General features: G+C 40.0%; 7 protein-coding genes and 2 long non-coding RNA genes across 14 annotated transcripts in view; 2 read left to right on the forward strand and 7 right to left on the reverse strand.

Moving 5' to 3' along the window:
- Positions 1 to 6,227, reverse strand: part of lrp2b (low density lipoprotein receptor-related protein 2b) — a 49,059-nt gene extending 42,832 nt beyond the window's left edge. The window contains exons 1-10 of the mRNA XM_031315081.2: positions 6,111 to 6,227; positions 5,120 to 5,230; positions 4,564 to 4,686; positions 4,105 to 4,221; positions 3,884 to 3,994; positions 2,222 to 2,338; positions 1,592 to 1,708; positions 1,197 to 1,340; positions 609 to 725; positions 13 to 141 (exon numbers count right to left, since the gene is read on the reverse strand). Coding sequence (XP_031170941.1) covers positions 13 to 141; positions 609 to 725; positions 1,197 to 1,340; positions 1,592 to 1,708; positions 2,222 to 2,338; positions 3,884 to 3,994; positions 4,105 to 4,221; positions 4,564 to 4,686; positions 5,120 to 5,230; positions 6,111 to 6,177 — 1,153 coding nt within the window. The 5' untranslated portion in view covers positions 6,178 to 6,227. The remainder of the gene's footprint in view (positions 1 to 12; positions 142 to 608; positions 726 to 1,196; positions 1,341 to 1,591; positions 1,709 to 2,221; positions 2,339 to 3,883; positions 3,995 to 4,104; positions 4,222 to 4,563; positions 4,687 to 5,119; positions 5,231 to 6,110) is intronic.
- A 2,117-nt stretch (positions 6,228 to 8,344) lies between these two features.
- Positions 8,345 to 14,875, reverse strand: muc13b (mucin 13b, cell surface associated). Its single transcript, XM_031314820.1, has 11 exons — positions 14,377 to 14,875; positions 14,139 to 14,261; positions 13,402 to 13,511; positions 12,950 to 13,008; positions 12,653 to 12,810; positions 11,568 to 11,702; positions 11,421 to 11,466; positions 11,167 to 11,204; positions 9,879 to 9,966; positions 9,306 to 9,567; positions 8,345 to 9,065 (listed from the first exon to the last, which is right to left on the reverse strand). Exons 1-11 carry the CDS (start codon positions 14,873 to 14,875, stop codon positions 8,910 to 8,912), a joined length of 1,674 nt encoding a protein of 557 aa, XP_031170680.1. The 3' UTR covers positions 8,345 to 8,909.
- Positions 14,876 to 29,737: 14,862 nt separating this feature from the next.
- Positions 29,738 to 42,461, reverse strand: LOC116061003. Its single transcript, XM_035997854.1, has 18 exons — positions 42,433 to 42,461; positions 40,952 to 41,020; positions 39,363 to 39,563; positions 39,237 to 39,281; positions 38,649 to 39,191; positions 37,480 to 38,480; positions 37,350 to 37,412; positions 37,200 to 37,223; positions 36,947 to 37,069; positions 36,051 to 36,160; positions 33,731 to 33,789; positions 33,428 to 33,591; positions 32,224 to 32,352; positions 32,078 to 32,123; positions 31,826 to 31,863; positions 30,680 to 30,767; positions 30,216 to 30,456; positions 29,738 to 30,009 (listed from the first exon to the last, which is right to left on the reverse strand). Exons 1-18 carry the CDS (start codon positions 42,459 to 42,461, stop codon positions 29,830 to 29,832), a joined length of 3,153 nt encoding a protein of 1,050 aa, XP_035853747.1. The 3' UTR covers positions 29,738 to 29,829.
- Positions 42,462 to 50,075: 7,614 nt separating this feature from the next.
- On the reverse strand, positions 50,076 to 57,316 carry znf281b (zinc finger protein 281b). 2 transcript variants are annotated; one of them, XM_031315013.2, is made up of 7 exons: positions 57,177 to 57,316; positions 54,635 to 55,162; positions 54,296 to 54,409; positions 53,998 to 54,121; positions 52,944 to 53,027; positions 52,686 to 52,804; positions 50,076 to 52,329 (listed from the first exon to the last, which is right to left on the reverse strand). In XM_031315013.2, the coding sequence occupies exons 2-7, from the start codon at positions 55,088 to 55,090 to the stop codon at positions 50,707 to 50,709; spliced, it is 2,520 nt and encodes an 839-aa protein (XP_031170873.1). In that variant the 5' UTR covers positions 55,091 to 55,162; positions 57,177 to 57,316; the 3' UTR covers positions 50,076 to 50,706. The 2 variants fall into 2 exon arrangements, with proteins under 2 accessions (XP_031170873.1, XP_031170872.1); XM_031315012.2 differs by having other exon boundaries at positions 52,944 to 53,036.
- Positions 57,317 to 60,813: 3,497 nt separating this feature from the next.
- LOC116061108 (G protein-activated inward rectifier potassium channel 1-like) lies at positions 60,814 to 71,113 on the forward strand. The gene is made up of 3 exons (XM_031315014.2): positions 60,814 to 61,978; positions 69,450 to 69,666; positions 70,031 to 71,113. Exons 1-3 carry the CDS (start codon positions 61,310 to 61,312, stop codon positions 70,702 to 70,704), a joined length of 1,560 nt encoding a protein of 519 aa, XP_031170874.1. The 5' UTR covers positions 60,814 to 61,309; the 3' UTR covers positions 70,705 to 71,113.
- LOC116061109 lies at positions 67,431 to 113,837 on the reverse strand. Its single transcript, XR_004107652.2, has 4 exons — positions 113,685 to 113,837; positions 111,590 to 111,689; positions 87,111 to 87,258; positions 67,431 to 68,029 (listed from the first exon to the last, which is right to left on the reverse strand). It is a non-coding gene; the product is annotated as an uncharacterized LOC116061109 (long non-coding RNA).
- Positions 113,838 to 123,642: 9,805 nt separating this feature from the next.
- On the reverse strand, positions 123,643 to 175,470 carry svild (supervillin d). Of its 3 annotated transcripts, XM_031315002.2 has the most exons (30): positions 175,242 to 175,452; positions 175,069 to 175,149; positions 160,667 to 161,203; positions 154,812 to 154,846; positions 152,028 to 152,083; positions 149,090 to 149,187; positions 147,604 to 147,706; positions 144,715 to 145,256; positions 144,220 to 144,352; positions 137,908 to 138,055; positions 135,802 to 135,885; positions 135,479 to 135,565; positions 134,873 to 135,056; positions 134,552 to 134,724; positions 132,882 to 133,043; positions 132,260 to 132,396; positions 131,988 to 132,135; positions 131,579 to 131,724; positions 131,141 to 131,316; positions 129,941 to 130,076; positions 128,886 to 129,186; positions 128,457 to 128,611; positions 128,210 to 128,312; positions 127,844 to 128,051; positions 127,603 to 127,736; positions 127,305 to 127,460; positions 126,415 to 126,558; positions 126,114 to 126,226; positions 125,393 to 125,548; positions 123,643 to 124,985 (listed from the first exon to the last, which is right to left on the reverse strand). In XM_031315002.2, the coding sequence occupies exons 3-30, from the start codon at positions 161,053 to 161,055 to the stop codon at positions 124,899 to 124,901; spliced, it is 4,494 nt and encodes a 1,497-aa protein (XP_031170862.1). In that variant the 5' UTR covers positions 161,056 to 161,203; positions 175,069 to 175,149; positions 175,242 to 175,452; the 3' UTR covers positions 123,643 to 124,898. The 3 variants fall into 3 exon arrangements, with proteins under 3 accessions (XP_031170862.1, XP_031170863.1, XP_031170864.1); XM_031315003.2 differs by lacking the exon at positions 175,069 to 175,149 and having other exon boundaries at positions 175,242 to 175,470; XM_031315004.2 differs by having other exon boundaries at positions 125,393 to 125,542; positions 175,069 to 175,452.
- Positions 175,471 to 178,383: 2,913 nt separating this feature from the next.
- LOC116061538 (glycylpeptide N-tetradecanoyltransferase 2-like) lies at positions 178,384 to 185,124 on the reverse strand. Of its 2 annotated transcripts, XM_031315799.2 has the most exons (12): positions 185,055 to 185,124; positions 184,837 to 184,939; positions 184,437 to 184,581; positions 182,111 to 182,229; positions 181,859 to 181,950; positions 181,166 to 181,282; positions 180,864 to 181,034; positions 180,206 to 180,314; positions 179,628 to 179,798; positions 179,331 to 179,498; positions 178,973 to 179,110; positions 178,384 to 178,441 (listed from the first exon to the last, which is right to left on the reverse strand). In XM_031315799.2, the coding sequence occupies exons 1-12, from the start codon at positions 185,072 to 185,074 to the stop codon at positions 178,418 to 178,420; spliced, it is 1,377 nt and encodes a 458-aa protein (XP_031171659.1). In that variant the 5' UTR covers positions 185,075 to 185,124; the 3' UTR covers positions 178,384 to 178,417. The 2 variants fall into 2 exon arrangements, with proteins under 2 accessions (XP_031171659.1, XP_035853693.1); XM_035997800.1 differs by lacking the exon at positions 185,055 to 185,124 and having other exon boundaries at positions 184,823 to 184,939.
- Positions 185,125 to 210,398: 25,274 nt separating this feature from the next.
- LOC116061408 overlaps positions 210,399 to 288,358 on the forward strand; it is a 111,073-nt gene continuing 33,113 nt past the window's right edge. For both annotated transcript variants that reach the window (XR_004896393.1, XR_004107718.2), the window contains exon 1: positions 210,399 to 210,875. This is a non-coding gene — a long non-coding RNA (uncharacterized LOC116061408). The remainder of the gene's footprint in view (positions 210,876 to 288,358) is intronic.

Consider the following 288,358-nt stretch of genomic DNA (forward strand, 5'->3'; position numbering starts at 1 on the left):
GACTTTCTGTACCTGACACATTGGCTTTGCAGACATGACCCTGCTCCAAGAAGTATCCATCAGCACAGCTACAGTGGTGTGTCCCAGGACGATCTTCACACAGCTGGTCACATATCCCCCAGATTTGACAATCATTATAGTCTGGGCAATAAAACAAAAAGCCATTTGTTATGTATTAGGCATTAGGATGATGGTCTATAAAAGTAATTGCAACCAGAGACCCATGAAATGAATCCAGTAATTATAGCTCTTCAAGGCTGACTCACATTAAAAGCCAACATAAAATGACTGAGACTATTTAACCAAAAGCTCTGTGCTCCCTTCATTAAAACAAAGTAACATTTAACACTAAAATAACACCACATTACAAAATAAGGTATCATGCAATGTATTTATGTTACCATGGAAGTAATAATCCACAGATCTTGCAACAATGTTAGGAGATCTCAGAAATTATCCACTTCAAATTCAACTCCATCAATTACCTCATTCTTACTAAATGCTGTTTTGTTGAATAGTACCGCTTCCTCCTGTTGCTTAACTACAGTACACATTTAAAGAATACAGATTTTGTTTTCACAAAAACAAACATGGTACATGTCACTCACCTACACAGGAACGACTGTCATTGGCTACAGTGAAACCATCAGGGCAGTAGCACGCACCTCCCTGAGGAGACGGGTGGCAATGGAACTCGCAACTCAAGGCAGAGCACTGCTCCAGGCCTGTAAGTAAAAGTCATATAAATCATCATGGACAAATCTTTATTTGGGATTATCATGTGCACAGCTTTGTCTGCCAGGGCATCATTATCAGTATTGTGACCAGCATTATAGCCATCATCAACATGAGTACGGAGGCCATTAGTGTTCGCCCTAGGAAAATTACCTGATAAAAGTTCATCTTAAACCAGGTGTGTGTGAAGGCAGTGATATAGAAGGTGAAAGTATCATATCGCAGTCTCAACAACTGACTTCTGCGAAACATTAATGATGAGTACAATACACTTTAATGTCTAAAACCCTTACACCTAAATGTACAGCCCTATGAAAATGCTGCAAATCTGGGATGTTCTACATTATGTCCTAGAGGTCTCTCATTTAGGAAACAGTAATTCTGTGTTTTTTGCTTTATTAAGACAGATATAATAGGCATACATGGCAGAATTCTACATGTAAAACATCTGTGTGACTTACTGCAGGTTTTCTGTGCTGTGGAGTTGGTCTCGTCTGTTCCTCCAGGACAGTCAGTTTTGCCGTCACATACTTTGCCCACTGGTATACATACTGACGAGCCTGGGCATCCCCACTCACCAGGGTAACAGTCTCTAGAGTTACTATCTAAAAAACACAGAAACACATGCTATTCTTTAAGTTGTGCAAAAAGCAGTTTTCTATTTTGGTTATCTGTCAGAATTAGTTTAGACTACCCTTTACGTCTTCTGCTACCATTTTTTCAAAATGGGTTATTCCATCACTGCAGTCATTTGTTTCTCATTTTGAATGAAACTCCTCAGCTATACCAAGATAACTTAGTCTTGTGCAATATTGAATATACAGTTTAAACTATTAATAAGAACAAGTTATCTCACCACATCCTTTCTCATCACTGTAGTCCCCACAGTCATTGAAATGGTCACACACCCAGCGTTGAGGAATGCAACGGCCACTGGAACATGTGAACTCACCGCCACTACAGCTCTGGTACGCTTAAGAATAAATAGATAGGACTCACATTTATCATCTCAATTATGGCCATTAAAAGAAAAAACTCTTCTTAACAATAAATACAATATTAGATAAGCCTTTTTTGGAGCGTAACATTTGTCATTGCAAAATTTCCAACAGCTGAAAGGTATGAAATGCTTTGTGGATTCTTGCCTTGCCTAACATTTGAAAATTATATATTTGCAAATCTGTTCAGAATAATGAACAGTTTGTCTTCTAAACAGACATAACTGTAAATTTTAAAATGCTGTATGCCATAGGAGCTTGCATCAAACTACTGAGCAACCTGAACATGAGAAACCACTGTATTTTGGTTTTGTGGGATTGCATTTACGGTTGAAGAACAGATTGGTCTTTTAACAACATACAACTTATCTACTGTCCAATTTATTTCAGATGAAAATGAGATACTGAAATGACATAAAACAGCATCATGGTCAATAGAGTTGCACTTCAGTTAAAACCAAACCCTGTCGAGTCACTTTCATCCTTACCACAGTCTTGCTCATCACTGTTGTCCCCACAGTCGTTCCAGTGGTCACACACAAAGGAATGAGGGATACAGTAGCCATTTGCACACTGATACTGGTGGATGGGACAGTGCTGTGACGCTGAAAATAAAACACAGCGATTGAATTTAGAAGTGCTAAAAAACGGAGGCACGTACACTTGAAGTCAAACAACCTCTGACTAAACTATGGGCAACATAAACTGAAGCGACAGCTAAATACGTTTCAATTTTAGGGTCACCAAATCCACGAGGAAGCAAAAATTGAAAAAGAACCAAAAGGTAACATTACAAAGGTTGAGCTTTAACGTAACGTTAAACTAACTAACTTTATAACATACATTTAACTTACGCTACTGTCAAAGATAAATAGACGCCAAAGTTTGTTAAAAGAAATATATTAAGATTATTGACAACACTTACGGCTGTTTTAAAGACATTTCCAGATTCCTTGACCACACTTCTATCCAGCTGGAATGAAAAATATTTACTCTGCTTCTCAATATTATCTAAATTATCTAAAGCTAATCTCTATCTATGGCAACTTGAACTAATGTTATGTTAGTTGCCATAGATAGAGATTTAGCTAAAAGAAACGAAGATGGCGACCGGAAATGTACGACAAATATGAACGTCTTGTTAGTAGTAGGCTAGCTACTGATTGGCAGAGTGCATGGCCATCTAGTTCTTCAAATGAAGGAACATCGAGATATATAAATAAAGAAATGTAATTTTTGCAAAGATGAACCAGAATCTTTAACGCAATTGTTTTACCATAGTAGCCTACACATTCAATTTCATTATTGTGTAAAACTAATCCTAATACCAAAATTGAGTGTAAAAATATAATTTTATATTTTGAACATGAGCAATATAATATTAAATGAATTCATCATCATTAAATGTTACTTACATAAATGCAAAATAACAAAAGTTACCCCCAATTTCACCGCTTTCTTTTAGTGAATTCAAAGAATATAGACTCTGAAACGTACACTAAAAAAGTAACAAAACTGTTGAACTGTATGGTGATTTATATGTAAGAATAATGTATGTTGTTTCCTGATTATAGGTTTTTTTATTAACACTATTTTTATGTATTTATTTATTATTTATTTATTTTAAGTAATATACTTGTTTCTTTGGATCGTTATATTGAGTGTGTGTCTGAGATGTTGTAGCCTATATGTTCAATAAAAAATATGAATGTCTTGTGATAGAAACTATTATGAAAATTAAGATGAACATAATAATACACCTTTTCATTTTTAACATAATGTTGTCTACTATGAGCAAGTCACTACCAACAATCAATCTGTGCTTGGCTGTGATCCAAATATATAAGACCAACTTAACTCTATTAATACCCATATGTCCCATTATTCACATTGTTGTTATTTTACAGCACAACATTTTTTTCATCTCAGTAAACATTTACATCACAACATCACTGCTCTAATCCTACCATATTATCTGAAGCAACTATTTTGCACAGAAAACCTTTTCTTTATTTAGCATAATGATTCCCAGCTTACATTTGTTTTTAGTGTTACAGAACAGAACATATATATATATATATTAAGTATCTGCAAAACCATCGCCATCAACATCAAGACATCTGGGTTTGCTGTGAGTCTCATTTACTCACTGCAGTTGAATTCATCAGAGCCATCTCTGCAGTTCTGCAGCCCATTGCAGTACTGAGAGTTGTTGTAACAGGCCCCATTAGCACATGTCTTCTCAGTGCAATCTGGATAGTCTGCAAAAAAAACAAAACACAAACTTCATATCTTACACTATACATCAGTATTGTGAATTTTGGACTGACTTCAAAGTACAGTGTCCTAAGTTCAGATGTAAAAGTCTTACTGCAGTTGTTCTCATCAGAGTTGTCCACGCAGTCCTTTACATGGTCACATCTGTATTTGCCAGGGATACACTGGCCCTCCTGGCAGGTGAACTGGTCTGGGCTGCAGGTCCGTCCACCTGAACCAAGAGCATGTGACTGGGTTTAGTCTTAAAATGCTATGCTGCAGACTTGTAGTTTGGAATGTGAAATGACAACATGCTTAAGCGTGAAGTTTATTAACATGTATTACAAGTTTAATTCTCACTCCATGCATTTCACTATTGAAAGGCTTCAGTTTTATAGTGACTTGATGTGGCCACCTAGTGGTTGTACTCTTCATTATTGCACATGAGCATGCAGATTTTTGCAGTATAATATAAAACTTTACATGCTCTACTTTCATTCCATTTTCATGACTTTTTTGTTGTTGTCAATCTCTCATTGTAAACAACACCACATAAACAATAAACACTGCGTACCACAGGTTCTTTGTTCATCTGAGCCATCGATGCAATCCTCCTCTCCATCGCAGACAAATCCCAAAGAGATGCATTCACCGCTTGTCACACATTTAAATTGCTGCGAGGTGCATGATGGAGGTGCTGCCACAAAGAACAAAACATTTGAAGAGTTTACACATAAATAATTGTGCTGTGTTTGGGTATGGTTTTATGTTTCTGTACAAATCCTTTCTTTGTTGCTTTTTTCCTGCCAAAAACTTCCCCAGTTAACAGACATTGTTGTCATCAAGGACATAACTTTGGGTTCAACATTGGCGGTGGTTGAGATCTCCATTTTTGAGCGAAATTTAAATTTTGAACATATCAAACACTTCATTTCCTGCATTCTTTTGAATTTTCCTGGAACATTTTTTTACATTTTCTGCATCAAGTTATGGTGCATATGTCTTTATTTATGTAAAGGAAATTATAATAGGTATTTTTGGGGGAGGTTGCACTGGACAGTTTTGATTATTGGGGGGTTGTAACCCCCCCCATCCCCCCTGTAAATTACGCCTATGGTTGTCATACTCACGACAGTTCAGCTCATCAGAGTCATCTGCACAGTCTTTCGTCCCATCACACCTCCAAGCTATGTTGATGCATTGTCCACTAGTGCACTGAAACTCCCCACTGCCACAACTTCCTGCAAAAACACCCACAGAGACAGAAGGATGGGATTAAAACGTCTGTCATCATCTTTTTAAGGTAATGATGTAGGTTCGACCTGCATGGTTTTAGTTACAGAGTACACTTACACATTTCATATGTTTAAAATACAATGTTAGATTTCCCAGGCAGGCGATGTACATGTTGCTTAAATGAAAAAAATGCTTTTTACAATTTCCTTGACAAATGAGTTACCATGTTTATGACAGCTGAAGTCACACTAAGTGTGCAACATTTGAACCTGAAAACATGTGATTCTGTAATTAAAGGGAAGTTAATTCTTCACCATGAATAAACAGTGCATCTTATGACCTTGGCAGCCTATCATTTCAAATAGATAATTGATGTCTGAATCAGCACAGAGACATGTAATGTGTATCACTTGTGTATTCAGAACTTTTCAGTATTTTGTAAAATATAATTTTGAATGAGGCACAACCCGGCAAAAAGTTCAAACCTTGCATAGGCATGAATTTAATTTAGTTGTATATACTTTGGAGGAAAACCTTTACTTTAAAAAAATATATTTTCACAATATTTTAACATCACATGTAAGGGCAAAGATTTGTTGTGTTAATGAATTAAAACAGCTAAAATTGTCGTGAATTTTATTCATATAATACTTTCTTGGGGTGTCAAACTACTCTAAACATTTTTGTGCAGTTTAAAAACTACAGTAATTGTGAAACATGAAATCCCATAAAACTCAATATTTTGGTCAAAATAACACTGATGATGCAAACATCCAAAAATCCCACTCCTGACCATTAGCAAGTATGTTTATTCTTCTCTCATTACTAAGATTTAACATATTTGTGACTAGGAACATATTGTTGTGAAATCAAGAAGATACATACCTTGAGAAATTTGAATTCCTTTGGACAACAGTAGAAGAAACAGAAGATGAAGACCTTTAAGGACCATAATTTAATTTTGGTGTTAGTTTGACAAAGTATGTACACTCATGCTACATCTGACTGTGTTATGAGCCTGGCGAAGATACAGTCTTTGGGACTGAGATGTTTGACCCAGTACAACCAGCAGACCAACAACGTGATATGGAGTAATACAGCTTTTTATGGCTCGCTTCTTTACATAAACTTCATCTAAGATTAACTTTTACCTGTTGGTATGTTGTCCACATCAGCAAGAAAAAGTAACTACTCACTTTTTTTTTTTTTGGTAGCAGGAAGTTAACACTGTCTGTGGCAAAAACCAGAGTTAATACAGTCTATATAGTTCCTGAAAATAGCGATGATCAAGAGAATTTTTTACCAGCCTTTTTTTATTAGTTCTTTACATCCTATAAAGAACCTTTAAAAACATAATTCAAATCTGAATGTTTTTTGTAAGAGTGGTGTACACAAAGGTAGTGTATAATGTGGTAAAAATATGGTATATGATGAGTGTATATGACAGCTGTTTAATTAATTGCAAGCAAATACAATATTTTTGCAATAAACATGATTGATATACCTTTGTAATTGCATACAGGAAAGGTGTTGGTGTACAATAGAAGTTCTTTAGTAATGTGTTGTAGGTACTTTCTATATAAATGTGACATTTGTTTTGCACAACCACAGGGGTATGTCATGGTCTATGCATTCCACCCTGATTGAGAAGAACAAAAAAGATTATTACTAAATGAACTTTATGGCAATTAATTGACTGAGACATTAGCTACAGCCATCAAACAAACTAAATATTGACAGCTCCTATATGGCTTTTTATTGCATTTTTCAATATGTGACCTTGCCACAGTATATCTGCTTAATTGGTTTACACCACACATGAATATTGCTTTGAGACAAAAAAAAGTGGTGAATATCTACTAGTGGCAAATGCTGTTTTGTCACATTTATCCTCCTCAGTAGAGAAAAAACTGTAATCAAGCTACAGCTAAATCATATTTGGCCCATGGTGTTCTGGCAAAGGGTATATCAGCAATTCAACTAATCAGATGTAATCTTCCCACAACACAAATGATCTGTTCCTTACAAACACGTGTTCCCAGCCACTCAAGCTTTAAACCATGTGTTTTTTCTAGCTGATACACCTGCTGTGCAGTCAGTGTTTCACTGTTCTTGCATGTTTCAGAGAAATAATGTTTGTACAATGCTTTGAAAACTGACACATACTCTGAATTTGCTTTTACGTGAACACATCTATGGTGATATAGAATGATGTATTTGAGAGGAGGAACCCACAAGCTTTACTCTCCAAAGCACAATAGTAAACTTTAAGGACAATCTTGTGATTTTAAAAAACAACACAATTTTGTAAATGTAAATATATTTCGACTATTACTTTAAAGGGACACGCTGAATGTCTATTTCTTTAAAGCATTTACTTCTTTGGGACCAAATTCGAAGGGAAGCTATGGCCGGGTTGGATCAGCGTTAGAGCAGGCGCACATGTACTGAGAGGTTTATGCCTCGACGCAGAGGTCCAGGGTTCAAATCAGACCTGTGATGATTTCCTGCATGTCTTCCCCCTTTCTCTCCCCTTTCTCACCTAGCTGTCCTGTCAAAAAGGCGGAAAAGCCCCAAAAAGAATATTTAAAAAAGAAAATGGGAAGCTGACCTGCAGAATTAACAACGGTCAAGTTTAGGCACCTGAATCACAGAACACACAGAACTTAAAGTATACTGTTTGTATGTTGACCCTGTCTTCACAGCGCACTCCAGTGGCAGAATGAAAGACAGCAGTGCACACTGCAACCACCTCTATAAATGGCATTCAAGGTGACAGGTATTTGACTTGACAATAGTAGTTTAATAATAATAATAACAACAACAATAACAATAACAATAATAATAATAATAATAATAATAATAAGATGATGCTTAATAATAGAGATGAACATGATAAGTAATGGAAAGTCTTTATTTATTATTAAAACAGTTTTTTAAATATATTGACATAGTTAAAATGAATTAAATATAAAGATGTAATTTGAGCGACAAAGACAAAATAATAAAATAAGATACGTGGTAAAATATTTCTAAATATTGTAATATTATTTTATTCATTTTGAATAACAGCTTGATTATTAATCAGACAAGAAAGTGACTCTCAGTTGAACAAAATAAAACATCAAACAATTTTAATTTAGTAAACATTTTACACAAATAATAACCTGAATTATATAGAGGGACCTAACATGCCGTGATTTGGAGGAGTAAGTCATTCAATTCTATTTGATAAAAAAGAACTTCATCTCATTCACAAAAACTGAGTGAAACAAAAAATGATCAAGAGAAGTTGTAAATTCATAGACGAGTGAGATATTATGTGGGCAATGATATCGAACAGCTCCCCATTTCTGGGTGTCAATGTCAGTAAACAATTAGACATTCTTAAGAGAGTAATATTCTAATTAATTAACAATAATAATATTAAGAACCTTTTGTAAAGACCTACAGTGCAGATCATATCCCAAACATGAATGAAGGAAAGACAGGAATGATTTATGAAAGCTTATAATGGATCAGCATAGAGTTCACACTACTGCATAAGACCTATGTAACTGTTGTGCTTCTATTCCCACAACTCTCAGCATGATGGTGTTTTAATGGTGTACAGTTATTTGGGGAGGGGGAAGAGTTTTTGATCTAGGTAAATGTCACTGCAGGGTGAACCTTTGTTCATCCTCATTAATTCAACCTTCTTCCATCATCGTGCGTGTAGTAAGGGTTGCTGTGGCCTTGGTTCTGAGCATATGGGTTGAACTCAGGTCGATTCTGGGCATAGGGGTTGGTCTGGGGGCGAACCTGAGCATACTGATTGTCATCATGGTCGTCGTAGTAACGCTACAATGAAAAGAGAATTTCTTCATGAGAGAATTGCAAAACCAGCCATGTATATCCCAGATGTTAACTTCTCTTACTCTGCTGAATATTTTCTACTAACATTCTACTTTGGCTCTTTCTGTTCCATGAACTAAAACCCTTTTAGGAAATCGTTTTTACATTGTATACTTCTTTAATTAACCCTTACTACTCTCCGATGTTGCTCCTCTTTGTACATCAAACACACAGACGTATACTCACAGAGTTTCTCCCCTCAGGGATCATGTTTTGCCGGCTGGTGTTCGGAGTCATCTCCAGGTTGGTCCTGCTGTCCCAGCTGTTGGTGGTTGTGGCCCGTGGGATCTTGGGCACCCCAGCATTGGCAAAGGATGACAGGCCGTTGGCTTGCCTGTTAACAGAGGTCGCCCGGCTGTTGGCTAAGCTGCTGTTAACCAGTGGTTTATTGGCAGGAGGGTGGCTGATGTCTGCATTTTTGTTCATCTTGGAGCTTTTCTTTGAGGATCTAACAAAATAAAACAAAATAACAAATTACTCTCTACTGTTACTGAATCTTTATTTCTGCGTTAAAGTCATCATTACATTTGTGAATTGATTTTTCTATGACTCAAATTAATTCCCAAATATATTTGTTTCTAAAGTAATGGCACGTTAAAAACACCAGGCTACCTTGACACAATAAAAAAGGTTCATAATTAATCTGATGGGTTACATAAAGGTTAATGTGTAGCGTAAGTGAGAGATAAACATGGCAAAGACATGGCAAAGGCAGTAATGAATGACTAGAAGTAGTGAGTGAATAGATGAGAAACTCACTTGCGTGCCACTACAGGCAGAAGAATGAGTGTGATGAGCAGCAGTCCCCCGAGCACAGAGCCGACGATTACCAGCACCAGCTTCCATGCTAACAAAACACAATGAAAAGGACATCAATAACAAGGCTACGCTATTGAAATTACTTTAATAACAACGTTCCTATGAAACGAAAATCTGCCAAGTGTTTCACAATACAGGCAACGCAAAGGCATAGCAATAAAGAACACATCAAAGTCTGTTTACAGTTCTCATGAGAAAGGTATAAAGTAATTTATGGCTCCAGAGGGAGCTGCGCATAATCTGATAAATGACCTGCAATTTAATCGCCATTTCAAAATATGCTCAAAACATACAGTTAATAAACATACAGAATAAATATACACATACACGGGTGGACACCATGTAGTACAATGTATATATATATATATTTTTTTTTTTTCTTTTTTTTTTTAATATATATATTCTTTTTTTCTTATGTCTATTGTGTTGAAATGTTTCAGCAGGATTATATTTCCCCCAGAACAGATATTTCTTTCTTTCCAGGAGTTGCATATGAACATGATTTTGGGGAAGTACTTTTACTGCAATGCATACAGGGCAATTAGGACAGCACTCCCATTAACATTTTTTATTGCCACATATTTCTCAAAGATATAGCTACACAGGTTGGGTTAACTACAGGTACCCACAACCAGTACATTATATACATCCCATCAGAGGGAGCCACAACCTACACAGACACAATAAGATACCAAAGTCAGAACAACAAGAAAAATATGAGAAGAAAAAGAAGACGAAAAAAATGAAATGAATAAGCATAAATGAAATTAAAAAAGAAAACCTTTTAAAATGAAAAAAACAAAACATGAAGTGACAAATTCATAAGAAACAGGCAAATGAAATCCCCTCATTCATACTATTAAGAATGAGGGTGTTAAGAAAGTGTATCCAATATGCCTCCCTTTGAAGACGATACTGTCCCCATTTCCACCTCTGTGGCATCTTTACTGCCTCAATGTCCATGTAGTGTAGTTCACTCAAGCTGTGGTTCTGACTAATTAAAGTGCTTGGCGACCCATGATTTATCATTGTTTATTATTTTCTTTTATTTTCTCATGGATTTCTTGCTGTTCTGACTTTAGTATCTTACTGTCAGGATAGGTTGTGGCTCCCTCTGATGGGATGCATTTGATGTATCACTAATTATCAAATAGGGATTTCTCATGTTTATTGTTTAAAAGGATTGTCTGTTTTTGCCTTTACTGTCAAACACAGCTTTTATACTCACATTCATTGCAGTTAAAACCAGAATAACCAAATGGACAACTGAAAGACAAGAAGAATGGTTCATTTTATAATTTCATATGATTTCATTTATACCCAAGCTCTCTACAGACACAGGTCATATTGACAGTGGCTCTATGATTTATATCTATGATACTATGGTTTACATTAAATGTTGTTGAAATATAATAAGGTATATAATTGGATAGAAAAAAAAAGGTTACACTCTGGATAATACTTTGACATTTAAACACTCACTTGACACATTTTTTGGAACCCTCAGCTTTTTGACCACTGGGACAAGCTGTAAAAGTAGAAAAAGTTGAGGGAGTTTAGATAAAAAAAAAAGCTTATTATGTAAAGCACACACACTTTATCTCTCTTGCACTCAATAAAGGCCCTTACCAATGCATATTTTGGTAGTGTAGTCCGTCTTAATGTAATTGTCCCAACAGGTGCAGGTAAACGATCCATCTGCATATTTACAAGTTGTACTGCTCTCATCACAGGGCTTCTTATCACACAGGTCTCTCTCTTTAAATGAAGGAAACACAATAAGATAAGAGTCAGTACACCAAATTCAAATAAATACAGTGGTACAAAATAAAAATAAAAACTAGATATGAACAATAGTCTGAAATGTTCAGTATTCTGGTAGCAGTTGAGAAATATCATTATTAGTAGGACATTATTACTCATTGGCTGAATGATACTCTGTACACTGTACAAAGATCACTATATGTGCTATGACAGAGGGCCTAGAAATACACTTGTAATCAGATTCATCACTGATAACGATAGATAGATGTGTGAAAAACAGTGCTGGATGGTTGAAAAACAACCTGAGCCTTGACACACGCTGCTACACTAACATTTAATATCTGAAATGCTCCAATGCCTCTACAAGCATGCTATTAAATTCCTTTTGAGACACTCGGAAGAACAATGTACAGTACATGTCTCTTCAGGCATTAAGAGAAAAACAAAACAGATACAGGCTTAAAATTACAGAAGAATAGAAGATAAAATAAAAACACTAAACCTCACTATGTTACAGTACTAGTATCTAACAGAATCACATAACTTTTTGATGCCAACACTATTTTCATGTATTATAATACACTTTATTTTTTAATCACAGCAAGTGAAATTATCACTTGGCCAAAACCCAAAGTGAGTGTAGTGTCTTAAAAAAAAAATCACAGCAATAGACAGTTCTGCATTTCACAGCCCTAACAGTGACATCCATGAACAAAAACCTTTAGCAGGACAAAATAAAACCAAACCATTTTTTTTTTATTTACAACTAATTCTTCTATATTTGAATGAATAATTCATGAATTTGTTATAATAATATAGCATACAGCATTTCGAAACAAAACTCTTCAATTAAGTTCACCTGAAATCAAACGTCTTGTTTGAATATTATTCTCACCATCAAACTGGATAAAGAAGTGACATTTACACTTAATAGATAGACTTACCATCAAAGATTGCACCTTTCAGAACACCGTCTCCACTGCTGGCTTTTTTCATCTTCTCTGTAACTTCTGCTGTTGTGATTTCAGCCTGTTCTGTGAAGATGATCTCTACATCTGCTCTGACTACAGTCTCCGACCTTGACCAAACTTTACTGGCTTTATTGGGCCTATATACACAAAAATCACACTTAATGATGATTATATTCTGCAATTATTAAGTGCAATATGCTGTAAGTGGACTGTAGGAAGTGTGATTCTAAATTGATAGACAGTCAGATGGTAAACACCATTGTGACTCTGACTTACCTGAGTGCCAACACTGTAGATCCAGAGTAACCCACCAAGCCTTTGAAAACATCAAACAGCTGTGTTTTGAAGAAGAAAAAACATGTTGTTTAGGGCATCAGCTGACAGCCACTTTAGATAAGTTTCACTCCTGGGATTGATAGATATTATGTAACAACAAAGTACATTCATTACCACATGCATGAACTTCAATACCTGAGTGTAGCACTGGTGAGTTAAGTGAACTATCACTGGCATTAAGTCTTTGCTGTTGCATCAGCTATAATGCAATGGCCACAGTTAGTTAGCTGTGATCTACAGGAAAATTAAATGTGTGCAAATCATGGATAAATATGTGTCACTCCTTGCAAAGTAGATGAGGCATATTTAAACAACACAAGGGGTGTGCTTCACCTGAAATGTATTCCAAAAAAGTAAAATTTAAAAAAAAAAGGAGAGGAGTTTTTGCTTACCGCTTCAGTAATTTCTTTTGAGGCAGATTGAAATTCTGGTGATGTATTGTCAGACACTGTTTCATTGTATATTAATCCAGGCAGGGTTAGTTGTCCAGGGAAAACTTTGGCTAAAATAGGAAAATATCATCTTAGGAAAGTTGTATACACTCCTGTTATAACCAATTATTTAAAATAATAGTTTAACTATGTGGGAAATATGCTTTTTCACTTTCTTGCCGAGTTAGATGAGAAGATAAACCCACTCTCGTGTCTGTCCAATAAATAAAGGCGGTTAGCTTAGCATTGAGACTTAAGACAAGTCTAGCATGAAATTGTTTCTGCTTGCCTAGCAACCTCAAAGTAAAGACAAGACAGCTTAAATTGTTTTCTTAAACAATAGAAGTATAACTGGTCTTCGAAAGGTGCTAATCATTTTGACCAACCTGATATTCTTTTAGTATGTTATATAGTTTGTTTGTGTATGTGATAGATGTATAATGTACAAAAAACACATTTCACTCCAAATGAAGCTTTCTCTCCCATATACAGCACTTTTTCTGCATGTAAACATATATAATAGACCCCAAGAGTACAAATATGATGCAAGGAGTATAATAGGGGCTTACAGTAACACTTCTCAACAAGGTCCTCCTACATCCTCCAGGTACAGTCCTAGACTTTTGTATTATAATTCATTAAGTCACTTTCTCATGGAGTAACAACCTCATAGTGGTGGTATGCAAACAAATACTTACCACTCTCACATCTTCTGCTGTCATAATTGTAGTTCTCACCAGCCAAGCACAAGCATGCAAAGCTTTGATTGAAACGAGGCACACAGGTGCTCCCATCGCCACATGGGTTTCCATCACAAGGGTCTTTAAAGGCAAAGGAATAAATAACATGCACACAAAAATATAAGGGTTCACAGTATATAAAACAATGACATCTTGGAAACAGAGTAAATTACTTTTTGGACACAGGTGAAATTACCTGGAAGCTTTGTTGTTGCAAGAGCTGGTGTTGTTGTTGTAGTAGGTGTTGGTGTTGTGGATGGACCATCCGGATCTGCTGTTGTTGTTAAAGTAGCTGTAGTTGTACCAGCCGGATCTGCTGTTGTTGTTAAAGTAGCTGTAGTTTTAGCAGCCGGATCTGCTGTTGTTGTTATAGGAGCTGTAGTTTTAGCAGCCGGATCTGCTGTTGTTGTTATAGGAGCTGTAGTTTTAGCAGCCGGATCTGCTGTTGTTGTTATAGGAGCTGTAGTTTTAGCAGCCGGATCTGCTGTTGTTGTTATAGGAGCTGTAGTTTTAGCAGCCGGATCTGCTGTTGTTGTTATAGGAGCTGTAGTTTTAGCAGCCGGATCTGCTGTTGTTGTTATAGGAGCTGTAGTTTTAGCAGCCGGATCTGCTGTTGTTATAGGAGCTGTAGTTTTAGCAGCCGGATCTGCTGTTGTTGTTATAGGAGCTACAGTCAGAGATGGGCAAAAATACATCAAAGTATTTTGTTACAAATTACAAATACTTGCTCATCAAATGTGTAAAAATAAAATCCAAAATACTGGTATGAGAAAAATGTATTTAATTAAAATAAAAGCAATTTGAAAAAAAACTAAAATACATTATATACATACGGGTATTATCACATTTTAGGCATTTAGTAGCCTTAATATGGGTCTGACCTTAACCCCCCTATAATGAAAAGATGAGTCCTGCTAATTACCCACATATACAGTAGATTTGAAGTAGCCAATCAGGATATCTTGGAGTTAGGAGGCTGCGAATTTCGGGGGTATATGCTGGGCGGTTTCTGTCAGTCAAAACAACTATTGACTGACTGAGTGAACAGCCAATTGAAATGCAACTGGGGAAACTGAACAGTTAGACTACACAGCAATGCACTAGTTATCTTAGATGACAATAAGGCATTTAGTAGATGCCATTTTAAGAGTGATAAATATACTTTAAGTACATTTCTAAGATTGTAAGAGTATAATACAGTACAAAATAGTAAGAGGAAGAAAAGCACTCCCTCCCTTCCCCTTCTCCCCCTGAAACCAAGCAGCAACTTCCATCCCTGAAAAATTAAGACAATGTGGAAGTGCCTTAAATATGAATTGTATCATTTCCAGCAGGGGGGACTCCACTGGCTCTAAAAAGAAGTCTGATTACATAGGAATCTATTAGAAAATGACCCTACTTCTCACTTGATTTATTACCCCATATAATACAGCATGATGTTTTAATGATGATTATGATACCAATTATTAAAAAAAAAAGGTAAATGTCCCCATTTAACTGCCTGCAAAACTTCGCTGGACGACTCATGACTCTGTAGCATTAAGCTTGAAACCATGGACGACACTGGCTTATATCCATTATCCTCCCCAGCTCCACCCTCTACTCTAAATATGGTCACTTCTTTCTATTCCAAATACTACAACAACCTAAAAACAAAAAAGTGTTTTTCTTTTGTGTACCCCCTAACACTTCAGTCCAGGGGAACTGAAATGAAATAAGCCTATGGTAGTTCCCAATGAGATGGGACATGACATGTTATTCACTTGCATTTAGCCAAAGACCGTGATTAGGCTAATTGTTGTACAGTTTTTTTCTGGGGATAAAAATTATTTGAGAATAAAATTATATATTAAATAATGTATTTTAAGTATTTCGAATACACAAATAAAAGCCCCTTAAAGGGGCTATACTCGATATTAAAAAAATGAAGTGGTCTGAGATTGCTTCCACATTGCTCTTACAGACCACTCCCAATTCGTAAAATACAGACGCTTTCACTGTCACAGCCCTGTGCGTATGATACAGACGCACAAGGCACTCACATTAACTAACATGGACGCATGGCATAACCAGCAAAACAAAGAACAGAGAAGCTCATGTTAAAACACACAGAGGGAGTGTAACTTCATTCTCTGCTCAGGACGCCATTACTCCACTATATCTTTACATAGAAATATTTTTTTGCTGCTATATTAATGTGCTGGACATTAAGTACAGCCTATTTAAGTATTTTGTACAAATTACATCCTATTTTTTTTTGTCCAGCAAAAGACAACTTACAAAATACTCAAAAGTGAATAAATACATATTTTTAAAACATTTAATTGAAATACGGCCCATCTCTGGCTACAGTTGTGAAAGTCGGACCTGTTGCTGAGACTGTACAACAGATTATTTTTATTTTTTTATTTTATTGGTTTATTTGATAGGGACCATGCATATTTATGAACATTGTTTTATAAAAACACCATGTAAATATGCCAGAATTAGTTAGAGTAACTACTTTCCATCTGCAGTTCCTAGGCAGGTAACATAAGACTAACAGAGACAACCAGCAGTCATACAGCGCTCATTCACTATACATTAAAAAGGTACACATAACAGTGACATTGACAAAACAAACAAGCAAAACAAAACAAAAATACATGATGCATGATACATGGCAAAGACGTTATTCATCCACCTCTATACTGCATTCAATTTACCAGTGAAAGTGTATGGGATTAAAAAAAAAAAGAAAAATGTGTGACTGTTAAAAGTGAGTGCATCTCTGGTTTTCTAGAAGCCACTGTTTTAAATCAGTTTTAAAAGTGTTGAATGTAGGACACTCTCTTATTGGGAGGGGCAAGCTATTCCAGAGTTTACCTCCTATTATTGACAATACGTTTTGTCCAAAAGTGGTGCGTCTAAATGGTATCACACAGTCCCCTTTTGCAGAGGCACGTGTACTTCCTCCGCTTTCAAGTCTTCGAATGAAGCCATGCAGCGGAGGGGGGGGCAAGATTATGTAACACTTTATATATCAAACATGCATACCTGAAATATTTAAAATTTTCAAAACTTAAAAATGTATGTCTCTCTAAAATATCACAATGGTGAAATGACAATGCCTTTTCATCAAAAGTTTTTATGGCTTTCTTAAATAGAGATTCAATGCTTTTAAGAGTAGTTATGCTAGTTAGTGACCAGTTTGTAAAACAATACTCGATATGTGAAAGAATCATAGTATATAAAAACAACTTGGCAGCTTTGTTGTCAAGAAATGGCCCAACTTGTTTAAAATTCCGCAAATTAAATTTAACTTTATTTGCCACCTTTTTCACATGACTTTTGAACGTTAGGGTGGAGTCATACATGACTCCTAGATACTTGAATTCATTAACAATATCAAGCTCCTGTCCTCTAAGGAACACATTAGAATGTGAGACCTTGGGGCGGCCTCTAGCTCACCCAGTAAGACCTGCGGCCCTTTGCTGCGTGTCATCCCCTATCTCTCTCTCCCCCTTTCATGTCTATCCACTGTCACTATAATAAAGGGAAAAGCCCCCAAAAAATAATCTTTAAAAAAAAAAAGAATGTGACACCTTCATGTTTTGCAGTACAATGTAGCAGTTAGTAAATAATAACCTGCTGATTGCCAAAGTGTTCACTTACAACTAACTTTAAAATGGCTAACAAATTTGACGACAAAGAAAATCCATCCATCCATCCATCTTCTTCCGCTTATTCGGTAACGGGTCGCGGGGGTAGCAGCTCCAGCAGGGGACCCCAAACTTCCCTTTCCTGAGCCACATTAACCAGCTCCGACTGGGGGATCCCGAGGCGTTCCCAGGCCAGGTTGGAGATATAATCCCTCCACCTAGTCCTGGGTCTTCCCCGAGGCCTCCTCCCAGCTGGACGTGCCTGGAGAACCTCCCTAGGGAGGCGCCCAGGGGGCATCCTTACCAGATGCCCGAACCACCTCAACTGGCTCCTTTCGACGCGAAGGAGCAGCGGCTCTACTCCGAGCTCCTCACGGATGACTGAGCTTCTCACCCTATCTCTAAGGGAGACGCCAGCCACCCTCCTGAGGAAACCCATTTCGGCCGCTTGTACCCTGGATCTCGTTCTTTCGGTCATGACCCAGCCTTCATGACCATAGGTGAGGGTAGGAACGAAAACTGACCGGTAGATTGAGAGCTTTGCCTTCTGGCTCAGCTCTCTTTTCGTCACAACGGTGCGATAAATTGAGTGTAATACCGCACCCGCTGCGCCGATTCTCCGACCAATCTCCTGCTCCATTGTTCCCTCACTCGCGAACAAGACTCCAAGGTACTTGAACTCCTTCACTTGGGGTAAAGACTCATTCCCTACCTGGAGAAGGCACTCCATCGGTTTCCTGCTGAGAACCATGGCCTCAGATTTAGAGGTGCTGATCCTCATCCCAGCCGCTTCACACTCGGCTGCGAACCGATCCAGTGAGTGCTGAAGGTCACAGGCCGACGATGCCATCAGGACCACATCATCTGCAAAAAGCAGCGATGAGATCCCCAGCTCACCAAACTGCAACCCCTCTCCACCCCGACTACGCCTCGATATCCTGTCCATAAATACTACAAACAGGATTGGTGACAAAGCGCAGCCCTGGCGGAGGCCAACTCTCACCTGAAACGAGTCCGACTTACTGCCGAGAACCCGGACACAGCTCTCGCTTTGGTCGTATAGAGATTGGATGGCCCTGAGAAGGGACCCCCTCACCCCATACTCCCGCAGCACCTCCCACAGTGTCTCCCGGGGGACCCGGTCATACGCCTTCTCCAGATCCACAAAGCACATGTAGACCGGTTGGGCATACTCCCAGGCTCCCTCCAGGATCCTTGCGAGAGTAAAGATCTGGTCCGTTGTTCCACGACCAGGACGGAATCCGCATTGTTCCTCTTCAACCTGAGGTTCGACTATCGACCGAACCCTCCTTTCCAGCACCTTGGAGTAGACTTTACCGGGGAGGCTGAGAAGTGTGATACCCCTGTAATTGGCACACACCCTCTGGTCCCCCTTTTTGAAAAGGGGAACCACCACCCCGGTCTGCCACTCCTTAGGCACCGTCCCCGACTTCCACGCAATGTTGAAGAGGCGTGTCAACCAAGACAACCCCTCCACACCCAGAGCTTTAAGCATTTCTGGACGGATCTCATCAATCCCTGGGGCTTTGCCACTGTGGAGTTGTTTAACTATCTCAGCAACTTCCACCAGGGAAATTGACGACAATCCCCCATCATCCTCCAGCTCTGCCTCTACCATAGAGGGCGTATTAGTCGGATTTAGGAGTTCCTCAAAGTGCTCCTTCCACCGCCCTATTACCTCCTCAGTTGAGGTCAGCAGCGTCCCATCCTTACTGTACACAGCTTGGATGGTTCCCCGCTTCCCCCTCCTGAGGTGGCGAACGGTTTTCCAGAAGCACCTTGGTGCCGACCGAAAGTCCTTCTCCATGTCTTCTCCGAACTTCTCCCACACCCGCTGCTTTGCCTCTTTCACGGCAGAGGCTGCAGCCCTTCGGGCCCTTCGGTACCTTGCAACTGCCTCCGGAGTCCCCTGGGATAACATATCCCAGAAAGACTCCTTCTTCAGTCGGACGGCTTCCCTGACCACCGGTGTCCACCACGGTGTTCGTGGGTTGCCGCCCCTTGAGGCACCTAAGACCCTAAGACCACAGCTCCCCGCCGCAGCTTCAGCAATGGAAACTTTGAACATTGTCCACTCGGGTTCAATGCCCCCAGCCTCCACAGGGATGCACGAAAAGCTCCGCCGGAGCTGTGAGTTGAAAGTCTGTCGGACAGGGGCCTCCTCCAGACGTTCCCAGTTCACCCGCACTACCCGTTTGGGTTTACCAGGTCTGTCCAGAGTCTTCCCCCACCCTCTGACCCAACTCACCACCAGATGGTGATCAGTTGACAGCTCTGCCCCTCTCTTCACCCGAGTGTCCCGGACAAAGAAAATCAACACTACCAAAACAATCAGGTTTCCCCAGTACAGCTTTATGACCCAGCCCCATGAATATATGGGTTTATAGGCAGTGAAGATAAAAAAGGATTAAAGTTCCCATGGCATGAAAATGTCACTTTATGAGTTTTTTTTTAACATTAATATGAGTTCCCCCAGCCTGCCTGTGGTGCCCAGTGGTGCCTATGTGTCCCCCAGTGGCTAGAAATGGTGATAGATGTAAACCAAGCCCTGGGTATCCTGCTCTGCCTTTGAGAAAATGAAAGTTCAGATGGGCCGATCTGGAATCTCCTCCTTATGACATCATAAGGAGTAAGGTTACCTCCCCTTTCTCTGCTTTGCCCGCCCAAAGAATTTGGCCCGCCCATGAGAAAGAGAGAGACATCATGGCTTGAAAACAAGCGAAGCATGGCAGTTGGTCAAGGCCACACCCCCACCCTCCACCTTGCCCCCCCCCCCCCCTCCCCCTCTCCTCCTCAATAGCATTTAAAGCTACAGACACAGAAATGGCACATCCTAAGGAAAGCTCATTGTGGGACTGGCTTTAGTGGCTGTAATTCTGCACCAAGGCTGAATTTCGGGAAAGAGACTTCAGATACAGTATTAGGGGACCACTAAGGCCTATATAAAAGCATCCAAAAAGCAGCATGTCATAGGACCTTTAAAAATAGCAAGGAGCGATATACAGCTTAAAGGGTAGATGGTTAACTAGGCGTGGCCCTGCCATATATTACATAAATATCTTAAGAAAAAGTCCAACTGTTGTAATCATTGGATTATTAGGTTTGTGGCATCACTATCCAATGTTGGATACATTGAAGTTAAGACATGAAATAACTATAATTGACATATTGTTCTGCTTTTGGTCTAAAAACAATATCCAATGACACATTTGCACTGTGGAATAATTTGGAATTTAGAAGAAAGGAAGGCTCTCAGATAAGAAAGTCCCAGTTCAGTGACTAATTTAGAAGCAGTTTATTAGAGTGTGCCAAAAAGACTCTAATTCTAAATCACATCCAAATTAAGGATACAGGATTTTGAGCAGTATGTCACATTTGTAATGAGGTTGTGAGGAAATTAATGAAAAATATCAAACAAAGACATAAATTGAAGTACAATCCACATTGTTACATGCCTGTATGCAAAGAGGATACAAAACAAGGGCCAACGAAGGTCTTTTACACTAATTAGGTCCATTCATATAAAAATAACAGGTCCAACGTCTGCAAAATAAAGCTTACTCAAAGCTTATTTAAGCTTCACACATGTAAAGCATTAACCAGACTGGAGGGTCTAAGGGGAACAAAGAGACTTCCTTGATTGGAATAGACTTCCAACAGAAGGTAAAGTAACAACAGGGTCATAAGGTAAATTCAGATTGTCTGCATCAACACAGTAGTTAAATATTTGCATTTGATTGTGTGTGTGTGTGTGTGTGTGCGTGTGTGCGCCAAACCAATCCGGTAAAAATGGCCAAGCTTGAAGCAATTGTACAAATTGTGCCTTCATTATAAATGTTGATTTCTGATAGCTAGAGATTAAATTTGAAAACAACAGGCTGTTGAGAGAATAGGTACAGCCTACATCGTCACTTTAATTTTTCATCACTGGATCTAGATTCATGTAGTCATGCAATGCCATAAATCTTCTTTATATATATTGCTATCTGATAAAAGGCCATTTAAACAAATGCTGTGTTTCTCTGCTTTGGGTAGCGACTTATGTAAACCTAAAATTCAGTTACCTTTCAAGACATAATCTATATAATTGGAATGAAAGACAATTATAAAGTTTACCTGATGTCCACATTTTCAACTTATCAGAGACTAACGACAAAGATTTATAAAATGTTTAGGATTTAAAGTTCATGTAAAAAATCAGGCGACTTACCAAGACAGGCCACAATTAGCCAAAGGACCGAGAGGATTTTGAATTTTTGAGCCATTGGAAAATAACTTGCTGTCAAATCTTCACCACAAGAGAGAAAGCCTGAGCGGGCTATGAGTGGAAGAGGCTTTAGTGCTCAGGTGTCCTCCACAGGCAGTTTTACTGTAATCATTAGCCACTCCCCCGAAGACAGCACTGTGTGCTAAAGTACATTTCCCGAACAGAAAAGAAGACTTGGTGTGCCCACTTTCCATGTCTACCAAGCCATTTATCTGTTTATCAATCTTTCATAACATATATGTGTATCTGCCCGTTTGTGTCCAGAAAGTGTGTCAGATCTAAGAGCTATACAAAGGCTTGTCCAGGCTAAGACAGGAGTGACTATAGCCATCAAAAACACAACCTCAGACAAATTTGATCCAGAGAAAATCTAAAGAATAGAACAACTGGCCATGCTGTTTGTTTGACATAGGATCTTAATGAGTGTAGTGTAGTATCTCAGCAACCACTTACTGAATTATCAGAAACCCTCTTAAAATTTCACTAAAAAATATGCTTTGTTATCCTCCTCATTGCATCGTCATTACTCCCATTAAACCCAACAAAGTACCCAGATGTTTTATAGGCCAACTTGAGAGTCAAACCTGAGATGGTTCATTGGCTGGGCAGCCACTCAAGGGACATTTTTGAATTGATGCTACATTAAATAATCAGATCAATAATGTTACCCTGAATGTAGCAGTTAAAATGTATTAAAGGTAATGGTAGACTAACTGTGAAACAATTAACTAAAGCAGAGGTCAGGTCATATTCCTCCAACATCACCAAAACTCAAAGCTTCCCATATGGTACAACAGATAATATGAAGCAATCAAAAACCTGCAATTGAAATATAATTAGTTCATCAGTTGTTTACCACACAGATTAATAGATACAGTACTTTTCTATTATTTTTCTTTAATTGTATTTTGCTAATTAGTTTATAGATGCCAACAAAATGTCTGTCTTACAATTCTACACATCTTTTATCTTCTGCTTTTAGGACAGGTCATATGTTTGACACAGTTAATATTAATAATGTAATTAATGTTGTCATGACTCACAGTCGGTCTAAAACCACAACTGAGGAGAAATGCAAAAAGGAAGCAGTGGCCTTTACCAGTAAGGAGTCAGTGATAAGAGAAAATGAATAGGTAACTCATGTTCTGCATTTGTGTGCCTGGATCAACCCACATCAAGAGCAAATGTCAACTCATCTAAAGCTGACACAGACTTGGAATCATACCAGTTTTTTTTAAATAAGGAAGGAATAAGGAAGATTTAAAGCATAGAATAGTTTACTGACAGAGGTTATCATCATTGTGCAATATCAAACACATTACACTGGCACCAAGTGATGTCACGTACATGTTTCCTGTCTGAACTTATCTCCATAGATGAAAACATGTCAAACAGAATTGGAGTATTTTTACGACATAAACGGAAAACAAAATTTTACCTCAGTTTATTGACAAACAATATATGTTTACTTGCTTCAGTATTCATGCAGCACTGTTGGTCAGTTCATTAAAATGTTCAGCTTCTTTCTAGGGTAGTATTTTGTACATCTCAGCCTCAGACTTTATAAGTTACTTACAACATGTAAGTGATGAACAGGAGGGAGAAAGATAACATTTCTTGCCAGTCATTTTATGAATTTATGGCAGTTCCACCAGTCATCATTCAACCCAGAGACTTTAACAAACATGAGTTCTTCAAAGGACTAATTGAAACATAACAGTGTCCATACTACACCACGTAAGAAACTGCATCCATGAAGCCAATAACTAACAAAAGTCTAAAAATATCACTTCAGAAAGTAATTAAACCCATTTAGAACTGTCTTATCGGAAACTATGTGGCCAATAAAACGGGGTGTGACGAAGGATTATGTGACCTTTGATTTAAAGACGTCATAAAATGTGAGATAATACGATCTTGTTGGTAAACAGCTAAAAAGGTTGACAAGACCTCATCATGAAAGTTGGAACATTTGGAAAATCAAAATGTGTTTTAAACGTCACCTCAAGAATGTTAACCTGAAGTAGTTTTAAATTATTTGAAAGTTCAAAAAGAGCTATCATCCTATCACCACCCATAAAATTATATGATCTCAAAGTTGACTTTGATCCCAGTCGCATATCTGAATTAACACATGACGAAAGTCTTGCACAACGTCAGCGTCATCATGCGCGTCATCAGTGGAAAAATGTCTGGTGTCAAAAACAGGTATGTTTTCAACCCGGTTTCCAGGCGTTGCGGTCAAAACAACAAATGTGCTATAATACATTTGAAAACATACCTGATTCAGTAATTTTTCCGCTAATGCACATGATGAAATGTGAAATGTGTTTAAACACATTTGTTTAGACAATTTAGGGCTTCCACATTAAATGCAAAATAACAATACTACTAATAATATTAATATCTTTTTTTATGATTAACTATTTTAAAAAACAAACAAAATATAAGACATACAACTCACAACATGAACACAACACCACCCACCCAAGAAAAGATGACATAGTAACCACAACATTCCAGACCATTCAACAAAATTGTAACAAAATAGACAATAAACCAAATAAACATAAATGAGAACACCATAAGCCCATCACACATCTCTCTCCAGCACAAAGTTTCTGAGGAGCCCTCCAGAAAGTTCAGACATTTTCCCCTTTTTCTAGTATATACATCCAATCTGGCTAACCGTTTATACATTTTTTCAAACGCCGCCACCATCTCACAGGCACACTCATTGGTTTTTAAACAAATTTCTTCAAAACACTGGATTGGAACCTGCTATCATTTCCAATGATAGTCCTTACTTTTCACCCAACAATCAACATAATAAATGGTATCCAATATTATGTTAAGACCACATTTTTTTCATAAATCCCACTGCTTTGCTGAACAAAAAGGATTTCACTATTCATTTTTTCCTCACAATCCTTTAACAAGTGTTAATTTCTCCATAAGTGAATTTTATTATCACATTTTTTACATGATGTTCACCATAACAATTTATTTCAGAGCAGGTAAATTCTATATTCCTGCAAATGAAGACATCTAGTATAATTCTCCAGCTACATTTTTCACCTGGAGGTTTTATGAACATGTTGCCGTGAGTCAATAGAGGTGCGACCACAGAGCAATAACTGCCTCTGGGTCCTCTTGCTAACTGTAAGTCCAAAGTGACTTACAGTTGTGGCCATCCTAAACCCCACCCAACCTGCTGTTCCTGGCAATGACGATGTGATTTGAGTTGAACATGATGTTCTTGAGGGTGAGGGAGGGAGATTGATACCAGCTTATCAAATAAATGTAGTAGAGTAAAAAGTACATTTGCCTCTGAAATGTAGTGGAGTAGAAATATTAAGTAGCAGAAATGGAAATACTCAAGTAAAGTATAAGTACCTCAAAATTGTACTAATGTACAGTACTTATGTACATGTACTTAGTTACATTTGACCACTGATTAAGGATCTTTTTCCCCACTTCAATGTTTACTGGAAAAAGATTATCTGTTATCGGTTCCAGTCTGGGACCCATTTTGTTCTCTATTTTTATGTCCGCCAAAGAGGTTATGTTTTTTGACTCGGTTTGTCTGTCTGTGTGTCAACAGGATTTTCATGAAACCATGAAAAGGATGAAGCATGAGCCAAGGAAAAACTCATTACATTTTGTAACAGATCCAAATCACTGGGTGCACACACAAATTGTTTCTCACTTTCATAATTAACATTGCAAAATAGGGCACAGGGGACTGCATTGGGATCCCGCCAGACAACAAAAATTCCACGAGAGCAGGCAGTTTTAACAGAGAGTGTTATGAAATTTTGCTGTTGGCAAGAGCCATGGATGTTGTCAGTGAGCAGATGGTTAAAAAAATAAACTGTGGGTCCCGGGATTTAGAAGATTAAAGCAGGCCATGAACTCCTCACTGGCTGTACAGTCCCACTTTAAGATAGCTAGTTTTAAGGGGATATAGCTCGGTGCCCTTCTTGTTATAAATGATTTGGGTAAGGACATTCAAGTTAAAATACACCTCTATGCTGATGATACTGTCATTTATATGCATGCTCCCTCCATAATACAGGCGGTGGAGGAGATTCAGACTGCCTTTAACTGCATTTGTATATTTTTATTTTATGCATTTATACATTTAAGGGAATCATACAGAATGTTGTGATGGAGGCATGTAGTGGTTTTTCTTGAGAGGCTACTGTGTTAAATAGCTGTTCTTCTGTTTTATTGTGAATTTTGTCATGTTGTACATGTTGTATTTTAATATGTTGTGATTTTGTACTGCTGCTACATTGGCAAGGTATCTCTTTTAAAAGAGATTTCTGATCTCAATGGGACTTCCAAAAAAAGGCAACTAGTATATGGTTAAGCTTAGGGGAAGATTGTGGTTATAAACTACGGTTAAGGAACGGTCAAGGTCAGGAAACTATAACACTTGGTTACGTTTAGGGATAGATCATGGTTGAGGCTGTTTATCTAACTTATCTGAATAGTGATTTGTTTGAGCTGAGCACTGGATTCACTTGTTATTTATACTGAGACAAATAGAGTAAGTAAAGAGAGAGCACAGTTTGCTACTGAAAAGTGTATTCAAAAAATAAAAAAGGGTTGAAGCTGCTGATCTATATTTTATACAAAAGACAAAGAGGCAATGGCCCTGAACAGTGCAACACTATGGCATCTCTTCAGTATCTAGAAAACAGGTTTTTCACAGCCATCTTTTTTTTTCTTTTTTTTTTTTTTTTTTTTTACTACACAACATTCATTTAACACCTAGTTGTTAGTAAGTAGATTCTGATTTAAGGTACAAAACATAATTATAACCCAACAGTATATAATTATTATAGTATTATTGTCATTGCACAGTAAAGTACAGACAATGAAAATGCAGTTTAGCATTTAACCAAAAGTACAAAAAGCAGTAAAAGTGCAAGGTAATAAACAGTAATATATACCGTACAATAAATACAGAATGTAGAATAAACAATAAAGAGTAGATGAATATGCTATATGTACAGTATGAACAGTGTGAGAGGAATACGCAAAAGTAAGCAGGCAAAATATACAGAAAGGTACAAAGCTTCCTCACTACCTGTACTTTCACCTTTGATACTCAAGTACACATTGCGGCTCATACTTCTGTATTTTTATTGAAGTAAAATTTTGAGTGCAGAACTTGAAGTGTTTTTAAATTGTGGTATTGCTACTTTTACTTAATCTGTATACACATGCTGTTGGGTGACTTGTCCTTCAAGACAGGGTCGTGTAACGTTAAAACAACAGCAGCCCTCACCGGCAGGTTTGTTTACACTTCCGTTGGCGAGTTTACCAATGTTCTCTTGGAAAACAACAGAAAAGACACAACAAGAATAAATTAAACACATCACTTGAAAACAAAAAACCTCTTCTGCTGCACTTGTGTGTTTTGAACACGTCTTTAACACTGTGAAACGGTCGCAGTTTGGTTAGGTTTAGGCACAAAAACTACTTACCGGTAGTTAAGTTTAGAGAAAGATTGTGGGTTCAGTTAAAAGCATGTATTGGTTAAAATCATAGACAAAAAAAAAAAAAAAGATGGACGACTCCACTTCCTCCCACTGTACAAATGTGAAGCCAAAATATCTTGGATACGGGCCCCGCCATCTTGTAATACTGGAGCTAGAGTCTTTTGTTTGATCTGGTTAAAGTTTAATGCACTTTTGAGTGTTACATTCTCATTGGAAAGGCCTGAATCTCACCTTTCTTCATATGTAAGATGTCAGAATGTAGAAAGGATATGACACAACCAAAAAGATATGATGCACAAGGCAACCATATGGTGAAGTGTCAGTACTAGCGTTACAGGAAAATCAAAAACACATATTAACTAGAAGGACATTCTCCGCCAAGGCACGCCCTATCTCACAATGTTAATGCAGTGTATATTTTCCCAGTCAGGGAACTAATTTTTCCGATTATTCTGACACCACATGAATGCAGCACAAATGCCCTATCCCACAATGTTAACGAAAGTGAAAAAATAATTTCAGTGTACACCCTGTGATTAGGATCCACTCCAAAATTAAATGGGTTCTTCCTCTGCCCATGCTACACCCTTCCAGTCTAAGTTTCACGAAAATAAAACCAGTAGTTTTTCTATAATCCTGCTGACAGACTAACTAACAAACCAACAAACAAACAAATGGTCAAACTGAAGCGGAAATATAAAACCCAATACTCTTAAAATATAAATATAATATATAACAATCTCAGTTTGATTATGATATTCATGAATGTTTAATGTTCCTCAAATTTAAAACCAGTTTCAAGTTATTTATTGTCATGTGCACAACAATTACAGGAAGTTGTTGACAATGTAAATCTTGGATCTAGGGCTCTCTCCTAAAACAAGTAAATAAAAATCTAAGACATGATAGTACAGTTAAATTATAGGGCTAAAATGTAAACATGAATAATACATGAATGAACTGAATGTTATTTGAATGTAAGCAGGTATGTAGTAAACATATATGCATACAAGAAGAAATAAATATATCTATAGGGAGGTGTTAACAGTTTGTATAAACAGTAAGTAAGTGTATAAGGTAACAGAGGTGACAGAGCTTTCACCATTGCAGCCCCCTTCCTCTGGAACTCCCTACCCATACACATCCGAGACTGTACTGACCTGGACACATTCAAAACACTAATCAAAACACACCTCTTTAGATTAGCTTTCCACATACAATAGTCTTACATTTCTCACCTGATTACTGGTTTTATTGTTTTAAATTGCTTTTAATATGCTTGTTTTATGTGTTGGTTTTATTGCTTTTCTGTTTTTAATGTGCTATGTGTGCTGGTTTTACTGTAAAGTGTCTTTGAGTACCATGAAAAGCGCTATAAAAATAAAATGTATTATTATTATTATTATTATTATTATTATTATTATTATTATTATTATTATTAAAGTGACAGTAACAGTGTAATGAAAAAGTGATGAGTTCAAATGTATGTTTCCTTTCGTTGGACCAACAATTTGTGGACTCTAAAAACATGTTTTTTCTCTTATTTTGGTAAGAGTGCTCTCTGCCTCTCACAAAATGTTCTCTTGCTAAGGAGGAGACCAAAAATAAGAAAACATGGGTGAAAAAATGAGAAAATGTGTTCTTATATCGCTTCCTGCATGAGAACCATTATCTGGGCAATGATATCGGACAGCTCCTCATTTCTGGGTTTCAATGCCATTAAACAGTTGGATATTCTTAAGTGAGTAATATTTTAATTTATTAACAATAGGAATACTGAGAACCCTTTAAAAAGATCTACAGACAGTGCATCTCATATCCCAAACTTTCACAAAGATAAATAAAGTAAAGACAGGAATGATTTATGAAAGCTTATAATGGGTCAGCATAGTGTTCACACTACTGCACAAGACCTATTACATTACATGTCATTTAACTGACACTTTTATCCAAAGCAACTTACAATTACTAAATATGTCAGAGGTTGCACGCTTCTGGAGCAACTAGGGGTTATTTGTCTTGCTCAGGGACACATTGGGTGATGTATTGCAGTGGGAATTGAACCGAGATCTCCCACACCAAATGCATGCGTCATATCCACCACCAACCGATGCAACTGTTTTGCTTCTGTTTATACAACTCTTAACATAATGGTGTACAGTTATTTGGGAGGGAAATGTCACTGCCAGATGAACCTTTGTGCATCGTCATTGATTCAACCTTCTTCCATCGTCGTGCATGTAGTTAGGGTTGCTGTGGCCTTGGTTCTGAGCATATGGGTTGATCTGAGGTCGATTCTGGGCATAGGGGCGAGTCTGAGCATAGAAGCTGCTCTGGGGTTGAGTCTGAGCATATGGGTTCATGTCATCATGGTCGTCGTGGAAACGCTACAATGAAAAGAGAATTTCTTCATGAGAGAATTAGGAAACCAAGCTTACGCCAAATTTTCACTTCTCTTACTCTGCTGAATATTTTCTACTAACATTCCACTTTCTTTCTGTTCCATGTAAAACCCTTTTTACATTTTATACTTCTTTAATTTGCCCTTACTACTCTCCCTCTTTGTACATCAAACACACAGACGTATACTCACAGAGTTTCTCCACTCAGGGATCATGTTTTGCCGACTGGTGTTCGGAGTCATCTCCAGGTTGGTCCTGCTGTCCCAGCTGTTGGTGGTTGTGGCCCGTGGGATCCTGGGCACCCCAGCATTGGCAAAGGCTGACAGGCCGTTGGCTAAGCTGCTGTTAACCAATGGTTTATTGGCAGGAGGGTGGCTGACGTAAGGCTTCCCAATGTCTGCATTTTTGTTCATAATGGAGCTCTTTGAAAATCTAACAAAATAAAACAAAATTGCACATTACTATCTACTGTTACTGAATCTGAATTTCTATTTTCTACATTTGTACATTTTTCTATGACTCAAATTAATGGCAAAATATGTGTGTGTCTAAAACTAAGGGCAGGCAAGCGTAAGTTAGAGAGAAACATGGCAAAGATATGGCAGAGGCAGTAACGAATGACTAGAAGTGGTGAGTGAATAGATGAGAAACTCACTTGCGTGCCACTACAGGCAGAAGAATGAGTGTGATGAGCAGCAGTCCCCCGAGCACAGAGCCGACGATTACCAGCACCAGCTTCCATGCTAACAAAACACAATGAAATTACTTGAAATTACTTTAATAACAACTTTCCTATGAAACAAAATCTGCAAAGTGTTTCACAATACAAGCAAAGCAAAGTCATAGCAATAAAGAACTCCACTGATTTCACACATCAAAGTCTGTTTGCAGTTCTCATTTGAAAGTCTTTCGTGGCTTCAGAGGGAGCTGGGCAAAATCTAATCAATGGCCTGCAATTTAGTCACCATTTCAAAATATGTAAAAGGCTTACAATACAAATTCCTTGCCCTCTATTAGCATGGGAATCATGTAGCCTATATACAAAATCTACTCAAAACATACATTATATATATATGCATGCACAGGTGGACATCCTCTGCAACACCGGATCGCCTAGTTCAACTTTATCAAATTGGCAACCCCAAATAAAATTGCTTATTTTATTTGCCATGCATTGATATTAATGAAATATCTATTTTCTTATGTCTAATGTGTTGAAATGTTTCAGCAGGATTTTATTTCCCCAGAACATATATTGCACTTATATATGCCAGAAGTTGCATATGAACATGATTTGGGGAAGTCATTTTACTGCAATGGAGAAGATTTGTGTCAATCAATTGTAGGAATGCCAATTTAGATTTTGTTTCCTGACCGATAGGCGGCCCTCGTTAACTGATCATTAAACGTTAACCAACAAGCAGGTAACTGAGTCCCAGTACACCAGTCTGTGAGGTGCGGACAAACTTTTTTGCGTCCGTGGACAGATGTGGACTTGTACCAGTCACGCAGCCACGATTTTGTGTGCATTGTTGTGGACATATGCAAGCCACTTTCCTAGGAGTATAGTTTTTACCTGTTTAACTCATGGTATTAAACTGTAAAAAAAAATCTAGATCAATGGTTAATTTTTAAGATCATAAATCTATTTTTTTATGTGTGTTGTCAACTATGTAGTAGCACTATTATCAAATAGTGATTTCTTATGTTTTTTTTGTTTGTTTTTTTTAAAATATTGTCATTATGCAATTTTGTAGTTGTTGTTTTTGCCTTTGCTGTCAAACACATGCTGTATACTCACATTCTTTGCAGTTAAAACCAGAATAACCAAATGGACAACTGAAAGACAAGAAGAATGGTTCATTTTACAATTTCATATGATTTCATTTATACCCAAGCTCTCTACAGACACAGGTCATATTGACAGTGGCTCTCTGCTTTGCCCTCCTCACTATGATTTACATTAAATGTTGTTGAAATATAATAAAGTATATAATTGGATAGAAACAAATTTTTACATTTTCAGAACATTCTTTTACATTTAAACACTCACTTGACACATTTTTCAGAACCCTCAGCTTTTTGACCGCTGGGACAAGCTGCAAAAGTAATAAAAGTTGAGCAAGTTTAGATAAAAAAAGGTTATTATGTAAAACACACACACACTTTATCTCTCTCACACTCAATAAAGGCCCTTACCAATGCACATTCTGGTAGTGAAGTCCGTCTTAATGTAATTGACCAAACAGGTGCAGGTAGAGGATCCATCTGCCCATTTGCACGTTGTACTGCTCTCATCACAGGGCTTCTTATCACACAGGTTTGTATCTTAAAATGAAGGAAACAAAATAAGATACCAGTACACCAAATTCAAATAAACACAGTGGTACAAAATAAAAAAAGAACTACATGATGTGAACTGTAGTCTGAAATGTTCTATGCTGACAGAAGTTGAGAAATACCCTTATCAGTAAGACATTATTACTTATTGGCTGAATGATACTCACACTGTACAAAGATCACTATATGTGCTATGACAGAGGGCCTAAATATACACCTACACATACATAGGTATATACAGTGCTGCTCATAAGTATTCATACCCATGGTCAAGTTGACTAAAAAGAGGAATAAAAAAATCATCTTTTGGAAATTGATCTTAATACCTTAATTAAAAAAATGAGGAAAAATCCGACCTTTTAAGGACACCAATTTCTTTTGTGAATTAATAATGTATTGTAAATAAATAAATGTTTTTCCTTAAAATAAAGGGGCCATAATTATACATACCCCTATGTTAAATTCCCATAGAGGAAGGCAGATTTTTATTTTTAAAGGCCAGTTATTTCATGGATCCAGGATACTATGCATCCTGATAAAGTTCCCTTGGCCTTTGGAATTAAAATAGCCCCACGTCATCACATACCCTTCACCATACCTAGAGATTGTCATGGTTTTATTTCAGTTAGCCTAATAGCTAACTGAGATAAGATCCATATCAATGCAAATCAAACCAGCTATTAGGCCAACTGAAATAAAACCATGCCAATCTCTAGGTATGGTGAAGGGTATGTGATGATGTGGCGCTATTTTAATTCCAAAGGCTGGGAATTTAACATAGGGGTATGTATAATTATGGCCCCTGTATTTTAAGGAAGAACATTTATTTATTTTCAATACATTATTCATTCACAAAACAAATTGGTGTCCTTAAAAGGTCGGATTTTTCCTCATTTTTTTAATTAAGGTATTAAGATCAATTTCCAAAAGATGATTTTTTTATTCCTTTTTTTAGTCAACTTTAGCATGGGTATGAATACTTATGAGCAGCACTGTACATATATATATATATATATATATATATATATATATATATATATAGACTTACCATATATAGACTTACCATCAAAGACTGCACCTTTCAGAACACCGTCTCCATTGCTGGCTGTTTTCATCTTCTCTGTAACTTCTACTGTTGTGATTTCAGCCTGTTCTGTGAAGATGATCTCTACATCTGCACTGACCCCAGTCTCTGACCTTGACCAAACTTTATTGGCTTTATTGGGCCTATATAGACAAAAATCACACTTAATGATGATTATATTCTGCAATTATTAAGTACAATATGCTGTAAGTGGACTGTAGGAAGTGTGGTTCTAGATTGATAGACAGTCAGATGGTAATCACTATTGTGACTCTGACTTACCGGAGTTTCAACACTGTAGATTCAGAGTAACCCACCGAGTCTTTGAAAACATTCAACAGCTGTGTTATGGAGAAGAAGAAAAAAACATTTTTTTAGGGCATCATCTGATTGGGAATGCACAGACCCTTTAGATCAATTTCAGATATTGTGGTGCAACATACATTACCACACACATCAAGTTTAATACCTGAGTGTAGCACTATGGCGTTATATATGTGCCTCATTCATGAGCAAGTAATTGTATGTTTTGAGCAGAGATAACTATATTTTGCAAATTTTTCGTTTGAGCGGACAAAAACCTATTCCGTGCTCAATAAATGTATTTGCATGTTAGCTATTATCCATATTAACGTGCAATAATAATTACTCTCACGCAGTTTACTCATGTGCCCTCTCAAAAACGCTTTCTCTGCGCACAGGTAGACACTGTTGCACTCCGGTCGTGTCTACCTTGCTCTAAACCTCTGCACTCAGTGCGTGCTCAACTCTGACATACTTGCTCAAATTTTCAAGTGTGCCACAAAACCAACCAATCGGAAAATTAAAGGTCTCTTCCGATTGGCTGTTGGTCTCCAATCAGATCGCAAGTAGCAGGAAACACTAACCTAGGGGGAACAGACTTTTTCAGTTAACACCTGTTGGTCAGCATACTGACTTCAGTGGAGCTGTTTAACTAACGTTACTGGATTGAAACACACTTTGGTCAGTATTTTGTATTATTGACTTATATCACAGAAATGTCTTAATATTTTTCTGTATTATGCCGTTGTTTTGTTTGATTCATATCTCCTTGTGTGACTAACGTTAGTTTGACTCATCCTTCACAAGCAATCTAACGTTAGCACACAGCAGCAGAGCATAACCTATCTTTACTAGAGCTGTAATCGGGCCTTAAAAGTTTGGCCCGACAAGGCCCGAGCCTGACAGAATTCGGCCCAAAACCGACAAGTACATTTTGATTGACCGCTTTTTAAAATCCCAAACCCGTTTACAGCCCAATATTATTCAAATGTGCGCATGCACACAGCTCTTTTGCCTTTTGTCAAGAAGAAGCCATTTATAATTTTTTTACATCATTTATTCATGACTAACGTAGGCTATAGGCCGCTTGGAAGTTGGAACAAAGAAATAAAATAAGTCCTCCAGAGGCGAGCCCGGCCTGAGCTCGTGTAAAATGATAGAAATTAAGACCAAACCCTACCGAACCCGTCGGAAGTGTGGCTTAATGTTTCAACAGTTATCCATTACTTTTAGCTAATCATTTGAACTGTTTAGTCAGTACTTTTAGCTATTTATTTCTACCATTCATTACTTAGCTATATGTTTAAACATCTGTGTTGAGCTGTTTTAGCTGATATATTGTTTTAAATAAATCATAATTTCAATTATTATTTTGATTAGTTAAGCTGCTCCACCATCTTTCCAAGTACCCCCTGGCAACAGCCGATACCCCTGGCTGGGGAATCACTGCAGGTGTTGTGTCAAAGAATGTTCCCCCTAGATTTGTGTTTCCTGCTACTAGCGATCTAATTGGAGACGAATAGCCAATCAGAATTGACCTTTAATTCTCTGATTAGTTGGTTTTGTGGCACACTTGTAATGCTATGAAAAGTTGAGCGCGCACAGAGTGCAGAGGTTGAGAGCGAGGGAGACATGAACGGAGCACGGCAGCGTCTACCTGCGCACAGAGGAAGAGTTTTTGAGAGGGCACGCGTAAACTGCGTGAGAAGGGTTATCATTGTGTATTATAATATGCATATAGCAAACTACATACATGTATTGAGCACAGAATAGGTTTTTGTTTGCTCAAACGAAATAATTTTTTGCGAGTGTTAATTTTTGTTCAAAATATAATGTAATGTGCTTGCAAAATATAGTTCTCTGTGCTCAAAACATACAAATACTTGCTCAGGAATGAGGCACATATATAACGCCATATAGCACAGGTGAGTTAAATGAACTACCACTGTTGTCAGTGAACTCCACAAACAGTTCTTCTTTATGGTATTTTGCATCAAAAATATCAAATTTGTTTAAAGGAAGAAAAAAAAAGATTTATCATTTGTTAATTCCTCCATGATACAGATGGCATTTAGTTTGCTGTTGCATCAGATATACCGCAACAGCCACAGTTAGCTGCTGGTTTGAAGATCTACTGGAAAATTAAATGTGTGAAAATCATGGATAAATATGTGTCACTCCTGCAAAGTAGATGAGGGATATATATAAAAAAGCAATGGGTGTGCATTACCTGAAAGACCTTTATTCCAAAAATGAAAGCAATAAAAGCCACATAAAGAGGAGAGAACCTTTTGCTTACCTCTTTGGTAATTTTTAGCGAGGCAGCTTGAAATTCTGGTGATGTATTGTCAGACATTTTTCCATTGTATGTTAATTCAGGCAGGATTAGCTGTCCAGGGAAAACTTTGGCTAGAAGAGGAAAACATCATTATAGGAAAGTTATACACTCCTGTCATTACCAATTATTTAAAATAATAGTTAAACTATGTGGGAAATATGCTTTTTCACGTTCTTGCCAAGTTAGATGAGAAGATAAACTCACTCTCATATCTGTCCAATAAATTAAAGCCGGTCAGAATAGCATTACGATTTAAGACAGCTAACATAAAACTTCACAAAAAAAAAAAAAAACTTCTCTGCTTGCCTTGCTACCTTAAGGTAAAGACAGGACTGCAGGAAATCACTGTTTCTATAAAAGATATAGTCCTGGAAACCACCAACTAGTTGTTCTAACACTTGTTTTATGGATTTAACAAACAAAATAGAACTTGTTAATTTAGGAGGTGCTGGTAGATGCATTTTGTTTCCTTTGTACAAAGCCAGGCTAGCTGTTTCCCCTTGCTTCCATTTTTTTTGCTAAGCTAACCGTCTCCTCGCTCTAGCTACATATTTACAGATTTATCGACCTTCTTTATCTTAATATTGCCTATAAATGTTGAACTGTAGCTTAAATTATTTCCTGAAACAATTGAAGTATCACTGGTCTTCTAAAGGTGCTAATCATTTTGACCAACAGTTACCAGACTTCAATGAATCTGAGCTAATTACAAATAATCAACTAACGTTACACTTCTCGTTTAACAAGGTCCTCCTACATGCCACAGGTACAGTACTACACTTTTGTATTATAATTCATTAAGTCACTTTCTCATTGAGTAACAATCTCATAGCGGTGGTATGCAAACAAATACTTACCACTCTCACATCTTCTGCTGTCATAATTGTAGTTCTCACCAGCCAAGCACAAGCATGCAAAGCTTTGATTGAAACGAGGCACACAGGTGCTCCCATCGCCACATGGGTTTCCATCACAAGGGTCTTAAAAAGGCACAAAAAAAACACATAAACACAAAAATGTATGCGTTTACAGCATCATGTGAGCATCTAAAACAATGACATATTGGAAACACAGGAAATTACAGTTTTGGACTGTTTTTGGTGGAATTACCTGGAAGCTCTGTGGTTGTAGGAACTGCTGTTGTTGTTGTAGGCTCTACAGTTGTGGAAGTCGGACCTGCTGTTGTTGTTGTAGGTTCTACAGTAGTAGAAGTCGGACCTCCTGTTGTTGTTGTAGGCTCTACAGTTGTGGAAGTCGGACCTGCTGTTGTTGTTGTAGGCTCTACAGTAGTAGAAGTCGGACCTACTGTTGTTGTTGTAGGCTCTACAGTAGTAGAAGTCAGACCTCCTGTTGTTGTTGTAGGCTCTACAGTTGTGGAAGTCGGACCTACTGTTGTTGTTGTAGGCTCTACAGTAGTAGAAGTCGGACCTCCTGTTGTTGTTGTAGGCTCTACAGTTGTGGAAGTCGGACCTGCTGTTGTTGTTGTAGGCTCTACAGTAGTAGAAGTCGGACCTGCTGTTGTTGTTGTAGGCTCTACAGTAGTAGAAGTCGGACCTCCTGTTGTTGTTGTAGGCTCTACAGTTGTGGAAGTCGGACCTGCTGTTGTTGTTGTAGGCTCTACAGTTGTGGAAGTCGGACCTGCTGTTGTTGTTGTAGGCTCTACAGTAGTAGAAGTCGGACCTCCTGTTGTTGTTGTAGGCTCTACAGTAGTAGAAGTCGGACCTGCTGTTGTTGTTGTAGGCTCTACAGTTGTGGAAGTCGGACCTACTGTTGTTGTTGTAGGCTCTACAGTAGTAGAAGTCGGACCTCCTGTTGTTATTGTAGGCTCTACAGTAGTAGAAGTCGGACCTGCTGTTGTTGTTGTAGGCTCTACAGTTGTGGAAGTCGGACCTGCTGTTGTTGTTGTAGGCTCTACAGTAGTAGAAGTCGGACCTCCTGTTGTTGTTGTAGGCTCTACAGTAGTAGAAGTCGGACCTGCTGTTGTTGTTGTAGGCTCTACAGTAGTAGAAGTCGGACCTGCTGTTGTTGTTGTAGGCTCTACAGTAGTAGAAGTCGGACCTGCTGTTGTTGTAGGCTCTACAGTTGTGGAAGTCGGACCTACTGTTGTTGTTGTAGGCTCTACAGTAGTAGAAGTCGGACCTGCTGTTGTTGTTGTAGGCTCTACAGTAGTAGAAGTCGGACCTCCTGTTGTTGTTGTAGGCTCTACAGTTGTGGAAGTCGGACCTACTGTTGTTGTTGTAGGCTCTACAGTAGTAGAAGTCGGACCTCCTGTTGTTGTTGTAGGCTCTACAGTTGTGGAAGTCGGACCTGCTGTTGTTGTTGTAGGCTCTACAGTAGTAGAAGTCGGACCTGCTGTTGTTGTTGTAGGCTCTACAGTAGTAGAAGTCGGACCTCCTGTTGTTGTTGTAGGCTCTACAGTAGTAGAAGTCGGACCTCCTGTTGTTGTTGTAGGCTCTACAGTTGTGGAAGTCGGACCTACTGTTGTTGTTGTAGGCTCTACAATAGTAGAAGTCGGACCTCCTGTTGTTATTGTAGGCTCTACAGTAGTAGAAGTCGGACCTGCTGTTGTTGTTGTAGGCTCTACAGTTGTGGAAGTCGGACCTGCTGTTGTTGTTGTAGGCTCTACAGTAGTAGAAGTCGGACCTCCTGTTGTTGTTGTAGGCTCTACAGTAGTAGAAGTCGGACCTGCTGTTGTTGTTGTAGGCTCCACAGTAGTAGAAGTCGGACCTGCTGTTGTTGTTGTAGGCTCTACAGTAGTAGAAGTCGGACCTCCTGTTGTTGTAGGCTCTACAGTTGTGGAAGTCGGACCTCCTGTTGTTGTTGTAGGCTCTACAGTAGTAGAAGTCGGACCTGCTGTTGTCGTTGTAGGCTCTACAGTAGTAGAAGTCGGACCTGCTGTTGTTGTTGTAGGCTCTACAGTAGTAGAAGTCGGACCTGCTGTTGTTTTTGTAGGCTCTACAGTAGAAGAGGTCGGACCTGCTGTTGTTGTTGTAGGCTCTACAGTTGTAGAAGTCGGACCTGCTGTTGTTGTTGTAGGCTCTACAGTTGTGGAAGTCGGACCTGCTGTTGTTGTAGGCTCTACAGTTGTGGAAGTCGGACCTGCTGTTGTTGTTGTTTTTGTAGGCTCTACAGTAGAAGAGGTCGGACCTGCTGTTGTTGTTGTAGGCTCTACAGTTGTGGAAGTTGGACCTGCTGTTGTTGTTGTAGGCTCTACAGTAGAAGAGGTCAGACCTGCTGTTGTTGTTGTAGGCTCTACAGTAGAAGAGGTCGGACCTGCTGTTGTTGTTGTAGGCTCTACAGTAGTAGAACTCGCACCTGCTGTTGTTGTAGGCTCTACAGTAGTAGAAGTCGGACCTGCTGTTGTTGTTGAAGGCTCTACAGTTGTAGACGTCGGACCTGCTGTTGTTGTTGTAGGCTCTGCAGTTGTTACTGCTGTTGTTGGAGGTTGCATTGTTGAGAATGCACCACCTGAGACTGTTGTGGTTAAACAGCACAAAGTAGCAGTTAATAAATGATAACCTGCCGATTGCCAAAGTGTTAAAATACAGCTAATTTTGAAATGCCAAACAAATTTGAGGACATAGAAAATCAACTCTATCAAAACAATCAATTTAACAGGTTTCCCCAGATTTGACAAGATCATCGATGAGATAGTATGGGTTAAAAGCTATTGATTCATCAGTTAAAAAATATATAAAATATAAAAAAATTTAAATAAAAGAGTGACTGTTTAATTAAAACCTGCTTTATAATAAAGTTGTAGCCTTATCTCTGTCAAATTATTAAAAGCCAATGCCAGTAAGCATATAATGATGAAATTATATGCCGTGATGGAATTATAAACAGCTTTACAATACAGCAGTATGAATTATGGGTTTATAGGCAGTTTGTTTTCTTTACCTGAAGATAAAAAAGACTAGGTCAAAACCTAGTATGTGTCTGGACTGTGTATGGTCTAAATTGTGTGCTCAATTTTGGCCAAATATGTATATTTTTAAAATAATAAATTCAGAACCATTTGAATTTATTTATATTTTACATATAACTAAATGTTATCTAGAGAAGCAACACTACAATTTACAACAGCAAAGTCACAACATAATCTCACTGTAAACAAATCCAAAATGTCAATAAAATAAATAATATTCCTGATTCCTAAAATACTGAGTGAAGTTTAGAAAGAATGAAGAATAGACAGCAGTCATTTATCCTGCCCTCTGTCCTCCTCCCTATGCTGAGGTGATTCACTGCCTGCAGGTACCGCTGGTAGAACAGAGGAAGACCTGGTTTGTCTCAGCAAGCAGCTAAGTTTACAAGAATTTGCCAAATTTTAAGATAATTAGCAAACTAAGCTAAAGCGCTAGACTACATACAGACAGTTTCATTTTTGCTTGTTTGTAACTATAGAGCATAGGATCATAATGTAAGCTTGTCGAGTGGAGTAATAATATCTGGCATAGATTTGGAGTCACTTAGTCACATGACATGAAAGCTATTGAAATAAAATGGTAAATGTACATATAAATATTAATATAAAATAGAGGAATCCAATAAAAATAGTGTATTAATATAATTTGGCATTGGTTTGGAGTCACTGGCTCACATGACAATGAAGCTATTGAAAAATCAATTATTACTGCAAATACTTTATGTTAAAATATTTATGTAAATAAATTAAGTAACGTTACACATTAGCAATCAAAATTATTATTTTCCTGGGGACCACGGCTCTGCTGAGGACGTATTGGGACTGTCAGCGCCTGTTCATTTCATAGAGCAACAGCCAATGAAGAAAGACAAAGACGCACATCATCCCCAAAGATTTAAATACAAGTTCATATAAAAAAAATCAGGCTACTTACCAAGACAGGCCACAACTAGCCAAAGGAGTTTGAATTCTTGAGCCATTGGAAAATATCTTGCTGAGAAAACTTCACCAAAAGAAAGAAAGCCAGCGTGGACGAGGCTTTAAGGCTCAGGTGTCCTCCACTGGTAGTTTTAATCATTAGCCACTCCCCCGAGGGCAGCACTGTGTGCTAAAGTACATTTGACACCCAGAAAAGAAGATTTGGTGTCCCCACTTTCCATGTCTACTAAGCCATTTTACCGTTTATTTATCTTCCATGACATAGATCTGTCGCTGCAGTTTGTCAAAATATAGAGTTGCCACTGTTTAGGTTTAAAGCCACAGTTAAGAAACACAAAAAGGAAGCACTGACTTCTGCCAGTACGGAATCAGTGATAAAAAATAAATGCGTGTTCTGCATTTGTGTGCCTGGATCACATCAAGAGCAAACATTGACTCAAGTTAAGCTGACACAGACTTGGAATTACAGTATATCAGTTTTTTTTTTAAATAAGGAAGAAGCTTTAAAGCATAGGATAGTTTACTGACAGACTATCATCATTGTGCAATATCAAACACATCACACATGCATCAAGTGATGTCATGTACATGTTTCCTGTCTGAACTTATCTCCATAGCTGAAAACATGTCTAACAGAATTGGAGGATTTGTACGACATAAACGAAAAACAAAATTACTAACTCAGTGTAATGACAAACAATGTACTATATTTACTTGCTTTAATATTCATGTCATTCATTTTCAGCTTCTTTCTAGAGTAAATAGCACAATTGTTTTGTATATCTCAGCCTCAGACTTCATAAGTTACTTATAGGGACTGTAATGAACAGGAGGGAGAAAAATGACATTCCTTGCCAGTCAATTTGAGTTGCAATAAGACCTCAACGTGAAAGTTGGAACATTTGAAAAGTCAAAGTGTGTTTTAAACGTCACCTTAAGAATGTAGTCTAAGTCTGAAGTATTTTTTTTTTAATTATTTTAAATTTCAATGAGATCTAAGCTAACACCCCATCAGGACCCATAAAATATTATCTACAAGTTGACTTTGAACCCTGTTGCATATCTGAATTAACACGACTAAAGTCTAGCGTCACTTCAGCATCATCATGGGCGTCAGTGGAAAAATGGCTGAAATTGCCAAAAGATAAAAACAGGTATTAACTAAAGGTGAAGTACAGTAGTTCAAGCATAAGTGTCCATGGGTGTTGGCTAGGCTAATTAAGGTCCAAACAACAACCCTGTAAAGCTTGTAGTATCAAAAAATTGCCAGAATATTTTTTAATTTTTTTTAAATTGAAGTATTTTTTGGACCTTTTCACAAAATTATTATTTTTTTGTTGCATAAATGATACATTTTTGTATCGTTTTTATTACGTCAGGCATTTATGGTAATTAATTGGTCACTTTTCTTTTCTTTTTTTGGAAGCAAAGACATAGATTGCATTAGGAGTCTATTCTATATCATCTTCCACTAACTGCTCCATGTCCATTGAGTTGCCATCCATAATTACTCTAAGGGCATTTTATACTGTAATTGTTTGCTATCTAAAAAAAATTAAGAAGGCCATAAGTCTCTAGTTTGTGGTAGTAAAGTTCCATTTGGTTGTGATTACTCTAGAGGTCACACAAGGTAATTTTATACATGGACGCAATTTTCAGAAAGTGGTCTCAATACAAAAAAATGGCTACTATGGGGACTAATATCATCACACACAGTGGCGGTTTTTGGCACGGGCGACCCGGGCAGCCGCCTGGGGGGCGGCATTTTATCATGAGTCAAGGGGTGGCGCAACGAGCACTTGAAAGAAAAAAAACTCTTCTGCTCCGCGAAGCAGTTTTCTATTATCTATCATTTCACTGTGTGGGGAATTGGCAGATTGGCGCCCACTGCAGCTGCAGGCGCCCTGCTTGCACCCCCTACTTTCACAATGAAATGGACTAGTAACGGGGCGGGGCCCGGCGCGAACAGGAGAACGCAGAAGTACACAGAGACGGCGCAAGACAAGTCTAAACCATAGACTGTATATGGTCTAAACCTTTCTTTTATTACAATGGTCTAAACGCGAAAATCAAACAAAGTTACCAAATAAAAGAAAAAAGCGAAAAGACATGTTGTCGGCAGTAGCAGGACCTTTTTTTCCCACTAACGTTACCGTGGCGCTAGCTTAAAAGAAATATATAAAAATGAATAAAAACGGTCCCGCAAAGTACCTGCAGTAACGTTATCACTTTTCAACACGATTTTACTAAAAATAAACAGTGTTGGGAGTAACGCGTTACAAAAGTAACGCAATTACAGTAATGTATTCCTTTTTGCTGTAACGCAGTAATATAACGCATTACTAATTAAATTTCGGTAATATTATACTCGTTACAATCTCAGTAACGCGAGTTACAACGCATTTTAACGCAACATTTAGTGGTGCATTGGTTTCTTTAAGAATTCACCAACACCGCGACACATTTCTTCACAGGAAAAAAAAAAAAGCCGTATTATTTTCCTGTCGCTGTATTCGATGGTTGAGATGACTGCAGAGACAAATACATTTGCGAGATGGATATTATTTTCAGGAGTAATTACGCTGCGTTGAAGTGAGCTGTCCTGTTTCTGTTCCCGTGGTCAGAGCCAGAACCAGAGACGGTACGGACAGCATGTATGTCCCAACAGGTGACGGTACGTCAGCGGCTGACAGATATAAACATGTCGGGAATTAATGTTGAGGCTTGCTACACGTAAATATCATTGCATTTTTATCAGCCGTGGAGAGTAACTCTGCCTGTAGTGGAATGGCTTCGAATGACGACCAAAAACCCTTGTCTTTTACTGTGACCATTTACTGTTCAATATGTTGCAGTTTTACAAACAAGAAAGTGAACAACTTGAGCGCATAGACTGTATATAAGAAGAGCCTGACGGACATGTTGCATCTCAGTAAGCTAGCAAGAGTAGGCTACACAACAGACAACTTCCGTGTAGCCTACTTCAAAATAAAAGCACTTCCTGTGACGGTTCGCAGTAAAACTAAATTACTGTTAAATAAGGTTGTGTAGGCTACCTTTTCACAAATCAGCTGTAAATCAAGTACTGTAAATAATGTTAATAGTGAGTTTTAATCACACTATAATTGAACATTTCCTTTAGAGTGTTTTAACCTAAACAACATGAATTTCTTATTGAAGTGCTATAAACAAACATTTTACAACAATGCCGTACTTTTAATTGAGTATTTTCATTTTCTCCTACTTGCCTATTAGGCTATACATTTTACTTATCTATTTTGTATAGCTTTAGTTACTTTGCATATTTATATTAATTATACAAAATATGAATAATCTATGATGTATTAAAGTGGATAAAGAGGAGACTTTATTGATCCGGTGGTGAAATTCACAAGCTAGCTGCCAAATCAAACTTCCCCTGTTATTTTGGTGAAAGTAACTCAAAAGTAATGCAAAAGTAGTGTAACGCATTACAATTCAGAGACAGTAATATTGTAATATAACTAATTACTCTCAAATGACAGTAACTAGTAATCTATAATGTATTACATTTTGGAAGTAACTTGCCCAACACTGAAAATAAACTACAAAAAATAAAGTAGTCTAATTATAATTATAAATTGCTTCAATCCAGAAAATATTCATGTTAAAGTATTAGTAATACTATATATGTTATTCTTACCGTAACGTCTTCAAAATTAGCAAAGATTTCCATACAAAACATCTGCAGCTCAGTGAATGCATGGATGTATTATGTAAGAATGCCTGCAGTGCATGGACAGTCCACCAGGGGGCAGATAACATGTATCAGATTCATCAGATTGCATACAACAGGGTATTGGCGTTACAGGGTACACATCTACCTGCACACTGGTTACTTCCTAATTAATATTATGCATATTTCATTTTGTTATATACTATGTATGGTTGTACATTTTCATTCTACACTTGTACATGTTGCCTACATTCTTTTTATTCCTCTAAGTATATATTTTGAGTAGGTGTTCTGGTGTTTTCATCTTTTGTTGTGTTATTTTATTTTATCTTATATTTTAACTTATTTATTATTTCTAGTATATTTCTTGTATTTTCTGTATGTGTGTGAGTGATTATGTGTGTAACTTGCTGCTGTAACACAGTAATTTCCCAGTTTGGGATTAATAAAGTCCATCTATCCATCTATCTAAGTTATTTAGGTTTTTGGTTAAGTTGAATCAGTAGAAATAGGCCTAAAGCTTTCGATTATACTAAGCTGAAAACACACATACTTACACACATATATTTTTAATCTGCATGCCAAACTCTTCCCAATGGTAGTCCTTACTTTTCACCCAACAATCAACATAATAACAATAATGGTATCCAATACTATGTTACTATTTACCATAAATCACATTGCTTTGCTGAACAAAAAATATGTCACTATTCATTTTTTTCTTCACAATCTTTAAGTGTTAAAAGATCATTTCTCAAAAAGTACATTTTTTAACTGGGGTTCTGCTTATTATCACATTATTTTACATGATGTTCACCTCAACAGTTTATTTAAGAGCAGGTAAATTCTTCATTCCTGCAAATGAAGACATCTAGTATAATTCTCCAGCTATATTTTTCACCTGCAGGTTTTATGAACATGTTGCCTTGAGTCAATAGAGGTGCGACCACAGAGCAATAACTGCCTCTGGTCATCTTGCTAACTGTAAGTCCAAAGTCACTTAGAGTTGTGATCATCCCAGTCTGCTGTTCCTGACAATGACGGTTGTGATTTGAGTTAGAACATGATGGTTGAGGATACCAGCTTGGCAAAAAGTGGCAGTGCCATTCATTCCCTGAAGTCAGACCCTCGATTCTGAACTCAAGCTACCGAAAGCAAACAGGGCAGGGGCAGAAGGAAGGGAATATTTCTTCAAACCAATTACACTGCAAAGTCATGGTTCATTTATAAAAAAATGGGTGACACATAAAAGGAAAACCAACATTAAGTGCAGAGGTGGAAGAAGTACTCAGATCTTGTACATAAGTACAAATGAAGCAATACCACAGTGTAGAAATAATCCGAAGTAAACATACAAAAGTATTGGTACCAAAAGTGAAAGTACCCATTATGGTCCATTTTAGATTAATGTATATTATATTGTTGCATTATAATTATGAATGCATTAATGCTCATCAATTTAATGTCAAAGCTGGTAATGGTGGGGCTAACTAATTAATATACTTTATCTGATGGGTGGCTTGTGAATTTCCCCCCAGTGTTCAATAAAGTTTTATCATAATCTATAACATTACATTTAAATGTATTTGTTGATTATTATTATATTGATATGTTTTGTTATTAATATGAACATGTAAAGTAACTTAATTTATCAAATAGATGTGGAGTAAAAACTACAATATCTACCTCTGAAATGTAGTGGAGTAGAAATATAAAGTAGCAGAAAATGGAAATACTAAAGTAAAGTTAGCCTGGCATCGCAAGACTAAATCACAAAGGGTAAAGTAAACTACTTCAAAATTGTACTTAAGTACTTGAGTAAATGTACTTAAGTTACTTTCCACCACTGATTTAAGTGTCTTTCTTTCTTTATAGGCAGAAGATTCTCTCTACTTTCTATAGTATCTGTCCACGGCTGTTTTATTGGGAATTTTGTTTATCATGTTGTACATGTTGTACCGTATTTTAATATGTTGTGAGTACAGCTGCAATCTTGGCCAGGCATCGCATGGAAAATATTTCTGATCTCAGTGGGACTTCCTGGTACTAGTGTATGGTTAAGCTTAGGGGAAGATTGTGGTTATAAACTACGGTTAAGGAATGGTCAAGGTCAGGAAACTATAACACTTGGTTACGTTTAGGGATAGATCATGGTTGAGGCTGTTTCTCTAACTTATCTGAATAGTGATTTGTTTGGGCTGAGCACTGGATTCACTTGTTATTTATACTGAGACAAATAGAGTAAGTAAAGAGAGAGCACAGTTTGCTCCTTCTAATTTAAAGCTACTGAAAAGTGTAATCAAACAGTTAAAAAGGGTTGAAGCTGCTGATCTATTCCATACAAAAGACAAAGAGCCAATTGCCATGGGAACAGTGCAATATGGCATCTCTTCAGTGTCTAGGTCTAGGAAACAGGTTTTTCACAGCCATCAATGTCAACAGTGTGAAAACAAGAGTCTTGTTGACATTACATTTAGCACCTTTTAAGGAGGTCACCTGTAAAACATGCTAAATATTTCAAGCAACTGATATTGTAGAATCAATGTAACTATCAATATTTCATCTTGAGTTTATGTCTGTCAGGAGATCCTGAGTTACTTGGTGGAAAACAGCTCCATCCTCAGGCAGCAGGGCCTCATGTCTAAATGATAGGATGATTCACCATCACATAAAAAACACATTATCCCTTAAAAGATCACAGGAGTCCTTTGATCTTTTAATTAATAATACCAGTTAATAATTAATAATTAGGACAGGACATAATATAAACTGGATTTACTCACAGTAGGAGCAAGGTGCATCCACTGTAAGTCAGTGTTATCCAGTGACTCCTGTGTCTGTTGAAATTCAAACTTCAGCTGCATAAAGAGTATTAAAACCCACTTTACTCCAAAAAGCAGTAAAAGTACAAAGTAATGTACAGAATAAACAGTAATATATAGAATCAAGAATGTACAATAAACAGTAAGGGATAGATATGAATACGCTACAGTACGAACAGTCTTGAGAGGAAGACGTTTAAGCAGGCAAAATACAGTATATATTGCAGATATGACAAAGCTTTCTCACTACCTGTACTTACTTTTGATACTAAAGTACACATTGCTGCTCATACTTATTTGTATTGAAGTGCAGGACATTTATCTTCAAATGAGACACTCTTGAATATGAATTAATATGATACCCAATCCTGGTTAATTAAAATGATATTCAACTATTATTGCCAAACAATGTAGACTATTTTTTTCTGGGTAATATAAGATGATAAGAAACTTGTATTGTCATTTTACTGCTGTGCAAGACAATACAACGAAATTGGGATGGCACATATTCGGATATTAAATACAATATAAAAGAAAGGCCAAATAAGAGACGTTCTTAATATGCAAATAAACAATAGCAGTGGCATAAAAGTGTAGTAGACCTTATATGATTAAGTCAATTTCCAATATACAATACCGGGATTGATATTTTAGTGTTGGAGAATCAGTGCTTTTGAGAGACAAAAATCCCACACTGTGTACTTTTTTGTAACAAAAAGTTTTTATTGGCTTCTCTAATCCGTTCATCATCTCAATAACAGGTACAGCCTGGGAAATCATAACACAAGGGGTCTAGAACAAATAAGACAAAGGAATGCTACAAAACTTGGTATTGAGGTGACAGTCAGAAAAAAAGCCATACAAAAAATGTCTTTATCATGCATACTGGAGAAAAACTCAAAAAAAAATTGAGAACACACATTTTTAGTGTTTTTGTACATTTTTGTAAACAATATCCTTCTAGAGATCATATCAAAACACATTATGGCAAGTAACAAAAATAAGGGATATAACATGAGAAGAATTAATGTTCTATGAGGCATCTAGAATGCAACACTGCTTGGCGTGGATGTTTTTACAGAAAAAAAAAAATACATTTGCATTTTGACGAGTCATTTGCTCTATAATTGTAAACACAGGCAGTGTTAAATGATTATACAATATATCGAAACCTATACTACAAATATTTCCACTACATACATGAAATGCGTGTCCCTGCTTTCTTACGCTTTAGTGATATGAGGTATATTTAGGTCAATCGTATTGTCTTTTTTTTTTTTTTTTTTTTTTTTTTTATCTCCGTCTCTCACCCACTCTTGTTCTCTCCTTTAAAAGCATAGTGTGTGTTTGGAGTGAGGTGGCTGGTCAGTCAGTCTTTGTTCCCTGTGATCTGAGCAGCTTCAAAGTCTCTTGGCTGTGGAGCTCACAGACATAGGAAAAGGAAATTGGGGGGGGGGAGGGCTCACAGGAAATCAACTAAATTAAATATCAACCCTGGCTGCCGGGTTAGAATAGCTTTAGCCACGGAAGACAAAGAAGGCCATTGTTTATTCTTGTGAGTGCAGGGCTGCATTTTTGGGGAGAGGAGGTGATAACGTTTCTGTTTCTTAACTATTATTGAAGCAGTTTCTTACAATTATTACAACAGTGGGGTTCTTAAAAAAAAAAAAAAAAATCATTACACGTAGAGGGATGGGGGGTGGTGGGGGCAGGTCTGGTGATTACTTGCCAAAAATATCAGCTACTAAGTTGTGTTGTGGCTAGTGGAGAATAAATAAAAGGGTTTGGGTATGTATCCAACATACTCATGGGTTCAAAGATATAAGGGTTCCAGCATGTCAGCCTGTCTCTCCAAACACTTAAATACAAAGAGGTACTCTCAGAATATTGTATTACAAAATTATGGCAAATCATTTTTTTACAACATCGCCCAACAAAGAAAAAAAATTCCCCCTCCCGCTTTCTTCTAAAAGCAACAAAATACATTTAGATGCCCATGGTCATGCCTAGTCAACCCCTATCAAACCCCATTAAACACCGCCCGCCCGCCCGCCCGCCCCCCCCCCGTTCCTCCCTCCCTCCCTCCCTCGTTCACAGTTTTCTCCTCTTAAAAATAATATTAATAATCATCGTATCACATATGCAAATTTAATGGTTTGTTGTTGCTTCCAATGATGATTTGTTTAAAAAAGTGCTTGTTTGATTCCATTGACACAAAAAGGAACAGCAAGGAGTGGAGTAGAAAAGTGGTGACTTCAGCAACAGCATGATGAAAAGATCACAAATTCATGTTCACTGCTTTCTGAGACAGCCGAAACAGCAATGGGTTGAATTTTGTCTAAGCTGTCTTTTCTACTGGCCACCGGTGGGCACAACCAGAGGAGTGCACGGTTAGACAGGCTTCATTAACTGACGCATAATGCCGACAGAACAGCCAGTTATGTTCAAACATCCTCTTCACTTCAGAACACGCTGTGTGCTGAACTCCACTACCTCATGTACACGTGGCTCTCAAAAGAAATGTGGATGTCTTCACAATTGACACAACAGTACCATAATCTCAACAACATGCAGTCGAAACCAAACGTGATCATGTATTGTAATTTGTTGTTCTGACGAGTTTATAAAAAAAATAAAAATAAAAAAAAAACACTAACTCAATGCTTTGTACTCTCAAAGTACACCTGTAAAACTGTGCTAATTGCATCTCATTATACAAAGTCTTATTACACAATTTTGCCTATTTTCCTGAGTTAATACGTTTCTTGTAACAGACAATATATACTTTTTTTGCCATTTGAATTCTGGGCCTTTCCCTGCCACAAATGTTATTATTGAAATTATCAACATTATTCATTATTACTTTACAATGGTATGATGATTGGTAAAACACAAGGGTTCAGAAAAAGAAATCAAGCAAGTTCATAGCTACCCTCTAAATATTTTAAATTACATTTAAATCTACGGTACGTTCATATCAAAATCACTACTCTTAAACAAAAATGAAGCGACTAAATACATCATAAAAATGAGAATATTTTTTAAAAATTGCATTTGAGGCCATGAAAGACCCTCCCTGGTCATTTTTGTATTAACATGTAATGGCAGTGTATAAAAAACAAAACTTTGCTACAAGAACAAAATTAGGATGGGTATAGGGACTGTATGGACAGTAACAGAACAGCCCCCTACTGGATTCACCTCGTTTGACCCTTATCTGAAACTTTGGCTTGTCTGGGTTTTTGATCCTGTACTCACTGGCTCACTGACGTCAGCTAACAAACTGGTATACCCTGAGAATTCTGACACTGGAGTCCGTATTCGATGGTCGACCTCTGTCCCAGGATCACTGCCATAGCTCAGAGGGGTCCCCCGCCCTGACTTGAACTGGGAACCAAAGGCCTGGGCGAAGTTCTCGATCTGGTACGTGGTTTCTTTAGGGGGGTTCAGTGGGGACATGTCTGGGTAGCTGGAGCCGTTGGTGGGTGCAGCGCTCCCTCCAGCCTTGGGCTGCTGCCCCTTGGAGCCCTCTGCTGAGAGAGTCAGGTCCTGGGGAGGTAGGTTGAAGGTGCCAGGGGAGTGCTGCTTCTCCAACTGCTCAGTTAGCTCCTGAGATGGAGTCAGCTGCTGGTGGCTAGTAGGTTCCAAGCTGATGTGGTAGCCTGCCTGGGAGGGGGAGCCGACGAGCATGCCATAGTGGGACTTGGAGGAGGATGAGGAGGAGTTTGATGAAGGGGCGACGATGGGCAGTGGGGAGGAGACAGCAGGCGGGTAGCCACAATCCATTGGGGATGTGGTGTACACGTGTTTGTCTGAGAACAAGGGCCCCGTGGGACTGGAGCTGCTGGACAGGAGTGGGAAAGGCCCCGTTGGGCCAAGGCTGGGGAAGGGTCCACTATGGCTGGTGCGCTCAAGGGCCTGCAGGAGGAACTTCGAGTACTCGCTCATCACTGCTGTCTTGTCACCACCGTTGGGAGAGTCATCCTCCAGCTCAGGGGTAACAGGGGCTGCTGGTTGGAGGTCTACGTGGTGTGGGTGGTCGGACAGGTCGAAAGTCACGTCATGGTGGTGCGTCCCCTCTGGCTTATGGCTATAATGGTCTAACAGGCTTTGCAGTACCTCATCTGGAATGCCCGACTTGTCGTGCTTTAGTTCCAAAGGAGAGGAGTCCAGCATGGCCAGCGTGGGTTCAGGCCCCAGGGAGCCCTGGATGACACTATTGCCCTGGGATGCCATGTGCAATGAGCCTGCTCCATAGTCATTGTTAACTGCATGGAGGTAGCGCCGCTTTTTCACAAACTGCATTGCATCATCGTAGTTGCTGCTGGTGGTGGGCCCCTGCTTGTTGCCCCCGGCTCCCTGGAGTAGACCCATGTTATCAAGGTCGGAAACCTCCACATGATCCATGGAGCCAGGCTTGTGGCCCAACCGTTTTTGTCCGTCAGCACTGTCTTCCAGAGAGAGGAGGCCCTTGTCCAGGCCCTTGCGGCCAGCTTTTTTAAAGACCAATTTGGGAGTACGTCCCTGCATGGTGGGGCCAGAGCCCGAGGGGTGCTCCATGCTGAAGTCCTGCAGGCCCAGTTCACGGGCCATCCCCCCAGAGGACGAGGCTGTTGATGCAGAGGAATTCTTCTTCCTCTTGCGCTCACTGCCCTCACCATTTTTGGACTTGGCCCTCTTGCGCCCGGAGGTGGTAGAGTTTCCCTGAGTGAGTGAATAGCTGCCCTGGCCTAGCTCCGCTTCGCTGAGCTCCAGCATGCTTGGGTCCAGGCCCTTCTTTATGGCTTCTCCACAAGTTCGTTTGTGCTTCAGTAACCGGTCTGTTCTTGAGAAAAACTAAAAGTAGAGTATAAGCTTAGTTTCCACTGAATTGACGGAAGCAGTTTTAAAATGCTATATATTATTAATTTCTTAATAACAGAAAATATACTGCAAAGGTACCATTGAATTTCATGAGAAAACATTACATTCCCTGAACTCTTCTGACACTGAATGGCTTTATAAGGGATTGGAGTACAGAAAGACAACATTTTGAATTGCCCACATGCTAATGATAATAATGCATGTTACTCATACACACTATTCAATAAAAGGACAATTCAATAAGTAGCCTATATACAAAGCCAAAATACATCAAATTAAAAGACAAAACAGTGGTAAGCTACTTAGCAAACAGACTAGATATAACCTACTTGCTGGCAGGTATCGCAGCGATATGGCTTCTCGCCACTGTGTGTCCTTTTGTGTCGCTCCATATGGTACTTCTGGATAAAGCGCATGTTACACTGGTCACAGCTAAAAGGCTTCTCTCCTGCAAAAGACATATGACAGTGTTAGGCCTTGTGTCACAATAGCAAGGTTTATATAAACTGATACTGGTGACAAGTGAACGCAGACGCAGTCATTCCAAAACATTTCAGTTCACTCCATATCCACATGCAGCAACTCACCGCTGTGGATCTTCTCGTGCCGCTGGAGGAGATACTTCTGGATGAAACTCATGTTACACTGACTGCACCGGAAAGGCCTCTCACCTGTGCGATCAAGAGTACAACAATCCGCTCACCACATTAATTAATTAACTCTCAGCCTGTCGTATAACTGCGTTAACCATATGGTCACAATGACACATGAACCCGTGTCATTTCATCAAACACCTGGTGCATGAATACAAAATAGGATGTATGAGACTGACATGCTAAACAGTCTCAACACTAACAATAAATATGCTGAAAAAACTGAGTGCATTGCATTGTGTATTTACAGAACACCGTTTCCCATGTCTAAATTATGATATACAAATACTCTAGACTGCAGAGACCATTTGTCAGATACAGTAACACTCGGAAGAACAAGGAAAAATCAAGGCAAATGATTTAAAATAAACCGAGGGCGAAAAAAAGAATTCCCAGCAAAGAGAATGACTAAGACATCCAGAAATACATGAGTAATCATTGAGTCATCCCTGGCTTTAGCGATGTCTGGTTTCAAGTAAGGCCCCAAGCACTCGTGGTGAAGGGCAAATTAGTGAGAGGGGAGGTTAGTGAAGAGTGTAATTTAATGTCTAAGGGGTCCTGAGAGTGCTGTGTTTATTAATGGAAAATTGTGTTTTTTTTTGGGCAATCTAGGTAAGATAACATTATACCAGATTCCATGCAAATTGATCTGGGGATGTATATTATATAATGTATATATACAAATTACAACAGGGATCTTAAGCATACTTTTATTATTATTTGGCAGCTACTTTACAGTCTTGACACAAACTAGACTGCCTTCTGTAGCTGTATCTGTTCTGCTTCTGAACTAACATATCCTGTGTGCATCTTATATCACTTTTTTCAGCATATGAGATCTAATCAGCAATGGTGCATTTAGTGAAATGAGTAGTGGACATAGTTGGTAAACACATTTTAATTTAGACATACTTTAAATGTATACATTCTAGAAAAATACTCAGTCTAGAGAAAAGTAAAGCACTGACAAGCAGCGAATGTCTCTCACCTGTGTGTATGAGCACATGTCTGCGCAAGTGGTAGGAGCTGCGGAAGGCAGCATTACAGTGCTCACAGATATGTGGTTTTGAGTTGGGGGACAAGTATGCGCCATCTGCATCCAACATCATGGCCTAAAAGGAGAGAGTACAAGTAAGATACTGTTGACTTCTACACATCATGTTAGCACAGCACAAACAGATTTAAAGGCTAAATGCCTTTTTTTCATGTGTTGATATGTTTTAGCCAAAGAACACATTTTTCTTCTGGTGTAGTGACAGAGATGAGGAAGTAGATAAGTCATTAACCTTTGCAGCATCGTTGCGTTTTCTTCGTGCTTTGCCTCCCTGCCCATCCCCATTGCTCCTCCGCCCTCTTCTACCTGAGGACTCTTTTGGCTCTTTACCCGGTCTTCCATGCATCTAAAGTCAAACGACAAGGTAAGTTTACCACAGTCTATAAATGGCAAATAGAGGCAGAAATCACTACTGCAAGAGGAAACAAAGGTCTACAAATAAAAGCCTGTCACAATTTGTGCTTAAGCAGTAAGGGGGCAAACTAAGCACAAGAAGGGCAGTCTGGCAAATGAATGTCAAATTCAACTAAATATATTCTAAACAAGATTTAGAACCACAACCCTTTCTCACCGGTTCTCCAAGGGAACGAACGTTGCTGAGGCTGAGGTCATGCAAGAGCATGTTCTGGTGATTTTGGTGGTGGTGGTTGCCGAAAGACATGTCCGGCATGTCATTACCACTCTTCCCCGCGCCCCCTTCAGCACAGTCCACCCCTACTCCTCCACCCCCGCCATAGAGGGGCATACGGTAATCCAGCTCGTTTAGTCGCTCCTGCTTAATGCCCATGCTTTGGAGGAAGCCCCCGGTGTTCACAGCAGTGGCTCCATGGTGTTCCGGGGGCGAGTCACGTTCTTTCTTCAGGATCATCTCGTGAGGAAGCTCGCCCATAACGGACTGGGAGGCCAGCCGTGTAAAGCTGGTGACGGGCGGCAGGTGGCTGAACATAAGCATACCTGGTGCAAAATTGGGATCCATGCCACCGTTGCGCAAAAACTCATTGCCTAATTTGTCTTGGATAATACTCATAGTGGTGGTTTTGCTTTGTGCAGGGAAGAAGGAGGGCAATAAATCTAAAGAGGAATGCAGGAGAAGAATATCCTGAAAGAGAGGGCAGATAAAAAAAAAAAAAGAGTCATGTTAAGTATTGATGATTTTAGACATTAATAAGCATACAATTCAAAGTAACAGTCACATTTTGTTGTAGCCCAAGTCTTTCGTTTAACATTTCAGCTCTAAGTCTTGCCAGTAAAGTAAATTTAGTAACTGCTACATAGCCTTCACAGTGTGTACTGCGTGCACTACAATGTTCTCTGAATTTCCTCTCAGTCGCCCATTCATTACTTAATTGGATTTATTAGGCTTTACCTAAAAAGGAAGCATTGCGTACAGTAACTGGAACCCCTAATAAATATGTTGCAAAAAATACTTTAATTCACACCGAGGAAAAAAACTAATCACAAGAAACCTCTGAATTCAAATAAACACTTCATTTTGGGAAACTTTGTGAAATACAGCAGCGCATATTGACACATTTATCAGTGAAATGAATAAATGAGGTCAGTCATCATGAAAGAAACTAGATTGTATATAACATGTATTCACGAGACTCTAATAGAAGATAAATGAATGGAGTCAATGTGTACCAAGGTATTAGTAAAATACAAAACTGTGGTTAAAAAGGCCCCAAAAGACACACATTTAGGATGAATAATATCAATGATCTATGATGAAGTGACTGCAAAGTAAAAATTGGGAAGCTCTACACTCAATATAATCGTTCAATATAAGAAGGAAAATCAATCCAAAATTGCCTAAATATTCAATCCTCACCCCGTATTGTTCTGCTTGTGGCATTTAGCACCACATGTGTCTTGGACTGTAGCCAAAATCAGATCTGTGCAGTAGGTTGATAGCGTTTATACAGACATCCCTATTGTTTTCGCACTTTGATGCATGCTGGACTACGCCGCTTGCCATCTTTGACTAATAAACCAACATGAATGCAAGAGCTGGGGGCAATGGTTGCAATATTGGCAAATTAATCGGTTCACTACACATGCCTAAAACAAACGATATTTAGCTAGGTCAACTACAGCTAGACATTTCAGTCAAATTGGGCAGTCGAATACTAAGTGTTACGTGTATCGAAACGAGCACAGAAGACTAGAGTGAGAATGTATTGTTTAGTCTAGACCAGTCGACCATTTGGCTACGCGACACGGAATTCAACAGAAAGCGGATGAGCTTTTGTGATGCATAATAGTTAGCCAGCTAGTTAGCATAGCAAGCTAGCCACAATGAGACAATCAACGCACCTTTACGTCCTCAATCAAAACAATAGGCTAAGACGCATTTAAAGCCAATATCCATCATTCAAATAAAGTCACAACAACATTTTAAGTTCTGTGGTCTCAGATAACCCGCACATTTAGTCAATACATGTCTAATCTGATCATTTATGGTCAATGTAACGTTTAGCTAGCAGCCTGTTAACGTTACCTAGTGTTGCTATCAAGCTGGCTAACACTAAACAGGATCCATGATTTGATGCTATTAACGCATATATTGACCATTTAAAATGCAATTATATGAGGGGAAGCATCCTAAAACCAAATGGCACGAATCACTCACAGAAAAAAATAGCAGTGATAAGGAGAAATTAAACAGCAAGTTTGATTTAAAGTCAGGTCAGCGGCATAAATTGCTCATTCTCCAATTCCCAAGCTTTGATGACGCTCGTGAAATCAAATCTGTCTGGCGCTCTATTTATTGTTAGCTAACTTTAGCTGTAATTACAACCGCATAATGCTTACCAGTACATTCGGCTAGCAAAACATTCCTCGGCGACTGCGGTACATGTGGACTTCAGATCCAGTGACCGAGCTAAATAAAACTGCGCTTTAAGGCAGCTGTGTTTATAACAATCAAGCTGCCACGAGCTAGCTAGTTAGCTGCTAGCTGCCCCACTGAAAATCCGCATTACGGCCCATGCAACAGAAACAATGATGCTGGGTCTCAGTACATCTCCCCGAGCCAGACAATTCCGTCGCGTAAATCTCGACAAAGCCAAAGCACTCGCCACAAATTAAAATCTATTTAGCTTCCCACTCACCTACACATGACCGCAGTTGGTTTCAAACGTGCCTATATTCTCTCTGTGTTCGTCGCTTTAAGGTTTTATTGCCAAAACACTGTGCTCCGGCGGTCGCTGCTTTCGTCCATCTTGTCCTGGCGCGGGGAATTATGGGTGTAGCGGACGGGTCGTGAGAGGAGACAGCCGAAGTCTGCTGAGGTTTGAGAGAGACTCAGTGGACAACCTCAGTGGTATCATCAGTAGGCCTATCACAGTATAATACATCCATGTGGACAACACACAAGTAGCTGTGCGCTATAGTAATGTAAACACACTGGATCCATTAGCATGAACAAATACTACTGTAATGTAGAGAGACATGGCGTTGTGCAACTCTTTGTCTTTAACGTTAACGTTACATGTAAATCAGGACACAAGAAACGATTCATTAACATTTCTCCTTAAACAGCATCTCCAACTCCCTCCTCATTTTACAATTTTATATAGATTTTTATAATGCTAAATTGTTATAAACACAGGTATATCATCCCACTTTGAACTGTTTTAATCATTTTAAAGTTAGGTTTATAAAGGCTACAATGTCTTTTAATTGCATACAAGGTCTAGGTTACTTAGCAATATTTATTTATTTTAGCATTTTTTCTGTGTTTATTTATTTAATATAGTTTTGTTTTTCTGGTTTTGTACATTAGAGTTGGTGTTATAGTGTGTTGGAATGTGATTTTGAGTTGTAGGTTGATGGAGTGTCTGATTGGACCCCAGGAAGAATAGCCTCTGTTTTGGTTAACCTAATGGGATCCAAATAAAATAAAATGCAATGTAGCACAAAACAATCACCCTGCCACAAACTGTATATTTTCTTTATAAAATGTTAAGACTATAATACAGGGATTGAGCAAACTGTGGTAATTTGGGCTGTATTGTGTATGTATGATTGCATGATATATTCTAATTTTTGGGGCAACACAGATATGCTCTGCTCAGATCCTATTGAGGCTTGAACAGATGTGATTCACATACACACAACATTATGCACTGATCCAAATTTTCACTCCAGATATCTCAACCCAAGGTATCTGCTGATACATATGACTAATCTGATACCAGTGCTCTCACTCATTAAGATCATTTTTATCAGCTCAGGTCACATGAAGCCAGGAGGAATTTGGAATTAGTGGCCTGTCATGACTGAATGGTAGTTAAAACACTGAATGTATGATGACATGGATGAATAAACTGTATGTAATATGCATCGGTCACATTTAGCAGTTGCCTTAGTAAAGTCAGTATTCATTGCCAATTGGTGTATCAGATCGGTGCATCCCTACACAAAAATACAGCGCTGGATTACCAACTGAGCAAAGCAGACAACAGCCCTGGAGCACAATACCCAACTTTACTGTGAACTGATTTTAGGTAATGTCATTAATTACAAACTTCATCAGGGAATTTACTTCACTGCAGAAATTCTTGATTAAGGTGAGTCCTTCATTATGACCTTATGTTGTGGGCCTACATTGTAAAATGTCAAAATAAAGTGATTTTAAGACCTTCATTATTTTTGTTTATATTGTCTTCACACCTGCACAATTTTTGCTGTCTTACCGTTCTATTCCTTAGATTGAATAGAACATTTTCTGTTGGTGTGTCCTTTCCTCTTAAATGTTGAGGCACTACATTTGTGGCTTGGTAGAACTGGTTATTTTAATTGCTTACATAATAATCCTTGAGAGCTTTCCTTACACCACTGAAGCATTTCCATTTGATATTCAATATCATCAAGTATTATCAAAATTAGGACACTGTTTTTTCTACAGTTCATTTATCATAGTTCACATGTTTTTCTTCCAAGAGTCAAGAGCAAAAACAGTCTAACTGAATACACAAATGTTTTTCATTATCAACTTGAAACTGCTAGTTATCTGATGAATGCCTTACAGTGATGAGTTCATGGCATGTGCTTTGGAGTCCACTGTTCATATGAAAATCACAATTATCAGTACGTCCAAATCTAAAAACTTCGGCCAGTAAAAAAGAGTTTTTCCATTTTGTTAACATGGCCATTTATTTAGTTTACACTCCTAATACTGGACATCTGGCCTGTGATTAAGTCCAACAGGGTGTCTCCCTCTTTCTGTTTTCCATCAGCCTCAATTTCCTGTAAGGAGTGTAAGATGATAAATTGACAATGATGAAGGAACTACAGAGGAAATCAAAATGTTGCAAAATTTTTCCTTTTGGGACCGGTGCCATTACCTGCTTTCACAGAGGTTTGATACAATCTTACTATTGAAAAAAACAAAGAACAGACACAGTATTGATCACATCACTGCCCTCATTTGAAAGGGAGCAGCAATGATTCCATAATTATATTGTGTAATTAGCTTTGACAACATCTAGTCTTATTCATTTGATAATATTTCCACAGGGACTTGGTGTGAAACAAGCTTATACTGTAGGCTAACCTTCCTGAACATGATATAAGATAAGAGATCCTTTGTTGTTCTCTACACAGTGCAGTACAGTAAATAGAGGAACAAAATTGTGTTTCCCTGGTCCCGGTGAAAAAACACAAGAATAAACTGAAATAAACATAAGGTGCAAACAAGATATAAAAACAGGTAGGCTACAGAACAAGACAAAGTACAAACATATAGTTCAATACTGGGATATTTATGTGCAAAATGACATTTCTATTCATCCGCACCTTAATCATCTGTATATCTGTATATACACTTTTTTTTACCTGTCTGTTTAAAATAAGGGTGTTTATAGTGTACATATTACTATTATTATAACTCTTATTCTATTTTTTCTATTTCTTATAATACTTTTTGTATATTTCTCCAATGTCTATTTAATGTGTATTGTCTTATTCTGATGTGTGTGATTTTTTCTTTTGAGCTGCTGTAACAAGGGAATTTCCCCAGTGTGGGATTAATAAAGTCTATCTTATTTTATCTTAATTTATCTGATGTAGTAACGTGCAAGTATTCCAACAACCCCTATAATATAGCCTACCAATGAACATATGTAGTTTGACAGAGACATTTGTTCACCATCTGTCTGACACAGTGACTTCAAATGGAGTATTCTATAGCAGGGATCTTCAACGGTTTTTAAGCCAAGGACCCCTTAACTATATAAGAGATGGAGCAGGGACCCCCTACTACATATAGCTACTGTAGAAAACCAAACTATTCAAATAGCCTAATAATTGTTGCATGATTTTATAAATCATGTTTTAATGTTAAACATACATGTGTCAAAATTAACAAGAATTTGGAGGCCCAAATGCGGTTCATATATCGCCATTTATTACCTCAGGTTTACTTTCATCGCAGTACCACTAGGGGGAACCAAATAGCCGCCAATCACCACAAATGTCAGAATAACCAATTTTATAGTAGGCAACGTTCTCCGCAACAAAGATATAATTCGACTAGGGGAAACACGTTTAAAAGTAATGTAAAATAAAATAAAATGAAAGACTAAAGCGGCCTCATATAAGGATGTGAAAATGTGAAAAAAGTACGATCATTTTAGTGATGATTTCACTCTTACATTGTTTCGCTCGGATGCTTTTACCTTGGGTACAGGCCAAATAAAACAAAACCATTTCCCTCTCTCTCCCCTCACATCAGCCCCCACCCACCGTGAACGAGGAATTTCTCATACGTGCTGCAATTCGTCACCTTTAATTTGCAGTCACTCCTACCAGAACTGTTCCCTCAGGCAGAAGTGCGCACTGTAACCTGCTGTTCATATTCGCAGGTCTATTGAAACAGCATCTCAGTAGACCAAGGACAGAGCCTTTGAATCGAGCTGTTTGAATGCAGCTTTTGTTTTAAATGTAATGTTGAAGGTGTGTTATTCCTTCCAAGGATGAGACCTGAACAAAAAGTTGTCACAAACGTCAGTTGACTCGTTTGCGTAAAGGGCCGAGTCTGAATCATGTATTGCGCAGAATCTCTGATCACTTAGGATTAATTTACAGGACAGAGGCGCATCTCCACCTCACAGGATGCGAGTCGCGCGCTGAATGTTATTGCATGGTTCTGGGCAGGGGGGTTCCAAACTTGCGTAAAGAGCCTGGTTCTGAACAAGTAGGCTATTAGTACTTTTCACAAGTAGGTAGGCTATTTGATACAATGTCAGCCTTACGGCGGAAATTTGGCGAGGACTACCAGGTGGTAAACACCAACCGGGACACGACTTTTTCCGCACCGGCGAAGAGAAAGAGGCAGCGGTTTGTGGAGAAGAACGGTCGCTGCAATGTCCAGCACGGTAACCTTGGCGGAGAGACCAGCCGATACATCTCCGATCTCTTCACCACGCTGGTGGATCTCAAGTGGCGCTGGAACCTTCTCATCTTCATCCTCACTTACACAGTTGCATGGCTGGTCATGGCTTCAATGTGGTGGGTGATCGCCTACATCCGCGGCGACCTGAGCCACGGTGGCCACGACTCGTCCTACACCCCGTGCGTCGCTAACGTGTACAACTTTCCCTCCGCTTTCCTGTTTTTCATCGAGACGGAGGCGACCATCGGCTACGGCTACCGCTACATCACTGAGAAGTGCCCGGAGGGTATCATCCTCTTCCTCTTCCAGTCGCTGATGGGGTCCATCGTTGACGCCTTTCTCATCGGCTGCATGTTCATCAAGATGTCGCAGCCGAAGAAGCGCGCCGAGACGCTGATGTTCAGCCAGGATGCGGTCATTTCGCAGCGAGACGGGAAGTTGTGTCTCATGTTCCGAGTGGGGAACCTGCGGAACAGTCATATGGTGTCAGCGCAGATTAGGTGCAAACTCATTAAGGTAGGTTACAGGTTATAGTCAAGGTGCGCTATAGCCTATATCCAAAATCACTACACAAGTAGGCACACTTTGGCGCAATGAGCATTTGCTTATTGAAAGGCCATTATCAAAGCTGAGACTAATTGAGAGTCACTTAATCTGTTTTTAAATTGCTCATTGTGTTATAAGGGTGCTTTTCAAGTCATGCGTTTTATTTCTATTCATCTCCAGAATTGATTGCATTCCCTGAGGGTCTGCAGAGGCTATGGTTTTAATATGAGGCTCCAAGATGTAATTTAGTGAGTTACCATTTACCCCCTGCAACTACTTCAGTAGAGTCTTCCTAAACACAGCGTGTTTCTGCTGAGTGTGTTGCATGGTACAGTCAGGGTCACAATGGGTTTAGTAAGTTCAGCCTCTGCTTCAAAGTCCACAGATGAGCTGAATGGGCCCCCCGGGGACAGCAGGTGGAAAAGCATGCTTGTTGACTAAAAGATCAATTTGACCAATTCCTCTACTGAGTGGGCCACTGTGTGGTAAATCATTTTCTTGAGGTCAGTATTGCCTAAAGACAAAATGCCACCAATCTGAAGCACTGAGAGTTGACAGTGATATACTGTACCTCTGTATCAAGTGTAAGCTGGTTTCAGAGCTGAAGGAATATGTGAGGATGAAAGCCGCTGAGGCAGCTGCTGGCTATGATAAAAAAGAAGAGGAAAACATTTTGTGTCAACTTCACAACTAAAAGAGGCTGACTCTGCAGTGTCAATCATTGCATTTTCTAAATCAAAATTCTCTGCAAAATCTATGGCCGATAGCTGGACAGCACTATTTTCTGCCATGTCAAAATTCCTGTCCATGCACCACAATTCATCACACATAATTTGACAGTTGTGTGTTTTATGTGCAAGCCCTGTATTTTCTCACTGTAGCAGGAATGTCTTTTCTCCAGTCCAAACATGAGCGGATATCTAAAGGACAGCAGTGCTTTGTTTTGGCAGGGAGAGTTAGTCGTGGGTGGAGTAGCATGATGATCTCAAGTGACAGTTTACTTTCTGAACCTCGAGGGAGTCACCAGAAAGCTCCCAGTATGTTATTAATGTGGTCCTACTTAATGTTTTGTGTTGCGCTCAGATTTGATCCAGGCATATGATATCATTTAAAACAATGTTTTTCTGTTCAGCCATTTTTCATTTGATAACAGTTAAAGTATCCATTAGAGAAATAAAAGTCACTCAGTTTAACACATCAAAAACCATGACTCAATAACTTATTATCTTTAATAATAATACATTTGATTTATATAGCGCTTTACATGGTACTCAAAGACACTTTACAGTAAAACCAACCTAATGTTCCAGCTTTCTCTATAATGAGTTTTATTTAATGTCATTGCCATTGACTCATTATTTAACAGCGTAGAAAGGCAAAGAGAATGCTATATCAACAACCTTACAGAGGCCAATAGTTCCATTCAGAGAGTTTTATATTCTGTAATAGTCGTCTATGACGCTATAATTGGTTCTTTCAAACAGAATGAAAGCAGTTAGATATTCACGCATAGGGCATGCTGTCATGTTTGACTTTGGTCAGAACCATCTGTGTACCAATATTACAGATATGGTGTAGTAGAATGACCTCTCTTATACCACAAGGAGCCCCTACAGATTTATTATTAAAGAAGAATTTTTGGGATAATTTAGTTTATAGTCTTTATCTGATACCTTAAGGCCCAGTAGAAAAGTGGAAAACTTGAATTGTGAGCAGGTCTGATTCACAACATGAAAAGCAAAACAAGCTGCTGCAGTACTGTTGCAGAGTAGATACACCAGTACTTTGGCTACACTGCACCGTACTCAATCTTGCCTTTACCTCTAAGGTTCTTCTTTTAATTTTTTTAGTATTTTTATTTTTAAATAAATGAATCTGTCTGAGCATAATATAGTTACTGCAACAGGGAATTTTTGTTGTTTAAAGTGTTCCTGACCCATCTGTTTCAGATTTTTTAGTTCAACAGACATTGGCTTTCTTTCAAAGATCAGTTGATTATATTTATGTGATGATCCTGGTCTGGGATTACTGCCAGTAAATGATGATCTTTTATTAAATCATCTTTTAAGCCACAGATATTCGTGTGTTGGTGGAAGGTCAGACATCCAGGTCTTTGCTAATGATCTGCTAAAAAGTATCGCTTTCGAGTGCCATCAATCATGACCCGAGGACAAGCGGTAAACAATCAAAACTTTCTGAGCTCACTTTTATACAGTGCCATTTCATGTTTCATGGATTTTCTTGGACAGTGAGACAATATTATAAATATAAAATACCTTATTTTAGGATAAAACCTATATTTTCTTTAGATTCTATATTAAATGTGTTGTTACAGAGTGTGCAGGATACCACTGTGGCATTGCTGCTGAATAGATTCAGTATTTTTATGTCTTTTAAAGTGCATGTTAACTAGGGCTGCCACCTCTTTTCATCTATCTTTGTCATTTTGGTCTTAGTCGACTAAGATTTCTTTAGTTGATGAGTCATTTTTTAGGCTTATTCATGCTTAGTTACTCATTTCCAAGAAACTTATGAGCACATTTCTGGTAAACACAAGATTTAAAGTGGTGCTTTTGCAGGAGTAATTGTGGAGAGTGTCAGTTTTACAGATGGTTCATTAACTACATTTATATTGTGCTTTTCTAGTCTTAATCACCTCTCAAAGAGCACAGCTCTGTCGATTACATCAACTAATCGATTAATCGACAAAATCATATAAGTGTTAGTCAACTAAGAATTTCTTTAGTCGATTACAGCCCTAATGTTAACAGACACAGTGATGTGTTTATGAGCCCCTAAAGCTATGGCATTGGGATGTCAGACTGTACAATGAGGTAGTGTAGAGTAAATTGACTCTACATCACCCCATAGTACTATACCTGCACTGTGGGAACAATGCCAGGGCTTCAGGTAATGCACAGCTCAAGGTCACTGTCAGATGGGTTGTCCACGAAGCTGACTGAAGATATGAGACATGCTGCAGTAAATCCTAATGACAAGCTGTGTAAACACACTGTGACATGGCAACTGCAATCAATTCTCAGGGATAGGCATGAGTTGTAACTTCTTATGGGACCTGGATGAAGTTGGTCACATTCTTGATGAGCACTCATGTTATTTACAATGCAACGTAATTATTATGCAGGAGTGCATCTATAACTTGTTAAGGTTTGTTAAAAAAGCAAACCTGTCAGGGAAATTGTCTAAAATATAGGCTGTGTATGTAATAAGCATATTTTGGTGCAGTATTTGAACTCTTTTCAACTTTATTTTGTACACACTTTTTCACAATGATTCAGGAAACTGTGATATAAGACTATTGTCTTTATATCACCAAGTTTTATAAAATATTTATACACTTCCAGCATCCATATAGGCGGTGCTGCTAGTGGCCTCTGATTGGTGGCTTTTTCCCCAGGCTGTGTTTAAGCAATAGCTCACGACAGGTGATGGTATGTTGTGATTTTATCACAGCTAAGGGCCATTATTCGACCTTACGCAAAGGAACCAATCAGATTGCTTAATTTGAGCTACCCGTTTATATATATATATATATATATATATATATATATGTATATTTGATGCTTGGCTTATTGCCTCCATGAATTTCACTGAGGACCGAAGCATCGTAAAAATAGAGTTGTGAAATTGGAGAGCTGGTCCTTTTTTTTTTTTTTCCAGTTCTTTCTTTTCAGAACTTTCTAGTAATTGATACTTGCTAGGAACTTTTTTTGTAAACAGGCACTTATTGAAAAAAGTAATGTAGATATACCCAGAGTATAATTTCATTAGATACTTCTGACCTAGATAACAAATTGAACTAGAAGGGCACTCAGAGAGCGCAGACCTCTGCCAAGACATGCTCTATTTCACAATGTTAATGCAGTGTGAATTTTCCCAGTGGGGAACTCATTTTTCCAATAATTCGGACACCACATAAATGCAGCACAAATGACTTATCTTGCAATGTTAATGAAAGTGAAAAATATTTTGTGTATCCGCCTCGTGATTTGAATCCTCACCAAAATGTAATGGGTTCTTCCTTGGCCCATGCTACACCCTTCTACCAAGTTTCATGAAAATCCGACCAGTAGTTTTTCTGTAATCCTGCTGACGGACAAACAAACCAATAAACATATAAACCAATAAACATATCCTCCTTGGCGGAGGTAATTATCAGCAGAAACATTATTCCTTGGATAGACTGCATTTCTCTACATCCATAATGCATATCAACTTAAAAAGAGAACTGTCCTTGAATTTCAATTAATATTAATGCAGCTTTCATTAATAAGTCAATAGAATGCAGTGGTGCCCTGACCCCTGAAGCACTGGCAGAATATGATTTTAATGTAAAGAAACATGTTTGCACGTTTGCCAACAGTGAATGGAAGAAACACACTCATCTTAATAGGAAAAAGTGCTCGAAAAAAAAAAAAAAAAGACAGAGCGAGAGAGTGACAGCTGGGTGGTGCTCCTCAATGTCAACAGACGCTTGTCTTAGTAGGTTAGTCCACTCCACAGCAGGAGATAAGTGATAAGGGCTAGTTGTAGCAGAAAGACAGGCAGGCAGACAGACATGTCAGCATGACTCGCCACATCTGCCACTGCCACTCTGAAGGACGAGCAAAAAGAGGAGAAAGAGAGAAGAAGACGCAAAGAGAAAGACAGTTGAATTAGCTTTAATGGTGCTGTCGAGAGATTGGGAATTAGCAGCTCAAATGTGACGTCTGTGGGAGCATTACGTTTGATGTCCAGCTCAAAGGTTCCAGCTGGACACACAATGGATACAAATACACAGTTGCATTAAAGACACACAAGGACAAACATGTACACACATGATTCTTTCTAACTTTCACTGTCACTGTTGGTGTGTCTTTGCATCGCTCGCTCACACGCACGCACGCACGCACGCACGCACGCACGCACACACACAGTCACTGAGAAGGAAGTGAGTCACTAGGGATAGGGCCTGCTTTCATTCAACCTGAAACTCAGGTGGCTCGGTAAATTAAGCACTCCCTCTATAGCAGGTCCTCTTCCAAAGGCCATTAATTTCCCCCTTGTGGCAGTGACTGTTAAGCGGCAGTAAGAGAACACACAAAGCTTTCACCTTGTTTAAAACCATTCAGTCTCAAGCAGGTTTCCATGGCAGATTTTAATTTTGTTGCAAAATCAAGCTATGAACAGTATGTGAAAAATAGCAACTTCACTTTCATGACTAGAATTGGCTTAAATATGACTTCCCAGGAAATTGTTTTCCAATCTCAGTGACTTGTATGAGCGTTGCAGACAAATGGGACACCTGCCTACACTATCTAACTGACAATTTACATTTTTAAATGATTGGGTGAAAGAAAGAAATGAATATATATATATATATATAACACTTGAATTTAAATGTTATTTTAGCCTGGTTTCCATATTTATGTCTAAGAGATGCTGGAGGAGGTTGAGGGCATGAAGCTGGTTAATAACTGCACACAAAGTATAATTATATGGGCTAGCTGTTTCCCATTTCGTCTTTATGCTAAACTAAGCGCCTTCTGGCTGTAGCTTCATTTTCATCCCACAAATATAAGAGTGGTATCAAACGAAGTATATTTCCCAACTTGTCTGTATTGTAAGCGTGCAAAAAAACATGTATTGACATTTACACTGCATCTTTTACACCTTTTACTGTAGGAAATGCCAACATTAAGTTATAATGCCTTGTTAATTACAAGAATATACCCGGTAGACTGGTGGTATGGCTTTTTACAGCTCATCTTACTTTATGTATCTTACCAGGTCCACATTTTTTAACATTGTTCTGTTTTCTAAAACATCGGCCTTTCTTGCTTTCGGAGTTTTTTCTGATTTAATTTCAGTAGACATGGGACATAGGCTCCCTGTCTGCATATTCCAGGAGCGCCGATCACTGATGCAGCATGATGGGTGACACTTTCCCTCACCATGCCAGGGATCTGTGGGCACAGACGTCTTCCTGTGAAATGTCACACCCTTCTGTCCTCAACATCACTGTGAATACAAATGACAGTTTGTCTGCCATCTGTGGGCCAAGTGGCTCCTCACACAAAGGCCCAGGGAGGCTACTCTGCATACAAGTTAACATGAGGCGAAAGGGAGAACTATTTGAATTGAACCATAACAGAATATTACATAGTTTAAGTTATACATTTGCATTTCTATTCACTTATGTTGGTAGTAAAATTAAAAGGGGTTGGACTTTGATTCTCCCTCACTCTGGGTGAAACAAACATTGTTTCCTTTGTAAATCATTCACTCCTGTCGTAACAACTGGAGTAAGAGGCTTGCTATTCATAGGAAAAGAGGGTTTATAAGCTCATAGAGAAGTTTGAGCCTTGTCCCTAATTCCATGTATTAATTTAACAGTTACGTTGATTAAGCTTAGTTTCCCAAGAGCAAGCACTATGTTCTCCATAATCTAATGATACTTGTCTAAGAAGCCAGGCTACCACAGAGTGTTAAAGTACTCTAATGTGCTGGCAATGAGAGAAATAAAGATTAGTGTCTCAAACTATAAATGTAACCAATGTTGTCTGAAAGAGATGTGGGAGACCTCTGTTTTTTTATACCCAGCATGTCTTCCAGTAAGTGCACAGAGAACAACATCAAAGTCTCAGAACACATTTCTAGTGATGTTGACTCTCCTGGGTGTATTGTTCTGCCATCTATCATGCCCAAACAATATGTCAACGTGTTCATTTCTTTGTATTGTTTTATCAAAATGCATCCACGTCTCTGCCAAAAGTGTCACGATTTTTTTGTTGACTCATCCAACTCTCAAGGCAAATAAATACACCGTCATGTCAGAGGTGTGCTTTTAGGTGCTATCATTTTGTAGCAACATCAAAATAAAGTCTGAGGCTCAGGGCAAAAACATGCCTCTCTTTACGGCGGGCCGCACTTTGGACTATGCCGGACTATGACACATATATGATCACTTCTAGTGAGCAGGCTTTGTCCCACCTGCTTTTTTGCTCTAAAATGAACTCCCTCCACACTTTAACTCCCACCTCAACATCCTATTAAATGTGGAACTATGTCTGACCATGGAGAAAAATTGCCTTCTCAAAGCTATTTCATGGGACCCTTAACACAGCTTCAGTTACATTCCCATCGGGGTTACACCTGCAACAAATACATGCACACATACATATACATTTAGAGAGGTGTTTTTTCCAAGTTATACAGTATCTATTTCAGTGCTATAAAGAATGTGGTGTTTAAATTCAACATTAAGAATTTAGTGGTGGTTCAATTTCACAATTAGGTTTTCAGTTGCATATAGGTTTATTATTGTTATTACTTGCTTCCATAACTGTATGCTCTGACCCTGTTGTGGAGGAGAAATATGAAGAATTATCCTCAATAATTAAATGAAAATGTTATATGTCCTGATCATTTATGTTTCCAGTCTCGGCAGACCCCAGAGGGCGAGTTCCTGCCCCTGGATCAGTGTGAGCTGGACGTGGGTTTTGGGACGGGGGCGGACCAGCTCTTCTTGGTGTCGCCTCTAACCATCTGCCACGAGATCAACACCAAGAGCCCGTTCTTTGATCTGTCGCAGCGCTCACTCATGAACGAGCAGTTTGAGATTGTTGTCATCCTAGAGGGCATCGTGGAAACCACTGGTTAGAGCGAATGATCATTTTTGAATATATATATAGATATATATATCTATATATATATAGATATATATATTTTCCTCATAACTTCCTAGCAAGTAGCATTACTCAGTAATATAAAATAAAATATTTAATTTCATGGTCTTTAATTATTCAATAGCACAAGCTCTTCTCCGTCTGTCTTTTTTTCCCTTCATATCTCTGTCTGTCTTTTCCCTAAAGCAATTCTCCACTTTTCATTTCTGTTCCCTGCCTGGCTGTCTGTCCAATTTTAATATCCCACAATTTCCTTCGTAATGTTACAGTGTTGCCTTTTTCTTGTCTGTATTTGAAATATTTCTCTATACTTCTGTCTCTTTCGCCATCGTAGGTATGACATGCCAGGCGAGGACATCTTACACCGAAGATGAAGTGTTGTGGGGCCATCGTTTCCTCCCCGTCATGTCACTGGAGGAGGGCTTCTTCAGAGTCGACTACTCCCAGTTCCACAACACCTTTGAGGTCAATACGCCTCCATACAGCGTCAAAGAGCAGGAAGAGAAGTCCCCATTAAAGTCGCCCAACTCTCTTTCTGTTGCACCCACCCCCTTATCCCCTCAGCTGGGTAACGATGGCCGAGGAGTCCGTAGGGAAAGGATCATGTCAGCTGACTATGCAGACCACGTAGAGGACCAATCCTACAGGTTGCCCAGCAAACTTCAGCGCATGAGCTCCACCAAGGAGGAGCACCTTTGGAGGGGACTGAAGACAGGGCCAGCCTTGCCTGGGGGGAAGGCCTCCAGCACAGGAGACCTTCCGCTTAGTATTCAGAGGCTGAGGTCCAGCTCCATCCCGGTTGTGAGGCAAGGACAGCTGGATGAGCAAGTCCAGCTGCTGTCCCTGGATGGAGAACCTGAGGAGGATGAGCTGGAGAAACACAGACTACCAGCAGCCATAAGCACCATCACTGCTCCAACCCTAACCCCAGTTCAAATCCCCTTGGTAGGGGGTCGGCCAGAGGACAACCTGCCCGCCAAACTGCGCAAAATGAATGCTGACCGCTGACTTCTGCAGACTATACCTAAGTCTTTTTCAAAATAAAACTGAACTTGATGGGCATTGCATATACCGTAAAAAAAGAGACTATTGTGATATAAGTTTTATTTTTTTCTGCAGTTTTTAGCCAGTATTTTACATTTACTGACGGGCTCTCTACTTAGTTGTCCATTGCCACAAATAGAAGGACAACGCCAATAAGCCATCCATCCGCTCGTACTGTGAGTTATTTTTGATAGATCACCATCTGTGCCCCCCACTGACTTCGAACACTTCTGTCCTTTTGCTTTTTTCTTTAAAGTTAGTTACATCAAATACTTTATTATCTCAAACAACTACACTTTCTTTACCTAATCAAGCACCAAAATGTCATAAATAAGCCTGACCTGAATTGATCATTCGCTAAACCCCTCCCCCGAACAGCGATTGTGCAATCATAGCTTAACAACTGTAACTAGGCACAGCAGGTCTGTCAAGTTTTGGATTTCTCCACATACCTCCAGCAGTGTACATGGGGCTTTAGTAAGACTGAAGACTAAAAACCCACTGAAAGCAGCATGAAGCAAAGTTTGCCCCCATTCATTTTCTACGGGGCATGAGTGAATCGACTTGCAAGGTATTGTTGACTTCCTGGCAATTGGGACTGACCTGAGATGTGAAAAAAGGGAAGGGTCGAAAGTTAAACATCATTTAACTGTATCCAACTGAGGGCAAACTTTACTTTGTTCGCTTCTAGGTTGTCTCCTCCGTAAGAGTGATACCTCTGCATTTCCAAAGTTTTGGAGCTTTTAACCTTTCCAAACCAAAAACACAAGAACAAAAGTGTGAGGAATGCATGAAACTGTGAGTTTATATGCTCTAAAGTAAGCTGCAAATGTTATCAGGCGAACAAGCTTACTATCTACAGTACTACAATCGTTACTTCCATGGCCAAGGAGCACTATCAGTAATTTACTACCTACAGTAGTTTGTGGGGTTACATGTCATATTAAAAAAAACACCTTCCACAACTATAGCACATCCACTGTGTAGTATTTCCACACTGTATGGAAGCCGATCCTGGAAGCTATTGGAGTGTAGGCTACAAAAGCAGCTCCGTCCTACTTAGCCGGTGAGGATACTGACCTTTTACATGGACCTATTAGCTTTAGTCTCAGTGTTTTAGCACAATAACATATCATGTTTGTAGCCATCAATGTAAGACCCATTTTACGTCCTTTTAAAAAGAGGCAGCTGGAAATATTTAAAAAAAAAATCAGCCGGAGACAGAGTTTTGAGCCAACTCGTATAACTAACATGAGCTTTATAGCTAGCTAACAAACAGCTCAAGTGGCAACTCCTGGTTCTTAAAAACGAAGACAAAGCGAAAGTGCCACAAACTGCAGTTCCTTGAATGGCCACTTGAGGCTGGCCGCAAAAGGCTGCTTTAAGGCTCTTATACAATAGACGCAGCTCAGCTGGCGATTGCAAATGTGACGTCATGGGATCGCCGTGACTATTTATACCCGCGCTGGTGCCCGCAACACTAGTTGCAGTCTACCCCTAAACAGAGGTGGCGCTAATGAGCAAAGGCTACAGACGTTGCTCTTTCTACGGACTAGAAGAAGAAAAAGATAAACAACGGCAGAACTGGCAGCAGCATTGCCGTTAATGCTTCGATTTGATTCGATGACCTATTTCGTCGGAACAAGCCTTTCATTCGCCATAAAAGAACTCATCTTAACCTAGTAAGTTTACAAGAGAGACTTGCAGTCACTGTGAGAGTCCTGGCACCCGGTTGTCGGCGAACTCGTTCAGGCCTCCTGTTTCCACTTTGTCGCACACCGCTGAAAAAAAAAAAGAGCCGTGCGCGACCTCTGCTCGCGCGCCATAAATCGGGCGCGCCGGCAGGATATTACGTCATTTGACGTCACGATGGCGCGTGCCTTTAGCCTGTGTTTGTATTGAAATAAGAGGCTACTGCGGCCCGCCGTAAGGGAGCAGAGGCTGCACACCAGGCCGCACGGCCGGGATCCGTGGCCGGGCAGCGGTGTTGCTTGCAATGTATCAGACCGGCCCTTGCGGCCTCGAAACACTACCGGCCCACCGGGAAAAGTCCCGACTCTCCCGATTGCCACTCCGCCTCTGGCCGAGACCGATGTCAGGGACTGCCAAGAAGGCGACGGCCAGAGCCACCGGGAGTTTCCCACTTTGAGCTTGATTTTGGCTCTGCAGAAACCTATGGGAAATGTCACAGGAACTATGTCCATATTTTATACAGTCTCTGGTACAGCTGGCAAAATCATTGGTTGCCTGCTAGAAATGAGAAACCTGCTTTTGTCTACCTCTGTGGAATTAAGCACCTATTGTTTCGAATATAACTAAGAATTTAGAGTAGTAACTCTGCCACTGTCATTGAAAACTGCAAATGTGCCGTGCGAGAACGAAAGCTTGACAGGCGTAGCAACAGTAACTACGGCAGACGGGGCTTAGCCAATGGTCAATCAACCTGAAATGGGTAAAATAGATTCACAAAAACATCAGTCAGGTTGAGACACTGTATGTTTTTATCACTTGTACTGAACATTTCTTTATTTGAATGCTCACTTGATTTGTATGTTTACTACTGTACAATTTAAACTATTTTTTACCTGTGTGCAGTGTTTGCATTGGCCTGTTATACGCATGGGTGCAATTTTGGACTCTTTTATCATGAACTGATTTATTAAAATGTAAAAAACAAATATTTGGGAATGCAGGGTTGCTGACATCAGGGGACACGTGTATTATTGCTAATATAAGATACAACTTAATATTGCAACTGCTAAATAATAAATTATTTGAAATGACAAGTGTGTCTGGGAGATAATTATTCTTTTTACATACAGAAATGCTCTCCTTTACTGTTCAGCATTTCAACACCCTGTGGTTTCAGTCTGCAAAATGCACCAGCAGATCATGTGTCACCTGCTGCGATGGTTAAACCAACATTCATCAAATATTAAAACCTTAAATGTGAGTTGTTTCTATTTTGAAGCAAAGTTTAGGAGGGCAAGAGTTCAGAGTAAAGCAAACGCCAGACAAAATCCTATTGCATTTAAACCCTGGCTGGTAGATTAATGTACTCTACTCCTTCCTCTGCTGAAATCAAAGCCCTAAGCCTTACTTGGGCTGCAGCTTCAGCTAATTATTAAAGTTCTGTAGCTGACAGAAGTCATGCCGATTGTGGCTATCAAGATAGAAGTGCCCCAGCGGAGATTGATTTTCCAGACATGACACATCTGAGGATATCCAGAGATAATTAGTCCTGCAAAGAATAGCGTAAAACAAATTTGATTATGTAACTCATTGACAGTGCAAAATGACCTCTGTCCAGCTTAAGATAAAATTAACTCAGATAAATGATGGGGGGGAAGAATAAATCAGACAATTGTTCACACATACATACTGTATAATGATGGATTCAACTGTAAAGGAAAATCTGTTCCTGTGTCAGTAAATTGTGCTTTGGGAAATGGATTAGTCTAATTTTTACCTGAGTTGCACTTCCTTGGTGAAATAAATGTCATTACATATATACAATAGAATAAACATGCTATGTTTGTAAGCCTGGACTAATTTCATGTCTGAATCAGGCCATAATAGCTTAATAACATAGATGAGATCCAACCAAACCAACGAGTTATTAACAATAAGATACATTTTGAGATTTTAGAGTTAAACATTAGTGTCTTTACGTATTTGCTTCTCGAGCACCAAAAGGGAAGTCATATCCCTAAAAACTACATTTGAGCTAACTAAGAACAGAAGGTTGCAATAGAAAGCAGATGACACAGCTCACACAACACTGTGCCACAAACTCATCTGGAAACTTTACATGGACATAAACTAATTATAGATCAGTTTCATAAGCAATGCATATAATCTGAGGCAGTTCAATTACAGTAATACTTCCAGCACTGATGAAAAGTAACTAAGTACATTTTCTCAAGTACTGTACTTAAGTCCAATTTTGAGGTACTTGTACTTTACTTAAGCACTTCCATTTTATGCTACAAATGTTAAGTTTATGAAATATGATGCATTGTTATAGAACTACCCAAATGTAACAATAACACGCATCAATAATAATGGTCCATTAATATTAACACTGACAGCTCTCGTTCTGCTGAAAAATAAGTTTTACTTTTCATTCTTAAAGTACATTTTAAAGATAACATGTCTGTACTTTAGCTGAAGCATATTTCAAATGTAGGACTTTTACTAGTAAAGAAGTATTTTTAGTGTGGTATTGCTACTTTTACTTAAGTGATCTGAATTCCTGCTCCATCACTGATCTCCAAAATGTTAAAAGTAATTATGACATCATTGTCATATTGTCATATATTATTGGATTATTGATAATGATGGATGTACTGTATGAAGTCCATCAGATACAGCAGCATCAAAAAAGTGGTCTGGATATTGGTTATTTTTTCTGCCCTTCAAAGAGACATTCACAATTTTTAACAGTCCAAAACCATTAATTATAAGTGTGATTGTGGTGGTGAGCAGGGGAAAAAGGACCCAAACGCAGAGAGAGAGGCAGGCAGGCAGGCAGGAGATTAATGTAACTCAGGGATTTAATTAAACAAAAAGCGGCAGTACAAAGACTGGAAAACTCACAAGGTAATGCATAAAGTGACGGGCAAAAACACAGGCAGGAACACAAGACACGAGGGAGCAAAACACAGGTCACAGGGAAGGACACAAGACGATCTAACAAGAGACAAAGGGAACACAGAGGCTAAATACATGAGGTGATGAGTAAATCAGGAACAGGTGAGACAACAGGTGAAACACATCAGGGTGGGGCAGGACAATCAACAAAGGAGGGAAAACACAGGAAGTAAACTGGACAAGACAGAAAACAGACTATCAAAATAAGACAGGAAACAGAACATAAACAGAGAAAGTCACAACAGGGAACACAACAAAATATATAAAGACCACAATACACAACACAGGATATATTTACAAGACAGGAACAGAAAACTACAGAATAAACATACCAACACAGGAAACCTACAGAAATCAACAATACAGGCAACAGAAATGACCAAACAGTTAACAGAAATGTCCATAGCCATCACAGTGATCTCTGTTTACAATTGTACTTGCTAGGCTCCTTCATGTTTACAAGAGTTTGAGTCATTGCCAGGTATAGTCTAAAGTTACATTTGTATGCCACCAGATGTGTGTGCAGAGCGTGACTCGGTGGGCTCTGTATGTCTGCATGTTTATCTGTGTGCACAGGGAAACACAGTCAGGCGCTCTCAGAGGGAGCCCAGTGATCACATCACACATCCACATTGACCAGATGCTCATCCATAGTCAATGAGCAAAGAAACTGTCGCTTCTCTAAAGCACAGTGCCATTAGCTTCGTGAGCCAGGGCGATGGTGTGTTTTGAGAGATCATCTTGGATGTGAGGATTCAGTTCTGTTGGATACACCTCTTGACATGGATACAGCCATTTACAGGTAGCGGCAGCTATCAATAAATCTGTATCTATGAGCTCATATCACTTTGAAAGTGTAAAGTGAGTTAACTCTTACTAATTTAAGCAACCGTCAAACTACTGAACAAGCTGGAGTGGGAGTTACCCTGGACACTCTCTCACTGTAAATGCACACCACTTCTTTTGTTCACACATCAGAAAAATTACAAATATCACAGTGTACAATACTTTAAAACAAATCTTTTATGAGAGAATGAGAGAACCGACCAGATTATTTTTTCCTTTTGATCACCATAAAAGATCGAAGCAGGCATAATTTACTTGGTGTGGTGTCAGCTGTGTTGTGCCCACAGGCTCGCTCTGGGCAGCCTAGGTAAATAGTGCTCAGCTCTCCCCTGCAGAATCTCAATTGCTTTTCTTTCTTTATATTCTCTGTGTTTCACCATATATCAGTTCAAGTTCTCTTTATTTCTGTGGTTACCTTTCAGACTGAGGAGTGTAAGAATACAGTAAATTTTGATTAACTTTTACTGCATACACTAAATGCAATCTCACATTGTCAACAGTATTATGACTTAAGTTATTTACAAAATAAAATGTTTTCAAAACAATGTTTGAGATGAACCTGAACAATAAAATAATGTTCTAAAAGAAGGATTAATTCATTTCAGCAGTAGTCTCACTTTATTCTAAATCTAGTTCAGAATCTTACCACTTTTACAATAAGATTAAAGTGGCTTTAATAATTATTTTATATTAACAATGGATCACATGACCGCGTCTAATGTAAAAGGGGTCATAGCAACGAACCCACAGACAATAATCACTTGACTCAGCAGTTAACCTCAGCTCTATGGAGCATTTTAGCATCTTTCAGTTTATTGTTTTGGTTTTCGGGCCAGCGACTTTAATGTTTCGGTTCACTCTCACCGCTTTCATTAGCATCGTTTACAGCCGCAGGCAGCTGTTTTTAGTGACAAATCTCAAAAAACTCACTGTACACAACCTGGTCAGCAACATGGAGAATTTAGCAGCTAAAAGAGCCCGATATTCCTCGGTGGAGTTGGTGGAGACCAAAAACAGAGCTAAAAGAAGAGTAATTATTGGACTGACTTTCAGCAGGTCGCCAGAAATGCGACTCCAAATGAATGCTAATGTTGCTCCGTATCTGCTGGATGTGTAAATAGGGAACTGTTTGCTAACAAGTTTGCCACATCAGCTTTATAAATTGATAATATGTCAGTGTTGTGTTTACACTTTTTTCTGCTGCCCCTATGTGGACAAAAAAATAAGTTAATGCGGGTTTGAATATTCATGACTAAAAAAGTCAAATCATACTTACGGGTATGTTTTATTTACTAAGAGTTTAACACTCAAAAACTTTAACCATTAATGGGCTGTCAAAACAGAAATGAATTATTTGCGTGTATTTATTTCTTCATTTATTTTGTGCTACTAATTGATTTATGAACTAATCATTTCAGCATGAGTCGATTATTAGTCAATCATGGATATTTTAAGAAATGCCTTCTCTGCTAATTATTGTACATTTATTGTTTAACTGTAGAAACGGTACAATGAATCCTATGTCTTAAAAAGGTACTATGCATTCTCTCCCAATCATCTAACCAGCAGGGGAGGGTGTTGTATGCTTATTTCGATGCTTTCCAGGACGACCATGATTGAAATCTGCTCAAGATTCTGCTGTGAGAGCTCAACATGTGCCTGCTTTATTACCAACTCCATTACAGAGTGACAGAATCATATTACATGCCCTGTCTTGGCATCCTAATAGGGTTTTCCCACCAATACATTTTCAAAAACTGCTGAATTACAATCCTACCACTGTGAATAAAAAAACACTCACATTAGCAGATATGCACCTCAAGAGTTGTGGCTGCTGCTTTGAATAAGTGATTGTCTTTATAGGGCTTTTCTTTGCTTTAAATACAAAGAATCCTATCTTTAGTGATTTTAGTAATGAGTTAGTGAAGTGGACAAAATCATGTATGGTCCGAGTCAAACTGCTACATGACTGAAAATGTATGAGCATGTTCGTCTCTCTTGTTAGAAGTGTGGTTGTTTAATAAATATTGCATTGATCTTTTAATAAGTGAAAAGCACTGCTCAGGGAAGACATTCCTGCATGAATGTGTGACTTCATCCGTCTACCACTACACAACAAAGATGACCTGGATATTTCAGGTAAAGTGTGATGCCTGAGAACCATATTATTACAGGGTTCAGTGCTGCAAAGATTAAAGAAAGAGTGATCATTTTTAATAGCTTTTTCAGTTACAAACTTTAAAATATGGTCACAGAAAAGAGATGTCTATGGTCTTCTTTTGATTATTTCTAAAATAAGGGGGGGGGGGTCCACAGTGTAATGTTTCAAGATGCATTCATTAAAGTTAATTTGACTGCTAAAACAGTTATAGTCCTTCTTACATCTTACATTACACAATAATAAAAGTCATACTTTTTAAGACATAAAAAGTTTTGGATACATTTTTGCTTCTTCCAACCATATGTTAAATTAAGAGTCAATGTAGATTTATATATTGCAATAATATCATAATCCTACAATGAATCATTGTGAAAACAAAACTTTCTAGATGTTGTGCTGTTACTTTGGCCAGGTTATCATCAAACAAGCGAATTAGCACATTCATGATTTTGTCCATGTTGACAGTAGTTGCTTCATGTACATTTATTAAAAACTTTGCATTGTTTAGCTTTTCATATAGCTAGACGTCTAAACTCTGGGACAAGGCCGTTATGTTTAAATACCTGCCATGCTGATTCCAAACAGACCGCTTTGTCAAGGCAGTTTGGGCTTCAGATATAGCTTTTACACAGTGGCCATGGTTAATGACAAATCATGTTCCTCTATGAATGTGCACACACGTCGTATTGTTTATATCACAAACACGGTCGGTCAGTGAAGGCGCAGTCGCAGCGGTAGCGGTAGCCGTCGTTGCCGGCAACATACTCGTATGACAGAGTGCACGGACCGAAGCTTTGGGACTAGCATCTAATGACTAGCAAGTAGGGCTGTCAATCGATTAAAAAAATGTAATCTAATTAATTACATACTCTGTGATTAATTAATCGAAATTAATCGCATACATAACTAACGGTGCCTGAACCGATACTTTTTAAGAAAGTAAAAAAAGAAAAGAAAAAAAAAGGGTACTAAACAACAGTCTGTGACATTAAAGAACGGCTTGTTTATTGCTAAGACCATAAGGTCAAAATTAAATGATTTAATAATAATGTATAACAATAACAATTTACTTAATTTCACTAGTAAATTGCTGTTGAACGACAAAAACAACCACCAGATGGGAAAGGGACATTTACAATAACTTCGAATGCACCACGAGGCTGTAGTTTACCAGTTTCATTGAACGTTTGTGTTGTTTTTCCGACGGCAGCTGCAGATTGTTACATCCTCTACAGTAAAACACAGTCAAACTTTACACCGTTTAGCGTTAGCTGTCAGCATTTTAACCATGTTTAATCCAGCTACTAGCTTGCGGTAGGGTATCGTTAGCTGCTGTTGAGTATAGTGTTAACTAGCGTCACATGCAGCGGTGTTTGTGTTGCCTGTATCGTCTTCAGAGCATCAGAGAGAAGCGCAGACATATCAGTGGCACCAGATTTCGGTAGTCAGGGTTGGCAGGAAGAAGATTTTTACAAGTAAATGTTCCAATTAATGATCCAGGCAGCACATTCTCGTCTCCCTCCTTCATTTTACAGTCGAATGGTGGCTAGAACTGCTCCGGGTCAAACGTCAATATGGAATGGATTAATCTGCGTTATTTTTTTTAACGCGTTATTTTTTCTCAGATTAATTAATCGAAATGAACGCGTTATTTTGACAGCCCTACTAGCAAGCACTTTCTTAGCGCTGCTGCCGTACAGTATCTTCCTTGAACATACGCTGCAGAAGCAAGCACCCGGCTCCCTCAAAAATGAGGCACCAAGTGCTAAGCGACTTCCTGTCTCCACCCTTTTCCTCTTGTTGTCTATTCATGCCCAGCGCCATTTGTTTTTAACTCCTTTCTTAACTAAAGCTGTATCTACATGCTCCAAGTTTGATAAACTTTAGCCACATTAACGGTTACCACGGAGACCACACCGCACTCTCGCTTTTCAGCAAAGACCAGCCCTACTTTGCATCTGATTGGCTAGAACTCATTTCATTGGTAGGTGGAAGTTTGATGAAATCCCATGTGGACTTTTTAATTAATTTATTTTTCTAAAATAGTCATACGCCAGAAATCCGGCACCAGGCCCGAGTACTTTAAGCCCTGCATTAGTTGGAGCTGTATTCCTCTCATATGATTGGTATATGAAAACAATTGGCTCGAAAATATTAAACCGCATGCAAGTTGTTTTTTTATTTCCTCACGGCCGCGCGCCGGAGATCCGGCACGGTGCTGGAATACTTTAAGCCCTGCGTAGTTGTGGACGTAACTTGATATGTCCCACTTCAAAGCTTTCTCCCGTTTCCTGATGGGTGCAGGTGAAAGAGCATTGGCCATTCTGTGCACATTGTTGACATATAATAATAATAAAGCAATGGACGGTGGGGGTAAATAAACTTGGTTACAGAGTACCCGCACGCAAGGGATGTTCTAAAGTAAAACGAACGCATCCTCAGTGGGGCAGGGATCATTTCATTGGTCAACACTACAGCCGGCATTCTATTGGTTGGGTAATTTTGATAGGGTGTAACACAAACATCCAAAAATCCAAGAGCGCAGGAGAAATCCGAGAGGAGAATATTTGCAAGCGCACAGAATCAGCCAGTGCGAGGAGAAGGGCCAAAGCTGAGAGCAGGAAATCTGTCCAAGCAACAACATATCTGAGTCCAAGCAGAAAGTTTGAGCACAAGCAGAGCAAATCCAAGCTTGAGCAGCGGCTATTTGAGTGTGAGAGCAAGGTTTTGAGGAAAATTACTACAAAACCTGAACGTAATATCAGTGAGAAATGCTCTCAAATTGAAAGAATGTGCTCTTGAATAAAGATAGGAATATAATTCCATAAGACCTCCAGTGAGTGATAAAGCCATCATTTTCCTGTTTTTGATACATAAAAAAAAGAAAATGCAGCTCCACCACTCGACACCTTCGGCCAACTAAAACTAAAACCTTTGATTTCCCAAAAGGCCTTGCCTTGCTCACACATTTTGAAGTCTTCATCATATACAGTAATTTATCTTCCCTCTCTGGATTACCTAAGTAACACATTCAGTAAATACCATGTGGGATAATTTAGTAATCTTCAAAGAGAGGCTCGAGAATGAAGACTTGTTCATGTCTCAGAACATTTACATATTTTCAGAACATTTACATATTTTCAGAACATTTACATATTTTCTGGGACACGATTCTTCTGAGCACTCTTCTTGATTTCCATCATTCTCACAGGATGTCTTTCTCCTTGACACATGAGATGTCAGCTAATCATTGTTTCAATTGGAAGGCAACAAGTGTAATATTCGTGCACACAGACATCTGCAAACGAGAGGCATCCAAATACAAAAAATACCTCTGTTTTTTTTCAAACTTCTGACTTCCAGTCTCCCTCAGAGTTATCAACCGTATGGTGGTAAATTCAATTGGCTTTGATATTCTCTACCCTATCAGTATTTCCGAGCTTTGTTCAGGTGTACCCTATCTAATTAAATTGCTTCCAACACAATAAATCTGATTAACTGAGTACACAGCCTTATTCAGTGCAGTGCTGTGACAGCTGATTAAGAGGTGGATGTTTCATGGACACAACATTTGATAAATAATTCAAACTTTTATTATACCCAGATGCTAGGAAAGGTATTCCAAGAAGAGCTGTGACTTGACTCTTCAGATTGAGGAGGCTGCAAGTAAGTGCTTCCTCAAAGGAGTAAAGTGCAACAGATAACATCTATGTTTTGACGTGCAGCTACACTGTTCAGTTTGAAAGCAGGTATAACTTTTACAAGCCAGTGAGTTCCAACCTTTTTTGTCTGAGGTACCCCAACAGCCCTGTCAGATGAACACCTTCATGGACGCCATCCGTCATATGAATTGATTTTAAACTGGGTGTTATTTAACTATTAATGATATAACCGTGGATATAATATAATAGTAGCTGAATGTTACAATATGTTTTTCTTACAGCTGAACTGCCAATGTCCTTCTTTTGGCTGCATTCTTACTACTATACTTTACTTGGAGTGGCAACCATTTATCCATTACATTTAACTAATAATTTCAACTGTTCATCCTACTTTAAGCTAACTGTTCTCTAAATTATTTTTAACTAACCATTTAAACTAATCTAAACTTAATTTAAAAGGAAAGTTCACCCCAAAATCAAATCAAATACACACTTTTCCCCTTATCTATAGTGCTATTTATCAGTGTAGACTGTTTTGGTGTGAGTTTCCCAGTGTTGGAGATATTGGCCATCTAGATGTCTGCCTTTTCTCCAATATAATGGGACTCAAAGCGCCAAAAAAATACATTTGAAAAACTCAACAGCAATGTCTCCTAACAGAAATCATGACCCGGTGTCTCAAGATGATCCACAGACCTGGTTGTGAACAGTTTCACGTAGGAACTAGAGAAAAGCTATGTATTTTTAATTGTGGGGTGAACTGTTGCTTTAAGCTATTTAAATCATAAACTAATTCGTTTTTTACACACTTCAATAATTGCAACGTATTCCAGGTGTCATAGCTCACACAATATGTGTATATATGTTTTAATCAAAAATGTTAAAGTCTTTTAAATTCTATTTTATCAAATTAGTTAGGCTACTCAATCTTTCAATGTCAACATCCCTGGCAAAACTGCAGAATTACCCCCTGCGGTACAAGTACTCCCGTTTGAGAATCACTGATACAGGGTGAAGGCACATGAAAGTAAAGAAAACTTCCCGAGACCAACCAAAAAATGGTATTTAGGCCAAACTGTTATTTCTGATGATTTCTGGACGCAATACTTGTCATGACTACAAGCGTTTGACTGCCAAACTGGAAATTCTGAACAGATTTGCTATCAGTGCAGCAGAATAATGACCAATAAAATGCTGTCTCGCACATTCGTCCGTTTCAAGAAAAAACAGCAGCTGAGCAAACAAGCTCTCCAATCTGGCAAATACACAAATGTTGAGAGCACATGTCCCAGACTGGCCGCAATGCTAGTCTTCTGGGAAAATGAGGCAGCCCTTGCCAGGACGCAAGTTGTGCAGAAGCTGCATCTGTGCCCTGAACCTTATTTCTTATACAACTCCTGCCAGGCAGCTTTACAGCCGCTGGGTGAGGTTAATCACTGGATGGTTTGGGGACAAATTGGTAAGGCAGGAAAGTGACTCTTTTGTACCATGGGTACTGACCTTTCCATCCTACTTGACGAAGCAGATTATTTGCTAATCAAGGGCAATAGTCGGCAGCACAGCAGTGACAGCCATTGATTTATTTCTCAAATAAATATGAATTTTCTTCTTTTTTTTTGGCCAGCAGGTTGGTGTGAGGGTTGGCTGTGAAGTTATAGGCCATCAGGCACACAAACGTCAGGCTTGATATTCTATAACTCCTTTGTACAACAATTAAAAGACATTTAAGATCACGTGTGTGTGTCTATGTGCACTCCTTTTGAGCCTTTACCTAACGTCTCTCTCTCACACAGCAATGGCAGTGATGTCTCAACTTTATTACACTAGCTCCAGTATCCCAATCAGTTGAGAGTAGCTCAAATCAATTAGCTCTTCTGCATTATTTACCCAGCAAAACCTTCTGGGATACACTCACTCACCACAGCATTCACTGTATCTGTCGTCCACTCCGGCTAATACTGTGACATGATTCCCGCTTAGCACATACAATTTATTATTCATTACTCACTCTGCCCAGTTGAGGAGTTCCATCCTGAAAATTGAGTAAATGCCTTCTTTTCATTAAATAATAATAATTGTCACACTCAAAGAGAAAGAAATGTGATATTTATCCAAGGGCACATTTTGTGACTCTTTTTGAGAATTCTTTGCTTGTTCTCGTGTTGTTCACATAATCCTCCTGTGCACTTGCACTGGCCATCTGTGACTAGACTGCCAGCAGTGCGGAGGGGGTACATGCTAAAGCAGCTAATGCAGTGACGAGACTTGTACTTGAGGGAATACCATTAGTCCCCAGTTGGTGAGGGAGATAGCCATCTGTGGTTAGAAAGCAAATCTTAAATGTGTCCTGTCCTCTGGCGTTAAGAAACATGTGTGACAAAATTACTTGTGGGCACAATATCCAGAATTATTTTACTTTTGTTTTTAATCGCATTTTGTTTTTATGAAAACCAAAGCAGAGCAGAGCGACTTCTTTTTATAGACACCACTTATGGAGTTATTGATATACTTATATATACGCACATTAATCACAAAGGCCCCACAGCAAATACAAAAGCTATAAAGCACAGAATATGGGTGGGGCAGCTATAACGTTTGTCCTTCTGTTCACCCCATATATATTGAGTTTAAACCAAGTCTGTTATTACAGTGGACTCAATAAAACTTAAACGAGCATTAAAATTATGTCCTCAGGGAGCTTCAGTAACCTTTTGTTACAATGTCTTATATCCAGTGGCAGTAAATTGGGTCGAGTGATCTGCTTACACCAGAATTTGATTAAAATCTTTCTGGTCCTGAGTCTTGTGTTGATGTTATTGCAGCACAGTGCGTCGTGGTAATTATCAGCAGAAGAGGAGAGTGGCTTATATGTTAAAATGCCCTTGAGAAAAAAAGCTGCATGCACCGTATGCTCATGTGAGTTTATAACAAGACAATATGGCAGCTGAGACGTCATTAGGGTAAAAAAAGGTTTGTGCAAAACGCTTTTTCAGAGAGTGGTTCTTTGCCATCTGGCTCTTTTGATCTGTAAGGTAATTGTTTCAGAGAAGCAGGTTTGTGCAATCAGGATAAGCAGAAAATGGTTGGCAGTGACCTACAGCACATATTAAAGGTAATTAATTAATTAATTAATTCAACTTATAAATCGCAGTGCAATTCTATGAATTGAATCAGCTGTTCTTTCATAACCCCTTCCATCATCCTGGAGGCGTGAAAGTAAACTTGAGTTTGGTGTTGTGCTGCCTGTTTAAAAGAGGTTTTACCTGACATGAAAGGTTACTGCACTGATTTACTTTAAAGGGAAATTTCCACTCTCCAATCATACATTTGTGTATATTACACAGACTGGCTTCCAACAGGCTAAAATAGAGCTTTTCCTTTGTTTTGCCCGCACACTGATTTTAAGATGCTTGCAGCACATTGTTTTGCACTTTCACAGCCATGAGCATATATGCATGGTATGTACTGTATTTTTGGCTATTCTAATAAACATATTTCCAGATGTCAATAGCAGAAATAAAACAATGCATTGTTATCTAAATATATAGTCACATTTGGTTGAGCCAACACATGCACAGAAACAGATCCAGAAATATTATAATTGACTGGCAACTATGATACATATACTGTATCTTGGGCATTAACATGGACCAGACTGAGCAAGCACTGACTATTTGGTTAAGAAAGATTTCCTCCATTAAGTGGATTTACCCTTTAACTGACTCAGCTCCAGGTTTGGGGCGGAGACGTTCCACCTACCTCTCTATCATTAGTATTCACAGTGAGTCTCGTGTCCTGAAATGCACTTGATAAGACTTGCCACGCTCTAATTTACCACAGAGGGGAAACAAGCAGATGAAATTGCTCCTCAGAATATCATTCCCATGACTAATCAATATTCCACCAAAAAGTTCGTTGTTTGATTTTTTTTTTCTTCAAGGGTGACCTTTTGAACTATTGTAAACAAAAAACTGGGATTTTAAAACCTATTTGGTCAAAGCTATTGCATAGCTATAAGAGGAGAGGTGGGTTCAGACTGCCTATAGAAAACAAGCAAACAATTACTTTGGCCATAGAGGCATCCGTTCAGTTTACATGGTCTGAATTCAGAAAATGCTGCAGTATGTAACAATATCCAGAGAAGAAGAGTGGGCGTCCGTTTTATTTGTTCCATCACTATCTGCAGCTACGGACCTTAAATTAAGTGTGAAACATAAACAAACATCATCATCAAGTTGAACAGTTGCACTTGACAGTCTCCTCTGAGATTTTCCAATCAGCAGCCATAACTGGGCACGGCAGGCCTGTCTAGTTTTGGGTTTCTCAATATGCAGAAGTGGTGACGTGCATGGAGCGGAAGTAAGAGCAATACTCGCCATTTGAAAAGTTTGAAATGTGGTGTAAATTTTTTAAGCCTTTCCAAAAACACAAGTGTAAGGATTAACATAAACTCTAGTCTGGATCAACGGAAGTGCATTTCCAGGATAATTGCCTGACATCCGGTGTGTGGCTCATGTGCCGGATGTCCCTCACCTTCCTCTCTCTGTGTGTTGCCGTTCTCAAACTGTGTTCGCTTCGGGAAACAACTACAAACTCCGAGCTAGCAAGCCACACGCTGAAAATGGCAAGTTTGGAAGAAAATTTGGATCGTGTAACAGGGCAGGCTTGCTTGGTTCTTTTGGGAAATGATTGTAAGGATTTACAAGGAATATGTTTATGGCATTTACTATCTAACTGGGACGTTTTGGGACCGATATGGGATCTGGACTGGTATGAGCAAATTAAGTTTAACCACAGCCGGGCTCACTGCAATTTTTATAACAATCCTTAGCAAGCTAATCTGTGGTAAAGCCCACTACAGAACTATGTATTCACAAATGTATAAAATAAGCCTGCAGGTTAGCACCTTTTGCACACTGATAAATACATGTTGTTCACAGTGAGTGTGAGTTGTATAAAGAGTTGTACAATAAGAGCAAGGGGGAAAACAGATTTTGTTCTCTTTTGACTGTGAATATAAAGTAGTAATTATTGGCCTGTGCTCTCACCTTATGTTTCAGGGCATCGTGCACAACTCAGCGAGGTAATTCCATTCCTCAGGTTAAGAGTTCTTCAAAGCTCAGCAGTGTCAGTAAAATCTGTGACAGTCGAGACCCGGGGTATTCGCTGACTGACTTCTTCCTGTGGCGTCATTACCTGTGATTGGCAAGTGTGTCATCAACATTATGACAAGAACGTCAGATACATGTCAGTGACTTTCACGCATGCACGCACGCACGCATGCAGGTAGGCAGGCAGGCAGGCAGGCAGGCAGACACACACACACATACACACACACACACACACACACACACACACACACACACACACACACACACACACACACACACACACACACAGCAAATAAATGACTGAATTTCACCTTTTAGAATGAATCCCATTACCGCTGTTGACACATTGATGCCCCTCAGTGACAGTATAACATGTTAACTCTCTGGTCAGAGCCATGCCATTTCTTTTAAGGTAACTGGGTGGCTAAAGGTACAATCCTACAACTAAAATCTAGCATATATCCCTAAAGGTCGAGACACACCAACCAGACGGCCGACCCTCGGCAGAAAAGGCAGTTGGACTGATCAGTCTCCCCGAGTTGGTCAAAAAAGTGCCTCGGAACACATCGAAGCGACGAGACATAATACGTCTCCATAACAGCAGGCAGCGCTAATCTGTATTGTCGGCCAAAAATGAAAACCGTCAGCTGATTGGACAAACGCGTCATATGGGTCTGGTTTCTCCGGAAATTCAAAGACAGACTGTCATGGCAGCTTGTTTAGAATACGATCTCATATTGTACTAAAATAGTTCACTGAAACGTGTTTCTGAAAACATTTTAAAATAGGCCATGCAGTTGCTGAATCTGTCTTCATTTCAGATCGACAAAGGTCAGTTTAAAAGATTTTCATCAGATTTTGAGAGACTCTAGTCACGCTCATTCCGCTCCCCGTTTCCGGGTTAGCACTCTACCAATCAGATGGGTCATTTGAGTCCGACTGCCGGCAGTGCCCGCCCCGCCGATTATACATGTCAAATCGGCCAAAATGAACACACATAATCAAGGCGGACGACGGCACGGAACACACCGAACAGACTCGAGTCACTGACCTCGCCAGACTGTCCGACGGCCGATTACGGCTTTGTGTGTCTGGACCTTTAGACAACATGCTTGCCATTTTTTCTGGATCAGTAGTCACATAATCCTGAGCAGACCTCCTGCCTGTCTCTGTCTTTGTAAGCTGCTCTAGATAGCCTCAAGTCTAAAATAGAAAAAATGGAAAGCAGGGATATGTGTTTACCTTGAGGTAAAAGTGATTGCACTAACTATGGCGCTCTGCATTCTTACCATCATGTTGTTGAAACAGTGTGTGGAGGCAGGTTACATTCAATTTCATTAACAGTGGATAAATTGTGTTTGGGAGGGACTTAATCAGATTGTGTGTTCTGTGGAGGCCTGTGGTTTCTTATACAACCTTGTGCTCCATCAATTGGGGGAATTTTTAGATTTGATTGCTGGATTGATTTGATTACTCGATGATTTAATCAATAGAGTAACTACAAAAAAACTATCACGCTTGCACCAACAGCCTCAAGAGACTCTTTACTACTAAACTGTGTAATAAGAGTTGTTTAGGCTCAAAAGAAAGATTATATACTATCACTTTTAATGTGACGCTTTTTTTTTTTTTTAGAACTGACAGTTGGAGATTTGTCCTAGATGAATCTTTCAGTAGTTAATTAAACAAGGGAATCAAGGTTTGCGTCTTCCATAAGATGAATGATCTGTGCATATGTACTGTATGTGCAAGTGTGCATCCAGACACACACACACGCGCACACACACACACGTGCACTCATGCAAAACGCATACATGCACACAAGCGTTCCTCTCAGGGGTTTAGCTCCTGTCGACCACTGCTCATCCATGCGCACATAAAACATGGTTTTCTCCAAAGCATAGTGCACATGCATCAACTTGAACTCCAAACAGATACAGAGCACAAATAGATGCACCGCAGATCTCATGCCCTTCCTGTTCGATCCTGGTTATAGTAATGAATGAAACATGAAAGCTACAGTATGTCTACTCATTGTTTATTTTCTGACTGAAACATCCACAGCTCCTTTCCCTGTTTCTGCTCACACAGGGATGCTGAAATCCCCCGTCTCAAATCGCGTCTTACATTACTGGCACGCTTGTCGAGACTGTCCTTGATTTGGGCGGCTAATAAATACAAATGTATATAGATCTGTATTAATGTGATAAAAATGCTCACTTACATTTGCTCTGCAAAAACCTACATGTTTACATACTTCAATCATATACCCATGACTGTTACCTTTTTATAATTCATATTGATTCTTGTATGCACATTTGCAAGCTGTGAGCTTTAGTTTAATAATTGATTAAACTAAGAATCATCCAATATATATGAGAGGAACTTTAATAAAATGCTCTCACTAGAAAATGCCCATGAACACTGAAAAGCAGCGGATGTTTTATGAGCAGGATAATTGGATTGATTTTTTTGTACTTGGGGGACTTTAGCTTGTGTCTCTTTTCACTGTGAGTGTATTAACAGAACACTCACATTCCTACACTTGCCAGGACTTGCAATTGTTTTCTACCTAATCTAAACCTAAAACTACTCTTCTAATATTGTCAATATATATACAGTATATTTGTATGTGTTCCTTGTTTTATGTAAGCAGGGTCAGGGATTTTACTTGCCAGTGAGAGTGAGCATTGCATATGCAGCTTCCTTCCTGCATTCAATTCAACTATGTGACAGCTGTGTTGGAAACCTATCACGGAAATAGTGCACTATATAGTGTGTTCACCATTTTGTAGTGGTGTTCGAATTCTCCGCGGTAAATTCCGTTCACTATAAAATACCCACAATGCACTGCTAATTTGAGTGTACATACAATGTACCCTACATTTTACTCCCGTAAAACCACAATGCAACGCGGACGTGTTTTCCCAGAGAAGAAGAAGAAGCAGAAGTCACCGCGAAAACTGAAAAGGAAAAATGGAGCGGACTTTCCTTTCTAAACAGTGTAAATGTAACATGCAACATATATACTGTACCTTTTACTATTCTATTGAGTTACATGATCCTGTCTCCACAACGGGCGCATCTCCTCCTCTCCAGTCACACAACGATGTGTTGTTTCAGTGAGTGTCCGAAATCTCGTTTGGTCGTTCCCTATATAGTTCACTATTTAATAAACACTATATAGGGAATAGTGAGTGAGTGAATGAGGGAGCGGTTTCGAATCTGGCTTGGGAAAAAGATCACAATCAGGATGATTACATGTAGCTTACATGTAATCCTATAGTTGTGCACATTATGCGCAATGTCGGAAGACAGATAACAAAGTGTATAACCTTTATTTAATCAGGTAGTCTTATTACGATTAATATCTCTTTGGAGAGAAAGCTGAGTACAGCAGGGGAAACATGTACAGAGTGAGGACACACAGTACAGCAAACAAAGTTCAGTCCCACTTCGATGGAAACAGCATCATAAACTAATCATAAATATCTCTTAAAATCTTTCCAAAAGTTAGTTAAAAGATTTGAATCAGCCAGTGGGATGAGATGTTCTTTGTTATACACTCCATTTATAAGATGATGACTGATACGCACTAGAAAGCAGTCTTTCTAAGTTCAATATTTACCCATGGAGTATCTACAAGTAAAGAACATTTTGCAAGCAAAACCTTAAGATAGATCTCAGTCCAGTCTTCACAAAAGGTCTGAGGGCATCTGGACACAGAGCCAGACTGTGACACTTTGAAGTCAACTGGATGAAACAATCAGCAAAATAATTGGTAATTTTCACTTTTACTGAGATAAACTTCTCTCTTGAATATAAACATTCCTTCACCAACACATTGGTACGATAGAACCTAGTAAAATAAGAATGGGTCAGACCCAGTCACACCCCAGGAAAAATGAGAGTTGAACAAATTATTGGCTCCAATGAAAATGGACTCTGAGGTCAGACTCTGAGGTCAGTCTGAAACAGCTTTTCACAAGAAAGGAAATGAATTCACCCCACAACTCGATCGACACTGTCATTTAAGTACTTTTCTTCAAAGGTCAAATAGGGTCAAACAATCACACAAATGACTTTATTCATGTCGCCACGACACACTAAAAGCTTTTGGACTTTTTGGACTGGGGGGGATTCAGTCCTTTTTTTATGGACAGCATTGAGCCTGGCTGTGCGTCAGGAGCACTTGCTCTTTTTTTTGGTGGGGGCTTCCTCTGTGTTTTCATGTGTGTAAGTTATACGGCGTTATATATTTACTAATGTAACATTCATTAACCTGAGTAAGGCCCTTCTGTATTTTTATTATGTATAGACACTGACTCATCTAATCAGTATCTTCATTTTGTGGTTCCCCAGGCGTTCTTGCTGTCTAATTTCAAAAACAGCTGTTTCTAAGTTAAACCACAGTGTGCTGATCGCCTGAGGACATTTTCAGATTTTAGCCTGCAGTGAATTTTTGCCTCAGCTGACCTTCGAGAGGTGCTCACATAGCACATATCTCTGTTATTGTTTCAAGGTAAAAATCCCCTGGTTCAGCTAAACGAGGGGAAGGTCATGATTCTTTCCCCAAGGCCTGAAGACAGTTGGTGATTTCTGTCCACTATTCATTTCCCGAACCTTATCCCAATATGCCGCAGCATGCTAATATCTTAATCGCTACACTGCACAGACCTTGTCACATCCTTGAGAAAAGCTGCTTGGAAGGACAGGGTGAGGACGGGGAAAGATAAAGATACCCAGAGGCTAAAAGAAAAAAGTCAGAGTCATTTTAAAAGACTTTATTACATTTTGAGGAGCCAGTGGTTATTGAATTATATTGAAAAGTGATTTCTATAATAATTTGCGCACCCACTGACATACATCAGGGAGTCAGAAGATTAGAAATAGCACTAACAGTGGTTTCAAAAATGGCATCTCACTGCTGCCTGAGTGTACCACAGGTAAATAAGACTAAGCCCCCCCCCCCCGTACTAAGGCTTTAAGCCCTAAACCCTCACAGACTTAACTGCCGTCACCTGGTAAGTGGTTGAGTCCGAGAGGCTGCAAGGGCTGGAAATGGTATAAATAGGAATGGGACAGCACTTTGCAGCAACATATCACGTTACCTTGACAGCGCCAAAACATGTTCAGTACAATTGTGGGTTTGTACTGGCTTTGTGAAGATCATGATATTGGACAAATCGATTGCGCTAATTGATTAGTTGAGTAATTGAGTAGTAACATGCAATGATTTACTGATGATCCTGAACCGAGGATCACTAGAGGAAGAAGAATAAAAACATGACTGAGATGGTAAAAGAAGACAACAGAAGCAAAGTACATTTTCATGTAGCACGTGAATATACAAAAGACACACTCCTTACACAACGCTTGGTGCATGGTGTAAACACTGGATAGAAGGTTTCTCCACTCTCCTCCCCACAATTGAAATGGGTGAACTGGACTGCAGGACACAAATAAGATATGCACTTAGCACAAGACACATTGTTTAAGAATGCATGAGCCATTAAAGTAAAACATGTTCTTTTGTACCTCCTGCCTTGAGAAAGCAAACGTATTTTGCTGCGAGGTTACAGCCAGCAGCGCTGCTCTGGCCCTGTTGGAGATAACAGACAATTGCTCAAGCGAAACATCGGCTACAGCAGAATTTCAGCTGACACTGGTTTTGTCTCATTCTGCCAAGAACATTTATTTGTAAGCCGACGGTTGGGTTTCTGTAAGGTGGTAAAGAGAAACACAGGGCGGATATCTCAGTGTACTTAGGGCCAATGAAAGTAGATAAAACTTCTGAATGATACTGTGAGCAACTGGAACGGAAACAGGTCCTGTGCATGTATTGGTTTAACACCGGAACTGACTTGTAATCTAAATGACTGTTAAAATAAACATCAAATATTCCTTTACGGATACGGCTTGGAAACAGTCAAAGTGAAGTATTTGAGGTTATGTGTGATTTCTGAAATATGTACCTCCACTTAAGAGGATTAGTTGAACTGGAAGATAGATTATTTTACTTTATATCTTCTTCAGGTAAAGATGACTAACATGAGTATTATACAACAACCACTCTGTGTGTTGTGTTATGTCACCATCAGGCTGATGCACATATTGATATCAGTTTAACCAGAACACCAAAAACTCACTTTGCTTGTCTTTAACCTCTTGTGCTATCTAGCCATGCTGATCACGTTGATGGATCGTTGGTCGGTTTGATGGTTTAATTTGCTCAGGTTTTGAGGTCCCTTGAGGTTTCTGCATTCACTCCAATACAATAGATGTGTATGAAGGATTTATAAAAAATTCAACAGCAACAACTTTTTTCAGAAACACTGTTCCTGTTACTCTGCATAATCCACAGAACACCCTGTCAAAAGTTTTCAGAGGAACTGTATGATAGTTCCAATGGAAGCCGCTCACAGTGAGCTCTGTTGATTATCCAGAGTAAATGGGACACTGTTATAAAGGAGACACAGTGCTGTTGAAGAGTTTAAGGTATATATATATATATATATATATATATATGCTGCCTGTCCGTCTCTATCTCAACAATCAAACACAAAAAATGGCCAAAAAACAATCTAAAAAAACAACAACTAATTTTTCATCTCACACTTCTATTGTACTCATATGTTTTGGTAAAAGGCTTAATTTGGAGGAACTGGTTCTTTACTTGCTTAATTGGACAAAATGAATAGGAATGATCAAAGTAGAGAGGAGACAATCAAAAAAATCCATTTAAACACACACATGAAGGCTGAACTGTAGCAGTATTAGACACAATCTTAGTTTAGGATGCCTCATTGTCAGTAGCAGATACAGCCAATAGCTTGGAGACACACTCACCACTCATTATGCAGGTTTGAAGCAGTTTACTTGAATTAGTTCAGTAGTCGACTACCCGAGATGACCCCAAAGTGTAAGCTTTCATGGGTATAACAAGATTAATGTTGACATCCCATACCCTGCAGTTACTCATGCAACACAAATGGAAATCAAGTGCAAAAAGCAGTCTCAACTGATGCAAATATTCAGCCACTTCATCATTTGATATTAACTAGTATGACCACTAAGGAGGTAAATAATAAAAGAGCGCAGTTAAATGTTCAGCACTGAAGTGGAATAGGATTAACAGCCTAGGACCAACAGCCTCCAGAGACTCTTCACTACAGGTAAACTGTGTAATAAGAGTTTTTTAGGCTCAAAAGAAAGATGATATACTATCACTTTTAATGTGACGCTGTAGTTTTGCTCTGAGGATTTTTTTTTTAGAACTGACAGTTGGAGATTTGTCCTAGATGAATCCTTCGGTAGTTAATTAAACAAAGGAATCAAGGTTTGCGTCTTCCATAAGATGACTGATCTGTGCATATGTACTTATGTACTGTATGTGCAAGTGTGCATCCAGAAACACACATACACACAGACACACACACACAAACACACACACACACACAAATGTGCACTCATGCAACACGCATACATGCACACAAGCGTTTCTCTCAGGGGTTTAGCTCCTGTCGACCACTGCTCATCCATGCGCACATAAAACACGGTTTTCTCCAAAGCATAGTGCACATGCATCAACTTGAACTCCAAACAGATACAGAGCACAAATAGATGCACACGTGATCTCATGCTCTTCCTGTTCGCCCCTGGTTATAGTAATGAATGAAACATGAAAGCTACAGTATGTCTACTCATCGTTTATTTCTCTGACTGAAACATCCACAGCTCCTTCCCCTGTTTCTGCTCACACAGGGATGCTGAAATCCCCCGTCTCAAATCGCGTCTTACATTACAGGCAGACATGCTGGGACTCGAGGTGACCTTAGCACCCAAGTTCTCATTACTGGAGTTTGAATAAAGGAGAGGAAGGAGGTGGGGGAGAGAAACAAACTGGAAAGGGACATGTGTTTGAATCTCGCTTTCATCTTCTTTATGTGTTACCACATACACCCATTGCTTTTTTACAGTAATAATGCAGCAGGTGCACAGTGTGACATACATACTGATCCTAGCAGAGGACTTATAACATATACAGCAATGTGAATATTGTACAGATAAACCCCCTTTCACACGTTTGGACTTGTCATTGACATACAGTATCTAATTTCCCAATAACCCCAAACCTTAGCCTAACATAAAGATAAAAATGTCATCCTAAAACCACTAAAACCAAGTCCTAACCCTTAAACAGCCTCTGAAGAAGCCCAAACACAAAAACTGAAAATACAGTACAGAAAATACTTGACTTACCTGCTGCATTTTTATAGTCCTTAAACCTGATCGGTGTGTCTACAATTAAGCAATCATGTGTTTGCGCACCTGATGGCTGTGTTTCACAGATTGGCTCATAAGTGTGGTAATATGACAGTCAGTGCTTTGGAATTGCAAGGAAGTGACATCATGATATACTTTGTGTCTAATGTAATGCAAAAACTGTAATCTTCACAGATGTGGAAGCCCATACACACACACACACACACACACACACACACACACACACAGGTACTGTAACTACATTAATAAATTGTCTAATTACATTCTCAAAGCATGTGACAACAAATGCCTGAGCTCGCTCTGGAAACCACAAAACACACATAATATGGATTTCAAATGATGGGATTTCAATAGGCATGGGACTCACACACACATATGCACTTAGCTAATTTTCTCTACTTGGCAACATGCAATTAGATAAGCGAGTGTTCGACAAGGCACTTGGCACCCACACGCTTCCATTTCAGAGCTGCTTTCATAACCGTAAAGCTCAATTCTACCGGTCCACTTTGACCAAACTCTATCAAACGGCGCCACTCATCCCTCTAACACAGGGAGTCACATCCCGCCCACCTACTCAAAACCAACTCTCATTTCCCCCGCTGTCACACAATGTCTAACCCTAATGGAAGCGTCCCAGTGCCCCCAGAGTGAGCCATTAAATATGATCCGCTCACACTCCGCTAAACCACACTCTTTTATGGAGCACTTGAAAATTGCTTTGAAAATCCAATCCGTTCTTTTTCTGTAGTGGTTGTAAAAAGTCAATATTAAAGAGTTGGGCAGTTCGATGACTTTGATTAGAATCTCATTCCCAAATGTCATAAGTGAAAACATGTTCTTTAATTATGTTTTTGAAATGAAAGCAATTATTTTAGCTGAGCAGTCCAGTAGAAGAAGAACAGACTAATGATTCAGTAATTGAATATAAGAACTTGTCTCTCTAATGTCAGTAGTTTTTTAGGGAAAAGAGGAAAAGGTTGTGACTTCAGCATAAGTTCAAAACATACATCAACATTTAACCACCAGTGTCATTTTATTTGCAGTAAAACAAGGCAAAAGACCACCATCTCCTCAACAACGAACACCTTTCTAAACTGATAGGATGCAAGTTCAATATATAAAGGTAATTTGAAAAAAATTTTTTTAATAAACTTAAGGTTTATTAAAGGTTTAATTGCTCCTTTATGCCTATTTATTTTGGGCTGCTGTAGGAGAATGTGCGTGGGGGTCATTTGGAGTGTTTACGTGGCTGTTTCTTTACACTTGCACTAAAACTTGTAATCATTTTTTCTTCTTCTTTCTACTGAGAACGTAACTCGACGCATCAGATGGTTTGTTTCACAGAACCGTCTGAGAAGCCGTCATTGGAAACTGTTTGGAAAAGTGCAAGCACTTTCAAAATATACCTGGCAGGTGATTGAATCGTCTATCATGACATTCAATCACCTGCCAGGTATGTTGGTGTTTTGAACAAAAAGTCGCAGACGTGACACACACCTTGACCATGCCCGTAGCTGCCAGTAGCTCCTCAACAGACGCTGATTGGTTTGGTTAGCTGGTAGTTCAGACACAAACTCATTACTTGAAGCCTGACAAGAGGGTTTTTCGTGTGATATTGCGAGAATCCAGCTGCCGTGCAAGGTAACCTAGAACCTGCCTCCAGACAGAAGTTTAATCAAACAACAGCTTTCTTGACACATAGGACTGCACAAGGCCTTGTTGTCATTTTGGCAGGTGTGGAGGGTTGCTCCTCTGCACCCATGTTTACATGTATTTACAGAGAAGCACAATTACAGTTTCAGGCTGATGAAAACCCTTTTAAGAAATGTGATCTCATCTTAAAATACATTAGCCTACTAACCATTGAATGATGCATCTGGGACAAGTTTCCACAGTGAAGCATTGTTATTAATTCTGGGTGGTCACAGGTTTACTCTCTGCAACAGCCACTTCTGCCTACTCATTGCTCTCTCTTTGGATAAGTCAGCATAAGCTGAACCCTTTTAGAGGTTTGATTCTCTCTGCGGCCAACCCCGCTAAAGGTGGATGCACTGCACTGCGGGACACAAAGAAATGTGTTAAGTGTGCTCCCCAGAGGCACCAGCTGCATATTTGTTCATTAAGTTCATTGCACTTGTGGTTTTGATTCTCATAGTCGCAGTTGAATGTGTGGAAGGGCACCTTGAGGGTCGGTGGAGAGCTGCTGCCCTTCGAGAGGCTGACAGAGTCATTTATCAAACAGGAAAGGCCATGAATTTACTGCACCCGCTGTCTTATCCGCATGTTTAACCCCCTGCACTCCTAACCACACACACACACCACCTGCCCCTGCAATGTACGCAAGGGGTTAGAGTGAGAGAGCGGCAGAGATAGAGGCAGACAGAGAGAGAGAGACAGAGAGAGAGTTTATTTAATTAGGGGGAGACAGGAAGAGGACTGAGTGACATCATTTCAATGTCGTCCCCCCGATACAGTTCACTGTCAAGAGCTCCATCTGGTAGACACATGACACACACGCACACATTCATGTCAACACACATATACTGCCATTCAGTATCCACAGGGACACACAGACCAACACGCACGCTGCATGCTTTCTCACTGAGTCAGTAGATCAGACAAAAAAAACGCTCCTCCATTTCACACATCCGAGCTATTAATCAGCTCCTTCATTGCCACCATATGGCTCTGACATTCTGCCCATGTTACTGTTCATGCAGGGGTCCATCAAGCCAGCCCTGACACACATCAAGCACACGTCAGATCCTGTACCACGTGAAGACCGCCTGTGTGGATCAATTTAAAGGATTAAACCAAGTTTTTTGGGGGGTTAGGGTTAGGGTTAGGGTTACCTCCACATTCTGGAGGTAGTCTCTGATAAACCCCGCCCTGTGGGGGCGAGTGTTGTCATCTTGGAGGATAGAATTCGATCCCAGACTGTGGAGATATGGGATTGCCACTGGTTGCAGAATCTCATTTCTATAGCTCTGCATTGAGATTGCCTCCAATGATGACAAGCCTCGTTTTTCCAGTGAGGCCCACACCAACACACTGCCTCCACCAATGGTAGAAAAGATTTGGCAAATTTTTCATGGGCGCAACCCACATAGTCAGTGCTGCTGCTCATCCCACAAATCCATGTTCCTTACAAATGGGGCACCATTTGAAAGGGAACTAAACTAAAAAGGCTAAACTAAAAGAACTAAAAAGGCTTTCCAGCGGTATAAGATGTATTGCCAAAAGGCATTGTTACCACAGAGAAATCTACCAAACACAAATTTCCTTACTTTTTGTGCTAAGTTTAGTTGTCAAGATATTTCAATGACAACCAAACATTTCAATGTCACGGTGACGCAAGAGGAAAAGTAATATATTCGGTCAGCCTGTTAGCATGCTAACATTTGCTAATTAACATTAGGCACAAAGTACAGCTGAGGCTGATGGGAACATCATTAGTTTCATTTGGCAAATCAAAATTTTGATTTGATGTTGGCGCTAGATCAATTGTCAGCTGATCACCAAAGTCAGTAGTAGTTTCATCCCTATGGAGACTATGAATCTATTTACACAATTCCATGGCAGTCCATTCAACAGTTATGTGAGATATTTTAGTCTGGACCCAAGAGATTGACTGTCCAACCGACTGACCAACACTGCCATCACCAGAGCTTCTAGCATGGCTAAAAACACAAGTTTAGCTACCAGGGGACACATGCATGATTCTGTCCTCTCTGTCAGTAAGCCGAGAAAATGGGTGTGGTGTATTTCTTTAAAACTCCAACCATCCCCCGTTGGAGTCTACAGAGCTTCTGTAGTTTACCTGCAGAGTCCCAGGAGTGTAGGGCAAACGTGCATGTATTTTTAAACAGTATGTTGTGTGAATGTAGGAGCCCTTCTCTATTGTGTGTCAATGTCTGTATGGGAGTGTATGTGTTGTAGGTACAGTATGTGTCCAGTTGTATGAGTGCTAAGAACGTTTCCTTGCCTGTGTGTGTGTGTGCGTGTGTGTGTGTGTGTGTGTGTGTGTGTGTGTGTGTGTGTGTGTGTGTGTGTAAGCATCTCAGCATGGGCAGGATAGAAGGAGCCTCAGCGGAGAACCACACAGGAGGTGAAGTGTTCAGTGAAGTGTGTTTTGTGTATTTCATAGTGTGTTTGTGTGTGTGTGTGTGTGTGTGTGTGTGTGTGTGTGTGTGTGTGTGTGTGTGTGTGTGTGTGTGTGTGTGTGTTACGTGTGTTGTGGGAGGACTGAACCTCCCATGGCTGGATCAGTGGCTAACCACAGGGGACGAGGTGTCCGTGACAGCTGTCAGTGAAATCCAGCATGACTGCATTTTACGCATGAGCAGGTGACATTTATTGGATCGGCTCTGTTTATACAGATGGAAAATACTACATTAGTTAAAGAGAGAGACATTTTTACTGTGTCAATGAATTAAATCTCCCATTAATGCACATTTGATCTGTTGCTTGAGGAGATTTTAAAGCCAGATGTCCTACTGAGGGTATTTAACGTGAAACTGGACTACAACAAAGTGTACGTTGAAAAAAAGCACTGGAAAGGTGATTCTTTTTATGTACCACAGAAAGCCAAGCCACACATTGCTAACTGTTAAGATTTAGATTTAGGCTATATTTTAGGTACTCAGTTAGATAACTGATAAATGTCCGTGAAATATAAAGCTAGAGCCAGTAATAAGTTAGCTTAGCTTAGCTTAGCTTAAACAGGGGGAAACAGCTAGCCTGGCTCTGTTCAAAGGCAGCAAAATCTACCTCTAAAGCGTACTAATTTAACATGCTATATTTCATCTTTCAATTTGTACAGAAACCAAAGTGCAAAAACAACAATTTGCCATTTCATGGAGGGTTATGTGTATGACTCTTTCTTAAGTCTTATCGTCACTGTGAGATTGAAATAAGTACCTGAAAGTACCAGCTCATGAAATAGTCCGGGACATAACCTGCCATAAAACAGCTAATTATTGTTTTAATACACTTTGGTTTTCTCCTCATCTAACTGTCTATAAGAAAGCAAAGAAGTGCATTGAACTAGTGCTTTAACAAAAAAAGGCAACAAGTTTACAAGGGACTAGAGTAGGGCTGCAATGTAGATTTAGAGTAATTCAAAATGAAATATCTTAGGTCAGACAAATTTGTTTAAGATGTGTGGAAGGGCTTTCTCATATTATGCTCATTTTCAGGTTCATAATTGTATTTAGAGGTTGTACCAGAATAGGTTTACATGGTTTAATTTTCAAAAAACACTATATTTTTGTTGTACTGCACATTGCTGCAGCTCCCCTTTTGAGCTACCCAGTGAGGCATCTCACTTCTGTTCAATCTTTGTTGGGAGTCGCACATGCGTAGTAGCTAGGTAAGGACAACTAGACATTTAGAAGCAGAGTATGAGGGCGTGCCACGCTAGCAGCTAGGCGAGCATTATAACCTGTGTTACAAAGTGACGTACATTTGTCACGGAAGTAAAGGCTGGACTACAATAGAGCTGTTTAGAGCAGTTTGTGAACAGTGTTTTCTGTTGAAGATGGTAAGTCCCTTTGGGGTGGACTTTTTCACTTTGTAAACCTATAACATGCACAAAAAAAAAAGCGTAATATGAGCACTTTAATGTTGAAAGTCTTATATGGCTTTATCAATGTATGGCATGCGCTTATAAGCACTTTCACATTTCTGGAAAGCAACTGGAAGGAGGATAGACAGCAGTGTACACAGCAGCAATTGTAGGTGAGTTCAAATGCATGTGTGTATGTGTTCACATGCAGGCTACTGGTAATGAATTGCAGAACCGACAGCTTATTTTAAACCCTGCATCCCATCCATCAAAGTAAACTGAACTGATCACAACAAACACACACATTGGGCTTCTTTTCTGTGCATGAAAACGCTGCAGTGGCATTACAGGATAACCTCGGGGTCATGCTTAGATGGGTCGGGGAGACACAAGAAATGCACCTAGCAGCAGGAGCAGAAATCATCAGGGAGGCTGTAAAACAGCAGGAAAATAGTTTTGCTCATAACGCCAAGGCACAGATTATTTTACAAACATGACAGAGCGTAAGGGTGCCATTATGGGTAACACATTCTAGCGGGTGGAAATGGAGGGATCATGGTGGTTTCGCCCGCAATAAACTCCCTTGATAGCAAATGCTTGTAATGGACTGCACTGAGGTGAGACGTGATAAAAAAATGAAAAAAAATGCAGCTATAGTGAGCACCACAGAGAAACCCTTCTGCTACTGCTGCTGAAATTGAGTTTCTCTTGGAAAATTGCTGATGTTGTATTACATTTATTACATCACTCCGACATATAAAGCAACAGAGGATCCTGCCAAAACAAATCTCCTTTGACATTTATAGATATTAAGCAGAAAGCAAATAATGAAAAATCTAAATCATCTTCTGGACATTTCACAGTCACAGTTTCTACTTAAACACACATTGGCTTTACAAACAACATTAGCACAGTCATGAGAGGCAAGACATTGTGCTGCTCACAGAAAATGACTCTCCTGAGAAAAAATGAAGTTCAGTGGAGCAAATAAACAGACGGTTTGGGGGTGAGAGGAAGAGACGGCTCTTTGATGTCACGAAATTAAAGTTTGTGTTGTCTGCTCTGCTCTGCAGATATGTGAAGATGAAGGGTATTCATTTTTACTTTGGAAAGAGTGTCTCTGCACATGTGCATGTCAAGTGAAACTGCACGAGTGCCTCCACGATGTCTGCACAGTGATCATGTAATGTATAAATCTTTTGTGACAGTGCATGCTACGTGTGTGCGCTGACACACGCTGGGGAATTGAGTCAGCTGCTTGAGTTCATTACTTCCTCAGGGCCCAGTGGGGAGGTTTAGCTGGTCAGTTTGCACAGAGGCTAGTGTTTCCATCAGTTCTGCACACTGACAAGCAGCATTCATCACAATTACACAGTCACCATCATTTTTAATAGCACTGTGATCCTGTTATCTGGACTGCAAAAGAAGCCTGTAATTAGATTGCGATATTTTTCACGTTTATGGCCTGTGACACCGCAAATGCATTTTACAAATGGGAAAAAGCCTGTTAAGGGAAACCATTTAAGACAATTAGAGAGCAGGTTTTAACTCTAAATCAGATGATTGACAAAGGTCCAGTATTACAGGGGATCCTGTGTGATGAAGATCACAGATACCTTCTTACAGTGGGGAAACCAATCGACGTTGCATTACCCACATTTGGTCTCATCTGTGATTTAAGGCGTATACATCAGCACCTCTGACCCTGAATTACTAATGCCGGTGTTGGCATAAATCTTTAATATGGAAGCAACAATTTATCGGCTGAACATGACTTGACTGCCATCAGCCTTGTAAAAGTTATCGGTTGGGTTGTGTCAATTTTGTGCTGGCTAAATTATGGTTATTTGCGGTCTAACTCGGACAACGGTAGGAAGCATACCCAGCTGCTGATTCAAAGAAGCCACTGGCACAACTCTCGCATGAATTTAAGAGGGCAACAGGTGCCAAGAGGTGAAAGAAAGCACTATTTTTTATTTTTGTATTCATTAATTTTTTATTCTTGCTTTTCTAATCACTTTACTATTTACACTTCATTTATGTTTCACAAAAAAAATTCTTGTTGGGCTATGCAGGTACTGAAACATTCTTCTCATTTAGTAGGTAATTGTACAGCAGCTAAAAAGGCTTTTGAAGCAGTTATTTATTAAAAAAAATTAATCTTCATTTGAAAGAAGGTTATATTAAAGGTTGTTTCTTAAATTTGTATGATTGGATATGTTCTCATTCAGATACAGTGTAATGAAGATGTATTTGTTTCCCTGCACAAAAGGGGGAATAAATAAAAAAAATAAAATAAATAAAAAAACAAACATTGCTATTGACCAAATTGTTATTTTATATCAGTCCAGAATTTCACAACCAGTGCATCCCTAATCTGGAAAAGTTTCCACTGCTGCTGATGAAGAGAGATGGAGAAGAGGAGCATGATTGAGGGGAGGGAGGGAGAAGAATGTAGGCTGACAGGCTGAGAGAGAGAGAGAGAGAGAGAGAGAGAGAGAGAATAAAAAGGTAGACATGAAGGGAATAAACAGAGGGTTAGAGAGGAGATGGAGGGGAAATAAGATAAAAACGAAAAAGCGTTTTGAAAATGATACACATACAGAGCTGCTACACTGCACAATACCTGCAGTGGCACTGAAAGCCAGCTGCAAACATACAGATTGATAAGTATACGTATGTGTATGTATGAGTGTACTTGTGTGTATGTGTGTGTGCAGTGCAGCGTTACAGGCAAAGGTAAACATACCTATAAAAGCAATTTCACAGCACCTGTGTAGAAGAATGAGTTTGTATAAAACCACAGGCGGCACATATACTGTAGAAATAAATGATTTTGAAGACTGCTGCAACTGTGATAAAAAAAATAGAACCTTGCCAGATGCTGTGGGGCAAATACCTGATCTAGGGAATTATGTCAAAGTTTTGGAGCCCAAAACCCTGCCTCACTCTAACAAATACACACTGTGACAGCTTTAATACACACACCACTAATTCTCCTTTTTCCCCTTTTCCTCAGTGTTGGACCGTGTGTCATTGGTGAATTGACCTCGATGAAATCTAGGTACAGTATGAACCGCTCATCAAACCCTCAGCTGCAGATTGTTTTTTAGAGAGGTTGAAAGGAATTGGATTTGAAGGGTTTCAATACAAATGAGATTTGTGTTTTCCATGGTAAGAAATTGTGGAACCAAGGTTTGAAATGGGTTCCAACATTAATGCTACAAGGTTACAACAGATTGTACAATATATTGTCTTTATATTGTCTGTACAATAATAACAATAGAGTCTAATATTATTAATCAGTAATATCGTGGTATGGTATAATATAATAAATAGTCCTGCACATAACCCCCATAAAATGGTGAATTGTTATCACACTCCGGTTTTTATTCGGATTAAACAAACAATATAATGTGTTAGTGAGTTTGAAGGTGCTGGTAGGAAAATAGAACCAGGCCAGCTGTTTCCAGTCTTTATACAAATTTAAGATAACTGGCTGCTCGCTGTAGCTTCATATTTAATGTACAAACATGGCAGAGGCATTGGTGTTATCATCTAACTTTCTAACTTTTTTCCAAAATGTCAAACTACAATTTTAATTTATGATGAAAATCAATAAAAGTAATCATGCAGGTGCAAGTATGAGTAGTGTCCCTGTTTCTTTTGATAATGTACTATCAAAGCAAAGTCCATGCAGAATAAATCCTCCAGAATTACTGCAGGAAATTCAGAGCAGAAACTTAAATTCCTACAAGATTCCTTAAAGGTCCTTAAAATATCCTGCAAGATGATTACCAATCCGGTAAAATGATCAGCCAAAATCCTGTAGGTTAACAGGATTTAACCTGCAGTAATGACCTTTGGATTTACCGTACTGTTAGTATTGATACTAAAAATACTTACAATATAAAATAACTGAGCCATACACTGGTCAGATGTTTATTTAAATCCAAAAACAAACAACACAAAAATCTTTCTTTTTTAAAAATGAGTTCACATGAAGTCCTTATTTTTTTGTCAGTTATAGAGAAATCCTGTTTCCATTTTGGTACAGTTATATAAGAAATTGCAAAATGTCTTGCAGAAGTTTGATAAATAATCCACTGCAACTGTGAAGAAGGTGCAATTTGAGGATGAAAACTGCAGGATGAAAGAGACATAAAAGAGACAAATTAGGCAGAAGGAGGGAGCAGAAAGTGAGTCCAGAAAATGAAGAACAATTTTGTCATCTTGAGACATTTAGTTTGCTCAGATTCTTGCTATCAGTCACTGAGACAAAGGTGGAAGTGACATTTTGGAGCAGATCAATTCATGTAAAAAACAAGAGAGGATGTATTCTGTGGAGACTGGAGGTGAGAAAGAAAAGAGGAGAAAACAACGGGCAGGGACCCTCGCAGACCTAATTCAGTTTCCTCTGCCGCAGAGAAGATCACTCCATATCAAACAGTGGACAACCCCATTTAGTTGTGCCAAAGAAACCGATGGGCTTAGCAAGGATTAGACGGCAAGCACTAAAAAGCTCACAGGCTGTAATAAGTACAGACAGAACAGGGTTAGCTGAGTCCCATCATCACACTGAAATGATGGTTCAATAACAAAGCCGTCTCATGCTAAAGTCCCCAAAGACACATACAGCAAATTGCAAGTTTCAGTCTGTTTCCAGAGATCTGCAAAGCAATTACACCAACTATGACGTTGTTGTCTGTAACGACACACATCAGACATCGGTTGTTTCTGATCATAGGGATTTGCATAAGAGGTTTAAGCATTATTATATTTTATGTCATTAAGTCATCCATTATGAAGGTATTTGGTCATAAAACAAAGTATTAGACATAGAAAGTTTAACCTAATGATGGTGCTACATGAAAAGTCCATCAAAGAAATCAGAACATCTCCAAAAAAAGTTTTTACTTTCTTTCTATTCACTCTTGGTCGTATATGTTCTTTCTCTTCTGTAAACAAAAATTGATTCTATATTCACTGGTTTTCGGAAAAAAGCCTGCCTTTAGAAATGAGTCATATTTCTTTCTTTCTTTTATGTTTTTTCCAAAACCATACTCACAGCTGTTTATTTAACAAATGATATTTTCATCAGGAGACCACATTGACATGTATTTCTTACCAATCAACCAGTACGGTTATCTTTAAAAAACCTTTCTGCAGTATTTTTTGCTTTTTACACATTTTCCTCATGGCCTTGTTTAATGACCGACATATCCTTGTGGATAAGCATAAAGGAATATGCGTCGTCAGGGTGCTCTACAGCTTTGACCCAGGCATTACTTTCTAAAGGGTGTGTCCCTATCAGTGAACTAGAAGTCTTAGTTTATCTTGCTCGATGTGACTTTCGCTGGGTAAGTGCCGTCAACATCCAAAACAAATGTCACTTCACAGTGAAGACATTCTAGAAGGCTTTTGGGCTGTCAACAGTTTAGTGCTTTCCAAGCTGTCTGAACACCTCAGTGATGCATGGCATCAATCAGAGACAATACAGATGGTCATGATTGTAACCTAGTGGCTTGTTTTGGCAGCTGGATAAAGAAATCAAATATTTTTGAGAGCAGTATGTACTGTGTGTACGGTATTATGATAGCGGGAATCTCTGTGTTATAGGGTGCACTGTTCTCAATGCAAAAGACTGAATTTATGCATTTAGTTTGAATTTTGACTAATGAGTCAGTTTGTGTTTGTTTGCCCACAAGGATGCTGTGTAGGCGTTTCATTCCTATCATCTCAAAAAAGTCCATCTGTGAGTTGATCTGTTCAACTGTTTATTATGGTGTTTGGTACACTGTGCAACAACAGAGCACACATAATAGAAGAGACAAATAAGCCCAAGTTTTACAGCAGGTCTAACTGCCTCACACAAACATATGTTGTACATACAGTCCCTGACAAAAGTCTTGTCGCTTATCTATTTTGTAGAAACACCTGCTATTAACCTGACTTTTAATTAATCAATTGGTGTTAGAAATAGCTCATATGAAAAGCTAAAACCCTCCCAAATGATGTTTAATGCACTGAAATAAATTAGTTTCACTGAAAAAAGATTTATCATTTAATCAAGACAGAAAGGTCAAATTTTGGCAAGACAAAAGTTTTGTCGCCTATACAGAAATTGAACAAATTTACTGCAAATACAAAAATATGTCAGCAAATTAAGTAGTGGTGCTGTGAGATCCAAATTTAATATCTTGTATGACTTCCATGAGCTTGAAGGACTGCATCCATGCGGTTTGGCAAGGATTCATACAATTTATTGATGAAGTCATCAGGAATAGCAAAGAAAGCAGTCTTGCGTGCCTCCCAGAGTTCATCAATATTCTTTGGTTTCGTCTTCCATGCTTCCTCTTTCATCCTACCCCACATATGCTCAATGATGTTCATGTCTGGTGACTGGGCTGGCCAATCCTGGAGCATCTTGATCTTCTTCGCCTTGAGGAACTTTGATGTGGAGATGGAAGTATGTGATGGAGCACCATCCTGCTGCAGAATTTGGCCTCTTTTATGGTTGGGAATATAAGAGGTAGCTAAGATTTCTTGGTATTTTAGACTATTGATGTTGCCTTCCACCCTGCAGATCTCTCGCACACCCCCATACTCCTGCAATATTTGCGGCGACTGTGGTGTAATTCAACAGAAGATTCATCTGAAAAATCCACCTTCTTCCACTTTTCCAGCGTCCATCCTTTTAGCAGGCTGTGGGCCTTGGCAAATGCCACACGTTTTTCAATTGTCTTTTGTTTAGTGCTGGCTTCTGGGCACTGATTCGACCATGGAGGCCATTTCGAGACAGAATCCGACCAACTGTTCTAGTTGACACAGGGACTTCAGGTGACCAGGTCTCGTGGAGCTCTGCTGCAGTGGAAAATGGGCTGGCCTTGGATTTTCGAGCCAACAAACGGTCCTCTCGAGCAGTTGTCTTGCGGGGTCTGCCTGACCTGGGCTTGTCAAAAACGTCTCCAGTGTCTTCAAATGTTTTTTTTATCCTCTGTACTAGACGCTGAGACACATTGAAGGTGTCTGCCACATCAGCAGTGGATCTGGTCTTCAGCCTCTTGATAATCAAAACTTTAGTCTCAGGGTGAATCTTAGGCATGTTTGCAGAGGTCTAGTTGCAGTTGATGTGAATGTCTAGTGTACTGGGGTTGTTTTTATACACACCTGAGACCTAATTGATCCATTATTAGTCACAGGTGAAGCTCATATGACAAGGCGACAACACTTGAATTACAAAAATTGACTCAATGGGCTTTACCAAGATGTGAATATTAGAATACTTTTTGACAGTTTCGTTTTGCATTGAAACATTATTACAAAAGCTGTTGGGATTAAAATGAGCCATTTCTTGTAAAAACATCTTGATTAGAAATATATTTCAGCGGCACTTCAGGTCAATTTGTACACAAGCGACAAGACTTTTGTCAGGGACTGTACATCTAGAGGTGGGAATCACTAGAGGCCCCACAATACGATATCTAGTGATGGTCAAAGTTCGTGAAACTGTCTTTATTTTCTGAGCTCACTAGGTGGAGCTCTCTGTTCAATAAAGGGTTGAAAACACACTGAATTGCCATTCCTTTAACCTTTTTCTTTGAACAGAGGGCACCATCTAGTGAGCTCAGAAAATAAAGACAGTGGTTCGCAAAGCTTCATTTGACCATCACTAACGATATCATCACGATACTTATGTCACAATACCATACTATTACTATTTTAAACATAATGCGATATTTTGCACCATCTTTATTTTACCAACTTCCTCGTGCACGCTGATGGTACCAGACGATAACACCTGCTGACTTCACCATAAAAAACTCAACTGCACCATCTAGTGGACTGAAAATTATTATTCTAATACCAAAAAGTTAAATTCTCATGTGCAATTTATATAACAAAAGATCGATACTTGGCATCCGTGTATCGATACAGTATAGCCACGGAAAATATCATGATACTATGCTGTATCGATCTTTTCCCCCTACCCACCCCTACATTACATTGCAGTTTTTTTTCACCTTCCATTAATCGAATGCTTGTAATTGCAAAGCATATTGGCAAGATGAATGGATTAAAAATCTGAATTTCCCACACCATAAACTGAGACATGGAGTTTAGACTAATCCCTTCATGTTTTGAGATTACATTTTGGGTATCTCCGAATCTCACTCAGGTACAGAACTTTTGGCTTTGGATTATCAAGCAGCTCAACTGCCACAATGATGGAGGTCTGCTACCTGGATATTTAGAAAGACAAGGTCGAGCAAATGTTACTATGTATTCATTTCAGCAGAACACATTGTGGTCCTCTTGTCTTCTGTGAGAGTAGTTATGCCAGATCCGCAGCTGTATGTAGTCTTAAAACCCCTCTGGGTGACTTGATGGTCATGGCTGGCCTAAATGGGTTTCACTCTCTTTCCAGTAGATGGATTGAACAACAAGGAGATGATAAACAGGCTGAAATGATGGATGCGAGGGAGGAAGATCTTTCAATCAATCTGTCATCTACAGTTCCCCTCTCATCCGCAGGAAACAGGACTGATGTCATGGTCGATACAGGCAGGCTTTTGTCACTGGGAGGTGTGTGTGTGTGTGTGTGTGTGTGTGTGTGTGTGTGTGTGTGTGTGTGTGTGTGTGTGTGTGTGCGTGCGTGCGTGCGTGCGTGTGTGTGTGTGTGTGTGTGCGTGTGTGTGTGTGTGTACGTGCATGTGTGTATGTGTTTATGCATGCATGTGGTGTACACTACCTGCTTTTGTCAGATGGTGGGAAGGGTATGAATCTGTTTGAATCTGTTTGTGTTTGTTTGTTGTAACTGAGGTGTGCGAGTGTGTATATGTGTGTTTGAATGTGTCGTGCTGGAGTTAAGTGGGCAAACTGTCACCATCTGCTGCCTGGAAATACCGGCTGACACTACACATCAGACAATATAAATGCTCACTTCAGCAGTTGGCTCAGTGGGAGCAGCTCTCCTAATCCAAAACGTGTGCTACACAAGTGTTTGCTTGTTTGACCTCATTTTCATTTTTCATTTAAATTCCCTTACAACAAGATCACCTCCCAAAAGACTTGATTTTTTTTTACTTAACAGGCTTTTTAATGAGGGCAATTTTGATATGTCACAGTAGGGACAGCACAGGTGTACATAATGGACCTTTTTCACAGCAGACATTTTGACTTGTCATAGTAGGAAAAGCACAGCTGAAATGGATAACCTTAAAAATATCTCAATTCCTGGAGCCATTCCTGTCCCAGTAAGCTATTTCAGTGAGTCAGCATGCACAATACCAGGGCCTCTCCTAAATGGAATGCATTTATTTTGTATTAACATCTATTCTTTACTTAAGTAAAGATTTATATAACACGTAGCACATGTTTTTAGAGGACATGGTCGGTCGCGGCTACCCACATACCGTTGTTCACTGGGTGTGCCAATGCAACTATCTAATGGATGTCTGAACACATCCCAACTCTGGGAAGTGCAGTCATTAATTATCTATCACACGTTAATCCATGCAGTAAATCACGGAGTGTATATGATCAGTAGTAACCACACATAATTGTAACATCTAGCCATCTTCTTATCTGTGATTATATTCGCTGTAGTAGCCTATGTTAGATTTGACCGGTGGATATTATGACACGATGGGCAGCAGCTAGCGAGCAGTCCAAAGTTAGCTGCAGCAAGCTCATCAGCTAGCTGGGGTAGGAGCTCCGCAGACCCGCATTTAACTCGTTTTTTGGCCTTTTTGAAGCTAGTTTCCGTGCCATGTCATCTTTAACTTAACCAATATTTTTTGTATGTGTGTTAAGTTAAATGATCAAGGGAACGGCTTTCTTTTTTGGATATGTAGCTAGGTCAGTAAATAACCGATGTTAGCTAGTTATGTGGGTCATCATCAGGTTGGTCCTGTTAGCAGGAACAGCTGGTAGCACGGCAGCTAGCTGGTTGAGGATAATTTTATTTATCACTCATTTAAAACAGAAAGGCAATACATACACATGCTTGTGTTGGTGAGGATTACTCTGTATGCTTGTGTTGGTGAGGATTACTCTGCAGATTATGAATGTGAGAACACAAACACGAATGAAAACGTACGAGTTTAGCTTGCCGTCCGTCTACAGCATAGCTCTTCCGCCGTCCGTCATGGCATTCATAATTCGCGCGAGTGGAGCGTGACGTCACGTGCAAAAGGTCTATAACAAGTCAAAATGCCTAAAACACTTCTATTTACACGTATCCATTAAGGATCAAGTATAGTTATATTAATAATTACATAATAAAATAGAAGAATTATGTAATAATATGATGTAAAGACTCCTAAGATTTTAGGTTGGTTGTAAATGATTTAGTCAGAACCCTTCAATAAGTACTCCTTCAAGGTTTTCTGTGGAACAATTTTTCTATTTATTTAAGAGTACATTAAATAACGTTTAGCACTAAAAGCTGCATTTATATCTGTAGTCATTTTTTTCTTTTAAAATCTATTGACATCAAGCTTTTAAAAATGGATTTTTTCAAATCCAAGGTTATGTTGAAAAACTAGTCTACACCCACCTCAAAGGGGGAGGACAGCCTCAACGCACCATTAGTTTTGGGGAATCCTCCATCTCATTTGGGGATGACTTGCAGCTCCAGCCTCCTTGTTTTTAGTCCCCTGGAAATACACATTGGTAGGTTGTTGGATTGGAAACAGTATGAGTGAAAAAATATCAACTCAAAGGTCCACGTACTAGCTTTGTCAGACCTTTCAACCACAGTTATTGTATTAGTGCTGTGACCATTTGTGTCACCTGAGCCAACTTTTAGCCACTCATGTGGCGTGTCCCAAATCCATATTACATACTATTCTAAGCAGGTTTTAAGTGTGTAGTGTGTTCACACTGGAAGAAAAAGACACAAAATAAAGTATACTCAAAGCACACAGTATTCATACTGAATAGGTTTGATTTATGTACTCTATTAGTGGTACATTTGGGCACTCTTTCAGTGCTTCCTAACACCTGCAGTGTAAACCTAGAACCCCCAGAGAGTAAAAAGATGTACTCCAAGTCAGTGCTTTGTAGCACTTTGCAGAGCTGATTATTTAATACTTCTAGAGTGAGAATGTACTCTGACTGGTGTACACCCAACACCTTTTGAGGTGAATTATCATCACTTCAGGAATGAACAGTCTACACATTAGATTCTTCCATCCCATTCCATCTCTACTCCGAGCTCCTCACGGATGACTGAGCTTCTCACCCTATCTCTAAGGGAGATGCCAGCCACCCTCCTGAGGAAACCCATTTCGGCCGCTTGTACCCTGGATCTCGTTCTTTCGGTCATGACCCAGCCTTCATGACCATAGGTGAGGGTAGGAACGAAAACTGACCGGTAGATTGAGAGCTTTGCCTTCTGGCTCAGCTCTCTTTTCGTCACAACGGTGCGATAAATTGAGTGTAATACCGCACCCGCTGCGCCGATTCTCTGACCAATCTCCCGCTCCATTGTCCCCTCACTCGCGAACAATACCCCAAGGTACTTGAACTCCTTCACTTGGGGTAAAGACTCATTCCCTACCTGGAGAAGGCACTCCATCGGTTTCCTGCTGAGAACCATGGCCTCAGATTTAGAGGTGCTGATCCTCATCCCAGCCGCTTCACACTCGGCTGCGAACCGATCCAGTGAGTGCTGAAGGTCACAGGCCGACGATGCCATCAGGACCACATCATCCGCAAAAAGCAGCGATGAGATCCCCAGCTCACCAAACTGCAACCCCTCTCCACCCCGACTACGCCTCGATATCCTGTCCATAAATACTACAAACAGGATTGGTGACAAAGCGCAGCCCTGGCGGAGGCCAACTCTCACCTGAAACGAGTCCGACTTACTGCTGAGAACCCGGACACAGCTCTCGCTTTGGTCGTACAGAGATTGGATGGCCCTGAGAAGGGACCCCCTCACCCCATACTCCCGCAGCACCTCCCACAGTATCTCCCGGGGGACCCGGTCATACGCCTTCTCCAGATCCACAAAGCACATGTAGACCGGTTGGGCATACTCCCAGGCTCCCTCCAGGATCCTTGCGAGAGTAAAGACCTGGTCCGTTGTTCCACGACCAGGACGGAATCCGCATTGTTCCTCTTCCACCTGAGGTTCGACTATCGACCGAACCCTCCTTTCCAGCACCTTGGAGTAGACTTTACCGGGGAGGCTGAGAAGTGTGATACCCCTGTAATTGGCACACACCCTCTGGTCCCCCTTTTTGAAAAGGGGAACCACCACCCCGGTCTGCCACTCCTTAGGCACCGTCCCCGACTTCCACGCAATGTTGAAGAGGCGTGTCAACCAAGACAACCCCTCCACACCCAGAGCTTTAAGCATTTCTGGACGGATCTCATCAATCCCTGGGGCTTTGCCACTGTGGAGTTGTTTAACTACCTCAGCAACTTCCACCAGGGAAATTGACGACAATCCCCCATCATCCTCCAGCTCTGCCTCTACCATAGAGGGCGTATTAGTCGGATTTAGGAGTTCCTCAATACAGTAAATGTAAAATCAAGTGATGTGTTGATTTAAGGCAAAAGCAATGAAATACAAAGATAGAAAAACAATATTTAGAATAACATAATCATAAGGTAAACCTAGGTATCTCTGATGTGAATCATACCTGCTGGATCAGTACATATTCTGAAGTGCACAGCTCAGAGAGTTAATCCCACTGTAGCTCGGAAGCAGTCTGGGAGAAGTTGCCATTCATCTCAGCAGCAGGAATCTAGAGCCAGAGTGCTGCTGGGAAGAAAGCCAGAGAACAAAATTGATTAGCAACATTATCACCTTTATTCCTACTGATTCTGTACACCCCTTACAAATACACAGACATCCAAGGTTATTGCAGGGTTTTTTCAGTTCACTATTGGCTGCTGCACTCAGAGCGAACAATGAATTTTTCAAGGCCTTGGATTTCCAACATAAAAACAAGAGTTTTGTTTTCTTTCCAAGCCAGGCAGTATTGCTTTGTGATTTATAAGAATCGGAAGGACTCTCTTGTCAACTTCAAAGCCAGGTTCCTCTCTGCTGCTCCAGCTAATAAACATATTTCAGTGAAAGAAGGTTCACTACAAAAGTAGGGGAATTGATTGGCTCTCTCTGAGGCAATCAATTCTCCTAAAATATCTCATTTGGATGTGGCCTTTATTAAATATTTTTCCTTTGTTAACCTGCTGTTTTGTTGATGTTTTCTACATACAAAAATAAACACACACAAAAACATCAAATTACACTGGTACTATTTTTGTCTTTTGAAAAGTTATAAAATCAGCACAAAGAAGGCTCCTACTTACCAAAGAATAGATTGGCAATGACAGTTTTGGCTAAGTTTAACAATTGCTGAGGTAAAATGCAAGAAACAACGAAAAAAGTCCAGGCTAGTACTGCCTAGAGTTAAATGTGGTAAACACACAGGGTGTGCCACATTGTAATGGTTGCGTCCAATACATAAGCAACATTTGCAGAAGTCTCTCCCTAATTCATCATTTAAAAAAATAGTTTGACATTTTGAAAAAAAAAAAAATCGCTTTGCTTTCTCATGGAGAGTTCAATAAAGTCAGATAAACCAAAATGTCAAACTATCGCTTTAATCTGTCTGTTAACACTGAAAGCTGTTTTAACTTTAGTGAACCTGACAACAATGTACACCATGAGCCCCTTTATTTGCCTATAACTTCTTCTGTTGAGCTGCATTTATAATAATTAGGCAGGGAAAAACATAAAACAGTGTACTGTTGCAGTGCACTGGTGACATTGTAAAACATAGTTTGTGCCACTTTTGTAGAAAATCTTGTTTTTTTGTTGTTGTTTTTTTTAAATTGGATTTATTTCATAAAATATTGCTTAAGAATGAGTCTAGGCTGAGTTTAGGACTTTTTCAGGCTCATGCTTGATCAAAATTTGGATCCTGATCAAAGCGCGAGACTATTTTCCCTTCCAGAACTGCCCATTCAGCTCCATCATCTCATATCCAACGTGTTATTACTCAAGCTAATCTGCCTTGTATAAGCAGCTTCATTGTTTGCCTGCATGTCAGCCACATTGTGGGCAGCTGTGGCACCTGAGCCAGAAGACAGAGCAATGCAGGTGATTAATGCTCGCAGGACAGAGTAGATAATAAATAAACAAAACCAGCCGCCCATTCGCTGTTCAATGAAGCAACGGCTGCCTCCTGCCATCTGTTGTGGAAATAACTCTGCTGCTGCATGTTTGTTGGCATCAATGTGACAGGAGGATCTATAAGAGACGTAGAGCTAGTTTATGTCTGAAGATGTATGTACTTTACATGATATGGTTTGTTTACAGTATGTCAGTAACCCTGGGTGTGTAATGCACAGATGTGCTGCATCAAAGCTATGAGTCAGGCAGAACATAACGAATATTCATGAATGTTTTTGACACAATGTTCGAAACATTTACAAAGACCTCCAAAAACAATTTCAAGGTTTTTTTTGTTTGCTTTAAATGTTCCATTTTCTACTCATCACTTACTGATTATGTATGACACAAAAGGCTGCACAGATTTAAAAAGAGAGATTTACAGAACATAATGGTTGGACAGACAATGCCCCCTGGTGGTTAAATATAAAAATGCATAAGCTTGGAAAGAAGATTACTGTAGGCCTCAGGAGGTCCTCAGAAAACTTATAAATAAGATAACCCTTTTCTTCCCTCACTACACAGCAGCAAAAAGTTAGATATTTAGGATACTAAGGTCATTTAAATCTGACTTTTTCTGGGAATTTGTTAAGAATTTTAACAACCTAGAGAGGAAGTTATTCTATAATTTAAAAAAACACCAACATTAAGTGAATATTTTATAGGCTGATTCCAATGACTGTATGTATTTACAGTCTATGGCTGATTCCAGTTATTTTTATATAGGCTATTTTATTCTAGTTATAGGGCAACAAATGAATAAATCAGTTATCAGTTCCCAGAATGGTATTCAGGGCAGTGTGGATGCTTTGAATCAGCATTTACACATATGTGTACAAGATAAACATGAGCAGGGGCTAAACGGCTTTTTAAATTCAACATAAAAAGTATTGGACAGTTTGAATAAAAGTAAAAAAAAAAAAAATGTTTTATTGTGGTAAATGCACATCTTAAATAATAGGTAGTTCCTGAGCGCACATGGTTATTGGAGTTAGAGAAAATGGCATCCCAACTGGCGCATACTTGTGTGTACTGCTCTTGTGCAAAGATATCCATCTTTTTCCTTTCCATATTTTGTAAAGTGTTCTTTCTTTTCCATAGTTTAGGAATCATCAGAAATCATTACATTCATACTGTATATTCAAACATAAACAAACTGGTATACGATAGGAACAATAGAATCAAAGATTGAATGGAATAGAATTAATTACCATTTGGATTGAAAACATAAGAATACATGTTGTTGTTGTTGTTGTCATAACGACACACTATGAATACTGGGACCCAACTTTAGTTCTGATACAAATTCACTCAAGACAGCAGTTTGTATCAGAGAGTCATTTGACTGACAATCCAAAGGTGCAGATTGCAACAGGAGAAAAGACACTGGCCCAGCAGAATACAAAGTTGGAAAACATGGAATTCCACTCCAGAGAGATTGAACCGCAAATGAATTTCTATCTCAGTTCACTTGAAGAACAAGTACGGTGTGAACTGAAAGACAGCGAGGCGAGGCTCACCCAATGTGAATCTGAGGGAAGAGTTCACCTCATAATCCGAGAGGACTTGCTGACCAATGTCCTCGATCAGCTCCAACAACAGAGAGAGGGTAGCACTTTGAAAAGCCCAAAAAGATCTCGACCTGCAGTACTTCATTACTGAAGACCTGAAAGTCAAATTGGAGCAGATGAAGGGAGAGAAGGAGGCCCTTAAAAACAATGTGGAGACTCAGAAGATTGAGCTTTGTAAGGAAAGACAGACGCTCGCAGTAGCTAAGACCAACGTGGAGTTAGAGTTGGAGAGCAATCTGAAGATTGAGAGGGCTCAAGCTCAGGAGCTAAAGGATAAATTGAGCAAGATGGAGGAAGCTCTCCAAAAACAGGACAAGGAGGCAAAGGAGATACTGGAAAGATCCCAGGCTTTCCATAGAGCCCAGTTGGATGAGGCTCTGGCTGAACGTGTCCACTCTCCACCCAGGGAAACAGAGTATCTGAAATCCCAGCTGGGAAAAATCAGCAACAGACTGCGAAAAGCCCAGAAAGATCTCCACCTGCAGTACTTCATTACTGAAGACCTGAAAGTCGAATTGGAGCAGATGAAGGGAGAGAAAGAGGCCCTTAAAAATAATGTGGAGACTCAGAAGATCGAGCTTCGTAAAGAGAGACAGATGATCGCGGTAGGTAAGACCACCAACGTGACATTGGAGAGCTATCTGGAGATTGAGAGGGCTCAAGCTCAGGAGCTAAAGGATAAATTGAGCAAGATGGAGGAATCTCTCCTAAAACAGGACAAGGAGGCAAAGGAGATACTGGAAAGATCCCAGGCTTCCCATAGAGCCCAGCTGGAGATGCAGGAAAAAAGCAACAAGAACCTCATGGCTGCTCTTGAGAAAAAGTGTGAACATCAGCTAGAGAGTGAGCATGTCTTATAGCAGCAGGAGAAAACCTCCCTGCTGGAGGAGAGCAAGAAATCAAGAGCCTCCTATGTGGATCAGAATGACGAGCAAAGCTTTGTGAGTGACTGCCTCCTGGCTGCTCTGAAGAAGACTGAGCAGCAGCTGGAGAGTAATCTCAACCAGTGGAAGTAGGACAAGACATCCCTCCTTCAGGCCACAGAAAGCCTGAAGCCGACTCAGCAGGAAAAAGAGCAGGAGTGGGAGAGGTCTGAGAGCACCATGAGGTCCCAGCTGGTAGATCTTCAGAGCCAGATAATGCAAAAGCCAAAGAAGAAGAAGTGGTACAAAAAGCTTCTACCTGGCTGAGGAAAAGAAAATGCATTTGTACTTGTATAGTGTCTGTCTGTCTGTCTGTCTGTGTGTGGGTCTGTCTGTCTGTGTGTGGGTGGGTCTGTCTGTCTGTGGGTCTGTCTGTCTGTGTGCGGGTCTTTCTGTGTGGGTGGGTCTGTCTGTCTGTGTGTGGGTAGCTCTGTCTGTCTGTCTGTCTGTCTGTCTGTGTGTGTGTGGGTGGGTGGGTCTGTCTGTCTGTCTGTGGGTGGGTCTGTCTGTGTGTGTGTGTGTGTGTGTGTGTGTGTGTGTGTGTGTGTGTGTGTGTGTGTGTGCGTTTGCACACAGGGTGTGTGATGCGTCAGGTGCAGTAGTGTTGGAGTAGTAGTGCTTGTAGTTAGTGCATGCTGCATGCTGCTTCTGCTTGCCAATCTCTATTTTCAGCTACTGCCACCGGATTGCCCTTTGTTCTCAGGGGTGAAAAGAGGAGCCGAGTGTGTGAGCCTCCTCAGCCGGTACATAGCCTCTCCACTGCCAAGATCTCGTACACGCATCCCCGTGGCACACATGGTAACTGGTCCCTTGTGGTTCCAGGCTAAGTTGTACGGGATCTCGGAGCAGCAGTGGGCCCCAGAGACGTGGCATGTAGGCCACCTTAACCCTAACCCTAACCCTAACCCTGGAGGTCCATCTGGTAGGAGTGAAAATGGTGGGAATAAGGTCTGCGCACCCACACCCTCATCTTAATCCTCACCTATGCGCAAGCTTCTTGCCGCCACCCCCCAAAAAAGTCCTGTGGCGATGTGAGAAAACTGAAACTAGTCCTCACAACTATATAATAACTACTGCATACACACAAACACTAGCTACACATATAATCTTTTAAAATAAATGCATAAAAATTATGTCATGTTTGTTGGTGTGACTGCCCTGGGCTGGGCCTGTCGTACATGTGTACTGTGGTTTGTCTTGTTAACTTGCAGGTGTAGCAGAGGCGATAATGAGATGACTGTGATCACCTGGCCGGTCCTCCCAGACTATTTAACCCCGCCTGCCCCGAGACCAGGCGGCCACATTCTCCCGACTGCGCACCAACATGTTTTCTCTCTGTTTGAGTTTTCCCTTTGTTAACTACTGACAACATGCACCTCACACTCTCCATTACAACCATACACCTTCATTCATCATCACTGATACTGACAATCACACCTCATCGTTCTCGTTTGCATCATTATTTAATAAATGTCACGTTATTATTGTTATGTTGCTGTGCACCTCCCTCTTTTGTTGTGGCCTGTGAGCCGGTCGTAACAAGTTGGTGGCTCGTTTGCCTAGAGCAGGGGTCATCAACACGGTGCCCACGGGCACCAGGTAGCCCCCAAGGACCACATGAGTAGCCCTCAGGCCTGTTCTAAAAATGAAAATTCAATATTGACATTATTATTATTTCAGAAGAGTGTATCAAACTGGTAGCCCTTCGTATGACTCAGTACCCATGAAGTAGCTCTCAGTTTCAAAAAGGTTGGTGACCCCTGGCCTAGAGTATAAAACCAGGACCTTGTTTGTGGTTTTCTTTAGTTAATCCTAGTTAGTTGCTGTTGAGGCAATTTGGTTTAGTTGAGCTAGTCTATTGTTGTTTAAATGTTAGGTTGCACTACAGTCATGTGTAATATAGTTTGATGTATAAATCAAGGGACAAACGCTCATTTGCATCCTAAACCCCCAAAATATAAGTTGGCTCAAATATTTTGTATGTTGATATAAAAAAAGTTACACACTAAAGCTTTAACGTTGCAAGTTACAACTCAACTTATTAACAAGCTAATATCATGTCTGTGTGTTTAACGCTACTGTTACCGTCTGGCTCAAGGCCGGCAAATATACTAATAACACAAATTAACTCAACATAAATACACTAGTGGGGTGTGTAAATGTAGGAGACATCAGTCGTGTTTGCCATGTGTGGATGAGTGAATGAATGATGTGATGTGTGTTGTAAGGTGCAACAAACCAAACAAAGAACAAAATGGTAGATGGACGCAGTAGGACCAGCTGAGAGAGAGTGAGACTCCCAAGAGGGCAGTCTTTTATGCCTTCTGTAAGCCACGCCCAGATGGCCAGGTACAGACAACCCTCCCAGCTCCACCTGCCCGCCCACTCCCAGTACCTGCAGACAAAGGAGCAAACATAACAGGCAGGCAAATTGGGAAGGGTCGTCACACTACATTTACAACTTGTTTTCGCTGCCCCTAGGTGGCCAAAGAATACATTGCATGCTTACATTTTTTTATTAATAAACTAAACGATCACTGTACCGTGTACGGCACAGCTTGTGGCTGTGGCGTCGCTGTAACCTCCACTCATAAACGTTTTTATAACTTTAAAGCATTAAATCTTCAAAATATACAGCCATGCGACACACCAATTGAAAGCTTAGTCTCTCATGATTCAATTAAGCCCACACACAAAGCATAAGATGATTTATAGCAGTTATACAACTGCTACAAAGTTATAGAAAATAAAACAATACAGCGTAAACAGCGCAGCTCGTGTCTAGTGCATTCATACCTTTTTCCTTGTCCCTTTAGCCACTGCGGGGATTTTTTGCCCAAAACTTTTTTTTCTTAAATCTCCAAGAGTCCAAGGAAATGGAATATCCAAGCCATTATATCCAGTTCCAGTATCCTGTTTTACCTAGGATACGACACTGCACGATCTGTTCCACGCTAGCCTCCACCGGGAAGCTAACGTTAGTTTAGCTAACAGCTAATTTGGCTAACCGCTAGCTGACAGCTTGATTCAGTTTAAAATAACGTTAACTCAAACTTAACAATGGGAAAAGCAGGCTACAGCTAAATTAAGACTTTACAGTAATACCAATAAAGACAAGTATTGAGTGAATGTATTTTAAATGAGCACAAGTAAAGTAGAACTGGCGTCTTTTAAAGTTATTACATGCTGTCTCAGCTAGCGGTTAGCCGAATTAGCTGTTAGCTAAACTAACGTTAGCTTGCCTGTGGAGGCTAACAGCAGACCGCTACAATCAGCTAGCGGTTAGCCAAATTAGCTGTTAGCTAAACTAACGTTAGCTTGCCTGTGGAGGCTAACGGCAGACCGCTACAACTACGACCGGAAGTGTAGAACAGATCGTGCAGTGTCGTAAATCCTCGTACAACAGCGCATGCGCATAACGGATCGTGTACGATCGTGTACCGACCATAGACCAAGGTACCGACCACAGACCTTCTTATATACAGTCTGTCGGTACACGATCCGTTCTGCCTGCACGATTCGTTCTGCACATGCGCAAAATGTTCGCGCATGCGCGGTTGTACGAGGATTTACGACACTGCACGATATGTTCCACGCTTCCGGTCGACAGCCAAGCTAACGTTAGTTTAGCTAACAGCTAATTCGGCTAACCGCTAGCTGATCGTAGCAGTCTGCCGTTAGCCTCCACAGGCAAGCTAACGTTAGTTTAGCTAACGGCTCATTCGGCTAACCGCTAGCTGATTGTAGCGGTCTGCAGTTAGCCTCCACAGGCAAGCTAACGTTAGTTTGGCTAACAGATAATTCGGCTAACTGCTAGCTGAGACAGCATGTAATAACTTTAAAAGACCCTCAAAATAAAACTTGAAAATAAACGTTGACATATATAACAAACACCTAACATATATAACAGCTGTTACGTCAGTTCTACTTTACTTGTGCTCATTTAAAATACAATCACTCAATACTTGTCTTTATTGTTATTACTGTGTCTTAATTTAGCTGTAGCTGCTTTTCCCATTAAGTTTGAGTTAACGTTATTTTAGACTGAATCTAGCTGTCAGCTAGCGGTTAGCCGAATTAGCTGTTAGCTAAACTAACGTTAGCTTCCCGGTGGAGGCTAGCCATAGGCTAGCGTGGAACAGATCGTGCAGGTCGTATCCTCGGTAAAACAGTATTATCTTGCGCATGTGCAGAACGGATCGTGCAGGCAGAACGGATCGTGTACAGACACAGTCTATGCCACAGACAGGATCCTAGGAACTTGATGTGGGCGTCACTGTATTCTCACTGAGGTTTTAACAGACACCTGGTATAAGCCAATCGGTAAAGTTTTGCCTGTGATACACCAATGGGGAGCTGTAGACTCCTCTGACGCGATGTGAGCCCCACGAGGAAACGATCGACATTTGCTCGGACCAGTTAGATTCAAATGCTATAAAACCCGTCTACATTTTTAGCCAATGAGCAGACAAGTCGATAGCTACCAAATTTGCCAGTGAAATTTTAACCCTGTATGGCTGGAGCTGTGTGAAAGCAAAAACAGGGCCTCCTATAAGCATATGACACCCTGTGCAATCTATAATGACTTATTTCTATAGGCTATATTTATGTATATAGTTAAGTCAAGTATGCGTGTGATTGATGTGGGTGTGTTTGTGTATTTGAGAAGTGTTTTATTTTGTACTTTATTGGCTTTTTTCTTTGCACTTTTTAAATGGAAATCAGAAAAACGCACAGACATATCTGTAGAAAAAAAATCATATAAAATCAATTTTTGAGTCTTTTTGGCTTTTCTGTAATAAACAGAGACATGTGGCTAATGTCCTGGATTGTCTGTCACCTGGAATATGTGTTCACAGCAGTGTATTTTAATACTTTTACAGATGTATGACTTGGATGGAAATAAAAACCCTCCATTCTCGCCTCTGTAACTCTGTGTCAGTAAGGCCTAGAATCACCCTGACACTTGTAACAAAAACTTGTTTCCTTTCCAATGATATCAGGCACATCCCTGAGTGTCAAAGTATATGGGAACTGTACCACTTTTAATTTGGGTATGTCGTTTAGACCAAAAAGCTTGAAAATGCAGCCGTTCGTTAAGAGGTTAAAATCCTTCTGAGCACAATAATAAGTTGAAAAAGGCCTACTGATTATAACTGCTTGAGTCATTTTAATAAAATGGGTTTCTAACTTGATAGCCTTTTAAGCGTTTTCAAAATTCTAATGAAAGAAAAATTGTATAAGCAACAACAGCAGCCATGTTCTCACAGTGGTACATTTGGACTTGTCTGACACAGATTTAACTAACGTTAGTAACATTAATACTGGCTGTGTTCAGCTCAGCTGGACCGGTTCCAGGGCTCTGGTATTGTGCCCACTGTTAGAGATTTCTGAGACCCCTAAATGAAATGGAGCCATTGTTAATGTTATAAGTGCCACCTGTGCTTTTCCTGCTGTATAACAAATAAAAACGCATGCCATGAAGAAGCCATAGAAAGATGTTAGTGGTAGTGGCTATGGAATGTTATGCTTTACTGTTCCACTGGCAGATTTCACAGACTTTTCCATCTTAAAAACAGCAGAAAAAAAACACACCAATAAAATAAATGAATGTGTCTTAAGACATTCCAAAGAAGTATCATGTTGTATTATTACTGCAACAACTTCTTGCACTGGGTAGCTGTTGTAATATTGATCCCAGCAGGCCTTTTTCCCAGCAGGCAGACTCGGCATAGCAGGAAAAACACAGGTGTTACTAATAACCCTTAACAATGGCTCCGCTTGTAGTTAGCCATTGTTAATTTAATTATTTGCACCTGTGCGTCGTCTACTGTGACATGCCTTCAGTGGAAAGACCTATAGATCGTTTTAAGAGCTAGCACATGCTTCTGCTGTTTCAAAGACGATCAGAACCAAACATTTTTAAAAATACTTTATTTAAAAGGGAATCTTGAGCATTAATATCTAATTTCCCTAACACCAATGTTTATTGTTATGTGCCATGAAATAAAAGCTGGCCTGGAAGCTGTCTCCACATATAATGCTGATCTTATGTATCACAAAAAAATGCAAAATATTTTAGTTTACATCATGCAGAGAATTTCCTACTTCAGACATCACAGGCAGTCATGTTAACGATATGGTTTACATACCATTACATCACAGTGGCAGTATACATTTGTGGTGTCAGCTACAGTTATAAAGGCAGTTTATACTACTTTCTCATACATACCCACATACTTAATACTTTTAAAGTTGCACATTTACACACACACATACACAAAAACATGTATAACAAGACAAAAAGATTAGATTTGGTCCCTAGCAACCACTTGATCAGAGGGCTGACATCACTGTCACACAGGCAGTTATTCATGAGAACCAGGATGTATTCAGTACCAAACTTTAAAAAAAAATGTTATGGATCAGTTTCAGTGATGCTGAGCAGTCAGTCGCATCAATGTGATGGATGCAAAGTCAGAAATCATTTTTCATGTTTCAGTTTCTTTTGGGATTTTGGAGTTCACTTTGTCACACCCACAACCACACACATATCTACAAAAAAAGAATAAAAACGGAATTGCTGTTACAACTGTACGAGTCACACGTCTAAAATACAATTCACCACGTTTCTTTTTAACGCACAACAAACAAATTATAGGGATTGTTCTCTGAACTTTGAATTGTTTTGCTTCTGTTCTTTGTCAACCTCTAAGTGGAGACATTTTTTCTGAACAATTTAATCCCATTACACAGAGCTGGCTTTTTCCGTCAAATATAAAAATCAATAATTAACTCCCCTTACTTTTGAAACCACAGGCAATTTTCATACAAACACATTCTCACACCATCTGGTGTCAGACAAAAACACATTCATTTATGGTATATTACATATTTATAATGTGAGGGTAACTATCTTTACCATACAAGGAAAACATCTTGCCATCAAAAAAAGATTAACAATTGCACATAATGATTGGCTAAAATATTTCAGTGACACAGGAAAACGTTAAAAATGGCATTGTTATTAAAAAATAGATCAACATTTAAACAAAATTGTACATATGGTTTTCTTTATCCTTACAAAATGAGGATATCATTTTCTTCTTGGAATCAAAAAATGTACGAAAAGCTGCTGAGAATATAAAAGAAGGGGCAGATTTGTGTACAAAAAGATATGTTTTAAAACAGGCCTTTGCTTTTCTTCAGATTCTTTTGCTTCCAGTTTGGCAGAGCGTTGAACTCAACTCGGCTCATCTCAAGAAGTGTCTGCAAAACATCAATGTAAGAGGAAAACAAATATTACATGATGCCTAATACAATAACAAATAGGTGAAAAACGTGTGGTCCAGGTGGGCCAAGTGCTATGAAATCGGGGTACATGTATACTTGCTGTAACATGCATATGGTCAATACAAACATGACCGTCTGGTCAAACTATTTTCATTATTTTCAACATTTTAGCTTTTTTTTTTTAGTTTGCTTCATTTGTTTTTTTAATGACGCGTTTGGTTTGAATATCATTTTGAAAATGTCTTTTTGTCTTCTGTCATTTGGCTTATACTCAACAAAACTCTCACACACTGGAAATAATGAACTGCAAGGAAATAATTTGATCTAACAATACATTAACTTTGAGCCTTACGATCCTATTTGAGAGCAGCCGAGAGCCCTACCTTGAAGTCCTGGTCAGACAGGTAATCCTCCAGGCGTAGAGGGTCCACTCCCTCTGGTAGTGGTTTGCTGGTCAGCTCCTCGATGGAGTACTGCTGCTTACTGAGCTGAGACAGCGCCTCCTTTACTAACATCACCTTGTTCTTGGAGCTCTCGGTCTGTGTACACATATAATTTACAGTAGGTAAACAAATGCAACAGAACTATTCTAGTTTCCATTCCTCTATTTTTTTAAGCATCTTACATAACAGATTTAAATAATATCAAAATATGTGCAAATGGATAATTCCAGCAGGTAAGAATACAGCGCTTTGGAGTTAACTGTGGCTGATATGACAGTGGTTTCAATCCAAAACGGTGACTTTAACAGAGACAATAAATTAGGCATTTCAACCACAGACTGATTTCAACTTTACTTACTTTTACTTTTCATTAAAAAACTCAGTTTTGCTGTGTTTCTCTGTAGAAGTTCTACTCTCCACTTTTCTTTGTCTTCACTGGCTTTACCCTACACATGATTCTGCATGCCAGCTTTAAACAGACATACCTGGGGGATGACACTTTATCTGAACAGATCTGGTTAAGTGAGATCATTTGGATTCTTTCATGGAGCTCAGCAATCTCCTGTCTTAAGCTGTGATACTGGGACAACACTACTAACCCCAACACCGAGTAGTAAAAACTGAGACATCACAATGAGAAAAAAATTCAGTATTTCAGCACCTTTGAAGCGATACTGGTGTCGTTCTCCCAGTATGGGAAGATGTTGGTGAAAGTGAGAGGTTCACAGCCTGCCAGGACCAGATATGCCAGAGGGGGGCGCCGAGGGTTCTTCTCTGTAAATCAAACCACAGTGTAGAAGATGTATTCAGATTCAGATATCTACTGTATAGGGGGTAAGTAATGTGTTCTCAAAATACTGATGGCATAAAAAAGAAAAGAAATAGCACTGTTTTTTTAAGACTACTTAGGTGAGTGTTTGGCTGCTAAAAATGTCCTAATCAATAACTGTAGACAGACTGACCTTTGCAGTACTGCAGTACGGTCTCCATGGCACACTTCCTCTCGTTGTTCCAGCGCATCTTTGCAGAGCCAGTACACTGTGTGTCTTCTGGCTGCCAGCCCTGCCACAGGTACACCTCCATACGGTTATCCAGCAGGAACAGGGCTGGAGAAGTAAGACAGCAGAGCACTTACATATTTAACAGAGAAGCCTGTGTAAAAGCATTTCAAATACCAGCACCTTATTGTTTAGTTCTCATCAGTACGAGGTCCAAACAGGGAACAATGTGTAACTTAATGTTTTTGTGTCGTGTTTCTTTTTTTTGTGGCATTTTAGGCATTTATTTCTATAGGACAGCTTATACTTGAAAGGGGAGAGAAAGGGGGAACGACATGCAGCAGAGGGCCGCAGGTCGGAGTCGAACCCGTGGCCGCTGCGTCGAGGAGTAAACCTCTATATATGGGCGCCCACTCTACCAGCTGAGCTACCCAGGCGCCCTTGTGTCGTGTTTCTTTGTGTGCACGCAAGTTGAGAAACCTGCCAAGACTCTCTTTTTACAAAATATCTCTGATTTAGTATAAGGGTAACTCAGCACAGACACTGTATTTTTCATGATGTATCTCTAAAATGTGCAAATTCTTTAGATGAATGACTCACAAGGGTGCAAAGCGTCAAACTATGGGATTTTACACTGCAGTCACTGACAACTAGCCAAACAAAGAGAAGTATTTTTTTATTAAATCAATAAATAGGTAAATAGGAGATACAGATACTTTTCTATTTGAGTATTGATCCAACTGGCAATGTAACCGTATTCTAGGATAACATATCAGAAATAGTTTTACATTGATCTATACTCCAGTTTAGTTTTATAGAAAGCATCAGAACATTGCTACAGTTGTGTGTGGTACCTGGCTGTTGTGCGGAGTAGAGGTTCTCCTGCAGGAAGGGCATCGCCATGACTCCCTCCATCACCCTGGCTGGACACAGCTGCTCCTCCCCTTCGAACATCCCGGAGCTGGCGCTCAGCCAGAACAGCCGGGGTGTGTAGTTGTACTTCCCTGGATCTGGAGACAACACACACACACATCTCTTTACGTATCTGCTCACACACTGAATACAAGCAGTCAAAGAACAAAAGAACTTTCTCTCCATTTTTTGCTGAAAATTTGGGAAGTGGTTTTGAGGATTGTGAATGTGAGGACGCACCTTGCAGCATACAGTCGTAGGCCTTCTTGTCCTGCGGGCCCAGAGCCTTAATGAACTCTGCAGGTTCAGATCCTTCCTCCACCTCCTCAACTGTCACGCTGCTGGTGCTGCTCAGACCTAACTCTGAGGGACACCTTGACGACACAAACACAGATAAACTGTTGGTTCACATATGTCCTTCCACTACACATCATCTATATATACCTATATTCCTATACCTCTATATACCTATATTCCTTACCTCTGGGTTAGTTTGTCCACAGCTCTTTTGGCCACCTGCCTGGCACCGGCATGTGCTTTACAGCCGTGCCACAAGTAGAGAATGCCTTTCTGAGCGCTAAGAAGCACCAGGCTAGCACGGGAGCGCAGACTGGCACGCTGGCAATCTACCTCCACCAGTGAGGCCTCCACCTCTGCCTCACCACGAACACAGAACAACCTCCAGCCATCTGGAGAGGTGACCCAGACATGGTGAGAAGCGTTAATGCCCCAATAATTCAGCGTGTTTATTTGACATTGAAAATTAAAAAGTGTTCAACAAGTCCCTACTCTCCATTTGGTATTACACTGCATCACTGAAAAAAAAAAAACTATGTTTTGTTTTTACCTGTGTTGTTGGCACTGTCTTCTCTGCTGCCCTTGTGGATGATCAAACCTCCCTGGAAGAGCTGGAGGAAGCACGGCGGCTCTTTTCCCTCACTCACCAACACCTGGACAGCCAATCACATACAAACATATATAGAAAGACACACTTTGATTAAATCCTACTTGAATTATGAGTTCTAATCGGGAACTTTACCATTGAAACATGACATTTTATTGATTGCGTGTGGCTGTGATGAACTGATACCCACTTGTGACCCCCTGTGGCTGCCCAGCTCCACTGTCATTAGAGCCGAGGTTCCTTTCTCGCTGATGCTGGAGTGACTGCCTTGCCAGAAAAAACAAGCAGTCCTCTCTCTTCCAGGAGCACCGGCGCTCAGCTCCCCGGGTTTCTGTCGCTTACCGACTGACAAAACAGGACAGAACAGAACCAGAGTAAACCTGGTGGACTTCTGCTAAAATGTAAGTCTTCTTTCAAACCTTGTTAACTACACTTAAATTTGCCTCTTTGCTCTAAGCAAAGCTGCTGTTTTTCAGTTGCACTTCATCACGACTAATAATTGAAGTCAGTGCCATTAATCTTCTCCCAGGTCTTACTACTTTGTCATCATATTCAAACCTTCCAACTCACACATCCACTGTATTTCAGGCATTACCTCTGTGCCAAATGCATGACTCACCAAGTGTGGTGATAGAGTACTTCCAACGAATGATGTAGGCGTCGCCCTCGTGCAGTTGACCCAGGCTCTCTTTGGGCAGTTCCTCCTCACCGTGCTCTTTGATGTGCCAGGCGTCTACAGCTATTGTAGCCAACTCCGCCTGTCTGCCATCATCTGCCCTCACCAGGCCATGGCCCCGCTGGACGTTCACCCCCTCCAGAACGGTCTTCACCGGCTCTGGCTCGTTGTCCAGCAGGGCCTTGGCGTCGCATGGCTGCAGTTCCGTGTCCAGTGGGGGGCGTTCAATAGCGTGGACTGGGCTCTGAGCAGAAAAAGAATGTTTTTGGTCAGTTTCAAATTTGTTACTTTAGTCAGGATATATTCATGAATTAAGCGGCTACAAAAGCAGTGTTTCTTTTTAATTCCTTTAAAAACAGATTGTCAGATACCTACAGATCAACAGGCAACAAGAAAATAAAAGAAACAAGCAAATCAGATTCATGAAAGCTGTCAATGATTTACACTAACACAGAGTCACTGCTAAATCAAATGCAAACACCCTTAGTAAATACAGTAAATAAATGAAATCTTTATTTTGATCATTTAATAGAAGAAATATATATATATATATATATAAAATGTTTAAACGAACAAACAACAAAAAGAAAATGTATTACAAAAAAATGTTATAATAATTTCAACATAACGCTCGAACCGTTCAAAAAGGGATAGGTAGAAGCCCTAGGCTACCCCCCGGTCTTTACCACATTTAAATTATATCACAGTCAAACAAGATAAACTATTTTAAACAATACAAAAATACCACTCCAATTTACTCCTCCTACGTTATCTAGCTATTGAGATAAGGAGGACCAAACAAAAACAAAAATCAAGCAGCATTGACATCAGCAAGTGATTTTCACTCTCCTTCCTCACCTCTGTACCTTTGAAAAATAAATCTTTTGTACCTTTTTTTAAATTGCAACATATTAACACGTTGATTGATCAATTCGTTCAGACTATTCCACAAAAGTACCCAACAAATCAAAATGCACATATAGTCGAATCTCATCTACCTTGATTTCCTCAGCTTGAGCAGCTTCCTCCTTCTTCCTCTCTGCCCAGTCCAGGAACTTCTCTCTGAACAGGGACGTCTCATTGTGCTCTGACAACCGGCCAAACAGAGTCCAGCTAGGACGACCTTCCCCCTGCCTGGAAATCACACACACAATCACACGAGGAAGTCATTTAATAAAACGTCTCCTCTGTGCAGCTGTACTGGCCAGATGAAACCACTAGGGGTTACAATAACACAACCAATAATCTAACCCTTAACCCATCTTTGCTCTCCATTCATGCCCACTTATATCACGTAAAACTGCATTTATTAAGTCCAAAATGTCTAAGGGTGTTTTCACACATGAAAGTCCGAACCAAGGTCCGGACCAAGGTTCATGTTTTTGTTACATTGTATACATTTGATCCAGTAAGTTTTGGTTTCACACTGCAGTTATGCAAGCGCACTAAAGATCTATACGTGACAAAACTACGTCCTGCCGTCATCACATACGTGAGCTGCGTCTCCAGATACTTATAATTGATTGGTTTGTAGACGGGCTTCCCCGTCCTCTCGTCTCCTCTCTCTGTGTCAGAGTTTTTTCAGCTGACTGCTGCTCTCCTCTACTGCCGCGGCTATTTTTGTTTTGTTGTGATGTTGAGAAGCAAGACACTGGAACTTTCTGGAGAATTTATTCAGAGACAAACGGAAACCTACACTGTACATTTACTACCACTTAACAAATAAACTGCTGATGTATTCTCTGCTCTGATAGCCGACAGCTGTCTGCTCTGAGCGCATTCACCAGCACACACTCTCTCATGTAACCTACACACTAAGCACCGAGCTATTCCTTAAAGGAGCTTCCCCGGTCTTGTAACACAAGGAGAGCCTGCCAGAGCTTCTTCTATTTGGTCCGAAAGTCCGAACCATCCAAAAAATGCTTTCACACTGTAAACGAACCGGACCATGGTTCAGTTTGGTCCGGACCGAGACCACCTCTTTTGGTCGGACCAAAATTTGGTCTTTTGATCCGGACCGTGGTCCGGGGGAGGTTTCACACCTCTAATTTTGGTTTGGATCAAACTGAAAAGTCCGAAAGTCCGGACCAAATGAGGTATGTGTGAAAACGCCCTAAGATAAATACTAAAAAGTGAACCACGGTGTAAAATTGTGTTAACTGCTACAAAAGGTGGTAGGATTAACATGTGATACTCACATAGGCACATCCGTATTCAAGCAGGAGGCATCTAAAGGGTTGACTCTGCAGTTGCTGTAGTCATAGCTGCCGCTGTAAAGCTGTTTGCCCAGTTTCACTGCAACTTTTCTGTCACCCAAGGGCACATCTTTCCCGTGCCATACGTACACTTCGGCGCCAAAATCAAACACTAAGACCTGGTGTGGGTTGTTGGCAGCAGAGGGAAGGGGGAGAGAAGATGGATTGTGGTTTTTACAACATGCAAAACAAGAGAAACCATGTGTATTCAAATGTCTGTCTGGACTATTATGGGTGCTTTATGGACATTTTATACCATGCCTTTTCACACTTTCTATGTAGGTCCCAGACTTTTCCAGCGGCAAAATGAATCAAAATATTTTTCCACACTTGTCAGAACTTCCCAGACATATGAGGTCAGTACTCGAGTAGTGGTGTTACCTCTTTAGAGTCGAGCAAGGAGACACTTGGGATGGAGGCCCAGGCATCTTCATGAGGCACCAGTTTGTCTCCCTGGAGTCTGTACACTCCATTAGAGTCTACCACCCCACTCTCATACAGCTCATCCTCCTCTGGCTCCCCTGCCCCTACAACACACACACAGCACAAAGAGCAGAGTAAGCATATGTGTAAGTCGCCAGGGGCCCCAGTGCTTAAACATAAAATCCTTTAAATGAGGTGTTCTTAAGGAAAAGAACAAATCTAAAAAGCATTATATTATAAAAATGTGTTATGAAACAGAGGCTGCAATTGTCACTAACACTAACACTTTGTATGTACTGTATTAAACTCTGTCTGTGTTTGAGCTAATGATGTTAAAGAGAGACAGTGTCTCTGTGTGAGTATGAACCTCTGTATTGGGTTTGTCCTCCCAGCAGGCTCCAGAACTCTTTGGCCCATCTGCTGTCAGTGTTGATGCCCTCCTCCAACACTGTCACCTGGGAGGCCTTACACCCGAGGTCCCTCTTGGCCTGAACAAACGCTGCCATCTCCGACGCCTGGTCACAGAAAGCATATTGCACATGTCACGTCTGTATTCAAGTGGAGAGTTTTTATCATGCTGTGTCAACGCCTGTCTAAACACTCAAATCAAAAAACTGGTTCTCCATTAAGGTTCACTACCTTAGCTTTCTCAATGACATTGGCAAACTCTCCGCTCCACATATAGCAGTGCTTTGGCGTTATGAGAAGGAAGCAGTCGCCACTGTTTAGAGAGTGCGCTGTGGGCTCCACCAGACGCACCTGGATGTGCCTCCGACCTACAGACAATGACAAAGCAGTTTATACTTCAGAAGGCTTAATCTGAAACATAAATCACTGGTATAGATCTGTAACAAATATAACTGGTTTGTGGTTTATTAACTTAACTTTCTTTAAACACAAGAAACACACATGGGAATTTCCCTTCTAAGTGATGTGTTTTTTGCTCTTCATTATAAAAAGGGATGGGTGATAGATCACCATCCATCATTACATTACATGTCATTTAGTTGATGCTTTTATCCATAGTGACTTCCAATTGGTTGGGGAAACCAGAGCACCTAGAGAAAACCCACATGCAGACACGGGGATAACATGCAAACGTCACACCAAAAGGCCCGGGGCCACCTGGGTTCGAACCCTGTACCTTATTGCTGCAAGGACACAGTGCTAACCATTGGGCCACTGTGCTGCCTCATCACACCTCCATTCAACAAACATTAATAGAAAACAAACATACAGTTCATTCGCCTGCATTTCTGACCTTTGACGCGGATGAGCATGAGCTTGTTGAAAGGCAGCGTACTGTTGTTGGTCACAACATCGGTGGATTTCACACTCCGCAGGCTGATCTTGCGGAAGTTTTCCTTGCTGGCGAGGCCCGCCAATGCCACATCAGCCAGGTTTGTTTTGGAGTGTTTTGCCACTTTGATGGAGACAAAAGAAGAGGACCAGTGATCATTAGAAATAAACACAGTTGAACTGACACACTGATCATTTCTATTCCTTGATCTAATCTGCCATCTCACTAATTATAACAAAGACCACAGCAGGATTTATTTCTTCTTTCATGTGCGCTATACTAGACAGCCTACACATAGCTGTGGTGCTCACTTCCTCTTATTTCCCGTCTAACCTGTGAAAAGGTCACTGAGGTCAGACGAGTGAAGAGAATCTATAAAGAGGAACCGAATATAGAAAATACACAAGCAGCAGACTAAACTTACAAAATACAGTATATGAATATCAGACAGGTACAGCTGCTTGTACCTTCAGAACAGCTTGAGTACAGCTAATCCAGCTTCGATGCAATGTGTTTACTGAAAATCAAACAACCTGAGCTGTGTTTTTAGGTAGAGAACCTGTTTTGTGGCAGATTTTATTTGTAGAGTGTGGGACAGGAGACAAAATACCTTGTTTGCAATGAACTGCATATACAAATGGCCAAAATACAAAAGAACTTTAATTTCCCGTCAGGTTACACTCTTTAGTAACCTACAGTATGTATGGTTATGTATGTTATTTATTTATTGCATGCACATACAAACGGCCACATGGAAACTTAAGACACCAAAATTGCAGTTGTAGTGGTGAAACATTTGTCAGACATTAAAAAAAAAAAAGGTTAATGTGTTTCACCACTACAACTGCAATTTTGGTGTCTTAAGTTTCCATGTGGCCGTTTGTATGTGCATGACACAATAAATAAATAACATACACTACCGGTCAAAAGTTTGGGGTCACTTAGAAATTTCCATTCCACTCCATTACAGACAGAATACCAGCTGAGATCAGTTGCATTGTTTTTTTAATCAGGGCAGCAGTTTTCAGATTACATTATGTGCTTACATAATTGCAAAAGGGTTGTCGACTGTTGTAGAAAAAAGTGGCTGATCTTTAATGCAATATCTACATTGCCCATTATCAGCAACCATTCATCCAATGTTCCAAAGGCACATTCTGTTTACTAATCTGATATCATTTCAAAGGCTAACTGAGAAAACATTAGAGAACCCTTTTGCAATTATGTAAGCACATAATGTAATCTGAAAACTGCTGCCCTGATTAAAAAAACAATGCAACTGATCTCAGCTGGTATTCTGTCTGTAATGGAGTGGAATGGAAATTTCTAAGTGACCCCAAACTTATGTACATTTAAGTATCAAAATTGTAATCTCATTCTTCTGCTATTGTTTTTGCCTTTATGTTATTGTTACAGTTTTAGAGAACACTGCAGCCTTCAGAAACCACTAAAGGCCACTGGAACCGTGTAAGCTTATCAGGACATACACATAACTTGGTAAAGTCATTACACAGCAAAGTTTGGTTGTGGAAAATTTTTTTGGTGGTGTTTGGAAGCTGTTGGACCACAGACTCTACAGCCTAGCTAGGGTTAGAACCATAATAGCATAGCAATAGTTTGTGCAGTCTTACTCCTCTCCACTTGGATCCTCTTGGTCTCCAGTGAGGCTACATTAAGCCTCTGCTCGGTGTAGACCTGGCGGATGTCGTTGCGGGCAGCCAGAGCCCGCAGAGGGTTCCTGGAGCCCTGGTTCCTTCTCGTTGGTCGTACTGCTCGCTTGTGTTCTGCTACGGCTGAGGTGAGCCTGAATACATGCATACACAAAACAGTGGTCATTTTTAACTCAAGCAACCAAGGACCTGAGAATGACATTTGAGAGAAATAGGGAATCATAAGTTGTTAAAATGGTTGATTGTCATTCATTGTTGTTATGATTATTATTATCAACTAACTTTGGTGTATCGGCCTGGATCTGGCTGAGGTCCTCCTCTGTCATAACCACACTGGAGTCTAGGGGTGTGGACGGTGAGACAGATTTGTAGAAGTTGCCGAACGTCTCGTCATCATCCAGGGTCATCACTTCTTTCTCTGTCTCTGCCGTCACCTCGACGGTGGATGTCTTGCTTTTACTCACGCCTGACCCACGCACCATGGCAGGAAAAAGGAAGAATGGAACAGGAAGTGTTACACAGAACTTTTCTCTCGCTAATTATGAATTTGGCAAACAGGACAAGGACAGGGTCATGGTAAAGTGATTCAGATATGTTCAAAATGGGTTGGATATCCTGTCCTGTGAGCTCGCAGCATCATATATGTGTGTGTGTGTGTGTGTGTGTGTGTGTGCGCGCAGATTCATCTATTAAATGCTTATCTGCAATGTTCAATATAGACTGTAGCTATGTGGCAGTAAATAAGTTTGAAATTAAACAAATCTGGAAAAACACATTTACACACACACACACACACACACACACACACGTACAATAGATCCTTTATAACTCAATGTGTATTCAAATATCATCTCATGTGGAAAACAACAACAAACAGGGGGATTGTACCTTTATTGTGGAGCTTGTCGAGGAAAGACTCTAGCTTGTCGAGCCTTTTATCTCCTTCCACCTTGACATCAGTTCTACTGGAGATTTCTGTCCAGCAAAAACAAACAGAGGCCTGATTAGTACCCACAAAAAAAATTGGCATTAATATTGTTTTAAAAAGGTATCAAATGCTATTCAAAAAAATACTAAAATAAATCTGTGTTATCTGGACTTAGTAGCACCTTGTGACACACAAGAGTCCTGTTCAAGTATCAATATTTAAATATTCACAACATCTGCTGTATTAACAGACTGACGGGTTCATCACTTTATTGATTAACTACCTTGTTGCGGCTTCACAGGCGTGGCATTGGATCTCTTGAGGGAACTGAGGGGTGACTCTTCCTTTCCGGTATCTGTCACAAGACCTGGAGGAAGAAGAACAGGGGGAAAATGCAACTACAAGTCAATTTCATCACCAGTTAATCTGTCAATTATTTTCTAGATTCATTGTTTTGTCTAAAAAAAAGAAGCATATTCAAATGTCTTGTTTTATCTGACCAACAGTCAAAACTGCAAAGACAGTTCAGTTCACTTTCAAGTATGAGAAAGACAAGCAGCACATTCTTAAATTAGAGCAGGGTTCTTCAACGTTTTTAAAACCAAGGACCCCTTAACTGAAAGAGAGACAGAGCAGGGACCCCAACTACTAATATCAGTGTTTCCTTTAGGATTTTCTTTAGCAGTGGGGGAAGGTTGAGCGGCGAGCGCCGTGCTTGAGCTATGTTACTGGTTGTTGGTTGCGCAGCGTTTGTCGTTCAGCTGGTCGTGTCTGTTTTCCCGGGGTGGTGCCTGCCTGTGTGCATGGGCGGTGCTGTCTTTCTAAACTGAACTTTCTGTGCACTTACAACCGCAGGTGCGACTGCGTTGTGCGTCTGCTCTGTTTCTGGTGCCGTGGCGGGCCGTCACTGCAGGGTCAGCATAGAGGAAACACTGAATATTAGGGGTGCACGATTCAGAAAATGTCATGAGTCGATTCGATATCGATTTTTAGGCTCAAGATTCGATTCAAAATCGATTTTTGATCGATTTCAAAAATGATTCTCGATTAATAAAACGATTCACAGTATGTAAATGTAGTTACTTTTCCCATGTGATTGCAGTAGACACACAATTTAAAATAAATAAATAAAAAAATGAAATACAACAAAATATGAATCAATTTTTAGAATTCTATGAATTGATTTTGAATCGGTAGAGCTTGAATCGCGATACGAATGTGAATAAATTTTTTTTGCACACCCCTACTGAATATTGTAAAAAATGAAGTTGCATATTAAACTGGGTCTACAATAAAGTGTAGGGCAGCCTAATGCCTTAATACATACCTTTTTAGTGCATAGAATACGTTTATCTGTGTTTTTTGGCCCCAACGGCTCCTTCCAGGCAGTGCTGCCTGGAAGGCACTAGGATTAGGCACTGGTTATGGTTATGGTTAGGGTTAGGGTTAAGGTTAGGGTTAGGGTTAAGTGCCTTGAAGGCAGCGTTTGCAGCGCTGCCTGGAAGGAGCAGTTGGGGGCAAAAAACACAATCGAGCATAGAATACTAAGCTATTAAAATAATAATTGTCAGCATCTTTTTTATAAATAATCTTTTAATGTTAAACATACATGTGGCACAGTGAATCCTTATCTTAGTTACTACTTCACCCATAGGCCAGAAAGCCTATTATCAATGGGGATTTATATTTGCTAATAATATGTTGCATTCACGTTAAGACATTTTAATTTTTTTTAAACTTTCAAATATTAACAACAATTTAGAAGCCCCCCTGCAGTGACTCTGAGGACCCCCTAGGGGTCCCGGACCCCCTGTTGAAGATCTCTGCATTAGAGAAACTAAAAATCAATTAAAAGAAAGGGAATGTTGCCAGAAAGAAATGACTGAAACTGTCTCAAACTGAGTATCAGATTTGGTGCAGATTAATTTTCTGTCAATCGCCTTATCGATTAATTGACTGGTCATTGCAGCTCTAAAGGGAATCCTTTTTAGGTTTGTTATCATGGGTTCCACTGTATATCCCAACAACCCTGAAGATATCCCTCACTATCTAATGTAGCTCTTTATGGAGGATCAAATGTGATTCAGCAAAATTGTTATATACTGTTATAAAGGTGGCAATTATTGTTTGTCCATTTTCACAAAATCATATTGGTTAGTTAGTTGTTGGTTTTCCTTTTCTTTTTCTTTTTTTAAACCTTTCAACTTTTCATTTGCATTTTCTTAAGATAAAAAAGACCAGTGTAAAGCAAAGTCTACGACCTGAAAGCCACTACGTCATGTAGCAGCACAGAGAGTTTTCAAGACCGACTTGTCCTCTCGCAGTAGAACAATAAGCATGCTCAACTCGTGTCAAGCCACACTGAGTTAATAACACACTGCAGTTTCACCTCTCTTGGCCATGCGTCCAGCCACAGTGAACTGGACTGAGTCGTTGGCTGCTCCTTTGCCTTTGTTCTTCCACTGCTCCTCCTTGTCTTTAAGGATCTTCATCCTGTCTGCCAGCGACATCTTGGGCCCCAAATCTACATTGGATTTCTGTTGGAACAATTATTCAAATACAACTTTAGACTTTTTTTTTTTTTTTTTTTTTTTAGGAATGTAGGTTATGCACTCTACTGTCCATTTATTTAAAAGAGGAACATACAGTTATGAGGACACAGTTACGTAATCATGAGTGAGCAAGAAAGGTTGCATGAGGTTAGGAGAGACTACTGGTGATGGTGAAGGCAACCAGAAATACATTCAGATCTCACTACTTTCCAATTATTTCTGGGGGAGCTTTGCTTCTCCCAAAAAAAAACCCAACTACCTCCAAAGGGTTTTTACTGTGTTATTCAAACTTCATTTTTACAACCAAAAAACATGAAGAATGAATCCTGACAATAAAACACCAACACTGGACTGAGGCCATCCATCACCCACTATTCATTACTGCTTTCATTTCATGATTTACTCCTGCTGCCATTTTTGCACCTGAACTCCACCATTAAACATGAATTAGCAGAGGTTTACTGCCCCCACTGGACCCACTGGACCCCTGAGCTGTTTTAAAGTAATTAATGATATTCCACTCCTCAATATGTGAAGCGTTTTATGGCCCTGCCTGGGTTTTTACTGGCTGCCACCCCTTATTTCTTTGCTAATAATGAGCAATTCACTGCGTGTAATGTACCAGAAGAGTTGACTTCCTTCTACAGTGAGTTGCACACAGCTTAGTCTCAAAAGGCAGACCTATCTCCACACTATGACTGCACAGGAGAAACACAAGCAGGAAATAAGTTCCAAGCAGATAAACAGCATTAAGCAAAGTTATTGTAAAAATAAAACAAGAAAACAGGATATCCAAAACTCTACCTGGTTGGTGATCGCATGTATTTATACTGTATATTCTTGGATGTACTTATGCTTGTATGGTTTCATATTCACAGAGGAATTTTCTTTGTGGATAAACTATGATCTGTGGGATCTGCTGCCTGTCATACTGTGATTCACAGCACCATATGTACTGTAAGCTCTGAAGAGTCAACTAAGCATTCACAGATGTCAGCAGCTATAAAGCGAAAAAGATGTTTGGTTATAGCGGTGAACGGCAGCCACACTGATGTCAATGTGGTATTAGAAGGAGGATATAGTGCAAAATCAGCAGTCCGTATTCAAAGTTTTTGACATTAAACTAATGTCAATATAATAGCAAAAGCTGAATGATATGAGAATAATGTCTAATTGTGATTTATTGTCTTCATTTTTTATAAATGAACCTTTAGGCCTGTGTTGGGTGTCTACATGACATTTAACACGATAAGTTTGTACCAATCATAATCAAATGTATTTCTGCATGAAAGGAAAAAAAGAGAGTAAGCCATCTTTGACTGATTGTAAATAGTACACACACTGGCATGCAGACAACAGCTAGGAATCTTCACTTTGTGGTTTTGCCAACTCACACTTTAGCATTAATTAGCTACAGCTGACCACATTTTTTTGGCTTCAGTTGTCTTTAGAGCTAGAGAAGTCAATGGATGTCACTGACACAGCTTGTTTAAATTGTGCTTTTGCATCGCAGTTTCAAGATGAATTGTGTATCCCCACAATAGCAGGAAATACACAAAAATATGTAATTCATACTGCATGCAATGGCAGACTTCAATATCTTTCTGGTAGTAGCTCATGACAGTTCTATACTTGTTGAAATTTGAATCTCAAATTAGCAATTTTATGAATAGAGCACTGTGACATACTGGCAACCTGTCCTACACCCTGGACAGGTTGCCAGTATGTCACAGTGCTCTATTCATGAAATTGCTAACTTGAGTCCTCTTATTATTGATTACAAAAACTCTGAACACATTACACAAACCACAAATATGCTATATATATTCTATAGGCTAATAGGTTATTTGGATACCTGACTGATGTAATGCTTACAGCTACCATCCAATATCTTTTACTACTAAACTATTGATAAATTAGAAAAATAATTTATTCATTTTGTGAATCAAAAAAACAAACAACTTACACAACAACACTACTGCATTACCTAAATCTCAGAGTATTTCCAAAGTGATCATGCAGATTTGTATTTGTTTGTATTTATTTAAAGCTATTATTATTACTATAGTGCGTGGTTTCTGTCTCCCCCATGAGGAATTCAAAGTAATGACAACAAAACTGTCAGCGCGTCCACATGATACAAGCCTTCCGTGATCGCGCACCGCCCCCACCCCTCCTCCACGCAGTTGCTAGTAGCCGAGGAGGACACGGAGGATTAAAAAACCATGATGGGGGCGCCTGGGTAGCTCATATATAGAGGTTTACTCCTCGACGCAGCGGACGCAGGTTCGACCTGTGGCCCTTTGCTGCATGTCATTCCCCATCTATCTCCCCTTTCATGACTTCAGCTGTCCTATAAAATAAAGGCCTAAAATGCCCAAAAAAAATAATGTTTAAAAAGAAAACAAAAAAAAACAAATATGATGGACTCTTCAGAAGAGGTAATTATCTTCACTTGAGTTTCTGCGCCTGAAAGTCTGAACATAGCGATACTGAGAAATACAGACAGAGTTGTGTGGAGCTGATAGTCTTAATTAGGTTTGTAGCAACTCATTTGGCAATGGCCTGAATGTAACGGACGTTCATTAATATCAAAAAGTTACGTTACAGGTGATCTCATTGAGACACAGGGTCTCATTCTCAAGAGAGGCCTGTTTGGGACAATACTGAGATCTGAGTTAAACAGGCTAAAGAGACTCTGTGACTGTAAAGTCAAACGTTTAATCCTCACAACAATCCTTGTGTCTAACAACATATCGTCCCTGAGCAAAACTCTCCAGCTCTGCTTAACCAATCATGGTTGATACTATGGCAATGAAGGAGCTGGAAATTGCAGTGCCATGTAATTTAAATCTAGTCAAATTTAAATAACAAGCCTGAGGAGTGACAGGCTGTGGTGTGATATTTGTCCTGAATATGCTACAATATCTAAACAGCCATGTAGTAACAAAATGAAAAAGCACCAGTTTCCCTCAAACAATCTTCCACTCAAACACCCTCTCTCTGTCTGTCTCTCACTCACTCACTCACTGCACACACAGTTTGTTTGTACTTTAATGTCAAACATGTGGCATGGAGTGGTCAAATATTAGCCTGACATGTGACAAAAGTTCAAAGAAATTCTATACATGAAAAAAGGGTAACTGGGTAAATCCTGTTTCTTGTACCTTTAAACTTTAAATACTCCTAATTGTTGGACACTACATCACATTACTGTCTCTTATTAGAATAATGCTTGTCCATGCATGCAAACTACAATATCTGTCATCTCACACAGTCCTGAAGCCTACTCACACACTCACAGACTGACACAGCCCCTCCAGCTAGCAGCCCATCTCTGGAGTCAATCAGAGAGGGGAAATACCTTGGCCTGACAGGACCCCAGAGAGAAGGGGAGGAGAGGAGAGGAAAGGGCCTGGGCTTCAAACCCCCACAGGAAACAATTTTTTCTCAGTCCTGCCTTACTGTACGGTGCAGGCAGGCAACACCTCAGCCAAACCACTGACACAGATATGGACCAGCTGAGGGCCAGCAAACCACATTCATGTACCAACAGCAAGTGTGTTGACAGCTCTGATTTCTCAGTGGTAATCCTCAGAGAGTGTGTGAGAAGTTGTCCAGAGCACAGGTAGAGAAATAAGGGCCAAAAAATGTCCGGGATTAAGTCCATGCAATGAGGCACATACAGTACATACTGTATGTATGTACACACACTCACCTGACGGGACTGGGAAAGGTTGACCGGCAGGTATCAAAGTCAAAGTAAGGGGTAGAGTCCGCAGGTGAGGACAGAGGAAACTGGAAAGAAGGGTTAAAGGAGGAATAGTACAAGAGGAGAAGAGGAAAGGGAAATGATGAGATGAGTATGGAGGAGAAAGAGCAAAGCGGGGCAACATGTATGACTAAAGAAGAGACATGGGTCATTTAAAGCCTGGCATAAAGATTGGGAGAATGGGAAAGCAAGGAAAAGGGAAGTAGGCCATTTATAACAGTGCAAGCAGAGAGGGCAAACACTATTAGCAATGCAGCGAAAGTATGAAACTAGCCACACAGTTTAGTTATAATCAAGTGAAAATGTCTCACCCTGTTGGTGGATTTAACACAAAAAATCTGATTCCTTTCAAGTAATAATTTGTGTTTTTAAATTGCCTATTTAAAGAGCCTTTTTCAACACACTCATGATGTATTAGAAATAATCCACTCATCTTTAGAGGATTATAGTGGTATATATTTAGTGGTAATCAACACACCAGGGACAATATTTCCAGCAAATCATTAGTCTTAATGGACTGCATCAGAGTTCTTCAATGAGTCATCACTGGAATATAAATGTAAAGTCCAAAACATTCTTTTAATGTCTGTGTCAACAGTACACTTTATAATTTGTAATTTAAAGCAGTAGGTTTTTTATTTTGGTTCAATTTATCATTAACTAATGACATGCTGCAAGCAGTCAATGTAACTTATGGTTAACAACCATTATTCAAGACAACACAGACCCTCTTTAAATTTAATTTACAAGAAGACCTCACTTTACAACACAGCCGTGGTGTAAAAAAAAAAACAGCTTTGCAGGCTAAACAGGAAACATCTGGAGCTAGTTGAAGATGACCATGGTGTATACCATGCATGTTACAGTCCCTGGTCTCCCACATATCAACCAAAGAGCAACAACATCTGCTCTGGATTGGCAGCGTATGAGATAAAATGACATGCCTAAACATGAAAACCAACGGCCTTTCCACAAGAGAGACACAGAGAAAAGTAACAAGATTACACATGCAAAGAAATGGCCCATAACTAATGACCACATGGCATCAATGCCATTAATTTAGCTAAACCATGTATTATCTACATCTCTGATGTGAGTTAGTTTCCCAGAGCTCTATGGTAGCAGCCACAGAGCACAGCAGGTTTCAGACCAATTCACATGCAAAAACTTCAGATGGAATTTTGGACACCAGTTTGGCCCTCTTCCATTCGTGTGAGTGTTGAGGATGCAGTTTGTGTGCCATTAATTGTTATGGATTTTGCGTTGACTTATCATAATGAAGACAGACCACACAAACATAAAATGACATCAGTTTTCAGTATTTTATTGAGTAGGGATTTGTTCAAATTGTTGGCTGCCTGTACTTACTTATTAAGTGGCTTTTTCCAGACTAAGAGTGGATTTATTCTAAGGTTAGCTCATCCTTGGATGAGCCCAAAACCAGAAATCCCCCAAGAGGATCACTGATCTGGACAGACGTCAAGCCAAGAAATGCCCTGTTCAAATAAACATGACATCACTTCAATCTTAGTGTCCAATCTTCTGTTTTTGGGGATATCCATGTGGCACTCATATGGGTTTTCCACTGCTGTAGTACAATTCATTACTTGCACTGTCCATGGAATTGTTATAATAGAGTGTAATGTTGTTTTCCCACTTGAAAACTCAGCAAGGGTGGTCTTGTTTGTGTAGGAAAACAGCATGTAGAAACCTGCATGCTCTTCTATCACCACTTCCAAATATGTCAGTTATCTTAACATGTGTTAAACATTAAACCCTCTATGCTGACCTGTGTAAAACTGTTTACTCTGGATGTTTATATTTTGTAAGACACGTAAGTCTATAAAGAACTCAAAAGCTTGCTTATGGATGGAATTCTTTTTCAACTTTGAGGACAAGGAGAAGAGTGGAGAGTGCAAAAACAAACAAAAGGAAGCAGGTATTTGCTTGGAAAGCTTGCAGGTGTTTGGTCATGGTGTAGGCTTTTATTTTTACAAGGGGAAGGGGCGTGTTTTTCTTTCTTTTTGGGAGGCCAGCTAAGCCCTGGATCTCTGGGCTTTGGCATCATCACTCCCAAATCTGCTGCACCCCCAAGCCCTCCTAACCCCTCACACCCTTTTGGCAGCAACTCAGGGAAATAACCTGATTCAGCAGAGGAAGAAATGTGTCCGCAGCCAAATCTCCTCTTTCCCTGCACACAAAGCTGAGGGGAAGCCTCAACATGTGGCAGCATTTGCTCGTTGCTGCCTGTTTTCCCACCCCAAAAAACTATTGCACTCCAACTCCAGTCTTAAACCTGTTATTCATACTAACCAACCAACTCACTAACTGACTACTAAACCCCACAACACAAAGAAAGAGTTTTTTAAGAACCTACCTTTTTCATCCAGGCATTTTCAGCATCTTGGAGCTGACCGAAGCGATCCGCCAGTGATGTCTGGATCAGACTGGATGGTATGGGCTTCTTCAGTCTATCCTTCTGATCACCTTCACTAGTGAACTCTGCCAGTCTGAAAAAGGCAAGAAGACATATTATATTAGTTTTTTCCCCATGACAATATACTGTCTAACATACCTTTGCTATGCATCTTGGAAAGTCTTAACTTGAGTATTAAAGATATGGAAAAGCTTCTCTTCTTGCAAATTACTTGGTCCCAGGTTTATAGTATATATGTCACAACTACTGTATATTTAAGGTTTCGTGACATTTTCAAAATTACTGTTTTTGGATGCTTTAGTTATACTCCTCAAATTAATTCAAAGTCCATTTAATATTTCTTTAATAATTCCCTTTTCTTTGCATAGTCAAAACTATGCACATTCAGGCCTTATACTTTATAATAATGCATGCTGTTTGTGTACATCCAAAGACCTCTGTTTGAGTGAGGAGCCCTGGCTTCCATCCAAACTGCTGTCCAGTTCCTCAACATCCTCCGACACTGTGGACGTCTTCTCCAGGCTCTCGTCAGGCGAGGGACTCCGCCTCTCCTCAAAGCTCGTTCTACTACTGCTGCTGCTGCTTCCCCTCCTCTGTTGTCCGTCCATGCTGAAGCTCCCTCCGTCTGTGATATCATCAGTTAATGGCTCATCCTCTCTGTCATTTTCCCCACTGACCTCTTCCTCTATCTCCTCCTCCTCCTCCTCTTCTATCTCCTCCTCCTCCATCTCCTCTTCACTCTCAGGGTGGCTGAGGGTGACACTGCTTTGTCGGGCTGGCGTGCAGTCCGGCGTCGAGCCCTCGCTTTGGTCCGACTCCACGCTGGTGGAGCGGCTTTTCTTTAGGATTCCCTTGATGCCCCGAGGCCCAGAGTCCTGGCGCTGCAGCGAGGCACGCTGGCAGGGAGGAGAGGGAGGGGGAGAGGCGTCTCTGTTCTTGCCGAGGGGGAGAGCTCTGTCAGAGAGGAGACTGGAAGGCTGAGAAGGAGAAAAACAGAAAGCCTTTTAAACTACCAGCCGTAATATCTATAATATTTGGAAAAGACGATTAAAGTTGCATACACGCCTTTAACCAGACCGACATTTTCCAATTTCAGCTCCTTTGCAGTTTCCACACATACAGTGAAATTCCTTTTTTCTCTCTCTTTTTGACAAACACATACTTCTGTTTCAACTACTACTATTTCTGCTTTCATTGACCTACTGCTGTTATCAAGAAAGTCTGGGTTAATAGGTGGAGGTCGAGAATGTTGAAGGGGTTTAATCGACATAAGTAAGAAGAAAAAAAGAAGACTTAGAGCTGGAGAAAAAGAAGACAATGGTAGTTAGAAAGAGGAATAAAGTAAAAATCCAATAGCCCAAGAGTTAATGTCTGAAACAGAGAGAAACAGTGTGTCAAGAAAGTCCGTGAAGACTGTCCTTGTCAATGAGTCTGGGAGACTTGTATGGGACGTCACTTATGCTTGTTGTTTTTCTAAGAAGAAGAAAAAACGTTTACAAAAAACACATGCTGTGTGAAGTAAAGTTGTAATTGTGAGACACAAGCGTTTTGTAGTCTGAGCTACCATAAAATAAAATATTACCAATTGTAAGAATGTGATCATGCATTTAAAAAGCATTTTAAAGAGTAATACTTGTTTCAAAATGCAAGAGAGACACACATAGCAAACACGAACATGAAATGCAGAGATGGCAAAAGTACTCATTTCCCGTACTCAAGTAAAAGTACAGATACTTGTGTTAAAAAATACTCTGGTAAAAGCAGAAGTACTGATTTAACTTCTTTACTCAAGTAAAAGTAACAAAGTACAGGCTTGGAAATTTACTTAAAAGTATGAAAGTAAAAGTAGCTTTGCGAATGACAACCATTTTTTATGCAAAGCTACCTGGACCACACAAATGTTACTAGAGTGCAAGCTGAGAAACTTCAGTGGACATGGAAAATATCATATTATATTATGATATTAATAGTATATGCCATTGCCTACATTTTAAATGGATAGCTGCCTAAAACATCACATATATGATCACTGTGACAGAGACTGGGACTAATAAGATTAAGGTTAATAAGATTCTGACTGACAGATCCAGTTTCTCTTTGTTAATCTTCCCCTTAACATTTAAAGGAATCTACATGTGTGTGTGCTCAAATATGGCTTCTGGAAAGAAAATAAAGAATAAATAAAATATGAATTACAAAACAGACATTAATTAAGAAGTTCCCCATACTTTTTATGCAATGATTTGCTGCGAATGAATGCCGCCGAATCTGTCGAGTCATCTTGTAGTGGTGCGCCAAGTGCAACGTATATTCCCATCCAATTGGATTGAATACGGTATTGATGACGTGAAAAATAATAACGGTAACTCCACTGAAATTATTTGAAACTAAAGTAACGAGCCAATTTTGTAAAATGTAAGGAGTAGAAAGTACCGATATTCGTGTTAAAAATGTAAGGAGTAAAAGTAAAAAGTCGGCACAAAAATAAATAGTAAAGTAAAAATATCTGAAAAATCTAATGGAGTACAGTAACTAAGTATTTGTACTTTGTTACTTCCCATCTCTGATGAAATGACACATCTAAACACCCCCTTTTGTGTGTAATCTGCTGTTGCTTAGTCGAAACAACAGCAGCTGGAGCAACAGCAGACGTCTTGCTGACAGGTCAAAGGTTATGAGGGAGTGCTGATTTGCTGATTTAGGAGGAGTTGAAGGAAGAAGCAGACCGAGAGGCCAGGTCAGGTAAAAGTGCAACGCTAACCAGGTGGTCTTCTTAAATGAAAAACACCGGAGCGTAAAACTTGTGGGGGCAATAGTGTGTGGTATACAGTACGTATACATACATTCATAACCGTGTGAGGATCAGTTTAACATCTGGGTGACGTGTTCACATTTTATCCAGTTAAAAGAGTGAGTGAGTGAGTGAGTGAGTGAGTGTGTGTGTGTGTGTGTGTGTGCAACTGTACATAAGTGACATGAATTACAATCTACACGTCAACTTCAAAAACTAAAAAACTAAACTAAACCAGACCCAGAGGTAAAGAGAGCCAAAGTTAAGGTGAGTAAGAGTTTTGGAATTGGTTTGCATGCGGTGCAACAGCCGTGGTCAAAAATATGATCTTTCCATAACACCATCCAGAGAGATGACTTTTACATTTCAGCTTACTGAGTTATGGAAACCATGTGGCATTTAGTTCTCTCTCTCTCTCTCTCTCTCTCTCTCTCTCTCTCTCTCTCTATATATATATATATATATATATATATATATATAAAAAATAGTAATGTAATAAAATAGTAATGTATAAAATGGAAAAAAATACTGACCGTTTCTTCGACCGGGGAAGCATATTCCTGCTGCTCCTTCCATGAAGTTACATCTGTGGCCTCTTGATCATCCATTAACTTGCTTATATCAGTTTTGGAAAGGCTGAAATATAAGTGGAAGAAAGGATGAAGATGGTGGAAACAGACAGGAAGAGGAGAAAACAATATGTTTTTCCTCAATTTGATGTAAAAACGACTCAGCCATTACATAATGGAATTGCAGGAAAAAGATGGCTTACCATTTGTATTTATTAGTGTTTTTTTATGTATTACAACCACCCTGAAGTCAATGTTACTAAATCTATCTGGGTAAAGCTTGTGTCATGTTTTCCTTGATTTTGACTAACACAAAGGGTGTTGCCAAAATCAATAAACAGTGATTTTGAATGTTGTAATCAATATAGGCACTGGGCCAGCATAATGACAAACACACTGAACTTTGAATTCCCTAAGACACCGCTCAGCTCACAATAACCTTGTCTGATGTGAGTTTTGTTGACCTTTGGAATCTCAGACACATTCACTTTTGCTTTTAGCATGCTTCTCATCTCCTGAGCAATGTTTTTTTTTGTGCTATCGTTTTTGATTTTGTCGTAAGCTTAATTTATTTGAATGAAAATGTTTGGTTTGTTGCATGCAGTGCAATTGAACTTTGCTGAAAAGGTCATTTACATCTCTGTACATCAAAAAGGTTCAGTTGCAAAAAGTCAAACATATATCATATATCACTTCTGACTTGGGAAGAAACTGAAAATAGTCCATGGGTCAGTTCAAACTCCAAGTGGAAAAAAATATGACAGGACAGGAATGAACTTACTTATGTCTTTGGCCTATCCACACACACACACACACACACACACACACACACACACGACATTTCTAATAGATAGATAATACATATACATTGCAGTTCAGTCCAGACTTTTAACTCCAGTGGTTACAGTGCTAAATTCAGTTTTGCTCTCACTGCTGCAGCTATTAACTTTAGTCTGGTTTGTATCACCATGGCTACCACACAGCCCTGAGTGTTGTCTGTTTATACACGTGCGTGTGTGTGTGTGTGTGTGTGTGTGTGTGTGTGTGTGTGTGTGTGTGTGTGTGTGTGTGCGCGTGCGCAAGAGAGAGAGAGAGTGCGGTATTACAGAGGGCAAGCTCTGCAGGTTTATCTGGTTTATCTCTGCAGCTGTTCACATCAGACAGCCATTCAATTGGTCTGTAATTACCTCTGTGCTCCGCTGTGTCTGCGCGGCCTGTGTGTGAGTGTGTCAGTTGGTGAATCTGTTCTACTTGCTCGTGTTGTGGCATATGTTATGTACCGCAGACCACAACATCTATGACTTGAATGGTGAAAAAGCAGTCTCCATTCAAAGTTGAAAAGCAGCTAGTCCAACACTTAACAATAACCTGCCAGCAGAAGGTTTACAGTGTCAGTCACAGTTTCATTTAGAACTTTGCCGTTAATAAAAATCAGTTTCAACATGCCTACCTGGTAGAGGATTCCTCTGCTTTACTGCTCATTAGCGGACACTTTACCCTGTCATTGGCACGTTGGCCGCTGCTTCCATCCTCCGACCCCTCCAGCTCCTACAGGTAGAGAGAAGGGCGGCGGCAGCCTAAAGGTTAGGATTATGTTTGCAAGAAATTCTGCTTACGTCCTACACTAGCTGTAAAAAACAAATCTTGATAAGGGGAGGGAATAAATGAATGAGACTCCACCCATACACTTGAGCAAAGCAGTTAACCCTTCAAATGCTCCAGGAGTTGCTCAGGTCAATGCTGTAGTGTGCGAGTGATTGTGAAGTAAACCTACCCACCCTGAGTACATACAATACTAAAACAGAGAGAGATGAATACTGCTGCTACTGCATTTTCCACATTAAAGTACAATGTCCTCAAGGGTGCTATTATGCTTTGTTTTTGTTAATATTTAACTATCTTTAAATGTTAAAGATCCCCTCAGACATACTATATGACATATACAATATGCTGCTTTGTGTTTGATATAGTTTTTCCACAAAAGAAAAAAAATCTTATAAATTACATCTTTCTTCCCTTACTCAAAAAAAATCCAGAATTTATTCATATGCAAATGTGTATCATTTCAAAAGTTTAAATGTGTCCTACTTCACTGAAAAGTCCATTCTCAAGTGTATGTGCGCTGGAGGCTTTCCACGTCATACTTGTGTAAGTTGTATATTGGACCAGGGTTGCCTCCAAGCTAGTTGTGATGTCATAAATTATGCTTGTACGTTCATCTCAGATTTAAAGAGGCGCTATGTAGTTTTGGCCATTTCTTCGCTGTTTTCGCTTTTTGCTCGCAGGTTTCTCTATAGAGCTCCTCCTACAGCTTCGGAATACATATTTGGCAGCTCCTATGTTTACTTGTGTCTGACTCCTCGCTCGGTCAGTCTGCCGTTTCCTCTTTCTCTGTTCCTCCGACAATGCTTTCCTAGCTTTCTGCTTCTTTTTTGCTGGCTCAGCCATGACGATAGTGTGAAAAACTCCATCGCTACTTTGTTAGCCGGTTCCTGAATGGGCGTATGTGTGCAGTGCCGTGAAGCAATTCGTTGCATCGCGAGACCTGATATCACGCGATACTTCCTGACGCCGAGGTCAGCGGCTCGCAAGGGTGGTTTTTTCGCTCACAGGCGCTAGGGGGGAGCGAGACGACCACCATTCAACTCGAAAAAAGTCATATAACAATTCCAAGGACTCTGAAGCTGTTCAGTTAAGGTAAATTAAGCTTAAAAAAACTGCATAGTTCCCCTTTAAGGTGAACTCAGAGGAACTTTCGCGCTTCAGCAGATGAATGTGAAAATGGCCTTTTAGTGTCAAACTCTACACAAACATCAATCTGAACGGAGAAGCTCAGCCATCACAGTGAAGTAACAAAAAGCAAAACACATTTTTGAGACTTTATACATTTTTTATAATTTCTTAAATGGGTCACTCTCATTCTGACTCGCTGTCCATTTTCAGACCCGAGGGGTAGAAACATTGTCGTAAATCATTTTGGTGTAATCATCACACATGCGTACAGTGTGAACTCTGCAGCTGGGTGAGACCTATGTCAGTAAACACTCTACCGAGGCCCTGGGGTGACCCACTGAGGATAAGTGGATCTCCAGCTGTGTGCCAAGTAATGGAAATCAAGTGCTCTTTTCTCACAAAATTACACAGCAAAGCTTACAGAATTAGAGGCCTCTTCCAAACTGACTTATGCTCACTGATTATAAAAAAGGAGCTTATTTTCCACCCAGCATGAATGTATTGTCTTCTGACAAACAAGTTTTTTATATACTCAGGAAATTTCAAATATAAATGAGCTGTATCTTTCTCCAGAAGTCTCCATGTACACATTTAATTGCCTCCATCCATGCTGGAGAGCAGACGTACTGTAACCTCACTCCTGGTCTGTCTCTCCTGCTGGAGACACTGACTCACTTTCAACAGAGATTTTGGATCAGAAATGAATGATAAGGGAAAAGTGGAGACAGCAAAGGAGTATCTGTTACAGCTGATGATTTTCAAGTGAGACACCTTAAAATAACAGAGATCTAGGTCAGAACAAAGGATGGAGAGAGCAGGAAAAAAAAAGAAAACAAAAGGCAGCATGATGGTAAGATAGCCTTGTTGTGGGAGTTTGTTTTCCCAGCAGGTTTTGCTGCCATCTGGGTTCACTTGACCAACCTTGGCACAGCTCCTGGCCAGTGAAGGCCAAGTTAGAACAGCTATTTACATCCAATATCATGAAACCTAACCACTTCTGAAACTTAAGCAGCCTGGGAAATACAGATACTGTCTATATTTTTAAGCACACACTTGTGTATATCTCCCATAGGATTGGGGGCATTATCAAGTTTTGTTCCTGAATGGATCTTTAAGCTCTCTAGATTTCTTCTTCCCACCGTCGCTTTAAAACATTCACAGACTGTAGAATGAGGACTTAAGGCAGACAGTGTGTGTGTGTGTGTGTGTGTGTGTGTGTGTGTGTGTGTGTGTGTGTGTGTGTGTGTGTGTGTGTGAAGTCAAGACTTTGGCCGAGTGTGCATCAAGGTGCGGGACAGCTCAGTGCTGTATGGAACAACTCAATTTGTTATTAATGGAGCAAAGATCCAGGGGGCTTGAAGCGTACACCAGCTGCGTTGGAAAAGGCTGGGAGTAAATCAGCAAGGGAAATGAAAAGAGTTAACCTTAGACTGTCGAAAAAAATATCGAAATAACATCTGCGACTTCACTCACAAGTTTATGAATGTGTTTCGAAGCTTGGATTTGGTTTAGTGCGTGCTATCATTTGGAGCTATGAAATCTAAATTTGGGCAAAAGCTACATAAAGACAATCAAACACATACACAATGTACTCAATCAAACCACAAGAAACATTTAGATGAACGGAATAGGCAGACAAATCTAAAATACTATACCTTAAGAAGAGATATCCTGGAAGTCCTCTTGGCTGAGTCCACATGCTTCTCGTCAACTAAAAAGAATACACACACACACACACACACACACACACACACACACACACACACACACCAGAGTCTTTCCAGTGAGTCTTTGAAAGTGGAAGTTTTTCTTGCTGGGGATAACAACTTAAAACATGTAGCCAGGAAAAGTGACAGTATGTAATCTTATTGGCTTCAGTAATTCTACACAGGTGTCTCTGGATCAGAAAAGGAAATGACGGTAGGGGTATTTCCCTGGCCTCAGGATGAGTTTGAAAAGTCACTGGGCTCCAATAGATTTAGAGGTAAAACCATACTGCATCTATCCGTTTATGTGAGATAATGAATGTCTTACTGTAAAGAAAGGAAAACCAGGATTGTGTGTGTGCGAGCGAGAAAGAGAATTATTTCTCATGTGAGTTCTCTAATCAAAAACAGCCCTGAGATTTATAATCTTCTTATCCGAACTAAAGGAAACCATTACATTTAATGATTTTTCAACAACACAAATTTCTTAAATCAGCACACTCACAATCCACAAATCAGTTTTTATTGCCTTGACAGTGAGTCATTTCAGGCTAAAATTGTTCCCCATCCAAAGAAAACAATTGAAAATCCAAATAGTGTCTCTGACAAACCCCCCTTTTCCAATGGAAAGAAAGCTGTTCCATTGAGGCCTAATGCTCTAGTTTTTTAATACTCAGATATATTTATGTTTCCAAGATCCCCTGCTGTCCAGAACTTAGCATGATTTAGTTCAGACGATGACACAATACACATTGCAGACCGGTGATTCCCCTGCAGACTGTACTCTCTTAGCTTTGACTCCAGTCCAATCTTTTTCACATCATCATCCATCCAACATCCAAAGCGAGAGAGAGAGACAAAGAGAGAGAGAGAGAGAGAGAGAGAGAGAGAGAGAGAGAGAGAGAGAGAGAGAGAGAGAGAGAGAGAGAGAGAGAGAGAGAGAGAGAGAAGAAAAAAAAACTCAAGAGATGGAAAAACCTCCACTTAAGTTCACTGACTTTTCCATAAGTGTTTTCATCCATCTCAAATGACTGCTCAGTCTTATCTGCTGAGAGCTTATTGGATGGGCCTTTGACCTTGTAATGGCCAATAATGTCTGCACAAATGTGAATATCAGCCAACTCTAACCCTAACCCTAACCCAGTGTAGAGTTTTTCAAATCTGCATACTGTTTTAAAGCAGAAATACAATGGAGAGTTTACTTTAAGTCATAGTGAACTGAAATAATTCTGAATGCACTCTGCTAATATGAGCATGACAGCGCACTTGTGCAGTGGAAACACGCATCTAACTAAAGGCTTCCACAATATGTTCACTGTGAACCGGTTGTATGTGTGTGTGTGTGTGTGTGTGTGTGTGTGTGTGTGTGTGTGTGTGTGTGTGTGTGTGTGTGTGTGTGTGTGTGTATGCATTGCTGGCTCGTGGGAGAGCTGAAGCGTTGGGGAAACCCTGGATGTGACCACAAGAGGCGTTCTGCCAGAGCCAGCCTGGACAGGAAGCTCATCAGCCGTGCGAATACACACACACACACACACACACACACAGACACACACAGACACAGACACAGACACAGACACACACACACACACACACATCTCTCTCTCTCTCTCAATTACAGATATACACTGGCTATTCTTTGTTCCTCTTTTTACAATTTCTACTACTGGCAGAGAATCAATCATTCAAAGCAAAGGAAGTCCTCAGAAGTCCTTGTTTTGCCTAAATTAATGATGTGGTCTAACAGGCTAAATCTTACTAAAATACATCGTGGCATTTGCTTTTAAATATTTGTTTTACTTTTTACAATGTCATTATAAATACTTTCAAATATCAAATACTACTATCAAATACTCTGCAGAATACATAAAAAAATAAATAAATAAATGGTAAAAACCTCTGGAAAATATTTAGTTAGGGAACAAATCCAGTTATTCAAATTCCTGTTTGCGTGTTAACAGACCAGAAAGGCTATTGTATGTAAAAATGTAAGTAGCAATATGCAGCAGTGAGCAGATTATTAGTAGCCACTGATTGTTCATTTCTGTCTTCATGTTGTGTTTTAAATGTCACAGTTTCTCATCATCATAATTCAGTTTACTGAAAAGAAAGTAGAACCTGTGCAGTCCATGAGTAAGCATTTCGTCTGACACAGACAGACGGACAGACGGACAGACAGACAGACGGACAGACTCAGCCCGTGGGCTCAGGTGGCTGAATGTGAGTGGGAAAACCAGCCAGCGGCCCATGTGTAAACTCCGCCATTTTCTCCTCTCTATAACAGCAGACTCCAAAATTAGTTAATAATGCTAGCTGGCTGAAACACACTTCCAGTGTACTTGCATTAGAATCAGACAGTTGCACAGAAAGACACACGTGTAAACGCACACCTCTAACAGTTCTTGAACATAAGTCTGCAGACACGTGCCAAACATGATCTCCTTTATTTTTGGAGATAGAAAAAAAGCATTGCTTGAGGAAAAACATTCACTTTAAATTACACAGAGAACAAAACAGAGCAGTAGATGCTTTTTTTTTTTTTTTTTCACTCCTCCGCAGTGGCAGAGTATTAAATAGCCAACATCTATAAACCAGGTAGGTGATCTGACATCAGCAATGAGCTCAGTATTCGTTTAACACAGAGTAATAGAGAGAACTTGAATGAGTTCAGGGATAAAAGCAGTCTGTGGGACAAAAGAGGATCTGAGTGCAGTGAAAGTGGAGAATTTGTCTTACCCTTTGGCTCCTCTGTGTCATCGGTTTCCAGCAGCCTAAGAGAGAGAGAGACAAATGAGGTCACTCTCTAAGACTCTGAAGTGAGGACAGAAATGATGTGTCGGTTACAACTGAGGTTTGCAAACTAGACAGAAAAATGAGAATATTGAGTCAACAACTATAATCCAAATATCTGACACTCAAGCCACATAAAAAGGTGTAATATGAACCAAACTATCAGCAGAGCTCCAGACAGCCACTTACAGTGCTGCGTATGATCTTACGTTTACTCATGCTGTTCTTCCAGTCCCATGTTGGCACTGATATAACAGCGATGCCTCTGAAGATAGCAATTCATCTCTAAGTAATGGGCGTTAAATATGGATGGGGACAGCAGCTGCCTGTGGGGTAGCAGCGATGATGTAACAGGAGGAGGGGAGAGAACTGCTTTTAACACAATAGAGAATTGCGGTGGACATCTGGGAGGGGTCAAAGGTTACTGAAGGAGGGGAGCTGGCCCCAAGCCGATCTGCAGGTTTGAACCAATGCAGGCATTTTGTTAAGGGTCGTATTGGCTAAATTCAGTTAGATCCATTTCTGATCTGTGTACACTAGGGGTGGAACGGTACATGTATTCGTATTGAACCGAAACGGTACGAGCGTCTCAGTTCGGTGCATGAATTTACACAGAGAATACACGGTATAAAAATAAATAAAACTTGCGTGCAAATTAATTAATGTAATGTGGAACTATTGTTACATACGCGTTTCTTAGGGACACCTAATCTGTAGCCCCACCTTAGCTCTGAAGCTCCCAAGCTCCGCCTACATGTCGAGTCGGTCCAGTGAGTCCACACGAAGCAAACTAGTCCCTTCCATATACAACCAAACACGGACGTACTGTAGCTGTATCACTTCTTGCCTCGACCATAAATGGCTTCCAGGCCCATTTGCTCCGCTGCTCCGCTTTTAGCTCCGCCGTTAGCTGTTAGCTCCGCCGTTAGCTTCGCTGTTTGCTGCTAGCTCCGCTGTTAGCGTGTGAAGCTAACGCCACAATTCGCCAACTGGTCTGTGTAACCGAAGCTGCTCTTTTAACATCCCTGCTCTGTGCATTCACATATGAGAGCAGCGCTTGTCTCCCATATCACACTACTAGCTGATTGTCTTATTTTGTTTACAAGTTCCAGATGGAGTCTGGAGATGATGTGGGGTAACCTACTTATTGTTTACTGTTTACTTATCTTACTTTATACCCTTCAGGCTGTTGCAGCTAGCTCAGGGGAGAGAGACTGGATGACACTAGGTGGTACAGCCTGAGACATGCACAATAAAAAAATTGCCTTCTGCATTTTTGTTATGCTTTTCCCTCCATTGTACCGAACCGAACCGTGATGTCTGAACCGAGGCAAGAACCGAACCGTGACTTCTGTGTACCGTTCCACCCCTAGTGTACACCCACCTGTAGGGATGTCCAGATCCGATCACGGATCACACACATCATCGGAAATCGGGCCCAATCACGTGGTTTCAGACTCGATCGGAATCGGACGTTACCTCCCGATCAGGACTCGGATATATATGTATATATATTCTCATTATTTTTTAACGCATCTATAGTTATGCGGTGGCACAGAGTTAGACCCTTTTGACTCCACACAGAAACAGCAACGCGTGCGGCATGACATCACTTTGTTGCAGAGACGCTATTGGTTAAATGCCGGCAAAGTAGAACACGGAAGCAGCTTGAAGCGGAAAGTGCGAGAAGGTCTGCGGTCTGGAGGTATTATAAAGTTGAATTATTATAGAAGTATCGGATCGGGACTCGGTATCGGTAGATCCTCAAAATCAAATGACTCGGACTCGAGGACAAAAAAACCTGATCGGGACATCCCTACCCACCTGTACTCCCTTAAAACGGCAAACACGCAGCAGTGTGAGCTGGTGACAAGCGGCATGCCGTTTTGAAAATACTACAGGCAAAAGTGTTTATAGCTGTGCTGAAAGGCCACTCTCGAAGGCGGAGTGAAAAGCTGGCCATCAACGAACTATAAGGAAATAACAATATATTAAATACGGGATCTGACTCAGTATCGTCTGACTTTTCCGTGGACTGGTGTCATGTTTGAGTTCCAAAACAGTGTTGAAAAGTATTTTTTACAGCAGTATATTATTATGAGAAGTTTTGGGCATTGGGTGTAGCTACCACGGAAAGTTTTGTCAGTTTTGGGGTGGCACGCCTCAGTACAGCTTTGCGATATAGCAGGGAATCTAAAAATGCCAGGCCAAGGTATTTACGGCGTGTGAATATGGTGCAGTTGGAGATGGAAAATGTGATGGAAGATCACAAATCAATGTCGGTTTAACAAGAATTAAAGCAATGAAAAACATAGCAATCTGTGGCTGTGTAAAATACACATTTTTACTTTAAATGATAACACAGTGTCGAACAAAGTTACCAATTTAAGGCTCGGCTTCTAGAAAGTCTGTTTGCAGACTATGGCGATCTTGGTGATTGATGCCACCTAGTTCTCAAGCTCTAACACACTCCTCTGCAACTACAGGGCTCAGTGACACTTAACCAATCCCACCCACAGTGGATGGGCTGCGTGTATCGGTCCTACGCTCCCATAAAAACTAACCAGAGAAGAAGAGTAGGGTAGAGTGCAGATAGAGGACGAGAAGAGTAGGGCTGGGTACCAAATTCAATACTTTTTAGGCACCGACCGAACTGCTTCTAAAGTATCGAGCATCGAAAAAATGCCTCATCATTCAATACCCAATTCAATACCTACGGAGTAAATCTCAGCCTCAGTGAGCCAATAAGCATGCAGTATTCTTCTACCAAGCTCTAATATTGTTTTTGATTGGCTGTCTAACATTACACATCGTAGAGACACGCAGGAAAAACTCTGTTATGCACAGAGACGGAGCTCACGTAGTAGGAGCTGAAAATAAATTAAATAAAAAATAAAAATTGTGCCATAATGTGTAATGTTGTAATTTATTTTTGTTTTATAAATTTTTTATCGAAAAAAGTATTGTTTAGGAACTGGTATTGGTATTGCTATTGGTATTGTTACCGGTATCGACATTTTTTTTAACGATACCCAGCCCTAGAGAAGAGCAACCGCAATAGAGACAGAATAATGGGGGGGGGGGTGACGAGAGAAAAGTTAAACACTTTCATATCAAGGCAGGCGAGTCATTAGTCAAACACAGTAAACTTCCTCACATTCCCACAAAGCATTAAGTGAGACAGTAAGCCAGGGAGAGAGAGGATGAAGTAAGAGTACAGAAGGGACATAATCATGAGTGTGGCATTGTTCAAATATTTAATTTGAATGTCGCTAATTTGTGCGTTTAACTGTTGGAAAGCTTGGTGCATCGTACGGCAGGTACTGGAACTGTGTAATGGCTCAGCCACGTAAACAATAATTAGCCCAAAACCCATTCAGTCCTGTTTATAATCCAAGGTGTTTGGCTAACCCCAACGTGCCAGGAGCACAATTACTGCTGTTTACTACACACGCTTAATGACACAGAACATCAAACCCAAAATACTACAATATCCATCACACTATAGATGAATAAAATCTTCTACAAATCAACTGCATTTTTGTAGAGCATATGTATTGTTACATATTCCCAATCCCATAATCTTACTTTTGTACATCATACATTTAATTGTAAATGTCAAAATGCAGTGTTTTGGAATGTCACCCTTCAACTGTAACATTGCGAAAGAAGAAGGGATTCTTGTCTGTGGCAGATTAACCTGTTGACAGTTTTCATTATCGCTGGAACAGCAGAGTTCCAGTTTCCTAATGCTATTCCTGTAACAGACACACACCGACATGTTGTCTACGAAGGATCAGTGACTACGTGCGAAGCGCTAATAATAAAGCACATGAACGTCTACCAGGAATCTGGAATATGTTGAACTAACATACAATTCAGAATGATCTGTAAGGATGCTTAATAAAACACAAACAACTAAAATTGAAGGTGGAATTGAAAACCCCCTAAAATTGAAGGTGAAACCCATTACATATATACTGTATATGTATATATACATATTTAATTTTGTTATATATATACTATGTACAGTATGTAGGTTGTATATTTTACTCTACACTAGTATATACATGTACATTCTTTTTCATCCCTCTAAGTATATTTTTTCAGTAGTATTCTGGCATTTGTTTATCTTTGCTATCTAATTTACTATTTCTAGTATATTTCTAGTTTTTTCTGTACATACACATGTGTGAGTGAGTATGTACAGTATATATAATTAAACCACTTATATCTGGGGATCATCAGCTGACAAGTTTTTGGCTATTAACAATAGCCTCTATAAAGCCTCCTCTGTTTACCTCTGTATGTTGAATAAGTATGCCAGCAGACAAGAATGCACAGCTGGACTGTGACATGCAGCGAACGTCATAACAAAATTTACAAGATTAGTAGCTGACATGACAGGCATGCGAGACAAACACGTCAAGCAGCATTCATGCTCTCTGTAATTAAAAATGTAGTCCATAACTTTGTGTGACTTTACTCTATATTTTGCCAAATATTCTTTCTGCTGTGGTAAGACGAAAACAGTTCCTTTCACATTTCATAATGTGCAAAAACAAAAATTATTTAAATTTCCTCCATAATCGTGAATAAGCACTAAACTGATTTTTAAACTGGAACAATTTCAATCCTACATTTTGCACTTAAACATATTGACATGAGCAGGTAGAACACTGACTTGTAGGGGTGCACGATTCAGAAAATATCACGATTCGATTCAGTATTGATTTTTAGGCTCAGGATTCGATTCAAAATCGATTTTCGCTTCAAAAACGATTCTCAGTAGACATACAATAAAAAAAAAATTTAAAAAAAAAATATGAATCGATTTTTGGAATTCTATGAATCGATTTTGAATCGGTAGAGCTTGAATCGCAATTCGAATATGAATCCATTTTTTTGCACACCCCTACTGACTTGATTGCTGGGATTTGCTGAAACATGGTGTGCTGCACAGACTGTATTTCTTTTGCAAGTCTATTACAACACAAGACAAGACCTTTCCCAATCTTATAAAATAATCAGTACACAATATCTAACAAGCCATCACTCACAGCTATCTAGATGTCTTGCTTCATTAAGCGCAGGGCATGAAAACTTGGCAGGGCATGAAAACTCCCCCCACCCCTGCAAGCCCCATTCTCTGACATTATCTCAGCACTCTGTCCATCTCAGTTCGTCTCCATCGTCATTCCCTCAGGATGTTTTTCAAGAACAGACAAGTCTGGCTGTGTGCACACAGCAGAATCCCCAGCTTGATTACAGCTCAAACATCCCAAAACAGTTACCACGACTGGATATGTTTTACCCCATCTATGTACAAAAATCTGAAAAACAACATTCCTGGCATTGGCAGCCAATGAAAAAACTATGAAAAAGTCAGTCAGATCAGGCTGACAATACCAGTTTGTTACTCCCAGATGTGTTAAACATGCGAGATTCCCCATATGACTGTTAATTGAACCAAAACAAGCAAAATAAATGAGGCCGTCCGCTGCTTTGCACACATGACCAATTTTGGAAATGTTAGCAGCCATGTTTACTTCAAACTGAAGATAGACCCAAGTGTTCTCCAAATGCAGTGATTACAGACACTCAGTGTCGCATGAACGCTGTCGGTACGTGAGCATGGCGCTGATGTGATGTTTGCATGTTTGATGTTTGGGCAGCTTTGTGTTTCATGTCTCATGGTCAAGTTTATGTCCCATTGAGAACAACACTGTGGCTGGTCTTACACAAACAACAGAAGTGGGCTAAAATTATTCTTTAACTTGTGAAAATGTGAATAAACTCACCTCAAATGAGAGGACATCTTCATGGAGGAGACAGCTTCTGATTTAGATGATAAAATTGGGTCTGTTTTGAGGTGAGTGGTACCATCTTTTTCTTGGGTGGGCTCATCATCAGTGTGCGCCACAGGTTCTGCTGCTTTATTCCTGATGCCACTCCTGGTATATGTTTGCTCTGATCCATTATCCTCACATTTTTCCTTCTCCTTGGTTTCTGAAGACACTGTTTCGGCTGTGTCTCCAATTTTCCTGTCCCTGCGGACATATTTGGAGGTGAATTCGTCTGTGTTGCCATAGCGCTCAGCAAGCTCCCTCCTCCTTTCTGCCTTGTACCGAGCAATTCGTTCAGCCTTGGTCTCTGGGGCCAAGCTCTGTAAGGTGTCTATTCCATCCATTTTAAAGTTCAATGCCGTTTAGGGTTTCAAATGCAGGTGAGAAGATCCCAAGTTGCAACTTCAATTGTCCAAACCAACATATATAGATCAGCTTTCTTGTAGCTCTCACTTGTCAGCAGTGTCTCACTCCATTAAAATCATCCCAGTGCTGCAAAGAAGAAAGGAAGACATTGTTAGTGCGTCATGATTGTAGAGTACAATTTCAGATGACAGGCACACACTAAATGTGTAAAACTGGATGCACCAAGGCATATAGTACTTCTCCAGCTTTCATAGGAAACTGGCTCAGCTGTAGAGCTTCAAGCCCTGCCCCAGCCAACCACCCCCCCCACCCCCCAAACCCCCTGTGACAATGATGTCAGCCAGCTCTGCTCAAAGACAGCCGACCACCGCAGTGAGACTCTCATATAACCTCTGTTCCATTGACTCACTTGGTGCCGGTTGGAAAGAGGGAGGAGAAGAGAAAGTAGAAGATCACACATAAAATATCTTCATCCCATTTTATTCCTCACTTAGTTGAGGCTTTGTGTCAAAGGCCAGTCACCTCTTCAACATTATCCTTCCTCATAATTATTATGTATTTACTATAAACACAGAGCATGAGAAACTAAATTGCCAATAAGTGTGAATGTGTTTGTCTACATGTGCTAGCCCTGCAAAAGACTTGCAACCTATCCACAGTGCACATGGCCTCCGAACCAATGCATGCTGGGACAGGCTTTAAAAAAGATCATTTGTTTAACATCTCCTTTTCACATCTAGCACAATAAAAAACTTGCACTATTTAATAACTTTTGACTTTTCAAATTAAATTTAGGGAGGTAAAAAACCAGGAGGTTGAATTGAGCTCATTTTGTTCCATTAAGTATTCACAAAGCAGAAAACCACACATATGGCTCAGATGCAGTGGTTTGAAATGTGCACTGACACAAATGCATTGCCAGCTGACAACAACAATGAAAAATATGTATGCGCAGTTTCAGATTGTTCCAAACCAAGCACAGGGGCTTTTCCACAGACTTTTTTTTGTTTTACAGAGCAAGTGCGCTTACGATGCTTCGGGGCTTAATGTCTGAGGACAGCCAAGGAGAACAGAAATGATAAAACGTGAATAAAACTATGTCTATTTATATTAGAGAGGGGCAGGGGTTTAAAGTAGCCCCCTGGTTATCCTCAAATTACATTACATTACATTACGTTCAGCACATTGGTTCTTACATTTATGGCCAGGAAAAGGGGTATGGGAATAATATAAATGAAAAGTGCTGTGTCTGGACAATGTTAGCAATGAAAGAAAAAAGAGGGAAAGTGAAGAATGGGTCAAGACAAGAGGGAATAGAAAGGTGAGTCTGGTCATAATGTGGAATAAATGAGCTGACACCAAGAGCCTTTTCTGTAATGATGACAAGCTTGAACCAATCTCAAGTGCACCCCTCTGACCCCCGTCCACCTGCTGGGCTATAAAACCAACCAGGAATAAGGACCTCTTGGTACCCTTGAAAAATATGGCTTTGAATTATTACACAGGAAATAAGTGTATATGTCGGGGGACACGTGTCTGTGTGTCAGTCTTCACCTTGACCTCTACTTTCCCTCCTCCACCTAGAATAACAGTGCTTGGCTAAACAGTGCCTCCCTCCCTTGTGTGGATTTAAATTTAGTCTAACCATAAACTGTAACTTTTCTGGACGATTACATGCTGTCTGCTCCTTGTTGTTTTCCCAGAGATGTCCAAGACACCTATGCTCTGGGAAATGTATGCTTTGCAGTACGTAGAAATACATGTACCATGTTTGTTAAATAAATAAATCAGCACTAAGCAATTCCATTCCAGGTAGTCCAGCAACAAGTACCCGTAGCCAATTGAACTTAGCTAGAACATAAACTAGAACATATTCTAAGAAGGTAACCAGGATCAGATGCGGCTAAAGCTTTTTAAATGGAATTGACTGCATAATATGAAAAACAAATGGCTTGTCAAATATGCAGGCATAATCAATTGGTAGCGGTTAATCCACTACTACCCAGCCTCAAGCCTTTGAAGCGCGAGAGAGTTGTAGTACATTTCTGCTGTAGGGTAAAAAGCTTAGCATTTCAAGATGAGGTTTATTTTGGTTGTGAAGTCCATTAAATATAATGGTAAAAAATGCCAAAACATATCTAAAATTGAGGTAGCAGCCATTCTCCCCATCAAAACCTAAAGCAGATAGCTTTAACTTGTTTTGGGGTTTCAACTGAATGTCGCTCCAAAAGTCTGTGAATTGCCTTATGAAGGCAAAATGATCCTGAGTTTGAATGTTGATTTCAGGATTGTGCACATGCTTACATAATTCACCTAGGTCACTACCTATAAAAGGAGTGCTAAACAGTGCGCTAAAGCTTGTCCGTGGAGACCCAGAACATCAAGGCTGCTTTGTTTGGACGCTGCTTGTGTTATTTTTAACAACAAGGGGGACTGAAAACAGAGTTGTGAGTCATACTTGAAAAATCATCACCCCTATCAGCAAATGTGGACTCACCCGGGAATTTGTTTTGGTAGGTGTTTTAAACTGCCAAAAAACCCCAAGGTGTCTTTACCTATTTATGGTTATTTCTTCAGATACACAGACAAGTGGAGCAAACAGAGACCTGCAGGACCAAAACCTCAATGAGAGAGCTCTGAAAAAGATCTAATGTGCTAGTATTGATTCAGAACATGGTGATAAAGGTGTAGGGGAAATAAGCTTGATGCACTCAAGTGTCACATGTGTCACAATTGAGGGATTTGTTGGTGAACACAATGTAAGAAAGATATTTGAAAACTCTCGGACGTGCGTCTGTCTAGCTCAGTATGTAGTTATACCAGTTCCACCTGCTTATTTACACGGGCAATATGAATAACTGCTCCTCTAGGGCATGTAAACAAACCATGTCCTTAGTTTCCAGTCACTGAAGTGTTCTCTGACCTTCCGTTGTCCATTGGGAGTTGTTACTGGCGACAAGAGGAAGATCTGTGTCAACAAAGGCCAAGTGTGTCGCTTCCTGACCGTGCCCCATATCCTCCTTCATAAATGCTCGATTAATCAGGAAATGTTACTCATAAACCTGGCAAATGTCCAAAACAGAGCCAGGATGGGTGAGGGCAGTGAGAAAACTCTGAATGGGTTCAACAGCCAGACATCCCCTTTGTACTCGACAGTATCGGATTTAGAGTCATCATTTCCTCTTACAAGTCTAAGTACTCCATAATGGTCCAGTATTTAAATATTTACTTCTCTGCAAAGACAGTCAGTGATTATAAGCAGTTGCTTGAGATTACATAATAGTGGTTCAAGGCCTACTGATAAATGCAGAAGTTGCAAAAGCCAAGACGAAGAGTTCAAAGACGAGTGAGGAGAATTTTCGCCCTTTTTATCTATATCAATGAACCCTGTAGTTTTTTTGTGTGGCACATAGCAATAGCGTATTCATACACTTGAACTGTCAATGTTTAGGTCGCTTAGGTTAAGTTTGCATTTGTACTACTACCACTTGGAGTAACAGAAGCTGGGCATTTCAACCATTTACCCCAATACATTTAGCTATATCAACTATTATTTATCTGTTACTTTCAGCTAACTAGTTCAACTGTTTATCCATTTGTTTTATGTATGTATTTTAGCTGCTTACGCATTACTTTTAGCTAAGGGTGAAGACCTCTGTGTAACCCTGGTTGGGAATTACTCACTGTAGTTTAACAGTATGGTGTCCTTATATCCTCAATGTGTTACTGCCTGGTGCTTTGATTTAGTACAATATTTTGATAAAGGTGAGTCAACTAAAGCACCTGAAAAAAAAAATCCAGTCAAATGTAATTATGTCATTGTTACTCACTCACTCCGACGTCATTATCTACATCGGTGAAGCAATAGGAAGCAGGCTTATTATGGGAAACGTATACCTGTCACACAGATCCATAGGGAGCATTCATTCTGGGCCAGACAGAAAGTTGCCTCAGAGGCAAAAGCTGACCTGTGGCCCACCAGCCTGTGTATCTTTTCAGAATATACATGTCCACACAGGAGGACAGAGCAGGAATGCAGGCTACACCCTACGCATAAGCAGTGGATTTGCATGGAAAAAGTAGGGGATTTTGACTGTATAAAAAAAAAAATCAGGCTAGGGCTTTCTTTTTAAGTGAGTACCGCCCAAAGTAAAGCTTGAATAGATAAAGCGATAATCTGGTCTGGTCACCTTATTGGCCAAGGCCCAAGCAATGGGCATGCAAGCTCTGTTTAGCAAACATTTAAGGTCTTATATGTGCCCACTGTTTCAAAATTGTGTCAGTTCAGCTTAACTGGAATTCCCTAAAGAGTCTTTTATTTTTTCTTATCTTACATTGAAACTTTACGCCGAGATTTACACCTGAAAACTGCTTGCATTTTGACAATTATGTTCGCCCCCATAAGGTTGCACTCACATTACACAAGGTATCTGTTCAGCACCAACGCTTCATACGAAGACAACATGTTGCCACTGTAAACCTTCCGGAATCCACATAAAGTTACTGCAAACATCAGAGAGACTTTCCTTCGATGTACAAAAGTACAGACACAGCCAGCTCCTGACACACATTCTTCCTGAAGGAAGAGGGTGGAGAGTGGAAACTTTGCTCCACTGGGAAAATCAGGTGCCAGTGCATGGATTGCAAAGACAGCAGGCAATAAACAGACTGGCGGTCCATTTTTAAAAAAAGTTATTCAGCTGGTGCAGCTCTGGGGAATTTTCAGACAAGCTCAGGGACCATGAAGGAGCAAAAGAAAAGATGGATGCAGCAGAAATCTGGGCGACCTTCAAAAGTATTGTTTCCTTGCTTTTAGGGTTGGTTACGTAATGTCATCATGTGTAACCCTAACTATACCAACTCTTCGTACCAATGTTGGAGTGTAAAGAAAGCTACAATAAAAATCTTAGTCAGGGTTAAAGGAAAATCAAATCGTTCCTTTATTCTGTTTAATATGCATCCAAAGTCACATACCAGACTACTGTTGACTAATATTCAAAATATTCGCCAGGAAGCGTAAAATGGCACGTGTCCTATGTTTTGAGCTGCGTTCAAACCGGGAAACAGCGATCCGGCGATTTTCCGCAGGGTGGTGCGGCGGTGTCACTTAAATTAAACTTTTCGCCACAGGCTGCTATATTTTTTTCTGGCACCCCCTATGCGGCAACCCCCGCACTACCCCCATTGAAAATGAATGGAAAGACCTGTGTTTTTGCCACCCCCGCTGGACTGGCTTTGTGAATGCAGACTTATACAGTATGTTGCATGTTTGTGTACATGGGTGTGAAATGACTGCAACCTAGTCGCGATAGTCAATAAATCAGTTAATCGCACAATAAAAAAAATTAGCTCGATAGTTTTTCCGGCCGCGATAATTTCCATTTGGATTCTTGTTTGTTTTCCTTGTCTCTCTCTCTCTCTCTCTCTACCAAAGAGACTGGAGGACCACTCTCGGTTCCTTAGCGTAACGAGGAGTGAACCCTCTTGTCAGTCGCGTGTTCTTTCTGTGGGGAGGCGGGACTCCTGGCGGAGAGAGAGAGAAACAGAGAAAACACTAGTTGAGAGTTGGAGCAGGGTTTCCCGCAGCACTTTGCAGTTAAGGCGCCGTCAAAAAAAAAAAAAGAAATAAATATATGAGCGATATCCGCCGTGTTACTCGGCGTCCTGTTTTCTCTCTTTCATTGCAAAGCACACAGTTGACAACCTGCAGGTGGAGGCAGTAGAGACAGGCTCGGACATACACGCTGCTGTGGACTTGTCAATCTCGCAAGTCGTTTCAAGAAAGTGGCTGCATGTGTCCAACAATGCACAGAACATTAACCGGTACAAGCCTACAGCTGTCTGCGGACACAGAGTGCGAAAAGTGTGTCAGAGGCTCCCAGACGGTGAACTGAGACACCTGCTTGTCGGTCAACGATTAATGATTGGTTATTTAATTTCATTGTGCTTTCTTTTGGAAGGCTGGCTGCCAAAAATCGCCACCTACTAGCTAATTAATTAGCCTGATGTAAACGATAGCTATCAGTAAACAGAAGTGACGTGGTGGCTGGCGTCTGGTGTGTGCGCCAGTGTTTGTGTGTGTGTGTGTGTGTGCGTGCGTGCGTGCGTGCGTGCGTGCGGGTGTGTGTGGGTGTGTGTGGGTGTGTGTGGGTGTGTGTGGGTGTCGGCCCGCCCCCGCGAAGCTCCGACCTGCAGACAGCAGAGGAGCAGAAGAAAGTAGCTGCACCTTCGCCAAAATAAAGACTGAAAAACAGAACTATTTTGATGCAAACATTTACTCGCCATGTGGCAGATAGCCACACAGATATAGATAGATGTAATTTATTAATTATATATTATTTAAATTTAATATTTAGTGTTTAATAAATAATTGTTAAATGTAGTACAGTCTGTAGTCTATCGCACAAACACTCGATGAATGCTGCAAACATTTGACAGCCAGTACGAACTACCTGGGAGAACATACGTGTCACAAACGGCAATTCCACAACTGTAAACGGCATGAAAGACGACATACTAAAGGAGATCAAAGACATATTGTGGATATTTAAAATGTCTTCCAGTTCCAGTGTTAAATATTCTTTAGAAATAAAAGTTTATTGATCTTTCAAAAGGTGTACCTGCATTATTATGCCATTATCATTATATCAGATGAAAATGGTCTCAGAACGACAATATTACCGTTTATCGCAATAATTTCTGGGACAATTTATCGTCCAGCAAAATTTGTTATCGTGCCATGTGACCAACCATTTAGTGCTGCCGCGATTAGTCAACGTAATCGACCATTAAAATAAGTCGACGGCAATTTTTTTTAGTCGACGTCGTCGTTTTACTATTGACTGCCTATTTATTTTTGGTCTCCTGTATCAAACGGCTCACTGTAATTCACCTCCACACCAGTCTGTGCGCGCCCTGCTGGTTAATCTGCTCTCCTCTTTCTTACGAGTTGAGCAGAGGCTGCACAGTTTGACCAGCGGGCAGCGGCGCGGGCAGCGGCGCGGGCAGCGGCGCGGGCAGCGGCGCGGGCAGCGGCGCGGGCAGCGGCGCGGGCAGCGGCGCGGGCAGCGGCGCGGGCGCAGCGGCCGCCGGATGGTGTTGCTAAGAACTTGCAACGTATAACTATTATCAGACCAGCCCTCGCGCCCTCGAAACACTACCGGCCCACCAGGAAAAGTCCCGACTCTGCCTCTGAACGTAAGTATATGATTATTAATGAAACGGCAAGCAAGTCTGTACTGTTTATTAACTCTTGACAAGTACAAGGACTGTCTTTGGATGTAAAACAGGCTACTTTGCCTTTGGCAGTAACGTTTTAAACCCTGCCATGCACGCAAGTGTAAACATGAGCAGCTACACACTGCCTGCGTGGTATGAGTGTGGTGTTTCTGTTGTGTTCAGCTGCATGGATTTTTTTCTTTACACACCAGAAACATGTCTGACGCGGCGCTGCTGCAGCTAGCCTTGTCTGTACACATGTATGTTTCCCATTGATAAACTGCACTCAAGCAGTAGTATACTTCATGTTAAACATAAATATATACCGATTTGATTACAGCAAAGAAAATTTGTCGTTAGTGGCAGCACTACAACCATTTAAAGCAGATAGGCCTGATCACAGGTCATCAGTCTGTAATCCATTAACTCCATCTTGTACATTAAGCATTGGCTTCTAACCAATCTATCTGACCAAACAACATCAGAAACTGGGGGGGGGGGGGGGGGGTGTCACACTTTTTTAAGCCACCCTCATACAACAATCAACCACATACAGAGTGGCCTATGTGTTTCTCATTAAAAAGAAATCATTCAGCAGTTAAAGTACCCTGCCTGAAACCCCTGGCAGAGTGAAGTTTTAATTGCAATTGTAGAGGCTCACAACAACACTTCATCCTGTTGAGACAGGCCTTCACTAGTAGAGAGCTTCAACAGACGATTCTGACAGGAGGGTTGTGTTTGTCTAACATGGCAAAAGCCCTTCATTCACATGACTCAACTCTAGGGCTGCAACTAACGATTATTTTATAATATATTTTATAAAATAGTCGATTAATCTGTCGATTATTTTCTCGATTAATCGATTAGTTGTCTGATCTATAAAAATGTCAAAACATGGTGAAAAATGTGGATCAGTGTTTCCCAAAGCCTAAGATGACGTTGATTCATCGATTCATCGTTGCACCTCCACTCAACTCTCCCCTGGCTTTGAGCTGCAAGGCAAATAGGAAAGAAGGGGATGAAGCGATAGAGGAAGGAAAGTCAGAGGAAGAAGAGTGTGCAGGGTGGAGTAGGATACAAAAAAGGGAAGGAGGATAAAAAGAGAAGGGTTGGTACAACAAGAGAAAGAAGAAAACTACAGAGATCAGAGGAGGGGGGAAAGGAAAGAAGATGGAAAGGATTGAGGAGAGAATGGGCTTTTGTGGGGGTGGATGTGATGGCTTTGTGGGGCATGTGTCTCCAGGGTGCCAAGGGGCCCCGTTCTGGTGGTACGGGGGTGGAGGGAGGACAAGTTCTGCTGCTGCAGCGGAGGAGGAGGATGGGGCAAAACAAGGCCTGAGACTAATCCATCTCTCCCTCTCCCTCCTCTCCCTCCTCTCCTTCCTCTCCCTCCCCTCTATTTCTCACACAGACACAAACTCCCTCAAATCCCTTTTACCAGAAGTCCTGCTGACTGTAGCCAGTCACCCGAGAAGCAGTTGACATAACAACCCCCTGGGTACTCATGCCTGCACTCGGCTATAGCTAAGTAACTGACACTGTAAAAACTGTACTGACCTGCTTGAGCCACCATTGTCACCAGGCAAATACTGTGCACAAAGTATGCTGCTTTCCCATCCCTAAAATCTTTGTCAAGGGGGGCAACAGCATGTCATTTAAACTTAATAAAGCTATGAAGTTTAACACAGAGAAGCATCTGGCAAGATGAATGCCATCCAATTCCATTGTATCCTGTACAATGAAAATAAAGAATTCTATTCTGTTATGTTTTTTTTTTTTTTTACAGGCTGGCTCTTTGTCCCAGCCTTCCTGCTTTCTGTTTGCCGCATTCAAAGGAGCTATTAAATGTGACGTATGGGAAAGCAAACAAGCAAACTCACATGGAAACACACACTGCAGTGCACACCGACACGCAACTGAAGAATCACAAAAACAGGACAGAAATACACACTGGCTCTCCAACAAGGCTGCAATCATGGAAGCTGGAGTGTGGAGTGGGAAGGGTGGGGTTTATGGGGCTTTATCTAGCTAGGGGATCATAGGCATGCACACTAGCATATTCACAACACACAATGTGCTATGTTGGATTCCTTTTAATAAGTCAATGTGGGCCAAAAACAAACACCCACACAGTTTTTTTTATGGGACAGATGTACTGTAGTAGCTACAGTTAAAGCACCTACACTCACACCGGTTGCTACGCTTTGTTGCACTCTGACATACGGAAAGCATTGTCTTGCTCCAGCAGCTGCAACTGGCCAACATTTGATGAAAAAACTTTGCAAATTGACCGAGGAATTCATCAGTACACTCAATCGAAGCTGTTTCAACTATTTTAAAACTTGAACTTAGCCAGTTACTTTAAGTACAACTGATGTTTTGTTGAATGTATTTTTCCTCTTCCATGCGTACCTTTTAGCATTTATTGTACTAGTTTCTAAATAAAAATGCATGACAACAATTATTCCACTCATGGTCACGTCCATGTATCCTAATTTTCAAATATTTTGTGACTGTGGTATGACTTCTATGTGTCAAAAGCATGCAACGCTAGCTATTTCTATCAACATTCTGGGCTAAACACAGAAATGAGTGATTTATTCTGTCAATCTTGCTCATGGTTCACTACAGAGAAACCATCTAATGTGATTTTTCCCACTTGTCAACAACTTATCGACATGGACTTCATCCCCGAACAAGACTGAGCAGAGTGGGAGGGAGGGGGTCTGTGGGGTGGAATGTCTCATCCGGTGAATCCTGGTGGGTCTCTCTCTCTCTCTCTCTCTCTCTCTCTCTCTCTCTCTCTCTCTCTCTCTCTCTCTCTCTCTCTCTCTCTCTCTCTCTCTCTCTCTCTCTCTCTCTCTCTCTCTCTCTCTCTCTCTCTCTCTCTCTCTCTCTCTCTCTCTCTCTCTCTCTCTCTCACCATCTGGCCAGCTGGAATGCTGCATTGAGCAGGGGGTGGAGGGGTTAAGGGTCTCCTGTCTTGCAGGGGGATGGGTTATGGCTGAGAGATGAAGTAGTAACAGTAGTGGTATTAACCATGTAATACCAACTAAACTCTTTTAAGTGGAACAAAAGCAGAAATGGAAGAACACTATGGAAAGCACTACTGAGGCCATTGGGGCCATTAGCCTTTCCTGTAAATACCTGTAAAAAATGCCTAAGATGCTGTATACAAGGATACATATACCCTAGTGCTTAATGAGGTACACAGAAATTGATTCAAAGTGTGTCCTGCCTCTTCATATGATATTATCTTACTGGAAAAACAAATATGCATGGGCACTGCGTTTGTGTCAGGTTTAAAGGAATAGTTTGACATTTTGGGAAATGGGCTAAATTTGCTTTCTTGTCAAGAGTTAGAAGAGAAGAGATGATTGAAATATGTTTGAAATCATAGTACAATACACAGACTTGTGCACACAATTTACTGCAATAAAATTAAAATAAGCTGAATAATGGCAGTATTATTTAAGTACTCTCTGCAAACCAGTCCCTAAAGGATAAATTCAAGGCAAGTTTTACACCCTCTTTATAGATTGCATTAAAAGGTTGCTCTGTTTAAACACAATGCTTTGAATATATCCCTATATGGTTTACAAAGATACATTTGTTTGTGCTTATGTTTTATTAATGGATGTTTCATGTCAACATCTGTCACTCGCATGGGCACAGGGCAATACAACTCTGGCTGACATGCACAGAAAAGGTTGCCCATAAACTCACTTGTTTTAACGTAGATTCAAAACACTCTCTGGTGTCAGATGAAATTCTGAAATGTAGTATGGAGAGAAGCCTCGTGCTGCCCCTACACATGGAAACTATTATGTTTGCGCAAATCAAATGAAAAGTCTGAAGTATAACCATATGTCCATGTGCCATGCAAATATTACCCTGGTTAAAGATGTCAGTGAAGTGGGCTTTGGCTGTGCAGTGACTGACCAAATACAGTTAGTGTCTTGGTGATGAAGCTGGAAGCGGTCCACTCTAACTGCTAGCTAGGTTTATAAATATGTCTTAGTGGAGATTAGCCTGAGGGTAACCCCCTCACACGTTTCCCCATGGAGATCCCATTGCTAACATTGCCACATCCCTTCTGCTTTATATAAATATTTGTACTGAAGAACTTCTTGGCTGTGCAGCCGACAACCAACCCTACTGAGAGCTGAGGAGAGAGGATAGGTCAGACTGGAGAGAGATGGGGTTGAGTGGGTGGGTCTTGTGCTTGACTTTTTGCAGCCAAGTTTTGCAGTTCAGCTGCAGCGTGTTATTTAACTGCAGGTGAAGCTTAAGACCCCACATGATCAATTAAAATACTAATATCTTGCTGACCATGTGAAACAATATCTACTACAATGAATAAATGCTTCCCTTACTTGTGTAAAACATATTCATAGATTATGTAGAGCTATAACATAATGGCTAGTGATTCCTGAGTGTTTTTAATATGATCAGAAAGGGACACAATCAGGCTCCTTCACTCTCTCTTTGCAAGTCAGAAATGCATAATAGGAGAGGTTTCAATAATCAAACCATCTCATCTCCGATCCAAAATAGATATAAAAGTAAATATTGGCACATTTTGAACTAAACTCAGGCAACCTGGGTGCACAAGTGTACTTATTTTGGGTCTTTCCCTCTTAGAGCCTTGTTTAAAACCTTAATTAGCCATTTAAATCTAATTTACAATCCTGATTCAACACAAGGTTGTTGTTTTTTACATCCCTTCAATTACTTGTCAGCTAAGCAACTTCTCTGTGGGAGGTGCATTCACTCAGTGCACCAATAAAATCTCAAAATTACACCTTCATGACAGAAGGTTGGCAAAACAGCAGCAGAACCTACAGACTAAAAGCCAAATGAGAGACCATTAACTAATCTGAAGCTTAAGGAGGAAGGAAAATCCTGAAACACTGTGACTCAGACTCTTTTATTCCTTGCTTAATATTAGGCAATTCAGGAATTAAAACTTAATCTATGACGACTTGCTCTGATTCAAAACAAAAAAAATAACAAGTTGATGTTTGAGTGTAGGACAAGACATGTCACTGCAGCAGGAGCACTCATCCACAGCATGCTCCTCCACCTCCAAATAAAAAGCCCTCTTACCAGTGTTGAGTAACAATTTTACCTGCAGAAGCTAATCCCCAGACTGACATGAGGCATTCAGATGAATGATAACACTTACCACAACCACATAACACTCACTTCACTTCTGATCAATAACAATGGAGCGTCTGTCTCTTTGTTTGGGGTCTTTACATGGTCCAAAGAAGAGTGCAGGTAAAGAGCAGCAGAGCTATGCAAGCATTACAAGAGCCACACCCTGCTCGGAAACGTTTTGCTCCAACTGCTCTGCACAGGCTGGATACTGTGCCCTGTGACCATCAATTCTCTGTATTTCCCAACAAAACAACAGGAACACAACGCAGCTTCCTCTGATTAATGAGTTATGTGTAACACAAACCTGTGCTGTCCTGCTTAATGTCTGACACTGTCTTATCAAGGCACGCATCAGTTTTCGTCTTCTGTCTTGCTCAACACCAGCCGGCTGAGGTAGATCTTGGTAAACATGTTGTGACACAGGCCACTGAGATGCCGTACAGCGGCAAATACCATAGCCCTCGGATATGAAGGTTCAATTAGTTTCATTCTATTTATCATTTGAGAAAAAAGTAACAAACAGCCGATGTTGCAATCATTGATAGCACTTTTACATAGTACATTTTGAAGATACAGTGTAATAAACATATTTGTTCTCACAATTTTAAACATAAACCTCTAAATCCACAGCCTGATGACAAGTGCTAAGAGCCAGGGCCCAGTTAAAATCATAGGGAAATGACTGCTGAAAGACACAGAAACACACTGAATAAACAAAGGCTTCACCTCACAAAGAGTAAGGTGGCCATATCTCAAAGGAAATCAAACAAGTCTCATAAATCTCATTGTACACATTACCCAAGCAGTTTGCACGTGTTTGCATAGCACAGATAAACATGAAATTGATTCCAAACAATTGTTTGCCAACTTACGTAATTTAGTCTGTATTGGCATTACTGTTAGCTTTTTCCACACAGCAGAGTTGAAAAATAAGGTATAGAGTGACAGCCATTTCAGCTCTCTCACACTTCACTTTCTTATCACTTTGTTTTCACAGGTGGTTTTTGCTGAAATCACCCCTAAATGCTCACCTCTCTCTCTCGTCACTGTTTGCAAAGGGACTGACTCGACTCGATCTCTGTTGACCAATTTGCCAAGTCCAAAGTAAAACAGTGGGTGGAAGGATAATACCAGCTGTCACTTGATACAGTATGTTACACAGGGACTACATCAACAAAAAATTTTTTAGTGTTGCTCTAGGGTGCAGTTATGCAAAGGCACAAGCCAAAACGGTACAAATAACAAGTGTTTCTTCCAAGTGCAAATTTAAACAGCAATAAAAAAAAGGACGATTATCAGCCCCAACCGCCAGAACTACGCTGATGATTAAGGAAGGAAACTACACTGACAAATGCAATGACAGCTGCTGTTGAGTGTGCGTATGACAGCGTTTCGACACAAAACTACGCATCATATGCATGAATGTAACATTTGTACCGAATAATGTGCCTGTAAATCCTGAAAACACCTATCAAATACTTCAAATCATTCAGAGAAAGAAGCTTCAGGTCTGTGCACATGCCTCCGAGGTAAGTTACATTGCAACAACATACTCATTACTAAGTTACAACATAAGCTGCCACTTCATACTGTGCATAACATAGGCCTACCTGCAGTCCTTTATGGAGGTCTGCTCAAGCCTCAGCAAACACAACATCCACGGAGATATAACTGTGGGACCCTTAAGATAGCTGTTCAAACAAAATACCACACTGAGGGTTTAACAGCACATTTAGCTAACATTACTCTAGTTATGTTTTGGATAGTTCCTGACTATGCTTACGTTAACCGCAGCACGTCACTGGTAGTCGACTACCGTTCAGTCGGCAAGAGCGAGTCCTCGACGACAATGGGAAAAAAAAATGGAAATAGATCGAAACTCGTCTTAACCGTTTTGATTTCTTCACGCATCCTCCACCGAAGCTAAGAGGAGACACGGCTCTGTCCTGCACGGGCAGGGTGCAGAGGCGGCATTGAGAGCTGCTGGGCTGGCAGGTCCACTAACTTCAAACTTAAAATGCCTTCTCGCTTCTGATTGGCCCAAAACAGCGATGCATTCACGTGCCTCCAGGTAAACGCGGGCTCCAAACCGGCTCCAAACTATGACTTGTTTGTAGGCGAGTGTGTTTTTTGGTACAGTAAGAAAATAAAAGAAGCGTAAAGTGACAAATTATATTCACACAAAAACATTGTAGGTACTCATACTTACTTAAAGGTCCCTATCATGCTAATTTTCAGGTTCATACTTGTATTTTGGGTTTCTACTAGAACATGGTAACATGTTTTACTGTTAAAAAAAAACAACATTATTTTTCTCAGTCACACTCACATGACGCTCCGTTTTAGCGCCTGTCTCCTTAAGCCCCCTCCTGAAAAGCCCAGTCTGCTCTGATTGGTCAGCATTTCAGGGTCTTCTACAACTGGCTCTCAGAGTCTCTGCACCGTCATTGCAGCCAGGGAATGACTGTAACGGGCCTTAGCAGCACTTTCTACCTACATATAGTATAGTTGTGACATCACAACCGACGAGCGTCCTGATGGCTCGTTTTAAAGGCACTGTTTCTGAATACGGGCTGTGTGCATTTCTCATGAGTATAAGAACTGGATACAGCGTTACAGTGGCGCATGAAGCCATCATGGAGCCATCATGGAGCCAAAAATGACCGGCACTGCTGATGATTGGCACTGTCTGCTTCCGCACTGTGCGGCCCACAGAGCAGTCGCACTAGAGACCTCCGCTGGTCGTGCCAGGAACTTTGGGTTTGGAGCTCCACTAACTTGAATGGGGGTTAAAAGATTTAATCTTGCTGCTCTCCTAGACTTTCCAAATGTTAGCGGACCAAATAGATCAAATTCTGACAGTGAAACGAGTCATTTCGCAGGGGTTGTAAAATGTATTGACTGATTTACGGACATCTCTTTCACCATGTAAGTCTATGGGAAAAAAGTCTTTTTGGTGCCAGAGGTCATCACATGATGGGCCTGGAGTTGTTATTCCACTGTTTGACTTCTATGTTCAATTTGCTTCAAAGCCTGGCACACTTCCTGGGGGCCTTGCATTTCTCTGTGGATTGAGCATTTTGATACTTTCACAGTATTTATATAGCACCTCGACCTGCTTTATAATAAAAAAAAAGGCATGGAAATTGAACTTTTTTACAATATGGGACCTTTAAGAATTTAGTAGCCTAGTAGCAGTAAACGTATTACACTACATTGATCCATTTAGCCCACCTGACGAATGCAGTACTTAACAGTTAAGGCTTTTGCAACTTTAAAATATAATAATTTGCAATGGCTAGTTTCTGACCCTCAAATTGATGTAGCGTCTACTTGATCAGCTTGCAACCCATCTAAGAGTGATTAAAAGTTATTTTCCTCTAAACTTACCAGGTCCTTTAATTTGTAAGGGACACAAAAAGTTAAATTATCCAATATTTCACACGCATAAAAGAAACTAAGATGGGAGAAAAAAATCCCCAAAATAAATTCAATTAGTGCAGCAGAACCATGTTTTTACCTCGTTCCTGCCCCATTAATCAGGTTTTTAGATTCTTAGATGTATCTTGCATTTGGAGGGGGCCCCACACCCAGGTTGGGAACAACTACCCAAGAGTATTCAGAATAGTTAGATTTGGCATCAGCTACACAAATGATACTAACAGACTGAAAGAGGACATCACTGATACTTTTTCAGTGTTCTTTCAATTAGCTATAATGTAAGTAGGACTGTTATTTGTAGTGGGGTATAGCTATTTGCCATTGTATTACTCAAACCTTTTTTCTGCCAACTTATAATTGCTATATTTCCGACAGGACCTGAAGGCATCATAAAGCTAGGTTTGTTAGCATGTTATCTATCCCTCTGTGTTTCTTTGTCTTCATGTCTGTCACTGTCTTACACACACGCAAACACACACTTGATTTATGTTAGTGATTTTCTTACGCATCCAACAATAAAAGGCAAAGCACGTGTTGTCTCCATCTACACTCAGCTGTTCACAGTAAAAGAGGCTCTCTGTAATGTTAAGGTTGCAGCGCCCCCTGCTCTTCACATTTAGACAAACATCATGGTTTTATAGCTAGTAATCAATGGCTGTTGTAACACCAAAGAAAAAAACTATTTAACTGAAATGCTCTAACTTGACTAACTAAATGTGATAAAACGGCAGAATGGCATGTTTTCTTGAACTGTAAGATATGGATTTTAGATTTGTGAGAGCATAAAGTAATTTCCTTCAAAGTAAGTATCTATCACTTTAATGTATAGCTTTGTTTACGAATTGTCTGCGAGGGAAAAACCTGTATATCCTAAACATGCTTTCTGATTTATAAACATTTAGCCTGTATTCATATCATGTCCATGAGATTTAACTTGAATGCAATTACGCCTAGCATAATGCATCTGCTACATGCACACTGAAATAGATTGTATCGGCATATGAGATGAGATTGTGTGTGTATGTGTGTGTGTCTGTTCTTACAGGTGCGTCAGTGAGATGAATTACCGTTTCCTCTAAATAAATAAGTGTATTGGTCTCTCTATTATTATGTGTCATGTCACCAGAGGTTATGTGAATTACACATACACACACACACACACACACACACACACACACACACACACACACACACACACACTAGATGTACAGGGTACATCTTTTGAACCCTTTATATTTGTACAATTCTCCATCAAGTCAGAAGCAATCAGTTCCTGTCCTGTCACAGAAACACTGAACCCAGTGTAAAACTGACATCCAGATGACGAATGTATTTACAAATGGAATTCTATATTTTTTATTTCTTTCATTGACTTGTGAGTGTGTTTGTGTTTTACAATTTGTCAGTTGATATTTAAAACCCAAATGCATGCTGATGATGCGGTTTAATATCCACCATCAGTGCCAAGCAGTCCGGTCCTTTTGTCTTCACCACTCTTCGTCTTCTTTCAGTGGCAGGTTAGTTTGGTAACACCAAGCCCACCTGTAAAACATACAGCCATTACCATGAATTACTGATGACTGGCAGCTATTAAACACATTGTTTAGCTCTAATGAGATCATTTCCAGCAGCCTCATTTTTTGGCTATAAAAGGAAATGTACATCATGAATCTGGGTACATAAAAACAGTTTTCCAAACAATGTTTATTTTTAGCTTTTCTGTGTGTTTTTGATAAGGTAGAAAATTCTACATTACATTCTAGAAATGTGAGTTTGTTTTCTAGGACTTTAACTTTACCCCCTCAATGCACTTAAAATGAACTGCTTGAATGGCCAATGATTACATTTTTTCCAATATGTGTAAAAGCGGTTAAAGCTATATGCATAAGGACACATTAGAGTTGTATTTGTATTTTCAAGAATTCCATTCTACTTTTATAAGAAACTAGATGATGAACTTAAAATCTTGATATTTTTTTTTCCAGCAGAAAGCAATAGCGTGACTTTGGGCTTTGAATACAGAGAATGACTGTAACGTGTCTTGGCAGGTGGACATATTACAGCATTCAGTACCTTGTCTGGGCTCATTTTAGGACACATCCAGTTGTACAGGTAGTAATGAAGGCTCTTGTCATTGATGCTGAACTTGAGCTTCTCCAGGAAACTCCTGTTATCCATCACTTCGAGAGCAGAGAAGACGTCAAAACCTTTCTGTCAGTCAAGGAAAAGAACATTTATTTTTGTTTTAATACACAGTAGACCAAATCTAGAAATTGACAAAAAAACATTGATGCTAATAACCCTTTTCAAATTTAAATTAAAAATAACATTGACCATTTAACTGCATGCATGCAGTTTGGAGGAAAAGGTTTAAAGTCGAACACCTTGTGTACTTCTTAAATGAATGGAACTTTTATTTTGACACACTCACGGATTTAGCGAGGACCAGTGTGTCCTCCATGAGGTCCACTGAGTCGGTGGCGGTAGAGGCAACGTAAAGGAGATGAGCTTCTCTCAGTCCAGTGTGGACAGGGTGATTCAGCACCCTGGAGGAGACGCTGTAGAAACTCACCACGTCTGTCAGTGTGCCATCATTACCCTGTGTGTGAGGAAGGGACGTGAATCACTCATTAACTACTGCAGCATAATAGGAGTATTTTTTGGTGAGGACAGCTTTTCCCTCTCCGAAGAAATTAAAAATCGAAATTGACAAATTGTAATGTCAGACCTCCACAACATAGGTGTCAATCACATTCCCCCTTGGTAACAGCCAGTGCTCTATTTCCAGTAAAGACAACACGGGGCTGAGGTAAAACTTGCGGAGGTTTGCCTGCAGTAGTGAGTGTATCCCCACAACATCTTCTTTAGTCATAGGGCGCAGACCTGGTGTCTTTGTCACCTGGGAGAGAGAGGAGGGACGTTTCAATAAGTGCTATGACTGTTACCACAAATTCCTGATAATTAAAAATCAGTATCTTTAATCATTTTGTGTACACCTTTTTTTCCCAGTTTCCCATTTTGGTCAATGTCAATTTATTTATATAGCACATTTAAAAACAACTCAGGTTGACCAAAGTGCTTTACAAGGTAAAATCCAATCACCCAATCATTGAATACAGAGTATATCACAATAAAATAAACAAATAAAAGGTAATAATATCTTTCCTTAACTGGAAAGAAAGGCCAAAGAAAAAAAAAAGTGTTTTTAACAGTGGTCAGTCAGTTAAAAACTCTGTGATGTCAGGCCAATGGCAGACTACAATGGCATTAATGGGTTTTTGCCTCTTGGTGGCAGCACAAACTAACCTCAGGCAGACGGTTGAATTTGAGCGCTCTCTGCAGGTTCATGTTCTGTCTCAGACCTGGGTAGGTCACCTCCGTCAGCTTTCGGGGATTCAGAAGGCGATGCCAGCACCTAAAGGATTTAGTGTGTTTATTCGGTAGGGACAGTAAAGATATAACGTTGCATTGTAAGAGAAATACCTAAGATGAGATGTATTAGGTACATAACTAAAGCTAATTGCTCATTGTGACATACTTGTTTGGAAGAAATAGCATATGTACTGTACACTTAAAACAAAGAATGCATGTTTGGTAATTAGGGGAATAACCAGATAAAAAAGTATTTCTCCATAACATAAAATATTCACAACTAAATAAGATATTACTAAAGTTACATTTTGGGATTAAAAACTCAGCTAATATGCATCAACATGACTGAGTGGGAGTGGTTTGAAAGGATTTGATTGACAGTGACCTGGCAGCAAAGAAAGACGTGACATCACCTTTCTCCAAATGCTCTCTGCTGCTTCAAAGGAAGCAGCGATAAAAACAGAAGTCTGCCATGTGAAATTTCAAGTTGAAGTCAAAACCCACCCCTCCTATGAAAGAGTTTTTTTCAGGGCTTTAAAAGTGCTAATTGCCCTTAAAAATGTGTGCAATAACCCTGTGCAGCAACCACTACCTGCAGGAGCTCATTGGTGTGGGCAGCACTATGCCAGCTGTGTAGACAGCTTGGTGGAGGCCCTGCTGGTTGACCCGTCTGGCGAGCTCTCGGATCAGAACTGGAGTCATCCGCTTGAGGCGTAGCTTCTTATGAACACACAGGAACTTGACCTGTACCATCCGCTTCTCCCTGCAGGAAAGCATGTTTTAAGCATTTCCTCTGAGACACTTGTGGATAAAATTGCCACAGTTTTGTTGGCAAGTGATCTGAATACTAATATTGCTCATCAGATTTCACACATATGCAGATGAGCCACTCACGTCTCATATATGCGGACATCTGCGGGAAGAGCAGCAACGAAGCCGACTAACTTGTTATTGGCGTCTACTCGCACACCACAGTTCCACTGGGCCAGCCAGTTAGGAGGTTGTAAAGCCCTAAAGAGGGAGAGAGCAACTGCGATATGACTCTGTGAATACATGCTGGAGTAGTTAAAAAAACTCTAATACAATTTCCAATAAAAGAATTGAGCATGAGAGGACTCAGCTGAATGAATACAGCAGCTTTCTTTAATCTCAGGGCGAAAGACCTGTGCCATGTCATGGAATGCTAATGTTAATTATTAGTATCAAAGTAAATGTTATTATGTTTTGATAGAAGTGTTCCCTGAAGGTGGAGATACCATTTATGCAGATCACAGAGGAAAAAGGCAGTGGTAAAGAGATTAGAGTAGCAGGCTTGTAACTGACAACAGTGTGTTGGAGGGTTCGAGTGGGGAAAATTATTATGTCCTTTTTAGACTCCCAACGCCTTAATTCCTTTATTGCAACTCAGAGGCTAAGAAATGTTTTAGATGTACTGAGCACTTTTAAAGTGTGTTAATGCAAGACAGAGCTGAAACAGCACTGCTCAATATTTACCAGATGAATAAAAGGTTTAAAAAGAAAGTTTGGCTGACATACATTCAAAATCTAGAAATCAAAAGTGACTAAATGCGCCTGCTTGAAGCTTACCATTGCAGATACTCCAGCGAGAACTCCAATCTGATAGTGTTGTCATCCTCTTCCACGTAGTTCTCATTGAGCAGAGTGCATAGCTCCTTCAACTGCATTGATACGTAGATGGAAAAATGTTGCATGTGCCTCGATGTGAGTCAATTTTACTTAAACTTCACACTAGAAAAGACCGTGCTCTGAAAGACCAGAATTTGACAGATGTTGGTTGCAGTTTCTAACACATACAGTAACTTGCAGTAAGAAACCTACCACTGTAGAGCTGCTCAGGTCCAGAGTGTCCCAAGAAAAACCTTGAGGTAGAGAGTAGGGCTCCTTACGGACACTGGCTTCACCCTCCACTATTGGGCCATGAGTCACAATGCTGTCCCCTGAGCACACAAGTATAAAGAAATACAAATAAGGTATACATAACTTCATTCTCAATATTGTAATTAAAGGGAACGATGTGTGGACTTCCAGTAATGGCTTTTTAAAATGAATGCTCTGTAATGACAATGCTAAAATTGGATGATAGGGTTTCTTCTTCTTCTTACTATTTTGTATAAAAGCACACATTAAAGTGGAATTGAACATTAAAGTCTGTGCAACTGAGAAGTCCATCTATATCTTTTTTTAAATGACTATATGTAACTTTCAGTTTGTCTTGATTTCAGCGCCCCCTTTGGACAAAAGCAGTAGTGTTTTTACCACACTTGCTGACGTAAAGATCTAGGAGTTAGCGTTACGGGGAGGTCATATAGTTGCGATGAATGTTTTACTCAGACAGATAATAATTAATTTACAATAAGAGAATATGTTACAGATGCATCGTTGAATTTCAAGTTTTGCATACAGTTACTTAGCCTACTTTGGCTGTATCGTGAGCTAAACTGGGTATCACTGTCAATGTGTCACGAGCCAAAGCATTAATAATTTGTTGTAGCAACCAACGTAATAAATTAGATTAATATAGCGCATTTCATTAAACCCAAGGACGCTTCACACAGGTACAGGGGAACAAGTGAAAAGAAAATAGTAGGCCAACACAAACACGGACTAAAAAGAACAAAACGTCCACGCTAAATGGAAGAGGGGCGTCATTTCATGTCAGCTACTGACGTACAACCACATCACGCAATCTAAAGTTATTTTATGAATGAAATAGACATATTACATACCTGAGGGCCAATTCGGGACGTTTTTGAATCATTTACAATCCCGTAATTGTCTCCATCTGTTGAAAGCCAACTGGGTGTGACTCAGATTTTGCCAGTTGTCTTTCACTTTCCCTTTTAGCTTTTAGTTGTTCTTCGTTTAATTTCCTTCTTTTCTGTGATGGCCCTGCCCCAGTATCAGCCATAACTACAACAGATAACTTATAAAATACAATTAGGCCTACATAAAGAAATCCCCTGCTACCTTCTACCTGCATACTCACTAAAACAGGCTTTTCCAGTGTTCAGCCGAGATCTGTGACCCTTCAGAATGTGTGCTCTGTAGCGCCGTCTACCTGCCATAAATCATTTTGTGACTTTGCGGGAAAAAATCGGACCGGGCAAAGACATTAATAAAAACTATATAAAAATAGAGTTCTTTTCACTGTTTGTCTCGTTTGCTGTTACAGGTAATTTGTGATCATCAGATGGAACATTACAGTTTCAGAAACATTTAAAAGTTACATAATAGTCACTTTAAATCAATAAAATTTGGGCAATATGGGCTGTGATCAGCAGTGGTATCTCGTATTTTCATGTTCTGCCCAGTTTCCATTCACATGCACAACCAGGGGGAATGTGATAACACGTCTGCCCACAGATGTTGGTGGTAATGTGCTGTATAAGATAGAAATGTACCAATACAATGATAGAAGTAGCTTGAAAGTTGCTGTAAACACTGTCAATTTTAATAATCAAAGGAAGGATTTGTACTTAATACTCTTGACTTTCTGCACAGTGAATAGTACATTTTTACATTTTTAAACTTAATGGAACGTTTTGGTAAATATGCTTATTCGCTTTCTGGCAGAGAGTTAATGAGAAGATTGGTACCACTCTCACATCTCTCTGTTAAATATAAGGTAACAGCCAGCAGCTGCAGGTTAGTGTAGCTTGGCATAAAGACTGGAAACAGCCTGGCTCTGTCCAAAGGTAATACAATCCACCTACCAACACCTCCACAGCTTGCTACATAACATGTTATGTTAAAAGAAAAAAGTGTGCCGAACTATTCCTTTGCTGTGACCAGCAACTTCCTGAAGTCTCCGCTGGTTGCCTGGAAACTGCTCAGAGCCAAGAAATAGTCCAGTACATAACCCCTCCCAAAAAAGTAATTGACATTTTTACACTGTTAACTACTGAGCATTAGAGCTGCTGGTAGGTTGTTTTTTGTAAGTCGGGCTACCTGTTTCCAGTCTTTATGCTAAGCTATGCTAACCTGCTGCTGGCTATAGCCTTTATGCAAGTGGTATCAATCATCTCATCTAATTCTCCTGCAGAAAGCGAATAAGCATTTCCCAAAATGTCAGACTTTTGCTTTAAGTATAGATTTCATCCAATGCTTTTGTTTTTAGAGTGTAGGAACAGGAATTGTTTCTTACCCAGTTTGGGGACAGGCTGTGTGTCCCAGAATTGGTACATGTGTTTTTTGGCTTGCTGCAGGGTCTTGGGCAGACTCCGGCCCAAGGAGAAGAGGTGGAGGGCTTTCTGGATCTCCTGCTGCTTTGTCTCAGGAAGGGAGTCCAACTAGAGAAGAACAAGGCGGGCAAGGACAAGTTACTATATAATCTTTTCCAGGAAGATTAAATGTTTGACAGTCAAACAGCAGCATAAGTCAGCTTGATCCCTACAGCCAAAATCGGTCATTTCAATAGACACATTTACCTGTTTCATGTGCGATATGCATACAGTACACCCTCAGGAAAGAGTATTTACATTGTCACAAACTAACACCAGCACACATACATCACCGCATGTATGCACTCACAGAAAGACACAAACCATAGCAAATGGGTCCATGGGTCCCTCTGGTTTCCAGGCATCTTCCTTCTTTTGCTTCTTTTTTCTCCCTTTTAGACTCTCGACCTCTGTCAGTTTCTTATCACTGAAAGACATTTCCATGCAGACGTTCTTGTACAGTATATTGTGAGGGTGAATTTTACTGAATTATTTTTTTACTCACTGAAGAAACAGAGATCTGAAAATACTGTCGTACTTACAGCAAGTTTGAATCACTCATTGTGAACAAGTGTGAGTCCTTGAAGCTGAGGGTGAATTGGGGTGTTTTCTAACACATTGGTGGTTTTTCATTTCTTATCTTGGCGAGCAGCGAGGGGAGGAGAGTGACCGCCTCAGTCACCCAACCCAACTCCCACCCAGTGTATAGATAACTGAGAACAATACCAACAATTAAATATAACTTCTCACAGTCTGCACATGTCAGACAGCTGCTGGGTGGAGCACTGCAGCAGATTAAAGCTTATAGAAGCTTGATCCAGGCAGCAGATTTAATTGGTTGAAGTTGTCTGTTCCCATATAGCTTAGTCTTGCATTTAAAAGTCAGCCTTGTTTTACCCAGCAGAGAAACATTGGCTTAAAAAGTATTTGAATGAAATGATTAGTGATTAAAACATTTTGCTGGTTCCTTTCCAGCTGCAATATGCAATAACATATATTTTCCATATTTGAGCTTTTTGATGATAAATATCTATTTAAGCATTTCTCTGAAATGGCTTCTCACCAGAACAATACTTTAGAGTACTAAACAGCCTTTAATAAACAACACAACATTCTTTCAGTAAACATTATAAAATAATATCTAGAATTTGAGAGAGAGTGTTCTTTATTTATATAAAAAAAAGTTCTTTGCCTAAAATAAAAGTAACCCTAATAGGCTTTTTAGACCAAACGCGCTTTGTGTTGCGCTTGCCGCAGGTTTCAGGGCACATTTACAGAGTTCTACGGGACCAGTTCTGCATCTGGTCTTTGGTCTGAAAAATCCTTAAACGTTGAAGTTGTTTACCAAGTTAAAACACAAAAAAGGCAGTAATGTATTTCTTTCCTCTTTATTAAAGAGAAGGGTCGTCTAAATTGCTTTTGGGGCGAGCAGGTAAGGGTCTTTTAACTTCTTCTCATCCTAGATTTAGTTTAATATAATATTTATATTATTTCCCGGTCCTGTGAGAGGAATCAGCAGGTCCAGGGATGCAGGCAAGACGACCACACCCTGGAGGCAGCAGTAAGTCAGAGGATGAACAACAAACAACACGTCTCTGGTGAGCTGATGCAGCCTCTAATACACTGTATGTCTAACTCTATATCTAGCATTCTTTGATGTTTTGTTTGATTGTATCTGTGTGCCATTTCTGTTTTTTTTATTCCAGAGGTCACTAAAATGCATCTCCTAATTGTGCTGGAGCCCTCTTGAGTCACTGAGGTAATCCCTCAGGTTTATCATGATGGGGGAAAATAACGGTTACACTTTACTTGAAGGTATCTACATAAGAGTGACATGACACCGTCATGAATGTGTCATAAACATTATAAACAAGTCATAAACGTTTATGACATAACGCTTCTGCCATTAACTGTCATTCGGTTTTTGTCATGCCAAGTTAGGGTTAGGAATAGGGTTAGGGTTAGGGTTAGAGTTAGGGTTAGAGTTCATGTGTCATGGCAGTGTCATGTGTTCATGTCACTCTTCTGTAGAAGTGTTACCAAAATAATTTACCTATTTTGTCAAGAAGGTAAGGTAATTCACTTTGGATGTATTGATGATTTCTGTCCACCCCTGGTGATTACTATCATGCTCCATGCGTAGACAGCAAATTTACTATCAGGTCATGTCAGAGAAACTGATTGTGATTCACATATATGTGAACATAATATGATCACTCTCCATTATTGTCTATTTGGACATATACAAGCTGAAAACACATCTAGTTGAGTTAATATAGTTAGATTGGTGACCTCTGTTTGTTTGCAAGAATTGCAGTACATGAGACAGTTATTTGTACCAAGAAACTAGAGTATGCATTGGCACGCATTTAATTTATGCGGATCAAACTCCACCCTGACATTTTGGGGTAGAGAAAACATTTCACCATACCCACAAAGATGAGACATTATGAACAAGCGAAAGAGCAGGCTAAGCTCCTGGATTTATACATTACGTGACAGGAACCATCTTGTTTTTGATGTTTTTTCTAATATTGTCTCTGACATTTCTATGACTTTACTACACCTTGTTAAACCCTCTAAGTATAACTGCGTGCTCTAGACCTAATCACTCCAGATCCTGTATTGTTTTTTTTGTGCTTAAAGTTGGCTGATGCACAGAGATCCCCTTATCCTTAAAAAAGGAGGACTTTATATTAAGTTGCCTAACGTGAGGAGCAGATTGAGACTGAAGAAACAGAAAAGACGTACAGTATGTTATTCTTTGGTTCATGGGATGGAACTTTTTTTTCTTACTACTACACCATATTCATGTATGTCATTTTGTGGGTTACCTTGTTTTAGATTATTCTGTAATTGCAATTAATGTATGCAACCTAATCCCTGAAATGCTAATTATATATTTAAAATAAAAATGAATGTCATATATTCATACCTAGGCCTATAGGTGGCGCAAACACACCTACACAAATGAAATACACCACTATTACAAGTTAAGGTAAGTTTGCTGACACACACACACACACACACACACACACACACACACACACACACACACACACACACAGTCAGAACCATTACTAATCTGTAAATAGATCTGTACTGCTGTGATCTCTGCCGAACAAGATCCTCCTCGCTTTGCTTTGCCTCGCTTCTCTTCTTCCCCGTCTCCCTCGTCTGTCTTAGTGTCTGTAACTCTGTTGTTTGCGAATTGGATGAATGAGCAACAATCTCTGCATCTCTCTTTCTCTCTGCTGACTCATCTTTCAGTTTCTCTGACTCACTGTCTCTCAGATTTCTCTTTCAGCCTGTTGTTCCACCCTTGTCTTATTCTCTCTCACTTATACATTTAACTCAACTTGATACTTCTTGACAGCCATCTGACTGTCAAATAAGTCCCAATCTCCAAAATATAGAGTCAATATTTCTAATCAGTGCATTGGGATAATTTGACCATTAAATATCTGTTTATCTTTTTGCATTCACCCTTAATAATTAAAATCTGCAAGCAATAGAAGCTCTTCTTTTGCTATTTTGTTTCTGTCTTTTTTTTGTTTGAAATTGTTAATTTTATTGTCACTTAACAGGATAAAGATAAATGGCAAAACCTGAAGTTATAGTCTGTAAGTGGAAGAATGTGCCGTTTCTTCTTTCAAAAGTTACTTATGAGTTATCATTATTTTACACATAAAATGTGAACCCATGTGTTTTGTTATCACTTATGTTGATTTCAGATTGAAGGATAACGTGCCCCTCCAGGAGTTGAGGAAATTCATCAACCCCACATAAAACTCTCACAAACCCTTTCAGGTGAAAATAGATAGTCCTTCAGGTATAAACGGCACCATTTTACTTTGAAAAGGGGGCATTTTGTAGACTAACTCCAAAACAAAAGCCAGCCTTCCAAGAAATTAGACTCGTGTTGGATGATTCTGCAGCACAAGATTTACATCCAATGCCATTGCTCAGTGCTATTCTGCAGCAAAGTGTTTGCGTTTTATGTAGCATGACAAAAGTAAAGGTGGAGGTGGATGCATGTGTGCCGTCTGACCTTAATTCTCAAAAAACTGATTTTGTGTCCTGTCAGAGTTTGTTTTTTTTAAACCTAATGGTGACCTTTTTATCCTTAACGCTATGTGTAGAATGTGTGGTTATAGCATCTTTCAAATCAGAATCAGATGCCATTGTTTTTTTTCCCCAAGTCACTGATTAAATTTGGATCCATGGTGGGGAGTGGATGGGGGAGTTGCACTACTGGGGGGTCTGATATTTTTAATTCTACTTGGAGTGTCTTTAAAGGTCCCATATGATGCTCATTTTCAGGTTTATTATTGTATTTTGGGTTTCTACTAGAAAATACTCAAAACTTAACTAACTGCACTCTCTACGCATGCCGCGTACATTGTACGCGGCATGCACTGTGCTCGCTGCTAGGTTGTCCTATTCCCAAATATATTTGTTGTGCTTGCTGCCGGGCTCAGCGCAAATTTACGTCATACATGCGCCAATATTTGAATGCACGTCACAACTGCGTCCGGTGTTTACATCAGACGTGCAGTACATGCGACATTGTGTAGGATACAGAGTAGTGATTTGGTGGCGAAGATGTTTCTTTCTTTGAACCAAAAGAAAGCCTTGGCACTTGCCCTGGTTGTGAGGAGAAGACAGAGGAAGGCAGCAGGAAGAAGGGTGTGGGTGCGCGAGACCCTCATGTCCAGAGAGCAGTTGGGGGAATTCTGGCAGGTGAAGGAGCTCCGCTTTCACTGTGACCGGTTCCAGGGGTACTTTCGGCTCAACAGGTAGCAATTTAACAGTCTGCTGACGAGAGTCGGGCCTACGATTTCCCGGATGCGAACAACATCCCGAAAGCCCATTTCTAGCTATTTCTGGCTATTTGTCGCTCCCTGACGTGTGGCTCCAGAGAAGACAGTATGGAAAAGTACTTTTTTGGTCTGCCCCTGCACCACTTTTTTGTCTCTCTGTTGCCTCCTCTCCTTTATGTACCTGTCCCTTAGGTTCTTCCACCTTTACTTACACTCCTCCTCTAAATAGATGAAGACGTGTGGATTATTTTCATTTCTAAATAAAATGTTGCATTTCAACACTGTGTCATTGCATGTTTACATACATAAGTAAGAGGTCTGCAGTCACGCTGCAAGAGCGGCAAGCCGCAAAATGCAGTTTGCAGTTCTTGCGCGCGCAAGCCATTGACAATAATGGGTTTCATAGCGCAGCGCTGCCGCTTGTGCGTACAATGTGAATGGCCCCTGAGTCTCTGCACCGTCATTGCAGCCGGAGAATGACTGTAATGGCACTGTAGCGGCACTTTCTACCTAAATATACTGTAGTGACATCACAACCGTACTGAAGTCCTGGCGGCTCGTTTAAAGGCACAGTTTCTGAATACAGGCTGTGTGCATTACTCGTTGGATTGAGCGTTTCAATACATTTGCAGTAGTTATATAACACCTCAACCTGCTTTATAATAAAAAAAAAAACAACACATAGAAATCTCAGTCTTTACAACATGGGCCCTTTAATCAATTGTGTCTTCAATCAATTTGAAATTCAAAATGTTAGCATTAAATGTTCAGAAATGTAACATCACTGCTGTATTTTGGCAATATAAGTGTTCTTGTTTGGCGAATAGGTTGTTAAAAGCACTTCCCCCAACACACTTGTCACTCACCTTGATGGGCTGTCTACCTTAAAAACAGTGTATTAGCTGAGCTAACTGCCTCCCCACCAAGGGTGTGGATGAAACAAATAAATGAACAAACGGGGGACTTTCACTTGAACACACAGACTTAAATGGATCAAGAATTCATATGTTATACGTTTTGTTGTTTCAACATCAAAGAATTCCATGTTGTAACATACAAGTAAGAAAACCTGTGGGATCAACTCCTGGAAAGTTAGCCATAAAAAGCTATAAATCTGAGTCTAACTCTCTGGTTAAATTGGAGAAGGCAGCACCAGCCTGTGGAATTAGTGCACGCCGGGCTTTCTGGGTCCTAATCAGCATCTTTTCATCAAAGTGTCAAAGATGCTACTTTGATGTTGCCGACAACACAGAAAAAATGTAGAGCCTGATTGGAGGATCCTCCCTCTTAAATCATGCAACAGCAGGGCCTTGTTTGTTGATATTATTTGGCCATGTTGCCGGCCATGTTAAGTGGACTGGACAACAGTATTTGCATTCACCTTAAGCTCCAAGCTAAATACTTTCTAAATACTTTCTTTCTGTGCCAGATTCTGTGGTAGAAGAGGTCTAGCTTTCAAAATCGAATCTGGCCGGCTGTGTTATTGGCAACTTGTCATCTCTGTCCACCGTTATCCATCTTACATTTAAGGCATGTAGCTGGCATTACGGTGACAGTGGTTGTGAGCGAGCAGGATTCAGTGTCTTGTTCAAGGAGACATGGGATAACTCTTGGAGAAAATGGCTGCTGTGAGCGATCGAAAGATTGACTTTACAATGACTATTACATCTACAACCGTGGATAACCTCCATCTCACCTTTACTTGATTTCTTTCTACCTCTCTCTCTGTCTCATTCTCTTGCTATATCTACTCCAACAAAAGACTGAGACAGAAAAAGTTTCATTTCACTTAATTTGGCCTTGCCAGAAAACAAACACATCTTGACAACTCAAGTGGTCAATCAAGGAGAAACAAACAAATGAAAAGGTTAATTACTTCATCATCCTCTGAAAATGTTAGCAGGACTTTGGAAACTCAGTTACAGAAAGGTATAAACATACCATAGGCTTTTGTCTGTAAAGTTGTGCTCAAACTTCAGTCTTGTTTGAGCACCACAGCCTCTCCAGCATCTACAGCTTGTTTGCATGGTGAATTAGGGCAGATAAGTCATTGTTTAATTATTTTAAAAAAGTTTCAAAGGTAATATGTCTGAAAATATACATAAACATGAGTCCAACATATTATTAGCAAAGATAAATCTATTTGTGATTTGTTTTTAAATGTACACAACATTGATGATAGGCTTATTGGCCTGTAGGTAAGGTAGTTGTCTGTAATGTCTGTTTACATTAAAACATGATGTATAAATATATGAATATGTCAGTAATTATTATTTTAATAGCTTAGTATTGTATGTACCATCAAATGGTATGTGTAAAGGCTTTAGATCGGCCTACACGTTATTGTAGATCCAGTTTAATATGCAACTCAATTTTATACAATATGTGGTGGGGGTCCCTGCTCCGACTTTCTTTCAGCTAAGGGGTCCTTGGCCTACCACAACTTTATTTCTTTTCTACTGCAAAATGTCTTCTTTTTGGGGAAAAAAAGTGCGCACAGCAGTGTGTTTGTTAAATGTAACAAATATCAGCTCACACATCAATATTATGGGGACTAACCTCCACAAAAAGTCGGTCCCCACAAGTTATTGTTACCATTAAGGTTTAGGTTTAAGATTTGGTTTTTGGTTAAGGTTTAGGCTAAAGTTGGGTTGGGGATAAGTATGTATTGATGATCTAAGTCAATGCAATGCCTTCCTAAGTATGAGTGTATTTAAGGCAGCACTTTCATTATTTTTAGCCTGACATGGTATTTAACACAGGAAACCTCTTCAAAGAAAATACCACATTATGGCATTAGACATGAAATAAAATTAAATAAATAGAACTATTTTCCAGTTAGGGGCCAAATGAACACACCACGCAATGATGAGATTCATGAAATAAGCCGATTAAGAAACTCTATCATTAGAAACATGGCAGAGCTTTAACGCCTATTTGATCGAAGCTATGTTTCACCTATAGAACGATCAAGTTAAAGATGAAAGATGATTCAATTCACACTAAAAAACCAAAGGCAGAAAACTGGCAACTCAGTGGGAGGAGGGCACACGACAGGATACAAATATTCTTAATACAATAATACAAATATAAAGCATGTTCTATGAACACTGTACAACAACGATGGCATCAGGTGATTTCATCTTACCATGTGGGGAACTTGTGGCACAACACTGAATCAGAGCCTGGTGTTCTTACATTCTCTTACAGGGTGCGCGGCCCATTACTTTAATCCCTCTGGCCCTCCCTCTCTGACAGCTACAAAACACAAGTGTGTTTCTTTTTGGAAAAATCGTTGCCAAGAATGAGGCCACAATAAATAAAAAGTACAATAGAAGTGCATCACTGTGTTTGTACAATAAATTAATGTATGGCTTACTTTTTCTACATCAAAGCTCAGTGTGTTCGTAAACTGACTCGAGTCCTTTGAGCTCAGCAACATCCCAAATATTTGATCAATTACAAGTGCAGTACATATAAATACATTGTGCTGTGATTCTAAGTACACATTTCAATTGAAAACACATTTACAAGTTGCTGTTTAAAATGTATTCTCAGCTGTTACATCCTGTTACTCATTATATCAGCTCAGCCGTCAGTTTCAGACCTCAAGAATGATTTCAGTTCATTAAATAAAAGCAAGTGCACAATTCAATGCACTGACTCAGGGCTATGCTCTGAAAATTAAGAAGCTGGCCAGATTTTAGATCATAATTTCTCCAACAGATCAACATAAAACTGTTTTTGTTTCCATATTGCAAGGTTACTCTTGAAGAAATTTAATTTAAACATAATCACAGGCATTAAAAACAAAAATGTAATAATGTTTTTACTTAAAAATGATAGTTTGGCATTACACTTATTTGCTTTCTTGCCAAGAGTTAGATTGATAAGATTGATAGTACTCTCATAGCCAGGGAAAGCCCTGACGATCTTCCGGCAAATTTGAGATTTGCTCTGCAAGTCCGTCTGGCCAAGAGCCCATTCAAGCCCATTTCCATTTTTTCCAAATCGAGGCACCAATCACAACCGTTGAGGCGGGCGTTACACGATGACGATGACAGCTTTTTGTTTACATTAAACATGACAGCCACCGAACATGGATGTATTAAGAGAACCACCGAAGCGCAGCAACCCGTTGATGCCGCTGTCACTGCTACGTCACCCGGATCATTGGTCTGATTGGTTGAAGGACTATCCAATTGTGCCCAGAGGCATTTGAGCGACATCCGTTGGTGACGCCCGTTTGGAAATAGGCTGTAAATGAACCTTCGCCAGACCCACTCTCAGTTACAACTGAGAAGGGTCTGGTGTCAACCAGGCTACTACTCTCATATCTGTCTGGTAAATATGACAGATAGATGCCAGTTAGCTTAGCTTAGCATAAAGACTGAAAAAAGCAGGAAACAGCTAGCCTGGCTCTGTCCAGAACATCGATGTATAATAAACCGGGTAGACCCCACATGGCGCCTATTCAGTCCAATGAGAATTGCTCGCCTGGCACACCCACCAAAAACATTTCTAGCTTCAGGGTTTACTTGCAGGGTATGCGGCCCACTGGATATGCATAGTCGTGTTTATCCTGCCGTTTTATTATACATCCATGGTCCGGTGGTAAAAAATAATCCTCCTATGCTAGTGGACTGGATCGGGATTTGAGCCCTTGTCTTGTAGTCTTGTTGTTACCGTGAGGTTGCCAGGCAACCAGTAGAGAGTCCGGGAAAAGATAGTGTGGAACAAGGGCGTACCTTTGGGTTCAATGTAGGTGGGGTTGAGAGCTCTTGAAATTTTTAGAAATTGTTATATATAGCATATCAAACACTTCATTTCCTGCATTCTGGTGAATTTCTCTGCAACAATTTGTGCCTTTTTTAAAATATCTATATATATATATATATATATATATATATAAATATATATTTTTATTTATGTAAAGGAAATTACAGTAGGTTTTTTGGGGGGTTGCACTGGCCAGTTTTGAATATTGGGGTTTTTTTAAACCCCCCCCATCCCCCCTGTAAATTAAGCCTATGGTGCGGCACATAGCTCCCTGTTAAACCACAGCTTGTTGTGTACGGACAAGATATAACATGTTAATTAATGAGCTTTAGAGGTGCTGGTAGGCATACGGATTGTCACGGATAAGAGAATAGTAGGACCCAAATGCAGAGATAGCCAGGAAGAATTGATCAGCTTGAGGATTTAATCACCAACAAAACATATACAAACAAAAGGAGTCCTGAATAAAGTAGGCAAAACTATACCAGAATGTAGTCCAAGTAAAAACAGGAATCACAGGAACCAGGAACACTGAGACAAAATCGGGTAGACTCACACAAAGACACTCCAAAACAGAATACAGAAATAATGACCTGAAAACAGACAAAGGAAACACAGAGACTAAATACAAGAGTTAATGAGCAAACAAGGAACAGGGGTGGGAAAACCAAAAGAGAGGACGTAAAACAAGACAACACATAAGAGAACAGAGAGACTACAAAATAAAACAGGAAATGGAAAACCAACATAAAACATGAAACCAACTAAACACAGAAACTTGACACTAGACAAGACGTGACACGGATATTGTTACCTTTGGACAATTCCATGCTAGCTGTTTCCTATTGTTCCCAGTTTTCATGCTAAGCTAAGCTAAGCTAAGGAGCTGCTAGTTGTAGCTTTATATTTAACGGACAGACATGAGAGTGGTATTGATCTTAACGAAAGTATTCCTGTAACATTTTGAAAATAATAGTGAGTTACTTTTGCATTAGTTTGTGTGAGTCACCACTTTCTTTTCAGGGTAACAAACTCCATTTTAACTTTTTTTCTCTGTGGAACAACTGTTTCTGTGATATTTGCATTGTGAATACATTTGTCATCTGTAACTATGGAGACCAATCTAGCAGCATGTATATGCCGTGTCTATTCATGCAACTAAATAAACTCCCTACTCGATTATATTCCGGTCAGAAAACAAATCCTCTTTTGGATTTTGTCCATGGTGGTTTGTGCATCCTAAAATTCATCAGTCACTTCCATTATTCTAGCAGCCAAACTAATTTAGTGCTTTAAGTGAACCTCCATATGCTGGTTTGGGTACCTGCCAAAGTGGCCAGTAAAAGTAGACGAACCAACCGCACTAGCATTTATTGGCTGTTGGCTCATATTTTCCCATACTGATTGTGTGGGACCTACCTAATGTTTGATGGAATTGGAAAGATTACGAAAACAGACACTTACTTCATGCAACATCACTATGCAAACTAAAAGCTGCCAACAATATCCTGCCATTACTTTGCGTGTGTGTGTGTGTGTGTTTTGTTCTAGTTTTGTCCTATACATCCATCCTTGTCTCCTCCTAACTGTATTTATCATCCTTTGTTCTCTGCAAAGAACTTTGTGACATGTTTATGAAAAGGACTTTATAAATAAATTTGTCTGACACCAACATCTCCAGAATAATTTAGTAGTAAATCAGCTAGTGACCTAACTTACATGTAGGATGCTGCACCAGTTTCTGTGGAATGCCAGAGCAGAAAAGTTCAGGCTTGAAGGAAAACAATTCTGACTCTGACAGCAGCATCCTTAGGGTCAGACAGATAACTCTGCATTAGTTCAGGAAACAGTTTAGCTCCACAGTTGGTAGAAGAGAGGCAAGGGGATTAATAAAAGATAGGTTTTATGGGGAGTGTCAGGCCTGGGAGCCTTCCAAATCCCTTTCTTGGAAAATGATAAGATAATTAATATGTTCATCTTTGTTTTGTTTGTGTAATGCTTGGGTGATTGTTTGTACATACAGTACTGTATGCTTGTTTTTATTCATTATTATTGTGTGTGTGTACGCCTAAATGTAAATTCATAAATTGTGTTTGTGTAGTCCACACTTTTCACAACTGTATGTGTGTGTCCAAATGCTTTTCCTTCAATGTAAAACTCATGATTCTCAATGAAAGTCTGTTTTTATTGTTCATTTGTGCATGAACACATACTTACTGTAATGGGAGGGAAAATCTGTTACTGTGGGTTTTGCCTAAAAGTGCATTTGTGTGTGTGTGTGTGTGTGTGTGTGTGTGTGTGTGTGTGTGTGTGTGTGTGTGTGTGTGTGTGTGTGTGTGTGTGTGCGTGCCATACAGATTACCTTCTGATCCCTTCGTAAACCAGAAATCAATAGGTCTCAGTCTGTATTGAGACGTGTTAGACAGACAGTTCTGCTTGAAAACATCCAAACATCACCTCTACTCCACATTCAGAGCACACAAATGTATTTCTGACATCTTTGAAAGACGAAGAAGAGAAAGGTGAGAGGGGGCACACAAAAAAAGGGGGGAAAAGCGCAGGAGGGAACAGGAGTGAACAGGTCTATTTTTGACATTGGTGAAAGATGTGGAGCAACACAGACAGACAGACAGACAGAGAGTGATGGAGCAGGAGACACCAGCTCTGTTTCTCTCATCGGATAATAGAAACAGAGAGAGGGAGAACGGAGAAAGAGGCAGAAAAAAACAGACACAAAGCATAGAGCAGTTTTTGACATCTATAAAGACAAAGAGAAGCCTTTCACCCCAGACCCATGAGACCCATTGACAAAGACAAAGAGAGGAAGAGACAGAAGGGTCAGTGTAAAGACATTTGAACAATAACACAAAACAGAAAACAATTTATTGTGCTGCACAACTCTAATGCACACCATGTAACATTAAGGATAGGATTCTTGTCATATCTCCATGTAGATAATTGTTGTTATTGCCAATATTGCCTTGACATACCACATTTGTACTTTATTTCACAAAAGGTTTTACTTTAGCTGCTCTTAACAGCATAGTTTATATTAAGGCCTCACCAAGTGGCACAGTGAATTATTAGTTTGTATTACTGTCACTTGGGCCTTCTCAGTGACCCCCAGTTCGTTTGTTTCCAGGATTGCACCATTTCATTCAATAAAGAGTTATTAATAAAATGAGCTAGCCAGCTCTCTGTCATCTACTGCTAACTATTAGTTAGCAAGCTAGCAATGGTCATTTAGCAAGCGTGTTAGCTCATCGCTGACAGGACAGTAAATTCACACAGTTTATTCAAAATATGTATGTACTCATAATTCATGCCTCTTTCATGGAACAGTATATATTCCAGTAGAGGAGGTTTATAAAGAAGTGTATAATGTAACACAGCTAATAAGCTACAATAGTTTCCTCCATTTTGGTTTATCAGGCTTTCCATTACCTCGCAGGTCAGCACTCATCACTAAGGTAGCTTGTTATAGAGAGCAGAAGTGAAACCAGAAGTAAGAAAACCTCATTCGAAATTCCATTGCCAATTGTAAACACTCTAAACCTACAGCCTTGTAACAGAGCCTTTCTCAAGAAGAGTATGCTGTGCAGCTCAACTCATATATTTAGATACTGTAGGTTATATTTTGTCAATAAAGTATGTAGAGGCTTTTAGAATCATAACTGGTCATTGTTGTCTGCTTTTCCTGACGGTTTGTTAGAAAAGCCATCTGGCAGATATAATTTGAAAAAGGAGTACCAGGACATTGGGAAGATAATTTGAGCTAATCAAAGGACTCTTAGATCGGGGGGAACAGGGAACAATGGTCAAGTGTTTCGCAAGCGGCGAGAAGTGTGGCGTGGGTTGTGAAATGTCCTTGGCTCTCACACACTCCCTAAGTCTGCAGAAGATAAAGAAATATACAGGTATTCAGTAATATGAACATCGTAAAACATTTTGTTACCAGCGTATACTTTTGGTAAATGGAAATACAACCTAGAAAATCCTAGTGAATTTGTGTGTGTTGTAGCAGTGTTTTGCCATTGAGAATGAGCTAGCATGCTAGCGCTAGCATGCTAACGGTTAGCCCCCTAGCCCCTTCGTTTCGGCAAGTTACGTAGAAAGCCATGCAGATTTTGAACAGCTCACCCAGAGACTGAAGGCGGGACACATTCAGCACCAGAGACACAAAATAACACCCCAAATCCCAGAAAAAGTGATTTTTTTTCATAATATGGGCACTTTAGCACTTACATTCACATACTTACTAACATAGTTTTTATTCTGATTTTACAGCTGGGGTCATTAGGATTCAAACTTTGGGGTTACGAATTTCTGTGTCACATTTTATGACATCAGACAGACTGGCTCAATGACCAAGCAAAATTGCCATACCCTTAAAAGAAAATAGAAAGAAATAGGCATAGTATCATATTCTTTAAAATTACACAAACACACACACACACACACACACAAACAAGCACAAATGGATGGGACATCTCAAGATAACAGCATGAGATGGCATGCAATGACACTCCTGCATACAGATGAGTCACACATATGGACACAAAGACATGCACGTGTATGCATGTGGATGTGAACGAGTACAGAACACACACACACAGACTCTACATGCAGGGATCTTGTATGCTGAGCCAACACTGGCACAGAGGGACTGGCAATGCTTGGTTGATTGGCTGGCAGAGACAGTGACAGTGGAATTGGCATAAGGTGATTGAATGAAACCGTTGGTGTAACAATGAGAGGGTGGTTTTCGGGCATTGTTTTAGGGGGAAAAGGAAAATCACATTAGACTGTAAATCAGGTCGAACTGTTTCAACTCCAGCTGAACTAAACTCAGCTGCAGAGCTTTCCTGCTGAGGATATGTAAAGTCCACTGCAGCACCACGAAGGGCCACCTGTTGTGACTCATTATCTACGAATCAAGTATACTTTACATTACTGGCAGGCTGCCAGCCTTTTCCCAATCGTCCTAAAGCAGGAGTTAATGTAGAAATATTAGGTATTTTCTTTATATAGTTTAGAAAATATTATAGATCCAAGATGAAGCTTACTGAAGGGTGGAAGAAAAAGTCGCAAATCTGTCTGCTACTTCAGCACCATGGACAGCGGAATAGATTTATCAATACGCAGCACAGTCAGATAAAGGATCAATGAGTGAGACAAACTAGACTAAACTGCCCCTGCACTATCTCTGCTACTAGGGGATGAAGAGGGGGGTGGCAGGTTAACTAGGAGCATGCATTTTGGTCATTTTGCTGGAATTGTCTACGAGACAACACAAGACGAAAACAAGAACAATAAATATAAAAAATAGATATTTTGCTCATTTTATTGTGAACAGAGGCAATACTTCACAATGGAGCCTGTTGGTACAATGAGTTAATGCTGACGCGCTTTAGTTTATTACGGATGCGTATCAAAAGCTTGTGCATTAATGACTGAAAGAAAATCATATAAGATGGACATGACAGATAAGGAAATCCTCTGTAATCTTTTGGTGATAAAATGTCACTTTTTGAAAAGAATCCAATCATTTGCTCCGCATTTCTGTCTCACAAATCATTTCATATTTGCTGACAGGATGAATTAACTGTTGGCTTTTGTGTCTTTAAGGGAGTAGGTGATACAAATTAAATAGCAAATAAGGGCTAAATTGGTTTGATGGTTTCTAAGGACATGTATAACATGGATAAGACGGATCTTGAACTCAATAGCACTAACACAAAAACTGGAGCTTCAGAAGCTTTTGTGGCTACAGCACGGATATTCTGCTGTAATAAAAGCTACTTTTTACTGAGAAGAGAGGATCATTGGGTTTTTATGAAGGTTTGCTGCTTTCCTGGTCCCTAGCTGATTCATGCAGCACAAACATTATCAGGAGGAGAAGGACAACAAGATGCAATTGGGTAAGCCATACACAAATACACATATGCAGAAATACGCTTACACACACATGTGCTCACATGTTTTCTAAAAACAGCCACAGAGGGAAATGGTTGACATCACAGCAGTCCAACCAACAAGAGAGTCCAGGGACAGCCACCACACACACACACACACACACACACACACACACACACACACACACATGCTTGTGTATGAGAGAATTTTACAGTATGTGCATTTTTGAGTGTCCTCTCTTGAGACCCCAGTAGAGGGATTTCAAACCAGAATCTTTCTTCAAATGTCATATATCCTCCTCGCCGTGAAATAGACTCACTATTGTGAATCCAGGTCAATGCTAGGATCCCCAATTGTCTTTGCCCATTACAGTAAATCCTCTTCACTCATGACTCATGCAGACCAAACTCAGAAGAATTGTTCCAGAAAGATTTGTTAAGGCCTTAATGTTTGTTAATATTGAATGCAAGGTGAATTTTAGGGAAAACAACTTTAGCATAAAAAGTTAAAGGAAAGTTGTAGTTTGCTTCAGGCAGTGCAAATTGAGTCATGATCTGCATCTGCAAGAGTTACTGTAAACACATTTCTTGAGTAAAAAATGTTTTTCCCATACTGTATGATTGCCACACAACCATGTACCCCACACTGAGTTGACACGCACTACAGTAGCCAGAGCAAGCATCTGTACTATTGGTGGATTGGATGATTCACTGAAACTGTGCTGTCATTTTTGATTTCTAACATTTAACATGCAGTTGAAAAAGTTGCACACTGACAGGGTGGGAACACCTGAAAAGATGTTACGGGGCACAGAAAAGCATATCACACAGACAGTAGTCTGTTCATTTACTGCAAAATCAACTGAACATCCGGTGCTGTGTAATGTAGGTGTGGAGGGGCCAGACCTTACTCTGCAGCGCTGAGGAAATAGGTCTGGCAATGCAAGACTACACAGACAGAGATCTGGTAGTTCAGAGAAACAGGGGGCTCACAGTGGGATAGTGAGCATGAATTCAAAGCCCTCCATCAAAGATGCTTGGATCTACAGTATCTGGTTCTTTTTCCAAATAAAATTAGCTCAAAAACATCAGAATAATGTTAAAAACAAAACATTTTTTTAACTGTAACCACTAGTCAAAGTAGTCTTATGAGCATGAGCTGCAGCCATGACTGTGAAACACATCTCCCCTGGTCTGCAGAGGTGATGAGTTTGGTTCCTACCAAACGGTTCCGAATGTAGAGGAGTAAATGCATGAAAACAACATTTGTTACAGTGACATTCAAGTAGCAAAGCTCTCTAGTGGCCATAGAAATTATGACTCATGTCCGTCGGGTGTCGTTAGTCAGGTTATGTTATCATAAAACGACAAAGTCTGTGTACAATACATGTTGTACTGAGAACATTAAGAATCTAAAGGGATGCCATATGAAACCAGATGTGGCGGTAACAAAAAGTGAGCCGGAAATTGATACCACAAAGGGAATAAAGAAACATCTTTGGCTCAGATGCAGCAGAATGATGTAAGCCATTGAAGATAGATTCAGTTTATGCTAAAGTACCCTCTGTGGAGGAGAATAGGTGATGACGGTGTGGTGACTCTGGGACCTCTACCAGATGGCTGGACAGGAGAGATGAGCAGGGCAACGTTTGTGGTACTGGCAAAAGGTGAGTTTGAATAGTTGTTGGACATGATCGTTTTTTTCCACCATGGGATAAAATAGGTTTGGTGAGCAGTGTGTTAAAGTGTGCACTGCTGCAGGGGAAGTATCAGTAGGCCTAGAATATGTGAATCACTATTCCAAAAGTTTTGGTCATGAATTTCAAATGTGTGTAACACTCAATGTGTGTGTGCAGTTGTTGATGCTGAAAAAGGGGTCAGGCAGAGCTGATTCTTTCTCCCCTTTCCCTCAAGTGCTTGATTCTCTTTCCTTTCCTCCTCGGTCCTCTTGCTCCTGAGATCTTACTCACAGACAGACACACATACACACACACACACACACACACAAAAAAGGTACATTTTTGACCATATTATTGTTGGATTTTGTACACAGGATTTACACGTTAAATCCCCCACATCCCTCTAAAGTGACGCAAAAGGAACCAGGACGAAATTTCTGCCAAATTTTGCTGGCAGAGAGGATCCAAAACCCATCACTGTTGCACCACCTGTGCACCTGAACCATTTTGCATGGATCCAGCAGTTTTGACAGCGAACCAACATCTAGACACTTTAGTGGGAAGAAAACTAGTTGCAGTATAATGATGCAATTGCAGCTCCACTCTGATGATAGCTCCATAAGCACCATGTCAGATTTACATGTAGTGTGGGATTGCTGACTATGTAAGGTCTAATTAAATGCCAATAAACAGGCTCACAGAAATTAAAAATGAACTGAGCTGAACAGGAAAAGTCAGGCCTGGCTGCAAAACATGTGGGAAGATGTACAGTAGTTGTCTCTGGGTCCAGAGAGGACTGGCTGAAAGAAAAATGGCAAAAGAGAGAAAACAAGTATTTCAATTGAATAATGGAACAAAGGCCTGTTCAGCAAAACCGAATTTTTGTGACACAATAAAAACGGTTTCTTATATCAATAGGTCTGACTTATAGAACTTTTCAATGGAATTCCATTGCTAGGCAACAGCCTTTTAAACTTCCTGTCAGTTGATGCCATTCACATACACTGCAACAGGAAATCAGGAGTCCATTTAGAATGTTTATGTTTACATCTGTGAAAAGGTCTTTTTGCATTTTGCACTGATTTCATTGCACATGGTCATTCATTTTAACAAACAAAAATAAAAAAAATTATTAGTCTGACAGAAAATGACTTGGCAGCTATTTGATAATAGACTAGTTTCAGTGGTTTTTCAACAAAAATGTCAAATATTGTGAACATTTTCTGCTTTTTTTCCTGTCTCATGTAAAAAATTAACTAAATATCTTTAATACCGGTCACATAATAACAGTGGTGGAATGTAATTAACTCTAGTGCTGTACTTAAGTACAAATTTGAAGTAGGCTACTTACAACTTTACTTATACTCCACTATATCTCAGAGACAAATATTGTACTTTTTATTCCATTACATTTGTCTGACAGCTGTGAAAACCATGTATCTCCAAATTTGGAGAGTTTAAATTTTAATTGTTCTGATAAACTGAAGGAGCTGGAAAATACATCTCACAAAGCTGAAAACTGGGCTGTTTTTCAGAGCTCATGAAAAATTGACTTTTTAGAGTTACGTGGTTCTCAAAGGAAATCCATTTGTCTGTAGCCTAGAGTATTTTCCCAGTGTGGTAACTTCTTCCACCGCTGCATAAAAGAAGTGATTAGATCACTTGGGCTTTAGAAAATTGTGGAGGCGAGTTTTCAGTATTTTGTAACATTTCACAGTTATTACATTTATGAATAAGGGACCGTTTGGTATTTATGGAATGGACCACCGGAGGAAAATAGGAGAGGGTCATGTCTTTTTATATTTTGCTGAGGGTCATCCAACATTTTTTAGTGTGGGTAAAAAATGAGTGGAATAATTACATCTGACATGACCAGATATTAAATTATTTTCTTTTCGTCTCTGAGTCCTGTCAGAGACGAGCTGCTGCACGTCATCCACAAGCGACAGCAGTCGGCGGGGACGAGGCAGCCGGCAGCTGCCTTCAACCTCCTACCTAACAGTCGGCTCTATCGCCTAGTTTTTATTATACTAATAAAGTGTTTTTAAAACCAAAGATACATTTTTACGTGTAAGTAAGTATTAGCCTCACGCTAATTTATCAAGACTAGGCCTACCGGCTAAACTAACGCTAGCTTCATGGCAACCTCTACACCTGGCGAGTCCCCACTCCCCCTCAGGATTTCCTCGTTGTTCAATAATACAAACAAAGAAATTGCTGACCTCAGGGAAGATGTTCGTCGGCTTTCCGAGGACTTAAAAACCAAAGATGCTTTGTTAACCGCCTGCTTGGACGTGGCTCATAATCAGTCGCTCCGGATCTCATCTCTCTCGGCGGCCTTCCAGGATACCGCGCCATGGGACCCAGCTGCCTGCCCACGCCCATCGTCCTGCTCGACACCGGTTATCAAGCCACCCTGGACTGAGGTGGTTTGCGGCCGAAAGAGAGCCTCGGGTAGGGCTCCATCGCCTCCTGCCCTCAGCCTCTCCAACCGCTTCAATGCTTTGTCGGAGTCGGAGCCGGTGGTGGCCAGTGCGGCTCACCGGGCTCGCCCCGCTTCAAAGCAGACTGACCAGCCGTCGTCACGGAAGACGATTGCTACCGCGCGGCGAAAACTTCTGAGGGATGCGGTAGTCAGACGGTCCGGTGGCCTACACTGCCTGGATCGGCCAAATGACAACGTTCCTCAAAAACAATCTCCACAACCGAACGGTAAGCATTCTTCCTCTTCTTTTCCCTGCCCATCTGAAACCGACACTGACTGTTTTGCTCCCGTCACCGGCTACCCACACCCCCCCACTCCTCGTCCGCTCTTCCCCCTAACCACAGTAATTATTGGGGACTCCATCACTAGAGACCTACGGTTTCATAATGCTGTCACACACTGTTTTCCCGGAGCCAAAGTTGCAGACATCCTGGCTAAAGTTATGGACCTGATACCCTCATTTCCGACCTCTATCAAACGCATCGTGGTCCATTGTGGACATAACGACATGTCCACTCGGATTCAGGAGTGTGAGCGCACAAGGCGAGACTTTACCACTCTCATTGAGGCTTTAAAAAGCACTGGGAAGTCGGTTTTTATTTCGGGCCCACTTCCATCTCTAGGTCGCGGATCAGGCCTCTTTAGCAGACTACTCTCCCTTAACACCTGGCTCCAGCTCACATGCAGTATTCACAGGATAGGTTTTATTGACAACTTCAATCTGTTTTGGGAACGTGGCTCCCTGTTCAGCAGGGATGGGATTCATCCCAATACACGCGGAAGCCAGATGCTACGTGGAAATTTGCACCACGCCCTGCATACCCAGACCTCTGATTGACTGTTTACATCCCGTAAACACTCCCACAAGCACACTGACCAGACACACTCTCCCAAAGTCAATAATCAGAGATACAGCGCTACACGCCCCTCTGTGCTCCCTTCAGAGCAATCACCCATTCATAATCCCATAACCACCGTGTCTGTCCCCCGACTGAGACCGTTTAAACCAAACGCTAACAAAAGAGGTGCTATACTAAACAACCTAATTGGAATTAAAACAACCACTGCAACGATAGAACAGAATAGGAAAATCAAATGTGGACTATTAAATATTAGATCTCTGTCATCGAAAGCATTATTGGTAAACGAATTGATATCAGATAACCACATTGATTTATTCTGCCTCACCGAAACCTGGCTGGGCCATGACGAATATGTTAGTTTAAACGAAGCCACTCCTCCCAGTCATAATAATACCCAAATTCCACGAGGCTCAGGCGGAGGAGGGGGAGTTGCAGCCATATTTGACTCGAGCCTGTTAATTAATCCTAAACCTAAACTAAATTATAATTCGTTTGAAAGCCTTGTTCTTAATCTTCAACACCCAACATGGAAAACAGTACAGCCAATTATATTCGTTGTTGTTTACCGAGCACCAGGTCCATATTCTGAGTTTTTATCTGAATTCTCAGAGTTTTTATCATGCGTAGTCCTTCAATCAGACAAAGTACTTATTGTAGGTGATTTTAATATCCATGTGGACATTGAGAGCAATAGCCTTAGTACTGCTTTCAATTCACTGCTAGATTCTATTGGTTTCAGTCAGAGGGTGCATAAGGCCACGCACTGTTTTAACCACACCCTCGACCTTGTGCTAGAATATGGCATCAAAATTGACGATTTAATAGTATTTCCGCAGAATCCTTTATTATCAGACCATTTTTTAATAACTTTCGAATTCCTACTACCAGACTATACGAAATTAAATAAAAGTTTCTACACTAGATGCTTATCTGACAGTGCTATAGCTAAATTTAAGGAAGCTATTCCAACAGCACTTAACTCAATGTCATGCCTTAATATAACAGAGGACTGTTATGTTAACTCTAGTCCCTCCCAACTTGATAACTTTGTAGACGCTGCTACGGCCTGCCTACGGACTACTTTAGACTCGGTTGCTCCTCTCAAAAAGAAGATGATGAAGGAAAGGAAACTAGCACCTTGGTATAACTCCCAAACTCGCAAATTAAAACAAATCTCACGAAAACTTGAAAGTAAATGGCGTTCCACCAAACTGGAAGAATCTCGTGTGGATTGGCAAGATAGTCTAAAAAATTATAGGAGGGCCCTCAGAAATGCCAGATCAGACTACTACTCAATACTAATAGAAGAAAATAAGAACAATCCAAGGTTTCTTTTCAGCACTGTAGCCAGGCTGACAAAGAGTCATAGCTCTGTTGAGCCATCTATTCCTATAGCTCTGAGCAGTGATGACTTCATGACCTTTTTTAATGATAAAATTATAACAATTAGAGAAAAAATTCATCACCTTCTGCCCACAGCTTCCAACGACTCACCATTGGGTGCAGGAGGGCTAGAGAGAACGATAAGACCTGATACTTATTTAGACGGCTTTTATCCTTTAGACCTCCAACAATTAATGTTAAGGGTCTCTTCAGCTAAGCCAACTACCTGTCTCTTAGACCCCATTCCAACGAAGCTACTTAAAGAAGCACTACCCGTGGTCAATACCACATTACTAGATACGATCAATATGTCCTTATTAACGGGTCACGTACCGCAGTCTTTTAAAGTAGCTGTGATAAAACCTATTCTGAAAAAACCCACCCTCGACCCTGAGGTCTTAGCCAACTATAGACCTATATCTAACCTCCCGTTTCTCTCCAAAATCCTTGAGAAGGTAGTCGCTAATCAATTGTGTGACTTTCTGCATAGAAATAGTCTATTTGAAGACTTTCAGTCAGGATTTAGAATGCATCATAGCACAGAGACGGCACTGGTGAAAATCACTAACGACCTTCTAACTGCTGCTGACAAAGGACTTGTCTCCGTACTTGTCTTATTAGATCTTAGTGCTGCATTCGACACTATTGACCATACCATCCTCTTACAGAGACTGGAACATTTAGTTGGCATTAAAGGAATCGCACTAAGCTGGTTTAAGTCCTATTTTTCTGAGCGATCCCAATTTGTTAATATTAACGATAAACCATCCAAATACGCTAAAGTTAGCCATGGCGTTCCTCAAGGCTCAGTGCTTGGACCAATTCTATTCTCTTTATATATGCTTCCTCTAGGCAATATTATTAGGAAACACTCAATTAACTTTCACTGTTACGCAGACGACACCCAATTATATCTGTCAATCAAGCCAGACGAAAGCGGTCAGTTAGCTAAACTTCAAGCGTGCATTAAAGACATAAAATCCTGGATGACCCACAATTTTCTGATGTTGAACTCAAACAAAACGGAAGTTATTGTGCTGGGACCCAAGCACCACCGAACTTCATTATCTAAATATATAGCTACCCTAGATGGTATTGCCCTGGCCTCCAGCACTACTGTCAGAAATCTAGGAGTCATTTTTGACCAGGATCTATCCTTTAACGCCCACTTAAAACAAACCTCAAGAACAGCCTTTTTCCATCTTCGTAACATTGCCAAAATCAGGAACATCCTCTCGCAAAACGATGCTGAAAAACTAGTCCATGCATTCGTAACTTCCCGGCTGGACTACTGTAATTCTTTACTATCAGGCTGCTCAAATAAGTCCCTCAAGACCCTCCAGCTGATCCAGAATGCTGCAGCACGTGTTCTGACAAGAACTAACAAAAGAGATCACATTTCTCCTGTATTAGCTTCTCTCCATTGGCTTCCTGTAAAATCCAGGATTGAATTTAAAATCCTTCTCCTGACCTACAAAGCACTAAATGGTCAAGCACCATCATACATAGAAGAGCTTTTAGTACCTTATTGTCCCACTAGAGCACTGCGCTCCCAGAACTCAGAGCTACTTGTGGTTCCTAGAGTCTCTAAAAGTAGAATGGGAGCCAGAGCCTTCAGCTACCAGGCTCCTCTCCTGTGGAACCAGCTCCCAACTTGGGTTCGGGGGGCTGACACCGTCGCCACATTTAAGAATAAACTGAAAACCATCATCTTTGATAAAGCTTATAGTTAGGGAGTGAGGAGTTGCAGCATAGTAGAGTAGAGTAGAGGGAGGCAGGAAGTACAAGCCCGTTCCGGCAGGGGAGAGTACGAGCCCGGTCCAGGGCCCCTCTCTTTAGCCTGCCTCTCTTAGTTATGCTATTATAACTCTAGACTGCTGTGGGAAGCTCCTTCCAAGGACACAATGAGCCGCTCCCTCTTCTCTCTTTTCACTTGTCTCATGTGCATGTGTGCATCTTAGTCCCAGAAATGCCTGTTACTAACCTAGCTGTGGGGAGTTTTCTCCCCGGAGTCCCTTTGCTTCTTCTTCACCCAGAACATCGCCTTGGAATTGGGTGGCACCTACACCGGGGTCCTGGGTGCAGCTGACGCTATGGACTTACTACACCCTGCTACGCTCTGTGATTCCCCGCAGTGTCCGACTGCGTCCTGCCGCGTCCAACCGCGTCCACCCAGGCTGCTGTGCCACACTACACCCCGTAACGCCCTGCTGTGCCCTACTATGACATGAACTACTATGACTACCATTGTGATCACTGCTTCACTATCTTTATTATGACTATTATTGCCACCATTCACCACTCCCCCAACTGGTGCCGTCAGACACCGCCTACCAAGAGTCTGGGTCTGTCCGAGGTTTCTTCCTAACAAAAAAAGGGAGTTTTTCCTCGCCACTGTCGCAATAGCTACTGCTAATGCTTGCTCTTGAGGCAACCACTGTAATAGTTGGGGCTTCGTAAACTACAGAGTTTGGTCTAGACCTACTCTATCTGTAAAGTGTCTCGAGATATCTCTTGTTATGATTTGATACTATAAATAAAATTGAATTGAATTGAATTGAATTGAATTGAATTGAATTGAATTAAATAAATATCTTAAATAACACAAAACAACTAAATGGTGATAGGTAATACATCAGATTTCATATACTGCTTTAGTAAAAAAAATATTACCTGGCTGACGATGGGAGCAGCAGGACGCAAAAAACGAAAGTAACTGTTGCACTAGTCTGGACATCTTGCCGTGCCAACCTTGCAATAAAGGTTTCCTAAATGCCATGTATATAAATGTGATGTCAGCTTACTAATTGATTGCGGGTTTTGTGTAGATTTGGACTTTTATACGTTTATTCCACTTTGTTTAAACGGTGAGTGGAGAGGCCTCGTTCACCTGTTTGGAGCTGGCTGGTGAATGTGACGCTCGTATAGGCCTTGCTGGATACACCGTGTCATTTACCTTTTTGTGGATCTACTGATCGCTGTGGATTACTTTTTTTTCGTCATTGGATTACGGCAAAATAGGGATCTTTTTTCTCAACGTGTCTTAACGTTTTATGCTGTGACTGCGCTTGGTTTCTGCGTGTGGAGAGGCATCTCAACAGACTGTAGGTCCAACACTGATTGTTCACTGTTACATTTTAGTTGAATTTAAGCGTCTGTCTATTGCGTTCCAAAACAGCCGTGCCGCGATTGGATTTCATAAGGGCGAATTGTTAAATTGTTACAATGTAACTTAAAAACTTTAAAAAATAAACATATGTGTTTGGGAATATAATGTTCAGCTTCGGCAGCTTTACCTATGTGCTAAAATATAAAATGACGAAGCCTAGTGACAAGTCCATAGCAACCAGTGTTGAATTGGTTAGCCTATATCCCAGTGTCCTTTGCTGAATGGTCTCAATGTTTTATTGTTTTATTTCATATGAATACTAGTTTACTAGAGGAGTAACTTAGTATTTGAAGTAATGCAGTAATGCATGAAGTGTGCATTTAGTTTCCGTGCTTATTGTGTTTCCACAACAATGTTAGTGAGTAAATCTACTGAAATGGCCACCACACCATAACAGAGGAGTGTGATGTGTAAGATTAGAAAGCAGAGGTTAACTCGTGAATGTCATGGCTGTAAAAATCAAATGGTGTATGTACGTCTTTGCTAAGTGCAAACTTGCACGCAAGGGCAGGTTCATTTCTCTTTTTCAAATCATTTTGCAGGGTTATTGGAAAAATTATTGCTGATGAGTGGAGGGTCATCTCTTATTAGGTCGGAGGTCACGAAACTTCTCCGGTGGCTCCTTAATTAAGTAACGGACGGTCCCTAATGGATAAATTAATATCAGTCAAAGGATAATTCTGATAATTTCGCAGGATAATGTGACAACTAAATAAAGTAGTTGTTGTTTTTGGATGTTGTTCATCACTTGGTGGTAGCCCCCTGTTTTTGAGTTGCCATAGTAACATTTGGTAAAAACCTTGTGTAGCAGGTGTGCCCATAATCATTTCCTGTCAGTAATGGAGTCCGGAGGAGTAGGAAGCTACTAGCGTTAGCTTGCTGCTTCTAATGGTGCTCAGCTGTAACAAGGCAAAACTTAGTTACGAAGTTTTCACAAAATAACTCTGACACAAAGAGAAAAAGAGAGTAAGTTCAGTCGGCATTCTCAATGTTTTCCCATTCAGCCAGTAGGTAGACAAACGTAAAGTAGCGTTAGCTGCTAATTCAGCACTAAAACAACCTGCTGGCACCAACTTTCCCGGACGTGGAGGAAATACAGAAGTTTAATGGACAAAGAAGAGGCACTTTTCATCACTTGGTAAAGTAGCCTACTGGACGTCTGGCTTGGCATCAGTGGTGACATACTGAACTTTGGTAATATTCACCTGAGAGAAAACTGGCTGATGAATAATTGGACTATGGAATATTATCATTGAAGACATCAAAGGTAAGCAATTTAAGCGAGTTTATTGGGCGTCTTTGGTTTGGAAGTAACGTCAGCTACACGTATGCGCTGCTGTTTGTTGTATAAGCCTTCAGAAGAGACAATGGATGTGTGAATGTAGCTGCTTCTGCCAGGCGTGTTGTTATTTGGCCGCTGTGCCACATTGTTGTTTAGTAGGCTTGGTTCTGCTTGTCTTATGGTGCCTGTGTTTACTGCTGTTGCTGTTGTGTTTGCCACATGTGTACTGCCAACACTGCGTGTGAGTGTGTGCAGTTATGAGGAAGTGCCAGATGATTCAGTATGCTGCTGTGCCCTTTAACTGGTGTAACAAGCACATGCGTGTGTATTCGTGTTGGTGCCTGTAATGTCACTTGATTGGAGATTAGAGATGTCATTTCCTAAATTAAGCAAACAGCACTTCAGAACCTAGCTTACGAACAGGCTTGTCTCACCTAAGTAAATTAATAAATAAATAGACAGTGAAATAAATGTAAGCAATGAAATCAACTGAAAAAAAAAAATCTTAATATTATATATCTTGTTTTAAAACTCAATTTTAATGAATTCCGAATATTTATACAATTTACATTTTATATTTGTTTAATTTGTACATACAAATTCTTTTCCATGTCAATTTTGTTAATAGAATTAATATGACCCATCTAGTCTTCGATATTCCCTGACCAACAGTCCCAATGCTAATAATATTGAGTCGTAGAAACTAGATTTTCAAAAGTAGTTCAACATTATTTTTAATTAATCAACTAATAATTCAGTTCAGTTTTAGTTCAGTTGCCTGATAGCTGAAATATATGGAGAGTCATGATCTGCTGGAGGAATTATAAACTATTATTTGGCTGCAAGAACAGAGAAGTGCCTAGACCCTTTTCTATAAAAGTCTGGCATTGTTCAGAGTGGCTCGAGCTCAAAAGAGATGGACAAGAAGCAGGCACTGTTCAGGGCATCCAGCCAAAAGTGAACTGCGCTGGAAGTGCACACAGAGTTTAAACATTAAGCAGTCCTGGTTACCACTGTCCATGGCTCCATGACATCAAGTTTTAGACAGTGGACGCAGTAAAAAGAACCATCCATTAAAAGTATTTTATAAGCAGCTGCAGAAGATCCCTGCTGTGGTGGCGTAACTAATAAATCTATCCTGGACTTGCATTGCACGTATCACCTCCCATGGCTTCCAAAACCATGGACGTCCAATGTGATTCACTGCCAGAATAATTCATGCCTTCAGTTAAGCCGCAAAAAAAGAGAACGTACCATTATTGGGGCACACAAAGCTCGCTCTGGGGAAATTAGGGTGTTCATTGCCATGTTGGAGTTCAGTGACCCACTGATCTCAGCCAGCAAGGAATTAAGGAGAATACCAGAGTGTAGCAATGATCAGAGGAGAATCCAAAATGAAATACTTTAAAGTGCTTTAGCATGTAGAAACTAAGAGGATCAAATATTTAAGCCAGAAAGCCATTGCAAAGGCAGTAAGGCAGTGTGAATTTATCTTAAATAAATCAGATTTACACCTTAATCCACGTCCCTCTGCACATTTCTACCACATTATTACTGATCTTTCTGGAATCCCCAAAGTCACACTTATTTAATCTTGTCTCTATGTGATGACAACAGCAGGGCACACTACTCCTATTATTATAATACTGATAAGAACAAAAGTGGACAAGGTGATCATACTCTGGTGGAAAAGTAAGCAGATGTTTTTAAAACATTCAGGTGTTTTCTTTAGCTCTTAAGGCTACTTTGGAAGTCAATACCTTACTTTAACAGTACTTTTATAAATACCAACCGTGTATGAATGGTACAGTTATCCTACAATGTATGTAAATTCACAAATCTGTAAATAGCCAATTTTACAGAAAAGACACAGAATTCCTTTAACCCACTAGAGGAACACAGTGAAGACACTTCAATATACCTAATTTGATATTTTTCTCTTTGCTGCTGCAGTTTTTCCTGAAGATCAATAAAGTTTATCTTATCAACACGGTTTAGCGGCATTTATAGAACAAAATGGGATGAATGAAAAACGAAATGGAACTGCAGAACAAAATTTCACCAGTTGTGGCCTGAACACACACACACACACACACACACACACACACACACACACACACACACACACACACACACACACACACACACACACACACACACACTAAAATGGCAGCTTTGAGAATGGTTTATTGATTGGTGATCATGCCTGCAGTGACATTTCAATCCTTTTTAACCAGCAGAGGAAATTCCATTAAGCCATTTATTACAAATGCCATGACAACTGCTCGGCCGAGTGTGCGTTTGTGTGTATGCATGTCGCTCACTTGCTGCTTCCAGAATGTGTGTGAGCTTGTGAGTGTCTGTGCCTGTTTTGCTATAGTCATAGATGAGTAGAGTGGACGTGCGTGTGTGTGTGTGTGTGTGTGTGTGTGTGTGTGTGTGCGCGTGTGTGCGTGCACCCCCCACCCATCCTGCAGGGAGTACCAGAGAGGGTTTAGACAAGTGTAGAACACTCACTATGAAGAACAGAGAGAACAGGAAAGAGGAGAGCAGTCTCAATAGGGAGAGGGAAAGAAAGAGGACAAAGAGAACTGGATAGAGAGGTAAAGAGATTAAGAGATTGGGGGAAAATATCAAGTAAGTCAGACAAGAGACAAACAGTGGAAGAGAGCAGCAGACAAAAAGAGAGACATGGTGAAGCTGTGGGCTGATATACCAGGGAAGACACTGATTCTAAACATTACCATATATATATATATATATATATATATATATTACTATACACAGTATAGTTATGTAATTGTATAATAGGGCTGTTGGAACAAATACCGAAATTCGAATATAATTCGAATAGTAAAAAAAAATCAATACTATTCGAATGCTGAAATTACTATTCGAATATGACTTTTTTTTATAAATATGTGGGCAAACGTTAGCTAATCTCCCTCTTCTCGCCTTGGCCTACCCGCATGTGTCACTCATGTCACGTCTTATGAACAATAACTTAGCAGGAGTGAGAAACACAAGGCATTGTGAGGTCTAAGCTAACGTTACGTATCGTACGTTGGTACAACTTTACGGAGCTAATGTTACGTACTGAGTTAACTTAGTACAAGGGGGAGTGACAGGCTGCGGCTGGAAATCGTAACGAAGGACGGGAAATAGTTTTAACATGACTTTAAAATCGACATCCACCAATGTGCTTATTATAACATTAGTTAGCTCGTTCCTGTTTTCTAACTGCATCCCAACGTATAGTAACGTTAGCGTACCTGGGAGATTCATGGAGACAGCTAAAGGTAATGTTAGCTGCCCTCTGTCAGAGTTAGCTTCAACCTCATATATTACCTGGCAAAATTAAATTATGCTTGTTAAGCACTATACCAAAAATAAATAACAAATATATACACTCTTTGTAGTGCAAATAATGTAAGTGGCCTGATGTAAATACTTGTGTGCTGGTGTGTGCGTCGAGCCGGAGTGTGTGTGTGTGTGTGTGTGTGTGTGTGTGTGTGTGTGGGGAGATGGTGATAGAGCGAGGGAGAAGTGAGAGAGTGACGGCGGTTAGCTTTGGAGCGAGTACCGACTCTAGAGTCACATAGTGAGAGAAACAAAGTGTCTCCCCTGTTCTTTCTGACCACGGTGGAAAATTTGTAGCAGGAAAAGTTAACCCTCTCCTTGATTTCATAACGCCATACCTGTCTCTCTCTCGTTGACTGACTCGCTTGTGTTGTTCTTGAACACCCGCCCAACTCAACCTCTGATTGGCTTACCGTGACATTTTACTCAACCTCAGCCAATCGTCAGCATTTATGCGCTTGCGTCGTGCACTGCCCACTAACCAAGGAAGAACAGTAAAAAAATTTAAACGCCGTTATTAAGATGGGAAGAGTAATCAATTAGATTACTCGTTACTGAAAAAAGTAACGCCGTTAGTAACATCATTATTTTATAACGCCGTTATTCCCATCACTGGTGATTAGACCTCGTCTCAGGACTGTGTGGGGTGTACAGACTGTAGTGACCCTCTTGTTAATTTCTTTCACCTGTTAAGGTGGGACAACCTGTGCCAAATTTAGACCACACTGAAATGACACTTTCTCATCACTAATTTTCACTCGATATGCAGTGAAATGCTTGATATACTAGCAGGCTAAGGTCGATAACATACAAAATACAGTAAAGAAAGTATCCAATTTTGAACTTCTTTATGTTAGCCGATACCGATCCACTAAGCTCGGATCGGCCCTTTTACTTATCCTTGGTATCGATTTGGCACGTCCCTACACTGGGGTCATACAGACAGTAGCCTGGATGAGCAGAAGTACATTTCCACGATAATTGCCCTACCGACCGAATGTCCCTTACCTTCCGCTCTCTGTGTGATGCCGTTCTCAAACTCTGTTTGCTTTGGGAAACAACAACAACAAACTTCGAGCTAGTTTTGAAGAAAATTTGAATTATGCAACAAGGCAGGCCTGCTTGGTTCTTTCAGGGAATGCTTGTAGTTTTACAAATAATATGTTTAGGGCATTTACTCTCCAACTGGGACCGATTTGTGGGATTGCTGTGGACTACAAACGGCGATACATTGGTGTCTTGTCAATGTGTCTACATTGGCATTTTCTTTTGCAGGGTGCAAATGTTCCACCAAAACAAGTTCCTAACCCAGAGTGATTTTTTTTTTTTTTCTCCTATCCCAGAATATTTGTGGTGTAGCCAGACCTTACTCCACAGCAATGTGAGACTACATAAACAGAGACCATGACAGCAGTAAAAAAGGAGAAAGTAAGGATATTAAAAATAGGTTGGAAAGAAACACTGTATGCACAGTTTAGTTTCTAGAACATATTTATGAATAAAACAACAAATAGTCACTGCTGAATTTCTGATTTTGCAATCAAAGCCTTTCACATTCTGGAGCCATGAGAAGACCTCTAAGAAAAAGCCCTGACATACAGTGTGTTGCAACAGTAACAACGTTTGAGGCATAGAAAAAAGGTTTTTCTTTAGTGAACTTCTTACTGAATCACATAAAAAACATGGACAGAGGACAAGAAAGCCAGAGAGACAGAACGCAAGAGAAATAGTGTAAAAGGACCAAAGTCATTTTCAGTTTTTGTACATATTTTATTGGCTGAGGTTTATCCAGTCAAGCTTCCTCATTGTAATTGCTACATGGTTGATGGCTTGAGTAAACTCAACACCACTAGTTTAAACACTCTTCTACGCTTTTCTAAGTGAATGATAAAAAGAAAACACTCTGTGGTCACATGGTGCTGGTGAACAGAAGGTTCATACTGATAAGACAGGACAGACAGGGTCCTTGCCCCACTCCTGCTACTCCCAATATGCGTCTTCATTCTCCTGTTGGGCCCACTGCCTTTTACAGTGGCCCCCCCATCAACACTAAGGGCGCTTTCACACCTGTCTCGTTTAGTTCGGTTGAATCGCAATAAAGTTTGTTTGCCCCGCTGGTGCGGTTTTCGTTTGGGCAGCTGAGAACGCGGCAGTCGCACTTGGGTGCGCACCAAAAGCCGACCAAACAAGCGTACCGAGACCTGCTTGATGAGGTGGTCTCGGTACGCTTTCAAACGAACTCTGGAGCAGTTTGTGGTGAGAACGTGATCCGACCTCGAACTGCACCAACTATAATCCGCAAGTCTGAGCTAATGTCTCCTGTAGTCAGGTGTGCTTAGCAATCAGAACATGCAAACTGTATGCAAACTTTCTGTTTCTCTCACAGAAACAGACAGCAGTCAAGCTCGCTGTCTGTCACTCGCATCTCCGTGGTCAAACCAGCCGCCGCTCAAGTTGGAGACAGATGCCAGCAGAACAGGGCGACTCGGTGACCAGTGCAGACGTAGTAATGTCGCTCGCGAAACAATGTCTGATTTTTAAAAAATGAAATGAGCTGATTTGACCATGGAGATGCAAGAAATATGCACTAGTCCACACAGGACCTTCTTCCTGTATTTACTTTCTTGCTCCCGCCCCAGACACATCCGGCTAATAAGAGGAGTGAACGTTCTTGTGTGATTTGTAATGACGCATTTTTGGTATGCTTGGATTTTTCCAGGTGTGAAACCAAACCAAACCAAGGGGAAATCGTTCCAAGTTTACAAACTCATCAACTGATTCGGACCAAAGCAAACAAACTATAGGTGTGAAAACGCCCTTAGAGGCAGGCCCTCCTTCAGGCTTCATGTTCATATTGATGTTTTGATAAGAAAGAAGTACAATGAACAAGATGCACTCAACTAATTCTGCAAATTTATCGAATTTGATATTGATTCCTTGTGCATTTTTCAACAGAGAAATGCAAGGCAGTCCTTTTCTGACATCATTGAGAAAAATTCAGAAAATTAAAATCGTCCATTCCTGCTAATCAGGTATAGGGTCAGAATAGTCCTTGCGTCCACTTAAAACCATTTCAATTAGCATGACACAGTTTGATCCTACCAGCTATAAAACTTTGGAAGAAATTGGGCATTATTTGAAATCCTCCTCCTGCTGCCCTGATGTTCTACCTACAGGCTTTTTATGTTTTAAACTGCATTATAGACAATAGTCAACACTACTCTCAGGCTTTTTCTCACAGGCCCCTAAAACTGCAGTTATTAAGCCACTCTTAAAAATAGAATGATAGAGACAAATCACTAATGAACAATTACAAACCCATATCAAACTTCCCATTTTAAGTCTTTGAAAAGGCTGTTTTTCAACAGCGTAACATCTTCTTAGCCCTAAATAATTGGTTTTATGTTTTCCAGGTTCCAATATATCTAAAATAAACTCCCAGAAAACTTGAGATCTGCCTGAACTCTGTCCTTTTAAATAAACTGACTTTTTGGATTTCCCCAGGACTTTAGGTTAATCTTGGGACTATTCATATTTTGTAATGCACTGTAGTTGGACTGTAGTTTTTCTATTACTGTTTGACTTGTCTTATTCTATTTTATTTAGTTGTACTCTTTTTAAAATCCTGTTAATGTTTTTATATTGTTTTTTTTAAATATATTTTCTTAATGGCTTCCTGTCCTATGTATGTGACACACTTTGAATTGCCTTGTTGTTGAAAGATGCCATACACATAAACATTCCTTTCCTATGGTTCAAGCCAAGCTAAATAACACATGTGCAAAGTAGCACATGCAGCTTCCCTGTTTTCTTCCCTCTTTTCCTTTTTAAGGATTTTTTAAATATACAGATGTGTTGACAGTTTATTTAATGTTTGTTCCTCTCCATCCTCTTTTCTCAGTCCCTCCCTCCTCCCTCTCTGTCTTTACTAACATAAATCATTGCTGACAGTCAATAAGCTCCTTGTCTAAAAGTTTAAAGTGGCCACCAAAAGGTCAGAACGTCTCAGATACCTCAGAGAGAGGTGCGAGAGCCCAGATACAGACTATCTGCTGTCTAAGCAGCCAGAGCAATGACAGTGATCCAGCGCTCCGCAGAATGCAGCTGAGGCCCTGCCTTCAAGATACACAACGTATCTGGATCAAAAGCTCAGACGATAAATGACAGAGTCAAAAATGTCTTCAATCCAATAAATCTCTTTAACACAGAGCTAGCATCTTTTGAAAGTTTTGATATTACAAGAATGCTTCTCCTAAATTAAAACATGTTTATAATGAATTTTATTTTAATAAACCTTTATTATAAACTGCCCAAAACCGGGAAGGCCGGGAATGCCGCACGACAAATGTTTAGCATTTCTAATCGTCCCATTGATCAGTGACTAGCTAGTCTCCCATTGCCAGAGCTATTTCAACAGTCTGTGCTGGAGTATGGTCTGGCTACACCACTTATCTATTCTGGGACAGGCGAGAAAAAACTAGCTAGACTAGTGACTAGCTAAAGGCTAAGAAATATCAGAAAGGTGTAAACAAGACTAATAGTCTAGAGCCATGCTAGCTCTGTTAGGCTGTACTTGAGCCCAAGCAGTGTTTTGAGCCAAATGCTAATGCTAGCATGGCAAGCATGCTCACAATGACAATGAATGCAAACATGATGTTTAGCAGGTATAATGTTTACCATGTTCCCCATCTTATTTTGGTTTGTAAGCATGTTAACCTTCGCTAATTTGCTAACATTGAACACAAAGTACTGAGGCTGATGGAAATATTTGTTTTGCAGGTATTTGGTTATAAACCAAAAAATTAAAAATTTGACCTGATGAAAAAGTCAGGGGATCACCAAGGTTATTATAATTCATCCTGAGCGGAACATGAATGTCTGAGCCAAATTTTATAGGAATGCATCCAATAGTTGTTGAGACATTTCACTAAAAACCACAAATGTCAACCTCATTGCGGCGCTGAAAGAAAAATCCAGGGATCACCAAACTGATAAAGATTCATCCTCTGAGGAGCGTGAATGTCTAAAATGTCATTGCAATCCATCCAACATTTGTTAAGATATTTCTCAACTAATGATTATTTTCATTGTCGATTAATCCGTTGATTATGTTCTTGATTAATCGATTAGTTATTTGGTCTCTAAAATGTCAGGAAATGGTGAAAAAATGTCGATCAGTGTTTCCCAAAGCCCAAGGTGACGTGCTCAAATATCGTTGTTATAAATAACCTTGTTTAATCCACAACTCAAAGATATTCAGTGAAGAAACTAGAAAATCTGAGAATTTTAATCTTCTTTTTCATAGAAAATTACTCAAAGCGATTAATTGATTATCAAAATAGTTGACAACTAAACGATTAACCGATTAATCACATTCATTTGCAGTTCTAGATATTTCAGACTGGACCAGAGTGGTGGACAGATCGACTAGCTGACAGACCCACACCACTAATAAACTATAATTTTCTGATGTTTTTGAAGTAACCAGCTGCTTAGATGGTCTTTGTTTTTGGCCAAAACATTCTGACAACTGTCACACTGAAGCAGATGTCAGTGAGTCTTCAGTGGTTGAGCAATTACTCAGAAGAACAAATTTGTACCATATGTTTTTTTTTGGTGAATTTAGGACTTTTCTGTTGGACCAAAGCACTTTCTACAAATGTATGTTCTAGTGTGTGTGTGTGTGTGTGTGTGTGTGTGTGTGTGTGGCGCACGCATGCTTGCACTTGTGCTCCTTATATTTTGGAGACAGATGGTGCAGTCAAAGAAAATCTATAAACTCATCTTCTTTTGACTTCAAGGCAAACAGACTGATTACATATGTTCTGTTTTGTTGGCACTAGACACACGCACGCCCACATGCGTGTGTGCACACACACACACACACACACACACACACACACACACACACACACAATCCAAACATTACAGCAGTCTCGCAATACGTCTGTCTGTCTCGTTTTTAATAATAATAATAATAATAATAATAATAACACATTTAATTTATTTAGCACTTTACATGTACTCAAAGACACTTTACAGTAAAATCAGCACATTAAGCACATTAAAAACAGATAAAGGAATAAAACCAACACATAAAACAAGCATGTTAAAAGCAAGTGGAACAATAAATAAAAGCAGGTCTGTGAGGTAGGAAGCAGCCTGGTTATGGAGGGCTTTGTGAGTAAGGAGGAGGACTTTAAACTGGATGCGTTGGGGAACAGGGAGCCAGTGGAGATTCTAGAGGACAAGGGTAATGTGGTCACGGGAGCGGGTGAGGAGGCGGGCAGCAGAGTTTTGGATGTATTGAAGTTCACTTAAGGCTTTTGCGGATGAACCATAGAGAATGCTATATTTTTATCTTTCATACCCACACAGTCTGTCTCACTGTCCACCCAAATGTCTGTCTGTCTCTATTCCAGTCCATTCTGTCATCCAGTCATCTGTGTGGTACCGACTGATTGCTTCTTATACCTGAGTGAGGATGGGCAAACAGAAGGAGGGATGAATGCAGATGATGGCAATCCACAGAGCTGAGAGGTGCAGCTTTGTGCGTGCGCTATATATGATCTAATATATTGTGTGTGCCTAAATGTGTAAAAATGAAGTGTGGAATGACAAATTGTGTGATGTGGATGGATGAGTGACGATAGTGATGAGTGTAAGATGAACAATGTGGGATAATGGTTCTTTGTTGTTCTTCAATGCTCTAGTTTTTCACTGTATGGACCATAAGGAGCATGCAGTGCTTTATTATTAGTTTAGTTTACACTTACAGTAGGAACAAAACAGAGCCACCTTTGGGTCGACTTAAGGACCGGGGCTACACACGGCAGCAAGTCAGAAACGCATTTGGCAAGTGAGTGCAGTCAATGGCTACGTTCAGACTGCAGGCAAAAGTGTCCCAAATCAGATTTTTTGGGGGTCAAGTGACCAGGTCAGACTACTTCAGAAGTAGTGTCAACACTCAAATCTTGCCCAGATCAGATTTTTTCAAATCAGATTTAGACCACTTCCATATGTGGTCCTGAATCAGACCCAGGTCTGATTTTTTTTTTTTCAATGCGGCTGCAGTGTGAACAACCAAGGCGGATTTGATGGGACTTTTACATCAATCTACATCGACATTTGTCACAGTTATGCGCCGGCGGGAGTTAGCCCTAGACACAGACAGTAAAATTAAAAACTTGACTAGGCCTACAAAATGGAGAACAGTGATGGAGGGGAGAGTGAGGTGGGTCAATGGAGGGTCAATGGAGGGAGAGTGAGGTGTTAGTGTATGGGGAGATACTTCAATTCAATCAAAACTAGAAGGATCATACCGTAACCGTCTCCTCCTCAGCACCTGCTCATTAATGTTAGGGCTGCAATTACACAAACATTTTGAAATAAAAGTGAAAATGCTTACTTCCTCCATAACCTCCCTAACTTTAGTGCAACAGCGTGCTGCGTCTGATGTCATTGTTCTTTTGCGCATTCGGGTCAGTTCGAAACCGCAAACAGTTCACACTGGAATCTGATATAGGCCACATTTTAAAAGGCAATGGCCCTCATTTATCAACCTAACGTAGAAACCAGCGCAGATATGAGCGCAGAAATCCTCTTACGACAGGCTTCACGTGTGATTCATGAAATGTTCGTATCACACCAATCAGAGCGTAAGAATGGTCGTACATTTATAAATGCAGCGGCTGGAAACGATCGTAATTTAAATATCACGCCCCAATATGTTCTGGGTTTTGAGGCCTCGCCCCTACAATTTACGACATGGCGAGATGTAATCTGGCTGAGAAGCGGCACTTTTCAGAGGTGGAGATTGAAACCCTGATATCTCCATAGACTGTATATAAGGATATCTCAGGTTCATTTGCACTTATGTTTGTAGATTTGGCAGCCTGAAAACTGTTATTAAAGGCTGTAGAAAGAATGCGGAATGGAAAGAGATCACTGATGCAGTAAACAGTGTTGCCGTGGTAAATGGGACTCCAGCTGAAGTTTATTTAATTTATACATCCTTCACATATGCTATAGTCCCCGTAGTAATATACAGGCTTATATTGCAATCTCTTAGGCCTACATGGTTTACGTATATTTAAATAAACACACAGTAGCGGAGTTTATGCAGTGTCTTTTATTTTACTCGTGTTTTTTTCATGAGTCAGAACTGTGAGGGAGAGCGCGTGTCCTCCGCCCCCCCGTGCTGGACCCCCACCTCGACCCTGTCTCCTGACAGCAGAGGGGCTGGAAAAACAAGTCGAAATATATCGGTCAATGGCAGAAATAAATGTTGTGCATTGTTATGTTTCCTGTATTGAGTATCATTGCCAAACATAACAATATACCTTTTAAAATCAAGGAATAATATCCTGTCTCCTTCGTATAGCCCCAGTTGGGGCTGTGCTGGACACTGCTCTCTGGGCATTGGGTCGTCTGGCTCCAGAACCCCACAGGCTAAAACAATGTTGCAGACTTTTTCTGCCGTGTATAGTAGGGTCCCCTTCGCTGATGCAAGACCATGAGCCATCTGCCCTTAATCAATCTGATGGAGCGCTCCACCATGGCCCGTGTGCGTACGTGTGCACTGTTGTACCGGCGAATAGAGGTCTTTTAAAAGAGCCAGATCTGCCATTGCTGATAAGTGATCAACTGATGACTTCTCCTTCTCCTGATAAACTTTTTATATGCTGCACCGCAAGTCCACACTGACTCGAAAACTTGCGTACACGAGTTCAGACCAGACGTGAGATTTTATCGCAGCCTACGCTCACGTTCAAATTGATAAATCCCTTGCTTTGCGTAGGAATCGGCATACACCCGTCCTACGCCCGTTTTTGGTCATATGCACGTTTCATAAATGAGGGCCATTGTGAACAGCCAAATAAAAAAATGGATCTGAGCAACAAATCCGAATTAAGCATTAAGACGGGTGTGAACGTAGCCAATGTGTCCAGTAGTGAGTAAATTGTCTGGCTAATTCTGAAGCTGCAATACAAAAGTAAGTAGAGACAATGACCTAAACCTTTCAATGAAACATAATAATCTATCTTGGTGTGTGCCTTTTATGATGGATTAGCTATTTTATAACATTCTCAATTATAATCCTGACCTACTACAATTCTGATGGAAGGAGCATCATGATATTATATCAACCTGGGCTTTATGATTTCTTGGCCACTGGGGGGCAGAAGAACCAAGTAAAAACAACACTGGCATACTAGCAGGTCAATATGCCAAACCTGATACAATTAGTTGCCTGTCTAATATTAATTTTTGTTAAAATTTGTCTCCACCAACTCCTGAGGGAAATATATGGCTCTCTGCTAAATGCTCCGCTATGTTCACCAGCTAATCACTAACTCTGTCTGCTGTTTGGTGATGCCAGGTAGTGTATGGGTTTTTAGACCATTGTCTGCTGAAAACAACTGCCTGCTGCAGCTGAAAACAACGCCATGAGAGCGGTGAGAGTGAACCAAAACAGCAAAGTCGCGGGTCTGTAAAGCTGAGAGAAACTGAAGCGTCGGGGGATAATTGTCTGTGGGTTTATCACTATGAGCACCTCTTTTTACCTACAAGTAGTCATGTTATCAATTGTTAATATAGAAAATAGTCAAGTGGCTTTAAAACCTATTTTTGTGTTGCAATAGTATATTCCTATGTTATTCTGATACTCTGATCACAGTAAAAATGAGTGTGGCCTTTCTGGTGCTTCAGCCTATTTATTCTCAGTGTCAATGGTGGTTGTCTGCCACAGTGTCTTTTTTTTGTACTACCCCTAGGATTCGCTAAACACACACATTTTCAAATCCTACACATGAGGTCATTAATAAATAATATGTTTAATTTTAGAATTTGAAATTTTTTTAAATGGATTGGTTAATTTAAGATCACAAATGTGAATGTGAACCAGTCTGATGCTGCTCATATCGTAAGAAAAAAAACACTTTTATGACCTGAAGGCTATAGCAGATGGGAGCTGCATAACTCCAGTGCAACTACTGCTAAGGTGCGCTTCAATGAGACACTCAGCAACCAAAGCTATATAAGATCCAGTTTGTAGTTTTGTCACCCATGGAACTATTTCTCACTTATGAATGAATGAGCCAGTTTTAACTTTCATATCTAAAGTATATAGCAAACAAAAGATCATGATTAGATATATTTATTAGTGCATATACAGTAGTACCTCATCATTTGTGTGTTAATGTGACAACAATATCATCATCAAACATATTTACAACTGTTGGGTATTAGGTCCAGTTTTATGTTTTGCCTCACTGATATAGTTTGCCAAAACCTTCTTAACTCTGGCTCCAAGCCCTCGAAACACTCACAGTCAACCTACCAGCGGTAAATAAAGGTGATGATGATAAATTATCTAGAAGAGCAGCATCAGTGTAAAAGATGGCTGTCAACTCCAGAGAAATCACATCTTTGGGGGCATGCCATGTTTTCATTAGGGAACTCATAGCACACACAAGTAGACATGCACCGACGTACAAACACATTCAGTGTATATGAGCTCTCTTTCCATTACTTTCTGTCCTTTTGACTTTCTCCATCCATTACCACCACATAAATACACACACACAGACCCATGTCATGTACACACATGCTGTTTGTGATGATTTTTTGCATGCAACATCTGGACTTGGATACTCTCTTTGAATACTTAGCAAACTGGCCCTCTTGGAGAAGGTGCACTGAGAAAATGGAAAAATGTCAAGAAGTTTAAAAGTCAGACTGGATACACACAACCACATAATTTATTTAAAAACCCTGTGTGTCCTGTCTCTGTATATTGCTGTAATGGTAAAGTCAGCTCATTTCTATCATAGACAGAACTCATATAATTATATCAGTATGTTTTAAAATTGACAAATGCTTGCAAATCACCATGTTAACCAAAACTATTTGCTGTGTTTCACTGTAATGAGGTTACATTACAAGGCTTAAGTGTTAATAAATGATCTAAGTCATTGCAACCATTCACACACAGTATACTGAAAAAGGACTTGACTTTTAGTTAACCAAATGAAATTAGCATCATATCATAAGTTGTCAAGATTTTCGAGAATGCTTTCCTTAACTAACACAGTAGATCATTTGACCAGTGCACTCAAAATTTGGGCACATATGATTTGACCCCTTTGGAGATCTTTTAGATAAAAACTTGCATGTCAAAGTGATGACCAAATGTTAGCTGAAAAATGGACATAACTGGCATTGGACTTGTTGTACATGTTCCACTTGTGTAACATTGCAACTGTGATTAATTTGCTTCAGCAGTGGTGCATGCAATCTAAATCTTACATCTAATCAAAGTGTTTGTGTTGTTGATGTATGTGTGCATATCTCTGCACGTGTCTGTTCCACTGAATGAACAAGGTAATAAATATAGGTATGTTTTTCAAAGATGCACACTAATTTCGAAGTAGTAGTGACCATGAGGGAGACCCACCTCAACAGGTCATTAAGTTTCATATAGTAGAAAATGCGATTGTTTCTGATGTAGGGTGACACAATTCCATTTGTCCTCAGCACAGTTTCACTTTGAGAAAATTTCAAGCACCGGATATTTGTATATGAACGAACAGAATCTGAGATCTGGAAAATGACAATTGCAATATGTTAAAGCACCCTTATAATCACTTTGCCATAATCTGATCAATGTCATCCAATACATTGTGAATGCCTGATGAATAGTGCTTTTTGGGTTATCATAAGCAGCAATGACTACTTAAGGTAGATGTTTCTTGCATTAGTACAGAATTTCTTGAGAGAAATTGAAACAAAACAATGATTGTTAAAATTGATATAAAATAAAGTGTTTCCAAAATGATGTCCTGACATTGCATACTAGCATTAGGTTAAGATTATGTTATTTCAAGTTGCACTTTGTTCACAGTCATTAGTTTGGCATCTTATTTCCGCCACTCTTTGGCCATCTGTGCATGCCACTTACAGTTTATATCAGACATACTCAGATGTATCATTTTGAGATTGGTAGTTTTGAGTCTAGACTCTTAAATACTACTATACAGCTCTCTTTTTTTAGCAGATGTGCAGCTCTTCTCTTCAAATTTCTATCATTTAGAAAACCATAAATTATATGGCACAAATGCCAGATGGAGACATGCAGTCCTAGAAGTCAGGCTCTTTTCATCTTTTCAGCCCTAGCACCATGTTTTCTTTTTAAGTATCTGTGCAACATTTTAATGTTACATAACATTAATTGAATATATAACAAAAATATGAGTCTCAGGGCACACAGTGTAGACCTGCAGCTTCTCCTCCAGTTCAGTGGTCTTTTGTTGACTTTCAACCACAGTTGTGGTGTTTTTCTACTGTGTGTATGTGTGTTTGTGTACTGTACCTGAATGCCCCCTAGACTGTTAAAGTGCCCATATTATGAAAACATCCAGTTGGTTGTGTTTCTGTAATTCATTTTAAGCCCGCTGAATATGAAATGTCACTGGATGTCAAATTTTATTCTATTTTCCTCTTGCCTCTCTTTCAAATCCCTTCCTGCATCCTCTCATCTCCTCCACTCGATCTTCATTCAACCACTGCATTAAAGCTACTATGAAAAAAACACTTTTTCTGGGATTTGGGGTGTCATTTTGTGTCTCTGGTGCTTCCACATGCATACAAACTAGAAAAAACAAAACATCCATGCTGTTTTGAGTGAGATAGGGGTTTCTGAATGTATCCTGCCTTCAGTCTCCGGGTGAGCTGGTCAAAATCGGCAGGGCCGTCTACGTCATCGGCCGAAACATTTGGTGTGTGCTAACCACTTTAGCTAATACCACATCAGCTAGCTGTTTCTCCAACGTCGGTCAGTACAAGGCAGGATTAGCTGGGAGACTTCTTCTAAACGGCGGCGCACTTCCAACTTTGCGTGGAATACCTGCAGACGAGGTACATGTAAGTAGTTCTATAGTGTTGTAGCAGTGTTTTGCCATTGATAACGAAGTGGCTAACCGCTAGCAGCGCTAGCTTCTAGCTAGTAGTACTTACCTAGCGACTGCGCATGTGCGACTCCCAACAAAGATGGGGTAGAAGTGTGATGTCTCACTCTGTAGCTAAAACAGAGAGCTCAACACACAGGGTGAAAAGAGGAGCTGCAGCAATGTGCAGTACAACAAATATATGGTGTTTTTTGAAAATTAAACCATGTAAACCTATTCTGGTACAACCTCAAAATACAATTATGAACATGAAAATGAGCATAATATGGGCGCTTTAAACATATTCATTGAGCACCAGCTTGTGCAGCAATGACACTAATAAACTGAACATCTTAAAAAACATATAGTATACATTTGACTAAAAATCACAATTGATCTGTGGTTTGTATTAATTTGTCACCAACAAGAAGAGAAGGTTTCACACTTGAACTTAAACACAAGGTAGAAATGAACGTAAACAGAAAAAACACTGACACTGTTAGTTGTTATACATTTTGTTTGCTTTAGTTCCTTTGTAACTTGACAGTAGAAAACCATTCTTGTTAGTATAGTTTAAAATTCACTTATTTAAATTGTGAAAAAAACACTTTAATATTACATTTGATAGTCAAATAAATAATATACTAAAACTGCACTGAACTTTGATCTTAGAACCAATGTCTCCAAAAAACTACAGCATAGCCCAACAGCCTCCTCCTTGTAGGTTCAAAATAACCAGTTGGTTGTGTTTCTGTAATTCACTTTAAGCCCGCTGAATATGAAATGTCACTGGATGTCGAATTTTATTCTATTTTGCTCTTGCCTCTCTTTCAAATCCCTTCCTGTATCTTCTCATTTCCTCCACTCGATCTTCATTCAACCACTGCATTAAAGCTAGTTTCGTAGGAGGGAATCAGCAATGCTGTTATTATCAGCAGCACTGACTAATGTCCCTCAACACAAGCATTGTAATTCCACAATCAATACAAGACTTTAAGTATTAAGTGGGTGTTGGTGTGCAGTTTGCATTAGCAGTGCTGGAGACTCATAAATGATTAAACATATTCAGTCTGACCCAGCATTGTGTGTGTGTGTGTGTGTGTGTGTGTGTGTGTGTGTGTGTGTGTGTGTGTGTGTGTGTGTGTATGTGTGTGTGTGTGTGTGTGTGTGTGTGTGTGTGTGTGTGTGTGTGTGTGTGTGTAAAAGAGACAGCGGGGGAGATAGCAATATAAAGAAATACACTGCTTTGTCGACTTACAGAAAGCCTTTGACTTGGCATGAAGGACTGTTGTATGAAGTAATCGAAAGCGGTATTGATGGTACAATCTATGACTGCATCAATGTGTAGTAAAACCATGTTTTCATAAGGACCAGGAGTGCGTCAAACCTGTAGTTATACCCCTGCATGCTTCAACATCTGGCCCATATAAATGAACCATAAACTAAAGCAGTGCAAACCACTGGGTCCTAAACTTCTTAGGAAATGAAATGTCTCCTTTGACACAACAATCCCAACTCAACTCAACTCAACTGTGGAGGGTTTTAGTCTGTCCGATCCTGGCTTACAACTGGTTAAGTGTGTGACGAGAGACAGGATACATAATTGGTCTTGACTACATACATTTTGAATTAAATCATCCTTTTTGATTCTGCTTTGGTTTAGAGAATCCACATGGATCTCCAGCGCTTGCTGCTTCCTCGAAGTGTGTTTGACTTACACATGTTTAAGCATGTGTGCATGTGTGGTTGTGTACAGTACAATGTGTAGCCTACATTCCTTGTAACATATGCCTGCATGTGTGTATGTCTACACTCAAAATGTGTGTGACTTAATTTCAGTTGTGTGCGAGGGTGTTTTTTTTTCTTTTTTGAGCCTTTGAAATCCTACTGTGAACCCTGTCACTCCATGCCTACGGTCTTAGAAAATCAAGCTGAAAAGTGTGAACAGCATTGGTTGTTCAGGTGTAAGGCTTTGTAGTTATAAGGGCTTTGATATTTGGCAACTTTTTAAAAAAGTCCGACAGACTGCACAAGGTATGAGGGAGAGCAATTAACTGACTCATAGCTGAACTAGCATTCGGGCACTAAGAATTAATGTAAAACTCGTATGAAAAGTGACGAAATCTGTCACTATTATATTCACAATACTTTTGTTGAATTGTAATTTCTTTATCTTCTTTATTATAATATATAATAATTGTTCAGCTTCCCCAAAAGGACTTGTTAGCGTTACAAGTGCTTCTCTTACAAACACATATTTCCACAGTTTTCAATGGAGGATAAAGGAGAAAGAAATGTGTGTACGCACTTCAAAAGTGCCCTGTGGAACAGATGTGTTAAATGCATTCCCTTCCTCATAAAACATTTGCAAAGCCGAATTTTTAAGTATTTTGAATCCAGCATTGTTTACATCCTTGTTTACTAGCTAGCAGTCTTGTTTTTCCCTAATAACTCCAGTCCAATAAAAAATAAAATGTTTTGTTTTAGATTGGGGACACATTGTCAAACATACTTGGTATACATTCTTAAATACTGTTTGTTTCAACAAAGAACCCACTTTTTAAGACAACATAACCCCTTATGATGAATACAATACAGATTATAAGAGAAATCAGAGGAAAATGCAAAAGAGCTGCAAATTATCCATGAAAGTGTGTGTGTATGTGTGTGTGTCTGAGTAAAAAATAAATATTAACTATTAAATAATACATAATCTAACATGCTGTGCTGTAATTAAAATCAACTCAATCAACTTCATCTGCATTCCTATTAAATAAACACTGAAATATTCCTGAATGTTAAACTGACCTGAAGAGCATCATTAAAGGACAATTCCGGTGCAAAACGAACCTGCGGGTTAATAACAGATGTGTACCCACTGGATCACTCTCTGGGACATGTTTTCATGCTAATCCAATGCGTTTGTAGCTTGAAACAAGCTAGCGCAGACCGCTGATTAGCTTACAACGCTAGTATTCAGGGCACAGGGAAAGTAAAAACAAATGCGCTTATTATACCACTAAAAAGGCTCAAAATATCACCACACTTCAACGGTAACATAATGAGGGTCCCTACATGTTAACCGAAGCATTGAGAACTTTGTAAGTGTACAGACAGTTTATTAAAAAGATAGATTATAAAGACAGTCGCGTTCTCGTATACAGGCGGCCGCCGTCTTAGGAGCTACTGTCTTTCTAAACTATCTTTTTAATAAACTATCTGTACACTTGCAATGTTCTCAATGCTTCGGTTAACATTTAGGGACCCTCATTATGCTACCGTTGAAGTGTGGTGATATTTTGAGCCTTTTTAGTGGTATAAATAGCCATTTGTTTTTACTTTCCCTGTGCCCCGAATGCTATTTGTAAGCTAATCAGCGGTCCGCGCTAGCTTGTTTCAAGCTACAAACACATTCGATTAGCATGAAAACATGTCTCAGAGAGCGATCGAGTGGGTACACATCTGTTATTAACCCCTAGGTTTGTTTTGCGCCGGAATTGTCCTTTTAATGTAGTAATAAAGCCGAATAAAAGTAAAAAGATTGTAAGTGTGTCAGTGTGTGATGAGTGGGTTTGTGGCTTAGTGATGTGTGTCATATGTGATTATGAATGTTGGCAGGTGTGAGTGAAGAGTTTGAGAGAGTGTGTGTGTGTGTGTGTCCATGGGCGTGTTTAACTGCCCATTATATTCCAATGCGAGTGCAGTCAGTGTTTTTTAACATCTTTATCGTGACAATCAATAGGTACATTAACTATTTGGGTTATAGAGCAGCAATATGTGAATATTGAAGGGACCTTCTATATCCTACAGTTCTTCCTAGAGTTTGACGCAGGTGGAACTGAATAGAAGAGAGAGCGAAAGATATAGAAACAAACAAGTAAATACACAAGCAGATGCATGTAAAGAGCCCAACAGGTTTCCATCAACATTGCTTTGTCCCTGACAACACTGAGAGCTCAGCTTAAGTGCTCAGACATCTAAGTGCTAGAATAAAAAACTAGGATAGTTAAACATAAAGCAGATGATTGCCAGCTCGTCCAGGTGTTTAATAGTTTCATTGAGACAGTAGTAGCAGTGCGTGCCTAATTGTTGTCTCACTAACTCCTCGACGACGTATTTTGCTTTTTACACCTCTCACTTAAACAGCATAAATGCCACCTTTCACCGCAATGAGCTGACACATTATATCTGATCACCAAGCCAACTTCATCAGTTAAGACATCATTCTACACCCAAACAGTCATTCGCTTTATCTGACTGTTGATTGGCTGCCTGCTTCACGCCCTTCCTCTCTCACAAACCAGCCGTGTCCCGCTGTACCTGCTCATTTAACTTTAATTTAATTGGCTGAACGTTTCCCAGAAGGCAGAGTCAAGTTAGGCTGTCCACTGCTAAAGAGAAAAGGGCAGCCGTAAAAAGAAACTCTTGGGTGTTATTAGGCTATTTACCGCTCCATTTGTGGTTTTATGGCTGATGTGATGCTCTCAGGAAATGAGTTTGAAAACGCTTTGTTGGCAGACAGGGGATTATGAGATTGGGGTCCCAGAAATAGTTTGGCTGCACAGTGGGGCCCTGGAACTCAGTAATTACTAAATCTTTCCCGTTTCCTATGTTGTTACTGTCTCTTTTTTTCTTTGGGACTGGCAGACGTTGCATCCGTTTTCACCTTTATCATCTGCTCTTTCCCCTGTCTTGCATGTTTCCAGTTGAAGAGAGTGTATTTTATCTTGTCTCTTTCTTTCTATATATATATATCCATATTGTAGCTATTATTCACTTCAGCAACTGTCAAGTGAAGTACTGTCTAGTAACCACTATGTTTTCAAGATTTCAGGTCCCCATTTGCATCGAAACTTAAATTTGTGCCATTATTCCAAATTGAGCGTGAACGTTGTGTGCTGTAGTTCTCTCCTTAAAGGCTGTTTTTTGATGATATTTTAATGGATGGTTACACAAATAACTGACAGCTAAAGAAGTGGCAAATAAAAAGAAGAATCTGAGTGAGACAGAAAAAGGGAAAGGATTACATCTGATACAAATCATGCTGAATTAAAACTGCTGAGTTTTCCTCACAGCACATTTTACGTAAATGAATATTGAATCATTTGGTTTTTTTGAAACATTTGTCTGTTGCAAACAAGCCCATCATTTTGGCACAGTTGGAAAATGATTTTTGACAAACAAACCTTTTCTGGATTAAAACATTACTCATTGACTATACAGTGTCACATTTTATACTTACTACTACTACTACTACTACTACTACTACTACTATGTTATTTAGCAACACATGATCTCTGCTGTTGCAAATCTGCTATTAATCCAAAGCCAGTGTAGATGTTTTAGACACATCCTGTAATTGTTTGCATCAAGGTTAGGGGACCCAAACATTATGAGTAAAATAATTATAGGTAGGCCTATACATTCTGTCTATGTGCAAATCTCTACACTAGAGTGTAGTGTATGTAAAAATAATGAACATGTATTATTTATCATTTTGCTGGATTTTGCTGGAGGGCTTCTCAAAGGTAGTCTGAGAGCCAGACCAAGCTCAGTGCAAGCTCATTTGTTTGCTCTGGCAGACACGTCTGGTCCCCCTCCCGTTCAGACAGATTTCCAGCGGCCTGAGATGTGCCGGCCAATCACAACCGTTTATCTAATATGGGGCGGGTTTAAGACAATGACTGAAAGAGGAACGTCACTGTCCTGTAGTAGGTCCGTCCAGCGCAACCCATCCAGCTCACGTAACTCAGATCAAACTGTCAAATTAGGCAGTTTGAAATCGAAAATGAACTGATAGATTCCAGACTAATTCGCATTTGCGAATTAATCGACGCCACCATCAGCTTCAGCACTACTTTGTGTTTAGGGCTGCATCTAACGATTATTTTCATAGTCGATTAATCTGTTGATTATTTTCTCGATTATTCGATTAGTTGTTTGGTCTATAAAATGTCAGAAAATGGTGAAAAATGTGGATCAGTGTTTCCCAAAAGCCCAACATGACGTCCTCAAATGTCTTGTTTTGTCCAGAACTCAAAGATATTCAGTTTACCGTCACAGAGGAGAGAAGAAACTAGAAAATATTCACATTTAAGAAGCTGGAATCAAAGAATTTTTACTTTTGTCTTAAAGAATTACTCACACCGACTAATCGATTATTTACATAGTTGGCGATTAATTTAAGAGTTGACTAATCGATTAATTGATTAATCTTTGCAGATCTATTTGTGTTTGCTAATTGGCAAAAGTTAGCATGCTTGCTCACTATACTAAGATGTTGAACATGGTACAGCAAGTTTCCATTGCGATTAGACTTTTAGTGTTAATTTTTAGTATTTTATTCTTTTCTTCAGTTTGGCCTCATCCCAGACACTTATTTGTTTGCATTTTTGGGAAATGATTTTATGACCATTACCATTTGAATTTCAATTTGGATTTATGTGAATAGGCGCCATGCTGTTGGTCTGACTCTTTTGACCCCATTTTTTTATTGAGGTGTTGAACTTTATAATACTGTAGTTCAAATGTTCCACACAAATTCAGATTAGAAACCTGATTTGAATTCAGATGACACTCAAAGTGGAACCCGCGTATAATTTGACAGCTAAGCCATGACGTGAGTTTAAAAAGAAAATTGCTGCACCATTTTATGCTGATTTCAGCCAGCCATGAAGCATTTCAATCTACGTTATATCCTTATCACATAGTGCCACAGGGGCTGCTTGTCTCTGTCTCTCGTTCTTTCGTTTACTTTTCTCCTCTCTCATCTCAGTCCTGCACCCTCTTTGCATTTTGCACAGTCCGTGTTTCTTTTCCTTTCTCTCACTCTTTCTCTTTTTGGGTCCCTCTCTCTGCCATAATTAAAAACGGACGTAACCAACAGCTCATAGGAAAAGTTCATTTTAGGAGTTAATGTCATAAAAATACCCGTCGGCAGAGAGAGAAATAGTGTGTGTGGTCAAATAGATAAGAAAATCATTATAAAGATATGTGACTAGACAAGTCACACAGGTGTCTAAATGCTTACATTATGAAAGCTGTTCTATTTTGAAGTTGTATATTGTCGGTGTACATTTTTCCTATTTGACATATTCAGTGTTCTTTCTCTAATACAAACAACTCAACAAATGCAATAAAAGCAAGATGTATGATGATCATATTTCACTGACGTACACGCACAAACACACACTCCCGTTCCTCTTGTGTAGCTTTTTTTGACAGTGGCCACAGGATTTAATTGAGTTCCTGTCAGAAATATCAATTGTTCAATTTCTCATCTGTCACAGGGTTGGGCAGGGAGAATTGAGAGGTGGGATGATTTTCACTCCCATTGTACATACACACTGTCAGTCGAAAGGTTGGAGTAGAAACTAAACAAGTAAAAACACAGAGAACAGAATCAAATTGAAAATAGCATACATTGCATAACACGAAAAAAGAGATTTTTTAATGTACTCCCATCTCCTTTTGATAACTTCTGATTGACTCACCAACCCTTTTAAATTAATAGCAATAGCCTTGTGGTGCGTCTCATCATTTACAGACTTTCAAAGATAGAAATATTACTTTTTTTAGGAAATGTCTTTTTCCTCTCTTATTTTCTTGTAATGCTGAATTAGTGAATCACTGTCAATGTGTGCATGTATCTATGGCTGCATCACCAAAGGTCAAGAAATGATCAGAGGGCTTATTGTCAACTTCCAACGCCTGTGCTTATCATTTCAAAACATTTTGACTGCTAATCCTGCATCCTAAACTAGATCTTTAATCCTCATTAAAATAATAAAATGATCACAAACCAGCTTCCAGTGCCGAAATGAAACCTCTAGGTGCATAGTGAAAATGGAGACCTGTGGAACAGAGCTCCACAATGTGATAAAGAACTTGATAGGCAAGTATCAGAAAGTGGTTTAGTATGCAGAAGCGTCTTTTCCACCTTTTCTTTATAAAAAAAAGCTGTGATCATTTTAGATTCCTTTTCACTGTTAGACTTTGGAAAACATAACTTGTTAGCTCCTCTTCTAATCGTAGTATTGGCGAATTTTAGTATTCTTATCAACCAAAAGCTTAAGACTCCAGATCTTACTCTCTGACAGGTTTATGTCTCTGCTGATATTTCTGCTGTGAGAAGCTGTTTTGAAGCCATTTCACCCCATTTCAATTTCTGGAGGTCACGCCGTCTCACTAGAAGTCTTCCACCTGTCATGTAGATTTTAGTGAACGAGGCATGAGTTTCTCAAAATGTTTCAGTGTAATTGCAGCTTCTCTAATCTCAAGCTTGCTTAAAATGCAGGAGCTGGATCATACCACCGATCAAGGTTTTAGCATCTGTCACTTTTAGAATAGTTTTTTTAAAACCTTTTTCTTCTTCTAACTTTTAAGGCATTCAAAAGGTCTTAAATGAAGCTATAGCATATAAACCTTTGGCAGTATAAGAAAATAAAAGAAGCCCTTTTAGTTTAGAAATCCTTTCGTGGCTATAAGATGCTTATATGGTTATATATTTATTTAAATTAAATGTACAAATCACCAAACAGTTTTGTTTTTATGGGTTTATTTTGCTCTGTTACTATTTTTTAAACTCCCACATATTGATATCGGTATAAGCCTCAAAAATCCAGTATCGGTAAGGCTATAGACTTCACCAACTCCTGAGACACTATGTTGCGATTAGCAGCATTTAGCAATAGCTGCTTAATGTTTCACTATGTTCATCAGGTAGTTGCTAACTTTGTCTGCCTGCAGTTTGATGCTGTGTAGGTAGAGTATGGTGGGTTTTTAGTGCTTTTTAAAGAAAATTTTGCCTAATGCTGATAAGCCGTGACAGCGACTATAACCAATTAAGTTGCGCACCATAAAACCAAAACAACAACCTTAAAGATGCTTAAAAGGTCAGTAGAGCAGAGGGTAACTGCAGAGTTGGGTGATACAGTTCGTCACTATAAGTGTAAGTGACTTATTTCATATACATGAACATTATATAAATATTGATTGTAGCGGCTTTAAAGGAACAAAGTGCAATTTTTCCCATGGAGTTTCCTCAAAGGTTCTCACCTTCAAAGACGAGACATATGGCACTATTTCTGGACTGTACTGACACCTTGGTAACATGATTATGTAGTCAACTTGGCTATTTAGTTAGTTAATGGTTGTTGTAGTTATTTATCTGTCCACAAAAAACCCTTCAGCAAAAGCCTGCACCACTGTTCGCCCCCTTGGTTTTCTGCTGCCGCTGTTCTTTCATCTATTTTCTCTGTTCTTTTGCCCAGCTCGTTAAGTCTCCCGCTGCGTCTCAGTGAGGAATAACAGGCATCTCGTGATCTTTCAAGATTCAAGATTCAAAATCCTTTATTAATCCCACAATGGGGAAATGTACACTGTTGCAGCAGCAAGGTATAAGAGGAAAAGTAAAAGACACACATTAACACACAATAATAAATATAATTAAAGAGAGTAAATATTAAAGTAAAATGTATTTACAGTAAAAAATACAGTCACATGTTTTATTGCATGTTTTATCAGCCCTGGTGTGTGTGTTTTGTCCATGTGGTCTACTGGGAGCAGTGCTGATTGTAGAGTCTGACAGCAGCAGGCAGGAAAGACCTGCGGTATCTCTCTGTAATGCAGCGCGGGTGCAGCAGCCTGTCACTGAAGGAGCTGTTCAGTGCTGACAGAGGGTGGGAGGAGTCGTCCATCATGGAGGATAATTTGGCCACTATCCTCCTGTCTCCCACCACCTCCACGGCGTCAATGGGGCAACCAAGAACAGAGCTGGCCTTCTTAATCAGCCTGTCCAGTCTTTTCCTGTCTGGCACTGCAATGCCACTGCCCTAGCAGACCACTCCATAGAGAATGGCTGATGCCATCACAGAGTCATAGAATGTCCTCAGGAGTGGCCCCTGCACCCCAAAAGACCTGAGTCTCCTCAGCAGATACAGTCTGCTCTGGCCTTTTTTGTAAAGTGCTGTGGTGTCGCCAGTCTAGTCCAATTTATTGTTCAGATGAACACCCAGGTACTTATATGATTTAACCATATCGATGTCCGTACCCAAGATGTTTACCGGCAGAGGGGGAGAGTGTTTGCTCCTGCGGAAATCCACCACCAGCTCCTTGGTTTTCCCAGCATTGATCTGGAGGTGGTTCCGCTGGCAATTCAATTCAATTCAATTCAATTTTATTTATAGTATCAAATCATAACAAGCGTTATCTCGAGACACTTTACAGATAGAGTAGGTCTAGACCAAACTCTGTACTTTACGAAGCCCCAAATATTACAGTGGTTGCCTCAAGAGCAAGCATTAGCAGTAGCTATTGCGACAGTGGCAAGGAAAAACTCCCTTTTTTGTTAGGAAGAAACCTCGGACAGACCCAGACTCTTGGTAGGCGGTGTCTGACGGCACCAGTTGGGGGAGTGGTGAATGGTGGCAATAATAGTCATAATAAAGATAGTGAAACAGTGATCACAATGGTAGTCATAGTAGTTCATGTCATAGTAGGGCACAGCAGGGCGTTACGGGGTGTAGTGTGGCACAGCAGCCTGGGTGGACGCGGTTGGACGCGGCAGGACGCAGTCGGACACTGCGGGGAAACGCAGAGCGTAGCAGGGTGTAGTAAGTCCATAGCGTCAGCTGCACCCAGGACCCCGGTGTAGGTGCCACCCAATTCCAAGGCGATGTTCTGGGTGAAGAAGAAGCAAAGGGACTCCGGGGAGAAAACTCCCCAGAGCTAGGTTAGTAACAGGCATTTCTGGGACTAAGATGCACACAAAAGGAGACAAGTGAAAAGAGAGAAGAGGGAGTGGCTTATTGTGTCCTTGGAAGGAGCTTCCCACAGCAGTCTAGAGTTATAATAGCATAACTAAGAGAGACCGGCTAAAGAGAGGGGCCCTGGACTGGGCTCGTACTCTCCCCTGCCGGAACGGGCTTGTACTTCCTGCCTCCCTCTACTCTACTATGCTGCAACTCCTCACTCCCTAACTATAAGCTTTATCAAAGATGATGGTTTTCAGTTTATTCTTAAATGTGGCGACGGTGTCAGCCCCCCGAACCCAAGTTGGGAGCTGGTTCCACAGGAGAGGAGCCTGATAGCTGAAGGCTCTGGCTCCCACTCTACTTTTAGAGACTCTAGGAACCACAAGTAGCTCTGAGTTCTGGGAGCGCAGTGCTCTAGTGGGACAATAAGGTACTAAGAGCTCTTCTATGTATGATGGTGCTTGACCATTTAGTGCTTTGTAGGTCAGGAGAAGGATTTTAAATTCAATCCTGGATTTTACAGGAAGCCAATGCAGAGAAGCTAATACAGTACACCAGTCCACAAAGTCTTTGTTAAGTTCTCTGTACTCCCTGTCGTCCCCATCTGTGATGAGGCCAACAACAGCAAGTTGTTGTACAACACAACAGAGATGCTATCACTGCATGCAGGACACAAAGGAAACATTTTAGCCTTGAGACTCCCAGCCAGCGTAGAGACTTGTTAACCAAAAAGCACAAAGCTCCTATTCTTCTCTTCTATCTAAGGTTCATGTAAGGGGATGGCCCAGGTTGTACTGAATCTTTTTGTTCTTAATCCACTGTGATTGTACGTTATTTAAAACTCCTTGTATGTGTAAAAGCTGTGTGTTTCTGTTGCTTGATGGTGCCATGCATAATTTTTATTATTAGAACTGCACATACCTTTCAGTGTCTTTATAGATGTAGTTCCAGATATGTGTAGAGCCGTGTATTTTTTATTTATTTCCACTTTCCAGGAAAACACCCTTGATACTTCAGTTCTATTTTTACTATTCACTAGGCCTGTTGCTATAGTCAATAAATCAATTAATCGCATGATAAATAAAAAAGTGCTCGATAATTTTTCCGGCCGCGATAATTTCCATTTGCATGCTTGTTTGTTTTCCTCTGCCGCCACGGTATCAGAAATAGGGCAGACGCACAACAGGGTTTCTGCTATGTACATGTAGGGCGCACTGCCGCTCCTTCAGCTGTTTATGAAAAGTCATAAAGTCGTAATTACACGACTCTGCAGAGCCGTCTGCTCTACTGAACTCAAGTGAATGTCATCCACTCTCTCTCCCCTTTAGGGTGAGCAACTGGAACAGTGACAGGATGTCATCACTCGCGAAGTCATGGCAACCAAATAAACAACAGGGCGAGTACTACTTGTCACTCAATCTTAGGCAAAGTGACAAACAGCAACGAAGCTGTGGGTCCCGTGAAATATAACAGCTACAGTTTATTGGAAAATAGCATTGTGGACACTGAAGTTGATGAATTTACTGTTTATCAGACCCCAAATGAGACAAGAAGCTAATGTTAGCGAACGCTGCAGTGACGGTCCCTCTGCCTCTGACTCCCACTGCAGGAGACGCTGTAGTCCTCCGACACGCTGTATTAACGTTACTGTTTTAAAACCGTTTTCCAGGTTAGTGGGGGTGCATACTGCTCAAAACCTACATGAAAAACGTAGTAATGTTCACTCAGCATTTTGTTTTTTTGTTAAACTGTGTGTAAAATGAGCGGTGACATTAAATCACCGGTTTCAGGTAACGGCACCCTACAGTACCGTCTATTAGCTGGATGGTTTCAAGCTAACGGTCGGTAGCTAACATTAGCAGATAAGCCTGTTGACAGCAACGTTATTGTTCATATTTTGGCACAATTTTTCTGAATAGTTTTTCTGTAGTAGTGGTCATAGTGACTGAAAGTGTGATGTGAGATGCTAAAAAGAAACTACACGCTGTTTTCAGGTAACGTTACTGTTTTGATTGTGTTTGGTTTTTATTCCAGTGCATTTTTTGTTAACAGAGACTGAGAGTCCATTTTATTTATTGGTTTTTGGTTGTTTTCTTCATTTATTGTGGATATTTAAAATGTCTTCCAGTTCCAGTGTTAGCTAAATATTCTTTAGAAATAAAAGGTTATTGATCTTTAAAAAGGTGTACCTGCATTATTATGCCCTTATCATTATATTAGATGAAAACGGTCTCTCAACGACAATATTATTGTTTATCGCAATCATTTCTGGGACAATTTATCGTCCAGCAAAATTTGTTATCGTGACAGGCCTACTATTCACTATTTCCAAACACTGACCTGCTCCTTTGTCGCTTCACTAACCCTCTTCCATGTTCCACTGTATGTTATTGGCTATAAGAGATGCACTGTAGTTATCCGAGCCAAAGGGATTTCCTTTGATGTTACTGCCACAGTGTAAGCTTGGAAATGATAAGCTACAGACGAATTACTGCTTTCAAAGTTTCGCTTTGATTTTAATGTTGTACAGTAGGACAGTCGTGAGTGTGTCTAATCGGCTGTTAGAAATATGAACGGAAGTACACACACACACACACACACACACACACACACGAATAAGAGTCCTTAAGCAAGAGTAAGTGCTCATGCTTACGGACACACTTTTATCCAGACACAAGTGTGTGTGTGTGTGTGTGTGTGTGTGTGTGTGTTTTCACACATGCAGGCCTTCAGTTTCAAGTAGATGCTTCTTTACACATTAATTCTGTTCCTCCATCACACACAACAACACACATTGATTGCAAATTAGTCCCCTCATAAAAATTCTTCATGGGCAGTATGTATGAAGGTAAATATGGTGCAAAAACATGAGAGCTTGTAAAAAAAATCTGAACTTGTAAGTTGAAATTTGCACTTGTAGAAAATGTTCACACACCTGTATTCTGAATGTGAAGTTACAGAAAAAATATTCACAAATGTGTAGATTGATATTTACATGAAAACAATGACAGCTGCAAACTTATAATGCAACATTTACTCGTATACTTTTTTTTTTACTCTGGTTCATTTTCCATCACAACCACAACTCAGTGATTACAACCTCTCGAATCTGTCACTGCAACTTCACATATGTGCTCTCTCGCATCACAAAGTGGCGAATCTGCGCACCTCGACTTTCACAACACTCTTGACGATACATTTGGTGCAAAACTAATTTGTACCTGTGGACTTAGGCTGTGGAGCTCTGAGCTAACAGAACGGGAAAAGCCTTCTTATATACAGTCTATGGGAAAATCAGGGTTTCTATCGCCAGATGAGGGACAACTCTGTCTGGCTTATTTATGTAGCATGGAAACTTGGTGGAATAGCATGCTAGCGTTAGCTAACTAGCAGCCAGCCCGCTTCTAAATAAATACCTTTTAATTGTCTAAACATTTTTAACAGTCAAACTAAAACACTGGCGGTGAGCTCCACGGCCTGCAGCCGCAGACGGACCGTCATCAGTGGGTAACAGGTGCCAAGTTTCACATCCCTGCCGAGAATTGCATCCACTAGGGAAAATAATGATTTTATAAGGCAAAGTACTGTTTAAAAACTAGGCAATAGTAAATCTCTTTGTCATGTTCATCATTAATGATTAGGATTTTAGAAGGTTTAGAGACATCAATGTTTTATCAGACTCTGTAGTAGCATTTCCTTGCTACCTAGATGCAATTTTCGGCAGCAATGAATTCTGCAGAAATTATTGTTTCTGCCCAAGCGGGTGCAATTCTTAGCAGGGCTGCACAACATCAGCAAAGCAAGCTCTGGTCATGGCCGGGGGATGGGCCGCTGCTACCGGATGTGGGGCTCTCCGTGTCCCGCTGGAGCTCCGACTGCAGGTCGAGGTCGGCAGCGAAGCTTTCTGGCAAAAGCAGTGTTGCTACGCTGGTCGATCCCCATTGATGACAGTCCGTCTGCGGCTGCAGGCCGGGGAGCTCACCGCCAGTGTTTTAGTTTGACTGTTAAAAAGTGTTTCGATAATTAAAAGGTATTTATTTAGAAGCGGGCTGGCTGCTAGTTAGCTAACGCTAGCATGCTATTCCACCAAGTTTCCATGCTACATAAATAAGCCAGACAGAGTTGTTCCTCATCTGGCGATAGAAACCCTGATTTTCCTGATCCTAAGTCCACAGGTACAAATTAGTTTTGCACCAAATGTATCGTCAAGAGTGTTGTGAAAGTCGAGGTGCGCAGATTCGCCACTTTGTGATGCGAGAGAGCACATATGTGAAGTTGCAGTGACAGATTCCAGAGGTTGTAATCACTGAGTTGTGGTTGTGATGGAAAATGAACCAGACTAAAAAAAAAAAGTATACGAGTAAATGTTGCATTATAAGTTTGCAGCTGTCATTGTGTTCATGTAAATATCAATCTACACATTTGTGAATATTTTTTCTGTAACTTCACATTCAGAATACAGGTGTGTGATGATTTTCTACAAGTGCAAATTTCAACTTACAAGTTCAGATTTTTTTTACAAGCTCTCATGTTTATTTTTTGTATGACTTCAAATTCAGATCACATGTGTGTGAATATTTTTTTTAAATATTTTTTACAAGTGCAAATTTTATTTTTACAAGTTCAGATTTTTTGTTCTGCAAGTTCTCACATTGTATTCTACAAGCTCTCCCTTTTTGCACCATATTTACCTTCATAAGTATGGGTTCGCTTAGTGTAAACTTCATGTACAGTGAATTATTCAAGCTGAAACTTTTTTTTTTGGGATTCAGCAGTGACTTAAAGCAGCCATATTATGCTCATTTTCAGGTTCATAATTGTATTTTAAGGTTGTACCAGAATAGGTTTACATGGTTTAATTTTCAAAAAACACCATATTTTTGTTGTACTGCACCGCTCTCTCTCACTGCTGCAGCTCCTCTTTTCAGCTGGTCTCTGTTTTAGCTACAGAGTGAGACCTCTTTTCTTCTTCTTCTTCTTCTGTGCTATCTTTGATTGCACTGCACATGCCCAGTAGCTCAGATGTGGATCATGTCAGCTAGCTAGCTCCATAGACAGTAAAAGAAAGGCTGTTTCTACAACTTCGGTCAGTTACAAGGCAGGACTAGCTGGGAGACTTCTAAATGAGGGCGCACATGTAAGTAGTTCTTTTGTAGATTATGGTGAACTTGTGTGTGTTGTAGCAGTGCTTTGCTATTGAGAACGAGGTAGCATGCTAGCGTTAGCATGCTAACACTAACGCTACGAGCTAATGGTTGCGGTTAGCCTGCTCGTTTCGGCTTGTGACGTTTCGGCAGCTCACCCAGAGACTGAAGACAGGACACATTCAGAAACCGTATCTCACTCTAAACAGCATGGATGGATTTTTTTCAAAGTTTGTATGTGTATGGAAGCACCAGAGACACCAAAGAACACCCCAAATCCCAGAAAAAGTGATTTTTTCATAATATGGGCACTTTAAATCTAAATTAAAAGCGAGTAGAGAATATATTAAGTAGTCACACAAATACACACACACACACACACACACACACACATATACACACACACACTGTATTTGTGTACACTAACTTTGCATTTGTACTCTAACAAATGCATATACGGTTGTTTTCTCATATCTACAGTCACAGAGACACTATCTGTCCCTGTATCTTATTTGTTCTTCAGTTTCTAACACAAGCAGGCACAAATATGCACAGACTCATTCACACTGTTTTTTCACACGTTATTTCTCATTTTGTCATTTCACACTTATATATTTACAGTTGACGTTGTGTGCTATAATTCCTTATGTGCACTGTTGCACAGATTTGTCAGATTTATTGTTTAAATTTGCCATGATGTTGTCTTTTAGGTCTGCAGAATAAGAATAAACTTAGAATTCCTCTGGTATGCTCTTTGCAGGCCTGCTTATTAAAACCCCTTGCAGTGAAGTTAAAGATAGTTGTTTAAAACTGCTGGATTAACTTACAATGGCCATTCAGTCATTTTCGGCCTTTATTTTGGTAGGGCAGCTCTCACAAAGTTCAGGGCTTCACCCTCAGCCAATGACAAAGCGCCTTTTAGTCACATGTTTCATTCATCGAGCAAGCGCGGTAGTTCGGAAATAAACCAAATGGATATTGATGAAAACCCAGGTGCTAGTGACGAGAATCAGCCAGAGTGATAGAGAAAGATATGGCTCTGGAATCAGCCAACCACTCGTTCCGAAAAAAGACTTGCATTCGGTGATGTGGAAGTATTTTGGATTCAAGCAAGACGACGAGGGTCAGTCTGATGTGATTTGCAAGGCATGCTTTGCCCTCATTGCAGCACTGCAAGGTATCACCACAAATCTTTACCAGCACCTCAAACGTCACCACAAAGTGCAATATGATGAAGCCGTACAAGGCAAGAGGTCCAAAGACGTTTAAATTAGCCTGTTTAGAGCCATGTTCAGGGCCATATTCAGCGCAGTGCGTTAAACTTCTATTTTTGGTAACCTACTTGAATGGCCAGTTGAATGTTAATTCTATAAAAGGCAAGCAGTTAAAGAGTGTGCTAAGAAATAATTCTGTTTTTGATACTGTACTTAAATTGGCAATTGACAAACTCCATTTCTCTAGAGACTGAAGCTGTAGCTGCAGCATGTTGATTGACATGTTTTAATTATGTAAAGACATATTCAAGGAGTTCAGATAGAACATGTATCAGGGCCATAATTACACAGCAAAACGCAGTGTACATTGTACTCTATAGGTGTACATTTAACACCCATTTTGGTGTATATATAGGTCCAAGAGTTCAGTGTTCACTGAACACTGTCAAAAGAGCAAAATGTATACTCCAAATTAAGAGTTACATTTGAACACTTTGAGAGTGCAAATGTACTCTATTAGTGGTACATTTGGGCACTCTTTCAGTGCTTCCTAACACCTGCAGTGTAAACCTAGATGTAAAAAGATGTACTCCAAGTCAGTGCTTTGTAGCACTTTGCAGAGCTGATTATTTAATACTTCTAGAGTGAGAATGTACTCTGACTGGTGTACACCCAACACCTTTTGAGGTGAATTATCATCACTTCAGGAATGAACAGTCTACACATTAGATTCTTGAAAACATTATATTTTTATTGTTGCTGTTGTTGTTACAGTGCAGTTAATCTTTGATTATTCTATATCAAGAGTCATATTTAGTTTTACATTTAGACGATGTAACTAACAACTTGAACGTGAAGTTTTGAGAAGGGTAAGCATTTTTCTGTAGTAAAAAAAAAAATTTAAAGGTGTCCCTGGCAACCAATCAAGCAAGTTTCTTACAGCAACACATGCACAGGCACCACATACTGGTCATCTCTGTCAAAACCATAAATTGTCTGCAGATCAAATGGCTTAAACAAGCACAACTCATCAACTTTTAGCACTGAAACATTTTAGTCATTTCCCTGTCTCACATGAAAAGAATGAAAATGTTCTGCAAAACAAAGTGTCTCAAAGTCCTCTGCTAGAAGAAAATTGTCTCCATTAAGTGAAACAATGTCTCTTATCAGGCTAAATACTGGCACATCCTCTATGTTTGAGCAAACCGGAAGGCCTGGGCGATATTCTGTCCCAAAACAAGTGATCCAAGATGTCACATCAACTTCACAGTCCAAGTCAACCTGTAGTTCTTCAGCAATTGTCTCACCATTTGCTAGGGCATTGAGCTTAACAGTTTTCACTGGCCCACAGTCAATACTTTTGAAAGGCGTTGATTCCCAATGAAATGCTATAGACATCTGATGTTTTTTAGCCAACGACTTTGTTAAATTTTTGAAATTTTTGATTGTGTTCTTGAAAAACCGATGCTTGGCTTCATATCTCATTGTCCAAACATGAAGAATTGGACCTATTTTTCAAATGGACCTGGGATAAGAGTCATGAAATGATGTTTAGGAATCATTTTGCGATGTGGATAAAGCTCTTTGAAAAGTTGATGATGTTCAACAATGAGATGCTTCAGACATACAGTCATGCCATCAGTAACGACTGGAGAAAATATGATGTTCATAATTTGCAACAGAAGCAGCAAGAGTCTCCAGTGTGCATTTCCTTCTTGTACAACATCTCTAAATATCAAGGGCACATTCCGGATCAAGCAAAATGTCTGAATGGCATTAAGACCAATGCCGTTTCCAGTCTGCTCCAAGTTGATTCTGGTTGGTCAGTTTTTTCGTTCAACAAAGCCATAATTGTATGAATATATCCGGTTACAAACATCTGTCTTGGATATGATGTTGTCTGTGAGCTAACCAAAAAGCAACTTTAGCTCAAATTGCCCCACTCCTTCCAATATGTCGTGCACAATGTCTACAGCGTAGTTGTCAGAAACATGAAAGTATTGTAGATCATTGAGTAAACACGTTTGCTTCACTTCAAATGTCGATGCCAGTGTAGGATCTGCCATGAGGTCATTGCAATGCTGAGCATGGAGTGCTTTATTGCGGAATGTTATTCTTGGATCATCATCAATGAAAACTGTCGCGAGGTCTGTTTGTCTACCAGGCAAAAATGGCAAAAATAGTTTACATTGAATGATTTAGCATACCCAAGTAGTGTGTGCAATCCCAAATTGTCCCCAGTTACTTGAGCAATTGTGCCACAAACTGGTTCAAGCTCCTCCATATTTGCAACAACAGTCTTTACAACATTAGTAGCCACACCACTGCTTTGGAGTTTTGCAATAAGGGATGCACACATTTCTTGGGTATGTTGCCTGTTCTCAATACAGCTTTGAGAATTCACTGGTTGCTCTGAAATTAAAGTTGACACTGTTCGCTTATCATGTACAACAACTGAAGGAGTAACTGGTTCATTATCAGCTGGATGTAGACTTTCAGCATTATGCTTGCAGTGAAGGTGTTTTCTGAAGCCTGAAAAAGTGCAAAATCTGTGACACACATTTTTCAAATTCTGGTCACACACCAATTCAAGTCAAGTCAGCTTTATTGTCAGATGTGCTATACATGCATGACATACGGCACAAATGAAATTTCAGTCCTCTCGGACCCACGGTGCAAAATGCAATAAATAAAAAAAAAAAAAAAAGTTTTCTATAAATAGAAAAGACATAGAATAAACAATCAACAGTTTAACATGACATAAAAATGAACACTCAACAATGTAACATGATATACAAATCAACTATCAACAAGCCATACAATAAACAATCAACAATCAGAATCACAATCAAGGCACTTGAGTATTTACATGACAAAATAAATAGGATAAATAAAAAGTATTAAGTATTTTAACAGGTGAGGTAGAGCGGTGTAGTGCAAATAAACAGGGGAAAGTGAAATGTGCAGTCCCTGAGTACAGTGTGTGTGAGTGGTGTTGGGGGGGGAGGTGGGGGGTGCAGTCCTAGTCTGTGGCAGGGGGCAGAGGGGGGAGGGAGTGAGGAGGGAGGGAGTGATGGTAGAGCAGATTATTAATACGTACTGCGCGTATATGTTTATACTTATATTGTTTATATCTTTTTATCCTTCTTATATTTGTATGTGTGACATGCTCCAACAACACCATGACAAATTCCTCGTATGTGCAACGTACTTGGCAATAAAGCCCTTTCTGATTCTGATTCTGAACATTTTTATTTATTTTATTTTCACATAAATGAACAGACAAATGATGAAACTTGCAACCACAGAACAATTTTTAAATATGCCCGGTGCCCATATGTTAACATTGACAAAATGATGGATTCTTGAATAAAACTGAATATAAACATCCACACGCTGCAGTTGGGTGTATGGATGGTATGAGATGAACTGATCATAGGTGACGTGATTTCAGAGACAAACATTGATTATGACTGGAGATGGCCTTTAATGAGGTTTCAAGCAAACATATTTGGGGTATTTGATATCATAGGACCAACTTTACAATTCACTGCTGCTACAGGTGAATTTGACAACACTCATCAGAAACTCCTGGTTATTTTTTTTTTTTTAAACTTACTCCTGTATTATACAGATTAATATTTGCAAACTTGAACTTTTCCACAAAGCTTCTGTCACTTGGACCAAGGCTAATGTGATGTTTGTTCAGCATTTTGGTCAATTACAGCACTTTTCTCTCCTCTCCTCCTGTCTCCCCATAGTCATGACAGAACATATTTACATGTACCTCAGCATAACAAAACTGAGAAAAGTTGATAGGATAGGATTCATGTGATATCTAAGATTCATCATTCATGAATACAGCGAAAATGACTATTCTCTATGGGGGTAAATTTTACCCGCTGGCCATTATTTTTTAAATATGACTATCTTGATTTTGACTTTGTATTGAAACAAAGTTACATACAATAAAAAAACAGATGCAAGTATATATTACCTGTTGGCGGTTCTAGTGTTAAATGTGGTGCACAAATTAAATTCACATTGTCACTGAAGCACAAACAATAACTTACCCTCTTTGAGAAATTCTGAATGTGAGGCTCCATTAAGTTTAATGTACTTCTTCTTTCTGTGGTATTGTACTTTGAACAGCATATTTGTCATCCTTCCACTATTACAACAACAACAACAACAAAAAAAGTAATTGATTTAGCATCACTGCACACATGCACCAAATGCAGTGCAGAGTTAAACTTGAAGTTAACCACTAAATGTGCAGTTTGGGGCGGGAGCCGGAGGCTTTGAAATAGCTTCGAGAACTACAGCTATCGTTATTCTGTATTTAATTTTTTTTTTTGTCGGATAGCCTGCTTCACTACGGCTAGCATTACAACAACAACAACAATTATATTAAAAGTTTGCAATGGCTTTACCGTTGATATAGCAAGTTCGCTAAACTAAATTGAAGCCACGTGCCTCGTTAGCATTAGCTAAAAAGGTTTAGCGTTAGCTTAATTGAAGACACGTGCCTCGTTAGCGTTAGCTATTAAGTTTGACATTAGCTAAAAACGTTAGCATTTTTAAGTTGATTATGAGAACTAAAACACAAAGAAATGCTGAATATTCTGCATTCAGGGTTTCTGCAGGTTTGAACAAGTTAAATTCAAGAATTTAAGACCTTTTTAAGTCCCATTATGAATTAAATTTCAGACCTATATGAAGTACGAAAAAGTACACATGCACAACTAACTATGAAACATACTAATGCATTTCTCCAAAAAAAAAAAATAAACTAATTTTTTTTTTTAAAAGGCAACAGAGGAAGCGGTAAATGAACATAGATATTTAAGACTTAACTAAATGTAATTTAAGATCAAGTACGCAACATATCGACATATTTAAGACTTTTTAAAATCCTGCAGAAACCCTGTGCATTATTCACTTGGTGCTTACTTACCTACATTCCTGTGAAGCTGATATAAGCACAAAAATGTCTTGCTCACTTGGAGCAATTCGTTGGCGACATGGCTTCACTCCTCTCTAGTCAACCGTCACCGTCTCTGCCAAAACAGTTTGCTGTAGTGTGGAAGAGGACAAGTGGTCACATGTGTCTGGATTCAACCAGTGAGAAGGCGCAGCGACCTGATGACGAATCGAAACCTAAACCTATATGCGGCCGGGAAAGTTTCAATCAACAGTTGGACTCTCAGGGAGTCCATCATCCTAAAATAAACACTTCAATAACTCTACACCAGCATTATACTTAGAGACAACACCAAAGAGCGTTTCTGGTACACCCGAAAAGTGTACTTAGTGCCTATTTGACACCAATGTGTATAAAATTCTACTCTGGTCATCAAAACTCTGGGATTTTAACACTTTGGCATTTGCTGTGTAGTTCAATGTGTTATGTCACTATTTTTGGTAGCCTACTGTACTTAAATGGCCAGTATGTACTTTATTTTCTTTATTCATTGAATCGTCTATGTTTACAGGCTTGTGGTGATGCGCAATGTGCTATAGGTGCCAAAAAAAATCTGTTTGGTACTGCCAATTTGTTTTGTTTTGTCATGGTTCATGTGTGCAATAAACATTACACTTTGGGAGAAAAATATCGTGGCAGAGAATTGTGATATCAATTCTAAGCTAAAAAAATCATGATTCATATTTTTCCCCGAATCGTGCAAGCCTAGCTCAGACTACAAAGTAGAGGGCCTAACATATACCATCCTCCACTCTTCAGTGGAATCAGTTCAGCTCAGATCTTGTCTTTACTCCTTTCATTCTTACTGCTTTTCCTTTAGTGTTTCTTTCCATGTTGATTGCTGTTCATTTATCTTTATCTGCCACCTATTTTTCCGATCTCGTTGTTCCTTACTGTGTATTTATTTCCCTCACATGCTCCCTTATGCCCTTTCTGGCTCACTCTCTGTACACAGTATGTTTGAATCTCAGCCTACTGCCAGGACCAGTCTTACAGTGCAGTGCTCAATGTTGGGCATCCTGCCTGATGTTTTTTGCACAGAAGAGTCACTTTTAGAGAGTTCAGCCGTCTGATCCCAGAAGTAACTCTGTTATAAGTTTCTTTATTGTTGTAGTTAATTTGCACTCCAAACAACAGTCGTAAGGAGTTACTGAGGTAATATCTTTTAATGTTCACTTTTGTTTAGACCTGCTTTTAATTGCCGGGTTAAGAATGCAGTTTAAAATCCACCTGGGGCTTGTATTTCTGTGTCCTCTGTGTCTACAATGCCTTTGATGAGTACAATATTATGCTCAGGTATATTGGCCAAAATGAGTAAAAGACCAAGATTGTAATAAGGATTTTCCTCTTTAATTTGTCAAAAATCTGGTGGAAATTGAGCTTGCAGGATTCACTTAGACCTCTGTGAGGATAATGTTTCACAGGCTGTCCATGCAGGTATCCTGGAAACTTTGGTTAAGGCATGAGTGGTATATTGTCACAGCAGGACAGCGTCTGGATTTAAAAGGGAGGCCTTTTTTTGGCGAGGACTGACTTTGGTAAGACTCTGCGCTGTGGCGCGGTGTGTGTGGTTTCCTCTCCGCAGCTCCCAGCAGGCCTCAGGGGAGACTGACAAGGAATGGTTTTTGAGTCCACAAGTACAGTGTGTTTCGAGCAATTGAAGCGAAGCTGTCGAAGTGTAAGCATCTGCTATCACATCTCTCATACAGGAGCAGGGTGCTGATAATAAACAACTTGGCAGCTGTCTGCTTGTGACATTATGCTTAATGCCCCTTGCAGCTTTCCTGGCAGGAATTCAGAAGAAGTTGGTGGACGTCTTCTGGTCTTTGGCTGAGAGCTGCTGTCCTGGCCAGGACTGTGGTCACAGCTTGATTGAGAGTCAGGTGGCAGCTTTCCAGCTTCAAGCAGCACGGACCAAGCAGCAGAAGTCTGCTGGAGGGACACTAGAGGATGCCACAGAGGACAGTTTTCATCACCAGACTCCCTTGACACTGTTTACATCTGACCTGGCATGTGGTTGGATTAAGCGGAATAAGATGTGGGCCTCTGTAACCCTGGATCTGACAGTGCTGAAGAGGTTTATCCAGAGGTGCTGGGCCCTCTGGTAGATACAGAGGCAAGGTAGGGATTACACGTAGAGTTGCAGGTTGCTGTCATTTTTTCAACTTTGAGCAGGAGGCAGTTTAAACAGACACAGCCTTGCTTATAGAAAACAAACCTTTGAATCATTGAACACTGTTTATTCATTTGAGAGTTATGTGTCACGATTTTTAGCCATTCTTGCGGCATTGCTCTACGGATGTCAGTTGGTCTGCCCACCAGTTTGGTTCAGACTGAACAACTATTGGATGGAAGTTTGGTACAACCCTTCTTTGTGCCCAGAGGATGACTTTTAATGACTTTGTGATCCCCTGACTTTGAAATAGCTCAACAAATGTTGGATGGAAAACAATGAGATTTGGTCCACATTATGTTCTCGTCAGGGTGAATTGTAGGCCTAATAACTTAATTTGTCCAATACTCTGGATATTGAACCAAAATACTACAAACCTAATAAGATTCCCATCATCCTCAGCTGTTCTTCGGCTTGAGTGCAAGTTGATGTTAGTATTCTAGCATGCTAAGTAAAATGGTGACCACCATAGTAACATCACTAGCACCTGCTAAACGTCACCATGTTAACATTGTCATTGTGAGCATGTTGCCATGCTGACATTAGTATTTCTGCCAAAGCGCTGCTCTGTTAAAGTACAGCCTCACAAAGGTGCTGGCATGGCTGCAGGCTCTTAGTCTTGTTGTAATACACACCGCTAAGGGGAATTATTGTATGTTATGCTCCTCAGAGCAGAAGAGCTATGCATAAGCATAAAAGAATTACAGACTGTGCTCTCCAGGCATTTAGAGTCAAATGAGCATTCAACTGCATCAAGCAGGTGCTACTTGGCTACAACAAAGTAGCTTGGTGATTTTTATTGACTTAAGTTGGAAACTACATATAAACTAAATACAAACTACACCAACACTAAACACTTACTTGACACTTAACTACACCAGTGTAAAGAGATAACAGTTAAAAGTATCCTTCAGCCCATTTCATGTCACAGTATTGAATTTGAGGGCCATATTTCTGGTTGGCCTAAAAGCAATAGTTTGACATTTTGAGAAATTTGCCAGCAGACAGTTATCTGAGCATTATCAGAAAGACTGGAAAATCACCAGACTATTTCTTGGAACTACTTCCTTCAGATTTTTGTTTTTTGATAGAGCCAAGCTAGCTGTTTCCAGTCTATTTGCTAAACTAAGCTGGTCCCAGTAGCTTCATATTTACTTCACAGATATGATCTCCTCATCTAACTCTCAGCAAGAAAGAAAATAAGCATTTTTTCCCCAAAAATGTTGAACCATTTTCTTTTTAAAATGAAGTTGATTTACTATACTTGCCTGAATTTTGCCGTTAATCACTAGACGGTACAATCAATATGACAAAGTGGGAGAAATCAAAAATGTCTAGTGTCACACATAATCCAGTCGGAGGTAGAGAAACATAGCTCATTTCACACATCCTAATGGCACACTGTTGATGGAGTCCGTTAAAAAAAAGTTTCTCAGAAATTATATTGACACATTTATGAATGTTTGTGGACTGTGAGACAGTATTTACAGCGAGAGAGCAGGATCCAGTGCTTTGGATTTTAATATCACTTTCATCTGTTGAGGCTGCCTGCATTGTAGATAGTGATGCGTTCAGTCCTGCTGTTGGGTTTGTGTGTGTATAATATTTTATAGGAGTTGGCAGAGACAGAGCTAAAAGGAGAGTGGAAATCATATTTACATACTGGACTCAAACACTCCAAATGAATGCTGATGTCGCTCTATGTCTACACTCTGCAGGATGTGTAAGTAGGCAATTGTATGTATGCTTCAACAAGCTTGTCTTATACTGTAAAAGGTGAGGCTATATGTTATGTTTTCACTTTGTTCTGCTGCCTCAAGTGGCAAAAGAAAGTGAAAGAAAAGTTTCCAGATCCAGCAGGTCTAGGTCATGAGATGATGTCAACTGCAGTCCTTGGGGGTAATAGGTAGTTCAAGAGACTATGGTCATGTCTGAGTTCAAACTGGTTCTATTTTCTTGTTTTTATCTCCTTTTCTGAAAACAGTGTGTCATCATCAGGACATCATGACTTTTGACATCTCCCAGGCTCCCTCTTGTTGAGGACGAAACCTCACCCATTCTCATCATTCTGTGCACACACGGATGTACTTTATTCTTAGAAAAAAACCTTTTGCTTTTCCCCATACAGGCACACAGATTTCCACACGCACGCTCACACAGTTAAACAGGAAATGGAGGCAATGATGAAACCTCAGTGCAATGTTCAGGGCTCAAAAGGACTGACAAACGTCAGTCACCCTCTCAAAACCAATTATCCTCCCTGTTTCAGTCCAGATTTGTTTGTGTGTGTGTGAGAGAGAGAGAGAGACACAAAGGGGTCCCACTGAAATCTGAAATTGGATCACAAGATCAAAAGACCACAGAACTTTGCTATTGTGCACACATCGAGTTCAAGAACAAATGTTCAGAGACAAAAACACTTTGTCCCTTTACTGGCAACACACTATTCTGTGTGTTCAATAGGTGTTCATTCAGACCAACATAAATGAGGTGAAGATATCATGTATAATTTATTAGTTACAAAAGCAGTATATTCAGTATCTTTTGAGCCCCTCTTGGGTACAACAGTGAACTGGAAATCAATCACTCACATTTTTTTGTGATTAATAGTCTCTAGTTGTAATCTGTGGAGTCTAATTTGGGTGACCTCAGGAACGCATCAAAGCTTTTTGCTGATGAGGAAGATTTACTTGCTTCACTGGACTGTGACCTGAAATACATAGTTGGGGTGGGGCATTGCAGTGAAGAGTGAGTGTAAAGCTGCTGGGATAAGGCTCAGCCCCTCCAAGTCTGAGACTATGGTACTCTATTGGAAAACAATGGATTCTGGGAGAGAGCAAGCTTTGCACCAGACTGTTATTGTTAAGAGGGAACTGTCATCTATGGTCATGAGAGCTCTGGAGTAAACAAAAGAGTTTTCTTTGCTGGGTGTCTAGACAACCTAGTTTAGCCTGCTGCCACCTTCTCTATCACATCATAACTTCAATGTAGGTTTCAAATCCAGAAGAGCATCAATTGCATTAAAGATGAACAAATACTTTTAGACGTTTGTCTGCTACGGTTCAAAAGGTTACTTTGTTACAGAAAAGACAAGCACACCAAATGAGAATGAATTCTTAAAGAACACTGTCATGCCTGCCATTAGACAACAAGAAAAGTTCTTAAATGTATACATACATCAATGCTAAACATATGGATGTAACAGATGATCAAGAAGAAAAATCACTGCAAACCATGCATGAAATTGAGTTTGGTCTGTCAGGACCATTATTAAGCCAAACTGGTATTTAATTTGTTATTAAAAGTAGCCATGAGAAGTTTTGGTGTTCGCAAAACATCGTTTTTGTTAATTTATTGTAAGTCAGTTTTTTTTGTTTGTTCAATTCTTTAAACATTGTCAAATGTTTAACGTAATTCTTCACACCAAACCCAAGGTTTTACAAAGAGGGAAGGCCACACGAGTTCTAAATTAAAAAGCTACGACCGCAGCTAACAAATATTTGTATTCATCTGCTGATAATGAAAAATCCTGTCACTATTTCTCAGAGCAGAAAGTAACATATTCAAATGCCTTTTTTTTTGTCCCACCAACGGTCCAAAATTGAGAAGATGGAAACAGCAAATGTTTGCAAAGCATTTGTTTAAAATAAAACTAAAACATTTAATCGATTATCAAATAGTTGCCAAATGATTGTATGTTGATCGACTAATTAATCAATCAACATTCCGGCTCTAGGGCAAACCAATCAATCAATAAAACCACATTCTCTGTCTAGGATCCTGCAGGGAGAGGCCTGTTTAGAGATGGCTGTCACATTAGCCTTCCTAAAGAAAGTAGGATGTTTCCTACTAAACAAACTGACGTTTCCCGTCACAAAAATTATGGCGCTACTTGACCACACTCTCTGATAGCTTAAGCACTAGAGATGCACCGATTGACCGGCCGGTGACCGGAATTGGCCGATTTTCACGTCATCGGCCATGACCGGCGACCTGCCAGTCAGTCTGACGTATGCCGATTTTATGCAAGTCAAATGCACTCGGGCGCTGCATGATTTGCATCGCGCAACAGCAACACCACACGTGCACATGCAGGGTTTCCACTGTATACATGTAGCAGCGGCGCACTGCCGCTCCATCAGCTGTTTATTAAATGTCATACAGTCGTAATTATACACGGCTCGAACAGTCAGCCGCTCTCTCTCTCCCCTCTGAGGCTGAAAAACTGGAACATGAAAATCGCATTCACGTGGGTCCTGTGAAATATGACAACTACAGTTTATCAGAAAATAGCGTTGGGCACACTGACCTGAGACGCTGTAAACAAAAAAAAAGAGACGCTGTAGTCCTCCGACACGCTGTATTAACGTTACTGTTTACGCTTTCCAGGTTAGTGGGGATGCATACCGCTCAAAACCAACATTAAAAACGTAGTAATATTTAAAGAGGTTTTTTGTTGTTAAACTGTAAAATGAGCGGTGACGTTAAATCATCTGTTTCAGGTAACGGCACTCTAGGGTACCGTCTATTTGCTGGATTGTTCCGAGGTAACCGCTGGTAGCTAACGTTAGCAGGTAAGCATGTTGACAGCAATGGCATTGTTCATATTTATGCACAATGACACATAAAGCAAACTTGCTAAAAAAGGAACTACACACTGTTTTCAGGTAACGTTACTGTTGACGTTCAAGCAGGCCTGTGTGTGTGTTTTGAGAAATATCTTTATACTGCATTAAGGCTATATTTATTTTATTTTTATATTATTTTATTGCCATTACCTGTTTTCCCTGTTTTCATACATACAGAAGTTTAGTTTGCTAAATTTATCACATTCTTTTAGTTGGATATTGGATGTGAAAAGAAGGAAATGGTTCTTCCATAACATTGCACTTTAGATGTGTGTGAATTTCCCACACCAGGAGTCATTTATATAGTTGTATTTTATAGCGATTGATTATCTATTTAAAAAATGTTCTATGTTCTAGGCAAAATGTAACATTTTCTATTAAAGAAAAGATAGAAAATAAATATTTGTGTGTGCTGTAAAGTGGTTAGAAAAAATGAAATCGGAATCGGCTAAAATCGGTATCTGCTGGCCTAACTCAAAGAAAATCGGAATCGGCCTAGAAAGTTGTAATCAGTGCATCTCTATTAAGCACTGTTTTTATAGGAAGGCCAGAACTAATTCATTGATGTCGATAGACATCAATCAGCAGGATAGTTTAAGATATGGGTGCATTCATACATTTATTTAATTTGGTCACTCAGTCACCAATTGCACTCATTTTGTCATCTGGATATGGATAGTAAAAATCGTACGGCCTTTGCATACAGAATAATACATGTTTTTAAGAAAGTAATACGATTTTTTGAGGATGAGATCATCTGTGTTTTCAAGCAGCTCAAGTCCAGCGCTAAATTATGCGCACAGACAGGTGGAAAAAATCCTTAAAAGTGGTTGAAATCAGCTCTGGTAATGAAAGTTGATATTTAAACAATAGCTGAAAGGTTTCGTTCTGACACTGTTACACCTGTGTGCGAATATAATATAATTTGACATACAGTGAGTGTGCGACTCACACATTTCCAGAAATACTTCCAGAAAATCCTGAAATGTAAATCCGGGGGGGGGGGAAACATAAAGGTTCTTGCCAGATTTCTCAGTAAATGATTGAGGAAGGAGCTTGTATTAGGTTTCTCAGCACTTGAGTCATTTTTATGAACACACAGCCTAAGGTGGCTTTCACGTTGTCTGCCCCTTGTTTTCTCCTTTTTATTTTTTCCCACTAATTTACAATCTCATCTCCTCCACAAACTCTCTCTCTGGTTGCATTTCACGTTATCTGCTCTCTATCCACCTCTCTCTTTCTTTCTGTCACCCTATCCCTCCATCTCTGTGTCCCTCTGTGCTGTATGTCATTGATTTGATCCTGTAGTCTCTAATACGCAGCCTGTTTTGGGCGGCAGCACTAGCTCATGGTGCATTGAAATGTCAGGTACCTTTGGGAAGATGAGATTAAAGAGCTCAGAGCGATCCTTCTGTCTTGGTCTCCCCCCACTTCTGATCATTTGTTCCTCTCTTCTGGTTTCTCTTCCACTTCTTCCCCTCATTCTCCATCTGTCTCTCTTTGCTGTTTCCTCTCCTCTCTTGTTATAACTCTTTCTCTCCGCTCTGTGGCTTCCTAATCCTCTCAAGTGCTGGTTTTTCCTAAACCATATTAACACAGGGATCATCTTTGTCGTGTCGAATTAAAATGGAACCGAGAAGATCTGAGTAGCTGCTATCAGGTTAAAACCTCATATGTGCGGAGGAATTAAGATCAACAGCCTATTTATTTTTTTATTTTGTTCTCAGTTGACCCTTATCCCTGGGTCCTGAACTTTGTTTGACACATGGCAGGGTCATGGCGAGGTTTGATTTCTATCAAAACAAGACAGTTACAAGCAACACTTACAAGGTTTTTTCAGTGACGCACTGAGACTGTGAGTTAAAAATCGGACAGGGCTTGATCCTCTTCATTCTCTTCTTCTCTAATTAAACAGTGAATGGATGTGGGAGCTTCTCGGTGGAGGATATATGGAGGATATAAGAGATCTACAGGCCGGCCTGAGGGACGTTAGCTCTGCTTTTATTGGGAATGATCTGTTGCATTAGCAGATAGATGGATTTTCTTCTTTTTTTTTGAATGTCATAATAAATACATTCAAATCCATCATTAGTAATTAGTAATACTGGCTAAATACCCTTGTGCTTAAACAAGGCCAAGATGTTACTATTCATGTATTATTATTATTAGCTAATGTTTTAAAAATCTGTACATATACTGTACTTCTATTATTCCTTACTTTTAAATCCTCGTAACCCTTTCAGGCCCAGGCAAGAAACTTAAATGTCTTCATTTTTCTTAGCTTCAAATATTAATTCATGGCATTTTTTCTTTTTCAGCATGAACAGGGCTGATTGAAAACGATGAAACATTTGGTGTGAACAATTGCATTCAATTTAATTGGAAATGTGACGGTGTGATTAAGTGAAACAAGAAACATTCAAAGTAGCTACTCAGGTTTTACTCAAGTGAAATGCCACTAATCTTTCACTAGTCAAAAGCAATAAATAACATTTAGTGAACTTTTTACAGTCTCACAACCACACTCTGATGTGCACTTGTTGCTTGGATAACCATAACAACATGCAAATGGGGTTACAACCAAGCATAAGAGCTATTAGAGCTATTGATATGTTTGGGCAAATCTCTTGCATGCCACTGGGACTAAAAGGGTTAATATTTTATCAAAAGGTCATATGTCAAGGCTCATAAAGATTACATATTCTTCTGGTTGTAAGTAGATGGATTTTTTTCAGCACCTTCAAATGGAGTTGGTCTTGTTGTTTCACTGTCATTACTTTATTTGCCACTGCTAATTTGGTATTAGAAACATACACTCCCTAGCCACTATATTACGTTCACCTATATAATCTAATGCAATCCAGTACAACAGCTTTTCAAAGGCCTTTGCCAGTCAGACACTTGATTGGGATAGATTCTCCAGTAAATAGTATTATTGATTGTTTCTGTCATCAAGGGCATCCAATAGCCCTATCACCATTAATACAATTATTAAAATGTGTATCAGTCACTTTGTATGGCTGTCTCACATTATTAGAGAGCGACAGACGGACGGACTGACGCACGCACGCATGCACGGAAATTGCCTCTGGCCTTTTTCTCAACAACTAAAATAGGAGGCATAACAGTAAAAAAACTGTTTGCTGCGGAAACATAGTTGTCAGAACAAAGTCCTATGATGCAAAAACAGAAATGATTTAATTCATACCTTAATAGCAAAGCCACCGATGAAAGGAATTAAGACAAAATAAGTAAATAAATGTTACAACCTCGTAGCAGTGAACTGAACAAAAGAAGAAAAAAAAACTCAACAACTCTGTGTTGCTGTCTGTGAACAAAAAAGGAGTAAAAACTTCTTCAGGGTCACAAGTTTGTTTCACATCAGCACTGGTATGTACAAAAGAACGAAGTATGAAAAGAAATGAAGAGGAAAATAGAACAGAGATCCACAAGGGAGCAAGCTTATCCAGGTGAATTACATTACGTTCTCTTCAGTTTCTCCCTGTAGGATGATTATAGGGTCAGTGTCACCATTTCAAAGAACAACACACCACATATGCTGCATGAATATTGGGTGATATTCTGTATAATAACAGTAAGTTTCTATGTAGCTATTTAAAGATTTACCATCGTAAAAGTAATGACAGTACATCACTGTCAAAACTCATTAAAATTAATTTAGATAGTTAATGTATCTACTTGTGTTCCTAAAAATAAAGAACGCATTTCCCATAAAACCTACTTCTTCCTTTTTAGTCTAAGCTGTTCTCCCTCACTTTACTGGGGATAAATAAACTTGTTTCAAGCAAATCATTTTTTACTTTGGCCTCTAAATCATTCCACCATCTGTCATTGAGAGAAACTGTGAAAGCTATAGCTCCATTTGCACTCGAAGAACAGCGCCCTTTTACTATGTAGTGTTACACATCAATCTCCTTTAGTGTTACTGTGGTCACAAAATGACTAAAAATCAATGAGACAGAAGTCCAAAAGAGCCTGTTGGCAATCAGCCACGGTGATGAATAGACAACTAGCCACTCAGTATGAATGCTATATTTACACTGAGACATTATTACCCTGAAAAAAGAAATAAACACATTTTAAATGTCTTAATTTGTTTCACTACTTGAAGCATATTTGGCCTTCTACCTCTGGTCAGTGGTAGTTTATATATATATATATATTCTCCGATGTGAACACAACCAATCATTTCAATACACTAGTGGATATTGACTGCACCAAGCGTGGATTGGCTAAGACCAACAGCTGTTTTAAAGCTTTAAAGCTTCAAATTGTTAAACATTTTTGGAAACTTTTACACATGCATATGCAGTACACACACACACACACACACACACACACACACACACACACACAATAGATCAATTATATCTAGACTGTTGACAACCATTGTAATTCTGTTTTTTCATGTCCATCATGCACAACATATTGTTCTATTCTGGTTATTAAAGACACATGATATTTGTTTTCCTTGTTTTGCTTGTGTCTGTGTCTGTGTGTGTGTGTGTGTGTGTGTGTGTGTGTGTGTGTGTGTGTGTGGTTTCTCTCAATGCCATCTGTTAAATAATGAGTCACCTGTGAGTTCTGTAGCACCAGTGTGTATGTGTCTCTGCCGGACTATCATAATGGCTGTCGGAGAGAATTAAGATTCACCTTATCAACAACACAGCTACACTAATCCATTCAAACACATGTTGGTTGTCATTTTACAAATCCCAAAGAAAAAACCAAGTACCATTGTTCTTTATCTTGCTCTATTTACTCTAAATTAGAGCTACAATCCAAAATGGATGCCATGCCCTTCTTTTCTACCGTGTGTAACATAAGGGCCCGATTGTGGAATAAAAAAAAAGTCCAAAGTCTTGTAATCAATGCTATAAACATTACAACAATTTATTGAGAATTAGTTTTGGTCTTTTTACGAACTGCAATTTATCTCTGCTGTGAATCGTCACTTTGCTAGAATGATGCTCTTCTTTCTTTCAGTGGACACAAGTAATGGTAAGGTAATCATAAAGTAATTTATTCTAAATTCTGACTCCGTGCACCACTTTAGTTGAAGGGACAATAATGCCAACTAATATGTACATAACAGGGAGGTAATGATCAGTTGTGTGGCATATAGCCCTTTTATTATTTTGCAAACTAGGCTACAGGCACTGCTTTCTGGCTACAGACACTGCTTGCTGTGGAGCATCAGAGTTTAAAAGTGGAGCTGTATTTAATATCGTAATTATGGGAGAACAGAGAAGTGAGTGATGCTGCAGGAGTCGTTTGAGAAGTTACAGTCAATGTTATTTTAGCTTTTTTCTGTCATAAATACGGAAAAATGTAATTAGCATTGTGAAGGAGGATTTTTTTTTTTTTTTACATCATAGGAGACACTTAAAGGACAATTCCGGCGCAAAATGAACCTAGGGGTTAATAACACATGATTACAGAGTTGACCGTTCTCTCGGATGTGTTTTCATGCTAATCGAATGTGTCTCTAGCTTGAAACGAGCTACCACAAACAGCTGATTAGCTTATAAAGCTATTCGGGGCATGGGTAAAGTAACAAGAAATTGCTATTTCTATACTACTAACAGGCTCAAAATATCACCACACTTCAACGGTAGCATAATGAGGGTCCCTACATGTAAACCGAAGTATTGAGAACTTTGTAAGTGTACAGACAGTTTATTAAAAAGATAATTTATAAAGACAGTAGCGTTCACGTATACAAGCAGGCGTTATTAACCCCTAGGTTCATTTTGCGCCGGAATTGTCCTTTAAATACTCATAAATGAGACAAAGTTATAAGCTCAAAATAATCTTGCCCAGACACAGACTGGTCGTTGGTGTTTAAGTCTGGAGCAGATCGCAGTGTGCAGGAGGGCGTCTCAGCCTGCCAATGCCTAATAAACAAATGCGTATTAAACCACCAGTTTCAGCCCTATTCAATGATGTCCTCGGCCCCCCTGGCATCTCCGAGTCAGTGGACCTTGACCCCGGTACACCTGCTTGCATGTCTAATTATATTGGCCCATTCTTTCTGCTATGAAACCATGTCTATGTGTTTGATACACAAACTCTCATTTGGTTTCTCACAGTCTAAACAAATGGGGAAAGAAGGTAGTTTTTATGCGCTATCATCCTCAACAGTAAGAAACGCTTTGTTGAAATAGAAAAAAGTAGTACTAATAAAAAAGTAGCGAAGTGTATATCAATGATTATTTCCAACATTGCGTCTGCTATTTTCATCATGAGGTCACAGCAGAAGTCATGAGTAAAACATTTTTAATCTACTCTCACCTCTTGTGTTTCTCACTTGCCTGCCATGGCTCTAACACCACGTCACTGCTGTCTCTCTCTGTGTGTGTGTGTGTGTGTGTGTGTGTGTGTGTGTGTGTGTGTGTGTGTGTTTGGTACTCCTGCAGTTTCATGGGTATTTGTGCTTGTTGAGAGGGATGTGCTTTTGCTATAGCGTGTGTATTGTGTGCTATAGCGTGTGTATTGTATTCACAGTATTGTATTCGCAGCATGAGGCCGTAACAGGCAAACACATACAGCCAGAGGAGACACACACACACACACACACACACACACACACACACACACACACACACACACAGAGAGAGACATATTTCGATTCACACACACACACACACACACACACACACAGCAGTGACGTGGTGTTGGAGCCATTGAAGCAGAATGAATGATGTCTATTACTCAAAGTAATTGTGTGTTATTAGTACACAGGAGTGCATATGTCACCATGTGCAATTTATCTGTGCATGCGTGCGTGTGTTTGTGTGTCTGGGGTTCATGGCGAGGTCAGCATCTCTCTCTGACTCTTCACTCTGACTTTTCAATACCCATTTAAATGCAACTCTTAATTATCTCACTGATAATTACACACACATTCAAACCCAGAGAAAGTGGGGCATGTGCACGTGGGCGCACATATTTGTGCCTGTCTTAAGGTGATTCAACACATAATGAGATGGAGGGAAAGGAAGAGGAAGAGAGGCACATTAATGAATCACAGAGACGACTTGATGGATGTTTAATGAGCAGCTTCTTGTGTATGAAGACACAGCCACAGAGTTGATGTGTCACAGCAGCAGTCTAGCAGACGTTTAACACGAGAGCCGCCATGACATATTTAGTGAAATACATATTAACTGTATATAATCCAGTTTTTGACTTCTCCCAAAATTGTATTAATGAATGCATCAGAAGATAATAAGATTATAGACTGAAAAAAGGAAAGAATATCTGGTATCAATACCAATTTCTACACAACTCAACATTACTGGGAAACTTTATGAAACTAGTTGGGTACGTCCCAACACTGTGCACACAATCTACAGTTTACATGGAGTTCTGAATAGGGCTGAACGATTTTTGAAAATAATCAAATTGTGATTTTTTTCCCAAATATTGCGATTGCGATTTGATATTCGATTATTTTTTTAAGCTCTTTGTCTTCTGTATTATTCAACAAAGAATAATATAATAATGTATAGTATGAACACACAATTACACACTAGACAGTTAAATAAGTAAAAATATAGTATATAGTATATATCTATATATACACACACACACACACACACACACACACACAACAGTGTATTTTTTTACAGTGCACAGAGAGGAGCTGCCTCCAGCCCCTCCCCCTTGTGAAGTTGCGTGCTGCCGTGTGCACTTGTTGAGAGAGGCTATCGTTGCGTTAGCTAGTTGCTGGTGTTCTTGCCGTGGGATTAACTGTACTAATAAAACTGTTGAAACACCGCGGCCACGCTGCTGTGAAAGCTCCCCGAACGTCATTTATCAGTCTGCTTGTTACCCCTCTCAGTGGCAGCTCCTCCACTCATATCTTTATAACGGAGCTAGCTAACCGCTAACCGGAGCTAACCGCTAATCAGAGCTAATCGTTGCCAACCGAGCCTTGAGTTCTGTGTGCCTGCATCCATTAACTGCATGTATAGACTCAAGCCCGAATAAAACCCTTCATTTTATTAAAATGGCTGTAAAAGTTTTAAACTACAACTCAGAGTTGTTTGAATGACAGAAATCAGCTCAAGGTACGGCGTAGCGTTAGCGTGGTAGTTGATGCTTTCTCTACGGAGTGCAGACTGATTTGCTCTCGTGAGTCATGTGACCAAATCGCAGCCTTTGCGATTAGGAAATTGCGTTTTAACATATCGCGATATTATCGCAAATGCAATTAATCGTTCAGCCCTAGTTCTGAATCAGAATATCACCTGCATATTGAAACACGCTTCCTTGCAGTGCTTAGCTAAGGAGTTCTTCAGTAATTGCAGTGTTTGCCTTGGTGCAAACAAACTGTTGCATTGATCCCCCATGGATGTATTATCACATCCTGAGCTGTGCTGAAATGTAGGTTCAGGAACGAACGAAAGAAAAAAGGCGAAGTATGCAGACCTGGTCGCGGAGTGCAGAGAAAGTGGATGGAGTGTAAGGCTGTACCCGGTGGAGGTGGGAGCCAGAGGCTTTGTGGGCAGATCAACATCACGCCTGCTCAAGGACCTGGGACTAAGTGGAGCCACACTGAGCAGATCCACCAAAGAGCTCTCTGAGGAAGCTGAGAAAGCAAGCCACTGGCTCTGGCTGAAACGACGAAACAAGGCTTGGGGAGTAACATCCAATTAGGTTTTGCTGCACCTGGAGATGTTCTGGGTTAAGGGGCAAAACGTCAATGAGCGGTGGTCCCCAGCTGAAGACCCTGCAGCAAATCCTTGTGGTATGCGGTCAGGTTTAGGCCTGCCTCAGGGAAGAGGATGGCCTTGCCATGCACAGTCCACCACAGGCACCTTTGGAGGTGCGACAGGCCTAAGGCCCTGCAGAAAGACCACCTCGCTGTAATGAATAAAGTATTTGCCTTGGTGCAAACAAACTGTTGCATTGATCCCCCATGGATGTCTTATCACATCCTGTACATTTAACAATTATTTATTAAACACAAAATATTAAATTTAAATAATAATATTTAATTAATAAATTATATCTATCTATATGGCTATCTGCCACATGTAGGGTTGGGTACCGAAACCCAGTTCCAGTATGGAAGGAGGTACTTTTAAAACAATTCTGATTCCTAAACCGATTCTTGAAAAACTGAAAAAAAGAAAGGCTCTTTTATGGAGTTTTTTTTTAAAGTGAAAGTTATTTAAATGTAACAATATATTAACGTTTTAAAGTACTTAAATATATAATAAGTAAACCTTAGTCACCTAACACATAACTACAATAATTTAACAAATAACACACACACACACACACACACACACACACACACACACACACACATACACACACACACACACACACACAAACACTGGCACACACACCAAACGCCAGCCACCACGTCACTTCTGTTTACTGATAGTTAGCGTTTACCTCAGGCTAATTAATTAGCTAGTAAGTGGTGATTTTTGGCAGCCAGCCTTCCAAAAGAAAGCACAAAGGAATTAAATGTTAACCGATCATTAACCGTTGACCGTCAAGCAGGTAACGGAGTCTCAGTTCACCGTCTGAGAGCCTCTGACACACTTTCCGCACTCCGTGTCCGTGGACAGCTGTAGGCTTGTAATGTTCTGTGCGTTGTCAGACACATGCAGCCACTTTCCTGAAACCACTTGCGAGACTGACAAGTCCACAGCAGTGTGTATGTCCGAGCCTGTCTCCACCACCTCCACCTGCAGGTTGTCAACTGTGTGCTTTGGAATTAAAGAGAGAAAACAGGACGCCGAGTAACACGGCGGATATCGCTCTTATCATTTTTTTTATTTTTTTGACGACGACGTAGTTAAGGCAGCAGACGTGTGTTGTTAAGGCGGCCGTCTGAACTGCAAAGTGCTGCGGGAAACCCTGCCATGTCTTTTTTAAATTGGACTGTGACCACCTCCTCTCTCGGCATCTTTATTCTCTTTCTCAGAAGTTGTTTGACTTTGACAAGTTTGCTTCGCTCACAGCAATATTTTATTGGCATTTCCTCTTGGCAAGCCAATCAAAAGGGACCAAGAACATGAAATCGTCCTGTTTCCCCTGGTTACTGAATGAAATGGTTCCTGTGGTGTCGGGGTGAGTGTGTTCCCATGACGACCCTATGAGTTTTTCTTCCCGTGGTGATACAAAAGTTATTCAAGTTCTTTGATTTCCCAACGGACCAGAACGAGAGAGACAAAGATTGTGGAAAGGAGTGGAAAAAAAGGTGAGACATAGAAAAAAAGCACTATAGAGTGAGAGAATGGCATGGTAAAGACAGACGGATCAAGAGAAATAGATTTTGAGAGGAAGAGAATAGGTAGGCTAGAGATGGCCTCGTAACAAAAGAGAAATAAGAAAGGTAGGAAGAGAGGACTGCTGGCATGGCTGGAGGATAAAAACGTTGTGTTTCTGGTTTTCAGGATCAGTGGGTTGAACAGCCCTGCAGCATTCTTAACTTTATTGCCAAGTTTTATTGCAACACAATCTGCTCATCCATCCATCCATCCATCCATCCATCCATCCATCCATCCATCCATCCATCCATCCGTCCATCCATCCTTTTTGCTTTCTTGCTTGTGTTTCTTCTGCTCTTCCAACCCAGAAGCCCAGGGAGCAGATTTAGATTTGTGTTTTTCTTTTGGTTTTTCAGGCTCACTGAATTGAACAGGCCTGCGCCAATCTGCTGTTGTCACCAAGTTTCCCTGCAACCCGCACTTACGAGGAGAATTATCTTTCTTTCTTTTAGAAAAAGAACAGACCATCTTTGAAATGTCATGTATTGGTAAAAAAAAAAAAAAAACCTAATAGTTAATTCCTTCATTTTTCAAAGATGCATGTGTTCCAACAAGCTAAATCTGTGCAAAAGAATATTTGATTTGAATAACTTGCTTAGTTAACATAAGCTTGATTCTGTAATTCTGGCCAGACATACACACCTTTGAATTCCATGTTCCTTCATCAGTGCATTAAAACATTATTGGCTAACAGAGAATGTTTGTTTGTATCAGCAAACACTGGCTTATGCATGCAAACAAATGTCTTGCTGATCAAAGGGTCAGTGACCGAGAGAGAGCGTGGGCCACAGAGAGTAGAGTGGAAGAACGAGAGGCATCGGGATTACATTTTTATGTTAGTCAGTTTTTATATTGGAGACAAAATCCAGAAAAGCCATAATTAACAGAGACTGTGGTTAAATATATGCTTTAATGCAATAGTTTAAAGATTCATCCCACACTTAATTATTCAGGTCGATAGAGGCCTAATTAGGCAAAGTAAATGAGTGTAGGTGGATCCTGGGTGTGAAGTAGAGCCCTGCGCGGGACTGTTTTCTTATCCCGCTCCCGGTGGGTTTCTGACCATTACCGCCTGCTCCCACAGTGTGTGTGTTCTGCTCCCGCCTGTTCCCGCAGCTTGTGTGTTGGGTCCCGCCCGCACTGAGAACATTAGATTGATTGTCAATAGATTGACCATTGATTTTGTGTCTTCTCCCTTCCCACAGGGAAACTATAGTTATTTTACTGTGTAGTAATAAATATGCATACTTGTCACTAATAAGTAGCAAAATTACGTTCTAGTGCATAATTACATTATTCTAGTGCAGTAAGGGCAAAGTGACATTTCATTTATTTATTTCACTTATTTTAGAACGTGTTGTTGGCTGTGGTTTGTTTTGCCCAGGTAGTTTTATTTCATTTTGTTTCCCTGTTTTGTAATGCAATCTTAACAGATTCCATATTACAGTCCCTGTTGATTGTATCCCTCAGGTTGCTGTGGGAGAAAAGGGGCGGGGCGCAGTGCGGTGTGAAGTAAGAGAGAGAGAGTCGAGTAGAGCAGTGTTAATAAAGTGTTTGGCAGTCAGTCTGTCACAGCACTGATCATGAGCAGGACTCCTATATCTTGGGGACCCGCTGTCAATTTTTGGAGCGCCCGTTCCCAGCCGCAGCCTCCGTTAAAACTGCCCGCTCCCGCGAGATTTGTATTGGGTCCTGCGGGACCCGCGGGATACCACTCTAAATGCAGTCCTCTAGTGTGAAGGGCCATAGATTTCGGCAACAACATTATTACCAAAAATGCTTATTGTATTACACTGATACTATTCATGCTGTCAACAGGGTTTCTTGTCTTGCTGTAAAATCTCCCAGACCAGAAGCCAGCAGACACAGGGCGCTTTCCATTCTGCTAATTATGCTTCCTCCCTTTCTCACGAGGAGTCACGTTTGCCAAATGGAAGATTTTAAAGCTTTAGTGCGTAACTTTTTGATATTAATAAGTGTCCGTTACATTCAAGCCATTGCCAAATGAGTTGATACAAAGCTAATTAAGACTATAAGTTCCACACAACTCCATCTGTATTTCTCAGTATCGCTATGTTCAGATTCAAGATTGTGTTGTCCGCGCAGAAACTTGAGTGAAGATAATTACCTCTTCTGAAGAGTCCATCATGTTTTTTAATCCTCCGTGTCCTCCTAAACGGCTAGCAACTACATCGAGGAGGGGTGCGCGCGTGATCACGTAAAAGCTTATATCATGTGGTCGAGCCGACAGTGTTGTTGTCATTGCTTAGAATTCCTCATGGGAAACTACGCACTATAGCTTTAAGATTTAGGAGCCTGATTTTGGTCCTTTCTTACCTTGGCTTGACTTTTTTTAAGCTGTATGTTTCAAAATATCGCAAACTAATCCACTGACATAAAAGTGCTTAAAAATGTCTGTAAAACGTTTGAATTCAAACCCAATTTATAGAGCAACAAACATCCCTTGGCAGCTTTAGTCCAACACGTCCTTCAAATAAAGCAACAAAATACATCAGTCTCCCCTATCAGCAGGACAGCATTATTTGTCTGTTTCTTTCAAAACCATTTCAAATCACTGTTGAAAAATAAATCGATTTTTTAAAATAAATCGTTTATGTGACAATGCCATGGTTGAGGCTTGGTTAGGTTTAGGCACAAAAAGAAGATTGTGGTTTGAGTTAGAATCAGTACTTTGGCAAAGTTAGGTTCATTTCTGCAGCTGCTTCACAGTAAAAATGTTCCTTCCTTTGGACCAAAACTACTGCACAATTACACACATACTGTACCACATTATGAATGTATGAAGAGGCAGTAGATAGCCTGCTAGAGTAAGTATTGATTAATATCAGGATGATAAGGTGTTGAGAAAGTAATCAGAGTATAAGCAGTATGAGACCGGTAGAAACTAGGAGCCCATGTGATTGGTGTGTTTGCATCTGTTGTATCTGACAGTCATAGTTAACCACATGCTTTCCCTAAACACAGTAACTGAAGTTGATTTTAACCATCTCAATCTACATAATTCATTCTTCAGGTGCTGGTTCATGTTGGTGTTTTTTTACCCAGTGTTTTGTTAAAAACAAAAATTGCCTAAATTGAACTGATTTTACCCAAACACTTTTTGGTGCCAATGCTGGTTAAACAGTCCAAAAGCTATTTGCAGTTTGCTATTCAGATTCCCTCTCCATATTTCTCAATTGCACACAACAACAGATTCTAAATGAGGTTTAAAGCAAACTAAGCTTCCGCCAAAGGCATCCTTTTGCCATGGTAATCTCTTGTGCATGTGTGTATGAGTGTGTCTTGTCTGTTACGTATCAAGTATGAGTATATAATTCAGCTCTTTCATCTAGCATCGCACGCACACACACACACACACACACACACACGCACACACGCACGCACGCACGCACACGCACGCACACACACACACACACACACACACACACACACACACACACACACACACACACACACACACACACACAATACAGGCTAATTAAAAGTGTGCTCATGTATACACCCAAAGGCTCTTGTGCACCTGCTACAGGAAATGAGAACACACACACACACACACACACACACACACACACACACACACACACACACACACACACACACACACACACGATTACCTGGATATTACTGGCAGTTGTGTTTGTAGACTCATTTAGAATGTGTTATTTTTTTTATAAACTGGCCAAGTACAGTCAGGATTTATAAAAGGCCGGTTCGATGCTTCTTTCTCGCTTCAATTCAATCAAGTTCAATTTGATTCAATACTCTTTACTGGCAAATCAATTACTGTCAATACCAATAATTTACAAAGCATCCAGGTAGGGGATACATTGTATAGGTTGTGTAAGTAGCAGCAGGGGAATACATATTGAGTTACATCTTCTGCTGTTTTTTCTTCCCAGCTTGGTTACAGCCTTATTTTAATGCATGCATTATTTGGTGTATTTTTTATATATGGAAAATATGTGGACAGAATTCATAACACAGAAACATATCTTTGAAATGATAAATTATCCACTTTATATCTAACACACAGTGCTGTTTTGTTTGTGTGGAAGTTTGTGTTATCATTTGAATGTACTTTGAGACAACCAATTTCAAGCACTTTGGTAAAAACAGCTTCATATTTTGGCACCTGTCTCTCTTGCAGGAGTCCATATATATTTTTAGAGTTTGAGCATGATCTTTGGCAGAACATATTTTTAGATTTTTGGCATGTTTGAAATTGACTTTAGGAAATGCTTGCTTGTCAGTATTATTGACAACATTGTTTACTCTCCTGATTTGATGATATTTTAGAGAGACTGATTTTCTTCCGACAACATCTTTTGGCAGTGATTGTTCATAATTTGTACTTTCAGTGAGGACGAAAGCTTGTAGAAATGCCACACAGTCAAACAAGGAAAGATAAATCCATGTTGGGTTTCACAAATATGCACCTAAAAAATGCAGAAAGAAAATATGAAATGCAATTCAAGGCCATTAAGTGCATTTGTTGAAAACTGTTTTTTTGTTCCTACAGTATGTAATGAGAGTTATAGAAGCCAAAACTGAAAGATCTCCAGTCACCTCTCGCAGAAACACTACAGTGTTAAGTATCAGCCTAATTAATGTTCACAGCCTGCAGCTTCATCACAGCCTGGAAATGAGACGAGCAACAGAAGATATGAAATGTTGATTTAGTATGTATCTGAGACATTTAAATGACAGGTGCACAATAATGACTTTTGCACACTTGAGTTACCACTTTGATGGTCTTGTATGAGTATTGAAACCACCAATCCACTCAGGGCCATAGAGTCATTAACAGGGGGATGTTTCTTTACCTTACAAACTCATCAGTAGAGGCACTGCTTTGCATTTTAGCTGTTACAGGATCAAAGTGAACTGACTACAGTTAATATAATCTGCAGCAAAAGCAACGATCAGAACTGAATGGAAATGAGAAGCCTGCTACCTTAAGATTTCTACAAAGCTCCTTGCTAATTAAAAAAGTGCAAGAAAAGATTAAAAGATGAATACCCCTGTTATAACATATCAAGTAGAGAAAAGACAAGTTTGAATTGAGAGATATCTTAAGTTAATAAGATTAAGGATCATTAATTAATTAATTAAGGATCTGCAGAGGGTCAAAGCCAACAACAACCTGGCACCACTGTCTCCAAAGTTCATCAACTTCTAGCGTGAAGGCAACCATACTCCCACAGTAAAGGCAACTGCCAAGCACCCATCATCTATTCTACAGTGTGCTTTTGACTGGGAGATGCAAGTGGATCTGGGAAGTAGGCTTGTCTTCCCACAAGACATCGCAGCGACCTCACTCCGTCCGGACCTGGTCCTGATTTCTAGGAGCACCAAGACCATCTTAGTAGCCGAACTTACAGTGCCTTGGGAGGACAGGCTAGCTGTCTCGCACTAAAGCAAGAAAGCTAAGTACCAGGACTTGATCGATGAGGCTCTTACCAAAGGATGGCACGCAATCATGTTTTCCATCAAAGTCGGCTGTCGCGTTTTCCCAGCAACATCTTTACGCTATTTCCTACAGAAGGTTTGCCTGGATCCAAAACATCTGAAGAAAGCCACCAGGGAGATCTGGCAGCCAAGACTAGCTCAAGGTGGTTGTGGCTGAAGAGAGCCCACAGTTGGAACCCCTCTGCAGGCGAAGGCTAAATGCTCTTTGCTGCCCCACTCAGGTGAAACGTACAGGTTAAGGGGCGAAACGCTAGTGAACCCGAGACACCTGCTGACGATGCAGAGGGGTCCTCAACAGTGTGGATGCTCCGCCCACCTTCTCACCGTGGAACACCATCACAAAGACACCATATCCAAGTAGCTCTTGCAATTCTTGCTTGTAGCAAAGCATCTTTGATGTTTATCTCACCAGTTAAAGGGATACTTTGCAGATCTTCAACTAGCTTTGTATCATAACAATGTGGGTAGTATGTGTAAATGAACTATGGTAAACTTCCCTCCATGTTGCCAGCGTCATCCGGCAGATTTTTGCTGGCTCGCGGCTGTTGCTCGAACTACAGATTGTACTTCCGCATCAGACACAAAGAGTACAAAAGCGGATCGAGAGAGAGAGACGCCTCTCTGGCGACGGCCAAAAGGCCATGTCCTGGCTTCAAAACGGCAGTACACAAACCAATGGGTGACGTCACTGATGCTACGTCCTTTATTTGTAGTCTATGATTTTAGCTTAACTGTAGACTGTAATACGAGATAGTTGGTTACCAGCTGTCAGCCACCAGCGGGAGCGTTTATTGGTCTGGTGCGGCGCCGTGCATTCTGGTAGTTGTAGTTTTTCTACCTTTTCAGCAAAAGCAAAGTAGAAGTACTGTAGTTTTCTTTGGTCAAGTAGCACCAATTTAAAAAGGCTTTGCTTCTTTCTACTGCAAAGTTTTATGAGGCCATTTTCCCAACCGTGAAATACTTCTTTTAAAGTGTTCATTTTGATACCACAACCAGTGAATATAATCTAAAGAGAAACACATGCTGGCAGTTAAAGAAGTCCAATAAACGAAGTGCTGGATTTCAAACACCTACACTTTAATTATCCGGAGGAAATAAGGATACGAAGTACACTTCTACAGGTTTACCACTGCTAGGTAAGGAGGTCTGTCTTCTTTTATGTTGTGTACTTAGGTTTTGTGTTAAGAGAGGTGTAAGAGGCCAGGTGCAAAGAGCTGCTATTTTCTCTCTCTGACATCCACACTTCCATTTCTCCTCTCCACTATCTCTATCATAGATCATTATACGCCCTGTCTAGATAATAATTTTGAGTGAAAAATAAGTCCAAGACATAGAGTTATTTTATACACATCCACAGAGAGAGAGAGACACACACACACACACACACACACACACACACACACACTGTCTCGGGTTAAATAATTAAGAGGACACATTAGAGCATACAGTTGGTTCAGATCAATAACTAATCAGAGTATGACCTTCACATACAGGCACGCACACACACACACACACACACACACACACACACACACAGAGAGAGACACACAGCTGGGACTGCGTTACAGCATGCTGTGTTGGTTGTGGATCTTGATACTCAGACCCCATGCCGTGATCCAAACAGGGATTTGTGCTCTCTCTCTCTCCCTCTCCCTCTCTCTCTCTCTCTCTCTCTCTCTCCCTCTCCCTCTCCCTCTCTCTCTCTCTCTCTCTCTCTCTCTCTCTCTCCCACTGTACCTCCTGCCACCCATCCATTACCTAGCTCAAAGGTGCTTTGTAAAGCATTTAGAAATCAATAATTTACCATTACCACATTCCACATTGAGTGATTTGGATAAGTATTCTAAGTGAATGAGACCATCAGCAAGAAGACTGGTAGCTCTTCAAGTGTCTAAGTTGTGCAATGCTAAGCTAACAAAATACTTGAGGCAACTTAGGTTTAGTTTATGTAGTTTTTTTTTGTTGTTTTTTTAAGCTTTGCATTTTATGATTTTATTTTTGTCCATAAGCGCAGCAATTCTTGTCCGGCACCTGCAGAACTGACACTTGCTCTCATGTCATGTTGACTGCTACAAAATAAATGAATCCATTGGTCACGTCTGCCTCTGGGCAGTTTATTTTTATTATTATTATTTATTTAATGGTCAGTTTTCACTGCAAATTTGTTCTGCCGCTTCTCCGTTCTAATTAATGCAGAACACAACCAGCCTGTGATTGTCACCTAGGGTTCATGCAAGACCGAATGTACTGATTGGTGAGAAAGATGGATCAGTGATGCACTTGTTTTCTGTTTCTAATTTACTGGAAAAACAAAGGCAAGTTCACGCGCACACACACACACACACACACACACACACACACACACACACACACACACACACACACACACACACACACACACTTTACATGCATTAATGAGGCTGAAGAGCAAAATACAAATGAAACTTTCTAACCCTGTCTCCTAGGTATCACACACGAGTTTAGTTTCAAACTAACATCACATAAGCTGCATAAGCTCATAACTGATTAAAAAGAGTATGGATCCCATTTGTTATGCTTCATAAATGCTGAACTGACGATGGCAGACTATACTGCACATTCATGATTTTCTATACACATTATGTTGCAGAGGTGGAAATATTAGCAAAGACTGATGGTAAACATTGCTGTGAAAAAAATACCTATGAATAAAGACTTATCCCTTTTAGTTAAGCATGACAACTTCAGCTTGATAAATACAATTTGTCAATTTTTTCCTTCTGGTACATCACCACCTGCCAGAGATCCCAGGGTCTTATCCCATAGGACTAAATTTAGCAGCAAACTGGTCACAGCTTATCACATATTACTTGCTTGCTGTTTGTTTACACCAGTGGCGACACAGTTGGCATCCAGTGTGTGTTTGTGACTGATTAAGAGGGAAAGCAAGAACCACAGAGGAAGGTTCATGGGTCTGTCTGTCTATATTAAAAGTTTCCCTCAGAAAGGGGCTGTTTTTAATTGTGTCTGGAGGGTGTGTTTGTTTTGTTTTCGCTAACCTCCCTGAGTGCATACAGATGGTGCCTTGAACAACTGGGACCAGCAGGGCTCACATCAGCCTGTTTGGCTGCATTTTTGTTTATCTTGATTCTGTTTAAGTTGATCTATTTACCAGGATTATTTAGAGAGATGCACAGAGCCCTGACCCCTTCAGCGTCCAATACCCTTGGGATGAATTGGAACGCCGTCTGAGAGCCGGGCCGTATTGCCCGACATCAGTGGCTGACCCCATTGGTGCGCTTGTGGCTGAATGGGAGAAAAACCCTGCAGCTGGGTTCCAGCAGCATATTAATAACCTTGGTGTTTAAAGAAGATGTTTATCGACTACTGGCGTAGTGTTTGAGTGTTTGGTTGGCCAAATTCTTTTGGCTATGTAGTATACTATATACGATAGATAGATAGATAGATACAAAGATAGATAGATACAAAGATAGACAGCTAGCTAGATAGATAGATAGATTGATTTCTCAATTTCTTTGCCTCTTTCTCATTCTCTATGTGACTGTGAAAGTGTGCGTGTGGATGTGTAGGTGACTGTGTGAGGTGGTGTGTGCCTGAGTCTGCGGTTAATAATTGAAAAATGTCCTCAGGGTTTGGTAAAGCAGTGTGAGTTACTGTGTCCCCCGAAGGACAGTACATTAATGTAAAATAGCATTCAGAGAGACACGATTAACATAGAAAATATGGGAAAATATGAATGTACAAGATTAGACTGCTTTCTTTATTCTTTATCAAACGGCACTCACCTGGATCAGTTCTTCCTGTGTCTTTATGCTTGTCTTCATCTACATTTGAGTTTTTTCTTTTATGAACATCTACATGAAATACTATATTTATGCCTAAATAATGGTCAAGTTTTCCTTCTGTGAGATCTCTTTCTATGACTCCTAAAGCTGTTGTCCTAAAGTCAACATATTGTACTGTAGGGATTATTAATATACTTTAGTAATTAACCAAGAGCTGAAAGCATGAAGTCGTATTAGCTGACAGGTACCTCACTGATTGGGAAGTTGTGGCAACTGTCATCCTGCATCATCAGCTCCACATGGGGAAATTAAATTCCAGTCACGCAGCACATTACTGAACCTTATGGGTTAATTTATAGACTTTAGTGTCACAAAGAGCTCACGAAGAACTAATGAGCATTATTAGACTCCAGGGGGGGCTCCATTCACTTCCAGCTAACTTACACGGAGAACGGAGAACAATAAGGGCAGAACAGCATTGCCGATCTGTTTTAACTGAATATTCTCTGTCTAGCTCAGCTAAAAACATGCTACCATGTTGATCACTTCCGGCAATGTGATCTTCACCTGTTCAACTGTTTTTAACAGATAGTGACCGTCCTGCTATTTTTACAGACACGTGAACTCACCACAGACGGTCGCCTTGTGCTTGGACTCACAGCGTGCGCTGCAGAGAATGAACAGGGGAATCGATATTTGGCGTTATTTCTGAAAGAACGAGAAACACTGATATATGAAACTGCCAATTAGATTGATTGACTTGTTTAACCCCTGGGTGCACCAGCATGTAATTTAGGATCACCCACATTTTTTCTGGCTCGAGGTCAGATGAGGCCATCTCCGCCGCAGATGTTGAGTCAGGATTAAGCATCTTACAGGGGAAAGGGGAGACAGGTGGTGGAGCGGTTACCTCCACCATTGATGTCAGGTCTGGGCTGGGCCTTTCAGGCCCAGGGACAGGTGTAACAGGCACCACAGTATTTTTCTTGATGAAAACCAATCAATAGATCTAGGTTGTGATGTCGCTCAAGGAGGAGTGCAGAGCGCAGTTTCACACATACACTCATGACTTAGTTCTTTCCACCACCCGCATGCAGCAAAGAACAATAAGAGGCCGAGAAGAGGCAGAGTAGGAGCAGGTCTTTGCAGAATGTGGGTGAGAAAAAAAAAACGCTACATACATATGCACACAGAGACAGACCCACTAAATATCAGGCGCACCGGTGCAACCAATGAAAATGATTAGTTGCACTTGACAGATGTTTGGTTGCATGTGCAACTACAAAAAGTTGGTGTTCTTTCTTTATACTCCACTACTGGGTCATGTGTGCAGGTTAGGTATCAGTGGTCTACACCCACAGCTGTGACAGGGAGGATGTGTCCTTGATAGCAGCATTCACAACTTGAAACACGTTCTGACAACAGGGGTCTCGTGGCTGATGTGTCAAACGAATGCTCGGGAATTTACGACAACACCAAATGTGTTGCCTGAAGCAAACTGTCAGGGAAAAAAATGAAATATGTCATGCTTAAAAATTTGTTCAATAACAAATCAAATTGCTGTCACAAGCAAACAAGTCAAGAAGCAATGAACTGGGTGTATGTGTAACCTAACATTCATTCGTTCCACAACAAACAAATTCTCAAAAATCTGTCTGTTTTCTGAGAGTGTGTAACTAGATCAACTGGAATAACCAGGGTATATCATATACATGTAATGTATTACGGGGGCAACTCAGATTTTTGCCATAATCCAATGGATAATTAACAGGTGCTCTTCTTTTTTCACACATTTGCATGAGAGGAAGCCTCCACAGTGTTTTATATCTTAAGCTGTCTTTATTTTATACTATTTCATTTTACTGTTGACACTTAAACACCCCCAGCGTCTTTCGCCGAGTCTGACGGATAAATTACATTTTTGTGCAGATTTAAAGTCACAGATGATGGCATCTGTGACTTACAGTAGCAAGCCGTTTACTACACAATCACAATGTTGTTGTTCTGATTTAGCTTTTGGCCTTTGTCACGCATCATCCACATTCCTATTTGTCCAGTTTCTGTGTACATTGATAAAGCAAAAATGTAAAATGAATAAATAAACCCAGATACAAACGAAAGGATCTCCTTCCTTTGTATTTGCAAGAAATGGGAAGAGAGTAAGTCAGAGACAGAAGGCCAGAAAGAGGAACAAGGAATTAATGTCTCTGGTCTCTTCTTCTAAATTCACCCCTATGCTTAGGAGAAGACCCTCTGGGGCATGAAGGGAAAGGTTTCCTCCTCTGATATAAATTAATCACACGTACTGTAAGATCCTGTGAAAATGCCCTTTAATTACCATCCAGTCTGGGTATTGTTAAGGCCTTGCATCCCTGCAATGTGACATAAAATCTCCCCTTATTAGAATTAAGGAGCAATGAAATCAAATAAGCACCTTCTACTTGTAACACCTATCACAAACTGAAGTCAGTGAGACACTTAAATCGACTCAATACTTACAGTAGCTTGGAAAATAGTGACATGGGGCACTGAATATGATGAATTTACTGTTATCAGACGACAAATGAGACAAGAATTACCTAGCTAGTGCATCCCGCGGCCCCTCGGCCTTACTCCCCGCCGCTGGTAGCCTACTTCGCCGGGTGGAGAGCCGGCAGCAGCTCCGGAGACAGACCTGCAGTTAGCCGCTGTAGCAACTCAAATTCAGGCAGCACATATCCCAGTGCTGGTGGTCACAGTCACAATAGACACAAAACAGATTTTTTGTTTTATGTGAAAGAAAATATCAGTAGAAAACTGCACATCAAAATGTAACGGCCATTTTTTTTAGTGCTGCCTTTTATATTCAATTCAATTTGTTCAATAAAAGAATGTTAGAAATGATTTCCTTTCATTTGTTTTAAATTCAACAAGCAACGTGTTGTATTTTAGCAGAATATTGAAAGCGGCAGAACTGAGTACACTTTAATATCTGTTTGTTTATTGCAAGTAACATCGTTATCGCGATATTCTACAACGTTATCGCATATTTTCCTCATATCGTGCAGCCCTAGCTGAGGGCCAGCTGCAGCGCTCGGTTTAACCTGTGTAAAGACCTCAACAGAAAGTTTGCTGATCTGTTGGGAAGTCGGGATTCTCATTTCCAAATGCACATGTGCGAAGGCTCATAGAAAAACATCACTTTCCTCTATGGTTGTACAGGTTTCTGCACTTTTCTCCACACTGAGGCATGATGCAGTAAAATGCAAAATATCTTAAGATAGTGAAATGGCTTTAGCCACAAAATATAAAGTTTAGATTGCAGTTTTGCCTGTAGGCTGTACCATGCATAATTGCTTTGAAAAATGGCTGAATTATGTCTTTAACTGGAAAATGATGTTGTGCCCCGCGTTGGTTCAGTGTATGGATATATGCATGCGCGCAAGTGTGTGCGTGTAACTATAGTACAGTATGCGCATGCTAATGCGTAAATGTGCTTGTGTGCCTGTTTGTGTCACTTGAGTGTATGAATTATTTACTAGTAATATCTCATAAGAATCATATTATACAGACTGCACAAGACAAAGCCCTCCTGAACCCCATCACTGATTTAATCATTGCCCTCAGCCACAAAGAGGGAGAGAGGAAGCCGGAGAGAAGGAAATAAAAGTGTCAAAAGAGAGTAAAAAAGGTGGAAAGAAATGACTTCTCCTCACTTTGTCTGTCTCGTCTGTTTACCCACTTGCCTGTCTCTTTATTTGCCTGTCTGCTTTCCCATATCTTCAACTCCTTTTTTGTATCACTAGCAATCTTTATGTGATTCTTTGAGTTAAATAATTGATTCAAATTCTATCTATTTATTTTGGTGTGCCACATTGGAAATCTGCTTTGTAATTTATCTATTCTACTCAGGGTTTCCGTGGGGTCTTAAAAAGCCTTACATTTCAAAATCAAAATTAAAGGCCTTAAAAAGTCTTTTGCTGAAATATAGTGTCTAGGTCTTAAATTACTTTTAAACAGGTCTTTATTTTCCTATGTCCATGTAACGCTGTTTTTCCGCAGTAGTGCCAAGATCGAAAAGTGGCTGATGGTCAGCTACTAGTGATCCACTGGCGGCACTGTTAAGTAATTTATTTTAGCTGAAGCTTTTATCCAAAGCGACTTACAATTGCTATATATGTCAGAGGTCGCACGCCACTGGAGCAACTAGGGGTTAAGTGTCTTGCTCAGGGACACATTGGTTGATGTACCGCAGTGGGAATCGAACCCGGGTCTCCCACACCAAAGGCATGTGTCATATCCACTGCACCATCACCACCACCAATTTAATATCTCTTTGCAGATGTTCCCAAAGTATTAGAGCTGATATGAGCTAACATGGCTATTGTTAGCCTCGCTACCGTAGTGGCTTATTTCTACAGACAGTGCTTATGCCACGCCCACGAACCGTTTATGCTACTCATTAGTGGCCTTATGGTGAATAATAAATAACGTTATGTATGCCTGGTTAATGTTACGCAATGTGGAGTTTTGTATGATGGAATGTGTGATCACGTTCTACTATTTAACATACCAAAGGCGAGCATAGCGATACAAGTATATGTATAATTATACAGTCTATACTGGCGGTCAGTAGTGGAAGGGCAATCAGGAGAGTTGGGACTTTTCGCGGTTTGGCCGGTAGTGTTTCGAGGCCTTGAGGGCCGGTCTGATAATAGTTATACATTGCAAGTTCTTAGCAACACCATCCGGCGGCCTGGTGTGCGGCCGCTGCTCGCTGGTCAAACTGTGCAGCCTCTGCTCAACCCATATTGCGGGCCGCAGCAGCCTCTTATTTCAGTACAAACACAGGCTAATCAGAAAGCACTAACGAAGTGCAGGTCACAAACGTCTAGGATTTTCAGAAATATAGGGGGATCAGTGAGCGGCCCCTCCCCAAATGGCATAGCCCTGGTCGGCCTATGATGTAAAGCCATCGAACACCTCTTTTTTTCCTTGTCACGTTTGGAAGTCTATCGGTAACGTTAACAGTGTGGGAGTCTAATGATGGAAAGCCAAAAAAGAAAAGGGAAAGGTTGCGCTGAGAAGGTCAGACACTCAAGAAGGAAAAAAATTATGGAGGAGTAGGCAGCAAAATGCTCCAAAATAACGGACATGTTCCAGGCATCAACAAGTAAATATACTACAGGTGAAATAAGCTAACTTTGCTAAGCACCTAATGTCACAGCTTAATCTATTTAAAATAATTTTGCAAGGGTTCTATGACATTAGTATATTTTTATATATGTGGCTAAGCTGCTGCCTAGCAGGTAAAACACGTTATTAAAACACAATGTACTAGGTAGCTAGATATGATGCCAAGTCTACCACTTCGAAAGTTTGTTTAGATCCTGTGAAACTGCCGTTTCGGTACTCTATTCAAAATTCCAAAATAGAAAGACATATTAACAGGAAGTAGAAGGCAGGACTTGTTTGTTGTGGTCAAATCCGTAGCTGTGTGTAGCCTACTGTCTTGAGCAACCAAAGCTAGAAGTACACATTGGGTTATGAAAACATTACACCTAATCAGTTTAAAACTGTGCTGTGTGTTGTTCATCGTTTCCCCCCCCCCACACACACATAGCGGAGGCGCTCTGGGTTGGGTAGGGCTACCAAAACCTGGTTCTGATATATATCTACCGGGCCGAATAGCAACGCGGATTTCGGTGCCACTGAAATACCTGCACTGCTCTCTGGTGCTCTAAAACGGACATCAGAGGCAACAGAAGCATCGCTGCATGTGAAGGCTCTGACACACCAACCCGATGGCCGACTGTCGGCAGAAAAGGCAGTCGGACTGATCAGTCTGCTCCCCGAGGTCAAAAAAGTGCCTTGGAACACACCGAAGTGACGCTGACTTGAGCGTACGTTCTGCATGTGCGTGAGACTTAATACGTCTCCATAACAGCAGGCGGCGCTAATCTGTATTGTCGCCCAAAAAATGAAAACCAGAAATGACGGAACATCTCTCTAGACCTAGTAAACACCATAGACAGTTAAAGAAATAGACACAGCGATGCCGTAGCCTTCCACTGAGACCAGTGAACTCTATTAGAAGCTCTTTTCCGGCATTACTGCTAAGTAAGTGCAGCAGAGATGTTCACAAGTCATTTTTTGGAAGTCCAAGTCGAGTCTCAAGTCTTTGAGCTTTAGTCCAAGTCACGTCTCAAGTCTTTGAGGGGCTAGTTCAAGTCAAGTCTCAAGTCTTTTGCCACGAGTCCAAGTCAAGTCTCAAGTCTCTGGCCATCTGATCTGTCCCTAACACTGTATTGTTAAATCTTATGACTTCAAAGCATGTCCTGTGGCTACCATCCATAGTACAGTATCAAAATCAGTAAATTTATGGGGTCTACTTAACACATCCCCCTAGCCCTCGGACCTAACCTAAGTCTGTCACATCATATGGATACAACTATAAATATACAATTTGCCTGTTCCCAGCATTGACACTTGGCGAAGGTTAGCTTGTTTCCTGTGACGATATATGCTAAATGTAACGTCTCTTTCACTCAAAAAAATTGGAAATCAAGAGAATAGTGGCAGCGCCACACCAGTTACAGAACAACATGCATCTCAGTGTCAGTCCAAATTACGCACAATAAGCAGTTTGAACTCACTGATGTAATGCCATTTATTTTCTAAGTGTTAGTACGCTCAGTGAAACGGAGTCCAGCGCGAGGGAGATCCGACTCAGAAGGAGAGGTTAGTGAGGCCAGTGTCTCCACGGCAGGGGACAGTGCACACGGATCCGCTGTGCCACGCATGGATGAAATAATTAAATAGTAAATAGGACTATAGTAACAGAAATATGTGCAAAATCCGCCTCCTGTGTGCCATGGATGTCTGAGCCTCAGCAACTACTAACTATAGAGATACAATGTGCCTGTTCCCAGCATTAGCACAACACTTTGCGATGGTTAACTTGTTACCTGTGACGATATATGCTAAATTTAACGTCTCTTTCATATTAGCAAGTGACTGACCTATCTGGGTGCGTTTTTGAGATGCCTGATGAATCCGGCATCATTTATCTTGGTGCCACACACCTTGCATGTAGCTGTTCGCTTACTGCCACTGTTTTTTAAGTTATTGAAAGCAAAACTAATGACAAAAGGCACAACTCTGGGAGGACTTGGTGACGCCATCGTCAGTGCATTTTTTTTTATATGTGAGTGTGCGCACATAAGGCATAGCGCATGCGTTACATTGCACATTATGGCAAAGGGCAGGGGACATGCAGCTCGTCATACATTTCCCCAACGTATATGCGGCAATAAAAGAAAATAGAAATGCATGAATAAATTTAGAGTCAAGTCTGAAGTCAGCTGTTTGTGCGACTTAAGTGCGACTCGAGTCCGAGTCTCAGACTCGAGTCCCCATCTCTGCTGCGCAGCCTCAAACTGAGCTTGACGACGTAGATGTGACGTGAGCAACCTGTCTGAAAGTTGTAAGTCTTCTGGTAGCTGTGCCAAGAGAAATCTCAATCATTCCCAGTCTAGCAGAGACGGAGAGCGTAGGTATATGTAAGGAGATAACATGGACACAGGCTAATTATTGCTAACTAAAATGCTAGGCAACATTAGTAATTAAACTTAAACAGCTAATGTAAGTCAAAACTGCCTGCAAGCTTCAACTGACTGTACAGTAATTTGTCTACAGTGTGACAGTAAGTCGCGTGGTTATGACACAATCGTTAGCCTATTTTTACAAAAATGCCTGCTACGGAGCTATAATGTGAGATACAAGGTAATGGAGCCTTTTATACATTGTTGTGTTTCTTTAGAAATAAACAATGGACAAATAGTCTTTAAACGCTTCAGATGTAAAGTTATTTGCTGTCAAAGTGGCGCCAAAATGAATGGCAGTCAATGGAATGCTAACGGCAGGTGATGGCTTGTTAGCATCAAAATGGCTCCATAGGAGGTACGCTTTGTGGAGGCTCGCTTACCCCCTTGGTAAACACAGAGCACGCTGTTGTCAGTCATTGTTTTCATCAGAGAGTGTTGATAGTAGTCAAGAAGGATTGTTGTTGTCATTGAAAATACGATGGCTAGTAATAAGAAGATACTGGCATTGTCAGTTTTCTCGTGCACTGATTCGCTAGTCAAGGGCTAGCACTCCACCAATCAGATTGGTCATTGAGTCCGACTGCCCACTGGCTGATTCAACAAGTCAAATCGGCCAAAATGAACGCGACAGCTCCTCCAACTGACGACGGCACGGAACACACCAAACAGACTTGAGTCACCGACCTCGCCAGACTGTCCGACGGCCGATAATAGGGTTGGTGTGTCAGCGCCTTAACATTAGTTAACATTACACTTCGCAGCAGGTAACGTTAGCCGAACGTTAGCCAGTAGCTGCTTATATACGGTTAAATACTGAAAGCTAAACGTTAAAGTGTTGTCGGAGAAACAACACATAACTTAATGGTATGTTCAATTACAGTTGGCAAGTTAGTGGTGCATTCAATGTTATTGTAAAATACCCTTTTGTCATCTAGTGGTTCTTCTTTTTGTCGTATAACTGCATTTGAGTAGTAAAATAAGTTTTGTTATAAGTAATGATTACATTCTTAATAAAAAAAAAAAATTGACCATATGGCCTTAGCAATAGACAAGCAGTGCTCTTCTTTATTTAAAGTATCGATTCAGGCACCGTTAAGGCACCAAAACCATTTTAGAAGTTTAATTGTTTTAGGACCGGTATCAGAAAAACCCCAAACGATACTCAAACCTACTCTGGGTCCTCCACAGGGGTGACACCAGTCCTATAATGCAAATGAGGAAATCAGAGAATTGTTTCAGATGTTTCCTGACTCTGACATCTGCTGTTTTTTTGTTTTGTTTTTAATGTTGTGATATAGGTCTTAAATTTCATTCATAATGGTCTTAAAAAGTCTTAAAGTGCCCATATTATGAAAAAATCACTTTTTCTGGGATTTGGGGTGTTATGTTGTGTCTCTGGTGCTTCCACACACATACAAACTTTGAAAAAAATCCATCCATGCTGTTTAGAGTGAGATACGGTTTCTGAATGTGTCCTGCCTTCAGTCTCTGGGTGAGCTGTTCAAAATCGGCACGGCTTGTGACGTCACAAGCCGAAACAAGCAGGCTAACTGCAACCATTAGCTCGTAGCGTTAGCATGCTAACGCTAATGCTAACGCTAGCATGCTAACGCTAGAATGCTACCTCGTTCTCAATAGCAAAGCACTGCTACAACACACAAGTTCACCATAATCTACAAAAGAACTACTTACATGTGCGCCCTCATTTAGAAGTCTCCCAGCAAATCCTGCCTTGTAACTGACCGAAGTTGTAGAAACAGCCTTTCTTTTACTGTCTATGGAGCTAGCTAGCTGACATGATCTACATCTGAGCTACTGGGCATGTGCAGTGCAATCAAAGATAGTACAGAAGAAGAAGAAGAAAAGAGGTCTCACTCTGTAGCTAAAACAGAGACCAGGTGAAAAGAGGATCTGCAGCAGTGAGAGAGAGCACTGCAGTACAACAAAAATATGGTGTTTTTTGAAAATTAAACCATGTAAACCTATTCTGGTACAACCTTAAAATACAATTATGAACCTGAAAATGAGCGTAATATGTCTGCTTTAAATTTGACTTGGTAAAACCTACAGAAACCCTGCCTACTATCTGTCTTCATCTTCCATGACATCTGACAATCTCTTGACGGATGAATAATGAGTATTTCACAGGTCACAACATCGCTTATCATGCCTAGATGATGACAAACTGGCCTCACACTAACAGCTGATCTGTCTGACCGACCCCCTCACTCCAGCAATCAATCAATTAGGGTAATTTCAATTGATCAGATCTGCGTTACGGTCCATATATCCGATAATGACACAAGGCTGAGTGTGAACTGCTACTCTTTTCCATCAGAGGAGATGTTTTGAGTGTTTGTTCTTTTGAAATCTGTGTAATAAGCTGATTGCTTCAGCTCGGACAGAACCTCTCTTCCTGTCTTATTCTTCTTCACCTTCTGTCGTTCTCTTTGTTGCTATTTTCCTCCTCTCTTTCCCCCCATCTCTTCCGTCTCCCACCTTTCAGATGAATGATTTTAAGAGGTCCAGGGGTCAAATCATCACTCACTGTCCCTCGGTGAAACAAACCAGCCCCACAGCAATGATTGATATCTTGTATATGGCCACTCCTTCGCTCCAGCCATCAATCAAGCATCATGTCTGTTTTCATCAATCAGATTAACAGTGATCCACTGCTTTAGGATGGAGGCAACTAGAAGTGATGGAGTTTAGGTGGTTTATTGCAACAGTATGCCTGTCAGTCGGTCCAAACTAGCACAGGACATAATGTATGCAGTTAACTGTACAACGGTAACGGTAGCAGATTTACCACCAAAACAATTGGTCTTTGAAGTAAACATAATTTTGTTGTCTGAAATGATGACTGTCGCTCAACTGCAGCTATTGAGCTAATCAAGGGAACTCCATGAGTTGGCTAGAAACTCAAACTCCTGCTGACTTTTTAATGTTTCAGGTTGACTCCTTTTTTAAAGTGAGACACTTGCAAATGATGCAAATAAGCCCTTGAAGAATACATACATACTTAAATGCTAAAAGACTGAGGCTAAAGCTACATGTCCCTGGTAAAAATTCATCTGTTGATCCATTTAGAAGATATGGAAATAAAGGTGCAGCTTTTTCCCTTGAATTGCCAGGTACAGGTACTTCATCTTTGTTAAAAATTAAAAAAAAAAACAATTACATTCCTTTTGGCAGAACCATGTTTGGATGTTTCCAATAGAAAAACATACAGACAAACAAGACAAAAAAAGGTTCTCTTTTACAGGTAAATAATATCATCCATGACCGTCCCCCACATAGTGGATGTTCCAGACTTTAATGGGTCTTTAACGCTGTAATGTGAGTTAGGTAATAATATTCTCAGTACTGTATGTGTATAACCTGTACTGTATAATGTAACATAAGCTGCAATGGTACAACATGTACTTATAACTTTCCCCTGAGTACATTTCAGAATCTCTGTTACTTAACAATCTACATATTAAAAAAATCAACCAGGAGTACTTTTATTATTACACCAAACTATCTTAATCACTTGTATAACAGCTATGGGGGGAAAGCGCACAGCACATTTATCACTGAGCAGGCTTTTGCTTCATTGCAAAATTCGGGGAAAAGCGCTGATGTAAGATTATCTTTCTTATCTTCCTTATCTTCCAAATCTGTTTAAGTCTGCTAATTGGGTTTTAATTTGTTCAAATCACGATTCTGATGGGAATTAACCCAAATTAACCCATTCAACTCAAGTTTAGAGCCTCAGAAAGGAAATCTTGTATTATTTCAATTATATTTTAATATATGTAGCGTGATCTGATTTTAAACGGAATTGTAAACAAAATGAGTGTGTACTTAGGCAAAATGTCCTTTTCTCATCTACTTCAGAACAAGAATAGAGAACAAGACTGGTGAGCAGTTCAAAACCCAACAAATGGGCAAAATGAAAGAACATTTTCAGTTTGACTGGATTTATTTATTAAAAAAAATTGCACAGCATTGGTGTTATAACATAAATCATTGTTATAAAATCATTGTTATAAAAAATAAAATTGTAAAGGCACAGTCTGTGTGAGCATGGTTCATTTTGTACCTTAAAAATAACTACCAGATATCAGCAAAAAACAGTCACTCTGTAAATACAACCTGTTCTTCTCCAGTAACAGACACTCTTGTCAATATGTAACCATCATCCATCACTGGCAACAAGGCAGCATTGCTTTTGTTACTAGAAATTGCTTCCTTTCTCCTTTTTAAAGAAAAAGCTTTGATAACTACGAGCAGGTTTCCAGAGTAAGTAGTGTTCAAATTGTTGCTGTCAGCAGGAACCACATGGTTTCCTTTTGGCTTAAGTTTTTACATTTTGTTCAAAAGCAATACCACAGAGTGTGCACTCAACATGTATCTATCTGTATCTGCCTGTCTCTCTCTGCCTGCCACTCTTTTCTGTGTGTCTGTCATGCACTTCAGCTCAGGTTTGAGCAGGCGGATTAGAACCTTCAACCATTTCTTCTTCTTTAATAGGATTTGACAGAGAGGGGCCAGTTTTACTTTGTGTGTGTGTGTGTGTGTGTGTGTGTGTGTGTGTGTGTGTGTGTGTGTGTGTGTGTGTGTGTGTGTGTGAGTGTGGGTCTGTGTGTTTGTGTGCATGTGTGTGTTATGCTCATCATAGAGTCAGTGGTGCCGTGGTAACTCCCCAGTAACAGAGTCACATATGATGTCAACTCTGAGGTCGTCAATATCCTAATCCCTTTTGTGTGTGTGTGTGTGTGTGTGTGTGTGTGTGTGTGTGTGTGTGTGTGTGTGTGTGTGTGTGTGTGTGTGTGTGTGTGCGTGCGTGCGTAAGAGGGGAACAGAGGGTCTGAGACGTCTCAAAAGCAATCCTTATCCTCTAAGAGCATCAAGTAGCAAAGACCAGACATGGTGCTTGTGTGTGTGTGTGTGTGTGTGTGTGTGTGTGTGTGTCTCGGTAGAAGTATTCAGATCCTTTACTTAAGTAAAGTATCAGAACCTTACTTGAGGACTATTATAACTTCATCGTTCATTTACTCATTGTGCAGTAAAATGTTCCCGGTCAGTGTTTTACTATTATA

The sequence above is a fragment of the Sander lucioperca genome, chromosome 22, assembly GCF_008315115.2.
Source record: "Sander lucioperca isolate FBNREF2018 chromosome 22, SLUC_FBN_1.2, whole genome shotgun sequence".
NCBI lineage: Eukaryota > Metazoa > Chordata > Actinopteri > Perciformes > Percidae > Sander > Sander lucioperca.

Bases quoted from the DNA above. Each gene is read 5' to 3' on its own strand.
- muc13b (XM_031314820.1), bottom strand. From the start codon at position 14,875: ATGTATTTTTGCCCATCTCTGACTGTAGCTCCTATAACAACAACAGCA. The intron at 13,512-14,138 runs GTAAGTATTTGT...TTCCTATTTTAG, and splicing joins CAGCAGAAGATGTGAGAGTG to CCAAAGTTTTCCCTGGACAA. The intron at 12,811-12,949 runs GTAAGTCAGAGT...TTGTGTATATAG, and splicing joins TCTACAGTGTTGGCACTCAG to GCCCAATAAAGCCAGTAAAG.
- LOC116061003 (XM_035997854.1), bottom strand. From the start codon at position 42,461: ATGGATGGCAACTCAATGGACATGGAGCA. The intron at 39,192-39,236 runs GTCCGACCTCTT...CAACAACAACAG, and splicing joins GCCTACAACAACAACAGCAG to CAGGTCCGACTTCCACAACT. The intron at 33,592-33,730 runs GTAAGTCAGAGT...TTGTCTATATAG, and splicing joins TCTACAGTGTTGAAACTCCG to GCCCAATAAAGCCAATAAAG.
- znf281b (XM_031315012.2), bottom strand. From the start codon at position 55,090: ATGAGTATTATCCAAGACAAATTAGGCAATGAGTTTTTGCGCAACGGT. The intron at 54,410-54,634 runs GTGAGAAAGGGT...GTTTGACTTTAG, and splicing joins TTCGTTCCCTTGGAGAACCG to ATGCATGGAAGACCGGGTAA. The intron at 52,330-52,685 runs GTAGGTTATATC...CTCTACTTTTAG, and splicing joins GCTGCGATACCTGCCAGCAA to TTTTTCTCAAGAACAGACCG.
- LOC116061108 (XM_031315014.2), top strand. From the start codon at position 61,310: ATGTCAGCCTTACGGCGGAAATTTGGCGAGGACTACCAGGTGGTAAAC. The intron at 61,979-69,449 runs GTAGGTTACAGG...TTATGTTTCCAG, and splicing joins TTAGGTGCAAACTCATTAAG to TCTCGGCAGACCCCAGAGGG. The intron at 69,667-70,030 runs GTTAGAGCGAAT...TCGCCATCGTAG, and splicing joins GGGCATCGTGGAAACCACTG to GTATGACATGCCAGGCGAGG.
- svild (XM_031315003.2), bottom strand. From the start codon at position 161,055: ATGGATGGAATAGACACCTTACAGAGCTTGGCCCCAGAGACCAAGGCT. The intron at 147,707-149,089 runs GTAGGCATGTTG...CTTATATTTCAG, and splicing joins GCAGAGGAATCCTCTACCAG to CCTTTCCAAAACTGATATAA. The intron at 128,612-128,885 runs GTGAGTCATGCA...CTGTTTTGTCAG, and splicing joins GTACTCTATCACCACACTTG to TCGGTAAGCGACAGAAACCC.
- LOC116061538 (XM_031315799.2), bottom strand. From the start codon at position 185,074: ATGAGTGATTCAAACTTGCT. The intron at 179,499-179,627 runs GTCTGACATTAC...CCTCACACACAG, and splicing joins TTGACACCTATGTTGTGGAG to GGTAATGATGGCACACTGAC. The intron at 178,442-178,972 runs GTACTGAATGCT...TATGTTTTACAG, and splicing joins CTAAAATGAGCCCAGACAAG to GTGGGCTTGGTGTTACCAAA.